The sequence below is a fragment of the Rhodnius prolixus genome, unplaced genomic scaffold, assembly GCF_049639745.1.
Source record: "Rhodnius prolixus isolate KJV_2025 unplaced genomic scaffold, Rpr scaffold_2, whole genome shotgun sequence".
NCBI lineage: Eukaryota > Metazoa > Arthropoda > Insecta > Hemiptera > Reduviidae > Rhodnius > Rhodnius prolixus.
The window spans coordinates 43,229,329-43,496,940 of record NW_027411592.1 but is presented as its reverse complement, the minus strand read 5'-3'; the positions used below and the strand labels follow the sequence as shown (position 1 = coordinate 43,496,940).

The following is a 267,612-nucleotide window of genomic DNA, read 5'->3' as shown; positions in this document are numbered from 1 at the left end:
CGTTTTGTACTTTAAATGAATCTCCTTTATTTTCTAAAATAAATATTCATTTTATGATCAATAAAAATTCTACTGCAATTTTCCTCTTAGTTTAAAGTAAAATTTTGTTTAAATTTGTTTTTTTAATAAGAAGCAAATTATTAAATATAAGATTCCTAACATTTCCATACCTTTTTTTATTTTTTGATGAATAATTTAGTAATATGTTTTCTGACTCCTTAAATATATATATATATATATATATATATATTTCAGAAAGAAACATTTTACCAAATAGATATAAGAGAGACGTTTAATAGAGAGAAAGGGAAAATGAAGTATACTGCTAATGTAAAGAAGAACTGCAGTGAAATGGTGGTTGTCCTTGAAACAGTATTCTCTCGTCTCACAGCCTTCAGTCTGTGTTCAGCTTTTACTACGTGAATGGTGAATACCATACCTTTGTAAAATGTGATAATACATATATCACGAAAGACTTCTCGTCATCTTTATACATGGTGCATTCTTCAATGGAATAAATTTAGGTGTGTGCAATGAATCATACCTCTACCGTTAATAAATGTTATTTTGCTGATATCTGTAACTACAATTAGAGAGGTGTTCAGTTTTTTTAATACATCATCCTCAATTTTTTAAAAGTGCACAACAGGCTTGAGGTATGTCATAAATAATTATTCATGTCCTCAAAACGTGCCATGATTTTTGTTTTTTAATTAATCTGTTCACTTTGCAGTTAAATGTCATCTGCTAAATCTAGAGACCGCTTATTTAGACCGATCATTAAAATGGAGAAGATATTGTACTAACATTAAAAAAAAAAAACAAATAAAAAAATGGACTCTGGTGAAATAGCTAATTTTTCTGACAGTGAAATCTTGAATAGGGCGGATGAAATTGGAAATTCATATAATAAAGCATCAGAACACAACTCCACTTCACAATTTGAGGCAAGGTTTTATCTATATCAGATATTTTTCAATTTAATGAATAACAATGTAATTAAAAGTCTAATTGCTGACTCAAACGCAAATAATAATAAATTGCCTAAGAGCAGCAAAAACGTTCCACCAATGAAATATTTTGTTTATTCAAGAAATTATTTTTATTTTGTATCGGTTTAAGTTGAAATTATTTTTATTTCAAAAAATTGAAAGCATTTAATGTGCCGATTTTATTCTGCTAAGGCAAAGTTAAACAAACTACACTAACTCTGAAATTGCTTTGTTAATATGTTCTAATTAAAATATCGTTAAAAATAGGTAGAATTACCCACACTATGAAATTTTACGTTTTAGAATACGTAAATGTAATTAACTTCTAGTATATTTGAATTTAATAATGAATAACTTTTTTTTTCTTTGTAAAAATGGTTCTTGGTCCGAAAAATGCTAAAAAAAAAGGTATTCCAATGTTCCAATCAAGTAAAATGGTAATAATACCAGTTGAACGAATTTGATAAAATCCTTAATTTTGCGCCCGGTTGTTGCATCCGAGCAAGTACCGAACTTGAACTTTCAGTTTTTCGAGTAATGATAGATTAAAACCGACTCCGCTTAAAAATGAATTTCTAAAAATCATCTTATCAGAATATCTCAAAAAAAAAAAGTAATGCCGATGTAAATTAAAGACAGAAATCTACACAAATGAAAATGTATATATCAAACGAATATTTGCCCTGAATCTTCGGAAGAGGAAGATTCGATTTCGTGTAATTGTATGAATTTTATGTTTCATTGAAGTTATTGCGTTAGTTAAGTTATTTTTAATCACCTGAATAAAATTTTAATAACGAACTTCGATTAAGTAATACAATATTTTAGGAACCTATAATAAATTAATATATGAGTAGTATAAATTACGTATGTTAATATGAACAAATATTCTTAAATCAAGTTAACTTTAAGACCAAATAAGCTAATTCCAACTTTTTATGGCGAAAAATCGGTGATCTTTTAATAATCCAGTACCTTTTCATCACACGAAATTAATTAATTTGGAGCAAACACTTCACAACTTATAAATATCCAAAAAATGCAGATATGTGGAGAAGAAAAAAATAATAATATTAAAATTAAATAAATGATACCCATAATAATAATAAAATACATCTATATAAATAAAAATGTAAATGTTCTTTTGTTCAAAATTTTAAATCTCCGAAAGTTCTTCACCGATTGTTTTGAAATTTGGACACAACGTAGTATTCAAATAAGCGCGTATTTTTTATATACATACTAGATGTCAAATCTGTGGACAGGTAAAAATATATTTAAAAAAAAAAGAAAAAAAACGCTATCTGATGGGCGTAAAAGCAACACACGCTATTCTAAATCGCGAAAGAAGTTCTCAGACAATTGAGAATGCCATCACCGAATCGATATGATGATACTTCGCTGCGGACTGAGCCTCAACAACGCATGGCCTGGGCCTGGTACGGCTAGTATAAAATAATAAAAAAATGAAAAATTATGGATTGAAACTACCATTTTCTTAATTTATAAACTAGAAAAATCTCTTTAATGAAACGGCACTTCCGCTCAGCCAATTGATTTGAAAGTAGCAATTTTGGATGCGTATTTATTCCTTTCTATTAATACTGAATATGTGGTAGGTCGACACTTATAATGGCATTTTAGAGCAATTGCCAGCCATCCTATTTCCTAGAAGAGTAAATCGAATTTTTCCAGGAAAATGTTACTAATAAAAATCGTAGAACTACTTACGAGAAAATAAGTAAACCAAGTAAAAAGAAAATATTAAGGCCCGTTTTCGAGAAAATACCAAGAAAGCGAAAATCAGTAAAGTGAGCTTCCTGTGGACTGTTTTTGTTGAAAGCACATTATCTTGTTTAAGTATATATCCAGATAATAAATCAGATATCAATTTCGTTTAACAGTAATGATGACCACACCTAAACAGACAGCCACAAACTGACATATGTAAGATCAATTTGTAATTTTAATTTTTTTTAACTTTAGGACCTCAAAACGAACGGATAATTAACAGTGAATGAAAATTTGACAATACTTCCTCTTACCTGTGTAGTGTAGTAAAAGCAAAAAATGACCGTCGAGAAAGTTTGTAATAATATTCACACATTGCATAAATTAATGTTTCCATTATATCTTTTAAAGAAATTAATTGTTCTTTTATGGTAACTGTGTGTATAAATAAGAACACTTTCCCAGAATCTCTTTGTTTAAGATGTTTTGAGCATGCATTGTGTACAGCTAAACTTTTTGATTTCCACAAATTATTCAACTCTTGTTCTCTTATTAAAACAAACTTCTAAGTTTCTCTGCTTAGATACAGAATATGTGCCAGATATCCTGTTTCTCTTTTTTATAGCAAATTACAAACACAACAAACAATAGATTATTCTTTATGCGCTCTCTAGTCTACGAAATTCTCACCTTTATCTAGTGAAAGTTTAATGAATAATTCATGGAAATATCTTTGATTTTATCCGGCGTAACACCCACGATTATTGTAACCCTGATAGATTACGGATTTTCATTCATCATCAGAGAGAGATTATTCAGTTTGTTGTAGAGAACTCGACTTCATTTATGTATCCGTTTCGCACTTCACTTGCTGATGGATGAAAGATCCCAACCGGTCAGGGTATTCAATCAACAAATCAAAGATATTATCAAGCACTGCAGACCTAACCACATTCATGAAAATGTTTAGTTGGTATCAAAGTTACTTTATTACGTTTTATTGTCTTCTGGAAGCTATACATCATTAACAAAGAGCACTGCCCTCGTCCTTCAATGAACTATATGTAGTGGCTTAAAGAGCTGATGGACTATGATTCGGTATCTACTCAATTCTATCTTCTGTGCTTCAAAAAGTGCCTTATTTAGAGGTAAAATTAAGATTTCTATGAAATAAAAAAAAGAAATAATTTGTTTATTTATCTAAACGGGAAGGCAGGAAATGGGGAACTATTAAAACCTCTCTTAATTCATATTCATTGAAAGAATTGATAAGAAATCAATTGAAATTTATTAATTGAATTTTGCGTATTATAACAGTCCTAAGCCTATTTTTAATAAATCTAATTTATTTGATGGTCTATTGATGTGATTCTATGAGTCTAATGATTTGATGGTTTATTTGACGGTTTTAATTCACTAAATTACGAGGTTTTATTATTTCGTTTTCTGATCATTAGCAGAAGAGATCATTCTTGTTTTTTTTTTATAACATCCCTCACTCACCATAAAAACCTAAACCTAATGTTTTTAAATAGATGTAAAAAAAAAAATAAGAAAAACACTTGAAATAATAAAAATGAAGTGATAGACAATCTCAACTAAATGCTGATAAATTATGTTAAAAAAAGTATTAAAATAATCTTTGGCGCCAAATGTAAGAAGAAAATTAACATTAAATGAACTTATTATTAATTTCAAGTATTCACTCAATTTTGTGGGAAGGGAAAGTAGGAAAGTGAAGTAAATATTTAATACAGACTATGGACAGCTATTGTAACGTCTTGTTTGTAGTTAAAATAACTACTTTACATCAAGGAATATTCCACAAGCGAATATTTAATGGATGAAAGAACAAAGTGTATAAAGTTGCGTATGAACATTGAACATACTTCATTAGTTCCAAACTAACTCGAAGATCCTTATTGTGTATGAAAAAAAAATTAATGAAAATTAAATCTGTAAACAACATATACACATTAAACATTTTGCGAGTCAGTCTATACTCACAAAAAAAAAAAAATATTTTTGTTTTAAATGATAAAGGAATAAGATGAGATGTTCTTAATTTGTTATAGAATTTCTAATTTAAAATATTAGGTGGACCCTAACAAAGTGCAAAAATTAATTTTTATCCATCACAATATGATGGAATTGGAACATTCTCTAACCGGTAAATTTTTTATTCAATGCGGTTTTCAGTTGAACACAGCCCATAAACCATGTAACTTCCAACAATCAGTTAGTGTAGTGATATTAACTTCGCAAATAGAAGTCACAATTTTTACTACACCAATGATATATCTTTTATGACGGATGGAAATTCAAAACTGGTCAGAATGTCCAAGAAAAATGCTGTGGGGTCTGAGCTTGTTTGTCGAGAGTGCACTGCCGTAGTAACAGCAGGGCACCAAGCTCCAAAAATCCCTCGTATTTTCGCGCCTTAACTTATAATTGTTCAGAGAAAGAGAGCTCTTTCTGCATACTAAATTGCTGTAGAAACATTCGCCGCGAAGAAATTAATGAAACACTTTTAGTAGTTTTATATTCAAGCAGATGGAAAACCACTTTTTTATTTTAATTGTCATCCTAAACAAATAGTAGAAAAAAGTGAAAAATCAGCCCAAAAAACAAAGAGCAACAAATCATAGGTTTGTTGATTGATGCGGAATTGAATCTATAAACATCTGTGTTATCTAAACACAGTTTATTTAATAGTAGCTAATTTTTTGTTTTGGTTTTTTTCTTATACTTAGAACAATAGATACGAGAGGGAAGATAGTATTACACCATGGACGGATGAACATGAGCATCCAACTCCAACCTTATGTCAAGATTCACAGGATGATCTAAATGTTATTTTACCAGCTTTTGACACTACAGATTCAGCTATTGGAAATGACACTTACTTCCTTGCTAGCTTACGCGGCCCAGGTAAGCCAATTGAGAATGGTGAAGCACCATTACTTAGTGAGGATAATGTTCGTATGAATTTATCACCAGAACAAGTGCCTCCTCAAGAGGCTGGTTGTGCAGTGGACTGCATGTATTATACTCTTATGTGCTGTGAATGTTCAATTCTTTAACATTAAAGATTTGCAGATTTCGACCCATTAGTGAGACTATTATACTCAAATTATTATATATTATTTATATGTACATATATGTTTCTAATATGCATTATGGAACTGGGTTCGATTCCCGGTCTTAAGCATTGGATTTTACTTAAAGGTTAATAAAAGAAATCTACAGTAAAGTATGTTTGCTAGTCGCCTCCGTCCACGACACCTAATTGGTAGTTGGACGTAAAGCCCGCCTGAAAAAATAGGCAATTACTTTACTTTACTTACAAGTAAGTTGTCTAATTGAATTAATATAATTGTTTAACCACACATTTTTCCAAATCATTGATTACTACAGTATTTATAAGAATATAATCTAAAACTGTTTTTTATTTGTGAAGTCAACTCCTTGGTGGACAGTATCACCTTGAGGTGAATCCAAACTTATTGTTGCTACTTTTTCAAAGAAGAAAAGTAATTCCATTAATTATTGGGCATTATTAGTTTATATGTTACCCAAAAGTTTAGAAAAATATAAAAAAAAAACCATATAGTGACAAAATGTCTTGTATTATTCTAAAAAATTATTTTTGGAGAAAACGAGTCAATAGAGACAATGAAGATGAATATTTAGAGATGATGTTTGTTAGTTATAGGAAAATCATCCTAATATGGTACTGTCATTCCAAAAATTTTGAATTTCAGACATCATTTTAGGATATTAAATATTACATTAAGAAATGTCTTTATTTACAATTTGTATAATATACTTAAGAACATACTATGATCTATCACAAACGCCAGAATACATTTTCAATAACGTAAAAGTTAATGTATTTATTAATAAAAACTCATTTATGTTGTACATCTTGTTTTTAATAAAATGATATTCGAATGAAAATATTTTGCAAATTATAGAACTAATTAAAAATGTATAAAGGGTGCCATGTGTTATGAAGGCTAATTCCCCCGTTGAGGTTGTTCATTCGGGCTGTCATCTTTCGGAGGTACAATGTTGTCCAGTGAAATATCAAAATCAGCCTTATCTATAATTCGACGCTTACCATATGGCGGTGGACCAATCAGCTCTTCAATGTCCATATAAGATAATGTTTCTTTTTTAAGGAGTGCATTGGATATCTATAATTAATAAAATATATTAATTATGAGAAGTACTGAAAGAAAATACGATACCCAAAATATTTTTGTTTATCGACTACAAGGTCGATGCGTTTAAGGGAGATTACAAAACAATTTCATCCAAGAAATTTAAGTTTCTTCTAATGAGAAATTAAATAACCAAATTAGAAATGGCATATTAGAAGACTTTTCTCTCGGCGAATAACTAGCCATATCTTCAAATTAAGAATTTTCGCAATTAATTACAGGGTACAATTTATTAGTAGTAGAAGTAGAATAATTGATTACGTAGGTTTTTTTTTTGTGATTTAAGGCGCGTCAACATTTGAGGTTATTGGCGCCCAGTTTTTCAGTGCATTGCCGGCCTGCGGACAGTGTTGTCTGTAAGGGTCAGTGAGCTGTTAGACGCTCGTAGGAAGAGAAAATCTAAGGGTCAGCAGCTGGATTCGAACCCAGGATCTCCGAGTGGGAATACAATACGCTAAACGCACAGCTAATCCCTTCCCTAATTACGTAGTAAAAACGACTGAATTAAAATTGCATTGAGTGAAAAATAATTGATATCACGGCCCCATCAGAATTCTTTTAGCTCTGAGTAAAACCACTTTACCCTGATGGTTAAATTAAGTTTTATGTTTATTTATAAAAATTAAATGATAATTTCTTATTTTATTGTCCAAATATTTGTAGTAAATGATAGACAGTAAAGGGTTTAAAGATGTTTGCATTTCACGTACAAATGTGGTCAAATTTTTGGCTAGTATACTCTTATAAAATTCTTTTATGAATCCCAAAACAAAAATCAAGCTTTAGTTCTGCGATGTCTTCATTTATACATAAACGTTATTTCGGGCAATAGAATTTTGAATAGTTACTGCTTTTAAGTACTATCAACATGGCTCTGTCAATTATTGCATACTTTCCATTAGATAGACATACTTGAATGACCTCCAGCAAATTGTAAAAAAGTGTTGGCAACATTTTTATAACCTTTAGTTGGATCTTATATTAATAATGTCAAGTATAGATCTAGATTTCACAAAAACGAAGATTAAGTCTACCAAGTAATAAAATAATTAATTTCCGAAATAATTATTAAGAATTCTATTCCAGAATTCTAAGCCAGAAGTAAAAAAAAAATACTCACTAAATCAAGTTTATCTCGGTGTTCTCTAAGAAGTTTTTCAGTTTCCAAATATGCTTTGCTAGCTATCTGCCTAGCTTCATGGTCAATAACTGATGTCAGTTTTTTACTATACGGCCTGTTACCTTGTTCTTTCTCCTCAAATGATACAAGCCCAACTATATTATTCATTCCAAAAGTACGAACCTATACGATTAAAAAATGTACATTTCTAGAAAAGCTATTAATAATTTGTTTCCTTTTATTGCTGATATAATTTTAAGAAATTCCACAGATCTAAAATCTAAAATAAACTAATGAAGCATTCAAGATTTTTTTATACCGGAATTTATAGTTATTTTACCATAGCATATGCCACATCGGTGACTTTCTTTAGATCATTTTGCGCACTGGTTGTAACGCGATTGAATACAATAGCTTCTGCTGCCCTACCGCCTAATGCCACACACATTTTGGCGTACAACTGAAACAAAACAATTATGTCAGTTCATTTCAATTATTTAGCTCTCTCTATTGTCTGTTAGCTTTTCATTCTTTGTTCCTTGGAAATTTCTTCAGACTCATATTTAAAATTGTACGATATTTTTCAAAAATATTTCAAAATGTAGATTATTTTTTTGACTAATATATTTTATACGTAAATATTATTATATATACAGGGTGACCGGAGTTATATGCTCCACCCACATTTTTTTTAAACGGCTGGAAATTTCGAAAAAATAAAAACACGTATCTAATCATTTTTAGTCTAGTTTATTTTTAGTGATTGACCCATTTTTTTAAGCCCCTGTATTTCGAGATACAGCATCCAACTTTGTTTTTTCAAATGGAACGTTATATTTTTTTTTGCATATTTTAATAGTATTTGAGCTCCTAAAAAAAACAAAAATAAATTTTTTGAAATCGGTTAGGTTTTACAAAAGTTATGGTAATTTAAAATATGAAAAACAAACAGTTTATTGTCAAAATTACGTTATTTTTTTTAAAGAATCTGTTCAAACTGGGCACAATCAACGGTTAGGCAAGCCAAAACTCTGGACTCCCTCGCTCTGCTTGTAGCAGCACTTACGGTGGCGAAGTCAAGATCTAGGCAGGCTAGAGTTATTCGACGTTTCAGATCATCGACTGAAGCTACGGGATTAAGGTTACTGTACACTTTATTTTTTAGATATTCCCACAAACATTGAGGTTAAGTCCAGAGATCGAGGTGGTCATTGGATGGTTCAATGAGTCCCTAAGCACTTTTCATGGAAATTTCAGTTCAGGTAACCTCGAACATCGCTCGCATTATGTGCCGGGCAACCATCTTGTTGAAAATACATATCTAGCCGACTTATAGAGGAACATCTTCAAGCAGAACTGGTAAAGTGTCTCTTAAAAAAAGTTAGATACCTTGCACCAGTTAAGTTCTCTCTGTAGAAGTATGGGCCGATTAGTTGATTTCCTAAAACATCACAACAAACGTTTGTAGAAAAAACAACCTGAACGTCGAATAACTCTAGCCGCCTAGATCTTGACTTCGCCACATAAGTGCTGCTACAAGCAAAGTGTGGCAGTCCAGAGTTTTGGCTTGCCTAACCGTTGATTAAGCCCAGTTTAAACAGATTCTTTAAAAAAAAATAACGTAATTTTTACAATTAACTGAAATTTGTTTTTCATATTTTAAATTACCATAACTTTTGAAAAACCTAACTGATTTCAAAATTTTTTTTTTTGTTTTTTTTAGGAGCTCAAATACTATAAAAATATGCAAAAAAAATATAACGTTCCATTTGAAAAAACAAAGTTGGATGCTGTATCTCGAGATACAGGGGTTTAAAAAGATGGGTCAATCACTGAAAATAAACTAGATTAAAAATGATTAAATACGTGTTTTTTATTTTTTCGAAATTTCTCGCCGTTAAAAATCAAAGTGGGTGGAGCATATAACTCTGGTCACCCTGTAAAAGTTCAATTCAATAAAATTAGAAGTGAGAAGAAACTAGAAATTCGGGGGATGTACAAATAATTAAGGACGGTGACAATCTATTTTGTGATAAAACTGAAGATGTAGATAATTTGAATATGAACTTTACTTGCACTAGATTTAACGAAAAGAGTACTCGCACTAAATTTAAAAAAGTAATTGAAGAGACTTGAATGTAAAAGATGTAACAAACCTCATCAGTAGAATAAATTTTTTTATCCTGGGGAGCGTACTGTGCAAAACCCAGTGCTAAATTGGTCCTAGGAACTATGGTTACTTTAAGCAAAATCTCAGCAAATGGTAACAACCAGCCAACTAGAGCATGCCCAGATTCATGTACAGCCACAGTTTTCTTCTCTTCTGGCGACATAGATGTGGATCTTTTCTCAGTACCGCCTACAACTCGTTCTACAGCATATTCCAGATCGGCACGAGATACTTTTGAATTTAGATGACGTGCAGCGTGAAGAGCGGCTTCATTTACTACATTAGCGATATCTGCACCTGTAAAATAATTAAAATAACAATAACAACAACAAAACAATAATAATAATAATAATAATAATAATAACAATAAAAATAACTATAACATAATAATAACAATCATAATAACAATAACAATAATGAATAATAAATATATAAAATAAAGAAATCAGTTGTGAACCACAATCGACTTTCTCTTGCTGCAATTCACGCAATAATATTTTCGTAGAATTAACTGAGAAAATGAAATAACTTAAGATTTGTGTGAAACATCGCTAAAATCTACAAAATTTAATCGGTAAAATGTTAAAGCAGAAAAAGTAGTACTTCCCCTCGAAATTTTCTCCTTACTCAAATTTTACTTGAATTTTGAATTTCTATTAGCACTACATAAACGAGCGGTCGGCTTATTAACTTAAATATCACTTTAGAGAGATGCTATACCCAACCTTTCCTATAGGACTGCCTTAGGAAGTAAGCATTTTATAGGAAATGTTTTAAATAAAAGAAATAGTTCTATGCTGTGCGAAAAGTATAGGACCTTAAAAGTCGGAAACGTTATCGAGAAAATCACTAAGATTTAAAAAATCGATTCAGTAAAATGGCTCATCCATTTGAATGATTTTGTATACAAGCTTGTTGCGTGTTCCAAGGTCATGGTGGCACCGAGTTGAAATATCAAATTAGAGCTTACTGCAATTTTCTGTTTTTTATTTTTCTAAATACAAAACAAACACACACAAATCAATTTGAATAAACTATTTTTTGGGGCATTGGAGACTTTAATGCGAACATATTTCCACTGAAAACTGAAAAACTTCACGATTGCAATACCTTCCCTTACTTGTAATAAGAGAAGGTGAAAATAATGGGAAATATCAACTATGTTTTAAGTAAAAAAAAACAAAAAACACGAAGAAAAATATTAATGTTAACATTCTGACCCTAAAATGTAAAATAAGAAGCTCCCTTAGGAGCTTCTTACAGCTCACTGTTCCGGTGATGGACAGTGTTATTTGTAATGAGAGAATACTGTCCAGAAGCCGACAGTGCTCTGTGAAAAAGCTCCTGGCACCAATGATCTCAGATGTTGAGGCGGCTAAAAAAATAATAATGTTAACCGTTTGCAGTCAAATGACGTTTTACAAAATGGTGGAAAACATATCGAAAAACTTAAATAAAGTATTTACTCTTTTAAAACAATCTGAAATTGTCTGTAATTATGTTTCGATACTAGGAACAATTAATATAAGCACTAAAAGAATGTAGTCTCATTCTCTTCTGTTACCGCCTAAAAGGAGGAGTTAATGGTTGAAAAAAATATTATTGTAGATCATTTAAAGTTACGTCAATATTTAAAAGAATAAAATACCGCTGAAACCAGGAGTAAGATGTGCCAGTCTCTTTGCATATGTTTCTGGTGGCTGTTCTAAAGTAATATTTTTCAAATGGTACTCAAATATTTCTACTCTTTCCTTTAGAGTTGGTAAATCAATCAATATGTGTCGGTCAAACCGGCCAGGTCTTAGCAACGCCTGCAATAATATTTTATTATTACTAATTTATTATTTCTAGTATCCAATTAATCTTTCCTGAATAATCTCCACAATTAGAATTCTTCAAATAATAATAAGAAAGTGATAGTTAATATCATAATAGCCTATTAATTATTTGATACCTTTTACAGCTCTCTGTATGGTGACGAACAATGATGTCTGTAAAGAAACAACTGTACATTATAAAAGGCTCACTCTAGGCGTTTATAACCTCACATATATTTGTGCTTTAAATTGAACAAAAAAAATGTGTCAGAAACTTCTGACACCATTCAAGAAGAGGAAATATTATTACGTCTTTTTTATATAGATTCGAAGTAGCACAAAATTCTAGTTCAGTTTTCTTAAAAATTTAGTTAACTCAAACTAAACTTATTTCGCAAACATCTCAGTACAGTTTCATTCTAGATATCCTTACAAGTTTGCTACCCTTTTCGAAGACTGAATTTGATAAAGACAAAAATCTCGAATACTTATTATTTTCATTTTCACACGCTTCCAAAGAATTGAAATCATTTTTAAGTTTCCCAATCATTCTGAGAGTTAAAGAGCAGGTGACACCTCTAGAATTCATAACCTTTATTTATTTTTGAAGATGTTAGGCTATACTATACAAATCCTTACTAATAAGGTAACTGTATTTTATGTTCAAAAGTTAGCACTGGCTAACAATCAACCCAATTGAAGATAGGTAAGCTTCAACAATCTGTCTACTATTCAATTTCATAGCCTTTGTAGTGCCAAACCTTGATTACACATCGATCAAAAGTTATTTGAAGGTCGCCACAAGATTAAAAAAAAACTCATCAAAATTGATATATGGCCAGATTGTTGGCGATTACAGGAATAAACTTATAACTGGAAGTCAAATTCCTAAACCAACAGGATATTCAATTCTTCTCCCTCCTTATAAATTTTAAGTGCAATAAAATTTAAAAAACAAAAAAAAACATGGAAACAAAATTTAAACTGAAGGGCAAATCACTGAATACAAAAATCATTCAAACAAGTTTTGATCAAGCTTAAATAGTTTGTTACTTAAATGCCAGTCCGTAAATTAGTAACGCCGACTTTAAACTTGTAGTAGTAGTAACTTAATGTTTTTTCTTTTATAGTTTACTTTAAAAATACAGGGATTAATCATGTTATTGATGAATAAAACCTTATCTAAGACGTCAGCACGATTGGTAGAAGCAAGCATTAGCACTCCTTCTTTAGATGCCATACCATCCATCTCCACCAACAGTTGATTTAAAGTTTGTTCACCTTCTCCTGTCGTAGAGTCCAATCCTCCTGCAAAAGTTCCGCTTCTCTTACGTCCAATAGCATCAATTTCGTCGATGTATATTATACAAGGGGCTCGTTTGCGACCTTCCTTGAATAGATCTCTATTACAATAAAAATGTTTAACATCATTATTCACAAAAATTAATTCCATGTAACTTCTACATTTCGGTACAACTATTCAATAGTGCTCAGATTAATTACAATTACTGGAGTGTTTAAATAAATTTAATAGCGAAATAAGAGAGGGAAGGGATTAGCTATGAGGTTAGCATACTGGACTCCCACGCGGAGGTCCCGGGTTCGAATCCAGCAGCTGACCCTTAGATTTTCTCTTCCTAGGAGCTTCTTACAGCTCACTGTCCGGTGATGGACAGTGTTGTCTGTAACGAGAGAACACTGTCCGGAGGCCGGCAGTGCACTGGAAAAAGCTCCGGGCGCTAATGACCTCAGCTGTTGATGCGCCAAAAAAAAAAAAAAAAAAAAATAGCGAAATAAGAATTCAAACTGAATATTAAGTCACTTTCATAGCCAATAATGGCCACAGTTTAATATATTTTAAATTTAATTACTTTTTGAAGTCCCACCATAAATGGGATGTAGCTTCAAATAATGGATTTTTCTTATTTATATGAAAATAGAATAACTGAAAAAGGGATGGCATACCTGACTCTGGCTGCGCCAAGTCCTCCTATCATTTCTATAAATTCAGAACCATTCATTGTCAGAAAAGGGACCTTAGCTTCCGTCGCAACAGCTTTTGCAAGAAGCGTCTTCCCGCAACCTGGTGGTCCAAGAAGTAAAGCACCTTTTGGAACCTTCAAAGTGCATTTTTTTTTTTAACAAATTCATTAGTAACTTAATAATATTTTTACAAACATAAAAGCAAACTTTCACCTATGTATAAATCAACAACCATTCCATCACAATTAAATTACATCTCAACTTATTACTGACCTTTGCACCTAATTCTTTATAATGCTCAGGTCTCTTAAGGTAGTCTACAATTTCCATTACTTCCATTTTAACTTCATGGAGACCTGCCACATCAGAAAATTTAACTCCACGCCCTTGTCCAGAGATAGGATCTATTAGCGTAAATTTAGCTCGCCCTAATTGTGACTGCGAAAAGACAATTAGTTAAGTTGAATGAGTGAAAGTACCTAATTATTTTTGGCACAGTCAACTAACTTAAATTATATCTGCTTAATCTGTACATTTTTTTTACTTTTTCTGTAGCATTAGATTAATTTTATGATTAAATCTCAAAACCTAAATAAAATGAGCTCTTACTATCTTATCGATTGACAGCGGGTTTTTTATTGTTCTTGCCCTTGAGAAAGCTGATAGTAGCACACTTGCAAGAATAATTGTTGCAAGAAGTTTACCAATTGTGTCGGAGTTTCTTTTAAATACAATAGGTACCCCACTACCAGCCGGGATACCCAGACGACGCTCTGCCTCTCGAACTTTATCTTCGAATCTCTCAGGATCTATTATATTAATGTGGAAGGTATTTTGGTCCGTCTGAAAAAATAAAATCTAAATTAGTTTACAAAGAGCCGCAATTAGGTTTCATTTTAATGCATTACTTCTGAGTAACGAAACGCATGGATCTATGTAAACAAAAAATTGCAAAAAATAATTAGCAAAAGAAGTTCCAATAATTCTTCATTATTAGGTCACGTTTTCTAGAGCTTTATTTTACTCATACAACCTTATAATATAAAGCATGTTATTTATTTCATATTATTAATGTGAGGTAATTTAAAGGGGCGATATTTTGAATGAACGTTTGGTAATTGGATAACGGGTTAAAGATTAATTTCGAAAATGCATTTCAGACATACCCTTCTTCCTTTGATGATAGCTCCCGGATAGAGAACAACAGTTACCATATCCAATTCTGGCAATACAATGATTTCCTCGACTTCTCCTTTCGCCAACATTTGATAGAGAAATTCATTCCACGATACATACCTAATTACTTGCTGAAAACATAGTAAAGTAAATATATGATTTAAAGTTCAACAAAAAAAAAACACATTTTATTGGAAATTTTACAAGAAGTTTTTGATTTATTTATTTAAGGCGCGTCAACATCAGAGGTCATTGGCGCCCAGTCAGTTCTAGTCAGTATATACGAGAAGTAAAGTAGTATTTGGTTTGAGATGAAATTTCAGCTCATAAAAAAAGTAGTTTGGAGAGAAATCCGTAGTGTGCTCAAAACGAGTGTCCTTGGGTAAAACTCTTGTCTTGGAAAAGTCTGATGTGGCGAAAAGTTAGAAGATTGGGAATTTATTGAGGTAAGCGGAAGACGATTTTCGAAATTTAAATTAAACGGTACTTACATTTACTTAAAAGATGAGGTTCAAGGGATAAAGAATACGGCTTGAAGAGAACAAGATGGTGTTTCAGGATAGAGTGGGATGCGTTGGCGAATTTGTAAACCGAAATGTTTAAGCAAATATATCAGGTTAACAGTTAATAAGGCATAATAGGGTAATAAGAAATCGCCGTGCGATGCTTAAAAACGAATTAAGGGGCCATATTTTTAATAGACAGACTCAGCATATGGCTTATGCTGACGATGTTTTGATAACGGCTCGTACTACTTAGGCTCTCGCAGGAGTGCTTCAAGAATTAGAAGAAGCAGCCGCAAAGCTGGGTCTCAGGATAAATGCTGATAAAACAAGATATAAGAAGCTCGCGGCAACAAGTAAGAAGACACGAAAATGTTCGTCTTGGGGAACGCGAATTTATGTCGCGCGAGGCGTTTAAATATTTAGGGTCTCTGGTCACAGAAAGAGATGAAACACTTGTGGACATAAAAGCGAGACTTACGGCAGGGAATAGGTTCTGTTCGCATTAAAGAAAATATGTTTCAGAACCCTTTCTAGAAAAGCGTTGCTTATATAAGACCCTGATAAGACTTGTAGTGCTTTATGGAAGCGAATGCTGGGTTTCGACCCAAGAGAGCAAGACTGTCTTGAGAATCTGGGAAAAGAAAGTATTGAGGAAGATATATGGTCCTGTAAACGAGGGAGAAGGATGGAGAATACGCACCAACTTGGAACTGCAAACTCTTCACGGAGAAGCAGACATCGTTGAATGCATTAAAAAAGGAAGATTGAGTTGGTTAGGACATGTGCAGAGGATGGTGGAGAACAGAATCCCTAAACGCCTTTTATATGGAAGGCCTGGAGGCGTCAGAAAAAGAGGTAGGCCAAGACTGAGATGGTTGATGAGGTCGAAGGGGATTTAAGAAAAATGGGTGTCTGAAGGTACGGCGATTAGAGGCTTTTGATACAGCTCAGTAGAGGCTTGATTGAGGAGGCCCTGATCCTTTTAGGACTGTAGCGCCAAGGAAGAAGAAGAATAGTTAGAAATAGAATAATAAATTAAACTTTTTACATACTTCAGGTTGATTTTGATTTGGAAGAATAATCGACATAATTGCTACAAGCATGTAGGCAGTAAGCAACCACAAAAATACTTTAGCAATAATCGACGATAGTTTCTCGTTGTCATCATTTTTATTATCTTTATCGTCACCATCTTGTCTTTGCTGATGGTTTGAAGCAGAAGTGTGTAATAAATTTCTAAGAATCTTTGTTTGTTCTCCGTATTTAAGGCCTGATCGATTAAAAAGATTTCTAATTGCTGTATATTCTCTCCGAAGATTTCTGATATTCTGAAAAAAAAAAAAACAAATAATAAATTTGAACGAAGATGATTGTTAATTTTCCAAGAACATGAAGTGCTCACCCTGCTTTGCTGCGTTGAAATTAAGTAATTCCTATACTTATGGGACCAAAGTACATGCTGAGAGTTAACACTTGAGAAGTATTTAATATTACTCAATTTCACGAAATTAGTCCTAATTATTCCGAATGTGAAATGTGTGTTAAGCTTTACTTTATAATAAATGTTACTATTCTTTGAAAGATGAGAACTTACTAAGTGAGAAAACATAATATTTAACATAAATGATTCAAATTTACATAAATTTCTTCTAAAGGAGCATTTCGGGAGGCTGCGTTGTTACAGGTTACAACCAACAAACTGATTCTTTTGTGGTAAACCAAGTGTAACCTCCAAACCTTCAATGTTATAAATAAACGTTAGGCTACCCATGCCAATCACATAATCGTATTTTTCTCCATAATGGGCCATTTATCTATATTTACACATTTTCAAACCAACTCATCGCAAAAAAAAATTTTTTTCTTTATTTTATTTTTTTATGAACCTTTGCTTAACCAGGCTTCACTAGTTTGCATCCTACAAAAATTTTCTTTTTAAGTAAAAAGAAATTATTTTATGATCATGAAGTTTTTGTAATTTCATAATCAAGTATTTAATAATTTTATTTAAACTTTTTAATTTCATTTAAGATTATGTATTGATTTTCTTCCATTATAAAATGAAAACCCATCTTTATTCATGTTTTTTTTGTCTTTAAAGGAGTTTCCTCAAAGCTGAGGTTTTCCTCAATCGAAATTTTCTCAGATATTCCTTCCACCTCTCTCTGTTTTTTGCATCCTCCTCACGCAAATCATTCCCTTCAAGGCACTCGTTTAGCAAGACCCTCCATGTAAACTGGGTCACCCTCTCTTCCTTCTGTCCTCCAGAATACACCTACAGAATTGCAGTTACTATAATATACCTAAGTATATTATATTAGTGATAATAATATCAAGTGAATGACAATAGAGAATTTGAATTTTCGTTTAATTGCCTTCAAAAAAACATGCAGGAGACCTCATTCCAAGTATTACTGAAACAACCATGACACACTTTCTCCCAGAACCACCTTTCAGAAAACAATTTCAGTCACTGTTTTTTATATGAATTTTTGTATTCCAAGATTATCACTTTTAAGAAAATCACAATGAATGATGTACAATATATGATACATACCTTTCCGGAAACCACCTTTAAATTTTTAGTGTTAGGTTTTGTAGTATGAGAAATTTTCTCTCTCTCACACACACTGATAAATTGAAATATATTCAAAAATTTTGTGTGAAACAATCAAAAGGATTTTTCGATGCAATTTTTATGGTTTAGATAAATTTTCTTTAACCAAAATTTTTAGAAATTACCTTTAAAAAATAAGGGAACCAGAATAATAAATAACGAAATTAGTTAATCGAAGTTTTCATGAATATCTGGCATGTACTAGAAAGGATTATCACAAAAAATCGGAATACTTTTCTTTCTGTAGAAAGAAAAAAACTTCATACAACCTCGCCATCGAAGTTCTTCTTGTTCAAACGTTTTATTCAAATTTTTCATGCAAAGTTTACCGATTGCTTAAAGCAAAAGAAATAAAACATTGCAATGTCGAGGAGAAATTAGGTAACTGCCAGTAGTCAGCATACAGAGTGAAAACTAGTTTATTGGTGAGCTAGAATTTGCTTGTCGACATGTTAAACTCAAGAGCTGCACACTTCAGATACCACTGAAGCCTTACTTTTGCTCTACCAGTGATGATAGTCCTAATGCAAATGTAAAGTGTTATTTGTGTTCTAGACAGGAATCGATGTAGCAACGCCAAACCATGAAGAAATAGTCGTATAAACTCAATAAACTTACACAGGAATATTATATTGTAATCAAGCAGTTTGATTGTATAGTTGGGAACTATCCTATTTTTAAATCTGCAAGCTTTTTTCTTCTTCAATCTTTATTAAAAATATTAATGCAAATAATATGCAAAAGTATTTTTGCAAACATTTGAGATAAACCATGACAATGTTTTCACAATTAGTTTATTTATCGAATATCCAATTAAATTAAGAAACGTCACCATTTTGGAAAATTCATGTACATTCTGATGAAAAAATGCCTTAAATAAACAGTTGGTGCAAAGCGAATGATAAAGTGGAAGAATTTGTACCGAGTAGGTGAATTTACATAAGAAATGGCTGGTTTGTTTGATAGTAGAGCCTTGTCAAATTTAGACATTAAATTATTATCTTGAATATAGACCAATTCTTTTTGACAAGGAATTGTACTAAGATAATCATGGAATCTGTTAAAATATTCATTATAAACATCCTGGGCTTCTAGTAGCATTTCTTTTTTCATGTTTTCTTTGTACTCTATTTGTCTTGACATAATATTGCTTTGAGTCACATAAGAACCTGAGCAAAAAACAAAAAAATTATAACTAGATTTGTTAAAAATTTAAAAAAAATCATTTTAAATATCTTTGAATAAAAAAAAAATTTAATAATTATTTTAGTTTAACATGAGAAAGAAAAATGAAAGAAAGAATCTTTTTTTTGGATAAATTTTCCTAAGTAATACAAATGACATAAAAAAATTAAAACTATATTTTTAGGTTTTTATACTACTAAAAAAAATTTATTCTATCGTAAGTGGTGCTTTGTGTTTAAACATAAGAATCATGAATATTGCTCAAATATATTTCCTTGATTGAAAATTGTGTCGGAGAGGTTGTTCTTATAATAAAAAACTCATTTTACTTAAATTTAGTTACCTATAGGCAAAATATTTGTTCTTCGCTGATTATATCCTAAATCTATGTTTTTTAAATTAAATCATAGCAAAATTTATTTATGAGGGTGTGAAATACGCCTTATTTCTCAGACAACTCCTGATGTCAGCCGAAAAGCAAGCCTTCGTACCTTCTGTACTATCAAGCAATTATCATAACTTGAAGGAAAACTACGCAAGTGCGAGTAACTGCGAACCCGTCAGCCTTCTATAATATTGTTTTGATATTGCTTTGAGCACTTCTTTGGGCACTTAATCCTCAGGTTAAGTTCATTTCACAAAGCGCTTCGCCAACCGAATTTATTGTGTGCAGTATCTGAATCTTTTCCTTTTGTCTAATGACTCACATAACCAACATGAACTAACACTAACAAATTTACTCCTTTCAAAACCAAAAGGTGTTGAAAATTTCATTGTTGCATATCGTGGGTTGAACAGGTCAGGTAACAACTATAAACAAAAATTATTGCCCGTCGTTTTTGGTTTCTTGATATTAGACTTCCCAACTGTATATTCAATTTATGCGTTAAAGTAATGATAACTTAAAAAAATAAAATCAATATATATAATCATACCTGGTGTTAGTGTTATAACTTTAACATCAAATTTTTCTAATTCAATTCTAAGAGCTGAAGACCAGGCATCGACGGCAGCTTTAGTGCCAGCATAAACGGATAATGTAGGCAACGGAACCACAGAACAATGGGAAGTCACATTTATAACTCTACCTGTAAGAAATGAAATAGGTATATTAACTTTTTGTTAGCTATTCTAATCTCAAAACTATTCAACTCAATAATATTTACTGAATTGAAATATAAACCCCCATTCATAAACTTCATCAGATAAAATTACCTTTGTATTTTCTGATCAATGGCAAAAAAGCTTTCGTTACGTGGATAGTTCCTCGAAAATTGACATTAATCTGATTATCAATCTGATTCTCTGTTAACCACTCATATTCGCCAAAAACCATTACTCCAGAGTTATTGACAATGCCAAGAAAATCTTTAAAAAATATGAACAGTTAAAAAGTAATATTAGTAAAAGAAGATTAAAAATAAAAAGATGACAAAAAAAATAATTTGATTCTTAAAATTTAAAACAAAATCATCCTTCTATACAAAAAAAAATATTTAGAATTTTTTATGAATGTCTAGTCGATTTATTATATGTACTATATTACAATAATAATAATACAAAAGTCGATTATTATTTTAAAATAATGGACTTATTAATTTACATAGTTAAATTTGCAAAAAGGACTGCATTTATCAATCTTAGTGAAATTTTTTCCACCTCCAAAAGCCTTTCTATAAATAAATTGATATGGTAAATCACCTCTTAAATATTATATTCTTAAATATTTATTCTTCAGCCTTGAACTTTTCAACCCTTATCTAATGTATGTTGAGGAATTTATCTTTGATAAAATTGATAAAATGAAGATTATAATAATTAAAAGAAATTAGTTAGTTCAGTTTTATAGAAGGTGTCCTGGTAGAAAGGTGAGCATTTTTTTTTTTTTTTTAAATTTCATTTTTTGGTAATGTATTAAAAAGTGACAATTACATTTACGAAGCAATAATGAATATATTTTGAAAATTTATTAAATATTTTGAAAGTGCCAAAATTATCTGGCTTAAATAAATGTTAAAAATTTCTGCATCTTTCAAAACTGAATTTGGCCAAATCACTGAAGCTACTCCTAGGACATATACATGTATGAAACTTTATTTCTGGAAAAAAGTGAAGAATGTTTGCAGCTAGTTTCTTCAAAAAAACAAAAAAATTTCATTATTATTTGTTTTTTTAATCATGTAATTATTTGTTAATCACTTCTAATCGTTTTGAAATCTAAACTCAAACATTTTAACTTCATAATGTTAAATAGATAGACAAGAAAAAGAAAAAGAGTTGCATTCAAAAAGGCAATAATAGGAAAATTAATTTAATATAAAGTTTTTTATATGCTTAACTAGTTTCTTGATAACAGATTTAACTTATTAGACCTTCTTCATTATGTGCTCTATTTTAACCCACCACATAAAGTAAAACTAATTAGTAAAAAAAATACTTTATTTTTTATATAGCATTCAAGATCCATAAAAATTTTACGCACCCTAAACATTGAGAAATCCTGCTCTGAATAAAATTCAAAATTTAATTAAATTTCTCATTATTATCAGAATTTTAATAACTTTGTTTAATTGCAAACACTCGAACTCGTAGCAGATTTAATGTAAACATTCCTTCTGGGATAAATTTGTAATTTCCAATTATTTAAACAAACATAAAAATTATTTCATTTAAATAGACTGAACAAGGGAGGGTTTTGTTTTATTCAACATGTACCATTAGAATTATATTTTAAGTAATAAATTGCAGCTTATAATATGAGAGATAATTGCACCATTTTGTAATGTTTTGATAATCTTTTATTGAACCAATATAGAATATTAGAAGACCCACTCTTGTTCATTAATATTTTGTTTAATTTTTATTGTTCTAAAAACATAAAATACAATTTTTTTTTTTTAATTTTGGATCACAAGTTTTCCCCGAATATAAAAGTTTTGAGGGCTCCCTAAGTAAAGAACATGTTTTAAAAATTTGTTTGTCTGTGGGCACAAGATGTGTTGACAAGCAATATATCGACCAATTGTCTAATGTTCTGAAGAAACAAGTATCATGCGGAACAAATTGGGTTTTCCAGAATGCACTTCAAAGCTATTTTCAAGAAAAAAAAAAAAAATTATGAAGGTATTAAAATGTCACACTATACTGATAAGACAGATTAAAAAGTGCCCCACGGAAACCTCCTAAAATAGATAAAATAAAATACAAAAAAATAAAACTAAAGACTTCTAAGTAGATTGTCTAATAAATGACATCGGAGAAAACAGTTTTGAAAGAAAATTGTGGAAAATTGAAAAACTACCATTGTAAATTTATTTCCAGTCCAAATTACTTCAAACTAGAATTTGAGCAACACAATTTATCATCATTAACGTAGTGATAGGACCGAAATTAAATTTAAAGGCACTTTAGAGGGGAGCTGGTTTTGTAAGGAGCTTTTAGATTTATTTATTTTATTATTAACGCCCGGTACAGAGGCTCAGCCAAACCGTAGGCCATTGCTCCTGCGCAAGTGGCTCTTCTATTCATTTAATAACAATGAATTCAATGCTCAAAAACGAGCTGATTAATATTAACAGAAAAAAAAAAAATTAAGATTGAATAATCAAATGACTATCTTTTACTACCATTCTCAAAGAATTATTATTCATGTTTGTTTTTACTTCATCATTTCCTCATATGCCTCCGGTGGTGAGATTCAATTTCTCACACGACTTTCACTTACTTATTAATTAAAATTTGTTATCATTAAATTTTTAAAGTTTAGTTGTATTTAACCGGATGAAAATATTTGCATTAATAACAAGTTCAGAAAATAAGTTGTAACATCTAGAAGCATTGGCCGCCAGAAGCAGTTCCACCATAAACCCTGTAGGAGTGGTTAGATTAGATTAAATTAGGGCGGCCTCAAGGCCTACGCCACCGCGACCCCTATGGATCTATTGTGGCTCCCCGACATTAGAGCTCACCCTCCAGACTCGTCCGCTTAATCAGACTCTTAATTCTGGAGAGTGGTTCCTGGGTAAAGCTCTCAGGCCTTGGTTTTTCCTCCCCGAGAAGTAACATCCTTAGCCACACGAGCCCCTCACACTGACACAACACGTGCAGTGCCGTTTCCACTTCTTCCTGACAGAACCTACAAAGGCTATCATCTGCCAGTACCATGCGATGCATGTGTTTTCTGAGCCTGCAGTGGCCGGTTAATAGACCTACAATCTTCCTTATAGCCCCACGACCTTGACAGATTAATTCTGCGGTCAGCCAGTAGGAGTGGTTGCTATTGTTGGGTAAATCTATGCTCCTCCAGGATCCCCTTCAACCTATTTTTCCGAAGAACATGTTTAAATTTAAAGTATTTATCGTGTTTATATTTGATTATATGTACAAACTGTAAATGTTTGCAATGTTGCTCTTACGGAATAGATTAGTGGGATAGATAGGATAAGTGGAATAGATAAGTGTGCTGTTTTTGAGATCATCTCACAAATCCTGGACAAAAAAAAAAGTGAGGCCCTTTAGTGTACCCATATTCTATTAAGTTAAAAAAAAAAAAATGTTGAAGCTATTTTTTGCTAAAATAATAAAAATCTAAAGGAAAAATTTAAGTAAAATCGCATTGTCGGATTTCGGACCAAATACCTTAATCGAAAGCTACAATAGTTCCAAAAGGAAAACTAAGATAAAGCGTTCTTCATATTTTCGTTTTTGAGATATTTTATTAACAAATATGACGCATAATTACTAAACACATACGTACGTATATGTGTATAATGTGTGATTGTAGGTATATACTTAATTTTTACAAATACATATAAGACCTACAAGCTACTGCTAAGGAGAAAAAGAAAATACAAACAAACAGCGGTAATTTTTTTTTTTTTTTTTTTATTCAGAGGCTTCAAAATACATTTTCCGGTGAAAAAATATTTTGGCAAATTTGATCTCTTCTCGCAACGCTTCTTCTTTCGAAATGTTTTAAAAATAAAGAACTCGACCTGCACTTAATCCTTAAATAGGATTACTAACCAGCTTGTTTTCAACTAATGTAGTTAAGGGTAATCTCTAATTAAAACTTCTTTTTTAGAGTATTTTAATGACTACTTTTATTAAAAATAAAACAGTACTCGGTATGCTACCAAGTTATTAATTATCAATGCACCAAATTTATTTTTTAGAAATTTCAACACCTGTCCATCTTTTCAGCGTCACGCATACTTAAATTACTTAAATTTGTTAACTAGAAACCTACTTCGTACTTTACTTGTAACTCTTAGTTTTATTTTGCTTACTAAATAAAATTCAATTTTATCTATCACCAAGCCCTGTAAAAAAAACCTCATATTCATGGAACATTTTCAGAAAAAGTCATCAGGTAATGAAAACTGTATTCAAAATTCAAACTAGAGGAAATGCTTATTTATTTATTTAAAAAAAAAAAAAGATTTTAGTCAAACGAATAAATTATGAAGTTTTTACACAGATCTATTTCAAATTCACTATTCCAAAAATTACTCACCGTATTCCTGGGCAGTAACAATCTTATTTACTTTTGTTTGGAGATTGTTGATGCTCTCTCGATCCGTAACATCTAATCTAAGTACATAGGTATTTTCTCTAAGTTTCAAATCATCAGCGCCTTGGCTGTTCTCATTCAGCACACAACTAAAAACGGTCATTCCTAATTCATTGCAATGTCTGGCAAAAGAATATCCCAACCCTGAATCACAACCTGTAATTAATACGGCAGTCTTAGCACTAACTTTACGAAAGCTGTTGATTTTGTAAAGGTTGTATAAAAATGCAACCATTGTGGCTATCGTTATAAAGTAGACGCAAACAACAATTCTTTCGCTCTGAAACAATTCAAAGAAAAAAAGGCATTTGAAATTCAATTGAATCTAAAGTTGTCATGAATTATGTACACTTCAGAAATTACAATTTTCTAGTTATCATCAGAATGCTGAACCAATATAACTTTAAAAGATTGCCTTTTCCCCCTTTTTGTTTTATTAAAATATAATTGTATAAAGTGCCAAATTTTATCATTAGTATAATTTTTCTTTTCTACATACAACACAGTTCTTTGTAAATGCACAGCATTAGTAAATTATTTCATTTCCTTGTTTTGTCTCCTAGAAAGACTCCGAGGAATATTCTAAATTCTTCCCATCATAACGTCCTTTTTCCAATGGATATATTTTGTGTCAGCTAATAAGGGAATGCCAGTTTTTCTAGTACCGTTCAATAACTTATCTAAGCGTTAATTTTCTGACGAATACAACATTTGTCTATAGGGCAGCACTTCAACGAACTTGAAGATATCCTATTAACCGTTTTCCAAAATAACCCAAGAGAAGGCGGAAGATGCACTGGATCCATTTAATTTTTTTGTGGCACGAATTGTGACCTTGCTTGTTCCTAGCACACTTTCTTTCGGTTTCAGTTATCATTTGCTTGATCACAATACAACCTTCTTCCGATTCTTTCATTAATAATTAGTAATGCTGCATCTTACCTCCTCGCTTCAGAAATTAAAACTGCGGAATCAAGAGGAATTTATGGGTTTATAAATGTGCAAAACTGCAACGATTTCCATGAACAACACTTTAGGAAATCGGTTTAGTCTTTAGAGAATTTTATAGTTGTATCCAAATAACGATTTTATGGCCGTAAGCTGACAGAATGAAATTTCCTTCTTGGCAGATTATCATCTAAATGCACTATAATTGACTCGTGTCATTGTATGAGCATTCCACTTTACATATTTTATTTCTTGTTATTGATGTTTTGGACTTGACTATTTAAAGAAAATTTTCAAATAAAGAGGGCATAATAAAATTATATTTTTTGTCTTTTGGATATTAACTTTCTTTACAGGGTTAGAACTATTTGGGAAACGGCTTTAGGTCCGGGTCGATAGGGGCGGAATAGATTTGCCTAAAGGAGCGGGAGTCGTTAGAAAGAAGAAGTGCTTGTAGAATTGGAAATGTAGTTACAATGGATTGCGTTCAATTAAAAGAAGAGGGACTGAAAAAAATCTGATAAAATAGATTGTAGTAGGATCAGTTACGAGAGAGGTGGTTGTTGGGTTAGGGAAAATGCTTATCGGTTATGGAATATATTTAATTTCGGGAACGAATATCGTCTTGAGCTAATGGAGAACCTAACATGACGCTAAAAAGATTCGGTAAGTGTGATTGGGGATTTTTATTGGTCACCTTGTGGGAAAGCAAAATCTATAGGTAAAGTAATACTCCAGTATCCTCACTTTTGTGCATGAGTTACAACTATTGAGGTTCTGTAGTAACTCCTTGGCGACCCATCGATCCAAATTAACAAAAATCTTCAGGCATCTTTTGATTTGACCTACTCTAGTGACCAATGTGTAAAAACAGTCTAAACTCGCAGTAAATTTTATTAATCATTGATAATATGGTAATTAATTTTGAAAAAAAGTTTGTTGTGATATAATGTACTTCTTAAAATAATGCATTGCGCCTGTAAGATACAATCAAAAAAATAATCTGGTAACATGCCAGGCATAGCAGGTTCATAAAAACCATGTAACCATGTGATTAAATGGAAAAAGAAGCTCATATTATTTTTATTTTATGGATGCAGATTTAAAAAAATTCTTGCTATTGTTTAAAAACTAATGCAAAATGATTTGGATAAAATCCAAGAAGAGACATTTTATATTTTTTATTCAAACAATATTGAACTATATAACTTTCCCGCGTGATGACGTGTACTCATACCACTATCACATGTTATCAGCTGTAACTTTCCCCACCACTATTTAAGTTTAGTACATATAGCTACCACATTTGTCAAAGATTTCTATCAGTCTAGGTAAAATTAACTCTCTGAAAGTACGGTTAAACGTTTTCGCAATTTAATTTGAATTCAAATTTATAAGGTAATATTGATCAGATCTTATTAATGTTTGATAGCGCCTACAATCTAGCTTAGATCACAATTATGTTAGAAGATATGTAAAAAAAAAAAATCTATTAACTAATAATATTAATGGTAGCTCTTAAGTTTTTATTTTATGGTTATTGTTATGCCTATAGTTTTGAAACACAATTAATATAGTTGCTTAAAACCAGAGTTAATGGATTTTTTTTTTCAGTGAATGTGTACTTACCTTTTCTCCTTGCTAAAAAGTACTGATTGATGTTAAATCAAAGGAAAATTTCTTTGCCATTAAACATCATTTCAAACTTGTAAGTGCATTCACAGAAATTTAGTAAAGTTACTAAAAGGTATGTAACTAGTAGAGAAATTATTGTATATTCATTGATTTGTTGTACATTCACTGATTTATTGGCTTCAACAAAATGCTTCAGTGTACAATAAACTTTAGATTTCAACCTATTGACCTGCCCCTCTTTTTTAATAACGCTATTCTATTTAAAATTAATTGTTAACATGACCTCAAACATTCATTCTTTACAGAACGTGTGACGTGGACATATTGTTTGTGTATAAACATACACTGCTCATAAAAAAGAAAATAAAAATCTCTGCTGTAAGAAAAAGTGTTAGGATCGTTTCATATTTTAAAGCGTAAATTCTTTTTCTCCTTGATTTATTTGACATTAATTATATCCACCTCGACCTGATATCTTTTTTTTTAATAATTGAAGGTTGACGTGTTTTATTACACATTTTATCTGAGTATCTTTGTTAGTATAATTGTACTAGATATTTATGATTACTCTAAAATTTGTTAAAATATTCTTTGTTTTAGTGCTTCATGGAATAAATCGGTATCATTTTAATTAATTTCTGGTTCTTACCGGCATTTTTGTTTTTCAACAAAATAGGATATAATAGAAAACCTCAAAACGACTCAATTTTAATAATCTTTTAGTAATGTTACAAAAATTTGGTTTATAAACTTGAATTAGTGCTGTCACCAGATTTACTTATTACAGTAAATTTAATTTATTATAAGGATTTAAATTATGCATAAATATAATAAATTTTCGCTAAAAAAGGTTAGTGGAATAGGTAATTTGAAACTAAGAATTTTAATGGAGCTTTGTCCATTCCATTGCTCTCTTTTAATACATTTTTCAGTATTGTTTGAAACTATAATTTTTGGGACTATTCACGGAGAATTGTTTGCGTGATATCTGGTTTTCACTTCTTTTTGATCAAACATATTGTTTAATTAATCTTTGCTCCAGGATTTTGTATTTATTCTTGTTTGATGATTAATCTTTACCAATGAAATTGATTAAACTGTAAATTATCATTGTTTTTTGTGAGGCTGTAGGTAAGAAGAGCAACAAAAATGAGGTTAAAAAATCTTGGAATGTAGGGTTAGCTCAGGGGATAATGGAATGAACTCCCACATAGAGGACCCTCATTTTAAAATATAGTGTAACTTAAATTTTCCTTTTTCTAAGAAACTCTAAAGCTCGGTGATGGATAGCGTTTGTGGCCGAAACAATACCAGCACAGAATAAGGCTTCTGAGCCAATAACCTGAGATTTGATGCGTCATAATACGAAAATAAAAAATAATCTTAGTATATATATTTTTGTGATTTATCAGCATTAAATTTTTCCAATCATTGATTTAATAAATATAAATTCTTTGGTCATTTCAATGATTATTTTGTTTATAAATGAAGACGCGTCAGATTCTAGTATCGCCTAGAGCGTGTACAATGAACTCCTCCATGCAGTGTTCCATAATCAGACTATAACGCCGAATACCTGGTCGTGAGCTGAAAATCTACCGGCGAAAAAAAAAAACAAATGCAACCACGTGCAATCAAACAGCGGGACCTATTCTGAAAGCCTAGGCTCTAATAGTCAATTGACTTCTCTCTCTCTCTCCAATTTTGTTATGGTATTTGTAGTTACTTTTTCATTTCAGCATGACGACTTACTTTAACTATCCACCTCCAGCCCTCCAGGAAGAACTGAAGAAGATTGCTGCAGCAATTGTACAGCCTGGAAAAGGAATACTTGCTGCTGATGAATCTACTACAACTGTTGGCAAACGACTAAAAGTAATTTCTTTATAATTATTTAATTATAATTTTTCAGACACTTGTTTTAAAAAAACGAGTTATTACGAAAAGAACCTGTTAATATTTATCAGCTTTTTAAGAGAGTGATTATTTTAATTTACATTGCTAAAGATAAGCACAGAAACGTGGATGTCTCTTAACTATGTTGTAGATAGAATGTAGAGTCTTTTAAAGGTTTTGGATCTCTCGAATTCCATTACTTTAATTTGAAACGTTTTCACGAATAAATTCGTTTTTAAGATAACTGATGCAGCTCCACCTTAAAGCTACTTTAAAAACACACTGTACAATGTTCGGTATATTAAAATATGTGACAAAAATAAATTGCTGGTATGTGAATTGACAGACTAGGTTCTGAGTATATTTGAAATTTTTTCCAAAAAGCGCTTTAAACGATTTTCTTTAGTTTTAGAAGTAAACGTTTTTGGACTTGGCCTTAGATTTTAGTTAACGTATTAATTTGAGAAATCGTTTGGTGTTTTCTATTCGCTTTTTTTCGCAACAAATAACGGCAATCGCATGTAAAACATGTCTGAAATTACAGAGTGATGACTCCTAATTTGTAGGTATATTCAACCTATTTACTAATTGCAGGAGCTTTACTGTCCTACAGTTGTAAATTTAAAATAAATAGAAAATATTTAATTAGAAAATTAGAATAGTGTTCGATAAAAACATCTAACGGTAACAATTCCTTTTTTTTTTTTTTGTACTTTCGTTTTAAGAATGTTAAAATTAACCTTGAATTTCTTGAACTCACATAAAACTTGTTTGAACTTAACTTTTGTTTTTTTTTTTTTCTTTGTCAAGGGTGAAATTATTTCACATTATATAATCTCATGGTCAAGAACAGCTTGTCACTTCAAGCCGACTCATAATTTTAGTAACGAAAAGAATTTTTTTTCTTTCCTTTATTGTGACAATTTTTCTTTGAATTCGCAAACTAGGAAAAAAAGCAAAAAAAATTAATTAGTCAGAACATGTACGTTGCAGTTTAGGAGCATATCCAGAAATGCCAGCTCTCCCGAAAATTCCTCGTGATAAAAATAATGTTCACGAAAAACATTTCCAGCTTCATGTGATATTCTTACTTTCAGTTTATACAAAATATGATGCAGTCATCTCGATTGTTAAGCTCTCAGAGTAACCTTAAGGTTAGCAGTAACTCTCTGCATTATTTTATTTTCGATGTTTTCCTGCTACATTAAATAATGGATATTATAGTACATAAAAAAGTGACTCTCCGTCTTTCTCTATGTCAAGTTTACTAGCTGGTAAAAGTTCGCCATTGAAGAAATAAAAGATAGGAAATCACGAATTGATGTGAAAAGAAGAAGCCATCTTGGAACATTTTAAAGAAAACTAACTTGGAAACATTCAAAGTAAAGTACGTTTTGTTTTTTTGGACGACCAGATCTAGCGTGTGAACCGGGCTTCTATTTAACTTTGATTCTAATTGGCTCTGTATTTGATACGATTTGTAATTTCAGACAAAATGTAAAATAAGTCGTAGTGTACAAAACAAGCCCTCAAATTAATTTTCAAAACAAGTGTAATCATCCTTAAGATTATGTAAGTGATAGTACATTCCAGTAAAAGTGGCACTGGAGCAAAACTTAACCTATTCATCCATAACTACCTCTAATTGAAGTTCCTGAATAAAATGGCTCCAAATAAAAGTTGTTCAGGTATAACACATCTTTATGCTAGTATATTAAAAGTAAATTGTTGCAGTAATTTTCGATAAAACCTGTAATGATAAATCAATTACAATATTTAAACATTGATTTGAGGCAACTTCGGTGGAGGGATTGTGATTGCTGCGTTACAGTCGAGTCCATAGTGATACCCAGTTGAAATTTTAACTTTAAGCCTTTTGAAATACTCAGTCAGATCACTAATTCTCCATTTTATGTCACTAACATACATAACGACCTCAAAATCTCATATGTAAGTGATAAATCTAAATCTAAATAAAGAAAATTCCCTGACCCTCTTCCTTTCAGCACAAATCCTCTTGTTCAAAATCTTGCTTCCACAAGGATTCCAGATTTTTCTCCACGACAATTGAAACGCTGTTGGCCTCGTGACCATCTGCTGTAATGTAAGAAACTTCAGCCTCAAGCTGATCCAGTCATGAAGTCTTCTATTATATTCTCTGATTGCATTTTAATCTTTGTAGATTGCGAATAGCAAATTAATAAATAAATAAATAAAAGCTTGTTGCGAGCTAGTGTTCAAATCCACCACCCAAAATATCTTCTGAAAACCTATTTATCTTTTCCGGGGGGAGGAGCACCTCAAACGTGAATTGCCAGTGAATTTCATACTATTAAATTTGACATTTCATTATTATCATTACTGATTTCTACAAATTGCTCCTAAAATTTCAGATTTCAAGCAGTCGTTATTATAAAATTTTACGGCTGCAGTTGCTTATGGGGTTGGAACAAAATAAGTTTGCGGCTGTCCAAAACTGAATAAATTTTCTGGAACTTTTTTTGAGAACATTCCATTTAGTGTTGTAGGCACTGGGTTTCAAAAACTACGTAAAATTTATTTCTTCCCTAATTTCGCTTATGCACTAAACGAAATGACCACGATCCTAATTAAAAAAGAAACTACTTTACCTGTCTTTAGCCTCAATTTATTTATTAGGGGCAGTTTATTAAAAAACATGAAATCTATGGAAGTGAAAGATTTTAGGAAGTTTTTTGAAAGTACAATACGCAGAAATCAATATTTTTTTTAATCATCAACATTTTTTACATCATTTTTAAATGAGTATTTTCTTAAAGGACATTGGTGTCGAAAATTCTGAAGAAAACCGCCGCTTATACAGACAACTTTTGTTTACTACGGATAAGAGCCTATCCCAAAACATATCAGGAGTGATTCTTTTCCATGAGACATTATATCAGAACGCTGATGATGGGACACCTTTTGTGGAACTTCTTAGGAGCAAAGGAATCATTCCCGGAATCAAAGTAGATAAAGGAGTTGTCACGTTGTTTGGGTAATATAAATCTTTGTTAACATATTAACATAACACACCTTAAATATCAAGCAAGATTTTTCAAAACATGTTCGTTTAGCTTTCTTTTTTTTACATCGGTAGTGGCATGCCTTTAGATTATGAACATTAATTTTCGTGTTTTTTAAATACTATTAAATATTCACAAATATTGCGTATGAATAAAATAATCATTGTTCGAATCCAGCAGCTGACCCTTAGATTTTCTCTTCCTAGGAGCTTCTTACAGCTCACTGTCCGGTGATGGACAGTGTTGTCTGTAACGAGAGAACACTGTCCGGAGGCCGGCAGTGCACTGGAAAAAGCTCCGGGCGCTAATGACCTCAGCTGTTGATGCGCCAAAAAAAAAAAAAAAAAAAAAAAAAAAAAAAAAAAAAAAAAAAAAAAATAATCATTTTTATTTATTTATTTATTTTTTAGTTCAGAAGAAGAATGCACCACACAAGGTTTAGATGATCTTGGTGAAAGGTGTGCCACCTACAAAAAAGATGGATGTCACTTCGCTAAATGGAGATGTGTCTTAAAAATTGGCAGAAATACTCCTTCTTATCAAGCTATTTTGGAAAATGCTAATGTGCTGGCGAGATATGCTTCTATTTGCCAAGCTAACAGGTTAATTTGTAATCCTAAAACTATAAGTAATAAGTCTGAGCTTATTGGAAGTACACTTAAATCAAGAACTTCTATATCAAAGTACATAACGATATAAAAAAGTTGTAAAGTATACTTTACTCTACTCGCCTAACCCAGTATACGCTATCCGCTGAACTATTATATTTCTGTGACAAGAGGCGGGTCCTGTTACCCAGGGCATAGAATTAGCATGTTTAATTAATGGAACATCTTCCAGGATTTTTTGTGTTTACTTGAAAGACAGTACAATAAAACGGTTCGCACGGTGCTTTTGGTAACAGGTTCTGGACAAATGAATTAAGAGGATGCTCCATTCTGGGTCAACTGATCAGCAACTTCATTACATCTCATGCCAGAATGACCCGGCAACCACTCAAGGATTATCTTTTGTGCCGGGAAAGTTGTCTCAGGGACTCCCTGCATTCCAAAACAAGGGTTTTAAAGGCTGCTAGCGTTTTAAGCGAATTCTGGATGTCCGGAAAAATTGAGAATCCTTAACTTTCTTTCCTTAGCGCTAGTTCAAATAGAATCGATTTTGCCGGAAAAATTGTGATGTAACTACCAAGAGAACTTTCAATAAAGGTCTCTGACTCTAGCATCAGAGCCACCAACTATCTTGGAACCTTTTAAACCTGCGTCTCTCCGGTCTGTGAATGGTCCTCGGTCTGAAGGTTGTTTTACAAGGGCATTCAAAGCTGAATTTAGGATTAATTTGGTCTCCTCTCATGCTTAAAATAGGGCCCGTCTACCTTGTTAATTTCTCCAAAAGCCTGGCAAAGAGCTTATTCATGTCAATTTCCAGAAGACGTCAACCTATTTGAACTGGCCCTTGCCTCTACCTATATCAACAGGAACAAAAAAAGATGCTTCAGAAACTCTTCTAGCTTTTTTAAAAGTTCCTATGATTATCTTGCACTCTTGCGGGAGATTTCTTGGCGTTCTGTTCCGTAGTTGGCCACTACACCACAGAACCGTAGATCATAATGGGCCCAATTGTGATGCATACTGCCAATGGGCATTTTGTATCGAAGCCCTACGTTTTCCCACAGGCTCAAGTTATACCACGAAGAGCTGTGTAGCCCTCTGTATTGTCTTGGTTAAGTGAGGATTCCATGTGTGTTTCGAATCCGTGGAAATGTCAAGATACTTAACCTTATTAAAGGCGGCCTTAAGAGTTTCGCCTGCTTACTTTTGTCGTAGCTTGCTTCCTCTTTTTTTGGTGAAGGAGACTAGAGTGGTTTGAAAGGGTGTACAGTCAAATGTACCTACATCAGTATTCTATCATATTCAACCCTTTCTGAAGCAGTTTCACTACAACAATGTCGAGTCTGTCCCTAACTACCACAGCAATGTCATCAGCGCAACCCATGACAGAATTTTCTTGAATATCAAGTGTGTTAATAGATCATTTATAACCACTCACTTCAGTAGCTGAGGATAGCACCCTCCTTGAGGACACCCTAAGCAGTAGTTTGTTTTTCCAAAGAACGTCTTCTCTTGAGCACGAGGCTAACCCATCGATTCACCGTGGGTTGTAACCCACTCAAGTCCATCGCCAAGGTGATAGATGAACGCCCTTTTAATTCCAAAAATACTCCTAGAGCCAGTTCCTTTATCTCTGCAGTTCTTAACCTCTGCTTCCAATTTTCTGACTATACAATTGAGAGTAGTCTGCAAGATTTGCCTGTTTGTTGATTATAATGAAGAGCATCCACTCTAGGTTCCCACGATGATATACCTCGCTTTTCTGTTGTTTTTAGCAAAGACTATGAAAGACTGTTAGATCGATCTGAGTTCTCATACTAGGCTTCGGCAGATAGGGCTTGTCTTAATTGTTCCTCTATTTCAGCCTTGGCTCCAGAAAGTAAACCTGAAGCGAATGTTCCAGCTTGTCCTTTCCCGTTATTGAAAAGTCTCTGTTAGGCCACCGTAATTAATTTTTTTGTTATTAATTTATGTCAGTTGTGCGAATGCCATTGAGTTCTTGCTGACAGTTAGTCGATGCAAGAGGTTTTCAATATGTTTGACGGTTATCTGAGAGCGGCTTGTTTATGTTAAATAGGGTGAAAAAACTGTTCTGTATTTCCGCATTCTAGGTTGTTTCTTCTAGTAAGTGATAAGAGTTCTGTCATTCTCTTATTCGTGGGTGAAAAATGTTTGGGTGAAGGGTGGTTAGTTAATTCAATAATTTGCTTATTTCTACACTTAGGCCAATATATTTGTGTGCTCAATTGTTAGGTATGATAAAGTTGGCTGTTTTTATGGTTTTCGTAAACTGCTGTTGGAATCTGATTCCAGGTCTGTAAATAGTGCTCATGTAATAAAAAATATGCGTGTTACGACAGGTAAAGTCAGCGAAATTATTCAGTACTGAGGATCTAACGATCTTTTCATCATCTCATTATCTATATTTCTGATGACTATCTAAGGTTTCAGCATAGATCTTTTAAAATTAGGTTTGATAAACAAGCCTGCCATTCTAGAATTTAAAACCAACGTACTATTCTTGTTAATTGTTACATAACGATATAGCCTTCATTTATTTATTTATTTTACAAACCTATAACATGTTTTAGGTTAGTTCCAATTGTTGAACCAGAGGTATTGCCTGACGGTACTCACGATCTAGATCGAGCTCAGAAAGTGACCGAAACGGTTCTTGCAGCAGTATACAAGGCGCTTAATGATCATCATGTCTTTTTGGAAGGTACCCTATTGAAACCCAACATGGTTACTGCGGGTGTGCAGTGTCCAACAAAATATTCGCCCGAAGATGTTGCTCGAGCAACTGTTACTGCTTTTCAGAGAACCGTATGTTTTCAGATTATTTTGTTTATTTATTAATATGAGTAGATGAAAACACCTTGAGATATTAGCATTCTATAAATGTAATACCTGAATTTATAGTGCCATGTAGAAATGATTTCTGTTCTTTAATTTTGCAACTAAATTACACACTTATAATGCTTGATACATTCTTCTAACAGGTACCTCCTGCGGTTGCTGGCGTTACATTCTTGTCGGGTGGGCAAAGTGAAGAAGAAGCTACCGTCAATCTAGATGCTATCAATAAATATGTAGGTCGTAAACCTTGGCCTCTTACATTTTCATTTGGACGTGCTCTTCAGGCATCAGTGTTGAAAACTTGGAAAGGACGTGCAGAATGTGTTCCCGCTGCCCAAGAAGAACTTATTAAAAGAGCGCATGCAAATGGGGAAGCTGCTTTGGGTAAATATGTAGCTGGCACTGTCGCCAGCGCTGCTGGTGATACTGACTTGTTCATAAAAAATCATGCTTATTAAGATTAAGAAGCCTCCTTGGCTCATATTGTTATAGTGCCATGGTTGGTGCCTAAATTGAATAATAGTCCTCTAAATGTCTTGCTTAAAACACAAATGATCTATTTTTGGAAATGTATTAAATTTTTCTTATAATAAAGTGTTATGAACACAGTAACATCGTAGTTGATCTTATTTAAGAATCCAGCTGAATTTCCAAAATTTAGATTAGGCAGATAAATAGAATAAATATATTCTATATTTATAATATTATATTAAATATAATATTATCATATTAAAGTACTTAATAAAAATAAATTTGTATATTTATTACACATCAAAGATCAGAACCAACTTATAACTAACTTATATTGACTAAACGTTTAGCCAGTGCGTTAATGTACCTTGAGCGGTACCGTAGGGATGGTGATGATTTTTTAAGCCAAATTGTTACAGGCGACAAAACATGGGTGGCACATGTTACACAGCAGCAATCAATGGAATGGCGACATTCTACATCACCCAAGAAAGTGAAGTTCAAACTATTTCAGCCCAGAAAATCATGTGACTGGGTTTTTGGGACAGGAAGGGGGTGTTGCTTGTGGATTTTCTTCCTGTGAATCAATTCTGCAACATATTGTGAGACTTTAAAAAACCGGCGCCGTGCAATACAAAACAAAAGGCGTGGTATGCTGACTAAAAGGGCATCTTTTTGCTCCATGACAATGCCAATCAAATTCAAGATCTCATCGCATCATTTGGCTGGGAACTACTTGATCGGCCTTCGTACAGTCTCGATCTAGCGCCTATGGTGTACCAACTATTTCTGCTCTTGGAGATGCATCTGGATGGTCAGCAGCGCGACGATGGTGATGAGGCCCAAACGATCGAGTTGCAATTGTTGTCAAATCAGACGTCTATGAGATGGGATTCAAAAACTGATTTTATGATACAAAAATTGCCTTATTATTAGTGGCAATTACGTAGAAAAGAAGATTAAGGTATATGCTTTCTTGTAAAAATAAAAATCTTAAGAAAAGTATACTTGTTTTTCTATTATTTCAAAATGGCACTTTAAAAAACACGCCTCGTATTGTACAAAAATGTTTGCAACATTTTTAAAAAATTATAATAATGTGAATGTATAACTTTGAACTTTATAAATAATAGAAACCTCAATATTCTAAATATTCTAAAATGCATTACAATTCAGTAAATAAGTTGTAATTATGTAAGAGACAATAGTGAGCACATATCTTATCTAGTTTTACTAATTATTTACATACATTTCTTGCGCCCAATTTAAGTCAGCTCGCGATCCACCTCTAAGAGAAAATGTGCTTTGGAAAAACAGATTTTGGAAAGAGAGAAATCGCTGTCTTGTTTAGTGAGTCGGTATAGATTTGAACGGAAAACATTATAGATTTGAGAGATTCCCCTGGTAAAACTATATATGTACATCAAACTGTTACTTGGTATGAATAGGTCATGACAATAGAAAAGATCACACGAAGTAATGGAGGACTCGCCATTACTGAAGCAGGCTATCACATTGTGAATCTTATAAAAAGTTAACTGGGAAATGTTAGTCAGTCTCATACGGACGCCGAAATTAAGTGTGTATAGTACACATGCAATATCGAATGTCATACGTTATGCAGTAGCTATGAAATAAAAAAATACCAAAAAAAGAAAGAAAAACTTGAATCGTGAATTAAAAATCCTCTTGTTTTTATACTATCCTAATGAAATAACTAATAATTTTTTAGATGAATGTTACAGCCAATTAATGTGTTGGAAATTTATTTGTTGATTAAACAAACTTGTGAGGGTACATTCCTTTAAAAATAAATAGATTGCAATAACAGCAAGAATGCAATTGCTTTTTGATGCAACAATTTTTCAAAACATCCGTAGTGAACACTGAATAGAGATTTAATTTGTAAAGGTAGAACAGTGTTACCGAGTAGGTAAGTGGGCTTCTTTCTTCTTTATCTTAATTTATCTCATTTCTATTTTTTAAATTTTAGTTATTTTATGATCTTATTTCCATTGAAATTATGAAGAGTTTTACATTATTGATAGGAGGTGCACTAATAATTATATCTAATATTCTAAATAAGGCAAAGGATATGCTGAGTGGTTAGTACAATGGACTCCTCTGCAGAGATACCGAGACCTGCCAGTCTTTAGATTTTTTTCTTTCTAGTAGCACACTGCCTGCGAAAACAAAAAAGGCTTCTGGCATTAATGACCTCAGATTTTTACTAGCCTTAATTAAAGTAATAATAATAATACACAATTCAAAAAGCGTCCACCCACCTTGACAGATAATGATACAGACAATGGTGCAACTTAAATGCAAATGGAAGTTTAGTTATAATTAGCTAGATAAAAAAAAAACATCGTTTTTCATAAAAATTTCAAGCATTGAAAATGTTTTATGAATCAATAGAAAGGGAAGGGATTAGCTATGAGGTTAGCATACTGGACTCCCACGCGGAGGTCCCGGGTTCGAATCCAGCAGCTGACCCTTAGATTTTCTCTTCCTAGGAGCTTCTTACAGCTCACTGTCCGGTGATGGACAGTGTTGTCTGTAACGAGAGAACACTGTCCGGAGGCCGGCAGTGCACTGGAAAAAGCTCCGGGCGCTAATAACCTTGGATGTTGACGCGCCTTAAATCATTAAAAAAAAAAAAATAATAATCATTCCCACTCTTTATTAAACACTTAATGACAATTTGTCATAAGTTTAATTGTATTTATGACGGGAGCAATCAACTGTAAATTTGAAGAATCAAATAAATTTGCGATAGAGAAACAATTGGGTTAAGTCAGCTGTGTTTTTAATTAGATTCCTAGCATTTAATTTTTAATTTAAATTATCATTTCACTGTCAAAGTATTCTGATATTAGTAAATTCTATAAATTTCTTTAGTAAATATGACGACCCGTTACAGAGAGCCACCAAGTTTTTTAAAGGAGGAACTCTATAAAATTGCCAATTATCTGATGACTCATGGTAAAGGTATACTTGGTTTGGATCAATCCCCCGAGACAATGGGAATCAGGTTAGAGGTAACACTTTCTTAATTTAGAAATAGATATGATTAAATTCAATGGTATCACTTGAAAATTTATCAAATCTTATTTGCTTCTCCCATTTATGCAGAGGCAAAAAATTTGTATGTTACTTGTTTTTTTGTGTGTTTTATTGAGATGATGTTAAAATAATCTTTATTTCTATCTAATGAAATAAAAAATGAAACCTATTTAAATCTAAGCTACAGGATGATGCATGTTGTGTGATACAACATACATATTTCTCTTACATAGGGAAAATGTTTCTATTTTCTGCTTAGGGATGTTCTACTAATTACTGATATTATTATTATTATTATTTTTTAATCAGTTCTTGGTAACAATGTATTAAATGTGTGAACTGTACTGCAAAATTAACATGCAAATTAATTGTTTTGATTTAAAATGAATAGTGTGAACTTTACAATTTTTAAATAATCTGCGTATGTAATGCCAAGGCGAATGCAAAATTTATATTTTAAATAGGTAAGTTTATGTAGAGTGTAAGAGTGCAACCTACAACAGAATGCTTTTAGAATTGCAATAGATAAGAAATCTATTGAAAAATATATAAGCATTACCTTATAAGGCATTAAAAATAGATTTAATTTTATTATTAATTTGTATACTTTTTTCCAGGACTTGCAAGTAGAAAATACCCAAGAAAATAGACGAAAATTTCGAGAAATTGTAATCTTAGCAGATGATGATTTGGCAAACTACTTTTCTGGTATTATTTTCCCCACAGATGCTTTTTATGATCTAATGCCAAGTGGAGAAACTATAGTACAATGTCTGAAAAAGAAAGGAATTGTATGCGGTGTGAAGTTGGATAAAGGACTTCTTCCACTTATTGGGTTTGTTTATGTAATAATTATTAATCATCAAATTAATTATTAATGACCTCTATTGATCTGACTAATTTTATTTATGGAATTTTTAATTTCGTAATAACGTAAACCTTTATAATTACTTTATTTCCTCAGATAAATGAGTTTGTAAATTAATAATTTTATTATTAATATTTTCAATAGAAATAGTATTTAAAATTAAAAATTCTTTTATGGTATAATTTCTTAAATTTTGCTTTCTGAATCCCATTTTTCATTGTAATTCTTGGATCCTTGATGAATGTCTGAGCAATTTATCACCAGTTGGTATGAAGCGGTAGATCATAAGAGAAATATCGTAAAAAGGAGCAGCTATCGGTCTGCAATTCTATTTACTATGGAAGTCTATGCAAGGCGAAAATAATGTGTTGGGGATACTTCAAAGGGTGACAATCAAACAGGAGTTCCCATTCTGCAAAATTACCCATTTTGTTTTCAAAAATTTGTACAGTAATGTATTTAATAAAATATACCTTTTCATTTTCAGATCAGAAGGGGAATGCACAACTTCAGGTATATCTGATCTTGAACAGCAATGTCAATTTTATAAAAGCTTTGAATGTCACTTCGCAAAATGGAGATGTGTATACAGGGTTGGAGACAATTTGCCTTCATCTTTGGCAATATTCAATAATGCTGAAATATTAGCGAGATTCGCTAATGTGTGCCAGTATCATAGGTACGAAAAAACAAAAAAAATATCAAAATTAATTTAAAACATTTCCATTTTTTTTATCGATTGCTCGGTTAATACAAAGTTCGAATTTGATAGTAAGTTACAAACTGTGCATGGCAGGTTGGTACCTATAATTGAACCGGAAATTCTACCTGAAGGAAAACATACTTTACTGAGAGCCCAAAAAATTGCTGAAACAGTCTTTTCAGCTTTAATCAAGTCACTAAACAATCATCACATATATTTAGAAGGAGTAATATTGAAAATTAACTTCGTCACGCCAGGTATGCAAGGACGGTCGGTTTACACACCAGCAGAAATTGCTGCAACTACACTCACAGTACTGAATAGAACGGTATGATAATTTTATTCTTTCATTTAAATTTATTTTCTCTTTTGTTTTTGTCTCGATAACAGTTTATTCTCATTTATTATAAGTATTCAAATAAAAAGTAATGTATGATAATCATATGTATCTAATGATATGTATAATATATTTATTTAATTTATAACTTTAATGCGTTTTTTTTAATTCTTTAATAATTTTCATTATTCAAAACAGAAAAAATTCGGAGATTTGTTTTATACAGAACAGTTTTATACAGTTTTATTGCCTGCTACGTTATATGCCAATGATTACTAGAAAACAAAGGAGCAGACCATTTACCAGAAAAAAAAACATTTTTTAATGATAATTTTTAGTTACTCTTAAGCCCACACAAGATTTTCAAAGCTTCACACATTACACTGAAATTAATAAGTGCCTAACAACCTCTCACTATAACTTCTAATTAACTTAAACACCTTTAAAATCTCATTGCTCAAGACTATAACAAATTAGGTAAGCTATAATTATGGAAATAAAACTTATGAATCACTGTTAGCATGTTACAATTTAAAAAAATGTAACTTCACGACACACCTGAACTAGAAATCTCCCTCTCAATACCGAACAAATAACCATAACACCAAATGGTGAAAATTCAAGATTTTTATTTATAGAACATTATCAAATGGATTCCAGATTCCAGCCGCGTTAGCGGGTATAGTTTTTCTCGCTGGTGGTTCTTGTGAGGATGAGGCAACAGCTTTTCTTGATGCAATTAACCAACCTATAGGTCGTCGCCCCTGGCCATTGTCATTTTCTTTCGCCAGAGGCATGCTACATTCTGTAATGCACACTTGGGCTGGAGACGAAGATAAAGTTGAGGATGCTCGTAAAGTTTTAATGCAACGAGCTAAAAGTAATAATTGGGCTGCTCTTGGAGAATATGTTCTGAAAAAGGAAAAGATGTTACAGAAATTGAAAAAAGAAGAAGAAAAAAGAAAAGCCTTATTGGGATTCGAACATAATAAAAAGCTTAAGACTCATGCGTTCAACGACAAAACTGAAGATTCAGATGAATCTGCTGCATCAATTTAAATTAGCTTGAACAAATAATTGAATAAAATATTTCAAAATTTAATTTTATGCATTTATTTAAAAATTCTTTGTGTACATTAAAAAACATTAAAAAGAGAGGTTTTATTTTATAAGTGTGAAGAGGTCATCCGGCATCTGTTGTAATTCTATTTGATAAATGTTTTAAACTAAGCAAAAATGTTAAGAATTATGGACAAATACAGGCGATGCAGATTTTGTTACTAGTTTCCGACCAATTTATAATTGGGTCTAACTGAAGTTAGAGTGAGCATTCATGTCTTCATTCCTCCATTGAACCTTGGACTAACACTGACAATACCGAACCGTAATCCCTCCAAGTATCCCATTCCCTCACTAGAAAAATATTCAAATAAAAACGTTAGGTTTTATTATGTTTTATTATTAAAAAAACAGATAAAATTTTGAGTTTAAAGAAAAGCAATCGAGCCATTTTCCAACGAATTCCAAAATTAAATATGTGAAATCGTCTTTCTTTTCTTGCGTTTCATTTTCTTAATATATTTACTTGAGTAATTTTTTATTGTATGCTCTATGTGTAAGGTTTAATATTTTTAGCTGACACAATCCTAAATATGGTTAGTTCCGCAGTGATGGATAATATCAATGATTTTATCCGACGCAGAATGCATGTTTATTGTATCCCTGATTCAGTAAAGTGTGGAGTGTGACTGAAATATAAGGAGACGAATTTTCTTCAACAAACTGAATAATCTACCTCTGATGAGGATAAAAAGTCCGAAAGATAAGATCAAATATATTTTTTATAACCGTAAATGTTTTCTTCACTGTACTGACGAGTCACATTAGAGATACGCGCTACTTAAAAACTTAAAAAATAAACTTTCTGAGAAAATGTTTCAAATAAAAGTGATTTTATTAATTGATGGAAATAGTAAACGAAAATCGTCGAACGAATTTTGAGAAATTCGCAAAAACTGAAAATCCTTAGCAGTTAGGGCGCGTATCTGATTGACCGATTTCAGCTGAAACTCTAAACCAAGAATACCTGTTTCAATACTAAATAATTACCAAGAGCTTTTTGAATTTTTTTTGTTCTGATAAGTACTTCTTCCACAGACTTACAAATACCATGCCAGAATTAAGTTGTAAAAGAACAATCCAATAAAGTTTGAACAAATCGAAGGAAATGGAATGGCATTCCCAAAAAAACATATACAGGGTGATCCATTTAAAACGCATCAAGCGCTAATAACTTTTTAGGAAAGCGGAAATCCGGAAAACTCACGAAGTAAACTATATGTTCTTTTGGTCTAGTTTCAAACTTTCCACCCCCGATGCTGTATCTTTATTACTACATACAGTATGACTACATTTTACTTAAAAAAGTATTATGCTGTATTAGGTTTTATGAATGACTGTATTCGCTGGATTCGACCTGGGGATCTCCTCAACGCTTTTGCCCACTAGACCAACACCCTGGCAAGATATTCCTACCGTAATCATAGGTTAAAAAGTATTGCATACCGGGTACATTAAAACGATGTGTTGGTTGCTTTTATTTTATGATATAACAAATTTATCCTAATTCACCTCAAATATTACATTACACTACATTTTTTAAAATCTTCAATTGTTATTATTTTTGTTCTTTGCGTCACAAATAACTTTTTTTTTGCAGTCAGAGGACCTCCCAAAACGTATATTTATGGTGGAAAATTAATAGTGAAAACCGTTCACGAATAGATAAAATTGTAACTTTGATCTTAAATATCTCGACTAATATATCAAACGGGGTCAACGTCATTTTTTACAGTTTTTATGTACGTTTGTTTTTATCATGTTTTTTTTTGTATCATAGTTTTCGTAATCATTGTCAAAACCAGTGGTCCTTATAAAACCCTGATCAGATTTTTGTTTCTAACTTCGCCAAAAATGAAAATACACCATCGGGGGTGGAAAATTTGAAAACTAGACAAAAAAAACATACAGTTTACTTCGTGGGTTTTTTTCGGAATTCCGCTTTCCTAAAAAGTTATTAGCGATTGGAGCGTTTTAAATGGATCACCCTGTATATTTTCGTAAATGTATGTAGATGTAGGGTCAATAAAACATCCTCACCTTCTAATAAAACAAAAAGTGAAGGCAACATATTAAACACTTAACTTATTAGTTTCATTATTGTTATCCCAATTTGTGGCAATCCATTCAAGGAGACTCTATAACAATAAAGATGTCTTATTGCTTTTTTCAAAAAACCGAAAAAGTAGAGTTACTATTTTAAAAAAGACGCTTCTTCACTTCTTCACATCCTGTTGGGATGGATTGCTAAATTTGTTGCTAGAATCATTTTTTTTTAAACATACCATTAACTCTTTATGAAACTTTCTTTTTAACTGTTCTTATTCTTAGTTTACCAGGGTTTATTTGTTAAAGAATAAGTAGTCCAGAACTCTCCATTTTATTTTTTACTTCCATCATTAATAATCAAAGATGTTTTTGATTTAAATAGACTATTTATTTGAGAAGGCAACCAATACAGGGCGTTGAACTATCGTATATGTCCTAGAATAGTTGTATGTACACATGAAAATAGATTGTGAACCTTGATGATTAATTTCTTTCATGTTTTTATCGCTAAATTCTATAACTATAGTATAATAAATGAAAATTAAATTATTAATCTTTGACTATTATTATTATTTAAGCTATTACATTTTGTCTTTTTTGTTAGCTTTTTGGGAATTCAAAATAAAATAAAATCGTAAATGAATCAAATGAATTTTTTCTTTTCGCAATTAACTCTCTACTTATCTCACATGGGACGACTTAAAAGACAAACTCTAAATAAATTTCTTCGATTTTTCTAGTCGAAAACAAAATGGTAAACTTACTCATGATATTAATTTACAAAGGGAATAATTAAATCTCTGTGTAGTTTGGGTTCTTCCGAACCTTCCAACTTCAACAGAATCCACACATTCCAACATATACTGTTGCATCACATTATTGTCATACCATAGTATAGTTTAAACTTTATACCACTCATGATTTTAACAATATTTTAAAGTGATTGACACAAAAAAGTCATGAATTGTTTATATTATAACTCCCAACACTCTCTCTTAGGAAATCAAGGCACAGCTTCATCAGTACAGAGATTAAAAAGAAAATGGTTTAAGGACAAACTCAGCAATCGAAACCATCTCAATCTTGAGTCTCATCATTGGGTGCTTCTCCATTCTCTCTAATCAACTTAGCAGCCTCAGTTGTGAGCAATGTAAATTATTGTTTTTTACAGAATAAAATATTGAACAAAAAAAATTTATAAATTCTTAGGTTCTGAACTTTTGAAAGGTTTTTTTAAAATACCTGAATTTAGAAAATGGAGTGTGCTATTAAAAATCACTAGATTAAACGATGTACTTAAAAAGAGCAGTTTAAGGTCAAACTACCCAATAAAACTAGTGAATTCTGACAAATGAAAAATTATTTAATCTTTTATATTCGCGATTTTTTCATTTTTTAATGATAAGTGGTAATTGTAATGAAACCATTTTTAAGTTTAACCCTAATTTTTAAATAAAAACATAATCTTATCACTAAGTGATATAATATTCAATTTAATTTTGTTTTTCCAATTGATTAAGATTTTACAATAAAGCCAATAATTATTTAAGCATCATTTTCACTATTAAAATTGTGTTATTTTTAATGTCTGTCGTTTGCTTACCTAGGTTTGAATAAAAGTTTAAGGACAATTCAGTCCTTAGATTTGTGCAAAAGTTTGATTCATTATTTTGCAAACATAATGATAAAAAGAGTTCCGAAATTTATTTACTGAGTTGTAGTTATTTTTTGATTAGTAGTAAGTTAGCAAATTATATATATATATTATATATATATATATATATATATATATATATTTATTTATTTATTTATTTATTTATTTAATATAATTAAATGAAGACATATTTAGATGGGTTTTCTGCTAAGAGCTGAGTTGTAATCTATTAAAAAACGTGAAACTAAATCAAACATTAAATTCTGAAATGGTGATGGTTAAAGTCGTAAAAATGATTAAATTTTATATTAATTTATTCAACTTTGCAATTTACTTTAAAACCATTTATGTCAATTTTCACAAAAAAATATATCATTAGTATAGGATATTGATATTTTAGCGTATTTGATAAAATGCATTTACTAAGACTAATCAGATCTCATTTTTAAAATATTCTGGTTTTCCTAAAAATAACTCCTGTTAAGTAAGAGAATCTTGTTTTGACAATCCGCCAGCATTAAATAAAGAAAAATGTGAACAGTTGAAAGCTTTTAAATCAAAACAAACTGTAACTGTCCTTTTGTTTCAAAGTGCTAATTATACAATTCTTGTTTTTTATATTGTTCGTATCATGAGGTGATTAAAAATTAGGTTTTTAAGAAACAAAAATTTTCTATGGTTGTTTATTTATTAATTCGATCAGTTAATAAAAGAAAAAGTGTTATTTATTCTTTCTATTAAAAAAAACTTACCAAAACGTGTAATCGTTCTTAATTCTCTTTTTGGGACTAAATGAAATGAAAAGCAATTCTTTTCTGAAATTTAAGATTTTATTAATATTTCCTTGGAATACATAGAATTGTAAGATTGCATACAAAGATGTGCACGAGATCCTTGTAAATTAGTTAATATATTGCCAAATCACTACTGAGCTCATTTCCTAATTCTATCATTCCTCAAATCCTATTCGGATTCATTTCATTTATGACTTTCAGTAATCATATTAGATCATAAAAACATAGTTTAAACAATAATAGTAACAAAATCAAATTCAGCAAAATATTTGAATAGAAGATAAGTACTATTTTTTTTTATAGTTACTACCATAGTTATAGTTTCTTCTTAATTTATCTTTTATTTATTATTTATATAACTTCTTAATTTTTTTATCTTTCAATTCGAAGGACAAAGAGTTCTCACCTTTCGGAACTTAATTAGACAGTACTTGTCTTGTGTGTTTCAACTCTCCGTTTACTCGTTTATAAAATTGAATACATACTTTTGAGTTATAGATTTAAATTTATTGTAAAAATGCAGATAGATTATGAATTACATATCCCTTTCTCATTATGTTCTGACTTATTACAAAATTCTTTTCTCTGTAATTGAAGTTGTCGTTATCTTTTTTCTCAAGCGCAGTGAGTCAGCTTGATCAGATTCATCTAATAACTGTCTGAGACCTGCTAAACGTCGTTCTCTTGCCGCTCCTCTTTCGGCCAACTCTTCCATTTCAGCTTCAATATCAGCTAACCTGGCTCGCGAAACCCTAGCACGAGATTTGGCTGCTAATTCATCAACTGTTTCCAATGCAGGTTCCCTGAGGGCGGTCCATTTAGTAAGTTTCGGCGACGCCTCTTCTGTCTGACTTACGAGTTTTAATGCCCTTCTTCTAAAACTGGCAGCTGAGCTATCATCTTCTGAAAGGACACCATTCAGGCCAACAGAATCCATTATTTTTTCGTTAAACCTCTTTTTAACCTGTTCTCTTCTATTTAGAAAAGCTGTTTCAAAATTTTCTTCAGGGGTAGGTGCAAAAGCTGTCCTAGCTTTATGTATTCGCTGTAAAGTAGCTGCTAATTGATCATCTTCTTTTTCAGATACGGCTGCTAAGGCAGCGGCAGTTTGTTCTCTCTGTGATCCTAGCATACTTTCAATGTCACCAACGCTAACTGGCCTTTTTGGAGGTTCAATTTTTTCAGCAGGAAGTTTGCCATATTTTCGATCTAGACCATCCAAAGCCGACCTGTAATAGTCTTCACCTAAGCTGTAGTTGCAGTCATATACTTTCGTTCGTGGTCGGGTAAACCGACTTCTGTTTGCCATTCTGATGATTTGTTTTCCTAAAGTCACAAATAATAATTAATACATTTTCACTCAAATATTACTGTAAAAAGAACATTTTATATAAGACGTATATCTTAAATAGTATAAAACTTAAAAGTCTATAATTTAGGTAAAAAGTAATTTAGTGTTTAATAGTTGACCATCAGAAAAAAAAAATACTTGTAATTTATACTGCTAAAATTAAAGGAGAACTATTTAAATATAAAATTGAATAGGAAATAATCAGCTAAGCTATCTCAGCTTGTTAAAAAGTACAAAATTAGTTAAGTCCCTAAAGAAAAAATTAAGCAATTACTATCCTAGTCTAAGACAATCAAAAAAATGTTTTTTACTTTGACAGAAAAAAAAGTCCTATAGAAAATTTTACTAAAAACAAAAATCCGGAAGGAAAGTCAAAACGTGGCGACAAAGAAGTGCATTTGTAAATTTATTTAAAGATTACTTTTGTGTACGATCGTTATTCGGAGATTCCATTCAGGCAGATATCGACAGTTCTATTCTTCTCTCTCTTTCTCGCTTTAAACCTTTTAGACCTTCTGAAGTTCTTTGTAATATTCAAAGCTTTTGACTAAAGCTAGAACTCGGAATTGACCTTATTACTAAAAATCTTTCGTCATCTTCCAAATCACGTAAGTTCCTGTTAACCACTTTATGTAATGCAGCCCTCCGAACAACCTTTTACCTAGTCATGAAGCTAATTTTTTTAATTCCTCATATTCCTAAACCCAATATACTTCATCAGCTTCCTATTTCTTACCGTCCATTAAGATTATTGCTAATAGTTGGCAAAATTATTTATTTATAAATCATTTATTTTACATTGAAGATTTTCAGTTCTTTTAATCGTAAATACTCCAACGATATTTGTTAAATTTATTATTATGCTACCAGCCTTATAAATATTTAAGAATAGATTTCTTCCTGCATGTCCATATTTTTGTATTTTCTTACATTACAATTTTCTTTTCATTTAGTATCATATGTAACATATAATTGCAGTATGTGCTCATCATAAATACTATCCTCATTGAAAGTAACAAACATTGTCCCCGGCATTAATATTTTAACGGTCGTTTTAAAGAGGGTGATCTCACACGAAAATGTTTATCATAGATTTCTCGTTTTATAATCAATCAAGTATAAAATTTATAATTCTGTCAAAGAATAAATGACTAATTAAATTTATTGCTCGATAAAATTTCGTTTTGCAATTTTGACGATGTCTTTCTTAACATGTTTTTAAACTGAATAAACCTGAATAAAAGATGTTACACAGCATTAAACGAACGAGAGCGAAATTAAAAATTTATAAATGGTGACTTCTGAATTAAGAAACCACGTCTTTAGTTTGGCAGCTGTTGCGCTCTAATAATGGATATGTGATTCAACCTTTAAAGCCAAATAAATTTGATTTAAACCTCACTAGAGAATATCTGTTTTTAAGCTTTATTTCATTTTAAACATTTTTTTTAATTTTGTTTTTAAATTAAGGTGCCTCACTATCTACGTATGTAAACATTGGCGTAATAATTTCCTTAAAACAACTTCTTAAGTGCTGTGGCGTAAGAGGATTACCTTTGAAACCTGATTAATTCCGAAGTCAAACTTTTGGGATCCGACACCTACTCTACGCTTCGGCTTGGTCTCTTAACTTCTTTGCTTCTGAACATAGATTGTTGATAGCAGCTGAGACAAGAGCGAGTTTCGAGCAACATAATTTCATAGCAGGTATGCTGCTGGCAACCGTATAGTGTTCTATTTACCAAAAAATTGTATCCATGGTCGGACAATGTAAGATGCTTTTAGAAAGAAAAAATCTAAGAGCTGGATTCAATATAATCTGGATTCAAACCCGGGATCACCGTATGGAATCCAATGCGCTGAACACTGAACTAATCCTTTTCATGCCTAAAAAGTATTGTTTCATAAAAAAGACGTATTCCGCTCGGAATACCCTCCAATGCTTTAGGAGTGAATTTACAAAACATTCAATGTTATTAGTTGTACGTTTGTTTTGTTTTTTTGGAGCATCGACTGCCACGATCATTAGCACCCTCAATCACGTTTCTTTTCTTTTTTCTCATAGCCACTTGAACTGGGATGGCACATGCAGCTTTACAGCTCCCAATCCTTGCTCAACATGGTAGAGTGGAGCTTACGGTGTCCTCACACATCTCCTTTTGACCCATCCGAAAGAATTGTTTTACGAAACTTGTGAAATCCCAATGGATATTTTAAATTTATAACTGGAGCCGCTTTTCTTTCGACTATGTTTAAATCTCGTTCTTTTTTTATTTATTTTAATGAACATATTTCCACTCCTAAAATTCCCTCTCTTCACGTTTTTTTATCGTTCCAATCTCACTCCTCCAATCCTCTTGCAGCCATTCCTACCTGAATGTCCTCTATCCTTGGCTTTCTCGGACGCTCTCCTCTTCTCTTGTTCTCTGTTCTTCCGGCATGTAGCCCATTATTCTTTTAGGCCATCTATTTGTTTCCATTCTCATAAGGAGGCTCCTTACCACCGATGTCGCAGAGGTGAATGGTTTCATGGCCAACTCGTCGCCTGATTTCCGTGTTAGTAACCCACAGCTCTGTCTCCAGAAGTCCATCTCCATTGTAAGTAATCGTTCTTTTTTTTAACTTTCCCGACTTCGTCCAGATCTCTTATCCATATAAAGCCGAGCCCAGCATAAAGGAATGTTGGATCCTTTTTTCTTTTTTGGTTTCAATGCTGAATTCAATATTGTCCCAAATTACAGAATTCAGAATGCTAATCATTCTTTTTTTCTTGATGTATTTTTATCGAGACATTCCTTTCGTGGTGCCACTTTCTGAAAACTACACTCTGAGGTATTTTATTTCTTGACAGGGTCCAATCACTTACTTCGATTGGTTTACATGAGAATTTATCGTCAAATATTCTGTCTTCTTCCGGTTAACAACCAGGCGGTATTTGGACTATGTCTCAAGGAGCTTTTGCATCATGTTAACATCCAACACTATTACGATCTGATCGTCGGCGAACTGCAGAGTAAAGAAAAACTTTACTCCTATTCCAGGCACACTTAATCTTCCAGTCCTTCATCAATTGCTCCAAATAGATGTTGGACTATAAGGGCGAGGGGCAACAGCCCTGTTTAAAGCCTTTTATTTTTCTATCTTGAAAAAACTTATTTTAAAAGAATATAAAATCAAAGATTAACTCTTCAATGACTTTGCCCCATATCCTATCACTTGAGATTTTCACGCAAACGGCTTTAATGATCTTCTTCAAACTGCGCATGCTCATTGCACACATCTATAACTTTTATTTGAAGCATTTTTTCAGAAATAAGTTTCTTAAGATAAATCTGAAAGTGATTTCATGGATGGATTCCATCTATGTCACTTAAGTGAAATATTCAAGGACACTTGATGGTCGGAACTTTTTAGTTTTCTATTTGTTTTTATAATTTTCATATAAACACGAGATATTATTCAAAATACAAATACTTCTTTAACCCTTTATGTCTTTGTTTAGTTAACTCCAATAGTTTATAAAGTGCAAGTTATTTTTAAGTTTTTTTAGTTTTATTTTTTCAAACACCTATCGTCAGAAAGTATGTTAATCATTGAAAGTTAATGGGGTCACACCGGTAAGTACGAGTGCCCTGCTAAATATGCTGAGAGCTACAGAGGTGACTGATCATTGTTCCACTCTGTTATAAATAAATACATCTTATTGGAAATTGACCAAGTTTTCTTATTATTTATTCTGACCTATCTTTTTCTGATACAGTGCAAAAGGAACTTTTAGAAAGTAGCTATAGTAACATTTATTAAAGATTAATGGAAAGGTTTTTATTTCATTTCCATTTCTAAAGGCCTGAAATAAAAAAATTAATAAATAATGAATCCTGTTTTAAAGGAATAAATGTTATTCTTTGCGCTCATTTGGTATTTAATTTCTCCTCATTATGTATATACTTGTAAGTAATTTTCCTCAGTTTACAGCAACAGTTGGCCTCTTGGAGGCTGCAGTGCCGTGGGGCATGGGTCCCGTCCCGCCGTGTAAATCTAATCTAATCTACAGCAACAGTTCTGGTACTTAAGCAAAACATTTTATTTGCTAAACTTTATTGTTTTGAATGTACAGATTAATTAGAACACTTATGCATAGTAAGTGATCAGCGCATATCTTTTCAGGAATCGATACATGGATCAAACGGATTTGACCCCACGCAAGAGGAAGAATTGTAATCAAACATTATATTTACATTTTTCGTTTTGAGTTTTTCCCAGAAATACTCATTTAGTTACCCCCAAAAAGGAAGAAAAATAGGAAAAAGTATTTTTATAAATTAGTATGTATCTGATAGTCCAAGCAGCTTACCTCTATTCCGAAAGTTAATATTTCTTTCAAGTACCAGCAGTGGATGCGGTAGTGAGATTTTTTCAACTTAAAACCTAAGCCGTATTTCTTTATTTTATTTTATTTTTTTTTAAAACACTTAAACTTCATTATACACGAGTAGCACTATCGCTTTTATTTTAAACATTTTGCTGGAAAAATTCTTTTAGGGATTGTCTAATATAGGTGTAAGGCTTTCCTTTAAAGTGTCATTTCCGTTCCATTGTAGGATACTTACTCAACCATAAAAACAATCAAACTCGACGCCAAAAATTGCTGAGCTAAAGCACGACTTTACTGAACAATTGTTTAAGATTTATTGAAAAGCTTTAAGCATGCAATATCTATAATGATACCGAACAGGGTCGGGCAAAAGGGAAAGGCCCTCAGGCGCCTAATTTCAGAAGTTACTGATTTATTCAGGTTACAGATATCTAATTCACTAATACATAAAGGCTTGTAAATACTGCCTTAAAATAAATAAATTTAACTCTTTGGAGGAAATGCTTCCTTACATTAGCAGTTAGGACAGAAAAATAGAAAATAAATGAAGTTCAACTTGTTTGATTTATAATAAAATCGAGAAAACTAAAAAAAAATTAAGATAAGTCGGAATGTTAATAACATATAGGCATACTTAAAATTATGTGAATGACAAGAACTAAAGTTTCACCAAAATGCCTCTTTAGCAATAAACCTAACCATCCCACATCCTAGAGAAGCTCTCTTGAGAATGTTTCTTGAAAAAATGTTACAAGTAAAAGTTGTAGGAGTAAATGGGTGCAATATAGTTTGATTGTTTCAAACAAGGAGAAGTGGTGTTTTCGATTAAAGGAATTTCATCATTAAGTTGTCAGGATATTATTATTGTTTTCTTTCTTTTAATCTCTGTTAAAATCAGCCGTTGACGCTATAAGTAACAATGATAACACTGAATACTGGTAGATACAAACGAGTGGAAAAGTTTCCTCAATGGTAACACTCTAAAACCTGAACTATTAGCCACTAGTGACGATATCTCGAGGCCACTGACTTTTAAGAAGTCTTGTTCGGTTATCAGAAACACTTTTTGAAGAAAGATTTTGGGCTGGACGAGTTACGAGTGACCACAGGTTGAAGTGGAGTTTAATGGGTTTATACTTTAGGTGATAAAATGAATAATAAGATCTTAGTCCGGTTAGAGACGTAAAAAAGAGCCTCTATCGTTTGGTTAAACCCATACGCCCAGATGGTTTTTAAAATAGAAGTATAAATTAATCTTTTGTAATCAAGAGACTGTTTAAGAATTTTTGTGTTGTCGAAAGCTCTGCTTAGTTCTGTTCTTTTAAACTCTAGTAAGGCATTAGTAAAATATAATACTTTTTCTAGAAATGCATTTTTCAATGTTTAGCAATTAGTTTAAACTAAAGTGAACCAAACATTTTTGGAATTTGTCCTTTTGGGTGTGAACAAATCTTATTATGAAACACTCACACGAATTCCTTTTTTTCCTGCAAGCCTCAAAGTTTTCAAATTTCGTAATAACTTTAGGGTTATGTAGTTGAGGGGTCCTATTCTGAAATGGTAGATTAGAAGTTAGTGGACTCCGGCTAAATCCCTTAAACTTTACGTTTTTAAGCTTTGCTTGTCATACGGATCTTTATTTAAAAATCAATTTTTTTTTGGCTTAAGAAATATCAAAATTTTTAATTTCTGCGTATAATCAAATTTGATGATTATACTAAAAAAATCAATTTCAGAAATACCACCGCGATCTAAAGTAAAGATTCGATATGAATTAGTAAAACATAATTATTTCGATTGGTTTAGGTATTTTTCATTAACTTTAAAAATGGCAGACCACTATTTAAATGTATCAATTTCATTTTAGACATTTGGAGAGTAATTCTTATTAATTTAAGGTTTGAGACTTTACATCAAGTCTGAAGTCTTTTATTTAAGGCGTTATTATTTAAAAATAATACCCTAATGAAAATTCAGACATAGAGAATTTGTTAAATGAGTATTACACTTTTAGTATTTCAAGAGAAAGTCTTACAGATATTACTCTTCAGATTTTACAAATATTTCAAACAAATCAAGTTAATTATTACCTCTATTTCTTATGTTGTATGTGGTTAGTGCCAAGAACTATGGTTACGAGGATGTACAAAATTGGGAGTAAGTAAAGTTGGAGAGGACATGGGCTGGCGTACCGTTGTTATTAAAACAAAGTGCATACTTTTATCAAAGCAACCCATATATGGTAAAAAAAAGAAATGTTTAGTTTCTGCAACAGAATGTTATTTGATAAGATTGCTCTAGCCCTAAGTAATTCATGGTGGCTAGAAATCTGGAAATGTATCATTCCAATCTCCATCTATTGATCCAAACATACAACTTCAGCTAGGTTTACTAAAGCAAACTGTAATAATGTGTTGAAATGAACTGATAAATTTATTGCTTTCAGAGTGATCAGTACTTATCAGATCAATTCAAAGACTATCTGAGGCTTGGCGAAGAAAAAAACATCGTAATAAGGTGCTCAGGCACAAAGGTAACGAGAAAGGCTACAGGTAAAGTTCATGTTTTGTCAAAACGTGCAAGGATGTGATAGAGTATGGTTACAACCGTTTCAAATACAAGTTCTTAAGCCCAAATTTAAATTTTGTCATATTTGCCGAACAAATAGGTAATGAAACTACAGTAACAAGACTTGTTTGTTAGCAAAGTAAGTTTGGAAGTTTATTTTAACTAGCAATTTTCTTAATTAAGCATTTACAAAATAATAAACAACATAAGTTATACAAAATTAAAACAGAGCTAGTAGAATTTTATTTCAACTTATTTTTAGTAACACAGTAGATAATGAAGCTTTTGGACTGAATCTGCACTTGGACGTTTATAAATATTTAAGTATTTTGCTATTTTAGCTCTCTTAATCCAAATCGCTAGAATTTATTAAATAAACTTCCGAAGAGTTTAATAGCATGTAGTTTTGGGTTGGATTAGATAAAATGGAAATATCAAACACTTTTTTTTTGTTTTTTTATCTTTTTCATAAGTAGGTTTTTAAAAATATCTAAAATTTAGGTAATAAGGAATTTATGTTTTGGTGGGAAATATTGTAGTACATGAAAGGAAAAAAATTAAATTCTAGATGAGATTTATGTCTGAATAAATGAAGATTAAGTAATTAAATTAGCTAATAAGTACGAAAATTCGACGGTTTAAATTAATAAATTTAAATAGTTTCTGAACTAATAAATTAGTAATAAGGCTGCTTAAGGAACCTTGTTTTGATAAACTTATTTTATTGTTGCTAATAATTTTAAGAAATGCTTAGGTTGTGTTTTTTTTTATCCGGAGTTTTATTTCAGCATTAAATGTCCCCGTTATTCCTGAGTTTTATGATTAAATATTTAATCCCAAAAACTTGTAATAGGTGAACGAAATATATTTAACGATTTATGAACTTAAGTTTGGTATTTAATTGACTATTTAAAACTCAGACTAACAGAAAATGAAGGTTAAGGCAAGCCGGTGGACGTAGGCAAGTAAAAACCTCTAAGAAGCTGTTTTATTATAGGAATCTGGCCAAGATTACTGCCAACTATCCCAGTAGTCTGTTTGCTTTTGACCTATTTCTTTGCTGCCACTTGAGAGCCCACCCCTCCCAACAAACACCTCTTGTGATGCTTCTGTTCCATCGCCAATTGTCCAGAAATAGAGCCTAGCTAAACAATACAAAAGTAAACCTTTTTTTTCATATAGAAGCAGTAATCGTTTATTTGATTTTGAGATGACAGTAGAATATTCTAGCTCAGTAACATTGCCTTTAATATCATTTAATCGGTTCACAAATTGTTAGAAAAGAAAAGTCAATAATCATTAAATAAAACGTAATTTCTTTGTGGCTTAACGTTAAATGGTTGAAAACGTTAAAGATTTTTTTTATATCATGTATTCTTCTAGCAAGTAAATTAAAGTTGTAGTTTTCTAAAAAAACTGAATTAATAAATTATCTGATTTAAACTTTTTATGGGCTCACTTTAAAGAACGAAGAGGAGAAAAAGGAAGTATAGGAACTTTAGAATATCAAAAATAATTTTTGTTAATGTAGTAAAATGTATGTCACCAAAATTGCACTTCTTTGTCACCATCAGCAGGCTTATTACCTAAGCAGAAGTACACCTTTTTAAAGGGGACGTGAGCATTGTTATGATACTAGTACTTTTGCATACTGATCTTGATTCTCATTTAATAAAGGAAGAAGTAACCAACTTTGCATGTAAATCACTCATTTTAAACGATTGTTTATGTAATTTAAAAATTATTAATGTAGTTGCCATACCTAGCGAAAAATCTTATATGAAGATGACAATGGTGAGCTCAACTAGACGACTGGATTGAATCTTTCGGGGGAGCCCCGAGATCTTAGGGGGTTTAACTCTCCCACTCCTCACTCTAGCCCTCCCCACATAAGCGTCTAATCGGTACGCGGAGGCGGCAACATTTTAGTTACATAAGCAAAGTTAATTTTATGCAGAATTTAAATATTCCAGTTTAGCAATTGGCAGCGAGCCCTGCAACTAATCTGTAGTCTACTGGACGTTTCTGACACTGACCCGCTCGCTGTAAAGATAAGATTGTTAGGCACAGACAATTTTCATGTAATATTTCGGCTTTTTGGTTAATTTAGGCTATTTGGGGTTTTTTATCTGTTTTCCTTACTTTTTTCCACAGTAAGGAAATGGTTCTGTAATGCTGCTTTACAACTACGCACGCACCAAACATTATCTGTGTTGACTTCATACTAGGAAACTAGTAGTTGACTCCTTTGCATTTTAATAAATTATTTTATTTTTAAGTAAAAAAAAATATTTCAGTACAAGTATGAAATATTTATTAAAATACTTATTAGCACTTTAATGGAACATCCAATGCCTAAATAAACCACAGTAGGTGAAACAGCTGTTATTTCCTCTGATCGTTGTTATTTTTTTCCCAATTTAAAATTATTTATAGTGACTGCGTAAAAACATTTTAAAAGTACCTTATTTATTAATTATAGATTTGGCAATTTTTTCCTCTGCTTAATATTTTACTTGTTATGATTGATAACAAGTTTACTTAACAGATCTTCAATGCTATTAATCTCCCGCACGTGGCACCTGTAAAAATTTTAAAAAATAAAATAGAAAAGTTTCAATCAAACGTACTAAGTATTAAAAATATAAGAGATATTGCTCATAGGTGCCCACCATTAGAGAGGCATAGACCTGCTTAAGAGTAATAAGTTTAACAAATATCCCTTGAATCAAAGAAACGGATTCAGTTCTCGTCTTCAATTCAGCTAGAGATAAAAATGTAAAGTAAGAATAAAAGAGAAAGACACTGCTCACGAATGGCACGCTTTTCTAACTCTCCGTTATCTCTTTACATGCCTGGCGGGCAGCCATCAAACATTAGTACCATGTCCTTCGACTCCACTAAAGGAATGCATACTCTAAATGAAGATAAAAATCACCATTCATGCTTCCTTCGTAAAAGTAGATACAATTAGTTGATCCCTGATAAGACAGTACCCAGGTATTCCTGAGACTATCAGATGTTGGGTTGAATACTGACTCTGGCATTTCCTTCACCCCACATCCTGACATTCCAGGGATTTCTCATTCTATTTTTTTTTTTTTTTGCCGGCGCATCGACGTCTATGGCCATTAGCGCCTTCTATTTTTGATAAATTCACTTTCGTCCAAATTATATTCATTAGAAATCAAGATCTTCTGAAAATTGAAAATCTAACTTTGTAATAAACGCAAGAAGAAGAAGATTTACAGGGCGCAGTGCTTGTACCGCATGAACTTTATAAGACCGTGCCATCTAAGTCTTCAAGATTTTCCAAATAGTACTTTAAAAAAAAATCCAACGCTCGTAAGATTCTATTGATGGATGAAGAAGGCTTTTCCCAAATCTAGAGAATTATATACACTTCATTTAGAATCAATGGACAGGTTTTTGCGTTTCGTGCTCTGAAATCTGGCAAAAAAGGTCCAAATTTCCAAAAACTACAATGCACGTAGAAACCTGGGTGACTTCCTGATCAGAAAAACCTCTCAGCATACACCAGTGCAGTACTAACAACGTTGTTCAACTAGCTGACGTTCAGCAAGTTGTAACATTCTTACTATGTTTAAAGAATTGGTTAGATTCTATGGGGGTTGGCCAAAAAGCCTATGTCACCGGAACAATTTTCGAAAATAAAAAATTGCAAAAAACTACAGAATTATACTCAGTAAATGGCACTTTCGGTTGGATGACTGTCCTAAAGCTCATTGAAGGATCCGGAAGTGGCATCTAAAGCAAATATCAATTTTGAACTCAGTATAATTTTTTCGTTTTTGACGAAACACTCCAACGACAGCCCAATTTGTAAAAAACACTTTTTTGGACTCTGGGCTCTAAAATTTGATACGATTGCAATACTTCCTCCAACCTATAGAGGAAGTAAAAACAATGCCAACTATAAGAACCAGTATCGTAACTTTCAGGGCATCCAGACAAAAAAATAGTAAGATAGCTTTATTGGAAATTGACGCTTATTGTACAACGGTTTTTATAACTGATATTGTTGTTGACATAACCTTGAAAACCATTTCAGTAATTTTAAAATATCCTTGCCCTAAATGTAATTGGATCCGCATTTCGAGCCAGCCAGGACTATTAAAATTTGGCACCAAATTTTGTTCTACGTTATGTCATATCTATTGTCCAATGATAGCAATTTAAAAAAAAAACTGAAAAATTGGATTTAATATTAGTTTCAGTATTCATTTAATCATCCTAATGATGTTCTAAGAAATGAAATTTGATTAATAAAAAAAACAACATATACTTCATTCTATAAAGGAATTCTGAATAAAGATACAACCTGAAGAGAGCCATAAACAAAAAGATTACGCGGAAGCAGTGCTTGGAAGAGAGATCTTTGATAGAAAAAATGGTTTTATTTGACGGCATTGAGAGTCAGCTGTCAAAAAAAGAAATGATGTTTAAAACATTGAGAATTACATAAGGGAGAAAAAGTCAAAACAATACACAAACAGAAGGTAAGAAGAAGGAGTATTATAACAAAATTACATTTTCAATTGGATCACTAAATATGAGTGAAATATTTGATTAAATATTAATGGATATGTCAATAAAATGCATAAACGTTCTGGAAGCATGTTGCCTAATCGTTAAAAGGCTCAGTTTTGGTGTGATAGCAATCAGTATTGAAGCGAGAATTGGTGGTTTTAACCAGAGTGACTGCCCTCATTAATTGTTTTAGTAATATATATCTATATAATTCAACTATAAATAACTTCATATTAACATCAAAAATTATGATTTTTCCTACATTATATTTTCTGTTATATAATACTATAAGGGGAAGTAGAAAAGTTGTAAAATATTGGTTATTATTTTAAACAATGAGTGAAAGAAAATTTGGCAGGCAAGCAACGTAAATTGCGATTTTCTATGTGTTAAACAGTTGAAGAGATGATCTCTGCAAAAAAAATTACTAGCTACTCGAAATACAACCTAAGCGTACTTTACATATGGTAGATTTATTTTAATCTGGAATTCTAAAAAGTTAGCAGTGGTTTATTCTTCTTGTTAGCAGGCTAAACATTTCTATGTTTTATATATTTTTATTTTATAAATTTTGCAGAAATTAGTACATATTTATTTCGATTATTGTTCTGTATAACGACTCGCAACTTATGTGCAACAGTTATCATCTACTTACCTAGCCAATTTTACCTCCTACTTTATTCTTGAGTCAGTACTCTTGTTTCCTATAAGAAAATTTTCCATTTAGCAATTGTAGATTATTGTAGCAGAAAACCGTCGAGTTTATATATATGCTCATAACTCCACATGCTATACTGCTCACAGAAATCTGCATTGTAGAGGTCATGTTCTCTACCTCAAGACACTGGTTATAATTCCATATATGTAAGACCATGATTATTTCTGCATTCAGTACAATCGCTTTAAAAACTAAGTACCAGCTAATAAATTTAACTCAGCAGTTCGTTTTAAGTATGAATGAAAACGCCAGTTCTTCCTAATTCTATCAGATATTTTTGCACTAATATCAGATTGTATGATAAAGTGTTGGTTTGCTTTTATTGGATTGTTCATAGATTGCAGTTCGCAAGTCAGAATACTCATTAGACGAGATGACAGAGTGGTAATTATAAGATATTATGGACATGAGCTGGCGTCAACTTGATTCTTGCGCCTGATCGAAGAGATTTATAAAGAATTTTATGCCCAACTATTCTTTCAAGATCATCAAATAGATCTAAGATTAATTGTGGCGCCTCTAGTTCACCATGAAGGTAATAAGGCAGACACAGTAACAACAATATGGTATTAAAGAGTGTAGAGATGAGGTGGTACTTTCGGTACTTAGCCCACGCTTTGTACAATCCATATTGAAGGTACTTGGTGGAGTTGAGGTAATAAAGAGGCAAGTTTATAAAGCAGTCTCTGATTTGAAAAGAAACTGTGACAAACTAGGTAGGTTTAAGGTAAATCAGTATGAGGATTGAATGTTGGATAGGATAGGGGCCACTTGTGGCCTATCTCCTAGCCTTTAGGGCCCATTTCGAATTTAGTAGCTCCTGAAAAAAGCAAATTTTCAAGACGAAGCTGGCAAGAAATTCAATAAGAAACTAAGCAAAAACTATGTCCACTTCATAAGGGAGGGGACTTGTAATGAGGACGGAGAAATCATAGATGTAAAGAACTAAGAAAGCTCTAATTAAAATCAGGGAACACTAGAACAGTGGAAAAGATTAGGTGTATTTGGATGGACCAGAATGATAGTTCTTTCTTCATTCGATGCAGACTCCAATGGTTAAGTGCACACAATACTCCTATTAGACTGTATGGAACAGAATTCTTAATGTTCACAAGGGATTCCCAAAGAGTAAAAAAGATAGAACACCTTTACCACCCCTCTTAGGTAAATACATGAACCCAAAGCAGCCACAATAATAATACTTAATCATTCTAAATTTTAATAAATTTTGATAAGTGATAAAATATTAGTACAATAAAAGGAATGCTCAATGGCATATAAAAAATGTTGAATATTTTACTAAATGACAGAAGTAAAAAGTATATATTAAAATGGTTCTAGGAGAATTGAAATAACAACGGAACATATGAAATAATAATTGAAAAAATATATATGATTAAAATAGAATAAGTAAAATATATTTCCTTCAAACAATGACATAGAAATGTGAATATTACAAATAAAGTTAATATGATTAAATAGAAACAATTTATTTCATTTTATTTTTATTTTTTAGTATATATTTCCTTAAATAATTTAACAAGTTTACTCGCTCTGCCTTTATCCGTTACCTTTCGATAAATTGTCCAGCTAATTTATTTATTAAATAATATTAATTACGATTATTAATGTGATGACGGCACAGCCAAATGAAAATTTTTATGCTGGAAATAAATAAATGACCGATGGTAAATAAAATAATAGTTCCCCTGTTTATAAAAATCAATACTATTGTAAGGAACTATAAATCACTCTGTAATTTCATAATACCATAATGAATCAAAAACATTTTTACACTATATTTACAATATTAGTATATATGTTGATAACAAGTTTATACTTGCTGAAAGAATGCTGGAATGAAATTTTTCACTCACTAACAAAAAGTGCTTATCCACAGTTTTTTTGTTTTTTTTTCTGAGGGGACAAAAGTCAGGAATGAATACTGAACCAAATATAATATGATATAAATTTAATACAAAGATTTATAATCTTTATTACAAATCTAAAAAGCAAGGCATGAATGTAAAAGCAAGAAAAACAAAAAAAAAATACAAAGCTTCAAGTGTTTGTATGGTAATTACCCAGTTTAATTAAAAATGTTATCAATTCCAAATAATGGCTTATATAAATTAATATCTTTGGCTAAAATACATTTTTGTTTTTTTTTTAACCAAATTAATCAAAATATTTTTCAATGTTATTTATCTTAAGTGCAATATACCTTTCTCTTGGTTTAACGTTTTTAAAACAATAATACATGACGACTGATCTGTAGCTGGAAAAATCTGGTGGATTTCTTTGTTTTTAACCAAATTTCCCAACTATTAAATGGTAATTAATTATGTTACCAGGTAATTTTGATTTAATCTGACTGTTTCCAAGTTAATATTAATATTGTACACGTAAGAATCACTGCTGGGATCACCACACAAATTACACATTTGTACTTCCGTAGCGTGGACTGAAAAAAAAAATTGTCAAACAAAAAATCAAAACAACAACAATAACAATAATAAAAATAATAATAATAATAATAATAATAATAATTCAAAAATAAAAATCTGGAGTGGACTTTTACACTTATTTTTATTGTAATTCCTAAAGTTGTAACTTTCAAATTTAGCATTTTTACTAAATGTTAGTGTAAGTGCACAACATATGTGTTTCTGCTTTAGAGTATTGTAATAACTTTAACCGGCTTTAACGGTATGTGTGGTTTGTGTTTTAAGAACATTATTAGTATTCAGAATTGTATGTTAGGTTTTGTAGTTAATTTGGTATCTGGTTTTGGGTTTTGGATTCGGAGAGAGATAAAATATGGTAAATACCATCTTAATTGATTTATTTTTGTTAGCGTTTATTGTTCACCCATGAATGTACAAATATTTATTGTATGTAGCAACTCCGTTGCACATTATCCTGTTATTTGATCTGTATCCAATACAGTTAGTTCGACTTCAATCTTCTTTACAAAAACTTACAGTATAAAAAGTTAAGCATAATGTTGATTAAACGCTAAAAAGTACACAAATCAGCAAGTACCAATCATTTCATTAATACTTTACTGATATCATTTCAATAATTTTACGTCATTAACTTTTCATTAATATTTTCTAGAATTTTTTCAGAAGTAACAGAATTCTAGCGACTTTCTGTTTTTGAGTAATTTTGTTCAGACATATTGAAGGGACATAATAAATAACTAAAAATTGAGAAATCAATATTTATATGTGGCATTGAGTAATCTCAAAATAATTCGTTTCATTTACGGATATTACATGTCTGAGATGGATCTTGGGAGATCCAAAACGCCCTAAAGAAAATAAATGAACCAACTGTTCGTTGACAATAATCGTAGTTTCCATAATTATTTTTTAATTACATTCTAGCTTTATCATGGGCTGAGAGTTATTTTTTTGAAATAGCTGAGTGGGCCAATATCCTAAAAGTGGAAATCTGGAGAATCGGGAACTTGAATTTGGTAGATTAATTAAATATACTTACCGAATATCTATTAGCCTCTCTAAGTTGGGTAGCACCTGACGATACATAAACTTTGGTATCTTCAATATTTGCTTCTATACTATCTACTACTTCTCCTTGGCTATGAACTATTTTACCAAGATCTTTAAATATTTCTGATACTTCTTGTATATCAATCTGTAATTAAGGAAGAGAAAAAACATTAATAATATAACGAGAAACAACATGTAAAATACTAATCTTATACGCTATATAGACTAATCTTCAAGATCCGTACAATAATTACCTACACTTAGTGCGGTGTATTAACGACACTGCCGAATATGCCGTTCTATAGTACAAAAAGTTAGGGCATAAGTCCCGAGACTCTCATAAACCTTAGTGGAATGAAGAGTGCGAAATGGCCAGGGAACGCAATATAGAAATGGTAAATGTATACAAATTATCTCCCAATCTGTCTAATTTTATCGATTGTAAACGAGCCTCTGCTGCATGCAAAAGAATGTAGAGAAAGAAAAACATAGAAAAATAGGCACAGATTTGCAACTTATTCAATAGAAAAACTTCAATTAAGACAATATGAAATGGAATAAGGGCTCTCAGACATTAGCAAGTAGTAGAAGCTGAACAAGATACCTCAATTCCTAAGTTCATTATCCCCGGAAATAGTTCCGAAACAAGTCCTCATTCCTTCTGATACATCCCTCTCCCATCACAATTTAAATGATCCATTTTCTTTACACCTCCTTGCCCTCAAAACTAATTCGAACAACTCTCCTGGTGAAGACTCCACCATCCTATGCTTACTAATCTCTCAGATTATGTGAAAAAAGCTTTGTTGAGGTAGTTAAATGATGTTTCGACCAAGAGAAGCGTATAGATTATTAGACAAAACAAGTGGTTGGGCCGTTTTTAAAACAGAACAAAAGTCAGGAATGAATACTGAACCAAATATAATATGATATAAATTTAATACAAAGATTTATAATCTTTATTACAAATCTAAAAAGCAAGGCATGAATGTAAAAGCAAGAAAAACAAAAAAAAAAATACAAAGCTTCAAGTGTTTGTATGGTAATTGCCCAGTTTAATTAAAAATGTTATCAATTCCAAATAATGGCTTATATAAATTAATATCTTTGGCTAAAATACATTTTTGTTTTTTTTTAACCAAATTAATCCTACCGTCCCATACTTCTCTTGCATAGGCAAAACTTTTTGAACGACTTATCAAAGCCAGGTTAGAGTGGAGGTGAAGGCTACCTTAAAAGTCCCACAATGTCATAACGGCTTCAGGAAGAAGCTTAGCACTCTTGATGCGCTTTCTGGCTTTGTGCCTGATATTATGTACATGAACGCTTCTCAGACAAGAAATATATGTTGGTAGCAAAGGTCGACTTAAAAGATGCCAACTACCGTCACTATCTCTGTTAGTAAAATGATGAACCTCGACATACTAACTAGAATTGTCAGATACAATACGAGTATATAACTTACGGTCCGCGAGAAACACATGAGTGATTGCTACAGGATGAGGTACTTAGTCCCGATCTTAAGTTTGCCTAAATACGAATTTTTCAGTATCTTAGAATACAAATGACATCATCCTATTTATCCGAGAGTCAAATTTAGATGAAGCCTCAGGTAAACTAAGTACAGCAATGCTGTCATGCCGCAAGTGGTGTAAAAAAAATACCCGATTCTTGCTAACGCTAGGTGGATATCAACTGCGAGTTGAGGTGTTTTGAGGAAGTTCAGAATGGTGATAGGCAATAGATTACTGTGGAAGAAACATATAGAACATCTGACAAAAGGATGTTAAAGAATCCAAACGTAGTGAGATGCAACAATAACTAGGGTGCAAATATCAAAACATTGTTAATGCTCTACAAACAATAATGTCTAGGATAGACTATGTTTGTTTTTCACCATGGGAGCACAGCTTACACTCTTTTGGCGACAAAAGAGAAAGTACAATTTGAATCGCTAAGGTGCTGTCTAGGACTCGTGCATCTCTATTCCTATTAGTGCCCTTCTAGTAGAGGCACGTGACTTTCCTCTAGACATAAGAAGGAAATGACTGCCTTCCCGCTTAATAATAGATAGAACGGAGGTTAAAAATCATCCACTATCAACTAAAATTAGTAAAACAGCTGCAAGAGTTTTAACAGGCAAGTATTTGATTAAAAGAAAAACGCCAATTTTGCTTGAAGTTTGCTGCAACCGTCGCGCTTCTCGATCTTACTTAAATGCCATGAACTCCTCCATAGATTCCTTTTTGATTATTCTATAACTTTTAACTACAACTCACACCTCTCCACCAACTTCTATAATTATGACAAAAATCTTTCTGACTCAGTAAGTAATTCATTCCTCCGGTCCAAACTTAAGAATAAATCTCAGTCCAATTACTTTTTACACAGACGGCTCTAAAAGCCACGGGAAAGTATGGTGCACTTAGGGAGACTTATACCACCATCTGCAGACTTTGAGATTCAATTATAATTACTTGCTAGAACATTTGGCTCGAATTGGTGTTCAAATGAGCACTTTATATAAGAAAATAAATACCTCGAGTTGTCTAATAGAGGCTTCTTGTTCCTCAATAATCTGCAAATCCCGTTCCTCTTGTTCTATCTGCAGTTGCGTCTGGTTGCTAGGTGTTAATTCAATCAACTGATTTTCTAATATCAACAGATAATAAATAAAAAAGTACCATGAAAACAAATAGTTGAATGTTTCAGGAAATTAATTAATTAATTAGAACATGATAAATATTAGTTATCAAATAGTCATAATAAATGAAACCCCAAAAAACAAAATAGAGGGAATAGATCACCTCTATGTTTGGATGGTGGCGGAGGAAGGCCATGGGCAACTCTACTTTTCTGTACTTCTTCCTTTTCTTTTTGGTATGCTGTTCTTTGAATTTGTTGGAAAGCATTTAATGCTGCTGTCAAATCCTCGGCTAATCGCTCCCTTTGCATCTTGTACTCCCTCTGCAACAAAAAATAAAGTTAACTAATATCTCAGTCAATAAATTAAGAAAGAATAAAATTGACTAATATCTCAGTCAATAAATTAAGTAACTATAAAAAAACAAAGGAATATGAAATAATATTAATTTTTTTCTTCTTGATAAACTTGGCAAGTAGATTCTTAAAGGTATATAAAATATAAGAAATAAAAAAATAAATGCTATACCCAAAATATGTTATGGTTACAAGCAAGAAAACAAACAGATTTGCTACTCCACGTCTACTAAATGAACAAAAGAATGAACAAATATTAAGAGTCTCAAAGAGAGTGGTGAAATTCAGTAAACTTGGCCTTAAATTGAAATTCTAAATGAAAAGCAAAGCACTAGGATTAGGGTAAACCATCTAACAGCAAAAATGTTCAAACGTTCTGAACATGGCGTTTTGCTGGAGAATAATGTTAAATAAATGGTGTCGGAATGAATTATAAGTATTCTGTGGTCAAATGCAGACTACATGCTTAAGAAGAATTAAGAAAAGAGAATAGTTTGGAGAATTTTCACAAATCTGTCTAAAATCAGAGAAAATTAGGCATTTGATTTAGCAATGAACATCTATAAAAAAAAATTGTACCATATATTATTCTTATGAGGGTTTCGGTTTTCGACCGTTGATAATGGATAATCTTAGGGAATTTTGAGGTTCAGTCTTTAAAATGTATAGGCAAATTTTTTTCCCACCGATGTTTCGGTAAATTTATTGTTATTATTATTAATTTATTAACTGTTGACAGTTATGATGATATTACTTAACAAATAATTATTCAAAGTTTTACCACACTCTGAAGAACAGTTAAGATATGGCTTAACATATAACTTTAAAAATATTTATCATATCCTGAAGAAGGTAATAAATTTACCGAAACGTCGGTGGGTAAAAAGAAATTTGTCTATAAATTTTTATGACCGCACCTCAAAATTCTCTAAGATAATATGTTATTCTTATTATGACAAAGTCTATTTTTACTTTGATAGTTACTTACATACTCTGGAGGAGATTGAGGTATCTGTACTTGAGACAACTGTAGCAACATTGAGGATGTATCCTTAGCCAGCAGATTGGTGTAGTGTTTGATTTGATATCTATGGAGAAAAAAACACAAATTCTAATATGGAATCCCCACTGACATAACTGTGCTCGGTAAGTTAGAGGAGTACGCAATATATATTATTTACAAAACAAATAGTGAATGGATAATTTCTAATAGAAGTTCCTTTTATGTTTAACAGAATGCTCTTAATCACTATTTAGGATTTAGGATCTCTACCAAACAACTTTATACAAAAGAATTTAGTCGCTCAGGTTTAAAAAAATTTCCAATAGCACCATATTTTACCCTTTTAATGTAAGCAGTTCATAGTTTCGTCACTTTGAGCTAATATTTTTACAACGGTAATAAACAAAAGAAAGGAGATAATAAAAATGACTTAAAAAGCATGAGAGGCCTCTTAGAAATAATCATTCATTGTCCTGAATGATTGAGATTAGAGGCATTCTTTCTATAAAAATAGTTGGATAAAAGTAAGAAAGCGAAAGTACACTACTCAATAAGTAATCTTCAGGAATTAATTATTTGGGTTTATAAATAAAAATATATGGCCTTACAATTTCTGCCTCAATTCGGGGTTATCCTGAGAAGTTCCCAATAAGTTGACCATCTTGTTCATGGAAAGAACTAAATAAATGAAAATTGTTCAATATATCTCAATTAAATTGAAATAAAAAAGATCGTAAAAACTAGTATTTAGGAGTGACATTCAGATCACTTGATAGAGGAAAACATAATTATACAAAATTAAGTACCATTTTGTGATATTTTTTGAATGTTGGATCCAACATTTTGCGCAGTTCTATTGAAATCTCTTTTCTCTGTATCATTTTGATAAGATGAATATCCTCTTAAGTTATTATCCATTTTTGTTTGTAATGTATTTGTAGCGAGTATATCAGGTATTTAACCTGCAATTCCACCCCACTACTCAGTTAAACACCTTAAAATTTTATTTCAATCTATAAAAGAAGTGATTGGCATAAACAAATGAAATAAAGTTACAAATGTAAAGTAAAAAACTTTATATTGAAAAATGAATTACAAATAGGTATTAAAAATAACAAAAACCACCTCTTAACGTAGGACCCTTACGTCATGACTTTCGTGAACAAATGTTGTGACACTAAGATTTATTCTATTTTCCATTGATCTGTCAATATAATTTAATTATCCTCAAACACATTGACTATTTTTTTCTGACTTCTCACTTACTACGTTAACAATCCCTATGAATATCGATCACTGACGTACCAGATGATTTATTCATCACTGCCAATTTGATCATTTTCATGTATGCACTATGCACTTATTGAAAAGCCGATTATGGTAATAATTAATATTCTGCATGCGTTAGTTTTCTTATTAAAGGGGAGAAAAAAATTAATTTGGAGGTTACAATGGTCTTTTTCTTTCTCAGATACGAATTTCGTACAGCCAAAGTAAAACGTTTTACGAGTAAAAATTCTCTCCCTTGATAAAATTCCATTCATCACGACACTTTAATTGCGATATAATTATTGTTTTCCTGCAGGTAATGAACTTGTTCAATTATTGATGCCTTTGTTCAGCAATCTGATACGATTTACGTAAAAGATTTGGCTTCTCTGCTGGCCTTATTTCCTCACAATTCCGTGATGGCAGTTTCGTATAGAGGGTAGAAAGGAATAATTTTTAGAGTTAGATTTTAAGTTTGAAATGTCTGCTTATTTAAATGGGCTGGGCTTCTTGGGTAGTAGTTGGCAATCTAGAACTAGTGCTTACTACGGGGTGGGTAATTAATTTTTCCAGGGGCCACATGAGAAATTGGAATGGTTTACGAGGGCTGGACCAATATCAACAGCGAGTGGCAAGGGAAGAGTGGTGGGCGCGCTAGGCTTCTCCGCAACTCCGTGGGCAGAAAAAACTTGCTGGAGGGCCTCGACCAGCCCGCTTGCCTCCAGATGCCCAGGTCTGACTTACTCGGGTCAAGTAAGTAAGTGGTAACGATCTGGCGGCTGAAAAGGACACCGCCCCATCTGCGGTGCCTTAACTTTTGGAATGGGATGGCAGATGAGGGCCAGCCTAGCACGCTATATACTGCGTTAGTCCGTCACCTAATCTTTGCAGGTTAATGCTAATCGTGTGGCCTGCTGCTGGATTCGAACGTAAAGAATCTAATGGTACGAATCCAATCAATCCAATCCAATCCTAACAACGTGTTAATCCCTTTCCTGGCATAAGCGATTATTTTTTATTAACCTCTTATCTTGATTTTAATAGTTTCTATTGATAAAATGAATTTGATGGAGAACCTTGAATTATAGACACGATCAATTTCTATAATATTCAAGGGTCCTATTTGTCTTTTTCCCCCGGATACTTGAAGTACTTTTTCAATTTTCCCCTTGCAATTTTTTTGTTGGCAACTAATTATTCATTGGAGCAAACTGAATTTCAAGATATTAATCTGGTAAATATTTCCAAATGAAAATCACTAGTTAATATTTTCTTAAGAAATTCATTAGTTATCTCATTCAGGAAATAACGCTACGTCTAGAATAGAGTAAGACGAGGGATGAATTACGGTCCTTATGTCCCGCCCTCCTTATGGTTATGCTTGCTTAATAGGGAATCCACAAAATTTTAGGTCATGCAGGATTTCTCAGTTTGCGGTTAACATAATATTTGCAAAAATGGAATACTTTCAATGGACTACTTTCAAGAAGTTAAAGAAAATTTTACATTGTGTACTACACCTACGTCTCCTTAATATGTTCAATATTTTACAAATTTTTTACTGCTTAATTCACGGGATTTCCCAGAAAAATTGAAAAAATTCTTTAATTTTGCATACCTTTATCTCAAAGGATCAAAGGGTTAGATTAGTTTTCTCCGATTTCCAGCAAGTAAAACCTGCTATATCTTTCGTTGCTCACTAAATTAGAACAATTTTCAATCCTAAAATGAGCAATATGGTTGAAGATATATGCTGTTCTTAAATATTATGCTTATGGAAAGCTACTTGAGCTGAGGTCATCAAAAATTACTTTAGAAAAAATTATAAGATATATTTTTACTACTTCTTAAGTCTTACATTTATAAAAAAACTTCATTGGCAAAAAATATATGGAAGTGAAATTTATAGTAAATATACACAATAATTTCATTATGATACAGAACAAATAACTCAATTATAATTAAAATAAGAAATAACTGCAGATAAAATTTCTACTTATGAGGTAGTATTATCTACAGGCTTGAATACTGGTGCTGCAGTTGTTACTGCAGAAGTAGAAGCAGTAACAGCAACTGGAGGTTGCTGTTGTTGCTCCTTGGATTCAGTTATCTCCTCAATATTAATATGTGCAATAAATCGCAATCTAATTTGAAGAGAAGGTCTCAATTTTCTAATGAAAATTTCTGCATCATTTTTCATTGTGTCACCTACAAACATATATTTTATATGATATCTGAGGCTCTTTGCTAAGGAAAATAGATAAACGTAAAAAAAGAAATCTCCGAAATGAAGCTTTTATCTGTCGAGATAAAGACATAACATATATAAAGAAGAAGATACCAAAAATGTATGCAAAACAATGAAGTCTGGGCACTAATAATACTGGTGAAAACCGTTGGCAATGTTTGGTTGAGACTTTTTGTCTGATCTATCTCAAACGATTGGGGATCAAGAAATCACATGGATGTTATAAATGGTTTAAATCGTATTAAGAGAATGCCTCATGATTGGATGTTCGTCAAAAATTGTCACGTTGTACTTCAGTGCTTTGCCTTAACAAGAACAATCAATTTTTTGGAAAAACTGATTTGTGAAGAAAAGAGGATCCTATAAGATAATAGAAAATGCTCTACAGAATAAACATCAAAGCTGAGTCTAAGCAACAAACCCTCCCCAAAAGTCAAAAAACATAAAAGTTACGGTATAGTCTTATATCCCGTAGATATTATTCAAAAAGTGCAGAAAAACGTTATGGTACCAAGATTATTGGGCACAATCCTACAGTTGCCCACATGTTTTACAAAACGCTGTCCAGAAATTGGGTCGACGTTCTTCCTCACCCACCTCTCCAAACCTTCTACCAACTCAATATCACCTTTTCAAGTAATTTGATAACTGTCTTACGAGAATTCAAAACCGACATTTTTCGAATTACTTGTAACCCAAAGATCTAATTTTTACAGTGATACGATCTTTTTTACTGATTGGCATTGATGTCTACGCTAATGGTGCTCATTTCGATTAAGTTTAATCAGTTAAGATGAATTATACAATTTTAAAATCATAATGAGTTCCAACTTAAATTATGAAAAAAACAGAGCCAGAATGAAGAAAATCGAAGATGAAAAAAATCTTTAGAATTTTACACATGTCACACACACGATGCAAACAAGGCATATAAGCAGTGTAGGCCAGAACATTTCCAAAACTATGAACAACAAACGTTTGTTGGATGGACGATACGTTAAGACACTGTTCTCGCCTCCACCGGGATTAGACAGCTCCTAATTGCTCATAGAGTAAATAGGGAACTGTTTCGCACGATAAAATCTTTATTTACTAATAGCCAGAGGCAGTATTTACTAATAGAGGTAAAACTAATACTTAGTACATAATATAAAGAGGAAAACTAATCAAAAATTAATTTAATTAATTTTTAAAAATACTCGCTAATTCTGAATCTCATCTTTGTGTTTTTAAAATTAAAATATTATTATAATTGTGGAATTAGAAATAAATCTATATTTATTTTCAAACTATTTTGAAAATTAACGGAAATTTTGGCTAACAATCTCCAGTCCCATCCTTTAATGGATGACACTAATAATAAATAAAAAATAAATTATATTCTGCATATTTCTAAATAATAAAGGATACAATAAATCACAAATAGGATCCATATAGTTCATTTGCGTAACTTCCTTATCCACTTGTTCTAAACACCTATATAATTCAATTGTCAATTCATACACTCCTTTTGGCCGATCTGTATTAAATCTATGTAAAAACGGCCCAATTAAGTGGCAAAGAAAAAGTAGCTGTTCTTCTGTCTTTATGAGGGGCGATAGTTTTTCTTTAACGAATCTGTTAAAAAAATTAATACATTTAGATAAACACTAAAAATGTTATATTGAAATAAATTAGCGAAATCAAAGATGGAAAACTAACTGAGGTAAGGTTGCTAAATGTCCAACTCCTGCATGATACCATATAGCATGAGCTAATGCTAAAGTATAAGAAAACTTATTGTCTAACAAAGAATTGTGAGTAGTAGAAAAGTTAAATAGCTGAAATGGAGAATTTCTGTATGGCCAATTTGTCAATTTTGGGCAAGATAGAACATCTACCAGCCGTTCTTGTAGTACTGTCCAAAAAGAATCTGGTAGAGCAGCCATCACAAGTCCAACTGAATTGATCCACAGCTGAATCTGTGCGGAAGGAATTACAGTGTACCTACGAAAAAACCTTGTTTATTAAAATAATAATTAATATAATTAATATAATATGTATAAATTATAAATATAATTTAATTCGGCTTGTTACCCTACTAACTTTATTTTCACAAAAAAAAAAAAAAAGAAATAATAAAATATTTAGGTTTTATACTATATTGGTTGTATTTGTTGCTGAAATTTGAGTTTCAAGAACATTTCAATGGATTTTTACTTTTTGTATTTTTTCTTCAGTGGCTCATGTAATTTTCTCTAAAGTTAGATACAATCCATAAATGAAGATCAATAACTTTTATACGAATAATTAGCCTGACTCCCCTTAATAAAGAGAAGTTAAAAAAATATATAAAAAAGCTGATAGAGAAAGTTCATTTCCATTGGCATTCTTCTTGGAATAGTTTGAATATATTTGGTGTTTTATTTTATGTTTGATCAAATGAAAAAAAAAAAATAAAATAAAATAACCGTTTTTTTAAAAACTATTTTTCGAAAAAGTGGATTAAGATCCACAAATAAGTTTAGTTTTAACGACCAACTGCAGTAAAAAAAAAATATGTATATATATGAATATACATAAGAAGCGGTGAGATTAAAAAGGAAAACACTCCACTTTTTTATAAAATCATTCCAACAGTTTTATTTGCCTCTCAGGGTAAAACTATTGAATACAACCCAAAATCACTTGTACAGTACTGTTACCATAGTTATAATGACAAATTTGCCACTTTTCATTTTAGCCTTAAAGCTATAGAGTTTGCTTGCTATAAAGTTTTTTTCTGTTCCCCAAAAATTAGGTCAGTCGGAATGTTTTCCTTTTTAATCTCACCGCTTCATAAGGTAAAATAAAGTATGTAAATTCGCTATTTCTTTACAAAATTCCATATTACTTAAGTAAAATAAAAACAAATTAAATAAATTTATGAATAATTTTATTATGTAGTTTATAAGTTATCAACTATATTTTTGCTACGAACATTTTTGGTGAACTTAATACAGACATCAGAATTGTTTATCTTTATTTTTATTTATTATTTTTTATAAAACTAAGAACACCCAAAATGTTGAATTATGAAAAAACCTAGGAATAAATCAAATATCAAAGATTTCATTTTAACTCTTTTCTTGGCGAAGTTTGTCTAATTTAATTAAAACTAATTTTTATTAAGACAAGTGCCTCATTCTCTCATTACTAGTCAGTAAAAAACAAAAAACAAATACGTGAGATAACAAATACGTTCAGCATATTATCTCCTACCCTTGAGATATAAAACATCAGTAGTGAAAGTTGCTAGTATTTCATTGTCCACTTAAGGCTCGTTGACTAAACATTGTTGAAATCAACATGAACAACGAATTTAGTTTTATAGCATACAATGAAGTGGATAAAGATATTCAACATCTAGTGAATGAAAGTGTGAGGATGATGGAGTTTGCATACTGTCCATACAGTAAATTAAAGGTATATTAATTTTTTTTAAATGTAATTTGGAAATATTTTTACATTCTTCTAATTCTGAACGTTTCACTCATATTTAATTCTTATTACTTAAGAAGGAATCTACCTACCCGTCATCGTAAATTATATTCGGCACTTTTTTTTTAGCCCATCAAATTCTAGGCGACTTATAATTAATAAATATTGTTTCGAAAATACATCTTCCTTCCTATCTGTCATAACTGAATTGAGTAATTAACTTTCAAAAAAATATAATCCATAATATAACTGATTTCTATCTTTTTCTTTATAGACCCTTTGAGTCCAATTTGCAAATTGGCCTACGTTAGTTATCAGCATAAATTAAAAACGAATAATCCCAGATGGTTTAATTTATTGCACAAAAAAGGTGGCTACCATCGCTTCTGACAATGAAATTTTGGATGGAATCTGCCAACCTGAAGAGCCAATTCACTAAATCGATTTTCATTTTGTTGAGATTATCAAAACCTAAGGTTTTATTTAAACTTATTATGCTTATTGCCACAAGTTGACCTATACTTTTAGTTTAATCATTGTGGATCAAGAGCACTTCCGAGCGAGTGAATTAGTTGGGATTTCCTCTAAAGGGCGACTTCAATGTTTTGAAGGAAATTGGCTGACCAGCAGTTTCATTAATAAGAATGATTTTTGTACTTTTTAGCGATTTTTTTTCTCCAAAAGTACCTTTAAAGTTACTTTTTAGGGCAAATGGTAATTAAAAGATAATTTAATTACGTAAGCTGTGGTAAGAGAAAATCGTGGGGGTTCAAACCAGATTTTTTCAAGTCTACATTATTTGAATATTCTCACATCAATATATAATTTTTGTTTTCAATGAATTTATTTATTAATAACTTTTTAAATCAGGAAGTCAGACTGGGGCCGAAAACTGAAAGTAATAAGGCAATTTTTTTCCAGAAGTTTTGGAAATCTGTCTTTGTTTATTTTAACATGTTAAAAAAGTATAAAATTACTGGTATAAACGTGACACGCAATTACAATTAAGTCCGGTGTACTCTATTCTGAGTTAGATGTAGAAGTTACAGCGAAGCTATCACATTAGTTTTAAATGAAATATCATATACGCAGTATAATTCAATACTGCTTACTGCACAGGTGGGAGCTGTAATAGAAACAACAAATGGGCAACAGTATACTGGATGTAATGTGGAAAATGCAGCCTATGGACCAACAATTTGTGCAGAAAGAACAGCAATTGTAAAGGCTGTAAGCTGTGGAAATCAGCAACTTTCTAAGGTAGCTGTCAGTGCTGAAGTGGAGTCACCTCATGTTGTTTCTCCCTGTGGTATATGTAGGCAAGTAATAAACGAATTCTGTCCTAAAGGGGGTGATGTTGCAGTTTATCTGACTACCCCAAAATTGGACAAAGTATTGGTTACTTCAATAAAGCAATTGTTACCGTACGGTTTTCCACAATAAATTATCTGGTAGTTGAAATGAAATAAATAAATATTTATTTCAAAACAGACATTTTACTTATAGTTCTACCTTCTTATCAAACGAAAAGTGCAATTGGTTAAATGCGTTGCCGCCATTACTATTTACATCATGCTTGAAGAAAATAGTAGGAGGATTGGAATCTAAGCAAATATTCGTTTATGCTAGCTAAAGAAGTAAATTAGCCAATTTATTGAACAATGCCTCTTTCTGTACTGCTGAAGCTACTGTCTCAACAACTTAAGTTCAATGATTAATAAAAAAAAAAAACGCTTTACATCTTCAGCAATGATTTAAGAAATGATATATTGCATAACAGTAATTTGTAAGTAAACGACAGTCAGAAATAAACCAAGTTGATTTCTAGATTAACTATGTTGATGAGTTAAATAATTTTTAACTGGGAGTTTACAAGTCAATAATAAAAGAAAAGCTAAAAAGTAAGAAAAATATAGACGTATAAAATAATCTCTAAATTCCAATATACTCAAAATAGTAATTAGTTCAGGAGCAGTTTTACTAAATGAATTCCGTTCAAAATGATAACATTGACGTTAACACTTTGCCTTTTCCTTTTTCAAACTCTTCTGTTTCAATTTTTAATTCTACGATTTAAATAATAATGAATAATAATTAATAATAGTAGTAATAATAATAAAAATAATAATAAGAAGAAGAATAAAAAGAATAATAATAATAAGGGGAGGGATTAGCTATGTGGTTAGCGTACTCGATTCCCACGCGGAGATCCCGGGTTCGAATCCAGCTGCTAACCCTTAGATTTTCTCTTCCTAGGAGCTTCTTACAGCTCACTGTCCGGTGATGGACAGTGTTGTCTGTAACGAGAGAACAATGTCCGGAGGCCGGCAGTGCACTGAAAAAAGCTCCGAGCGCTAATAACCTCAGCTATTGATGCGCTAAAAAAAAAAAAAATAATAATAATATTAATAATACGGCGCTAATGACTAAGCTGTAGATGCGCCGGAAATATAATAATAATAATAAAGTAACATAGTAATTGCCGTTGCTTCCTCTCCAACTGTGAATTTAAGCTTGCTGCACAATACTTCTTAATAAGAAAAGCGATTACTCAAGTTAGTAAAAATTAAATTTTAAAACAAATGTTTTTTTATGGAAGCCTAAATGCTGGGAAGCAAGATTCTCATTCGACGCAATACATACGGGACACACAGAAGACAAGTTATTTTTTTAAAAGGCAGTTATTTGGGTTCAGTCAGCAGTGAAAATGATTACCTCAAACTGGATAACAGATCTCAGATACATTAATGAAACTAATTAAATGAAAAAGATCTCGATTCTTGCGCGGAAATGGACAATCTATGAAACTTCTTAGGCCATTGAAAGAGCAATATATGCAATACAGTCAAGTATTTTCAAGTAAGAAGCATAAAAGCAGTAATATAATTGATAAATAAAAACGATTAATAATTTAAAATTACTATTAAATTGAAAAAATCATACATTTATCTAAATTTAATTTTTATATTTTTTTATACTTACCCTTTAGTAATAACATCTAATAAACTATTCGCAACAACATTAGGCAAAACTGGTACTGCCATTAATTCCACACATGTAACATACAATGCATGTGCAGCAGGATTTGGGAATTCATTGAACCTCCAATTGGTCGTTGGGTACTGAGCACTACTTGACATGGCTGCATTAATTTAGCTAAGGAAAACATACTTTTTTGTATGAATGACAAATCTTTAATTCTATAAATAACGCATTAAGATTAATTTCCGAGTAGTTCTTTTATTTTAACTGAGCTCGTGGACTTTCTCAGAGCACTGGACCCAAATAATTTATCTCGTTATAGAAAGCACACCCATCACCAGACCGTGAGATTTGAAAGAGGATCCTACGAATCGTGAATCTACAAGTAGCCAATGTGACTCAAACCCAAGACCATCAGTGCAGCTCTTCTCTGAGTCCAGTGCAGTTCCACCACTGAACTATTCCCTTTTCTAATGGTTTTACTAAGACAATAAATACAGGAATGTCAATTAAGTGCATTACATGTTAGAGTCCAATAAAGCAAATATGGAGATCACTAAATAAAAAAGTTAATTTGAAATTCACGAAACCTGTTAATTAATTTTTAAAATTTAGTGTATTAATCTCCAACTTTAAAATTTTTGTATAAAAGATAAAACTTCTAAATTTACTGTAAAAATATTTGATTATTCTAGTTTATAAGAAAAATTTATCGCAACATTTCAAATAGAATAGATAGCGAGAGGGACGTTGCCATACTTGGGGAATACTGGACTTTGGGAATTGATATTGATGCTGATTCATGATGATGGGCTTAATATTTTTTATATCTTCAATAATTTGTCAAATCATTGGTCAGCGGCGAACAATGTTCAAAGCACCCTTAAAGATCAGAGCCCTTAAAGTTCAGAAGGATGGGAAGAAAGTGAGAACAAATTTAAATTAATAAATAAATTTAAAAAAAAAAAAACCCTACGTATCAAATCATTTGATTCGTTAGAATAATTAGTAAAGGATACTTTCTACTATACGTCTAATTAACTTGACATAATAGTCTAATTCAGGCGTCCATAATAAACCACCTTCTGGTTGTTGTTGCATATATGAGATGTACGCATCTGATAAATTCCAACCTCTCGTTTTGTCGAGCATTGTACCCAAAACAGCTGACACTAGTTTCCGCTTTAACAAAGGACGATCTCGCAGTTTCTTTTCATAATAGTGCAATGTATTGTAAAGGTAAGTTACAGGGCGATCTAAACATCAAAACCAAAAATTTGTAAAATTCAATATTTGATTATAAAACATCAAGTTGGATTTTAAATTAAATTATTACTAAATTAGATAAAATAAAATTACAGTACTAATTAGAAATAAAGTAATATTCTAAAACTAATTCTAATTATATTTGAAATAAAACATACCATGAAACTTGTATAAACAACCTAAATGTTCTAAAAGTGTTTCCAAAGTTTTAGTGACTGGAGGAAGTTCCAAAAACCTATGAATTACTATGTCAAACACCTAAAAGCATGATAATAAATTTACTGAGAGAATAAAAAACTTTACTATGTCAATAATATATTGAAGGTAATAAGTACTTACTGGTAAAAAGCGTAAACAAACATTGCCAAAATACACTGGCAATGATTGGAGTGATGATGAGCCAGGAGCTTGTTCCAAAATACCTTCAGGTGAAAATTTTTCAGGATATTTTCTATGGAATGCTAAGTGTTTTTCATGCCTAAAAAAAGAACAATTCAACACACATTTTTCGATATGAGAGATATTTAAAGTTTATTATCTCAATTTTTCATTTTAAAAACTAACCAATTGGACTGTTTCCAATGTTGTGGTGAATTTTCCTGTACAAATTCATTAACTCTTTTTCTAAACTCCGTTGTTTTGAATAATAAAAGCTGTATTATAAAAAAACAAATTTGGGCTTCATTGCCTTCCTGCATGCGTAAAGCCTAAATTTGAATTAAAAATCGAAGTTATTACATCGAAATTAGGATAAATAAAAAAAACTCATTTAAACACAACCAAATATAAAATATGGATTAAGGAACTACTTCTGATGATTAAAAATTTACATTACACTCATTTTAGGATACTAATTGGGAATTTATATTTATTCATATATAAATAAATAAATCTATTTGATTACTCAAATGACTTTAACTACACTGTTAAAGTTCTAGACATACTTTCTGAAAAACTAAATATTACATCCAATTGTAAAGTTTGCAGCAAAACCTAAAATGTAAAGAAAAGCAGCAATAAACTTTTATAATTTAAAGGAAATGAGGAGAAGCTTGGAACCAGCAAGTGAACTGGTGAAACGAAGAATTGTCAGAGAAAATATAAGAAATTTTGAGAAAAAGGATTGGCCATCAAAAAGTGAAGAAGCAGCAATTAGATGATGATGCGGTCAAGGGCAAATATTTCTGATGCAAAAAGAAATATTCAGATACATTATTCTTGAAAGGCAGAATCCTTGGAATCTAGAAGACAAACTAACCGCAGGTAAAGTGAAAGATAAACTTATTATTTCCATCATCAAGAAAAAAAAGGACGAACTTCACACCTCAGACTTTAAAGAAACGGCGAAAACTATAATTAACAATTTTTTTCTCGAAGATGGTAACTCCACAAATGATAACCACTACTTCAGGAATAGGGGAGAAAAACTACTGTGAAAAATGTCCTAGAATTTTCTATGAACGAAGTGAAGAATACTAGAATCAGATTTGTATCAAAAAGTTTCTAGGATGGTCGGAATTAAGATTGAAATATATCTCAATCTTGATGAACTTCCTTCCTCTTCGGCGCTACAGTCCTAAAAGGACCAGGGCCTCCTCAACCAAGGCTCTCCACTGAGGTCTATCAAGAGCCTTCAGTCTCCACCTTCGCACACCCGCCTTTCTCAAATCTCCCTCGACGTCATCAAGCCATCGCATTCTTGGCCTACCTCTTATTCTGACGCCTCCGGGCCTTCTATATAAAAGGCGTTTAGGGATGCGGTTGTCCACCATCCTCTCCACATGTCCTAACCAACTTAATCTTCCTTTTTTAATGTATGCAACGATGTCTAATCTTGATGAACAGTTCCCTAAATTCATAACAGATTTATAAAGAATAAAAAAAAACGCTTTTTGAAGAAATGGAAACATTCATTATTAACGATACTGGCCAAACCAGATGAGAGGATTCATAAGAGCGTGGAAATATAGGTCCATATATTTTTTAAATAAACAAATCTTGTTCTAAGCTGATAAAAGCATAAAGTTGTACATAAAAAGGATACTTAATAAGAAGCTATGGTGAGTAGTCCAAAAAGGTAGAGGATTTAGAGAAAAAGACGCTCAGACTTTTGTTAAACTACCTCATTAAAAGATTTTTAGATTCAAAATTTGAACGAAAATGGTTAACAAAAAGGGCAAGACAGAATAGGCAGGTGCTGAATTTTCTCAAACAGTTTCAGTTATAATCCTTGGAATGCTTTATTTTCATTTATAAATGTATCTTATAATTGGAAAAGTTAGTTTGGGATGTTATTTGGAATCTGTGTTTTAAATCAAGCCATTAAAATTCCCTAGGAGGGAAAGGATCTCAGCCAAACAACAAGACATTGCCCACCTAATCGGGCCAAGTAGTTTTTACTAGTTTATTTAGAACTATAACTACATGCAGTGCTTCCCATAAATAAATGCAATTCATGCAGTAAACATAAGCAAGGAAAGATGAGGTGATAATTATCCTTCTCTGGTTTCCCAGGAAGTACGGGTGCCAATATTACTTCAGTCATTTTGCAAAGTCAGAAAGAGAAGTTAAAAGAGTTTGTGAACGGGAGGATGATCATGCAGGGATAAGAATGACTCGAAATGTACTCGTATAATGCCTTTGCCTCTCTCTATTTGAACAGAATCTAGAACTTAATTGAACATAATTAACTAACCATACATAAAATCAAACGATCAATTGTTACAATACTGTATTTCCAAATCATATTGCTAATAGCATCAGCACACTTTTTTACATGTTGGCTTTCCTCCGATATTGTAAACTGAAATATCACATAATCACAAAATTTTCTTAGGTGAGCAGATAATGCTCTAGCGCCTATCCTTTCCAAAATCCTGTAACATACATTATGTTGTGTTAATGTTACTAGACATAAACAAATTCCTGAATTTTTTTTTTTATAGAAGCATAATACAGTCATTTCTACATTTTTATGACCAACAATTTGGCAACACTATTGAAATCTGTAGCAATTAAAATAAAGAATACTTTACTTGTATGCAATTGGACTTATTCTATCAGTCTCTAATATCATTTTCCACAGCAAGCACAGAAACAGAGGTGGTGTACCCGGAACTGAAAAATGAGCTATAATATCATTCTCATTATTCATTGAGGCCCAATTTCTATATTCTTCTTCCACGGCTTTCTAAATAAGTAAACATAAAATGTACATCAAACAAACACAACATTATAACAAATTAGCAATATTATTTTAATTACTTTTAACTGTTGTTTATTTTCTTTAGGAACTGAATTTTGTTGGAAGAAATCATTAAGAACTGGGGGAAAGAACTGAAGAGTATGTTGAGCCCATGAATGCGGCGTATTTTGCATGATTGTGTTTAATAATTCCTTACACCATGCTCCTGAAGCTGAATCTGTGCCAGTTCCAGTAACATGCATTGAACGAGCTAGCGTTAGTACAAGTGCCCTATTAAGCTCCTCAGATTCGGCTGAAACTAGAGTTTTTGGTTCTGAAAGAAATCTAGACAGCTGTGGCTGCACTTCTCCAGAGCCCAGGCCAGTAATTAGACGTAGTGCTGTGCTTTCTACACTGAAATAAGAATTAATTTACATTACGAAATTTGAATAATAAACATTTTCTCATTAGACTTCGTTTAGGATTGCCCTATAAGGTTGCTTTAAAAAAAAAACAAAAAAAAAAAACAAAGATTGTAAATTGTGAAAATGATGTAACATAAAAAAAGAAAACATTTTAGTTTATAAAGCAAGAACACTTCTTTTAATTCAAAGTAAAAACATTTAATATTATTTCACCAATACAAAAAATTATTTTACATTTTTTGTTTATTTTTTTTGTATTTTACATTTAATTAAGGTTTATAATTAAATAAATAAAGGTTTATTAATTGAATACAAAAAATGCTTCCATCATTAGAAAAAATCTAGTTAACATTCATGACTTTCACTTAGTGCTCTTATCCAAACCAGTTGACAAATTTTCTTCAACTATATATTGTCTATACTATTTATATAACGGAACCGTATTTAAGTTAAAATAACGCTCTAGTCAAGAAGAGAATAGAATGAACTAAACGAACTACACTTCAACAAATAATATTTATTATAAACGTTGGAGGGAATCTACAGCCGCGACTTCTCTTAAGATAATTTTTCTCGAAAAAAGTTACAATTGTACAACTATATTGAAATGGAATATAAAAAATATTAGCAGGAGTTAAATTTATTCATCTGAAATAAACTGAACAAACAGAAGACTGGTGAAATTAAAAAAAAAGTTTTCTTGAAAATCTTTGAATAATTTGAAAACGAACATAGAAGTGCGCTCCCACTAGATATATTCTAAAATACATGTATTTTAATTAGAATGACATTACTATTTCTTACCATAGATGTAATTGTGTCTGATTAGTCTGAGGCACTGCTGCTAGACTGTGAAGATGTGATAATAACTGTACACGATAATGGGGCTGAATATGATGGATTCTATAATTAAACATTTCCAACAATGTGTAAAGGATGCCCCAGGCATGATATTTAAACACAGTTGGAAGTAACTGACCTGATGAAAAGTAAAAACAATTAAGTTACCAAAATTAAATTAAAAAAAAAGGTTGTCTAAGAGCTTTATTACTTTAAATACTATTAGAAGTCTTAATATGAGCTTTTAAACTTTGTTTTTAACTTAATATGCATTTAATATATATGGCCATAGACGTCTGAACAGTATAGACATCACTAACCACCAACGCGACCTCTAGAGGTTGCTAGGAAATTTGAGGTTTGTGTCTCAAGGTAATACTGACAATTCATGATTCAGTGACCACTTAAGAGTCTATTTAGTCTATGGTCCCACACAAAATAAATGGCCTTTAAATATGTGAGTCTCATACTCATTCTATTTCTCAAACCAGTTCAATAGGTTTGGAGTACATGAACATTTCGGAACCTTGATGTAAGGCGACAAAACAGCTGAAAACTATGGAATGATACTGGATTCGACTCCCATTTGGGTCTCACGCTTTAATTAATTGTTAAAGTAAGTTTGCTTACGCTTCTTTTCACCTCACCTGAATGGTAATTGAACGTAAAGCCCACCTGAAAAGACTTTTTTTTGCTAATACTAAAAAGATGAAGAAAGAGCCATTTTTTTTTATTGTTCTCTAAATGCTTTCTTACATAGATTTTATAATTAGCTATTCAAGGATACTCACTTATAAAACCTTTGATTCCTAATGATTCTATTTCTGTGTAAACAAGAAGTCTACTATAAGTTTCTACAAGTGCAGGAGCCAGGGGCATATTTGACTTTGACTGAGCTAGTTTAATGACATGAGTTACTATGCTATGGATAAGACTCATTTTAGCGTGAACTGTCAAAGAATCCAATATTGACATCGATAACGGTGTAGTAGGACCAGAAGCTACTGACATACTCATTGATTGAACAGGAGCCTGTGCTGTAGGACCCTGTAAAGTATTACATTTAGCTGACTTCTCTGTAATAAATCATTTCATGGAATATTTATAATCACATTTATGGTTTTAAGTATAAATAAATTGATTTCACTAACTTTCTGCGCGCCTAGAATAGTATCAACTAATGCCGCCATAGGTCTTGAAAAATATTCTTGATTGGTAGAATAAGCATTGCATAAAAGAGCAATACGATAATCACTTCCCATACATAAATTAGAATTATTTACAACTAGGTGTTGCAGAAATCTGTAAATCCAACTTAATTAAGTCCACAATTAAATCATCAAAATAATTTTAAACAAAAATCATAGAAAAGGTAAGTTAGAAATGTGAATAATAATAATAATAAGGGAAGGGATTAGCTATGAGATTAGCATACTGGACTCCCACGCGGAGGTCCCGGGTTCGAATCCAGCAGCTGACCCTTAGATTTTCTCTTCCTAGGAGCTTCTTACAGCTCACTGTCCGGTGATGGACAATGTTGTCTGTAACGAGAGAACACTGTCCAGAGGCCGGCAGTGCACTGGAAAAAGCTCCGGGCGCTAATAACCTCAGCTGTTGATGCGCCAAAAAATAAAAAAATAAAAAAAAAATAATAATAATAATAATGATAGAAATTATTATACATATTATTATTATAATTTTGCGAAAGAAAAATTAAAAAATAAAGATTAAGTAAAACAATATACGTCCTGTGAAAAAGTATAAACTCACTAGATAAAATTGAAATATTTTTAAATCTGTACAACAATACTATTATTTAAAAAGTATTTCATATTAATACTATGTCAGAAAGCACTCAAAGGTAATTATTCTAGTTGATAATCTAACAATAAGAAAACCGTATCATGAAAACATATCTTATGTACGCTGAAGCTGTGAATAAATATAAACTCAATGTTTTGATCAAGGTTATTTTTAACTTAATTTTATGTTTTTGAAAGAATATCAAATCAGTTCACCTTTTTATATAAATGAGTAAGTATTCGTGTTGATTTTCTTAATTTAAAATATGCCGGGCGGGATTCAATTATGTGAAACTGAACAACAAAGAATAATCGACTTAAAAAGAGTCGGCATGGCACAAAGGCAAATCGCTAGTGATCTAAACCGCTCCCAAGGTGTGATTAAAAACTTGTTAAAGTTAGGCCAAGAAAATTATGGAAAAAATAAAAGAACTGGAAGGCCTCCAAGATTTTCCAGTTATGTGAAACGCGCCGTTTTAAGAGAAATTTCAAAAACTGGTGCTTCTTCTGCTCAAATTGTGAAGGATTCAACCTAGGGTGTGATACGGAAGTGGATAGCTTAAACCAGGTATTTAAAATATCGTAAAATTACAAGAAAACTGCAGCTCAAAAACTTAGGTCCACAAAACAGTGGTTTGAGGATTTCGGGCCCAATATTTTTAATTGGTCGGCTGTTAGTCTAGACCTTAACCCTATTGAAAATTTGTGGGGGCTCATGGCAAGGGAGGTCTATGGCTTTCAGAAGCCAGAGATCCAAAATGTCAAATAACTCAAAGAAAGAATCACAAAAGCTTGGGAAAACATCCCAGAGGACATTTTTATAAAGTTAGTAACAAGTGTTCCCAGAAGGCTGTTGGAGGTAATTGAAAAACGTGGGGAAAGATCAAATTTTTAAAAGGTATTCTCACTTAAAACATTTTGAGTTTATAATTTTTCACATCTGTTTTTACTATTTTGTTACATTTTCTGGCTAATCCAGGCAATGTATTCTGACTAAAAATAAAATTGTCACAAATCATGCAAACTATATTTCAAAGTATTATATTTTGTTAAATAAATTCAGAATAGAAGCTTAAAAACAGTTAGAAAAGCTTTTTTCATCTTGAGTTTATACTTTTTCACAGGACTGTATATTTAAGTACGACGAATAGGGGCAATTATGAACACAGTGGGAGCAATCTTTCCCTAATTTGGTTTTGAAAATGTAGTTATGTCCGCAGTGCTGTGTGATCTATAACGAGTGTCGGAAACTTACTCGAATTCAAATTCTCTACATCAAACTGATTAATCGGCCTCTAATGATCGATGAAAATCCGAAAATGGCTAGAAATACAAATATAAATGCTACTTCGAATAAAGAAAGCGATATTATTTGATTTTGTTTGGCAAACACATGATGATCAAAAAAGCAGGCGAATGTATAAAATCTTTAATTAAATGATTTTGGTTCTTAATGAATAACAGCCCAACAAAACAAGAGTGACAGGGAAAACAATAAATTAGCAACTGAAAAAAATAAGACGCAGGTGAACAATATTAATTTACAATGAACGAAAAGCTGCAACCTCGAAACATTACTATTCAAATAAAATAAATTATATGTGAAATATTACTCTATTGATAGGTCCATGAATGAGGGATTTTTCTTGTCATCACGTAATATTTACCAACATAGGTTCATTAAGTCCAGAACAAGAAACAAAAAAATTGTAATCAGATCAAAATTAGACATACTCATGTTGTACTTTTAGAGTATTTGGTACTGGTCGTTGCAAATTAAGATGATCAGATTGGGCCTTTTTAAGAAGGTGAATCCAGATACAGGTAACTGCCATCTGATGAGTACATGTCGGCTTGTTGTAATCTGGTACAGGCAATGGTTCCTTTTCTGGGTAGAGTAAATCATACAGTTTCAACACTGGGAGGAAGTTTGTTAACTGAAATAAACACAAAATATTCATTTGTACACAGTGACAATTAATTAGTTCACAAACACTGCATAAAAAACTTGATTAAAACACTATTCTCGTCCAGTCTTAAGAGGAAGTACAATGTAATGGCTTAAGTGAACCTTTACTGAAAGAGGTTAATGTTTATAATTGTTCCTCGTACAATAAAGGTATAAGGACCTACCGGATTTCTCTGTATGCTTCCAGAAATAAACTGCAGAAGTACCCACATTAAATGATCTCTTCCTTTTCGAAGATCTCTTGCCGATAGCTAAAAATTATGATTTTATTAAAAAAGATTACTTGAACTGCCACGGTATATATAATAAATAATCCTATAGGCTTTTTTGTTTTCTAGGTGTGTTAAAAATCACACTATTAGTAGGTGATAGAGTACTACTAATTTTCCTAGTAGCGACACTATGCCCCGAGTTTCTGTGTGACAATACCAATCTCTTTGACTATTAGTAATAAATGTTTTTAGGTGATATTCTGCTAAGTAATATTATTGTAATGAGGTTCCTTAAATAATTGTCTCCATCAAATCTCCGATCAACGCACTGCTGGGTTGAGAGAGCATAGGGTTTCGCTGCTCCCTTAGTCGAATGTTACTCATCAAGCATGACCATCAATACCGATTACGTAGTGATAAATTTATATTTAGTTTGGGTAAAGCCACACACCAGAAATAATAGACAACCTAATAAAAATGTGAGTTTCTTGCAAAAAATAAAAATAAATAAATATATACACAAATACACACCTTATCGTGCAACGCCATCACAATGTTGGGGAAACTGGCAAATTGAAGAAGAACAAAATATATGAGTTGGCTGGAAAGATGTAGCCAAAGCCAGTGAGTGCTGGTTAAATCATCATTATTAGAAGGGGATAGGGGGCCACTAGAACTACTACCAGATGATGATCCTCCAACAGCGTTACCACCCGCTGGAGACTCTACTTCCGTACGTTCCATTGCAACCATAATGAGCTCAACTAATTGCTCTTCTAAGGCAATGCAGCGTTGTTTGTGCTTCAAATTATAATAGTTTCAAATGAGAATATAAACTACTCAATCTTACTCATTATTAAATTAGCAACTTACCTGTTTTTGTAAACCTAACATTGAACAAACCATTTCTCTAGAATAAGGCTGTTCTAATACATATCTCAAAAGAGGGGTTTGTGGCTCTAATAGGCATTTGTCATACGGAAGATTCCCCTTAAGAGATAACTTCAAGGTAATAGGATCGAGTTTCCAGGCATTAACTAAGTGATCAGCATACCCTGAATGTTCTACAACTGGTAGCATTGACGCATGACCAATAATTGATACCATCTGAGCTGTTTGCCGGAAACTTTCGACAAAAGAAGACATCTGTTCGGAAAGTTTCTGAAATAAAGAAAACAAAATAACATAATTCTCATTTTTATATTTCTTTAAATTTTTATATAAATAGTTAAAAAAAATAAAATGGAAAATAATAAAATACGAACCCAATGGGGCCAGTTTCTACCATCTGGGTACCCTTTCTGTACTTCGTTAGCAATGAAATAGGCAGGAAGCAAACAAGCATTTCTATCAAATATAATATTCATTACATTCTCCAAAGCCTTCATTTGATGAATAACAGTAGAATTTAGGCGACCAGGAAGAGTAGCAGCCTTTTCGCAACATCCCTGCAATTATTTGTTAAAATTATGGTACAGTATAATACAAGCGTCTTAAAAAAATAATAATACCTAAGTAATATTTAAAATATATTGTAAATTTGGTTAACCTTTAGGATTTCCCGAACTCCCTTATAATCGACTTTGCTTATAATGTTTCTAATTAATGTGAAACATTCAACCCAAAAATTTTCCAACTGATAAGTGAGTTTTTCACTAGACAAAATGCATTCACAAACTAATCTAAAACATGAAAATCAATCATTAACACCGCGTCTCGAACAGATTCAGGGTGGGAAACAAAAATTGTTCCTTTGTTTATTTAATGAAGGCTAATTAGGTTTAGACAAGAAGCAATACAGACTACATTTTGAAAGGTATACTATTTTGATCTATTGAATGAATATAATTCTAACCTTGCTGGAAGGACTCCAGAAGTAACTAAATTTTCCAGAAGTTTAAAAAGACAATGTAGTCTACTATGATTAGTCATGGTTGATGCAAGTACAAGAAATTGTTTAACTCCAATTTCTTGCTCAGAATGTACTCCATTAAACACATTTTTTAATTCTTCTAATAAGGCTGTTCTTTTTTCGGACGGTTTATGTACTAAGAACGTGCTAAATGCTTCCTCAATAGATTCCACTTTCTGTGAAAAGAAAGTTTTTGATGTAACAAATATCAACATATATTTTTTAATTACGTAAAACAATTTAAAAAAATCACCATGATTTCATTAACGACATTTGAAACTTGCACTTCGGTGCTCATTTTGATCAGTCTACCACAATTACCAATTTAAGCAAAACCAAATGTAAAACTATTGAGTTACATGTTAATTGAAACTTGAGAAAGTATTTACTCCAGGTTATACATAATCACCAAGCTAGGTATAGAAAAACACGTTGCTAAAATTAGTGAAGAAGCATTCCCTTTACATTTTACAGTAATAATTCACTGTCAGTATCCAAAATCCACAAATACTATCGGGAGTTCTAACTCTACCTAGAGGTAGGTTATGGCAGGGTTCCTCAGACTAAGTATAAGTACCGTGTAACGTAAACAAAATAGTATGGCTAACAAAAGAAAAAAGAAAAGAAAAGCGTATGCAGCGCTCCACAGTATAACGAGTTGAATATTGCGCCTCCAGTTAAGTTTGAACTAGCAGAGTGACTGGAGGGAGTTTGAATTAGCCTCTTCAGATACCGAACACTTCGCGGCAAAAAAAACCGTTATTAAGATATTTGAACCTAGACCCACAGTAAACAATAATTCGTGAATCTGAGTTCTTCAGGGTGAAACATGTAACTAATGGACTGATAGACGAACTTTGCACTCTATTTTTATTAATTAAGTTACAAAGAAAATCACCAATATTCTACTCTTTGGACTTGCAATCGTATGAAATATGCGGTTTGAAAAGTCTTGCCTATAATAAGCCTATAAAATGATACATTATAATAATTACTGAACTTAGAAAAGACATATTTTTTCTTCGTATTAATGTTTGTGGCCCATAATTTCTATTGATCAATATTCTTCAAGAATAAGAAATAAATATAGATTAATATACGGAAAAAATGTCTACCTACAGCGAATACTTTGAGGTAAGATTTTAAATGTTCATTTTCTTACTCGTCTATGAGATTGTATAGAAAAGAGTTGATATGAATTTTGTTTAGCTTAGATATTTAAATGTGATATGCAAGCAGCCTGAAAGTTCATTACGAAACATTATCATATGAGAAATGACTTTTTTTTAGGTAACTATAAGCCCTCCTGTCGCCCGAAATGTTTCTGAAGAATCTGTTCCCACGCTTATGCTCGCCCCATTTTCATCTATACCAAAATTAGATTTCCAAGATGTCAAAGTGGGCAGCAATGTCGAAAAAGAAGTCATTATCAGAAATCCAAGTCAAGGCAATGTTATTGTAAGTGTTAATAATTTATTTTCTTTTATTTGAAATTCCAATCGTACTCTAGCTCTTGAAAATGGTAAAAACGGTCTCAGCCTCATTTCTACTTTTCTCGCTTCATTCAGTTCTAGCCAAGAGGAATTGCAGATTGCAGGACAACCTGTATTAATTTTGGCAATTTATGATTATTTGAAAAAAATAAAGTAAAAGAGAAATTAAATCAAGATTAACTTAATTGTTTTTTAATTGAATAAGAGTGGAAAAATCAAGCAAACAAAATTTCAAATGCAATGGGCAGAATGTTAAATCATTTCTTTTAGCTGGTTATTAGGTTTCGTTAGGTCTCAGAACATTCTCATATCCAGGAGGCCAGTGCAAACTACTGCTGAACTCCTTTTGAAGAATCCCAGCATTTCAAAAACACCACCACCTCTCTGTTAATTGATCCAATTGCTGCTTATTTTTTCATAAATTATTTTATTTTCTTTATTCGTTTTAGATTGATTTGAATATTCCTCTTGAAATGTTAGAGAGAGGGTTTAGTGTGAACGCTTTAACATTTGAGTTATCAGCTTGTTCTCAAACTCGCCTTAAAATAGAATGGAATCCTACCACTGCTGGACAATGGCGAGATACGATTCGGGTTGTGCATGTCAATGGGAAATGTAAATTTGCCCATATTTTAGTAACTTCGTCTTCGACGACGCACACAACTAGGGTCAGTGGATTGAAGTAAAAATTTAATTTTACTTTCATTGTAGTTAACAGCTTAATTTTATGTTCTGGTTTTTTATTCTGTAGCAACCTTTAAGAAGAATCCCTCCTTCGGCGGTGAATAGAGTTACTAACACTCACAAAGTAGCCAAAACTCATCTAAAGAGTAACTGCGATCTAAAGCAAAGTAGTGATATATTGAACAAACCGTCAGTACCTTCTGTGGAATTTGGTACACCAGCGTCCAAACAATGTGCTGACGTGGTGAATCAGAGTTCTACTGGAAGAGCAAAAGAAAATCAAGAAACATTTGTACTAGGTACATTACCAATTTGTGATGTATCACCAGTTCAAATACATAGGACTACGTATGTCAAGCATCCAGGCTTTCCTCCATTCCATCATAATCTACCAGTTATACCAGTTGATGAAGATGATCACATTAACAAGTCGAGTAATAATACTTATGTACTAGGACATAATGCAACGGATCAATTAAAGGTCTGTATTCATTTTTAAATTTGTATAAGAACTATATTCTGTCCTAAAATACAACTAACTTATTACATCTACCAAACAATCTCAATTTTATTTACCATTTAGTGCTCTAAGTGACCAACGCATTATTTTCGATATACGATGAGAAGCCTAACGAAAATCATTGTTTCTAATGGAGTTATTTTTTTCAATGATTTTTCCAAAATCTACACCTTTCTTTTTATCAAATCATTAATGCACACGTTTATATGTAACTAGCTGAACAAAAAGGCAGTTTTGATACCTCAAACATTAATTATTAAATATCGTCATGAAATGAATGATATTTGATGATTGATGGTGAACTTTATCTTAGTAGCGCTTGTAAATATACAACATTTTTTGTTTTCCTATCTGGTGCAAGAATCTAGCTTTAGTGTCTATAATTAACTTAAAAATTCTTTTTATATTTAATTCAAATGTATTTGAATATTTCATGTCTTTTTGTTGTCAGAAAGATAATTTCTTGCAGAAGTGTTTTATGCCAGAAATACAATCAGAATCATTATTGGAAATTTCTAATTTAGAATTATCCCCTGTAAAAGGTTTAACACTTTTTAATAAAAATGCAGAAGATAAAAGTGCCACACTTTTGAATGAGGAAACGGAAAGAAATTTCGAACGTGATAGTCTTGAAAATCCTTGCTTACCAACAAGGTTAGTTTATTAAGCACTTAATTATTACTGTAATCTTTTGTATTGAAAGTAAAAAAATTGAGTTTTGGAGTTCAAATATTAGATATTTCAGAAATATCAAATTTGTAAAACTATTATCAAAAAGTAAAGACTTTAGCACAATACTTGATGGAAATTTTGGTCTTTAAGTTTAGAAGTTGTACAAAAATTGTCAATTAGTACTTAATGGTCAAATATTAATATTTTATTTATAACATCTGTGGTTTTTCTTTTATATCTTTAGTTTTAACATTACATTTAATGAATTCGAAAATTCATTGACAATGCCTTCATTTAATCCTTATTTAATGCGTATCTTATGGGGATTCCTACGATGAAAGACGAGTGATAACTCATAACATTTCAGGTTTTCATTAGAAAATACACGCTTTGAAATTTTCTATTTTTTTCTGCATGAATAGTAAAATAAAGAAGTGTGAAAAGTTTACCCCCACACTTCTTCTTTAATTAAAACGAACACTGAAAAATGAGGTTTTAACGGGGAAAATGAACAGCACAAAGGTTTCGAAAGTATTCTCTTCCAAATATAAATCGCAATTGTTCCAATTACTTTGCGATTTTCTAAAAAATTATGTATTTTTGTGATGTAGACTATTTTTCAATATTTTTAAACATAGCAATGTCTTTTCTTCTATTATTAATTTAGACACAAGTAAATTTTTTAATTTATTTTCCTTTTTTAGAAATTATTCTGCAGCTTTTGCATGCTGTGGTCACACTAATTATTTTTCTATAAATTAAAATTCAGTTATTGTTATTTCCATTAAAGTAAAAGTACATATATAAATTATTATTTGAAATTGTATCATATTTAAGTAGCTGTGAACAATGTGAAACTTATGCAGCATAAATAGTTAAAATAATTTTGGCAAGGTTACAATTTTGTAGCAATTTAAAAAAAATATATAATTCAGATCCACTTTAACTATTCAGACCCTTTGCAAGATGTTCTTAGGATGTCTCCCCTGGCCTTAAGGGATCTCTGCTCTCTTGTGAGGTCGGTAATTCGGGATAACCACCCCTTTTTTTCCCCACCTAAAGCCTCCATGGAGGATATATCTGCTTCAATAATTGGCTTGAATTGGGGTTTTGCCTGTGGGTACTCTAAACACGAACAGTTCAGAGACAGGCCGTGTGTATATTGTTGAGTTTTGGGTATCTGGTCTGAGTACTGTGAAACTGGTATATCCGAATAGTTGCTAAGATCCTGATGAATCCACTTTCCCTAACGGAATTGGGATATCCAGGAAACTAGTAGATCCCTTAAGTGGCTTTGCCACTTTCGTTAAGAGGATTATTTTGGTTTTTGAAGCAATTAAGTTTTAACTATGTGAAAATATTTTATGTGTTGATATATTGATATTTATTACTCCTATTTGCAGAATTCAATGTCAAGAACCTTTTGAAAGACCTCATACTCCCCCGTTATCCAGCAGAAGCTCAACAATGTCTTATAGTTTCAGTGTTTCTCCATGTCTTAAGTTAAAAAGAAAAAATGATAGTGAAACTTTCAATTCTTATAACTCCATAAAGACGCCAGGATCTGCAATTATTACTTCAACAGTTAGGAAAAGACATAAGCCAGATGATAGTATCACTTCTTTATCACCAAAATCACGTGTTAATTTTAAGAAAATACCACAAAAATTATTCAGTAGCGCTAAAAAGGGTCGGGCAAACCAGCTTATTAAATCAGTGCAAGGTAAGAAAAAATATTCTACCACATTTATTTAGATAAAAGGAAAATGTTCTCTAGTTCGACAAAATATTAACTTTTCAATTTTTTGTTTAGCAAAATGTTTGGATCAGTCACTTGTTGTTGAGAATTCCCAACATCCCCTTAGTTTCTACTACGAAACTGCTTACGAAGACCCTTTTGCAAAGTGAGTACTCTGGTTATTTCTTATATATTTTAAATGAAATTCTAAGTCATGTAGAATATTTTTTCCCCAGAAATACGACTTTACTTAGAATGTAGGTTTGTGATTTTCTTGAAAAGTTCTTTTTTTGTTGTAGTTTACTGTTAAAAATTCTCCTTATTAATTCGAAATTTATAACTACTGCTTCATTATTACTTGTAAGAGTGTCCTTAAAACTAGTTTTATAGAATTGGAACTTAGGGCTGCATGCAATTTCAGTTTATTATACACAGTTTACTTAAATTTAGGTGTAGTTATTACTTTAAAATGAGATAGATGTATGGGAAATGTGAATTTAACAAATGACTATCATCTCTGGTGGATTTTGAAAGCAAGCAGCCTATTTAGTAATAAGATCGATGGCATGTTGTGAGAGTTCATTTTCCAATGTTGCTATCAACTCAGTGAAAATGTGACAAGGCGTTCGTCGTTAATGGCTGGAGTGGCTTTAAAAAAAATCTCGTACCTGTAACATATTAAATAAATTTAAAGTACACTTGAAAATACTAAGTTCACAAACTGCAAATACTGAAAGAAAAAAGAATATTAAAGATCAAGCAAAATTTGCTTGATTCCTGCAGCAATGCCTAGATTTCTTAAAGTGTTGAAGGATGTAATGTTATTTCCTCCTTCTATTAGAGTAATTAAGTCAGGTTTAGCCCACATAGCTGTAAAACTAGACATCTTTTCCTTATGTATGTCCCACTATTTGAATTGCCTCGCATCATAAATTCTGTTAATTATAATGGCAATGTTTCAGTTACAATATTCTACTTGAAGAATGTAAATTCTCTCAAGGCGTATTTGCATCGAACTACTATTATACTATATATGTCCCAATAGAAAAAAGGAAGTTTTAAATACAAGTTTCCAAGCTTCAGAAATTCCGAAGTAAAGATTTAGTTACTGCATTCAGTAAAACACCAAATTCTCTACCGCTGCTTTTTATACATAAAAAAAAAAATTAAAGACGAAAAATGTCAAGGACAGATGGGAAAAAAGAAGTTGAAAGAGTCCAATAAAAGATATAATGTAGAGGGCGATCTTTAATAATCATACACTCCACTGCAATAATTTGAAATCTTGCGCTGCTTTAAAAAAAAAAGTGGCCTAGTATAACAAAAATAAAAGCCCAGAGCAAAGTGTATTTAACGAACAATTCTGTAAAACTTTTTTAAGTAATCTAATTTATTTTGTTTAAATCTACTATGTCACATTCTGCTAGAGAGTTTAGAAATACTGACGTTCTTTTAATGGGTAATTAATTTAAGTTTTTTAAGATTTAATATTTACTATTACTTAAAAATATTAAATAAAAATCTTTATTCTTAGTTTTGATTTATCAGTTTCTAAAAAAGTAAACTATTTATAGAAACGCACTCCACACTAACGCATTTCTTGAGAAGCAGACAATGGAATTAATAAAATGGTTGAACTCTGTACTTACACCTCCTGAAGAACTTTCATCTGTTGAAACTGGGATAGATATTGAAAAATTATGGAAAAAATCAATCGCTACAGACGTTCTTAATTTGGCTCCAACTAAGGATGAAGTGTCCACTAAGTATGTCTATTTAATTATTTTTCCTAGATAAATTTTGAAAAAAAAATTGAAAATAAGATGGATGATGTCTTACAGAAAATATTAGCTTACTTGTTAGCACGGTGGAGACTAGCAAGTAGATGATTTTTGGTTCAAATCCAAGCTCTATACCCTTAGATTTTCTTTTCTATTAATTTATTGACGGCTGCATGTAGCCATGCCTAATATAAGTACTTTTTTTTATAAAATATTGATGTACATACTTTTTTTTAAAAAAAAGTATTATTGTTCTATTAATTTATTGGTAAATTTTACATCCTTTGAAACTGTTCAGAAGAAAGACCTCAGAAGTGCTGAAGTAAAGCAAATTCCACTTTGTTTCCTTATTTACTTTAATTCTTCTCTTCAATTTTATTTTATGATTACAGATATCATGCAGATGAAGGAAGGTTAATGGCTGTAAGAAAGGCAGCCTTGGCTCTTTATAAATCAGAAAAAATAGCCAAAGTACTGCATGGAGTGCATATCAAAATAGAGTCAGGAGTCTTTGATGTCAAAGATGATTTGGATCTTCACTGTGACCAGGGTAATAGACTAAGAAAATAAAAGCATCTAGAGTTATACACTAACATATGTTAACATACTCTTTCTGCATTTATAAATATTATATCTAATTTATAATTCCTTAAAACTGACTTAAAAATGTATAATATTCATTCCTCATTAACTGAAGCTCTACAAAAACCTCAAGAGCTAACTGATGTACACTCCTGCAGACTTATTAAGACTGAACAGTCTAACATCATATTTAATTCTAATGATTTAATAATGGAGGTCAGTTTCCAGTCTTCTCTGCTTAAGTGTTGAAGTTACCCTTGTAATAGAACGTTCTTTTATCTAAAATTGTGTTCTATCTAAATTGTTTTAAGTGGAATGTATTTTTTTATATGTTTAGCTAACGAGTTCTCTCACTCAGTCTCTCAACACTCACTATCTATATGAATAAAAAATTTTTTTTTTTGTGAGATATAAAAAATTAAATGAAATGGTGCGATTATAATGGTGTAATTACATTTTAAGTCGATTTCTGTAAAAATGGATACATCGATGTTTATAATTAACTAATTTTTGTTTTAATTTTCAGGGATTCGTTATAAATTAGTACAATTAGTTACTTATTACAATCCATTGTGGCTAAGAATAGGATTAGAAACAATATACAACCAAGTCATATATGTGCCTTCAAATGGAGATTCGATGAGTGCATTAATATATTTTTTAAAGAAATACTTCTTGTCAGATAACCACATAATTAAGAAAAACACATATTCTAAGAATACTACCTACAAAATGCCGAATTTTAAAGCAAGTTTTTAAAATTTAATTCTGTAATTATTAGAAATAAAATTAATAATTTGTATTTGAGAGGAAGGTTCGTCTCAAGTAGATTAAATCCATTCGCCCAAAGAGGAAAACGGCCATTAACCTTAATTATAATAGTGACTATCTTCCTTACTTCCTATTGTTTTAAGAATAGCATTTTTTTTTATCGTTTTCAAGAAATGAAAATCTTTGAAATTAAAAAAAATTTCGACTGTATTTGACTTCAAAAATCCATTGATTTTTTCTAAAGCACAATCGTGAAATACTTTGATTTCATTTGACTCGACAAATTATTAAAATGTACTTGGATATATGGTAAAATATTCGGTACAGCATTTTGATGTAATTTTAGGCTACAGCAGTGACTGCTTACCAAAATATTGCACTCAGGACTGTTTCTGGCACTCCTTATCAAAGTGCTACTATATCCATGTGCTAATATATGCTATCGCTTAACTGGACTTTCTCACTCTCCAATATTACACCCTAATTTCTCCAAGATGCAAATGGCGAAACACTGTTCTTCTTTGTACACATGGGATAAAAATATTTTAAGTTTTTGAAGAAACTTAAAAAAGTTTTCAATAGCTTTATAACATTTCTTAGATAAGGATTTAATATCATTTTTACGAGGCATTACTTTTATTTAAACGTTCCAGAGTTAACTCTCCAGTTTTACGACTCCATACCTGATATCTACATCTAGCTCGTACACAATTTTACAATCTAATTTTGTATGTACAATATTATATGTGAATTTAATAATAATAGGATTTTTACTTTTCAGCATGAAATGAACTGCTTCATAGTGTTCAAATTTTTGGCATTAGTATTTTTTCTTGATAAGGCAAAAACCGAACGTATTATGCCATATGATCCTTGTCTTTTCAGAAAGTCAGCATTAATCAAGGTAAATGAGACGCAGTGTTTTTTGGAGACAATAGAAAATCCTTAATTAGTTATAAGGTTATAAGTAATTTACAATTAGTTTTTATTTTTATTTTTTTTCATGTTTTAGGAAAGTGAAGCTCTGTTGAATGAGTTTATAAAGGATTTTATAAAATGCGTTGGAGCACAAAAAAGAACAATGGCTGCAATTGGCTACTCTCTAACTCATAAACAAACATATCTGGACGAATATGATTTTTCTGTAACGTCGTTTAAAGATCTACGTGACGGCGTAGTCTTGACTAGAGCAATGGAAATAATATTAAAAAAGACTCATCTTTCACAACAGTTACGGACCCCGGCTGTTTCTAGGTTGCAAAAAGTACATAATGTTAAATTATCCCTTGATGCTTTACGCGCTGAAGGTTATGAAATTACTGAAGATATAACTGCGTATGATGTAGTTGATGGACATCGTGAAAAAATCATGTCATTACTTTGGCAAATATTACATCGTTTTCTTGGCCCAAGATACCATCGTTCTGCTGTTATTATTCAAAATTGGTGGAGAAAAAAACTGCCTTTACTTACGATAAGGCGTTATAAACGGATTGCTTCAGCTGTAGTGATTCAAGCCTGGTGGAGAGGAGTAATGTTGCGCAAAAATTTACCAACAATTACTAAAGAACTTTTGAAAATTAGAGAGGAGAAGTTGAACTTCATTAAACAAGTAATAAGAATTCAAACTTGGTATAGAAGTATGATACTTATGAAAAGCGAAAAAGAAAAATACTTAAATTTGAAGCAATCAGCAATTAAAATACAAAGATGGTATCGTACTTGTTGTAAAACTAGGGAATATGTTAACAAGTTTAGAATAAAGAAAAAAGCAATAATTAAAATACAGAAATGGTTCAAGAGCATATTACAGATGAAGAAAGATAAAGAAAATTTTCAAAATACTAAATATTATGCTATATGTATTCAAAGGAAGTTTCGCAGTTGTCAAATAACCAAAACATTAAGAAATGAATTTCTAACAAAGAAATTTGCTTGCATAAAACTTCAACGTTGGTACCGCAGTGTAAAAAAAGTGCAGCATGCAAGAAAGCATTTTATTGAAAAAAGAAATGCTGCTATTGTTATTCAAAGACATCTTCGTTGTTACCTAGATGCTAGAAATCAGCAAGCTAGGTTTAATAGAAATAAGCAAGCTTGTATCATAATACAAAGGTGGTTCAGAAGTGTCCTATTAATGAAATTACAAAGACAGCAGTTTTTGTGTTTCAGAGACTTTGTTGTTCTCATTCAAAGAAGGTTTCGCGGTCAGTTAGAAATGAAAAAGCAGAGAGAACAATTTTTGAAAATAAGACATTCCATAATCACCATTCAAAATTGGTATCGAGGCGTTAGAGAAATGCAACAAGAAAAGATACGTTTCCACGAAAAAAGAAATGCAGTTATTACCATTCAAAAACATTTTCGTGGTCTTCAGGAGTCTAGAAATCAACGAGCTAAGTATATTATGCAAAAACAAGCATGTATCACAATTCAGGGTTGGTTTAGAAGTGTTCTGTTAATGAAACGACAAAGGGAACAGTATCTGAGTTTCAGAGAATGTGTTGTTCTTATACAAAACAGACTTCGTGGGTACCTAAAAATGAAAAAACAAAGAGCAAAATTTTTAAAAATAAGACATTCCATTATCACCATACAAAATTGGTATCGCAGTGTAAAAGAAATGCAACTAGAAAAGAAATCTTTCCATAAAACAAAGAATGCAGTTATTACCATTCAAAAACGTTTTCGTGCTTTTCAGAAGACCAGAAATCAACGAGCTGCATATATTAGACAAAAACAAGCATGTATCACAATTCAAAGATGGTTTAGGAATATGATGGTAACAAAAATGAATAGGCAACAATATTTGTGTTTGAGAGAATATGTTGTTCTCATTCAAAGAAGGTTTCGCGGACAGTTAGAAATGAAAAAGCAGAGAGAACAATTTTTAAAAACTAGAGATTCCATAATCACCATTCAAAATTGGTATCGAAGCGTTAAAGAAATGCAGCAAGAAAAGAAATGTTTCCACGAAAAAAGAAATGCAGTTATTACCATTCAAAAACATTTTCGTGGTCTTCAGGAGACCAGAAATCAACGAGCTAAGTATATTATACAAAAACATGCATGTATCACAATTCAAGGGTGGTTTAGAAGTGTTCTGTTAATGAAACGACAAAGGGAACAGTATCTGTGTTTCAGAGAATTTGTTGTTCTCATTCAAAGAAGATTTCGTGGGTACCTAAAAATGAAAAAACAGAGAGCAAAATTTTTAAAATTAAGACATTCCGCTATCACCATTCAAAATTGGTATGGAAGCGTTAAAGAAATGCAGCAAGAAAAGAAATGTTTCCATGAAAAAAGAAATGCAGTTATTACCATTCAAAAACATTTTCGTGGTCTTCAGAAGACCAGAAATCAACGAGTTGCATATATTAGACAAAAACAAGCATGTATCATAATTCAAAGATGGTATAGAAATGTGCTGGCGACAAAACTGAAAAGACAACAGTATTTGTGTTTGAGAGAATTCGTTGTTCTCATTCAAAGGAGATATCGCGGGCGACTAGAAATGAAAATACAGAGGGAGAGATTTTTAAAAATAAGACATTCCGTAATAACTATTCAAAAATGGTATCGGGATAAAAATGAAGCAAAAAAGGTTCGGTGCATGAATAAACTCATCAATGCAAGAAACGTTAATCTTAGGGCAATGAGAGTAGAAATTTATAATAATCAAATTGCTAAAGAAAACGCTTGTATTATCATAAGTAATTGGTGGATAACTAATAAAGAAATGAGAAAATTTAAAGCAATAAAAAAAGCAGTTTTAACGATTCAAAGGTGGTATCGGTCTTGGAAAGAAACTAAGAAATTACGCCAAGATTTTATGATTAAGAAAAATGCTTGTATTATTATACAAACAGGGTATCGTGGGCTTAAAATCAAGAAAGAACAAATTAAAACGATTGAAGAAAGTCCTTTTGCTAAAATGACTCCTCAAGAAAGAAAAGAATACGATAGTGCAGTCATTATACAGGTAAGCTCATTTATATAAATAGTTAATTAGGACGAAACTTACAAATTTTGGCCAGATTTTGTGGTTTCAATTTGTGATACTTTCACTCAGTGCTGCATATGAAAGTTTTGCTTTTAGTCAGATTTTCAAACTTGAATTTTCATTGTTTGGGCCACAAGAAATATTTAATTTAAAAAAAAAAATGTAAGAGAATAAGACAAAGGCAGCTTTAACCTGACACAGTTTTGACAAAGAATAAATCTTGTAATTTCATATCTTTGAAATAAGTATATGTTAATTTAAAAAATGGAATAAACTAATAATGTGATGCACGTTAGTCACTGATAAATTAATTAAAGTTTACTGAAAAATAAATCATATTGATGTATCTTACAAACCCCTCAAAATAAAAAATATAAGTAATGTAAAAGTTCATTCGAATTTACTTAAATAAATGGTGTGGTTTCCCTAATCACGAACTAATATATTTTCCATGTTTTATATATATTTGTTTGTTTTTTCACAGAGTAAATGGCGTGGCTATATTTGTAGAAAAAAGTTCAGCAATATTGTGGAAAGTATACAAAAGAAATTACAAATAGTTAAAATGAGTCATGGAGATTCTGGTATCAGCGGGAATGAGCGTCTGATAGAATTATTTGAAAAATCAATTAATTGTTGCGTTCACGATACTTTCAAATTGAAAAAATTTAAGACACTTTGGTTGACTTTTAGAAATTTGGGTAAGTGTTTTGGGACATATTCAACATTAACTCAAAGCATGCACTGCATGCTCTAATTTATTTTATTTATTTGGGACCAACTTAGTAGTCTTAGACCAACTTATTAGTAGTAATCTACACGCAGTAAAACGTAATTAGTGAATGTGATACAAGAAGTAATTCATGACTGGATCAGTTGGAGGAGAGAAGCTGCCCACTGGCAACATTCTCGCTAGAGTTTCTAACATTACCGTCGGAAACGATACGAGGCAAACTTCGTTTCAGTCGACTTGGAGGATGATCTGAAATCGTTGTGGAGGAAAGATTTTAAACAAGAGGATTTTTGCAGAAAGGAAGAGAATCGAAGAATCTTCTATTTTTAGATTTAGATTCGTCATTTACATATAAGAAGTTGAAATTGTTAAGGAGGGTGGAGTTAGAGACATAACATGGAGAATCCGTAATCTGACGAAGTATTTTTGATTGAAAGGACTGAACTTTCTGTAAATTTGAATGTTTGGTTGAACCCCACAGTTCAAGTCCGTAAGTCCAGATCAGTTTGAGTATGCTATTGTATATTAGTCGTCTATAATCTAGTAGTAGCTTGGATTGTCTACCAATTAGTCGCAACAGTAATTTGTTCCGTCGGTTGAGTTTCAAGTCTTTTTAGTCTAGTGTGCGGTTTCCCCGTTAGTCGTTTGTTAGCAGAAAGAAGAGGAATTGTGTTAGGACTTATAGAAGGAGAAGAGTTACGACGTAGAGTAAAAGTTATCTTTAAGCTATTTTGCGTATTGAATTTGGTTCTTCACTTTTTGGCCCATGGTTTTGGATTTTTTAAATGAGTCTGCAGGTGAGCGGAAGCTCTGTGGCGCCCGAGCTATAAAAGAGAGTATTGTCAGCGTAAGTGCAGAATAGTGTGTTTGAGTCCTTGCTAGGTCAGATGTGTACACAGTATAGGGAAGCGATCCGAGAATACTACCTTTAGATACACCATTCTAGTGAGTAGTCGGAAGAGGCAGATCCATAATTAATCTGAAAGAAACGATCAGTGTCTAGGCCTAGGCCTGCTACTGCGTCAGTGCTTTCTGACTCGACTCGAATTCCTGGGTGAGGAGTGAATACGTTAGTCAAGAATTTCTTAAATTTTATAGCTGTTTCATTATCGGTAATCGTCAAAGACCCATCGTCACGGCTAAGAGAAGAAGAAAATAATGTATGTCTGGGAAGACGTTTGGTGGTACCGGGGAGTTCACGTACTCGTCGTACTTCAGAGATCTTTGTTCTTATAGCTCTCTTCAGTCGGTTTAAGGTCAGTTTGTTATAGCGAGTGGGTTGCCATGTAGCACGGGCTCTTCGTTTCTCTCCAATTAGCATTCTTAAGATAACATATACACTGTGTTTTCGATATTTATTCTTTTACGATACTCTATATGGATTCCGAAATTGAAGTTTGAATGGATGAAGTAAGTGTCAGCATTGATTGCCTATTTTATCAGGTGTTTTTAAAGAAATTAACAAATTTGACTTATTTGGTACGATAGTTTGGAAGAGAGACCAGGCTAATGGTCCTGTGAACACAGTAGGAGATGAAGAAATGGGTTTCAGAACTGTTCTGAGGGTAAGGAGAACTGGGCTAAGGTCCAAGGATGTCAGTAAGCGTATAGATAGATGTGATGACCTTTGTGAATAGATGTTAAAAAAGATGAAATCGTTTAGGATGTTGACAGTGAAGTTGGCCAGTATGTACTCGTACGTCTATCTTGTGAAAGGAAGTCGTAATGATTTAGTAAAAGTATATCCAAAATATTTTGTCCGAGCGGACTCTCACGGGATGCTTAGCATTACAATCTCCTCCTGCAAGAAAAGTTAGGCCCTAATATGGATCCTAGACTGACAGAATGTATGGAAGTCCATCGCTGATGAGAGATTGAATCCAAGTGGGTTGGTAATCAAGAGCTTCGTGACATTTCATTAAATGCTTTATCATCTTTTAAATTCATCTATCACTTGTTTTTTTATTCTTATATACAGTTAATTACTTTAAAATACCTTTTAGTCAATGCATTACCAATGAAATCCAGTAAATTTATTCTTAAAAATAGCAGAAGGCTTAAAACTGCGGGAAGTAATTTTTTTTAAAGATATGTCTTGGGTAAAAAAGGTTCGGGATTAGTTGAGTTATAAAACAAGAATCGCTATTTTTTGTTTATAAGTATTAATGGGGGTTATTCTAGAATTTATTGTTATTTAATTTAAATATCAGTTCATTGTTATTTTTATTTTTAGATTTTATTACTTTACATTCCCCTGTACTTTGTGAAAAATTAGCGCAATATAACCAATTTTTTGCTATTGCTTGGGATACATTGGACTTACAGACTAGATCAGATCCTTATATAAAGGTATTTGGACATGTATTGAACATATTTATGAATCTAGCACGTTATGAGAAAACATCTGCATCAATTCATAAAGTAAGTAATAGAATATTCCTTTAAAACGTTTCCATAGGTAAATATTTTAATAAACGCAAGAAAGCTTTCTATAAGTTAAAATTATTAAGTATATAAAATTTCAGGTTAAGGAATTTTCCAGATTTCATACTTTAAAATACCTACTTTAAAATTGTATAACTGAAATAAATCCTACGTTTTAATCCAAAAAAGCTCTAACTCATTCATTTATTGAACTGTGATTATGATTTGTTTGGAGAATCAGCATCCTGAACTTAAACTTCCAGAATCTTCCCTAATATCTGAGAGTTCTACATTTACAAGTTATGATACGAACCAAAAATGAATCGAATTTATTGCAAAAATGCAATACAGAACAAACTTCATAATCGCAAACAAAACTTCCATACATGAGTTCATGAGGCGCCAACTTTTCTGGCTTTTTTTATCTTTCCAATGGGCTATAAGCTGTCTACAATAGTAGGTGTGACCCATTTCCAGTTTTATTAACCGCGATCCTCCGAAGCATTTGAGATAGGCCAGCTTTCACAATTTTGCCTTGTACGTGAGCTATCTTCGAGGCCAAAATTACTAAGACTATCGTTTCACTGTGCTTTCACAAACACTATTTGTGACTCAACACCATAAATTTTTCGAGCCGTCTGAGTAGCGCTTTGATCCAGTTGAAACTTATAAAAAGTAAATCGTTCGAAATATATGTTTAAATTAAAAATTACTTACACACCTTTGGCAATCTTGAGGTGACTAGGTAAACATATCTGAAGGTGGAAGTTATAATTAATTATCTTAGAGTAGCTCAAAAGCACATACATTTACAGGACAAAGCATAAAAATAAACAACAAAATGCATCTAATTTATAAATCGTCAAGAAAATAAACTTCGGAAACATGAACGTACAAATGAAGATCTAAAGCGGCTGTTCCAGAAATAGAATATGGGAAGAGTGCTGTCAGAAGATCTAAAATTGGGAGAAAACTAACAACGAAATGAAAGAATGAAAGCAAGTATTATGTATCATTCTACTAAACAATGTGTTTCTTTTCGATATTCGAAATTTTGGAATGGTATTGTCATTTAAGAAGGGTATGTTAAGAAGAGATCAGAAAAAATTTTATTTTGGAATGAAAGAAAAAATAAAGAAAGACCAAGAATTAAGGAGTTAATGCATATGGCATTAAAGAGGAAAGCGCAAAAGAGAGACAGAGTAAAGAGGAAAGAAGAAAGTTTGGAAGTTTTAGAAGGTACACCTTCAACTAATACAGTTTTCCTGGCTTTATGTTAGACTGCAATCCACGTGAGAGTACCATCTGATATGCCTCGTTTATGCTAGTTATTCTATTCCGGAATTTGACTCGTGTAGTTTTATTTTATGCGAAGTCTTTTTTTGATCTCTTTATTTTGACCTCTTTGTGATGGAACATTTTAATATCTTGGAGACATTATTATTACTAATCTATTAACTTTAAAAGATTAAAGGAACTTCATTATACATTGCAGGAGAAATATTGTATTCACTACCGATAATCACAAGTTTAGTTCAAAGCAGACTTTCTTGAAACCACAAGCAGATCTTGATTATGCAAATTTGTGGCAAACTAAATGTTTTAATTTTAGTATTTGATTTTAGTGCTTACTGCAATTCAATGGGTGCCGAATCGTCGCTACCTTAATGGGAAAAACTATTGAGAAACACTCTAGTCTTTTCTGCAAATGTGTTTGTTTGCTCTGGATTGTTTTCTCTCAGGATAATAATACCGCTGAAGTAAATATAATACTTTATTATACTTAAAATATTTATGCAAGTCTATACTTCATTATTCTAACCATTTAAAAGGCATATTTTAAATTTAATATTTGAATGTTATTATACGTGAAATCGATAACATTACTTTGTTGTTTGTTCTTCTTGTACTTCTTTCTTTTTCCTACAGTTTCCCCTTTTTTTAATAGAAATTTTACATTCTGATTTCAGAACATTTATTTATATTTTAAACCATTTATTTTTTTATTTTTTTAGATTGTGAAAGATAATCCTGAATTTAGAAAAAAAATCATGTTCTATTACAAACAAATTGTCAGAAAACCTATAAAGAAGAAAACTGCTAGAAGAGAAATTCCTCAGCTTGTTTCTGATTGGGGATATAAAAATGTTAGACGAGAATTTTTAGATGAATACGCAGCTATGACAGAATTATTTCAAGTTTTAAAATTAAGTCCACCATAACAGTGCTGAGTGGGGTAATATGGTTAAAAAAATTGTAAAAATTAATGTTATTTTGTATGAATTTCTAATTGTACATTGTTATATTTACTTGATGTTTTATCTTATCACTTGTTACATTGCGTTTTTAAATTCTGATTGAATCAATAGTGTTTTATGTTTTTACCAATAAATTTGTTTGGATAAAACAAGATTAATTATTTGATTTTGTTCATGAAATTTCAGAGTTTATCTCATATCTGCTCATACAAAAATTATTAATATTTCGGCATGGTACTTAATATCATTGCAAATGAAAACTTTAAAAGACTCAAATTTAAGGTGCTACATAAACAAATTCTACATTATGTATTATACAATATGTAATGAAAATTTTAAAATCTGGAGCACTTTCACACTTCGAAAAATGTTTACGTCCTCTCTCTTCCTTTAAAAGGAAGAATTCAATCAAGGTGAACCAAATCTATTTTGAGTTTGACCAGCTGGTCATAATTCATCCTGCAATTCTACTGGCAGGCATTTTCAATAACCAAATTCACTTTTTATAATTTTCTTGAAATTTTCAACTTTGCGAACACGGTCTGTCTCCATTCTCTCATAAGAATCTGGTCAAGTCATTGGGAAACTTAAAAGCTTTTTAAAGAAATATATCTACGCTCTCGCAACGGTTTGATCATTCCGATATCCACATATTTCCCAAAAAATATAACAAGTTACTATGAGAAAGTGATTAAAAATTTTGCAGTTAGTCTGTCATAAGCTGCTTTACAACTATAAATTATATTCAAAAAATATTAAAAATTACTGAAATTAAAAAAAAACAACATTGCTTTTCATGAATCTACTCTCTCGTAACTGACTTTCGCGTCGTGAATTAGTTGCAACTTCCCGCATCCCGCATAGACTGCCGAAGCACCAATTCCCGTTTTATTGTGATACAGGAGGTTTATTATTATTTATTATAGATATGAAACGATATCTTGAGCTCAACCGTGCCAGAGCTTTGCACGACAGGCCAACGCGAGTTCCTTCTCTGATTTGGCCTAGTTTCAATGAGGTGTATTACACAAAATTGCTTGAACGGAATGCTCTTGTTCAGAAAGAAACGGAGATACCCATTGTTCCCTGCATACATAAAACCTGGCTGCGAACAATTAATGGATATGAAAAACAAAATCCTTTGGGAACTTTTTTTGCATGTCCAAGTCTAGACCCGACGTGTTCTGTTCATCATATTGAACTTATTACTGTTCTTGGACGGACTTAAGAAGTAGAAGAAGAATCCATCCTGGGGGAGCTGTTTTCCTACATAATCTATTTCTCTAAAATTCTGTACTTATTCTGCCTAGTAGTTTTCTCTTTTTACGGGGTTTTGGGAAAGAAACTAAACTTAGTTTCTTATTCATTGATTACTTATATGTATAAGAATAAAAATTTGTGGCCAAAATTCCTAATTTCTAATGATCATTTCAACAGAAGTATGATTTTAATGATTTATTGGGTGTTTTTTTATCTTGTCTTCAGCGAGTACAAGTTTCTTTTGCTTACATATTCAATAAGTTGTTGAAGAAATTCGACCTATTTATTTTAGCAGTTTTTTGAGCGTGAATTTATTGGATGTCACTTTAACATAACCTTCATTATAACCTCTCCTTATTAGCTTAGTTAATAGTTACCTCTCTCCACTACATCTAGCAAGGGATGTGGGGATTTAAAAGTGGCAAGCTAGTTTGTTTCTATTTCTGTGAGATATAAGCGTTAAAGCGACAAAAGTGAATTATGAATTTTTAATTTAGATATTTTTGGAACTTTTCGCTCATTCTAGAGAAAATATGCCTAAAGTTATCACTCGTAGTATTGTTTGTTCTGATGTGAAAGATCAAGAAGAATACAGCGAAGATAAGCCTCTTCACATTTATTATTGCCTTTGTGGGCAGATAACTTTAATATTAGGTAAACCAGTTGTTTTCTTTTTTTCAGTGGATAGTTTTTGGGAGGAATCTGACCCTCGCTGTTGCAGATTAGGCTTGTCTGTTCACTAAACTCAAACGGTAGCGCTCATCAGTTGTTCTAGTTAGACAGGATACCCCTCAGGAAGTCAAGATCCTGAATAAATCGCCAGTTAAAAGCAGAGATGCATATTTTCTCATATGAAACCTATTCTGCAAAGTTAAGTTTGCCACTTCTTTAGAGATCTTGGCGTTCCTTCGGTATCTTAGACGTGCAACAATCAATCTGGTACTCCAACACTCACTCATGCAATACATTTAGGGCCGCAGAGACAGTTGATGTATAACTTTTTGGGTTTAGTGGACCTACATGCATTTGGAGTTCATAATCTTTCATTTCTTTCTTTCACATTCACATATTGTTCACTTTACAGTTTTTTCATTTTATGAAAAATACCGACATTAATGTAGCGTATCAGATCCTTTAGATAGCCGTGAAGTTAGTTTTACTAAGCTACCCCTTCTTCATTACACATTTCTACTCATGTTGAAACATTTTTATTACGACATCATTGAAACAGACTTCATTATCTTTTTTACATAGTTCTATTCACTCAGGCCATTTGAAGTTCTTTAAATATAAGTAAAAATTTCACAGATTGCCCAATTGAAAAACTCCCGTTGAGACGAAGAGATGGTGCCCGAGTACTTGATGGAAGTAAACATGCTCATAAACTGATTTGTGATCCCGATGAAACAGTCCACATAAGAAGACCTGAGGGAATCGAGAAGCAGTATCGAATGAAGTGTAAAAAGTGAGTATATTTTTCCGTCCGTTTTTTTTTTAGAGAGTTCACACTGGTAAAAGTTGCTCCACTAAAAATAACTTCCTTGAAATTATATGTAAGCCTGGGGTGTGCTAAGCATGCTCATGCCCGATTTTTTGTTTTTTGTAATATACATTTCTTAAAATATATGTGTAATAACAATTTTTAGTTAGTAGATATAGTTTCAGATATTGCAACAATTAAGTAACGAATTTTTACTTACTACGGCGACACCATCTCGCAGACTGCTCCCTTGAGCAGTTGACTGCTTCAGTAAAAAGGGGGGGAAACAGCTTGTGATACTCGAAATTTTTTGATTCTTGTGTTTGAGGGCTGATTGAGGGTCTAGGCTTCACTGTATTTAAGTTGTTTGAGTTTGTCCTCTATAATTCGGTCCTTTGCAAAAACGATGCGGCAAGTAGTGATGCATGAGACTCAAAAACCAACTGGAAACTAATTACAGATTATAAACCAAGGAACAAACCTTGTAAGTACTGCACATCATGTGCAACAGCTAGGTTGACCATATAACTGTTCTACTGGAGTAAGTTTTGTGTCAATTTTGGTTGATATGAAATGCTCATTAATTCGTTTCTAAAAGAACTGGAAAACGTGTCACATTACTTTTTCCTTTTTAGTTTCCTGTCTGGAATAAAGTATTCCAGTAAAATTGATATTGATAAGAAAATGTGTATCCTTAGGACCAGATAACTAGGGTATTCATTAATAACGTTGTTTCAGTTAATTAATGTTCTTGAATAGAGTCAAATTAAATATAGACTTAAAAATTGCTTCAGAGTTTCCAAATGAACGTTATTAGTTTCTTAATTTGTTTTCCCTAATTTAATTTTTCCAATATTTCAAAATCATTATTTCAATTGTTACAGATGTAAATTAATCTTATACTACAAACATGACTTCAGAGTTTCCAAATGAACGTTATTAGTTTCTTAATTTGTTTTCCCTAATTTAATTTTTCCAATATTTCAAAATCATTATTTCAATTGTTACAGATGTAAATTAATCTTATACTACAAACATGACTTAAAATCGAATGTTAGCTTCGTTTTGAAAGGATCAGTAGTTACTGGCAATTCAGGAGAACGTCCTAAAATGGATATATATAATCAAGTGGCAGCAGAACAGCCAAAGAAAATCATGGTAACTAAACACACGAAGAATATGGGAAAATTCAGTTCTGTAACAGTATCAACAATTGACGAAGAAGAAGATGAAATTGAAGCTGTAAGTAATGAAGTTAAAATTTATAAAAAAAAAAACAAATATTATATTGTAATTTGGCATCTTTTTATTGAAGTTCAGAATTTTGTATTATCATTTTAAAAGATATCGTTTAGACGGGCCCAATTCAATTATTTGTTTTTGTAGTAATTGAAGTTATCCCCTTTTAATCTCCTACCTAGAATTAGATTGGTTTAAGTTTATCTTTGCATTAATTTAAGTAGTATTGTTTGACTGGGGTATTATTTCGTCAATAAACGTTTCCTGAAAAGAAAAAGATTAATTTATCAGGCTCTCCGGGAAGTTCTAAGGTTGAAAGGAGGGCCCGTCCCTTATTCCGAAGTAAGCACTCCAAATTATGGGGTCGGAAAGGAACGTACTTCATAAAAAAGGAGAAATTCCTGGGGAGTGGGGAGCCGGCTTTTATGAAGGTCCAGGCACCTAGCGAGCGGTCTTATTCTTTTTAAGACGCCCAAATTACATCTGAGGCAATGATTTAATTGTTTGATATGTATATTCTACATTCAATTTATTTTATTGATTTTTAATTTTTGGATTCCCAAAACAAAGACATAATGAGGAAAGCTCATTGACTAATATGATATGAATTATATTCTGCTTTTATTCCTTCTCTTAATTTTATCAGTAAAAATCTTACCAACATGATTTTTATTTACTTAAATCGTTCGATCATTACCCAGCCAGGGCTCATTACCGATATAATTTTCAGAAATACTTTATCTGTAGTTAATCTTCTACAGCCAATTTTTAAAATAAGAACAGAACATCTCTGTGCTTATTTAGGATTTTTTTTAAAAAGGAAAATTAATGAAACTGTTACTCAAAGCAATATTTCCAATTTGAAATGTATATTTTTTGGCCATAGCATAAGCAAATGGTAAATGGTTTAGTTACAAGAAACTAGCGTCTGCTGGGAATGGCTAACCTTAATGTGATGGAGACTGATACATAGTTTGTTTGCCAGTTACAAACGAAGTGTTAGGATTGCGGGAGCCATGGTCTTTGGAGGAGCGTCGTTTAAAAAAAGTCTATTCAACTCTGTTTCTTTCAGAGAGAAGTTGCCGATTCTTACGCCAACAATGCAAGGATTATAGAAAAACAACTAGAACGTAAAGGTATGAACAAAAGAAAACTTGTAGTACAACAAACGCAAGCAGAAATAGATGCAAAGAAGAATAGAGTGAGGGGTACTCTTATCGATAAATAATAATAATAATTATTATTTTTTTACGTAACATGCGTAATTACATTCTTTAAAATATCTGACACTAGGAAACAAAATGCGGATAGTCTTCGATAATTTGTTTTAAAAAAAAAAAAGAAAAAAAAAAAGTGATCAAGATTTGCAAGTTAATATTATTATGTAAAATATCATCTGGAAATTGTGACTTAAATATGGCTATGTATGTGTGTAATATAGTCAATATAAAAACCATTTTTTTTTTTTTCAAAAGTATTTATTATTGTGGATTGATATAAAAATATGTACATGTTTTTCGGATTGGTAAAAATATAAAGTATTTTTATATAATTTTGTTTATTTTTATTTTCTCTTAACATCTGTTAATAAAGAGAAAGTGTTCCCCTCCTGCAAGATTTTGAAAAATCTTTTAGGAGTTCGAAAAACAGTTTTTTAGAAATTGTATTTTAGTGTTTTTTCTGGGATTTTTTTTCTAATATTAGAGACTTGATCAACGCATGTTCAGTTTACAATTTGTTATGATTCAATTTGTATTTATTATGAAAATGAAAATAGAAATAACTTATTAAAAATGTGGTTGAGTCTCTTTGCTGGATAATATTCAGTCACAATTAAAGGAAAACAAAGTCTTTAATAAAAAACAAAAATAAAAAAAGATTGTAAGCATTAATTAAACCTTTAAAGTATTCTGACTACTCATTGAGGGGTCATTGATAAGTGTTGAACTAACTTAATGCCAACACATTGGCATATTGAATATTCTAATTTAATTTAGAGTAATTTACTTATAAGATTATTGGTTCCAGTAACCTGCTCAGTGCATTGCTGCCCTCTGGATAGCATTCACTTACTGAACTTCTGGTGAATGTAAACATGTCGGCGGTAACAGTGAGCTGTAGTGCCTTTTGCAAAGAGAAAATCTGAGGGAAGGTCACCTGGATTTCAACCCGGACCGCAGTTTTCAAATTCATCTGCTCATCTCTTTTACAAATTCAGAAGATTCCAGATATTTGTTTTATTTTGTGGTTCTGTTGTGTTGATCTATTATGTTTCTTATTTTACTTCAAACATTTGATGATCTGCTAAATTCTACAGAGCTAATTTTTGGCTCCAATTTTTATCATGCTTTAGATATTATTAAACGGCTAATATAAAATGGCAAAACTCTGCAAAAGCTTCATTTAGTTTAATGGAGACAAACGGAAAAAAACGCCAATTCCGCACCACTTGGACTATTGATAGCAAGCTAATGAGGATTCTATCGATTTCATCCGTCATGACATGATTTTTCTGTATCTGACCGGTTTCAGCTTTTTACCTACAGTTATCGATAATAATCTATCTAAGACACAACAGTCTTAAAGAACCCAACAACACAAGCTTTTGCCAGACATTGCTATATTTGGCTTCATTCTAACACCTATTGAACTGCGGTCATCTTGGAGATAGTCTGTCAACGCAAGGGAGGTCTTCCTTTCTCCGGTGAGTTCCTTTGGAACGATCATGATCATCAATGGATAAAAATCCAAAACTGATCAGGGGGAAAAACGCGTGTTTCGACAGTTAAAATCATCGATATTCACAAGTATACTTTTTAATGAACCCAACCAAACTTTCAGTAATAAGGATTCTCTAACTCATTCAAAGAGTACTTTGACAAATCGAAGGTCATTTTGCTATAATCAAGGGTAAAATATTTATGCTGTATTAAACGCTTATTACGTGGTGAATTCACTTTGCTACACTCCTCACACCTCTAATGGCACCATGCGGAAATGAAGTCAACTTAAATAACGCTATGTAAGTTCTAGAGAATGTTTGACGTCAAGTGGCTTCTAGGGTTTTTACCCTTGCTTTATTTGCAATAAGAACAGTGGTTGTGAAGGCTAATTAAAAAATTCAAATTCTGCACACTTTCACAGAACAACTCCGGTGAGCGGCTTGGCATTGCTAGGGACTTGAAAACAATTTAAGTAGATACATCTGACGAACTAGGTCTATTAGTTTGAATCTAATGATTTTCCAAAAATTTTTTGATTGAGATGTGGCTATACAGTCGAGGTGGCTATACAGTCGAGGTGAAATGAAACTAGGATTACAAGGATAGCTCCGGGACTTTAGTTAGACCTGGAGCTGGTGATTGTATTTAGGAGACTGACTTCAGCATAGGTCTTAATTTTTCTTAGAGTCACTAAAAAAGTGTTGCATTTTGAGGAACTATGGAACGACTATGAATAAAATGTTTCTAAAGCGCTAAATGCAGTCCGCTAAGGTTAATCTAATCCTTCATTAAGGTTAGGCACAAGTAATTGATACGGACCCTGGATTTAGAATTTCTTTCTCATCTGAATGCGACAGGATTAAAATGAGTTTTTTCAAAATGAATAAAAGGACTCAACTACAGGTGGCAATAGCAATAAGATTAGGCTAACTAAACATTAAGGCCTTCTGCCCTCAGCAATAAAAGTACCTCTACTTCCAACATTATACTCCTATCAGCAGACACTATCAATAGAAATTTATAAAAGAAGTTCTGAGACAGAACCTCCTCTAGAACCTAGTGCGTTACTGAGATAATTCTGTAAAAATGAAATTTTTTAGTATGGAAAAATTACCAAATATTCAATCATTTTTCCTATTAATTTCCTTCTGGATTTGATAGGGAGTGGGGTTTATTAATTTTTTATTTATATATAAATTAATTTACTATCTTTTATTATGTAAGGTAGTATAACTATTTATGCTTTTTGTATCAAATTTTAAAGCTATTTTTAAGTCACATTTTGAAAAAACAAAAAAAATCTTTTAATTTTTGTTTCCAACAGGACAAGAGTAATAATTACTTTGTAAAGTTGAAACTCATTATAACTGGGTGATTGCCCGTTTTGTGAATAAATAAAGTAAAACTTTACATTTTGGTGAGTAATGGTTGCACTGTTTAATTAAACCAAGATCAAACTTGATACTATCGATGTCGTACAAGTCTTTCAACCAAAAAGAAAGAAAAGAAACCGAAGAAGTTAGATAAATTTTAAGGCTAGGTTGGTGTGTTGATAATTTCGGTTATTTTCCTATTCACGTATTAATAAATTAATTCGTATTGCGAATTTACGAACGAGCATGGCATCGGTGGCAGAACCATTATCCCTTGGTCGAGGTAATAATTTTTTTTTATATTTTTCTTTCAATTCTGTTAGAGATTTATCTTTAATGATATATTATCATTTGTAGACCTTGCGCGGGCCATAGAATTGTTGGAAAAACTCCAGAAAAGTGAGTAAAGGGCAAGCGTTTATTGTTTAGCAAAGTTACCTTAGTTGATAAGGCTACAATTAACATCTGTAGCCAATACATTGTATTTTTATACTATAGTTTTAATGCAATGTTTACTTTTGATTAAGTATTCTAAATATTCTCATTTGTAAAGTTTCAAGAAATACTATTTTTAGGCGGTGAAGTGCCAGTGACTAAAATAGCTGCTTTGCAAAAGGTTCTGCAAAGCGATTTTTTGAATGCCGTAAGGGAAGTTTATGAACATGTCTATGAGACTGTAGATGTAAGTGGATCACAAGATGTTAGAGCATCAGCTACTGCAAAAGCTACGGTTGCAGCATTCGCAGCTTCTGAAGGGCACGCACACCCTCGAGTAGTCGAATTGCCAAAAACCGAAGAGGGATTAGGCTTTAATGTAATGGGTGGCAAAGAGCAGAATTCTCCAATTTACATTTCTAGAATCATACCCGGAGGTGTTGCAGATCGACACGGAGGTTTGAAGAGAGGTGATCAGCTTCTCTCTGTCAACGGCGTGGTAAATTCAATTCTGAGCTATTTTTCTGAGATCGTAGTTTCTGTTTTTCTTTTTATTTCCTTTTCAAGTTTTACCTGTATAATTTTTAATTTTAGTGCGTTGAAGGAGAAAATCACGAAAAAGCTGTTGAATTATTGAAGCAAGCTCAAGGATCTGTGAAATTAGTCGTGCGATATACACCAAAGGTGTTAGAAGAAATGGAAATGAGATTTGATAAGCAGAGAGCTGCTAGAAGGCGACAGCAGTATTAATCTGATCCAAACATTTTTGCTGTTGAGATGTTATTTTTGGAGAGTGATCTTGAGCATTAACTTTTTTGTTCTTTAGAAAAGGCCAGATTTTGAAGTTGTTAATCTTTTTTTTATGTATTCATAATGAGTTTTCTCTTCAATCTGTTGGTTTATATTGTGGAATTGTTCCTTTTTATTCCTCTTTTTACCTCAAGCAAACCTTTAAATGCCTGATCGTACCCTTCTGTGAGTTTTTTGCCCGCCAGCCCCACTTTGGTACTCCGAAGTTATTGATGTTCAAACTCCATTTGAACATAGATCTATTAGGTCATAAGGCTACTTTTTCTTACACCCAAGGGCGACTTTTTTATATGGCCATGTACGGATCATCATTAAGTAGTGGTCCGATGTCAGCTTCTGAATCCTTGATGTCCGAACTCCATACTATGGAATTTTAGTCTCCCTCAGAGTAAACTGTTCAAACATCCATCTTCCAATCCGTCGTTTCTCCTTGTCTATTAAAATAATACTGTTTCCTATGAAAGTAGTACGAATAGGTGGGAATGATCAGTCCATCTGAATAGTGCCCTTAAGGCTGTTATTCTGAGCCATACCAGTCAGCACCTGTACACAACATTTACATGCCATCTACCTCTTCAGCAATAGATTCTTCTTGAAACTTCAAGATTAAGGGTTCCTTTTGAGTAGAGGAAAAAAAGAATAGGACGAAGGGAGGTTGGTATTGACATATCTTCAGTCGACCCCTGCGTGCATCTTCCAGTGTGATCGGAGGGTACGCCGATATCCGGTGGCAATTTTTCTAGGCATTCATGTTTAGAGTGCCGAATTTTGTTAACAGGACCACCTCAATAGGATTTGCTACTACGTGAAGAAAAAGTGAAGTTTCTCTTGTGTGCGTGAAGATCTAACCTAGACTCAGTTTCCATATTGAATTCATTTTGTAAATGGAAGAGTAAAAAAAAAAATAGTTTTAAAAACAGTTATTCGTCTATGTACAATAATATTGATTAGAAATTTTTTTTTGATGAAACAAATGAGGGGGTTCACTTCTGGACAAAACGCTATGTCATGTGTATCGTTGATTCCTTCGAGTTCGGACTTGCTCGCAGAAAAACTGATTTCTGATTAGTAATTTTAGAGTGTTGAATGAAAATTGTTATGGAATGTTTGCCAATGGATTTCACGTTAACCTTACGACAGCATCTTAATTTTGAATAGCATTGAAATGTTAAAGTAATGTAAGTTAAAATATCCTATTTTTGACTGTTCCATATTTTACAATAGTTTAATTGGTTCATTCCGTGCTGTCGTTATTTTAAAGAAAATAAGTTTTAAAAAAATGTATTAAAAATATTCTAAAATATATTTATTAATCCTTAAAAATGTTCTATAATATTATATTCCCCAGCCAAATTTGGTCAAGAAAACGCGGCGAAATGAACCAAAAATGTATTTTATAAAGCGATAAAAGTATATTGATATAACGAAATCAAATGATAGTATTTTCAAGTGTAGTGTATTCAAGATCTAATTTTCAGAGCTAATGCAATTCTAGCAATTTTCCTTTATCTCAGGGAGCAAATGTGGTTACTGATTCTGCACATCTGAAAAACAATTTACGAATTAAGTTTTCAACTTATTTAGTCTGCATAAAGTTCTCATCTCTACGAGATTTTTTTGTATATTTTGTTTTATTGAAGTATAATGTCATTAACCGATTATTATGCGATCTTTAGCGAATTGTCTGATTAGATCAACGGGATCACTTTCCTCCAAATATTATTGATCGTTATTTATTATTCCATTTGTGATATTAAATTTGGCGCCATTAGCTTATCTCGTGATGTGAAAAAGTGCCTATAACTAACTTGTATCAGCTTTTCGCCAATTAAGTAAACACACTTTTCTACACTTACTGCAATATTAAGGTATTCTTGAGTTTAGATAGCAAATTTTAGAGAACCTTTTCTCGTTCATCTTTTATTCTTTATTCTAATAATTTTGCACCGGGCATTTTTACCTTGCCCTTCCAGTTTTCACAGCGAATGTAGGAGAAATTCGGTCGTGCGCTATGAAGAAGTTAACTGGCAACCGAGATTCATAAAGCGATATTACTGAGGTGTAGATGGAACCTAGAGTTGTGGTGTTTGTTAGTAAGTACACTCTCACTTCAGATCCCGGAATTCATGAAGGTAGCGACAATTTAAGGGAAAATAAAAAAATAGTTTTAAGGCATGTTACGTTGTGCATTAGTTACTCAGAAGAGCTAGTGCTTTATAAACAATCATCGCAAAAATTTGTTCCGTTTTATATATGAAATATATCCAATACGTAATAAGATTCTGAAAAACTTGTATTTCGATGTTAAAACTAACTTCCTTACATTCTTCTGCTAAATGTGATTTTATAGAGTTATTCTTGTGACTAATAAATGATTCATTAGAAGCACGTTTCATTGCTGAATCTAAATAAGGTCAATTTAAATAAGTTAATGATTAGCAAAGTAGTGGTACCTATTTTCCAGACGGGATCGGTTGTGGTAGACGGATGTATACCAAGCTTTTCTATAAATTAATCAGATCCTTATATAATAGAGGTCTGCGAACATGCTACCTGGAAGTGTTTTATCTAATCTTCGTCAAAAGACATAACTAAGAACATTAGTGAAAGGAAGGAAAACAATTATTTTAAAATTTGTATTTAAATTCAAGGAAAACAACGCAAGATGTTTGAAGGATAAGCGAGAATTGTGCACTCTATTGGCACCAGCTGGAAATACTTGGTCCTGCGCCGTGTTTGTAGCAGCATTAAACTTTTTTTTAGGTTGTCAGTGGGCAGCTGAAGTGGGATGGGCTGAGTACGTTATGTGTTGTGTTACTTTCGGGAGTGGTCCATTCAGCTATATATTTATTTGATACTCTATTTATGTGAGAAGTTATTTTTAATTTTTGAAGTAAATATGGAAGATATTTTCCATTGGTGCCGAGAAGGCAATGCAATGCAAGTAAGAGTTTGGTTGGACGATACTGAACATGACATGAATCAAGGGTAATTTCTTCTATTATTTCGTTGTGAAAAAAAAATTGAGTATTACAACATCATGAGGGACTTATTATCTAAAATTGTTCAAACAAATGAAAAATAAATGAAATTAGTTTTTATGTGGTAGTAGAGTGGAGAGGGGGTTATCCTTTCCTGAATATTCCGAACTAGCCATATTTGGTATTGTTAGGACAACTTTTGTAATTCCTCAGAATTTTGTTGTCAAATTATTTTTAGCAGGTAAAACACTTTAGAGTACAGCTCGGTATAGCTGGTCTTGTCAAGTGAGATTAGTAAAGTAAGGATAACCAAGTATTATAGTATAAATATAAAATTTTGATTTGCTACAAAACGCAAAGACGGAGCGAATTCTAATTGCCTTCTAAAATATAATTTTAGAATGCCCGATTTGAGTATTTGTAAAATATGGTTGAATAATATATATAATTCACAAGAAAAATCGGAGATATTCCAAATTTAATGTGTTTTTGGCATCTTCAGATGCTCTAGATCCACAGGTCTTTTATTTTCATTTTTTGGCTATTTACTCGAAAATCCTTAGACTATTTGAATTTGGGGGAAGTGTACTTAGAAATAAGGAATTTGTAAAGAGCTAAGAGGACAAAGCTCAGGGTTCTTTCTTAAAAGCCTCATCAATATTTTATGGAGGCTTGATATCTCGGTAAGCCTTGGAAAACTGCCCAGCTTTCCGAAGTAATAGTTACAATACATTTGAATGATAATTTGTTTTGGACCCGACATTTTCCCTGACATCCAAGCGGATCTATTGGCCCGTTCTACGAAACTAATTTATACCATTGTGAGATTGTAAGGGTGGACATTCTAATGAGTCTGCCTCTGTCAGCCAGTTTGTCTGTTTGTTTGGGCATACATGACAAAACTGTAATAAGGCGATAGGGAGCCTGGCACGGGAGAGTTCCTACTGTTCCCTCAACAGACTTAAACCACTATTGCTCCAGCAAAATGCTGTCATAATGCCGCCAACTAACGTGCCTCACCAGTAGTCGCAGCAGTAGTGCGCAAAAAACTGAGGCATGGGCCGCTACAGATTGAGTAAGCACATGTGCATCCCAATCTCATAAATGGATTGTCTGTGAAGAGTTGATTGAAAGAAGCTGAAACAACATGAGTCTTTGCAGCAAAGGCTCCTAGGAAAAGAGGACACCAAGCTTAACTTCCATTTAGAAACTACACTAGAGTCTTGGGCACTTCTGCTTGGTTAATCACTACATTCTTGTGAAGAGCATATCTTTATATGGTGATGATCTGGTTCAAAAAGTTTCGCCTATTCCAATTTACGAATTGTATTGTTTTAATTATCGCTGTATGAACTTTGATCACTCCTCTTCTGTACTCCTTATGTTCTTGTAGAGTCCTTTCTTAAACCTCTCTTGAGCAGTCCGTATTAATTCTCAAAATTATCGGCAGCAAAGTCGATAATGTACTCGTCAAGTTCTGTGTGTGCTAATTCTCTAAAATGTGATAATCAGTGTATATTCCAAGATTCTATTTTAGAGTAAAATGTCCGTATGACATCTCGTAACCGTGATCTCCGTCCAACAGAATCTTTCTTTTGGTTTTGTATATTATATTTTCCGCTGGGATGGGGTATATTTTTTCCTGGGTTCAGTTAAATTATTGATCCTTACCACATAGATCTGTATACCGAAATTTTTTCTATAGGTAACCTGCCAAGGATTCAGAGACCATATCTTACCTGTGGGTCTTCCCATGCATCTTAAGACATCCTAAAGCTGGTTTTAATAGTTAGCTAATTATCTAATGATATTTTTTAGGCTCTCTATTTTAGAAGTTTCTCATCTTTAACTCAAAAATTCTACCTTTTTCTACTTGTTAATACCTTCTTTTTTTTTGTGGTTTTTACCATTACAAATATTATTTACCATACCTCTAAGAGTACGCGTTCTGTACATTGGGAACTGCTCGCCTATGAGCAATAGGTCTCGCGAATCATTATGAATGTACCTGTTCCTAAAGAGAAAGTTATTTTATCATTCATTTTGATTAATTTTAACCATTTAACTTGTTTTACCCAGAGATGATCATGGATTTAGCCCGCTACATTGGGCTTGTAAAGAAGGACATATTAAAATAGTTGAATTACTCATGTCTCGTGGCTCAAGAATTAATGCGACTAACCGAGGTGATGATACACCACTCCATTTGGCTTCAGCTCATGGGCATAAGGAAATTGTTCATTTGGTAAGACATTAAATAGAAATAAATCCATTTCTAAAAGTATTAAAAAATGAATGTGTTTAAAAATGTTTTATAAAGTCCATGTTGTTGGTTTTCTTCTAGCTCTAGTTAAGGGTTATACTTACATACATTATATTTTGATATTCCGTAATAATTATGTAAATTGAATATTTTTTCATCATAAACTTTTCAGCTATTACGCAGCAAAGCAGATGTAAATTTTACGAATGAACATGGAAATACTCCTTTACATTATGCCAGTTTTTGGGGATATCAACAAATTGCAGAAGATTTGGTGACACATGGTGCTCTCATATCTTTAGCTAACAAAGATGGTGATACACCTTTAGACAAAGCTAGGGGATCACTGGCAAAACGGCTGCATGGTAAGAATGTAATTATTAAAATAAACAAGATTTAAAACCAACCTTGGTGATTTATTCTTTTACTTTCAAACGAGATAAAATGTTTTGCAAATTAGAGACCTGACACCGTGGAAGTAATATGGGAATTGTCTTATGAACAATGAAGTTAAGATAAAAATAAAGGTAAAAATCAAGTCGAGAGTCGGGCTGCAAAATGTTTTACGCGTCTAAGAATTTGAAGAACAATTGAACCTCAGCTTTATTCGTAGATGGTTCCACTCCGTGTGGACTTGCTATGGTACAGTTTTCAGTTCGACGAATATTTTGAAAATGACCGAAATAATACGTTGGCTTTAGGGGGGATATTACTATAGATCCTTCTGGATCAGTTATCAGATTTATTAATATTAAATTTACTATAATTCAAGCCTGATTCTTCAAACCACTTAGCTCAATTAAGAAGGAAGTAAAGTTCGTTAATCATAATAACATCATTTTTAAGCTAATAATTGTGACGTCAAGTAAATCAAAAGCCTAAATAATGTATAATTCCAAAAATGATATTTTGTAATGGCAGTAAGTTATCAACCTAAATATTTGCAGATTTCTCTTTTCTTTACTTTTTTTTACCGTGTGAGAAATAAGAACTGTTGGAAAAATTAGATGTTCTGAACTACCTTACTCAAAAATTCATATTTTTAAAGTTATCTTAATAGAAAAACATTGAATAAAAAAAATTAGGCGGATTAATTGCACTTACTTTTCAAGGAAGATATTGATACGTTCATTTAGGCTTCAATATGGCTCACTTTCTTTTCGACGTATGCAACGAAAGAAATCTTCGCCCTGTTTTACTTCTATAAAAGACATTTGTTTAATAAAACAAGATTTTCCTTTCTTATGTTTATAAAATGTTTGTTTGTTTTTTATAGATAAAATGACTTTAGATCTTCTCCTGACATTTGCAGTTGACATTTATGTTTTATTTATAAGGTTGTCGAGGTGTCAAGAATATGTTTTCTGTATTAGATTTACTTGGAAAATGTCAAGTTTTGACACTTATAATTCCTTTATCCTAGGCGTTAAACAACAAAATCTCAGGAGAGTGTTTAAGAATGAATCTAATGGGGGAGATCAAATGCGTTTTACTGCTTTTAAATTTCAAAAATTTGTCTAGAACTGATGATTTTTGGTATTTTTGTGGAAGCGGCAGAGTAGTAAATTTGTTCCAAGTAAGAAATATTCGTGATCAAATTTTCTGAATTAAAGTTTATGCCGTAAAATTGGCAAAGAAAAAAATTTAACATTTGAATTAAGATATATTCATTATTTCCATTTGCTTGCAAAATTGAGGTCGTTGCAGCTCGAAGTAATGTAATTTTTTTTTTTGGAAATTAAATGTATGAAGTCTTGGGAAGTTTCATATTGTTTAACTGATGCAAGTAATTGAATAATAGAATGATCTCCAAACCCAAACAAACCTATTCTCTCCAGCTCCTAAGGGGACCTTTTAGCCTGCTCCCTTTAATAGGGAAAATATTTGAAATACTTATTAATTCAAACTAAAATCCCTAATCATTTATTCGGCTTCTGGAATTGTCACTCAACAATTCAGCCAGCGTATCTATTACAAAAGCCATCTCCTTCTCCCTTTAGTTAAACAGTAATTTCCTGGAATATTTTTGGACAAGTCGCAAGCTTCTGACCGGGTATGGTACCAAGGTCTGCTGTATGGGCTCAGAGTATTCTTTCTTTCATGTATTAGCTTATTCACAAATCCTACCTCTCCGGACGTTAATTCCCTGTATTCCACAAATCACTCCACTTGTCACTCTAAATTAACCACCACCTAATACAAACCCTCCTATCCCGAAACCTACAAACCATTCTAAAGTTTCTAGTGTCCTTTTTTACTAGTATTGGAATTAAATGTTAGAATTACAATTTTCTGTTTTAAATTACAGAGCTTGCCATTGAAACTGGCCAAGAGCTCAGAAAAATCACTTTTAAGGATCAGAGTTGGCTTGGGCTAAAAACAAGAAGTCGTGAGTTTTTTTAAATTATTTTATTATAGTAAAGCAAATATTTTTTAGCAAGATGTAAGAACTTTAATTTTAAAATATGAACAAATTTACCACTTAAAAATAATTATAAAGAACAAATATAATTACTGAAGTAGAAACTTGAAGTAATGAAGACAGTAAGTTTTGTATAAATAAAAGTAAAAAAGGAACCCTATTCAGAAAACACACACACAAATTTGTGTGAAAACAAAGTAAGTTCCTGTCGAAAATGAAATCAAATATTTTATAATCATAAATTATAAAATTTATTACTTGCGTCGTTTTAAACTAATAATTACAATTTAATGAAGATTTACAAGTTTAATTAAATATGTTATATTTAGCTATTTCCGAATTAAATTAAATGACAAATACTATCCGTTGCAGGAGATGCTACTCTTTCACGACATAAGGGAATTAACATGTCCGATTTACAATTGCATACTAAGATCGCTGTTACACCTAGCGGTGAATCTTGGCGTGGAAGGTGGCAGAAAAACGACATAGTCGGGAAAATTCTAAACATTAGGGAATGCACTCCTAGAATCTCAAGAGATTTTAACGAAGAATTTCCAAAACTTAGGTATGTATACTTATTATTGTATTGAGGATAGTTGTTAGTTAAGTTTCGCAATATAACACCGTACATTCGTTGTACGCTTAAGCGATGAAATGGTTTTTTTTTATATTTGTGCTATAATAGGTCATCTGTTAATACGTATGTAAGTATTAATACTGCATGAAATGGTGAGATAGAGGTTTAGATATATGTGGCTAAGCTAAGTCGGAATCCTACAAAAATGCAGAAAAGTTGGCTAGCCCGCAAAGGAGGTTTGGCTAGAAGAATGTCCATATTTAGAAAATGCGTTAGTGTATTTCTGGAGGAAGATAAGAAAAACATTCTCTCTGCTATCTACAGCCATTTCTGATGGCAGTTAAATGTGAATTATAATAACCTTTAATATTAAATCAATAAATGTGTTGGTCATAGGTAATGTTTAGTTTGTAAAGAAATCAATGCATATTACAAGCTGAAATTTGTCGAGCGGACACTCACTGGTACTTCCTTATGGTACGAATGAAAAAGAGTGTGCGTATTGACATCGAATCAAATTTTAGAGATTACGATTTAATATTTTATGGAAAAAATCTAATATATTCGTGCGATTCGGAGATTGCTCCTCTCTATAATTTACATGAGGTAGAAGGTTAAAAATTACTGTTTTAAACATCCTTAAATTAATTCTCGGTAAATTTAGCACAGACAAACTGCCATGCTTGCTTCCATTATTGATCAATGTAGTTTTGTTGAAATATTAAATATTATTCTAGGAAAATTAAGGTTAAAGTGGAGAGGTGAGTAATTGAATGAAGTACTTTATATTATTTGGGTCATTACTTTCCCAGGAGTTCAAAATCATTTTGTACCAGTTTTTTTTTAACTAGTTTTTTTAATTTCTTTTTAATCCTTATTTTTTTATTTTTTGTTATTGCGGGTATTTGTAGGCCTGCCAATAATATTAACTAGTGTTCAGTTCCTTTTTTTTCTACATGTCTGTTTTTTTATTTTTATTTTGAAAGAACAACTTTTGAGAAAAAGAGATTGGTTGTGTATTTTTTTCTTTTGTGTATCCTTTTCTAAATATTTATTGTTACCTGAAACATACATCTATTCATCATGTTTGTGCTTGGATGTATTAGACTCTTAAAATAATTTCTAATGAATAATGTGGTTACTCTTAGCATTAAAGCTAGTAATTGTTAACTAAAGCATTAATGCTTCATAAAAAACAGTAAAATAACCTCTACTTTTTCTAGCTGGTTTAACACCCACGATCAAGTCATACTGTTGACTTTTTCAAGCAATTATAAATTTATCCAAAGTACTAACAAAAAAACACTAAACAGGCTCCAATAGTTTCTTTACTGAATTGATTTAGGTTTAACTGCAATGTTTGAGAATATGTAATTGAAATTAAGGATATTATTGATTAGTTGCAAATGTTTATTTTCAGAATATTTTCCCATCCAAATGTGCTGCCAGTGATAGGATGTTGTAATTCTCCTCCGAATTTGATCGTTGTTAACCAACATATGCCTTGGGGTTCTCTATATTCTTTATTACATGAAGGGGCTGGTGTTGTAGTTGATTCAGCACAGGCTTTGCGTTTTGCAGCTGACGTGGCAAGAGGCATGTCTTTTTTACATAGTCTAGAACGCATTACTCCTCAGTTTTACCTGAATTCTAGGCATGTAATGGTAAGTTATCTTTCAGCACATTGTATCTGTCAAAACTTACAAAATTTAAGCAGGAAATAACTAAGATTTTTTTTTTCCTCAAAACGTTACAGATAGATGAAGATCTGACTGCTAGGATTAACATGGCAGATGCCAAGTTCTCTTTCCAAGAGAAAGGCAGGATTTATTATCCAGCTTGGATGTCCCCTGATGGTAATACATTTATGTATCACTTTTACAAGTTCGTTTTGTTTATTGTTTATATTCGGATGAACTTAATGGAATGAATGGACTTATTCTAGCTTTACACAAGCGACCTACCGATAGAAATTGGGAAGCATCTGATATGTGGAGTTTCGCCGTTTTACTGTGGGAATTAGCCACAAGGGAGGTACCTTTTGCAGATCTATCAGCGATGGAGTGTGGTATGAAGGTAAGAAAAAAACTTAACTTGAGCTAAATATTATGTATAATATTTAATGTTTAATTTGTTGTGTAGATAGCGTTGGAAGGTTTGCGAGTAACGATTCCTCCTGGTATATCTCCACACTTGGCCAAGTTGATAAGAATATGCATGAATGAAGATGCTGGCAAAAGACCAACGTTTGATATGGTTTTACCAATATTAGATAAGATGAACAGATAAGAACTATATTTACTTATTCTTAATATTATAATTTTATTCCCAAGATTATTAACTCACTCTAACAGTTCGAATGCTAGTAATTTATGAGATTTTTATGTTCAGTAAACATATATATTGATGGAACATTAACCTAATTTATTTAATTAGTTAATGGCTTTATGTAAATTAGTTCAACATGTATAGCAACAAAAGTAGACAAACAATGCAATCATATTTGGAAAGTGTTTAACACATAACAGAAATATAAATCTTTAAGTGATATGGTTCTTACATTGCAAAAAAAAATAATAATAATAAATAAATAATACAAAAAAAATGTAGTATTATGAGGTATTTTAATATTAATAAACGATAAACAAGCTGGTCATAGTGCTAGTCTCAGCAGCCTTTCTTGAACTGAATGTTGTAAAAGTTCTGTAAAAGAGCATTTATGTAATTTCTACTACTTGGTGGCTTTATGTATATTAATTATTCTGAAATTCCGAGACTGTACCTTATACTTATTTATGTTCTTTGAACATTAAATTTATCAAGTCTTAAAAGCTTAAGTTTTAACAGAACAGAAACAATGAATCTCTTTTCTCATTCAAAATTTTGTTAACAATAAGTTGCCATGAAATGGTTTTATTATTGTTGATTTTTCAACCACGTAAAAGCCTTAATTAGAGTGCCTAAACAAATTTTTAAAATCAGCCTGCCAAACATTCTGTGATAAAAAAAAAACCTAATATCTATTGCAAGTAATGAGCCAACGGATACTGAAAATTGGATTTTATTGTTTATCTTAAAAAACAGGGTGTCGCTTCCATTGTGTTTATTAAAGTTAGACAAAATTATTAATGTTGTTGAGATTCAAAAATTCTGCTTGGATTGGTTGTTGTTGCATCATTCAAATGAAATTTATCTAAATGTTAAATATGTATGAGAGTCTTCCAATGATTAAATTGTTACAGATTTAAAAGTGAAAGTTAAACCGAACTGTTAATTTTAAATTATTACTTAAATGTTTGAAACTGCCATTAATCTATTATTGTGTTTAGTATTAATTATTATTGAAATTATTAGTGTTAAAAACTGTTGTAATTTAAAGATTTTAAAGGGGAATATTCACTAATTTTAATAGAATTTTTAAAAATGTTAAGTCCACAGTGCTGGATGATATAGTTGCTTTTCAACATACTTTACATGCTTTTCAGTTTCTGGCCGGTTTTGAATTTTCATTTGAAATCAGGTTGGTTCGTCTTTATGGTGTAATAGAGCATTTGATTTGCTCTTTCAATGTTTTTAATTCACATAATTAGAGAAAGTTAAATTCTCTACACCAAACTGATACGTATATTCCTCTGAAGTTTAACGAATATCAAAACCAGCCAGAAAAAATAGAAGAAAAAGAGAGCTTGCTCTGATAGATACAGTTGACGGTGTAACAGATTTTTTTGTTTTGCCTTATTGCAATGTACTGGATAAAGTTAAGAATTTAATTTTTATTTATGGTAATATTCTAAAAATGTAGTGCCAAATATGTTTTTATTATGTAGCTTTATTAATTTGAATTAATTTAAAAAAAAAGAAATTACTTTCTCTGTAGGAGGTATTTAGGCTTGTCTTTAATGTATTTTCTAATTAATTTGTTTAATTCTAGGAAAGAATGTTGCAAATAATATGATCCTGTTTTATTTATTATTTTTAAAAATATTTTATTCTAATGTTGTTACGAAATTTACTTTTTTAAAATCTTTGATGTTATTAACATTTTTAACAACAAAGCTCGCGCTGTTAAATAAACATTGTATTAAAATATATTTTGGATTCGTTCATTTATGAATTTGCAGTATTTCCTTAAATAAATTTGTGCAGATTTGTGCAAGTGATCACTTGGTTGGCAATGCAGGACAATTTAACCCAAAAAGATCTTCTGTGAACTCTCACTGTTATTATTAGAATGCTAAATTATCGTGAAGTTGTTAAAATTACTGGCTGAAAATTATGACAGCTTCATAATGGCGTTTAGTGGAAATCCTTGCCTTCTTGTCGTGAATTAGAAGTAGAAGTAGAAAATAAATTTATTATTCTGGGACTATTGTCCCCTAAGAATAAATACATGTACAGTTGGAGGCCATATTAGTATGGCCTGTATTTTAAATATTTATAAATAAAAATAAAAATTAATGAAATAAAAGAATATAATTTCGGTGAAAGCTGGTTAGAAAGGAGATAATTGAACAGATGGGATTTAAAGATGGAAAGGGTAGGAGCATGACGGACAGAAGAAGGTAAGGAGTTCCAGAAAGAGGTAGCGCGTTTTAGGAAGGATTTGTGGAAGGATGAAGTACGGTGTGAGGGTATATAGAGATTGCTGAAACGAGATCTAGTATTACGGGAATGGATCAAGGATTTGAGCTTGAAGAGTCGGAAAATTTAAGATGGCCTTTGAGATTGGATGACTTGGAAGAGAAATGAAACCAAAAAATATGGCGGCGATAGGCAGGAAAAAGCCACTTTAACTCATCGTATAAATCTTATGAAGCAGTTCATGAGACGCTTGAGCTTATTTTCAATATCACCAGAAAGACCGCCATACACTAAGCAACCATAGTCGAATTGGGGGAAAATAAGAGGAAACTAGGAGTTGCCGGGTCTTATTGGAAAAAGGTAACGTGAACTATTAAACTGCTTAGGTAAATAAACCGAACTTGGCAGCTCAAAAAATAATTTTTTTAGAAAAACCTAGAAAAAGATGATTTTAATTAATGAATTTATTATCTCAAGTGTAGGGTCTCTTGGATACAAGAAAATCTGGATAAAACATATCAGAAAGGTTTAGTTTTGTTTTTAAGATATTCAATTGACACAAATACTGGATCTTGCATTTTTCTTCTTTTTTTTTTTATTCAGTCCAGGGATCCTTACATTTTAAATCCGTTAAGCAATCGATTTCGAAAATTTGATTCGAGGGCAATACCTCTTTTTACTAGGACTAAGAAATTATAAAAAATGGGAGGAAAAATCCTATCAGAATGAAAAAGCAAAGTATGTTACTTTGTTGTGTCTTCAAGCCCTTATAATTAATTATACTATAGATTCCAGAAATACAATCCATTATAATCGAGATATCGGTTTGTCTAATGTGATGATGTCCTACCAATTTCAATTATTTTGATTATTTCCTAAATCCTTATGCAATAAAATTATAATGTAAGTAGAATTAACCCTTTCCGGTCCGAATTATTACACAGAGAGAGAGAGAGAGAAAACTTTTTTCACTGCAATAAATAATGCTTAAAATGAACAAATCAAATATTTTTTTCCATTTTGAATGTTTTGAACATTTTTTGGAAAATGATTCCATATGGCATCATTGGGCACCAGTTAGCAAGAATGAAAATAATTAAAACTTTATTTATTCCATCTAGGAATGGTTGAATTTTGTACAATTTATTGTAATTAGGGTGATTTGGATCAGAGATAAAGTTTGTATTGTCATTCACATGGAAAAATGTGCGAAGTTTGTCAAAACGATTTCTGCTCATTGCATCCGCAAGGATACCTGGTATCTCTGGCCCAATACATTCTATAGCTTGGCATTTTTACAATTCCGCTCATGATGTTTATACCCAAAATTTTTTTTATTTCATTAATTGTGGTGCCAATAGATTGGGCAGTCTTTTGAGCAGAATATAAATTAGATTGCTCCACAAAAATTTTTAAAATTTCATTCGAACAAAAGAGTTGAAAATAATTTATGGGCTTGTCACATCCATAAGTGATATTGTGTTTTTTATTGAAAGAAAAATTAGTACAATTCAAGTGAAAATCATCCCTAACTGGTACCCAACTAATGTTGTTCCCGCGTAATAATTTTGGAGGTTTCCTTTTTGCTTCAGGGGTTGGTAAAACAGGATCCTGCAAATTATTGGAAGGGTTTCCTGAAATATTTTCCGAACTAGCTGATCTTTCATCCTCAGTAAAAAACTCATCTTCATTTGGTAAAGTGGTATAATTAGAGTCTGTTTTTGGGGGTAAATTCGCGTTGGCATCAACTTCCCCAATTTGTTCATCTTCAGAATCTGAAGATTCTAAGTCAACATCTGACCAATTACCGTCTAATATAATCTTTACAGCTTCTTCGAGTGTATACATGCGCTCCATGTTAAAAAAAACAGGTCAGAATATACCCTATGTAATAAAAAAAATAGAATGGTTAATAGTCAATTTTTGCTCAAAGAGTCCATATGGACTCATTTTTAAAATTTCGATTATACAAATAATATAAGTTAAATAAATTGAAACATACCTAATTCAAGATAAATAACACTTAGTTTCTACAAAAACAAATAATTAAGAAACAAAAAAGCTTTAAAAAATGCAAAAAAAAATTCACAAATACAACTGTAATGAAGACGATTTTCTGGTGGTTGACAACAATGAAATAAAAACATTTTATATTTTCGCGGGCAAGAATTATGTAAAAATTACGACTTGTGCTGCCCCAACAGGCATGAAAGAAAACTAAAATGATGCCAATTGTATTATTTGGTCAAAATTAAGCAAGAAATAATACATTTTAAACTAGTGATGCCATATGGCATCATCGAGCTGGAAAGGGTTAATTACAGTTGACTTAATTGCTCTAATAGTGTGATCAAAATAATGAAAAATTATTTTTAACAAATTTATTAACAGTCATTTTCCTCTAAAAAAAAAAAAAAGAGGTCTATGTACAATTAACTTTACAAAGACTAATTTTACATTAATTACATTTCCTCTGGAAATTTAGAAAATGAAGTTATAATACATTAAGAGATATTATTTTCTTTGGATCTGTTAATTCAGAAAAATAAATACAATTTTATTGCATTGTTTAATCCAGACAATATTACTTAACATATTCTAATTACAAAAACAAGCTTCCCTAAAGCGCTCCTTTTAATTTATGTACAATTAAATTAATAAATAAAATATTGACAAGCCATTATTTGGCAGATTGATTTTGTAAAATTTATTAATTTTTAAATTCTCCAAATAAAGGCTCTTTTTCTTTAGGAGCGTTCATAGCCTCAACTTGAAATTGAATCCTCAAATAACGAATATTATTTAACAACGTTCTTACGAATCTACTTTTATTTCTTAAAATTCTTTCAAAATAACTCTTATTTTTTGCTCTCGAAAGCAAGAAATTTAATTATTCCTCAAGGAAAACTAATGCAATGAGAACATCATTTAAAAACAGTTAATTTAAATCCCTGAAATAACAAATTCTTGATTAAATTTTATCAAAAATCTATGTGAAAAAAAGCAGGACTGTCCTCTAGTAAATAAATAAGTGATGAATTATAGAAGAAAATGATTAGACATTAGTTTCTTGTATAATTTAGGGTTGAGTTACATTGTAGATAAAAATGGGGGAAATAGGTGAGTCATTCTTAAATTTCTTTATTTAAAAAAAGTAGGGAGATACATCGTTTGCCATTTAATTTGGAATGCAAAAATTATTTTATTTTTGTTAAAAGAAGAACTGGTCTTATATTCTTATTTTCAATCTATTGAAAATGAACATACTGTATTCGACGCCCTTGTTGAAGAAAAGTGCTTTTGTAATTAAAGGAAGGATAACAAATTTTAAGATTGGGATGTACTTAGTTTTGATTCTTACTAAGGAAATAATATATTCCGATCTTAGGAACTTATTTTTTATATAACATGTATTCTGAGTTGGTGGTCATGTTGCTCTTATTGAAATTGATTATTTTCTCCGAAATTGACAATTTTAAGTTCAATTAAATTATTCACATGTCCTTTACCAATTTTTACACAAGACCATTATAGAAATGGTTCAAAGTAGATTGTATGTTTCAATTGCTAAATCCATAATGAGAAGCACTTATGAAAAAGAGAAAGTCAACGAAGAGCGACTCCATTAATGGTAACAGTAGCTCCACCATTACTCCTCCTAGAAATCGGTGAGGGTTCGTAATGACTCGTCTCTTCATAAGGTGCATCGTACATCTCTTCAGGCTCATGAATATTTTCATAAATATTCTGTCCTTGTCCGTCCGTCAAATTAGAATATGACATTACGGCTGCGTTTTGGTCTTCTTTACGAAGGGCTCCTTCAATGTTTTCAGTATTTTTCACAGGAGTTTCCTTCCTCCTAAAAAGAACAGTTTTAATTGGACCATGAGAGTAATTTCTCTGATAAAAATTATTTCTTAAAAAAACGATTCGGAAATCCAGAGTTCATTCTCAGTAACCATGTTTTTGAAGTTAGCAATAGTTACAATTTCTCCGTCACTTAACCAAATGAGGTATGCAGAAGTATGAAGCATTTATAAAATTGAAATTACACTTACGTATTCAAATTGATAAAGAAAAAACAAACAAATTATCTAAACAAATGTAACAACAGTTACATACCTCAAAAATGAAACATTATGGTGATAAGCTGAAGACTTTTGTAACTAATTGCGAAGTATTTTGGTTAAAATAAAAATGACCGGTGACGGTCAGAAACGTTTTTGAAAGAACAACAAATGTCTAAAAATGTGAATAAAATTGGAAAAAACAAAAGGAATACCTTTCAACTTGCTATAGCGATTATATCGTCACTTTCTTGGCTTAAGATTTATTTGTTTTAAAAGAGGATGCGAAGGAATTTAATAGCTCTCCTCCTACAGGACTATTACTTGATAACCCTCTGATAACGTTTAAGGTTTTTGTAAAAACAATTGCTTGATCATATTCCTCTTTTAAATGTAGCATTTCCGATAATCTCGCGAAAGCGTAGGAGGTGTCAAAAGTACCTTTTCTTACTACAACTATCTACTGATCCCTTTACATCAAAACGCTAACTCAAGGTGGATACAAAGGTAGTTTTTTTAAATGTAATTATCGAGATTCTACGGAGTCATAAAAAAATATACGAAGTCTTAAAAGTAAAGACTTCTTAATGAAACAATTGGAAAAAGAGCAAAAAGTCTTCTCATTTGACTAGATTGCTGCTGTTTCCATATTTGATAGTTAATTTAAGATCCAATGATAGATTGTACATGTGGGGTTGATCTAATTTGAAAAATAAGAAATAAAATCCATCGGAAAAAGAGCGAATTGTCTTCTAACTTGACTAGATAGCTGCTGTTTATATGTTTGACAGTTAATAGAAAGGCCAAAACTAGGTAGTACAAGTAGGATTGATCTAATTTGAAAAGTAAGAAGTAAAAACCACCGGAAAAAGAGCGAACTGTCTTTTAATTTGTCTAGATAGCTGCTGTTTCTGTTTTGCATAGTTAATGTTACGGCCAATACCAGATTATACAAGTGGGGTTGATCTAATTTGTAAAATAAACGAGATTCTCCGATGACCTAAAGAAATATATAAGGGTAGCACACCAAAAGACTTCTAAATGAAATAGGCTAAGTTTTTATGACAGCCTTCCTCCAGGACCTGGTCGGCTAAAAATCTAACATGATGCATAATTCAGTTGTAGTTCTGCTAATGGGGAGGGGAATAATCATAATTCTGTTTTTTGAGAGGTTGGAAGTTCCTCTTTGTCGTTTTGAGAATGATAAGATTTAACCAACTCCAGGCAGACTACGTTCAGAGGGTCCCATCGTTCTATACTTGTTTTTCGACAGTAATCCGTCTCTCTGTTCACCAATTTGCAACAGAAAAAAAGATTCCTAAAATGCCAACATCTTAAATCACTCATTATATCTTTAAAATATAAAATTATTCGCTTCGAGAATAAAATAAAGCTTTCAGTTTTATATAGAATGAGTTCTTGAATGATTTTCTGAGTAAGATAATGATTCACTTCGCGGAAGTTTTAGGGACAAGATTGTCCATAAAAATAGTAGGAAATTCATGATATTATGTAATGTTTTGGGTTTTGTCAATTGTTTATTCAGTTATAGATATTTGTTGTAATTCCTTCAATATAAATTCCTTTAATTCAATATCATTTAGGAAGAAAAGTAAACTCAATATTACCTTAATTAAAATTAATATGGTCTTAATAAAAATGAATTAAAAAAAAGCTTACCTGAATATTTTGAACTTTTTGTGGTGTTAAAGATTCAAATTACGTTTACTAGTACTTTTACATATAAAAATGAAAATTCGGCATAATTGTGTAAAAGATGAATAACCAAAATATAAAACATATAAATCAGAAGATATGCTTACAGTCTTAAGTAGATAATACCCAAAATCAGAAGCAGAAATAATAGTACTCCAGCTCCAATGCCAATAGTAAGTCCTAACGTTTGAGATTCTGTTGATGGAGCCGACGTCACTATAAAAGAAACATACTCATATTATATACCAAATTATTGGATGCGTTATTTAAAAAGTTTATATAGGTTCAAATATTTTCCTATTAAGTAGTCAAAAAAGTAACTATAATAAACAACTGTCGCGACTAATGTATTGACTTCAAAAATCGAAGTCAATTCTCTCCCACAAATGTAATTTTCACTTACTTTCACATCTTGGTTCATCTCCAGACCAAGTTCCATCCTCCATACATTTTCTAAGATAAGGGCCGATTCTTTGATATTGGGGAATGCAATGATATTCTGCTCCACTGTTGTACGTTGTTGAATCATTCATTACAATAATTCTACCATTCTCTATAGAAGGTGGCATGTGACAGTCTACAGCTGTAATTAAAACATTTCACTCAATACAATGATTCTAAACTACTATTATAAGGGTGAGTTTGGTGTAGCTACGAGTGCGGAGTAGTTGTAGAAATTATTTATTTTAAGGTCTACACGAAATTAAATGTGCAAGAACGATTGTCCTTGGATTTATATACATATATATATATATCATATTTAAATTTCTTTAAAACCAAATTATGTTTTTGAATGTCTTAACTTTGAATAAAACCTTACTGACACAGTTTTTGGAGGTCAAACTGTTTAAATTAATTCTTTCAGATTATTTAAGGAGCAATATATAATAAATTTTGTAGAATAAGTTTTAGTAATTTAAAGTAATTTCGAATACAGCTGCTAACTTACAAATTTATATTATAAGTGTTACTGAACTTACGAATGCAGTTTGGAATATAACCACTCCAAGTGCCTTTTTTCTGGCAAATTCTTGTAGAATTGCCCTGCATGATATGACCTTTGGGACAAGAATAATGTGCCACACCTCCAATACTGAAGGTAGACACTTGAACAATTACACCTCCATCCTTCTCAGGTTCCTTGCATACTACCTCTGAAATAGAATCAAAGAAATGTACTAGAGCACTCAAGCTAGCATAAGACAATAAATTCAAGTTGTAAGCGCTTTTAACAGTCAAGTGATGCAAACAGACAGGTTTTTCATTTAAAATAAAATTTAATTATTCGACAGTACCGAACAATAATAATTGTGACTATAATGTCTACGTATTTTTTCTGAATAACAGAAATTTTTTATTGTATTTTTTTTTCAACTAAAAAGATTTAAAAATGAAAGAATTCTTTTTGGAAATAATTTCTAATTACCTCTGCAAACAGGAGTTTCAGCACTCCAGGTGCCGTTGTCCAGACACAGTCGCCTAGCAAATCCATCCAATTCAAAGTTCTCGTCACACTCATATAACACAACTGCACCATAATATGTAGCATTGGATGCCAGAGTAAATTTTCCATGTGCTGGGGCTACAGGTACTTCGCATTCTACATCTGTAAATAAAATGCTTGTTCTTTTTACTACCCACTGATTAGAACTCGTTTGGTACAACTTAAAATTGTGTAGGCTTCTTTCTTTTATGTAAAAAATAATAATTTTTTATAAAGTCAACAAAAGAAAGTAAAAAAAAATGTGAGACGAAACTACCCACGACTTTTTCTTACTGGGTTTTTACTGTAGCAGACTCAACAGCGCGCTCCATTGATTGAGCTATTATGGTCATCAACATTCAAGTGAGTAGACTTATTACTATGTATTTTTTGGGTTCACCTCGGAGATCTCTACCGTCGATTTTCCTGCTTCATTAAGGTGATGTCATAACAGCACTATTCGCTGAGGTTTCTAACTTTGATGGCGCCCAAAATATATAACAAAAAATACCTCGCCTTTTCTATGATGAACAGCAACTAGCAGTTAATTTACTGGAATTCTATGAGTAACTGCCACTAAATTCGCGGATTGTTATCTGATTCGTGCAAAACCCTAGTCCTACGATTTTCTTTATTAATATTTAATTATTTATTTATTTTTATTTTTCGTATTCGATTGTGTTTTTATATTCTAATCGAAAATCAAGGTTCGATCCCTACAGTATGCGTGGTAACTACTTCAGTCAAGTGTTAGTTTCAGTATCTACATCTGTAAGACGGTGGTCCCTGAACCCTGCAAAGTCCAAGCGTTCTGGTCGTAGATTTTTCTTCCAAACAAGCTCCCGCAACTCAATATTCTGAAATAGACGGTTGTATGTGACGAGAGAAAACAGCTTGTAGACCGACAATGACTGAGAATTTACGGCACCAATAAATTTAACCTTAGATGGTGATGATGATTGTCCTTGAATTAAAAACAAACAAAAAACCAAGTGTTTGAATCGTTTCCGCTCGTACTCATTTAGCATGGATGTTGTTACTTAAAAGCATGGATTAACATTTCAGCTTCCGGTAGTTTTTCGTTTTAGTGCAATTTTATTTACGGCGCGCACACAAATTGAATACTTCTCGACAACTTACAAACGTTTTATGAAATCAGGGAATTCAAATGTGTATTTCTTTTCCTTCCTGTGACGAATTTAAAAAAAAATCCATTTTCAGTGATATGAGCTGAAAGCAATGTTCTAGTTAGTGCATGAAGACAAAATTGATTAACGTTTACTTAAAGAATAGAACTATTATAAATTGCTCTCTTGACGTTGAAGCATTAAAATTACTTATGAAAAGATGGAGGAAATATTTCAAAAACAAGTTAATCTTTCCTTATTTTCACTAAATTAAATCTTATGAAGAGTGATTAATTTCTTTTTGCTTTATTATTATTAATTATGAGCAGAGCTACCATTAACTTACAAATGCATTGTGGGGTTTGACCACTCCACTTTCCATTGTCTTCGCACGTTGAAAGAGGATCGCCTTCAATCTTATAACCTCTCTCACATCTGTATTTAACCAGAGCTCCAATTTTGTATGTAGCCACTGAAGTAGCTGAATCTGCAGTTCTTATAAGTGTGCGACCATAAAGGCGATCATTACCAGTCACTGAAAGAATTGCATGTTCTGCCAACACTGGTTCTCGACAACGAATTTCTAAAAAAAAAAGCATTAAACATATATTTGTGAGCATTACATTCACCTGAATTATTCTTGGCAAAAATACTGAAAAACGAATGATATTTTTTACCTTCACACCTTGGAAGGCTGTCACTCCACTGCTTAGTTTCCAAACAAGTTCTTTTAGGTGATCCAACCAAGCGATAATTCTTAGAGCAACTAAAAGAAACTTCACTTCCAAGATAGGTTGTGCTGTTTGTGTAGCTAACTGAACCATAAGGAATCGGAGGAACTTTGCCACAGTCGACATCTAGAGAGAGAATGGAAAAAAATATTTTTACTTCAAATGAAAAAAAAGAGTATAATCATAAATAATAAGTACGTGAATGGTAGGCTTAAAACTTAAATACAGAAAACATGCAATACTACAAATCAATAATTCACGCCAAGTTTAAACATCATTTATTATCGAGAAAACCGTAAGAAACTAGTTATTTTCGATTGATTTTCTTAGAATAAAGTGCTTGTTGAGGAATCTTGAAAAAAACTGAATCTTGAAAAAAACTGTCAGCTTTTTGTTCAAAACACTTTAGCCCTAACATAAATTTCTCATTTAATTTTTTTTGTATTAAAGATAATTACAAAATATTATGTAGTCACTCAAACATGGAAATTCCTACATATATATAAATGAAAAATGAAGTTTCTGTTTTCGATGGAAACATGAGAAAGTTATGATTGCAATGTAAGTTCCACGCAACATGAACAAAGCTTATTTTCAGAATATTGAAGCACCAAAAAAGAAGTATAAAGAAAATAAAAGATTGAAGAAACTTAAGATTCCTTATAAATAAAATACTTATTTAAATATATTATTTCTAAAAAATCTAGCAGGTATTTCAAAAGAACCGACGGATAGATAATGTTTTTATACCTGAGGTATTAAACAAATCATCTCGAGCAGTCTTTGAGATAAACTTGTATAATTAAGAGAACATAATTTGTTACAATTTTGGTTTTATAAGGGCCAAAAATTGAAAACGTCCGCGTTTATGAACATTTATGTTTATATATGATCCCAAAATTATCCATTAGACACTTTTGTTCCACTAAACGTGAGATATTGCGAGTGATAATCAGAGCGATTATATGCTGGGGTGTCAAAATTAATGTACAATCTCCCATTTTGTTTCTATTAGAATAAGCATGTTTTCACTGCAATACTCCATTACTAATTCATTTTTTAGCGGATTTTATAATTAGTTTACATCGGGTGTACTAACATTGACAGACTGGAGGTTCACCATCCCATTCACCCTGAGTAGTACATTGAAGTGTTTGTCGTCCTTTAAGAATGAAGCCTGGTTCACAATGATATTCTATTTTGGAATGCACATTAAAATCGTAACCAACAACGTAGCTATCTTCAGGTATATCAGGTTCAGGACAGGTAATTACTGAAAGAAGGAGAGTTAAGATATTTGTGAATTACATAAAATACATAAATTTATGATTCTCTAAGTACTTTTTTTCTTGGAATTTTATTTTCAATAATTTAATGAGTTCTTTGATAAGTTATGCAACAATTTCTCAAGTTTGCCTTGAACAGCTCACATTCGCAACTAGGTGGGTCAGACGACCATTTCGCGTCTCTCAGGCAAGTTAGTCTGGAACGATCAGGTGGTTCCAGCCAGTGATCCTGTTCACAGGTGTATTCAACTACACTTCCATGAGTAGTTGTACCGTTGAGCAAAACATATCGACCATTGTCTACACCTGGAGGATCCCTGCAGTCAACATATTTACATGTTGGAGCTTTACCAGACCAATCACCTCCCAGGCTACAAGTTAGCATCTGTACAAAATGTAAAAATTAAAAACCTGTAGATCAAGGCAACAAATGAAAAGCCAGAAATATAAATAAGTCATCATTTACTCCAAGTGTTAAACTTTAATTATAAATATATTTCATCTGAATGGTTCTAAGAAAAAATTGCCAAGTTATGATTTTAAACATGTATGTAAACTTAATCCTGCTTTTAAAAAAAAGTTAATGATAGTCATTATATATCTAAAAAAAACTTGAATGCTTCAATCATAAGGTCCATTGTACGGAACAATTTATTAATAAATGTAAATTTCCTTAGTATAAAAGTCATGTGTTAAAGAAAAATGTAATAATTGTCAAATGAAGTTTAAACTACTTGATAAAAAAACAATTAAAACATAGGAAAAATAAATTGCAAACCTTTTGTCCGAACAAAATGAAACCAGGTTTACAACTGTATGTAGCAGTAGATCCCGCTCGCTTGCCAGAAAGCTCAACAGTAGCACCTTCGCCTTGAGGTGGGTCTGGGCACCAATCGACTGTTAAAATAAAAAAAAGTTCAATCCGACGATTAAACATATTTTAATTTTCACTTTTAATTTTTTTTTTTTTTAATGGCTGAGGTTTTCAAAATATTCTAATCTATAAAAATGGAAATGTCGAAAACGATTTGGTCCTCTACCCGAAAGAATGTGCAATTTTTATTTATTTAATGTATCTATTAAAATACTTTTTTGTTAATATAATAATAATATTTAAGGGTTTAGTGGCATGAAGTTCAACAAAATTAAATACAAATTAGTGTTCTTTTGTACAAGTGGAAAAAATTTTATTCTAGTACTGTAATTTTTATTTGAAAATCATTTAATATTTGGTGCATTCCGTTAAAAAATTAACTCCATTTAAATGGGTTTACCCAAAATGTGCAAATAATTACCTATCTTTGCTTGACAACTTACATAAGCATTGCGGTTGGATTCCTGACCAATTTCCATCGTCACCACAAGTTCTATTTTCTTCACCAACAAGAGTATAGTTCATATCGCACGAGTAACGTGCTATAGCCCCATATGAAGTGCGATTGTTAACCAATGTCACACTTCCGTGTTCCGTACCGTTTATTTGACCACACTCTACATCTATGATTAAATGATAATAAAATAATTAAACTATCTATGAAATATAATTTAATTTGAAACTAATTTAATCTATTTATAACTAATGGCAGTTTCAAGAAAGGAGAATATTAAAGGAAACCTTACATTTACATCTAGGTGAAACTCCGGACCAGAAGCCTGCAGGAGAGCACTGCCTCACTGGATCTCCTACCAACTTGTGTCCTTCAGGACACTTGTATTCTATTGTGGAATTGATACTGTATTCTTTCCCAACAATAGTTGTATTTAAGTTTTTGTCTGGGCTACCACATGATGGTGGTTCTGCAAAATATTAAAACTAAATAAAAGAACGAAATGTACAATTTAGAATAAATTCTTTTTTAAAGTGATCAGTTGAAAGCAGTGTTTATTCATATTTGTGCAATTCAGAACATACTGTCTATTTTGGAGACATTTTCATACATAATTTATAAACACTAAATATCAAGATGTCACTTATGTTGATAGACTTACTATGTTGACAGATCCAATGAAGATAATCTAAATTACAGCCAACATCGTTCCACAGCCAGTTACTGCCTCCATCCAAGACAACACAATTTTGTTCACCATTATAATTGTTTGGCTGGTCTTTACCCCAAGCAGGCCTCGCTATTACATCACCTGTCATAATTAGACAATGTATGATGTTTTAAAAGTTCCGTACAAGTAATTATAATATATTATATTTGAGTTTATAGAAGTACGTATAAGTATAAGTAATTCAACATTTAACCATTATATTTAATAAATATAAACTGCTTACCGTTAACCCACTTCCATGTTCGCTGCGTAAAGCCAGGTTCTTTGTGTGCACCAATCCATACTAGCTGAGTCTTCAGAGTTGGTTTTCTTCTTTCTAGTTCTGCTAATAAAAATGTATTATGTACCCCCCTGAACCCATGAACCAAATCTCCTCCAGGTTTTGACCTACATGCACTTCTAGCTTCCTCAAAAGAACCTCCTTTACCAGTATTAAATTCATAGCACATTCGGTCAAAAGCAGCAAGTCCAACTTCGCTTGCCGTACCCTTAGTAGCACACCGATCATTGGAAAATTCTAAAAATAAGAAATTCTGAATGAAGTAAGGTTTGAATAGTTTGTTGAGAACATAAGTTCAAAAAAAGCTCACTCCTTCAATTATTTGTTTCGGCGCTTTTCCTAAAGCTAGGAACTAGGTACAACTATCTAAATTAAATCTAAAAGAAATTTTTACGCAAATCCCAATTCTAGGTTTCTTTTCTAAACTTCAGAAAAAGTTTGTACCAGCCTAGGTTTTAACCATTTTATAGGTTTATAAAAACAGCCTGAAGGAAGTTATTTAGCAAAAATGTGGATAAATTTTAATTTAAAGAGAGCTCATTAGTTGTATGCAGATTTATACTGCTCTCTACATGGTTCAAAATAATAAATTATGTTCCTACATTTCTAAATTTCTAAATCTGTTGAAATAACTCAAATTAATCTGAAAATATAAAAGAATTGAAATTCTTTTCTGACTGTAAAGTTTGTTTGCTGCTAATGAGAAGAATGAGAGGGGAAAAAACTGAAGCAAATAATCGCAACAATCGAAAGAAGATTAATTCTCTACAAGATGATGCCACTTTTACCTTTAAGACATTATGTAAATTGAGCGCTTAACAAAATACAAACAATAAAAGAAAAATCTTTATAATTCAGAAATTTTTTGTAAAAAACTAATGAACTGTAAATGACCAAGAAGAAATAATTGATACCTGCAGTAGTAAATATTTCAACTTCACACAAAGACAAGGAGCCTTCAACCCCAACGAGTTGTATAAAAACATGTTGTCCTATTAATGTTCTGGCACAACTGAAAGTTTTGGTCACACCTTCCTCTACAATATATTATAAACATTGAAAGTATAAATAATAAGATGGAATTTTTCTATTTAATTATAATTTAGATAGATTGAATCCATACCTAGAGTGCCTGGATACCATGCGCAAAGAGGGTTTCTTTGTAGATCTGAACTGCTGTTCCCAACTCTTATTTCAAGATCTTGAAGTGGTTGTTGCCCTAGAAATAACAATTATACATTATTCAATTGCAAATTACGGTATACTTTTGCTGTCTTGATAAAGTCATCTCTCAATGAAAATAAATTGAAACATTTTTTAAAGTAACATGCATTTTTTGAAAATAATCAATAGATAGGTCAAACTGCTTTCTAAAAAAAATCAATAAATAAATTGTAGTGGAATGGAATTTTGCACACTATGCTCTTTGAATTTATTGATAAAACAAGAAAGTAACCTGAGCTTAATTTCTTAATAAAACCACAAAAGTCAGTAAGAAATCATACCACAACATCCTCTAGTTGTGATTCGGACAACTCTGATTGGATAAGCCCTGAGTAAATCCACTTGCCACCATGGAGACACTTCTTTCATTGTTTCAGTGCATTTTTTACCATCGTGGACGGTGACTTTGTCACCGTCGTTTGCATTAGAAGCAACACCGCCTCTCACCGAAGTGGACTGATTCGCTGGACGTCGCAACGCCACATTAGTACCTAACGAACACAAAGAAAAATTAAATCACATTAATCATGATGTAAATGTCTTCATTAACGATTTACTTATCAATTAGGAAAAATTCAACATCATAAGAAAGATATTAGAAAGAAAGAATACTTTCTAATAACAAAAGGTAAGTAAATTAATTTATTAACTAAAAAAGTATATTGAAAGAGTAGTTTTCACGAAAAATAAAATTACACTTCAAATATCTAAATCCTTTCTTATTATTCTTATTAAAAAAGTCTTCAGCTTGTACTTTATTTTTGTGTATTTTAAAAGTACATTTTAACCAATACATTTTAAAAAGTAAAATTATGGTTTTAATTGTAAGGCAATAATTTGAAAATATTCTTTCTTATAAACAGCTAAATGAAAAGGAATAGAAAAATATAAAAAGCTAACAATCTATTATGAGCATTAATGGAAAAATATTTTCAGAAGATTTTAATTTAGTACAAATAAGCGGTGTATTAGTCTTATTATCAATGAAGTCAGGAAAAATACTATAATTTGAGCATCCTGCTTAATTGAACTATCGTCTTTTGCATTTAATGAATGGTTCAGTTTGTCAACCGCTTATCTTAATGAATTTATAAAGCGGTCAGAAGATTTTAAAAAAATAAGACTACTTTGTGTAAAGTTTCATCAAATTTATTGCTTTCAGGAAAAATAAAAAAAAAAACTCCTATTAGAGAAAAGGTACTGAATTTAAATAAAAAATAAGACCTTGCTGGTGCTGAGTTTCCTCTTATACCATGTAACTTTTAAACTAAAAAGTTTAGGACTATATAATAGCAGACTTTTGAAAGACTGGGTTGTATCTCAGACAAATATTTTAAAATTGATTAAACAAGCTGCCCTTATGACCGCTGGATTATATTAATGAAAATTTAATAACATGTCTAATGGATGAGCAGTGGAATCTCTTGTTAGTGCACTGGAATCTAGATGATTCTTGGTTCGAATCTAGTGGTCTGCTTTTAGATTCCAAGGATGAGAGCTCTTGCCTTCTCAGTTACGATATCTGACCTTCTCGATTTGGGACGCTGACACCACTTACGTTGTATAATAACGCACCTACACTTTTTTAGATGTATGTTCCGGGGTCATTCAAAGAACATGCTCTGTCTGCAGATTATGACGAAACTCATGATTCTACTATACAGAATTTTCAGTTCCACATTACATCTTCGTTTCCATGTGTTTCCATTCTTTACGGCATCATAGATTTCCTAAAAATTTCGTCTAAAAATCTATGAAAAGTTGGTTCAGATCCGTAGGCAAATAAAGCACGGATTAGAGATTTGTAACATATTTTTTGTGGATTAGTTTGCTTCTTAAGTGCTTATGTTGTTAATACTAAATATCACTATGTTTTACATTCATATTCAATCAATTTTTAAGAAACTAATGTCAGATGATACAAGTATGAATTGGAGTTACTATGAACATTAATTTCAGATGCAATGACTTTCACTTGTCCACTGCACCAGGTCCGTTAGTAATGAAGCATTGATATGGAAGTTACATATATTCAGGGTGAAAGTGATTAAACTGAGGAACCCGGGCTCAGTGTTTATATGAATGAAAGTGGGCGGCAGGTATTTTGAATTTCAAGGGAAAATATAGCATTTTACCTTTGAGCTTTTCCATTTCAATTTGTCTCTATCAGTTCTCTATCAGTCGTAATAATTTTGAGATAAACATTATATTTTTATTTTATGTAATTTACATTTATTTTATCTTTTTATTAAGTCATTAAAAGACCAATAGAAGTTTACAACTTTTTAAATGTCAATTCACTCAATTTTGTAAATTTTTTTTTCTTTTAAATTTATTAGTTAAGTTACACCAGCGCTAGATACACTATAAGTAACAATGACAATAACTGACACCACTACAAACTCACTAATTGAGGAGAGAAGTAACCCAGTGATAACACTCCCCAAGTCGTCTCTAGGATTAGCTACTCTCTTCAGAAGAGGGAAAATAGCGAGGGCACTGGCGTTTGTAGAATATACATTTTTTGTATTGCAACAGTGGCAATTTCAAAGGATTATTTTTTCCACTTTTGTTTCTTCTTTATTAGGAAAGATTAGGATTAGAAAAGTAAGGCGAATATTCATTTTTGGAAAGTGTATATACATTTTTATACTGCAGTATTGTACAAAAAAATATCTTACTTCAAAATTCAGTTCAGTCAATAGCATCAACTCGCTTCGAGTGGTACAAAGCAGAGTTATTTACTGATTAAAAAAAAATTAAATTCTAAATTTAATAATTGATTAAATTTATTTTTAATTTTAATCAGAATTTAATCGGCGAATTTAATCGTAATTTTAATCATATGACAATTATTTAATAATCAATTAAACAGATTTAATTGTTAATCAAACTAAAAAAATTATGATTAAATCTGAGAATTAAATTGAACTTTAATTTTAATCACCGAATTAGTTCAATTTCAATCGTTAATCAAACTAATTTAATCATCCACTTTTATGGCTTTTCAACCAATGGTTCGAACCACGTTTTGGAGAGGCCCTTTTTGAAGCGTCTTCAATAAATAATTTTCGGTTAATTTTTGTAGACTTGGACTTCTTCACGAGTCTCTAGACCAGTGGTTCTTAACCTTTTAATAGACGCGGAACACAATTATATGTATATATTTTCCTCGCGGAACACTAACATTAAATAATTTGAAATTCGGTATTTAGCAAGAACATAAAATTAAATTCAAATTAAAAAAAAAGGAACAATTTTTTGTTCTCGTATCTTTCCTAAGTTTCTAAATTTCAATACATTTAAAATTGAAATTTCGCGGAACACTTGGACCATATTCGCGGAACACCGATTAAGAACCACTGCTTTATATCTTCTAAAATTATAGATCTGTGCACAAAATAACTATTGTTTATAATTGAGAAAAACAAAGTGTACAAGAGAACAAAATTCCATATCAATACGTGGTTCACAGTGGGAGATATAGAACGGCCATAATTTTACAGAATTACATGACCCAAAAAATTTTCAACCCTTTATATCATCTACCTTTTTAGATCTGTGCACAAAATAACTATAGTTTATAATTGAGAAAAACAAAGTGTACAAGAGAACAAAATTCCATATCAATACGTGGTTCACAGTGGGAGATATAGAACGGCCATAATTTTACAGAAAAACATGACCCAAAAAATTTTCAACCCTATATATCATCTACCTTTTTAGATCTGTGCACAAAATAACTATAGTTTATAATTGAGAAAAACAAAGTGTACAAGAGAACAAAATTCCATATCAATACGTGGTTCACAGTGGAAGATATAGAACGGCCATAATTTTACAGAATTACATGACCCAAAAAATTTTCAACCCTTTATATCATCTACCTTTTTAGATCTGTGCACAAAATAACTATAGTTTATAATTGAGAAAAACAAAGTGTACAAGAGAACAAAATTCCATATCAATACGTGGTTCACAGTGGGAGATATAGAACGGCCCTAATTTTACAAAATTTCATAACCCAAAAAATTTTCAACCCTTAATATCTTCTACATTTATAGATCTGTGCACAAAATAACTATAGTTTATAATTGAGAAAAACAAAGTGTACAAGAGAACAAAATTCCATATCAATACGTGGTTCACAGTGGGAGATATAGAACGGCCATAATTTTACAGAATTTCATAACCCAAAAAATTTTCAACCCTTTATATCTTCTACCTTTTTAGATCTGTGCACAAAATAACTATAGTTTATAATTGAGGAAAACAAAGTGTACAAGAGAACAAAATTCCATATCAATACGTGGTTCACAGTGGGAGATATAGAACGGCCATAATTTTACAAAATTTCATGACCCAAAAAATTTTCTACCCTTTATATATTCTACATTTATAGATCTGTGCACAAAATAACTATAGTTTATAATTGAGAAAAACAAAGTGTACAAGAGAAAAAAATTCCATATCAATACGTGGTTCACAGTGGGAGATATAGAACGGCCCTAATTTTACAGAATTTCATAACCCAAAAAATTTTCAACCCTTTATATCTTCTACATTTATAGATCTGTGCACAAAATAACTATAGTTTATAATTGAGAAAAACAAAGTGTACAAGAGAAAAAAATTCCATATCAATACGTGGTTCACAGTGAGTGGGAGATATAGAACGGCCTTAATTTTACAAAATTTCATGACCCAAAAAATTTTCAACCCTTTATATCTTCTACATTTATAGATCTGTGCACAAAATAACTATAGTTTATAATTGAGAAAAACAAAGTGCACAAGAGAACAAAATTCCATATCAATACGTGGTTCACAGTGGGAGATATAGAACGGCCATAATTTTACAAAATTTCATGACCCAAAAAATTTTCAACCCATTATATCTTCTACATTTATAGATCTGTGCACAAAATAACTGTAGTTTATAATTGAGAAAAACAAAGTGTACAAGAGAACAAAATTCCATATCAATACGTGGTTCACAGTAGGAGATATAGAACGGCCCTAATTTTACAAAATTTCATGACCCAAAAAATTTTCAACCTTTTATATCTTCTACCTTTTTAGATCTATGCACAAAATAACTATAGTTTATAATTGAGAAAAACAAAGTGTACAAGAGAACAAAATTCCATATCAATACGTGGTTCACAGTGGGAGATATAGAACGGCCATAATTTTACAAAATTTCATGACCCAAAAAATTTTCAACTCTTTATATCTTCTACCTTTTTAGATCTGTGAACAAAATAACTATAGTTTATAATTGAGAAAAACAAAGTGTACAAGAGAACAAAATTCCATATCAATACGTGGTACACAGTGGGAGATATAGAACGGCCATAATTTTACAAAATTTCATGACCCAAAAAATTTTCAAGCCTTTATATCTTCAACCATTTTAGATCTGTGCACAAAATAACTATAGTTTATAATTGAGAAAAACAAAGTGTACAAGAGAACAAAATTCCATATCAATACGTGGTTCACAGTGGGAGATATAGAACGGCCCTAATTTTACAAAATTTCATGACCCAGAAAATTTTCAACCCTTTATATCTTCTATCTTTTTAGATCTGTGCACAAAATAACTATAGTTTATAATTGAGAAAAACAAAGTGTACAAGAGAACAAAATTCCATATCAATACGTGGTTCACAGTGGGAGATATAGAACGGCCCTAATTTTACAAAATTTCATGACCCAGAAAATTTTCAACTCTTTATATCTTCTACCTTTTTAGATCTGTGAACAAAATAACTATAGTTTATAATTGAGAAAAACAAAGTGTACAAGAGAACAAAATTCCATATCAATACGTGGTACACAGTGGGAGATATAGAACGGCCATAATTTTACAAAATTTCATGACCCAAAAAATTTTCTACCCTTTATATATTCTACATTTATAGATCTGTGCACAAAATAACTATAGTTTATAATTGAGAAAAACAAAGTGTACAAGAGAACAAAATTCCATATCAATACGTGGTTCACAGTGGGAGATATAGAACGGCCATAATTTTACAGAATTTCATGACCCAAAAATTTTTCAACCCTTTATATCTTCTACCTTTTTAGATCTGTGCACAAAATAACTATAGTTTATAATTGAGAAAAACAAAGTGTACAAGAGAACAAAATTCCATATCAATACGTGGTTCACAGTGGGAGATATAGAACGGCCATAATTTTACAGAATTTCATAACCCAAAAAATTTTCAACCCTTTATATCTTCTACCTTTTTAGATCTGTGCACAAAATAACTATAGTTTATAATTGAGGAAAACAAAGTGTACAAGAGAACAAAATTCCATATCAATACGTGGTTCACAGTGGGAGATATAGAACGGCCATAATTTTACAAAATTTCATGACCCAAAAAATTTTCTACCCTTTATATCTTCTACATTTATAGATCTGTGCACAAAATAACTATAGTTTATAATTGAGAAAAACAAAGTGTACAAGAGAAAAAAATTCCATATCAATACGTGCTTCACAGTGGGAGATATAGAACGGCCCTAATTTTACAAAATTTCATGACCCAAAAAATTTTCAACCCTTTATATCTTCTACATTTATAGATCTGTGCACAAAATAACTATAGTTTATAATTGAGAAAAACAAAGTGTACAAGAGAACAAAATTCCATATCAATACGTGGTTCACAGTGGGAGATATAGAACGGCCCTAATTTTACAAAATTTCATGACCCAAAAAATTTTCAACCCTTTATATCTTCTATCTTTTTAGATCTGTGCACAAAATAACTATAGTTTATAATTGAGAAAAACAAAGTGTACAAGAGAACAAAATTCCATATCAATACGTGGTTCACAGTGGGAGATATAGAACGGCCCTAATTTTACAAAATTTCATGACCCAGAAAATTTTCAACCATTTATATCTTCTACATTTATAGATCTGTGCACAAAATAACTATAGTTTATAATTGAGAAAAACAAAGTGTACAAGAGAACAAAATTCCATATCAATACGTGGTTCACAGTGGGAGATATAGAACGGCCATAATTTTACAGAATTTCATAACCCAAAAAATTTTCAACCCTTTATATCTTCTACCTTTTTAGATCTGTGCACAAAATAACTATAGTTTATAATTGAGGAAAACAAAGTGTACAAGAGAACAAAATTCCATATCAATACGTGGTTCACAGTGGGAGATATAGAACGGCCATAATTTTACAAAATTTCATGACCCAAAAATTTTTCAACCCTTTATATCTTCTACCTTTTTAGATCTGTGCACAAAATAACTATAGTTTATAATTGAGAAAAACAAAGTGTACAAGAGAAAAAAATTCCATATCAATACGTGGTTCACAGTGGGAGATATAGAACGGCCATAATTTTAAAGAATTTCATAACCCAAAAAATTTTCAACCCTTTATATCTTCTACCTTTTTAGATCTGTGCACAAAATAACTATAGTTTATAATTGAGAAAAACAAAGTGTACAAGAGAAACAAATTCCATATCAATACGTGGTTCACAGTGGGAGATATAGAACGGCCATAATTTTTCAAAATTTCATTACCCAAAAAATTTTCTACCCTTCATATCTTCTACATTTATAGATCTGTGCACAAAATAACTATAGTTTATAATTGAGAAAAACAAAGTGTACAAGAGAAAAAAATTCCATATCAATATGTGGTTCACAGTGAGTGGGAGATATAGAACGGCCTTAATTTTACAAAATTTCATGACCCAAAAAATTTTCAACCCTTTATATCTTCTACATTTATAGATCTGTGCACAAAATAACTATAGTTTATAATTGAGAAAAACAAAGTGCACAAGAGAACAACATTCCATATCAATACGTGGTTCACAGTGGGAGATATAGAACGGCCATAATTTAACAAAATTTCATGACCCAAAAAATTTTCAACCCATTATATCTTCTACATTTATAGATCGGGGCACAAAATAACTGTAGTTTATAATTGAGAAAAACAAAGTGTACAAGAGAACAAAATTCCATATCAATACGTGGTTCACAGTAGGAGATATAGAACGGCCCTAATTTTACAAAATTTCATGACCCAAAAAATTTTCAACCTTTTATATCTTCTACCTTTTTAGATCTATGCACAAAATAACTATAGTTTATAATTGAGGAAAACAAAGTGTACAAGAGAACAAAATTCCATATCAATACGTGGTTCACAGTGGGAGATATAGAACGGCCCTAATTTTACAAAATTTCATGACCCAAAAAATTTTCAACCCTTTATATCTTCTACCTTTTTAGATCTGTGCACAAAATAACTATAGTTTATAATTGAGAAAAACAAAGTGTACAAGAGAACAAAATTCCATATCAATACGTGGTACACAGTGGGAGATATAGAACGGCCATAATTTTACAAAATTTCATGACCCAAAAAATTTTCAAGCCTTTATATCTTCAACCTTTTTAGATCTGTGCACAAAATAACTATAGTTTATAATTGAGAAAAACAAAGTGTACAAGAGAAAAAAATTCCATATCAATACGCGGTTCACAGTGGGAGATATAGAACGGCCCTAATTTTACAAAATTTCATGACCCAAAAAATTTTCAACCCTTTATATCTTCTACATTTATAGATCTGTGCACAAAATAACTATAGTTTATAATTGAGAAAAACAAAGTGCACAAGAGAACAAAATTCCATATCAATACGTGGTTCACAGTGGGAGATATAGAACGGCCATAATTTTACAAAATTTCATGACCCAAAAAATTTTCAACGCATTATATCTTCTACATTTATAGATCTGTGCACAAAATAACTGTAGTTTATAATTGAGAAAAACAAAGTGTACAAGAGAACAAAATTCCATATCAATACGTAGTTCACAGTAGGAGATATAGAACGGCCCTAATTTTACAAAATTTCATGACCCAACAAATTTTCAACCTTTTATATCTTCTACGTTTTTAGATCTATGCACAAAGTAACTATAGTTTATAATTGAGAAAAACAAAGTGTACAAGAGAACAAAATTCCATATCAATACGTGGTTCACAGTGGGAGATATAGAACGGCCCTAATTTTACAAAATTTCATGACCCAAAAAATTTTCAACCCTTTATATCTTCTACCTTCTTAGATCTGTGCACAAAATAACTATAGTTTATAATTGAGAAAAACAAAGTGTACAAGAGAACAAAATTCCATATCAATACGTGGTACAGAGTGGGAGATATAGAACGGCCATAATTTTACAAAATTTCATGACCCAAAAAATTTTCAAGCCTTTATATCTTCAACCTTTTTAGATCTGTGCACAAAATTACTATAGTTTATAATTGAGAAAAACAAAGTGTACAAGAGAACAAAATTCCATATCAATAGGTGGTTCACAGTGGGAGATATAGAACGACCATAATTTTACAGAATTTCATGACCCAAAAAATTTTCAACCCTTTATATCTTCTATCTTTTTAGATCTGTGCACAAAATAACTATAGTTTATAATTGAGAAAAACAAAGTGTACAAGAGAACAAAATTCCATATCAATACGTGGTTCACAGTGGGAGATATAGAACGGCCCTAATTTTACAAAATTTCATGACCCAGAAAATTTTCAACCCTTTATATCTTTTATCTTTTTAGATCTGTGCACAAAATAACTATAGTTTATAATTGAGAAAAACAAAGTGTACAAGAGAACAAAATTCCATATCAATACGTGGTTCACAGTGGGAGATATAGAACGGCCCTAATTTTACAAAATTTCATGACCCAGAAAATTTTCAACCCTTTATATCTTCTACATTTATAGATGTGTGCACAAAATAACTATAGTTTATAATTGAGAAAAACAAAGTGTACAAGAGAACAAAATTCCATATCAATAAGTGGTTCACAGTGGGAGATATAGAACGGCCCTAATTTTACAAAATTTCATGACCCAGAAAATTTTCAACCCTTTATATCCTCTACATTTATAGATGTGTGCACAAAATAACTATAGTTTATAATTGAGAAAAACAAAGTGTACAAGAGAACAAAATTCCATATCAATACGTGGTTCACAGTGGGAGATATAGAACGGCCATAATTTTACAAAATTTCATGACCTAAAAAATTTTCTACCCTTTATATATTCTACATTTATAGATCTGTGCACAAAATAACTATAGTTTATAATTGAGAAAAACAAAGTGTACAAGAGAAAAAAATTCCATATCAATACGTGGTTCACAGTGGGAGATATAGAACGGCCCTAATTTTACAAAATTTCATGACCCAAAAAATTTTCAACCCTTTATATCTTCTACATTTATAGATCTGTGCACAAAATAACTATAGTTTATAATTGAGAAAAACAAAGTGCACAAGAGAACAAAATTCCATATCAATACGTGGTTCACAGTGGGAGATATAGAACGGCCATAATTTTACAAAATTTCATGACCCAAAAAATTTTCAACCCATTATATCTTCTACATTTATAGATCTGTGCACAAAATAACTGTAGTTTATAATTGAGAAAAAACAAAGTGTACAAGAGAACAAAATTCCATATCAATACGTGGTTCACAGTAGGAGATATAGAACGGCCCTAATTTTACAAAATTTCATGACCCAAAAAATTTTCAACCTTTTATATCTTCTACGTTTTTAGATCTATGCACAAAATAACTATAGTTTATAATTGAGAAAAACAAAGTGTACAAGAGAACAAAATTCCATATCAATACGTGGTTCACAGTGGGAGATATAGAACGGCCCTAATTTTACAAAATTTCATGACCCAGAAAATTTTCAACCCTTTATATCTTCTACATTTATAGATGTGTGCACAAAATAACTATAGTTTATAATTGAGAAAAACAAAGTGTACAAGAGAACAAAATTCCATATCAATACGTGGTTCACAGTGGGAGATATAGAACGGCCATAATTTTACAAAATTTCATGACCTAAAAAATTTTCTACCCTTTATATATTCTACATTTATAGATCTGTGCACAAAATAACTATAGTTTATAATTGAGAAAAACAAAGTGTACAAGAGAAAAAAATTCCATATCAATACGTGGTTCACAGTGGGAGATATAGAACGGCCCTAATTTTACAAAATTTCATGACCCAAAAAATTTTCAACCATTTATATCTTCTATCTTTTTAGATCTGTGCACAAAATAACTATAGTTTATAATTGAGAAAAACAAAGTGTACAAGAGAACAAAATTCCATATCAATACGTGGTTCACAGTGGGAGATATAGAACGGCCCTAATTTTACAAAATTTCATGACCCAGAAAATTTTCAACCTTTTATATCTTTTATCTTTTTAGATCTGTGCACAAAATAACTATAGTTTATAATTGAGAAAAACAAAGTGTACAAGAGAACAAAATTCCATATCAATACGTGGTTCACAGTGGGAGATATAGAACGGCCCTAATTTTACAAAATTTCATGACCCAGAAAATTTTCAACCCTTTATATCTTCTACATTTATAGATGTGTGCACAAAATAACTATAGTTTATAATTGAGAAAAACAAAGTGTACAAGAGAACAAAATTCCATATCAATACGTGGTTCACAGTGGGAGATATAGAACGGCCATAATTTTACAAAATTTCATGACCTAAAAAATTTTCTACCCTTTATATATTCTACATTTATAGATCTGTGCACAAAATAACTATAGTTTATAATTGAGAAAAACAAAGTGTACAAGAGAAAAAAATTCCATATCAATACGTGGTTCACAGTGGGAGATATAGAACGGCCCTAATTTTACAAAATTTCATGACCCAAAAAATTTTCAACCCTTTATATCTTCTACATTTATAGATCTGTGCACAAAATAACTATAGTTTATAATTGAGAAAAACAAAGTGTACATGAGAACAAAATTCCATATCAATACGTGGTTCACAGTGGGAGATATAGAACGGCCATAATTTTACAGAATTTCATAACCCAAAAAATTTTCAAGCCTTTATATCTTCTACCTTTTTAGATCTGTGCACAAAATAACTATAGTTTATAATTGAGAAAAACAAAGTGTACAAGAGAACCAAATTCCATATCAATACGTGGTTCACAGTGGGAGATATAGAACGGCCATATATTTACAAAATTTCATGACCCAAAAAATTTTCTACCCTTTATATCTTCTACATTTATAGATGTGTGCACAAAATAACTATAGTTTATAATTGAGAAAAACAAAGTGTACAAGAGAACAAAATTCCATATCAATACGTGGTTCACAGTGGGAGATATAGAACGGCCCTAATTTTACAAAATTTCATGACCCAGAAAATTTTCAACCCTTTATATCTTCTACATTTATAGATGTGTGCACAAAATAACTATAGTTTATAATTGAGAAAAACAAAGTGTACAAGAGAACAAAATTCCATATCAATACGTGGTTCACAGTGGGAGATATAGAACGGCCATAATTTTACAAAATTTCATGACCTAAAAAATTTTCTACCCTTTATATATTCTACATTTATAGATCTGTGCACAAAATAACTATAGTTTATAATTGAGAAAAACAAAGTGTACAAGAGAAAAAAATTCCATATCAATACGTGGTTCACAGTGGGAGATATAGAACGGCCCTAATTTTACAAAATTTCATGACCCAAAAAATTTTCAACCCTTTATATCTTCTACATTTATAGATCTGTGCACAAAATAACTATAGTTTATAATTGAGAAAAACAAAGTGCACAAGAGAACAAAATTCCATATCAATACGTGGTTCACAGTGGGAGATATAGAACGGCCATAATTTTACAAAATTTCATGACCCAAAAAATTTTCAACCCATTATATCTTCTACATTTATAGATCTGTGCACAAAATAACTGTAGTTTATAATTGAGAAAAAACAAAGTGTACAAGAGAACAAAATTCCATATCAATACGTGGTTCACAGTAGGAGATATAGAACGGCCCTAATTTTACAAAATTTCATGACCCAACAAATTTTCAACCTTTTATATCTTCTACGTTTTTAGATCTATGCACAAAATAACTATAGTTTATAATTGAGAAAAACAAAGTGTACAAGAGAACAAAATTCCATATCAATACGTGGTTCACAGTGGGAGATATAGAACGGCCCTAATTTTACAAAATTTCATGACCCAAAAAATTTTCAACCCTTTATATCTTCTACCTTCTTAGATCTGTGCACAAAATAACTATAGTTTATAATTGAGAAAAACAAAGTGTACAAGAGAACAAAATTCCATATCAATACGTGGTACAGAGTGGGAGATATAGAACGGCCATAATTTTACAAAATTTCATGACCCAAAAAATTTTCAAGCCTTTATATCTTCAACCTTTTTAGATCTGTGCACAAAATAACTATAGTTTATAATTGAGAAAAACAAAGTGTACAAGAGAACAAAATTCCATATCAATAGGTGGTTCACAGTGGGAGATATAGAACGACCATAATTTAACAGAATTTCATGACCCAAAAAATTTTCAACCATTTATATCTTCTATCTTTTTAGATCTGTGCACAAAATAACTATAGTTTATAATTGAGAAAAACAAAGTGTACAAGAGAACAAAATTCCATATCAATACGTGGTTCACAGTGGGAGATATAGAACGGCCCTAATTTTACAAAATTTCATGACCCAGAAAATTTTCAACCCTTTATATCTTTTATCTTTTTAGATCTGTGCACAAAATAACTATAGTTTATAATTGAGAAAAACAAAGTGTACAAGAGAACAAAATTCCATATCAATACGTGGTTCACAGTGGGAGATATAGAACGGCCCTAATTTTACAAAATTTCATGACCCAGAAAATTTTCAACCCTTTATATCTTCTACATTTATAGATGTGTGCACAAAATAACTATAGTTTATAATTGAGAAAAACAAAGTGTACAAGAGAACAAAATTCCATATCAATACGTGGTTCACAGTGGGAGATATAGAACGGCCATAATTTTACAAAATTTCATGACCTAAAAAATTTTCTACCCTTTATATATTCTACATTTATAGATCTGTGCACAAAATAACTATAGTTTATAATTGAGAAAAACAAAGTGTACAAGAGAAAAAAATTCCATATCAATACGTGGTTCACAGTGGGAGATATAGAACGGCCCTAATTTTACAAAATTTCATGACCCAAAAAATTTTCAACCCTTTATATCTTCTACATTTATAGATCTGTGCACAAAATAACTATAGTTTATAATTGAGAAAAACAAAGTGTACATGAGAACAAAATTCCATATCAATACGTGGTTCACAGTGGGAGATATAGAACGGCCATAATTTTACAGAATTTCATAACCCAAAAAATTTTCAACCCTTTATATCTTCTACCTTTTTAGATCTGTGCACAAAATAACTATAGTTTATAATTGAGAAAAACAAAGTGTACAAGAGAACCAAATTCCATATCAATACGTGGTTCACAGTGGGAGATATAGAACGGCCATATATTTACAAAATTTCATGACCCAAAAAATTTTCTACCCTTTATATCTTCTACATTTATAGATGTGTGCACAAAATAACTATAGTTTATAATTGAGAAAAACAAAGTGTACAAGAGAACAAAATTCCATATCAATACGTGGTTCACAGTGGGAGATATAGAACGGCCATAATTTTACAAAATTTCATGACCTAAAAAATTTTCTACCCTTTATATATTCTACATTTATAGATCTGTGCACAAAATAACTATAGTTTATAATTGAGAAAAACAAAGTGTACAAGAGAAAAAAATTCCATATCAATACGTGGTTCACAGTGGGAGATATAGAACGGCCCTAATTTTACAAAATTTCATGACCCAAAAAATTTTCAACCCTTTATATCTTCTACATTTATAGATCTGTGCACAAAATAACTATAGTTTATAATTGAGAAAAACAAAGTGCACAAGAGAACAAAATTCCATATCAATACGTGGTTCACAGTGGGAGATATAGAACGGCCATAATTTTACAAAATTTCATGACCCAAAAAATTTTCAACCCATTATATCTTCTACATTTATAGATCTGTGCACAAAATAACTGTAGTTTATAATTGAGAAAAAACAAAGTGTACAAGAGAACAAAATTCCATATCAATACGTGGTTCACAGTAGGAGATATAGAACGGCCCTAATTTTACAAAATTTCATGACCCAACAAATTTTCAACCTTTTATATCTTCTACGTTTTTAGATCTATGCACAAAATAACTATAGTTTATAATTGAGAAAAACAAAGTGTACAAGAGAACAAAATTCCATATCAATACGTGGTTCACAGTGGGAGATATAGAACGGCCCTAATTTTACAAAATTTCATGACCCAAAAAATTTTCAACCCTTTATATCTTCTACCTTCTTAGATCTGTGCACAAAATAACTATAGTTTATAATTGAGAAAAACAAAGTGTACAAGAGAACAAAATTCCATATCAATACGTGGTACAGAGTGGGAGATATAGAACGGCCATAATTTTACAAAATTTCATGACCCAAAAAATTTTCAAGCCTTTATATCTTCAACCTTTTTAGATCTGTGCACAAAATAACTATAGTTTATAATTGAGAAAAACAAAGTGTTCAAGAGAACAAAATTCCATATCAATAGGTGGTTCACAGTGGGAGATATAGAACGACCATAATTTAACAGAATTTCATGACCCAAAAAATTTTCAACCATTTATATCTTCTATCTTTTTAGATCTGTGCACAAAATAACTATAGTTTATAATTGAGAAAAACAAAGTGTACAAGAGAACAAAATTCCATATCAATACGTGGTTCACAGTGGGAGATATAGAACGGCCCTAATTTTACAAAATTTCATGACCCAGAAAATTTTCAACCCTTTATATCTTTTATCTTTTTAGATCTGTGCACAAAATAACTATAGTTTATAATTGAGAAAAACAAAGTGTACAAGAGAACAAAATTCCATATCAATACGTGGTTCACAGTGGGAGATATAGAACGGCCCTAATTTTACAAAATTTCATGACCCAGAAAATTTTCAACCCTTTATATCTTCTACATTTATAGATGTGTGCACAAAATAACTATAGTTTATAATTGAGAAAAACAAAGTGTACAAGAGAACAAAATTCCATATCAATACGTGGTTCACAGTGGGAGATATAGAACGGCCATAATTTTACAAAATTTCATGACCTAAAAAATTTTCTACCCTTTATATATTCTACATTTATAGATCTGTGCACAAAATAACTATAGTTTATAATTGAGAAAAACAAAGTGTACAAGAGAAAAAAATTCCATATCAATACGTGGTTCACAGTGGGAGATATAGAACGGCCCTAATTTTACAAAATTTCATGACCCAAAAAATTTTCAACCCTTTATATCTTCTACATTTATAGATCTGTGCACAAAATAACTATAGTTTATAATTGAGAAAAACAAAGTGTACATGAGAACAAAATTCCATATCAATACGTGGTTCACAGTGGGAGATATAGAACGGCCATAATTTTACAGAATTTCATAACCCAAAAAATTTTCAACCCTTTATATCTTCTACCTTTTTAGATCTGTGCACAAAATAACTATAGTTTATAATTGAGAAAAACAAAGTGTACAAGAGAACCAAATTCCATATCAATACGTGGTTCACAGTGGGAGATATAGAACGGCCATATATTTACAAAATTTCATGACCCAAAAAATTTTCTACCCTTTATATCTTCTACATTTATAGATGTGTGCACAAAATAACTATAGTTTATAATTGAGAAAAACAAAGTGTACAAGAGAACAAAATTCCATATCAATACGTGGTTCACAGTGGGAGATATAGAACGGCCCTAATTTTACAAAATTTCATGACCCAGAAAATTTTCAACCCTTTATATCTTCTACATTTATAGATGTGTGCACAAAATAACTATAGTTTATAATTGAGAAAAACAAAGTGTACAAGAGAACAAAATTCCATATCAATACGTGGTTCACAGTGGGAGATATAGAACGGCCATAATTTTACAAAATTTCATGACCTAAAAAATTTTCTACCCTTTATATATTCTACATTTATAGATCTGTGCACAAAATAACTATAGTTTATAATTGAGAAAAACAAAGTGTACAAGAGAAAAAAATTCCATATTAATACGTGGTTCACAGTGGGAGATATAGAACGGCCCTAATTTTACAAAATTTCATGACCCAAAAAATTTTCAACCCTTTATATCTTCTACATTTATAGATCTGTGCACAAAATAACTATAGTTTATAATTGAGAAAAACAAAGTGCACAAGAGAACAAAATTCCATATCAATACGTGGTTCACAGTGGGAGATATAGAACGGCCATAATTTTACAAAATTTCATGACCCAAAACATTTTCAACCCATTATATCTTCTACATTTATAGATCTGTGCACAAAATAACTGTAGTTTATAATTGAGAAAAAACAAAGTGTACAAGAGAACAAAATTCCATATCAATACGTGGTTCACAGTAGGAGATATAGAACGGCCCTAATTTTACAAAATTTCATGACCCAACAAATTTTCAACCTTTTATATCTTCTACGTTTTTAGATCTATGCACAAAATAACTATAGTTTATAATTGAGAAAAACAAAGTGTACAAGAGAACAAAATTCCATATCAATACGTGGTTCACAGTGGGAGATATAGAACGGCCCTAATTTTACAAAATTTCATGACCCAAAAAATTTTCAACCCTTTATATCTTCTACCTTCTTAGATCTGTGCACAAAATAACTATAGTTTATAATTGAGAAAAACAAAGTGTACAAGAGAACAAAATTCCATATCAATACGTGGTACAGAGTGGGAGATATAGAACGGCCATAATTTTACAAAATTTCATGACCCAAAAAATTTTCAAGCCTTTATATCTTCAACCTTTTTAGATCTGTGCACAAAATAACTATAGTTTATAATTGAGAAAAACAAAGTGTACAAGAGAACAAAATTCCATATCAATAGGTGGTTCACAGTGGGAGATATAGAACGACCATAATTTAACAGAATTTCATGACCCAAAAAATTTTCAACCATTTATATCTTCTATCTTTTTAGATCTGTGCACAAAATAACTATAGTTTATAATTGAGAAAAACAAAGTGTACAAGAGAACAAAATTCCATATCAATACGTGGTTCACAGTGGGAGATATAGAACGACCATAATTTTACAGAATTTCATGACCCAAAAAATTTTCAACCCTTTATATCTTCTATCTTTTTAGATCTGTGCACAAAATAACTATAGTTTATAATTGAGAAAAGCAAAGTGTACAAGAGAACAAAATTCCATATCAATACGTGGTTCACAGTGGGAGATATAGAACGGCCCTAATTTTACAAAATTTCATGACCCAGAAAATTTTCAACCCTTTATATCTTTTATCTTTTTAGATCTGTGCACAAAATAACTATAGTTTATAATTGAGAAAAACAAAGTGTACAAGAGAACAAAATTCCATATCAATACGTGGTTCACAGTGGGAGATATAGAACGGCCCTAATTTTACAAAATTTCATGACCCAGAAAATTTTCAACCCTTTATATCTTCTACATTTATAGATGTGTGCACAAAATAACTATAGTTTATAATTGAGAAAAACAAAGTGTACAAGAGAAAAAAATTCCATATCAATACGTGGTTCACAGTGGGAGATATAGAACGGCCCTAATTTTACAAAATTTCATGACCCAAAAAATTTTCAACCCTTTATATCTTCTACATTTATAGATCTGTGCACAAAATAACTATAGTTTATAATTGAGAAAAACAAAGTGTACATGAGAACAAAATTCCATATCAATACGTGGTTCACAGTGGGAGATATAGAACGGCCATAATTTTACAGAATTTCATAACCCAAAAAATTTTCAACCCTTTATATCTTCTACCTTTTTAGATCTGTGCACAAAATAACTATAGTTTATAATTGAGAAAAACAAAGTGTACAAGAGAACCAAATTCCATATCAATACGTGGTTCACAGTGGGAGATATAGAACGGCCATATATTTACAAAATTTCATGACCCAAAAAATTTTCTACCCTTTATATCTTCTACATTTATAGATCTGTGCACAAAATAACTATAGTTTATAATTGAGAAAAACAAAGTGCACAAGAGAACAAAATTCCATATCAATACGTGGTTCACAGTGGGAGATATAGAACGGCCATAATTTTACAAAATTTCATGACCCAAAAAATTTTCAACCCATTATATCTTCTACATTTATAGATCTGTGCACAAAATAACTGTAGTTTATAATTGAGAAAAACAAAGTGTACAAGAGAACAAAATTCCATATCAATACGTGGTTCACAGTAGGAGATATAGAACGGCCCTAATTTTACAAAATTTCATGACCCAACAAATTTTCAACCTTTTATATCTTCTACGTTTTTAGATCTATGCACAAAATAACTATAGTTTATAATTGAGAAAAACAAAGTGTACAAGAGAACAAAATTCCATATCAATACGTGGTTCACAGTGGGAGATATAGAACGGCCCTAATTTTACAAAATTTCATGACCCAGAAAATTTTCAACCCTTTATATCTTCTACCTTTTTAGATCTATGCACAAAATACTATAGTTTATAATTGAGAAAAACAAAGTGTACAAGAGAACAAAATTCCATATCAATACGTGGTTCACAGTGGGAGATATAGAACGGCCCTAATTTTACAAAATTTCATGATGCAAAAAATTTTCTACCCTTTATATCTTCTACATTTATAGATCTGTGCACGAAATAACTATAGTTTATAATTGAGAAATACAAAGTGTACAAGAGAAAAAAATTCCATATCAATACGTGGTTCACAGTGGGAGATATAGAACGGCCCTAATTTTACGAAATTTCATGACCTAAAAAATTTTCAATCTTTTATATCTTCTACCTTTTTAGATCTGTGCACAAAATAACTATAGTTTATAATTGAGAAAAACAAAGTGTACAAGAGAACAAAATTCCATATCAATACGTGGTTCACAGTGGGAGATATAGAACGGCAATAATTTTACAAAATTTCATGACCCAAAAAATTTTCAACCCTTTATATCTTCTACATTTATAGATCCGTGCACGAAATAACTATAGTTAATAATTGAGAAAAACAAATGGTATAAGAGAAAAATAATTCCATACCAATACGTGGTTCACAGTGGGAGATATAGAACGGCCATAATTTTACAGAATTTCATGACCTAAAAAATTTTCAATCCTTTGTCAGTGGTTCTTAATTTTTTCATAGAACACAATTATATGTATATGTTTTTCTCTCGGAACACTAACATTAAATAATTTGAAATTCGGTATTTAGCAAGAACTTAAAATTAAATTCAAATTAAAAAAAAAAGGAACAATTTTTTGTTTCCGTATCTTTCCTAAGTTTCTAAATTTCAATACATTTAAAATTGAAATTTTGCGGAACACTTGGACTATATTCGCGGAACACCGGTGCTCTAGACGTATATAGGACCACCTTACACTCACATTTAACCATGTTTACCACTCACTAGACTTATATACGGTCTACCGGAAAGTTCTGTCCGTTTTTGGAATAAAACAAAATACAAATTTTTCTTACCAATAAACTTTATTAAATAATATAATTGCCATTATTATTAATGATATCTCGCCAGCGTGAGCGCAATTTATGTATTTCATTTTTGAAAAATGTATTATTTTTTGATGCGAGAAATTGAACCAGTACTTGTTTGATATCTACTTCATTTTTAAATGTTTGGCCCTTCAACAAATTTTGTAAGAACAAAAACAAGTGATAGTCGGAGGGTGCTATGTTCGGGGAATATGGTGGATGCGACAGAATTTTCCAGCCTTGTTCTGCAATTTTTAGACGAGTCTTTAAAGCAGCATTTGGCCTGGCATTATCATGATGCAGTATGATGTTCTTCCTATTGAACATCGCCGGCCTTTCTTCTTGGACTGCTGTCTTTAAATTACGCATTTGCTAACAATACTTCTGCGAAATGAGCTTTTCGTTCGGTTTTAAAAGCTCATAATGGTAGGTCCTCGAATGTCCCACTATATACACAACATTCTCTTATTCAGAGTGAAATTAGGTTTACAGGTGGAAGGGCTAGGTTTTCCGGGTTCACAATATGTCCTTTTCCTTGCGATGTTTTTGTAGGTAATCTACTTTTCATCCCCAGTTATCATCCGGTTCAAGAAGAGCTCAATTTTGACCTCGAACTACGGATTTAACCCCAATAGACTATTTTCAGAGGGGATATCTAAAAAATAAAGTGTAACCTTAATCCCTTGGCTTCAATCGAAGATCTGGAATATCGAATAGCTCTAGCCTGCCTAGATCTGGTTTGTTCCATTTGAAAAAAACTTAGATACTGTATCTGGGGAAATTGGGGTTTAAAAAATGGGTCAATTACTGAAAAAAACTTAAATACGTGTTTTCTATTTTTTTGAAATTTCCCGCCGTTTAAAAAAAAAGTGGGTGGAACACATAACTCTGGTCACCCTGTTCATAAGTCTATTGAGTCGCCAACTAGGTTAAATGTGAGTGTAAGGTAGTCCTATCTAAGTATAATGAGTGGTAAACATGGTTAAATGTGAGTGTAAGGTAGTCCTATCTAAGTATAGTGAGTGGTAAACTTGGTTAAATGCGAGAGTAAGGTGGTCCTATCTAAGTATAATGAGTGGTAAACATGGTTAAATGTGAGTGTAAAGTGGTCCTATCTAAGTCTAGTGAGTGGTGAGACACCAGACTGGTAGAATGAAGGTGCCAAGTTTAGGAAATGTGATAATATTGATAGAGAAGAGGCACCAGCTAGGCGGAATAAAGATGCATTGGTCCGATTCTGGTTTAACCATTGGCAATGTTTGGTTTTAAAAATTTAATCTCTCAAATTTTGATTAAATTAAAAAATTTAATCGTCCAAAGTGATTAAAACTAAAGGAATTTAATTCAATCAATTAAAATTCTGATTATTTAATTTTAATTTTAATCTTAATTTTTAGTTATGATTAAAAATTTTAATTGATTAAATTCCGATTAAATTAAAAGTGAATTTAATTTTAATCAACTAATTTTGGCCGATTAAATTTTTTAATTTTAATCATGATTAAAATTAAATTTCCGTTTAATTCAATTGTTTTTTAATTGATTAAATTTTTAAAATAACTCTGGTACAAAGTAATTATTTTAATTACAAACAATCTGGTCAATAATCTTTTCTCGTATAAAAATAGTTTTATGAGAAAAAAAAACACCAATTTTCTTCTCATACCATTCTCCAAATTTTAACAGATAATATTTATCCCGGATTAAAAAAAGTTAAAAGTTAACTTAAAAGCTAGAACACAATGACTTCGAAGATAATATTGAAATAACAGATTCGGGAAGACTTTATTTTCCCTACAAAAGTAATCCCCGCCAAAATGAAAAATATAATCAGTATCACATTCCCAAAGTTCGACATTGAAAGAAACAAAAGGGAGTTAAATATGCTGATTTCACTCTTAAGGGAATCGGATTTCATGCCCTTCCAATCAAATTAACAGAAGCTAATTCAAAAGAATAAAGTACTTTGTTTGAACTACCTTCATTTAACTTTAGACATGTTCTTTCTTTTTAAGCATTGCATTTTAACTTATAAAATTTGCTCAAATGATATTTCAATAAAACAGTACCTGTTCTTAGGATTTGGGAAATAAAATTGTCGGTTCTCATATATTTTCAAATAACTTGGTAAAAAAATGAAATGGTACCCTTCTAATAATTTGATAAATGCGATATGGCACGACTTACACACTTGCGAACATCCTCACTGCAATTATTTCACTTGCATTATAATTTATTTAAATTCTCTTTTAAAAAAAAAATCTTGTGCAGACAGAACTTGTCCGACGACAATGTTTTAGGGGGGATGACGCGGATCCTAATTTTTCGCTTGAGTCTTCATAGAAATCGAACTCAGGATTCTTGCACCAGAAGAATGAATCTGTAATATGCACTAGTCACTAGTAGAAAATGCATACGGAAAGTTATTTTTATGATAGAAAAATCATTACTAAGCGTCCATTCCAACATTCAATAATCTTTTCTCGTATAAAAATAGTAGTTTTATGAGAAAAATAGTACTTAATCAACCCATTCCTTCGTTTCAGAAAAACAATAACTCCAAAATCTGAACTCAGAAATCTGGAGCTTTTCTTTATTTTAAATATTTATTTGTTTTGCATAAAACTTCTTTAACCATTTGGGCTTAGCATTGCATATAATTTGGGAGCCTCTACTAATAGGTATGTGAAAATGCTTGCCCAAAACGTTTAGAGAAAACAGTTCAAGTGAAGGTAGTAATTTACATAGTTTCTTATTTTAATGCTTCTCAAAGGAATGATGTAAGGTAAATTACATGGATAGTAAATTGGAACGGATATTTATAAATAGCACATCCAGGAGAAAGTGTAATAAACAAAAAAATATAATTACTCTGGATAACAAATTATAATAATAATTGAGTGAAAAGCTATTCCGTTTTGATTTGAGCATTTTAAAATGCCCCTCTACAAAATTAAAATGGGTTTAATACAAGAAAATTATTTGTTCCAGAGAATAAAGAGTGAAGACAGACGAGTTGGTGGCTAGTGCCTAAGAACTGATAATGATAATCTGTCTAGTTCTCTAGTCTAGAAGTCTGATTAAGCCCGCTCCATAAAACATTGTCAAATTATATGAACTGGGACTGGTTTGGAGCAAAAAAGTTTATTATGAGAACGTTTATTAAGCAGTTATTGTTTCTATCTAAGAATTTGTTGATATACATTCATTTAAAATTGACAAATTTAGAAATGACCCTTACATGTGTAAGATGCTGGTGTCTGTTCTGAAAGAATTGGAGGTAACCGCACTGAAGTTCAGGGAGAAGTTTCTTGGGAGAGATGAAAAAAACTGAGCCTTTTAAATTTTATAAAGAAGGTAGTCAAACTAGCAAACCTTTTAAAATCAAGGGATTGGATAAGCATGCTGCAGTTAAAAGGTGATGTTGCCTTACCAAAATTAGAATTATCTGTTCTGGAGCCAATTCTTAAAATAATATCTCATTTGTTGGCATTTAAATAGAAATAAAATATTAATAATATTCAAGATCCTTCAACATTAGAAACTACTATTCTTCTGTAGTAATTTCGAAGCACTAAAATGAAAATCATCTGTAATTTTCGCTTTTCCTTCAATGATTGTTCCATTTAGATATTTAAAAAATACCAATACGTGCAACATATGCAACAAGAGCTTTTAGTGAGTGAACAATGATTTTGACTTCAAAGTGTCATGATTTTTGAAGAAAGATGCTCACGAGAATACTGCTGCAGTATTATTTTAGATGTTCCTAATTCCTACTGATGTTTTTATAATATAGATTATACTTATCAGTTACCACAAAAAGGAAGTTCTCCTTGCCAGACTCCACTAGCTGAGCATGTACTTGTCGGAGACCTGAAAAAAAGAGAATAGTTTGTATACTTTTAAGGTACCATTACTTGAGATTAGTTTTCTCTGAATGTTTTTGATATCAGCAATTTCAGTGTGGGTAATTAGATTAATGCAGTCATTGTTGGACTAATTTAAATCCTCGAGCCTTTCACGCAGGTTACTTGCTATTAGACCCCATCTCTGGCCCTTTAACACGTTTTCATAGTTAAAGCAAGGACGTTGCCGGAGATATTTTCTCTTGAGTTCGAGACAGCAAAGATGCGCTGTTTGAAATCGTGCTGCTTTAGTGTATAAAATAATTTACTACAAGTCACTAGGGAATATCCTATTACAAGTACCAAAGAATTCCCTAGATAAGACCCTTTAAAACCTTTGGTTTTCTAAGTGGTTTATGCCTCCACCTGGACAATGAAATGGCGTAAGGTGGCGGAGGTAGGCTCAGAGGAAAATCCTGGGGGCATCCAGTGGTAGCGGGCAATTTGTTTTTGGAAAAGGGGACGGTAGTCGAAAAAAGTTTGGGAGTATATATTTTAAACTAACGCATTTTTTAAATAAAGAAAAGTTTGTGAATTTAAATGGTAAAAAGTGTTACAAGGTAAATACAGCTGAATTCCATACTAAAAGTAACCCTTAACAGTTTTCAAATGAACTAGTTGGCGAAGTGACAATTTTTAAGTTAGCATATTTCTTACGTAGAATGTTACAAGCACGTAATTGTACTAAGACCACCATTTAATTGGGAATCTTTCTACCAATAATTTATGAAAGATTGAAAACTTTTATCTCCACGGATAATTTCGTGCATAAACCTAAATCAGAAGCTTTTGATTTATATTAAATAGCTATTGTTGTAAAATCGGGCTTATTAATGAAAATTATTGATGAACTACAGATCTACTGAATCAAATGGGCCCTAAAAGAGAGCAAATTACATACTGTGCTTGCAGAGAAGGACTCTGGATTACAGAGTTCCGATAAACAAAACTATATTTTTTTCAGTAAAATTCATCATGTAGTAAAAGTAACACCAAATAGTAAAAAACACTAAGATAACTAACAGTAGGACCTAAAAGTGAAAAATTGATGAGAGTAGCAAAAACTTCTTTACTTCATAAACCTCATTGAAATGGGCAACACCATTAAAATGTAGTATTGTTTCCAATGGAACATATTAAGACTTCGAATTAAGTTAAGACTTTGAATAGTATATGTTTCGAGTTTGTCTTTATTTTCTTTTCCTTAGAGCTTTTCCTAGGAGCTTCTTCAGTAATAGACAGGTTTCTGTAACGAGATAACACTATCCATAGACCGGCAGTACACTGAAAAAAGCTCCGGGCGCCAATAACCTCAGATGTTTTAAATTAAATGTGAATAATTTAGCAATAAATTAAACGTGTAATTAGCGTTTACCTATACTCGGCCCAAATTTTTGTATTTTATTACTGTGAAATAAGTGTTTGTTATAAATGAAATTTCAAAAGTAGATTCACACAAAATATAAATTCAATAAGATTAATTACATAATAAATTGCCGGAGAATGTTATTAAAATGAAAAATGATTAGACCTTGGCCTTTTTCCCACATAATTTAATAATGTTCATAAAGCATTTTTGGTTTTATTTTTTCCACACTAAATTTAATATTTAAAGTTACTAAGTGTTTTAATTTTTGATTTATGCTTTTATTTTTAAGTTAGACATTGCGTGTAAGTTTCCTGGCTTTTAGAATTAAAGATTTATATGTACATTATATACATAAGAAAATTTTTATGGGTATACATAAGCATTTAATTCGCCATATATTACCTGTTCTTATTTAGTTAATTAGGTAATATGTTTTACGGCTTGAAGAATGACTTCTTTGAAACTTAAAATGGAGTTATTCTTCAAATTAAATTAATAACTTATTATTAATTAAATTATTCTTAAATAAACAACTTCTCATTCCTATATTAAAAAGTAAAGAAAGAAGAAATAACTCACCCAAATAACTCATATCCATCATCACAGGTATATGTTGCTATGGTTCCAGGGTCAAGTGATTCAGAAGATAATGCTAATTTGGCGTTCGCAGGAACTGCTGGATGTCCACACTTTTCACCTGAAATAGAAAACATTTTTAGAAAAAAAAAAATATATTCTTTCCCATCCAAAATAATCGTGCATTTGTAGTTACAACTTTTGGAAGTACAAAAAATTATTTAATACTGTTCATCTATTTGAAACTCCCTCTTTGACTCCAATTGTGTTTCTGTCACTCATAGTTTGTGAATACTACTTCAGTAAAAGTAGCGAGCAACAGAAACGTAAATGGAGTCAAATTCTTAACATCAAACAGTTAATTTAAGCACTGGTATTTAAAAATCAGAAATCGTTCTGAAACAAAAGAAATATGGGTGATATGACGGATAATAATGAACTATATTAAAGAACAATGCGACCCTACCAAATTTTATTTTATTTTTGTTGAACTAATTATAATTTTTTTCTGTTTCCAGCTGGATGAATTGTGTAATTTATAAATACCTATCCATCCAATGTGTTTTTTTAATTTAATAATTCCGACATCGGTTAGAATATTCTCTGTAAATAATTAAGAGGGAAATAATTTTAACAAATTAAAAATTAATTCAGTGAGCTGAATAAAAGTGAAATACATTTTAAAACTTTAAAAAGCTCATTTTTTCCATGTTTGACATTAAATGATAGTTATAAATCATGGTAAACTTTCTTGTCTCAACTATTGTCTTAAAGTTAAAATTATTCTTACATTTCTGGTGTGGGATTCAGACCACTCTCACCGTATTATATTTGTAGTGGGAACGATTTATATTTTCACAATCAGAATTCTAGCTGACACTAAATAAAATCAAGAAATAAAACGCATTCTTATTAAGGAATTCATTTTTTCCCGATATCTCCTTAATGCTTCTAGTCGGACAGTAGAATCTCCAACTTAGTTTTTCCATAGGACCCCGTCACGTGTTATATTTCTTATTTTGCAAAGGATCCCCTATTGCCATGCCCGATCTTTCCAGATATTCCTCAACGATAATACGAGGCCAAAATCGCTCTCTAAGCTTTTCCAGGCTGATTATATTTGTAACTTTCTAATTTCAATATTAATAAATAAAAGTGTTAAACTCTTTTCTTCAAGGTATCTTGAGGAAACCATATGAAGAACTTTAAGGTTTGCAAGAAATATTTTTTTTTTTAGAAACAAGCTGTGCTTTACTGGCCTTCGAGAGTAGAACAGTCAAGAAACAAATAGTGATATTTAATAATTGGACTCATCAATGCTAACATAAAATTCGGAGCATATCAAAATACTACATGTAACTGAAGAGTAATCATTGAGAAGATAAATATGTGTGAAACTGGTTATTGCTAAATCTTATGTACTTGCTAGACCACAAATTGCTTTTGTGGACGCCAAACTGGTCACAGAAGTGGATAAAAAATAAAAAGTCTTGCACCAGATAACAAAAAATTTAACATTACATGAACTTAAACAAATTTTCAATTTAGGAATTTCCTGGGAATCCGACATTTATTCTTAATTTTCAAATTTATTAAAAATAGCAATGCTTATTTTTTCAGGAAGTCTTTACGTCCAAATACCAATTAGGTTTCATGATATCATTTAATAATTAAAAGTAAACTGTTCATTCATGGATACTCTAGAATTTCTTAGATTATGTTGTACACTTTCCTTTTCTTTTGTAATACCTTAAATTGAACACGAGGACGTACGAAATCGAATCTGATACTCTCACTGGCCAGAAACAATAGGCCTTTAAGATATTGTCTGTAGTATTTTACTAATTGAATTAATTAAAGTAAATTATCACTTGTACATACATATTAATTGCATTCATACATTTGTTCTGCATTCAATTTAGTTTTTTTAAGGATGATTTTGCATTTAATTAATTTGCATTTAGTTATTTTGAATAAGAGAAAAAAAAAATAGGTTTCAATAATTACAGCTTCTGTTTACATTGAGAAGACCATTAACCCTACCTAAAGATCTTAGGCCTAGGATAAATTTCAGCTTCTATTCTGCGCACTTTGTTAGAACTGATTTGATTGTATTATTCAATCAATTTTAAATGGCTACGAAAGGCATAAAAATATTTTCTTGACAAAAAAAAATATTGTTTTCCAACTTGGAAATATATGTTGAAAAATTTCTATTGAAATAAGATAGATAGGTGATTCAACGCAATATAACAAACGATCAGGGATGAAAGTAATTACATTAACTTTTCTAAACCGTAAATTAAAATTTATTTTTATCATGTGACTCATTTTGGAATTTTTAGAAGATCATTTTCAAATATGAATGAAAAAATTAAGAAAAAAAAAAACATTTATTACTAAATATTTGTCTCAGTTTAGTATTCTAAACTAAATATAGTGAGTGTGGCATGGCATTGTTGTTCTCCACTAGGAACAACCTGGAGAATGACAATAAGTATAAGTGTAAATAAGTGACATTACTAACAGTAAGTATCGAACCAGAAATTGGGTATTCTATTGCAAGCTCGCAAACCAAGTGTTAGGGCATATAATCTTGGCTGGCAAACTCTGCTGGTAACAGTTGGCAATAGTAATTGTAGTCATGGAAGCGACTACCCGTTCGGCTACGTGCTCCCTACCATTGAAAGAGCTAGAAATTTATAGATACGATTACCGGCTACTTATTTATCAAAATCCCAATTATGAAATGTTTATTACAATGTTTGTTATTTTCTTATAAATAAAACACTTTGGACCTAGTTGAATGAGCTAGTCCAGTGGTCGGCAACCTATTTTAAGTAGAGAGCCATTTCTCCTTAAATAATTTTAATAAATCTTACCAAGAGCCGCAAGGATGATAGTGTACACAAACTCTGCAGATCATTTGTATTCACAAATTATTATTTTATGATATTTAATAACATTTAAATGCTTTAAAACTGTCCGGTAAGACAGTGGTAAAAGGGTTGATCGTCAAAAACTGCACGAAAAAGCGTAACGTTGAAAAACACCCAACTTTGACTATTTTATATATTTATTTTCACATATTGCAAAGTAAATAAACAAATAAATAATAACTGAACCTGTGTTTGAATGAAAATGGCGGCGGTCTTTTATAATTACGTACTTTATTTTAATATAATTTTATTCAATTTCAAACCTATCACATTTAAAATTCTTTTTGAAAAAATATCTTTACTTTAATAAATGAAATTTTAATTTGTTTCAATAAAATTGAAATATACAATATATTTTGGACAGGCTGAAGAGCCACACAATTTGGGTAATAGAACCGCGGGTGCCGACCCCTGAGCTAGTCTATTCTCACTAAATGGGTTACCTATTCCTTATTTCTAACAAACCAATAATCTCTATGCTTAACCAAGTTTCTGTCAGCACTGCTCCCTGTATACCTGGCCTAACCAACCTTTTTTTGAACCAAAGGATAATTTGAAATTTTTTTTGAAATGTTGGAAGGCCTCCACAACTTGGGCGAATTAAAAAAAAAAAAAAAGGTCTCTACAACCCCATTCTTCCATCCAAACAAATAATTTTAGTTTCTCTAAAGTATGTTTTAAAGGAGATCAGAAATTAAATTTTCTGTACTGATTTCCTATAATTCATGTTATAATGTATTGAATTGATTACAACTAAACAAATGAAAACGAAAAGACTTTTTAAAACGTTAAAAAAAAAGTAATTTTTTGAGTGTGGTCAGTGGATGGCTTCTCCATCTTAACGTTAGCGCTTCGTTTAATGGCAGTTACAGTAATTTGTATTCACTTTGCTTTGTCAATATAAGGTTTAAAAAGAAAAATTAATTCGACTAAAAAATCTACGCTTATGTTTTAATATCAATTATTTTTCTTTATTACAAGAAAAGTCTTACACTCCAATAATTTCTATGCTTAACCAAGACTTGTTACTAGTATTTTATTAAGATTTTTGGTACAACTATCATATTTAAGAAACACCTCTCCAATTCTTTTTCTTACAATAAGTTGAAAATGGTTCTGTAGAATTCAAACATGATTGAAGATTCAGGTAGCTGAGTGGTGAAATAAATGTTAATCTTTATCGTTATCTGTGAAATCTTTCCAGCAAAATTAACTTCTATTCTCTCATGTATTTCAACATATTTCAGAGAGACTATAAGCAACTAAGAGCTATTTTGGTGGCCCTACTCCACCAATCTTTTATTTTAATATTTTGCAAGATAACTCCAATTGAAATTAATTCTTAATAACTAATATTAATAGGAAGTGAAAATAACAACTGCTATTTTGCTTCAAGGTCAGCACACTTCCACGAAAATCAGTGGGCGACTACTTAAACAGGTATTGCACTAAAAGAAAAAGAAAAAAAAAGGTAAAATATAAAAAAGTAGCATTCTAAATTCTCTTTCAAAGCCGTTATATTTTAGTGGGCGTTACTTTAATTTATCTAATACAAATACAGAGCTTAGCCTTGATCTTTAAGAAAAGTAAAATATTGTTTTTTTTCTTAGTTTTATTTCAAACTGTATAATACATATATGTATCGACAAAATATAGATTTAAATTATTTACATGATGCAAAAACTACCCGGTGTAGCCGATGCATAAGGTAAACCGTAGGGAGCCGGAAGATAGAAATCAGCTTGTGTTAACACACTAGGGAATTTTAATGATGGGTTTTGTGTAGGATAGGAGATCACGAGGGAATGTCGTTTTAGCATTGGATAACCAGGATGGATCATAGAGGTAAGATTTCGAGCTGTTAAAATTGGGATGGCAGGCTAAGCTACTGTGAATATTGAGGCAACACGAATGGATAGTTTCGGTGACCAAGTGAATATTTAGATCTTAGTAAAGGGTGAAGTTGAAGACATTAATAGAGGGCATTAACAATACGGCTGAGGACTTTTGATCGGTAGGATTAGATGCGGGAGATATTGGAGGGTTTAGTTGAGCCCCACAGCTCTGATCCGTAAGTCCAGATGGGTTTAAGAAAAATCTTGTAGAGGGTTAGTTTGTTAGATGCAATTAGTTAAGATTTAGGTCCGAACATGCGTCCTAGTTGTACGTTTCTTTGGTTTAATTGTTATCTTTTAAGTCTCGTGTGTGGGTTCAAAGTGAGTCTACTGTCCAAGCGGAAACCCACTAAGTTTGAGTTAGGGATGGGATTGTTAAGAACACATTTTCGCCAGAGCGTGAAATTCGTGGGAATAATTATTCTTTCATTTATTTGTTGCTTCAGTGGGTGCACTACCTTTCGATTAGATTGAGGGGCACTAGAAGAGATTTGGAGGATTCAGATGTTTCTGAGTGGACAGAGAGGATAGCGCTGACGTCAGCATAGGGAGTGAGGTGTTTGAATAGGTAGGAATATCAGCAATATTGTGGTGTAAATGAAGTCTCTTTTGGCTACATATTGTTATATTCTGCTCTTACATAATGAAGATATATATATATATGCCCAATAGCTAGGTTCAAAAAATAATAATCGGTTTCCCAAACCGGAGTTGTTTCGAAAGAAATTTAATTGATTGTGAATTTTAACTTATAAAACTAGATTGTGTCACGTATTTAAATAAACTGAAGTTTCCATTCTGAACTAGTCTTTTTTTTATTGTTATTGATTTCTAATTTTTCACATAAGACAACTTTAAATGGAAATGCAGTGCATTTCAACGTTGCACCTACAGAAGAACTATATTTTCTTATAATTGATTTATTCTTCTATTTTAATTAGATACTCACTGGAAGATTGCCTTTATAAATTAACTTTATATCCCTTACCGCTACCAATCTAATAGGTTACTGACAATTATACAGGACATAAGCGAGTAGGTTGATCCAAGGTGAACAGAGGAAATTAAGTTATTTTTAAGAACCAACCTTCTGAATTTTAGATACTATAAAAATTTTGTAACAAATCCTATAAGGAGGGATGTTGAATAGAAGTTCTATTCCGGTCACGTATAAAAAACACAGGTCACTGTAATTGAGCCTATTAAATAATAAAATGTTAAAGTTTGTTAAAATAACATCTTATTTTTTTCTTCGGCACTTAATTTTATTGTTGTATCACATGGAGAGTGACAATATAGTCAATTACATGAACGATAAAACCGCACCTTGCATTGAAATGACACAAAACGTTGTTACAACTCTACAAGAACCAAGGAGCCAATTAAACTTAAAAATGTTAAAATAAAATTACAAACTTAACTGAATCATTGGAAGCTTATAATTCCATAAAATTGTTGAAGACATTAGTGAGTCCAGTAGTCTCTTTTTTTATTGGCATTTTGGGATTAGAAAGACAAAAGAATACTAATAAGTCGGTAGCTGGAAGGCTCGTGTTTTGGTATTCCAGCTTTGAAGATAACTATAATCACGGCGTTTTTCTTATACTTGTTAGTGATCAGCATTGCATAAGTTTGTAAGTTATACCTTAGAAAAAAAGAACTAAAAATTAGCGAATTGGAATAAACTAAAAATAAAACAAAAAAGAAATTGAATTGCGTGTAAATTTGTAATTTCTTTAGCCAAAGGTAATTGATAAGGCCAGAAAACTGGCACCAAATTACAATAATTAAAGAAACTTTTACTGCACAATTCACCATTATTTCTGTAATTACACGACATTTAGGTTACTGTTAAAAATTTTCTCGTTCCATTTTTCTATTCTTGAAGTAATTAAGAGTAGCAAATTTTGAGTGGGGTTCCTAAAAACAGCAAAAAAAAGGACCATTTCAGCTTTTCAGTTTAATAGCAGTACTAATTGTGTCTTGCTCACTTGTGAAATGGCTCTTTTCTTGGTTTATGCTTTGAAATATGGTTTGGTAGATCTTTAAAAATCTCGTTTTTCTCTTATAACAAACGTTTCGATCACTTATCAGTGGCTGAAATGATACGGAGGTGTGCTACGCGGGAGCAATATAAAGTGTAGGAAGTAAAACCTCCATTTGTGGGGCAATTCAAAAAGAAGATTAAGTAAAATTAAGTATATTTATGTTTAATGGAAAATTAAAAATATAGAAAGAAGCAGAGGCGGAAACAAAATTTGTTTTTGATGAAAAGATGTTACTTTTTCATTTTCAAACTGTTCGTTCTTTTGGAATATAACACTTTCTCAATGAAATTGTTTCTGAGAAGATGTTTACAAAACAATTCATGCCATGTGATCTTTTTATGCTATAAGATAAATACTAATATTGCCAGTAATTAATAATTAATTCATTGCCCTAAACTTATGCAACTGTGAAGTTTTTAGACTGCTGCAGGACATAGGAAGATAGTCCTGCGTAGGGCGCTAATTCGAAGTTGAGGCATTTTGGTACAGGAAAATTTACTATTCAGGTTGAACAAACAAATTAGTGTAACAAAGTAGTGCTGCTGGAATCATAAAAGAAGGACAATAATTCTACTGAGGTAACTTTTTCAAACTCCTGTTAACTCTGCTGGTTATCAAGTTCTAAGAATGCTAATTTAATGCAGTGTAAGACTGCCTGGATGGTTATTTGATGAATATTGTATTTATTGTCTGGGTCTAAAAGTGGTTGAAGCTGTTTTCAATAATGTTTTAACAATTTCTTATCCAAGAAATGCCAAATTGAGGTAATACATTTTTTTTAAACTTGTTATATTGTAAATTCGTTAAATTATTATTGCAAATATATATGTATACTTTCACATTACATTTCTTCTTGTAATTTAAGAAGAAAGAACAAGTTTCGCCATCTCAGGGAAAATAAATACTAAGACTAATAAAATAAATATCAACATTAAAGGTGTCAAATAAGGTTTTAAGCATTTTAGCTGGCAGTGAATCTATCTCTTCTGAATTCCCCAGTCGCTGCAACATTTTTCTTCTCACATCCATCAATCATCATATTTCTTTCATTCCGTTTTTATTAAAATAAAGCTATTGCAGACCAGATGATTTCTGTTTGTATTTAAGTCAAGGATTCTATTTATGGTTAATTCAACATTAATGCTGAGCAAAATAAAAAGAAGCTTACATTGGTAAATATTTCGGGAATAAGAAGTTAATAAGGCCCTACGAAAGCTGGATTGTTAGAGGTACCCATCATCTTTGAACTAATGAATGATGTATGGTACTGATTTCGCGATGTCTGGTCTAAGCAGAATTTTAATTTAAAGTGTCAACTGCTGGGGCACAACAAAACGCATTCGCTTCCATCCACCTCTCCTTGATTGGGATGGATGATGTAATCCTACCTTGAATATAGACACTGAAGAAGGTGCTGAAATATGAGACTATTGGAATTGCTGTTATCATTTTAATGGCACTTAAATAAAATATTTTTAAAACAATTTTTGTAAAAGATTGTAATTCGCTAAGCTCAATTAGAATTTTATAAGTGTATAGCCCATGGAATAGGTTGATGAATTCGCATCAATGCAGTTACATAATTGTGAATCGTGATTTAACTATGAAATCAGACTCATCGTAGCATTTATACCATACACATATTGTAACTTTTACAAAAAACGGGCAGAACCTGTTACTTTATAAACTATTGTTTATAAAAGTAACAAAATCTATAAAACACATAATACTAATGATATCCTATTATTGGCAAAGTTAAGGATGAAATATTGCAGCAATGTTGACAGAAATGAAACTTACAAACGAATTATATGTTCGTTTATAAACCGCTTATTAGTATGGTTGGCAATAAAGTAAACATTATTATTAATATAATAACTTATATTATTTGGTGATGAAACTATTAATGCACTATTTGGCTCCAAATACCGTAATTGTTTTTTCTTAACTATACTTTTCCAATATTAGGAAATATAGACTGACCTACATCTTTTTTGTTTTCCACTTATTTTCTTGCAGGCCAACTGGATAACTTGAGTCTTGTTCAACTAGGTAAATTAATTACCGATGTTATTTTAGGGATTATAGCAATATTGTACGAATTAAACCCCTCCATACGAAACTGAAAAGACAAAAATGGAAGAGACGTTATTACAACTACGACTATTGTGAGAACGGAGATCTACCATGAACGTACAAAACAATTTACAAAAAAACTTCTAAGACCGGACTTAAGGAGCCGAAATGTTTGGCTCTGTGGAACCATCCATTATCCAATAAATACATTCAGGTGAGCCTATTGTACATCTTTATCGTTGATAGAGGCAGAAATACATACTTCACTATTAACATTTTTTTATAACAAATAAAAACTAGCTACACCGTGATTCGAACTGAGGATCGCCCACTTACTAAGTCACGATGTATAACCAATACGAAATAACCTACCCTAGCTCCCAATTCCTATCCAGAGCAATGGCTGGTTCCACTCTCCACGCCTTTCTGCTTGTGGCGTTGAGACCTAGAAGAATCAGCGCCCAATTATTGTGACCCCACAATTATTAACATTATGTTTAGTATAAATGCACAGGATGCAAATAATTTAATGTTTTTTATTTTTAGATTTGCTTTTAGAAAGGAAAGTTTTTACAAATTTTAAGTTCGAAGAGAATCTGTCAATCTCAAATACAGTTATTAGCAAGAGAAAGCGGACAATTGTAGCAACTGGTTCTGGCGAGTGTCCATATTCTAGGTTAGAACACAGCAGAATTGGCACCAACAAATAAAAAATGTGAACATTTGATGATTGCCACAATTTCAAGAAATGTTGGTGTTCACAAACCATGCACGCTAGAGGCGCACAACTAGAAAATTCAAGCTATATTTAAATCTAAGGCATGATCAAGTCGCGCGATTTTCTAAATTTTCGTAACAGATCTAAACCTAAGTAGAAGCAATATTTTATACCAATAAAATATTTCTTGCAAGGCAAGAAAGAACAAAAAAAATGCACATTACCGCAGATGTGAAGTGCACTGTAAAAAAATGAGGAACTTTTGAACTTAAATATTTACTGTTTACTTTCAAAATGTTAGCAATATGAAAACAGAAAGAAAGTAGTAATGCCAAACTGAATTAGCCACAGCACGCAAACTGGCATGATGATCTGTCTAGCCCCTTTCCACTGTCAAATGAAAGCTTGTGCACTGCCTTATCTCTGCAAGTATGAGAAATTTCTTTAATAGTACATCTTAGTTAAAATGCTAGTTTTGTTCTTGTTAATAGTTCTCCTATGCGCTAACTCTAACTGTGGAGAGAAATGATATAAAGGAGCACTGGGTCGACAACGAGAAACTGTTTTCTCTAGGTCCGTGTAACTTGTTAATTAACTCTTACCATTTAGGGCAACTTTTCACCCAGACAAACTGGTTTTCTTATCATTGCCATTCTTGTCGAGAACTATAAAGTCCTTATTACGTAATGTTTGAATAACGAGCTTTATCTCTTTTCTTTTATTAAAGACTAGACATTATTTTCAAGACCGAAAACTTAATTCTAATATCGAAAAAATAGGATATAAGAGATCCTAATTTCTTGAAAATAACTAATTTCTTTTTGCGTATAATCACCATAAGCTGTTGTCCTAAATGCTTAGAATCTAGACCATACGAATCAATACTGATCAGAATGTCCTTCCAGTTTGTCTCAGACTGCTGCCTTGAAGTAACTTCGTACGGCTTCATGCCCTGTAGAGTCACCTGGATATCTGAGAAAATTACTACTTTTTGGAAATGATTATCCTTCTCTTATAAGTTCAGCAACACAAAATATATTTAAACTAGGCTTAGCGAGATATTGTGCCCACATTTGGTAATTTGATGGCAAGCCTAGCCTAAAAGATGGGTTAATTACTTTAATCTTTTCCGATGTAACGTGCCTCGGATTTATGCCGTACACCCGGCTTCCCTTTCTTCGGCTTTGGAGGATTTCACAGAGTCAGAATGTGATTACTAAATTATTAATGCTTATTTTGTTGCTCAAAAAAATTATTTTGTAAACATATTCTTAGAAACAATCTAATTGAGAAAATTATTTTAATGTATTGTGAATAAAAATAAAAAAAAAATGAAAAAGAAATGCATTTAATCCTTAAACAAAAACCCTCCGACAAAAATTCGTTGTGAATCCTTGTAAAATTTGCATAATTAACAGAATGCATCAACTAAAATTATAGAGCTGTGTCAGTATAGAGCTTTGAAGTCAGTGTTCCATTAAGAACAGTATCGGACTGTTTGGTTTGTATCAAATTTAAATTACGATGCCTACAATTCAGTAGCATCATTCCGTGAAACTCTGTCGACACAAGTTACCTCCATTCGTATCACTTATAAAATCGTTTACTTACGCTCCTTTTTTTTAGGCGTAAAAATATGTCACGTTTTACTGAGAAGAACTGAGATGGCCAGCAAATAAAAATACAGCAATACAAATTACAACATTTTCTTACACTCTCTGGTTTCTTACAATCTAAACTTTCTTATTACCTTGCTTCAGATTTTCTATACATTTATTTTTTGTAACAAGTTCTTTATTTATTTATTTCATAAGGACGAACAAGTTCAATATTTTTCAGATAATAATAATTCTAAAGGTGTATTTAAAAATTAATTTAGCAAAAAATTATCATTGTATTGTAAGAAATACAATCAGTAGCTTTGGTGGGTTCTGAGCGTACCATCAGTGGGTCTCACTGTACAGTTGGCTGAGAAACTGGTCGGCGCAAATTACTGCCTTTCCTCGAGAATGGAGACAACAGACTAGATGGATATACATATTGTCTAGGTGTCGTAAACAAAAGACAAAACAAAACCAATCAAATACAAAATTTGGTGCAAAAATAACTCGCTTGTAACTTTTAATATTAAATTCCGACTAGCGAATATTTGTGAATAGAAATTATTTGTAGGAGCGTAAACGATGTTTATTCTTAATGTTTATAAATTGTAAATTACAGTTTTAATGAAATAGGTATGTGATTTCAGTACATAATTCTTTATTCGCTTGAGAAACATCTTGATCTACTTCACATGGGTTATTAGTTAGAAATTTTATTTCAATAAATATTCACACTGGTTTGCTGTTTGTCCTTATGGACTTCTCAACATTGAGTTTTGTTAACACAGTCTCCTGGTCTCTGAAACTATAATTATACGCTTTATGCTGGTAAAATGCTTTATGCTTTACGACGGTAATTACTTTTAATTTTTTCAAAGAAATAAAATTTATGAATAAACACGCAATTTAAACTCACTGTTTGGATGAGGTTTCAGAGATTTCTCTGTTAAACCTCAAGTTTGGAGATTGATTTAAACACATGACTTCTTTATATTATTTAATATTATTAAAGAAGGGCTCCTTTTTAAATGGAGAAATAAAGATTGTGAGGACCTACGGGAATTGAAAATTTATTCATGATATACTGAGTGATTTGGGTCCGAGTACTAAGTGTATTTTTTCTCTTTTAAAGTAAAAAGCGTCAACATTTGTGGTCATTAGGCTTAGCCTTCTCCCTGAGTTTTCAAAATTGACATTAGGACAGAGCAACGTTGACTGCCATCACTTGATGAGCTTCTCTGTAAAGAGGAATAGAAAAAATAAGAGGAGTAGTATGCGAGAATGTCCGGATTCGAACAATGAAGCTTCGCTTAGCTATTAGCCACTTTCCACCACCATCAATGTTGAAAAATAAAGTAAAAAGAATTTAGTAAATTTTGCTAAATATCGTATATTGTGTTTTTATCTATTTGGGATAGTATCAAAATTAGCCCAAGATATTTAAACTAACTTGTTTTCTGATTAAACAAAAAAAAAAAAAAAAAAAAATCCAAATTAAAAGTGCAAACTAATCAGATCTAAAAATTTGTTATTTAAATATTCTACATTTTTCTCAGTATTCTATGAGAGGAAGGCGAATGAAATAAGTAATGAAACAGTGGATGAAATCACTCCTAAGGTTGGCAAATAAAGATTATCTATTTCTTCTTCTGATTTAGTCTGCAGTTACCTTTATTGCTAAATTCACCATGAAAATATTCAAACATTCAACTAAAACGTTTTTCTTTAGCACCAAATCCGAAAAGTGGAATGAAACCAAATATGGAACGTTCAAAAACACATTTTAGTTTTTAATGCTATTTTTTTTTTCATTATTTGAGCATTGACAGTAACAAAGAAGTGAAGTTCTTTGATGGAATTTAACTGAAGATAAAAGTCATATAATGTTTTGCTTATAATCTTGGCTTCTAATGAGGTAAAAATTGTGCCAATCCAGGAAATCAAGCGAGTACAAGAGGAAGTGAAAGGAGAGCTGATGTTGCCTAACGTAGCTGCAGGGAATCAAACATTAACTAGGTAAAAAAAATTGGAGTGAAATAAATGATACTTTTAAGTTCCGATTTCCACCAACGAATATTTAAACTTTATTTTATTTAATTTTTTTAAATTGGCCGTAACTTTATTACAACTGAAAGCGTAGTAGATTTAAAAAATATATTTTAAAAGAAAGTCATCCACCAAACTAAGAAAAAATGCCAACAATACCAAAAAATCTTTTACCTCCTGCTTTATTAAAATTAAATGATTGAATTTTTGACAATTTTCTGGCAATTGATTGCCTAAAAAACATTAAGAACTACTCAAAATAATTTAATTTCCAAATGTATCAAATATGATTGATTTGACCCTGCTTACTCGTACTTGTTTAATCATTTTTGCTAATATTTTTACAATTCTGTCTGTTTTCTAGCTATTTATCAAATTGATCTTCAATTACTTTCAAGTCATTTAATTTCTTTTTTTATTTGAATTTCCTTTATTATTCTGCTTACGTACTAATTTGAATTTTTCTTTTACTTATGAACAATGAAAATAGAATTTAATATTTTTAACCCTTCATAGAGTCGGAATAATACATTTAAGGATCTGCGTTATATACACTACACTAGGCATAATCCTTCCTTGCATAATACAATCACAGTCTCTTTTTCAGAAGACACAGCTTTTCTTTTCTTCTGATCTAGATTCTCTTACTGTCCTTCAACTCAAGCATTTTTGAAATATAGTGTAAGTGCTGGAAAATTAGAATTAACGTTGGAAAAGGAAGAGCACCAACGAACGTATTCTTTATGCTGTAGAGTAATTGTCCACTCTCATATTACAACAACATTCTTATCCCAGTTGCTGCCACCGGTCAAATACTTGTACAAAAAGCTCAAGTGGAATCCTTAAAATGAGACTTTTACGTCAAGAGCTGAACCGCATATTGTATAAACTGCTTCTTAGAATGTTAGAAATAATCACTAACCAAGAAGCTATTTATTTATAAAACAATTTTACGACCAATTGGTACGTTAGGGGTTGAAATCTGGGACTCAACAAAGCGACCCAATTTCATAAGAATTCAATCGTTACATTTAAAAAAATTTCCAACGTATCCAATCTTATTTTTAGTGGTCTTAGAAATCCTTTTTGTTAAATAAATAAAGGTCTCTCTCTTATAATAAATTACATGAATCTTCTTGTTCCTGTAGGTAGCCTCTTCTCCTATCCAAGAATGTTTTCCATGCCGCCTGATGCCGCAAGAACTACTGTTGCAATAAGACAACTATCAAATTTTAACATTAATGGGACAATATTAGTGAATAATAATGTCCTCTGAAATGTGCATGAAAATTGCAGCACATGAACCGTTTTGCTGATTGTATTGTACAGCAGATTTCAGAGTTCGAGTTTTCTCATAAAACATCCGTTTTGTGGTCCTCTGGGTACAAAAAAAAAAAAATCCGCAGATGTGTAGGAAACTGGAAATTTTAGAAACATTCAGATTCACTCATAAATTAATGGCATCAACATATCAATCTATTTAAAATAGATTCAATAATTTAATTTATTTGAATAAATAAAAGAAAAATAGTTTGGAACCAATAAAATAATTTCCTTGTTTTTGTTGGCATAGCTAAAAAACGAGAAATAGTTAATTTTTTTATTTGAAGTTTAATGTTTTTTTTTTGTCATGAAGTTATGTGAAGCATTACACATATTAGTTTGCTAACCACATGGGTGCTGAGTGTGTGCAAATTTTGGACAAAAACATCATTGTGATAGACAGTTGTGTGCCATGTCAGGCCTGAATGCACTATTTGTATTTTGCAGTTTTACATAGAGTTTTGTAAGAAATGTCTGCAAGAAATACTGTTCAATTCTTTTTTATCAGATAGAAAAGGTTGTTTTTTTTTTTTTTTACCTGTCCAATCATAAAAAGTAATGGAAGGTACGTGCGGTAATGCATCAATATCAGACACTATACCATGTGTATTCTGCACTTGTTACTAAGTTGCTACTCAGGTGATGGTCCTCCATGTAACAATTATATTGTGTTTTCTTTCACTGCTCTTTCCTTCTATATTTTAAATAATGTCTATAAATATTGCAATGTGGTGATTATGTGAATTGTAGTTACAATGTGGTCCTAAGCGCCACTCCTTTTGAGGTTGCTGGAACTCTGAAGAAATTTAGGTTAGACACGATCCCTCAAGAAGATCATCAGGCTAACGCCGTTTTAAGCAGCATGGTGGATTATCAGGTTGAGAAGTGGAAAAGAGGGTTTGTGAGCTACAGGATTAGGATGGCTGGATAGATTAGTAAGGAAAGTAAAGAAATGTTGAGATCTACATGGAGGGTTTAAGTGAAACGTAGAAAGAATCGTCTGAGGACTTTGAATTGGAAGGACTATACTTGGATGTTAGAGGGTTTAGCTTATCTCCACAGTAGCTCTCATGTTGGCATCATCCGTATGCTCAAGTGGCTCATAAAAATATTTTGCTATTAGGCAGTTTTGTAATTTAATTCTTCTTCTAAAGTAGAAATCTTAGAAGTTCTTGTCTTTCCAGTCGAAGAGTGAGATCCAAGTTAGTTTACGATACAGACAGAACTCCAGATAGCTGACTTGGTTGGAGGAGGGTATGTCTTGGTTATTTATCGCTTTTTTGTTTGTCAAAGTAATTCGTATATAGTTTAATTCGCGATCGTGAGCACCGTTTAGATCAGATATCAATTATAAAGTCCTGAATATTTTGGTTAGTTTCAAAGAGGTACTGAGGAATGTAAGTCGGCTTCATCCGCATAGATAGAGATCGTAGTTTTAGGATGTTTGAATGGAGTATAAGCTAGTTCCTGGGAAGCCACCTAGCCGGACGGCAGCTAGATAAGCCTAACGCAACATCGCACTCTAAAGTAGCAGTCGACAAGACAGGATTTTTAGGATAAGGTAATAAATATGTGCTGCGAAAGAGATTTTTTAGCTTGAAGAGGAGTCTCGAATGACTCCTCAAAAGATAATAATCCTCCTCAAACTACTTGGTCAAAGGGTTGTTTCTTTGGCTATCAAATTTACGTGTCGACGTCTTTGCATTATCCCCATACTAGGCATAATTTTATAAGTAGTAACTGTACTAATAAGTTATAAGCATATCGAATATTTTAATTTGTAATTAAATCCAATCATCCACCGCTATTTAAAAACAAAATTATAATTACTAACTTATTTCTTTTGAAAGAATTTTGAAAGACGACAAAGTAACTAAGTCATTTTAGTTGATTCAGCCTGTGATTTCCAGTGAATGTGTATTTGAACCTAAAGAGACGATTTATATAAAAACAGAATAAAAGAGAAGTTTTCTCACTTAGAATCTTTTACTATTTTTTTTTTTGCACCTTTAGAAACGCTTACTTAATTGGAAGTTTTACTGAAAAGAGACTTTTTTCTTTCTATTCACAGCACTACCATTAAAAATGCAACCACTGTTCATGTCTGTCTAGTGTTCTCTGATGGTTAACGAAAAGAAAACCTAGACCTGCAAAAGAGGCAGGGGGGACGTGTTTCTCTGACGAAAGTACTTGTTGCATCATTTCCTTCTAAAAGATACTAAATTTACTTTTCCTCTGATATTGTGAAGTATCAAAATACAATACTTTCAAAATTAGAGAGTAAAAACGACACTTTCTTTAACTTCACTAAGTTTGAGTGATGAAAACAAGTACATATTACAATCAATATAAATTAATTTATTTTGATCCCATTACTATTTATACATGAATAATTTATTTTTAAGAACAAATACTGTATAAACAGAAATAATTTCATTAACCAGAATTCTTCCATAAATCTTAGAATGCATTATTATCAAACTGTGTAAACTCGTTTTTGAAAATTATACCTAAGAGTTTAGTATACATTTATAAAGCCGACACCTTTGCGCCTCCGATGTACAGACTGTGGAGGTAATAATAAAATGAAGTTTCTCATGCGGAGATCCTGAGTACGAATACGGCTACTGGTCCTTAGATTTTCTGTTCCTAGGAGCTTAATACAGCTCACTCTTCGGTGATGGATAGTGTTGTCTGTAAGAAGAGAAAGTTACAGTAAAATGAAGCGAATGGCCGATGGGAGAGATGTCAGCGGCAATGACTGAAAGCTCCATTAGGACCAGTGATAGAGGTAAAATTATTGCCTTAACAAATTTTATTTGTGTACAATCAAGAAATAACTGAGAGTTGTAGTAAAACAAAATGAAAATATGAAGCGCATAAACTTCAGAAAATATAAAACCAACAAAATAAAAAGAAAATAGAAAACTTAAATAAATTAAAGAAGACAATAATATTTCCCCCTAATAAGTTATTTTCTTTTACAAAAAAAAGTCATCCAATGAATATATTCATCTTCTTAAAAAATAATCTTTTATCTTCTTATAGTCTTTTAGACATGAATCGTCGCTTATAGAACGTGTAAACAATTATTTCAGTTTTTTATTCGCTGAAATAAATGAATTCTGGATTGTGTTAAACCTATGGAATAAAAGACAAACCTTTGCTTCGTTTGATTCCTTTTTCTGGGAACCTTTCCTTCTTGTTTCTATTATTTTGATTGTTGAAACTATCTTTATATCTAAAAAAATAATCTGTGGTTGTTTAATGAAGGAAGCGTCAGTATTGTAAGTGGTTAAATAAGTTTCGCGACACTCCTTTCACCTTTGATTTTTGAGTACCTAAAAATACAACATTTTATTCTGAATTCTTCTTTAACGCTTCAAAATCGAAATATATTTTCATATTATAAAATACATAAATTATATATGACATCTTGGCTATTACTGGCCCACTATTACGTTTTCCTTCAAGTTAAACGACATGAGTGAGAGAATTAAGCGGAACCAACCTTATAATGGTCTTGTCACTACGACTAGAGGAGAAAAAATTAATGTAAGTGAAAAGAAAGAATTCTATGCCAACGATTTTGTTGGATACATTTTTAAAACACTCTAATGCCCATTGGATGTAACTATTTGCCCAAACTATATCATCTTGAACTGCTGCATATATTCTTTCCGCAAAAACTGGAAGTCATATCATCTGCAAAGAGCTAAATTATTATCAGAGAATTTATAAAATAACTACAAAGGGTTCCAAACAAGACGCTATCGGTTACTCGTGATGAGGTAACAAATACATGACATGATTTGGAATCTACATCATGACATACCACTAAACACTACGGGCTGACGCTTTTTTTTTTTAAGAAAAAGTAAATCGTGTCAGGACAAACCCCTGTTACACCCAATTTACATAATTTTTCAATTAGTAGATTGTGCTGAAGATCTTTATAAGACCATAGAAGGCTGAAAACGCTATTTCGCCTTTATTAATTGTATTGTGCAACTTAATTTAGAAAAAGAATGATAATTAATAGCCTCAATTGTGTTCTTCTTTATTCTGAATCCAAACTGTGGTAGAAGGATTACCCACATGAAATAATACAGCCATCAGTTATACTTTTTTTTTTTGTTTTAATGTATTTACTTGACTTGACAAGGGTGCTTTAACTTGTTATTTCTGGAACGCTGCTCTCAAGCAAACATACTCTTGACCGGAATAAATTTTCAAATAAAAGCATGCTTTTTATTTTATAGCCATTTTTAAAAATGATTTTATTTATCTGCGCATAAGTTAGGTGCTTTTTTAATCAATATTACGAATTGATATCTTTCTGACATGTCTTTTCACACGCACCAATAAAATAACAATTTTTTTTTGTCTAATTTGTTTCATGAACACGAAATAGAGTAAGTTACAATCAATAGCACTTAATGAGCTGATAATATCAGTAAAAAATTTTTTAACTCCAATTAATACAAAATTATAGTATTAAATGTTTATAAAATTATGAAAAATAAAAGAATATTTTAATGATATGAAAATAATGAATATTTCCTAAATTTCATTAATCGACTTGCTTAGAGTCTTCCCGTTTCATACTAATACTAACTTTTAATAATTTACTCCACTTTTAAAAATATAACAACGATCGTTTAGGAGGCCATTATGTGACTTCCTTTTCATTATCTTGAACTGGAGATCTTCAGGCAGTACAAATAATGATCTTGAGTTTCTTTTTATAGTAAAATGAATAAGATTGCCACTTTTATTTACTTTTAATTTATTTATTTGCGCATCTAGAATTAGCTGAAAATTTGGTTGACAATTAGTTAACAAGAAATAGGGACATTTTAATTCAATTTTGCTTCTCTAATTATTCTCTGCTCTAATTAATTAACTGGAGCTACTAAACTAAGCAATTCTGAAGTGGTCAGATATTCGTAATTGAAATTACTCATTGAAATATGCTATAACATTTAAATTGGCTGTAAAAGTGAAAAATGTCTAATTCCAAGACTTGTGAATCTTGTACGTAGATTTAAATCTTTTATTGTAGTTGTAACTGCTGTCCTAGCTTCACCGGATGGATAATAAATTTTATGATTTAACAATTCAGTTGAATTATATAACGAATGTACATTATTTAATAGTTTCAACGGAATTACCTCCTAATTAAGAGATTTCTATTGGATACACTTTTGTATTCAAGTTTTACTTTAATAATTTCTGGTGAAAATCAATGTGTGATTAGCTAAATTATTCCTTAGGGAGAATTAACTGGCTTTATCACGCAGGACTGCTCATGAAGTTCCTCTGTTCGAGTCCAGATAGTGCTGCCTCTACATTTTCACTCCTGGAGAGTCAACACACTCTACCTCCTTTCTGAACCTTTCTGCACTTTTTTCATGGAATTTCCGCTAAATAGAGGTTTTGTTTGCCAAATTTATAAAGGTTACTTTTTTATCTTAGTACTCCAGGATTCCCTTTACCTTGGTCTCTATCTTCTTGGTCCTTCTCTTCTCCTTCTTCCTCAGCAGGAAACTATCTAAATTTTAGGATATTTTAAAATTTCCATTATGCGGCTATGTAAAATATATTAACATTTTATTCCGCAAAAAAACAAAGTTAGAAAAAGTTATTGATTATTTTAGCAATATTAATAACATAAAAATACTGATATAAAATATAAAAAAGATTAACTTAGTTTCTTTCTTCTAGTGGCCCAAATTCGGGCCTATGTGGAATTAGGCCTTGCCTCTTTTCTTCTATTTTTCTTTTGCCTCTCTTATCCACAAGTCAGCTTATGTTCGTGGCTCCATGTAATGCTCTGCCTACCTCATCTTCTTTTTCTTCCTACCGGACCCCATTCGGTCCATCTATCTTTACACGTGCCCAATTCCATTTGAGCGTTTACTTTGATAGAACAACATCTGCTACTTGCGTTTTTCTACCTTATTAAGGCAATTTTTACTTTATTTTTCCATTTGATGCAAGCATATTGCGTTCCTTCTCGTAACTTTTGATTTTTGTAGAATCGTGAACCACATTTGTGACCCGTAGTTAAGACAAGGAATTACTTAACTATTGCAAATTTTCTTCTTTATATAATAATTAAATCTGTTGACTTTAGAATATTTTTATGTGACCAGCATTTACTATATAACCTATGGGAATTCAGCATCTCATCTCGTCAAAATGTTAAAATACAGCATAAAAGAAAGACTATACGGATTGACAGTTACCAGTAAAAAAGAGGATGTATGTTTGGTACAGTAATAGGTAATCAGATGAGGTTTCTTGGCTGTAGGTAAACATCAGCAACGTCCGCTAGTTTATGGCAAGACAGACTATATTGTGGCTTTTTTACTTACAGCCAGGTAGCAGCGTTTTTACACCTCGCATTGCGAGAGAAAATTAGTATGGTAATAATTACAGTGACAATAATAATGGAGGAAACAGAGCTAAAAGGAAGAAGGTGGAGTTAAGTTGTAGAAAATATGAAAAGAATGGTAGTCAGTGTAGTAGTGTTGGTATAGCAACAATCCGTTCCACGATAATAGTAATGAACCTGTTTCTAGATTCATTACAGTCCAGAACGACCTTGGCGGATAGGAGTATAGCTAGCACTATCGTTAAAGTTCAAAGTTCAACATATCAGATCCTATTTATATAAAAGGTTTTCTCAAATACAACCAGGTTACCTATCCAATTGCTTACAAACATTGTGGCCAAAGAATGAGGAACACCTTACATTCTCTAATAATGCCATTTCCTAAAAAATAACTGTTTAATTAATACCAGAACTCACTAGTATCGTATTCGTGCAGATTTTTGGTTTTAATTAAAATAATTTTTGTTCAATATTATTAAAATAAATTTGTTCATACATTTATATTATAATTTTATTTAGATTTGTTTTTAAATTGCAAAACTTTCATTAATTGTCAAAAACTTGCTGCTCCTGTAAAATACATAATTCATTCAAATAAAATGAATTGTATTATTCTACATTAAAATAATTTTCAAAGTTCTGCGAATGACAGAGATTAATGAGTGTTTCAACTGACCTCTTCTTCACTTTCAGACTCATATTACTGCGTTCATTTGTGAATATTTTGTTTGAATAACGATTTATAATTTACATATTCCACAACTTTAAGATATTTATTACTCTAATTACTGAAAACTTAACTTTAATAAATATAAATTTTCTGCATTTTTAAGTAAGTGGGTTTTCAACTTATCTGTCTACAACAAACTTTTATGTTTTTATAGAATTCCAAGTAGGCGGAGTCAGAAATAGTAGGGGTAAGAGAGATTTATAATGTTTGCCAGCTAAATCTGAAAAAATAATTATTTTAGTAGGATATTCAGCCGAAGGTTATAAAATATTTTTTTGAGACTCTGAATAAGTTACAACTTATGTCTAGTTTGTGAGCTTGTCTAGAAAATTATAAGGATCCATTGTGACAACCAGAAAATAATTTGATGATGGAAGGAACATATCGAAGGTGAGGCAGATGCTCCGTATTTTGTCGTCAAGAATGATGAAATCAACAATGAGGGTAAGAAATCGGAGATTAGGTATGTCATGCACAATGAACATCTCAGTACCTAACAAAAGAATACAACTTGAAAATAAGAAAAAATTCTTTTATAAAAATGGTTAGTGTGAGAATGAAGTTAATAAAACGCTCGTGTAACTTTCTCTTGGTCCAATTCCCGTAATTCTAACTAAATATATTAGTTAGAATATCACTCTTATAATAATAATATATTTCCAAATATGCCAGAAAATTGAAAAATTTATTTAGTAAAGAAGTAACAAAATTGATGCCATAAATAATTGAATTTGGGCCATTACAGACCCTCTGGATCGCCGTGGCGTGTTTTTCTGGCCAAATAACAAATTAAACCCACATATTTCATGCTTAACTGTTTTTGAGTTGCTATCTGCCAAAAAAAAAAATGAAGGTATTCTTGTTTTAACATGTGATTGTTTAACAATTACGCATTCTCATTGATTAATGATACATCTAGCCCTGCTCTAGTAAATGGTTACTTAAAATATACAGAACATATATTATGATGAAAGGATGGCGACACATTTTGTAATATCCAGCCCTTATCAAGGTTGGTTCTTATTTGAGATAAAAAATCTTTTTTTCATGGTGAACCTAAGCCAGACGTTTTCTATTGTTTATTGGACTTGAATTGTGAAGGAAGGAAGATAAAGTCTGTTACATCCAGCCCTACACAAGCAAGTTATTATTTGAAATTCAAGATCACTTTCCTAAGAAAACCAAGGCCTAAATGCTAATTTTCCTAATATTTTTTGAACTTATATTAGGAATTAAGAATGGCACAGCCTGTAAAATCCAGCCCTGCTATAGTAAATGGTTATTTAAGATTAGAAATCCCTTTTTTATCGATAAACAAACGACTGAACGACTTTATACCATTTTTTTAAAATTTATTTTAAAAGGAAGGACGACAGAGACTTTTTCATTCAGTCCTTCTCTTGTAATTTGTTATTTGAGATTCGATTTGTTTTTGTTTTTTTGTTTCTGTAAACCTAGACCGGATTTCCGACTTTTTCTAGTGTTTGTTGAACTTATATTATGAAGTAAGGATGGCCAAGTCTGTAAAATCCAGCCTCTACCCTAGTAAATGGTTATTTGGAACTAGAAATCACTTTTTCGATGAACCTAGCCAGGAATTGCGACTTTTTCCACTGATTTTTGAATTTATATTATACTTTAAGCACGACACAGTATGTAACCTTCAGCCCTGCTCATACTACTTTTGTGAACAGTTATTTAAAAAAGTATGCCGCTGATATCCGCGATATCTAATTTTTTATTTGGAGTTTAGCCTGTTTTTAAAAAATAGCGTTTACTAGAGTAATAATAAATTGACTGACAATTTTCTTCGGGCGGTCTTATAGAATGTCGCTTTTGTAAGTTTCATGAAAACTGTCATCAAGTTTTTCATGTGTAACATATTTATAAGTTGTTAGAAAATAATAAATATCTACGATTTACTCAGTGAAATGTGTTGCCCAATACGTGGAACTACTTATGTCAGTGGTTAGCTTCTGCACGTGCCCAACATTGCCGCTTACATTACGACACTCGACACTTGTACCGTCAATACTTGCATCAATCATAATTTTTTTTGCTGTCTGTTATTTAATAATTCCACGATACTTTTATTTTGCTTCAATGCACCAGTGATATTAAAACATACTATTTTTTACTTTCTTTTGAAAGTGTAAATAGCAATTATTTTAATAATGCCTGAAATTTCTTTTCGAATAAGCCCTAATCAGTTTACAAGACAAACTAAAATGGCTAACACAAATGTTCTCTTTGAATGCAAGACTTCAATTGCATTTCATTGAATTTTTATTTTCTTTCACTCTAATATCTCTTATAGCAAAAAAAGTAAAGTAATGCCTACTTTTTCCGGCAAGCTTTACGTCGTGGACGGAGGCGGATTAGCAAACGTACTTTGCAATTAAGTTCTCACAATAACCATTAAGTAAATTACAAGGCCTAGACCGGAAATCGAACCCAGTACCAATCTTGTAGCACAAGATCTCTTTTCCAATTTCCACCCCGACAATCCACCAAATCGCCTAAAACTAATGGTCCCGTGGATCTCCTCATGTGATCACGCCTAGTTTAATGTACTGAAGAGTTGCAAGTCACTTATAACATCCACAGTCCAGGGATAAGTCGCTTTAGTACATGATAAACACTTCGCTAAAAGTATTTACCACATTTTTAAAAGTTCAGTAAGTAAAACGAAAAAAATAAATGAAATTTAGCAAAATAAATATTGTAATAGGTTAAAGTGGAAACAGTTAAAATTTAATAGGTTTACATTGTAACAACATATTGTTAATTTATTCATGAGATACATTTAGTAACAAGTAGACGGGGATTCAGTGAAAGTAAGTTGGATACATAATGTGAATACATAAACTTCTTACTTATATGTAGCGTCTTAATTTATTATTCACAAACATAACTAATCGTTGGGAAGTATGTAACATGTCCCACTCTACGTAAGGAGGACATTTGTAGTTGGCTTTCTAACTTTGTTAAATTAGAACATGAAAACTGCTTTAAAATAATATTTCTTTCTGAAATCAGTTATGTTTTTAATAAAGCTCATTGTAAATTAACTTATTAACAAGAAAATTAGTATTTTTTAGACGGCTGGGGCAAAAATATTTCCAATAAGTGAAAGTTAAGTTGCCATAACTGAGAACGAAGAGATTGCACAATGAAACGTGCAATAAAATATATGTTATTACTAGTTTTATTGTTTTCTATTTTGTTTGAAGCAAAAAAAGGAACGATAATTATATAATTACTTCTAGCAAAATAATGGACAAGTGTTCAGACAGCGAGAACGCAATAGATCTCCAAGAATAAATGGTTATTTTTTCCCAAAAGGAGTTATTTTGTTTAACATTAGTGAATCTTATTCGCATACCCTGAAATAGATTAGGTTAGGAGCAATGAACGATTTAAGGTAGAAAACTCTAGCTTGTAAGTTTGACTTTTTGCAAACTTTAGTACAACCTAGCTGATCCTTGTGGTGGTAAAACTTTTCAATCTCATGAAATTCCCAGCAAAGTTTCTTAAATAATATTACTGAGGATTATATGTCCGCTAAAATTCCGACTTAGAAATAAGAGTATCCTGATAGATTTTCTTAGTTTTCCGCGATTTTTCTTGAAAATCCTTACCAGCTAATTTCTTTGAATTTAGTGTAGCAAAATATAAGGCTAGAATGTTTGAAACTAAATTCATTTCAGTGAAATCCTAGGAGAATGGTTGAACTAGTTTGTATCCTTAAAGTGTTACGAGTATATTGCGTAAAATTTCGAAGATTAGAACTTTCAGACACAGTAAGAGGATACCGTTTGTGTTTTAACACTATTTTTTTTTTTTTAATTATAAATAAGAATCTTTCAAAGTATCGTGCATTTCACCTACATCTATTAACTATTCTTTTATTGGGGTGCCCAGAGACCTTTAATTTGGAGTAAGCAATTAGTGTAAAGGTAGCAATCAAGACCGACTTTGTCCGTTATTTAAAAACAAGAAAAAAAAGAAGAAAAACAAGAAAATAGAATTGTAAGTCAAACAAAATGTAATATTAAAATAAAATTTAACAATTATTTAGTTTATTCTTAAATATCTGAAGGAATGTAGACTAAATGACTTAATACAAATCCATTACAATCCAATTATTGTGACTATATTTAAAAAAATGTTCCACAACCCTGAAGATGATCTAGTCCCTAGGCTGAAAGCTCAGCAAAATAAAGAAATCATGACTGAAATTGGCGTTATTCTTTTCTTCCTGCTGGATTAATGAATCAGTCACGAAAAACAAGGAACAATACTTAATAATAAAGATATTTATATTAATATTAATAAAAAATCAGAGTTGAATGGGGTATTAAGGTTACATAATAGTAACATTAATACAAGATTTTAAGGAATTCCATGCGAAAAGATAAGTTGTCTTAAATAAGAAGTTTTACAGAAAAAGACTTCTTCTTGAAAAAGTACAATATAATTATAACATTTAATACTGAAGAATATTTTTACTCTTAAAGATAGGCTGTTTTTGAAAAAGTTTGATTGAGTTTTGAAGTCTCATCCTTAAATAATATTGCTTCAATCTTAGAAAAAGTTTTGTAAAAATTTCATTCTATTTTATACGCTAAAATCCCCACATTATTTAGGCACTAGTAGCAATGGTTTTTGTTTATTCACTAAATTAGGCTTGGCCTAGAAAAGAAAATAAAAACAATAAAGGACCAACAATTTGTGAGATACTCAACAAGATGAAGAACTTTTCCAATATTAAACTAGTGAAAAAATTTTCTTCTAAAGAAAAGGAAAATGTTTAAAACTTTATATGAGGTATTTAGCCTTGCAAGATAAACAACCCTAACTTTTTCGATTATTTCGACAGAAACAACAATATAAATAAATGGGAACTGTCTAAGAAACTTCATATGAACTACGCTTTCAATAAAGTTACAAGGACAATCATATAAACTCACATTTATAGTGTGTATATATAAATACTTATCTAAACAGAAGATGCTGTAAATTGGATGGCCTTGAAAGATGAGATCAATTTTAGCGGTCTTAAGGGTGAGGATTCCAATTTAGTCAATGTATTTTAAAAACAAAATCTTAAAGCAAACTTAAAGGAAAGGACAAAATAAATGTAATCTAATTAGAAGAAGTTAAATAAAACCGTGGATTTCTTATTAACGATAAGATTCATAATAAAAAAAATTAAAAAAATGTATGCCATTAATGAGTACAATGCATTTTTGTAGCATGTGAATGAATGTTAGGGACTCATAGTCTCAGAGGTTGGATGGTGCCTTATACAAGTCTCCAGCTTGAAGTTGGTTTCAGGTAAAAGTAGTTTTTCTTATTGTTATTTCTAGGAGATTCATTGAAAAGTAGGGATTCATATGATAGTAGAGTTCACCGTCGGCTGATTTGCGATTCTGGAACTTCCCTAGTCTGAGTTAGTCAAGAGGATATGTTTTCACAGTATCACTTTGCAGAGATAAGTTACTGCCAGTAGAGAATTGAAATTGAATTTGCTCGATCTGGCATTAACTGGTCGAGAGTCTAAAAGAATTTGGATGAATGTTGGCGTAAATATTTATTTATTTATTTTATTTTTTTGGTGAAAAATGAGCTACCTAATTGAATTCCATGGGAACGCAAAATTATAGTAGAAATTAGGGTGAAATCTAACAATAATCTACACTTATCAGACACTTGTCAGAGGGTTTGCCTCAGATTATGACACTCCTTAATTAAATAGAAAGTGGACAAGAACCTGTAACGCGTTATTACATACTAAACCATCCTCGTATCTTTTACTTAGTTAAAGCGTTTTAAGATGGATTATAAATTTCAGCTTTTAAAATACAACTCAGAGCTGTAAGGTTCAGATTGGTTTAACTTTTCATTCTTCGAGAAGGAAAAATCCACATTTTCCAGCCCAAGAAAATAAGGAAAACAATTAAATATTTTTCATTTTCATAATGTAATATTAATTTAACCATTTAAAGAACATTTAAATAATAAATAATGGCAACTGACTTTATCTATCACACCTTGCTTGATTTTCATATCTCTAACCGGTTTTGGACTTTGATTCATCGTTGAGAGAATTAAACTTCAACTCAGCAAGTGTAGGGTGAGTTGTTAACTTAGTTTAAGTGGAATTCTCTTCACCAAAAGTGGTTAATCAATCTCTAAAGACAAATGAAAGTCCGAAATACAAAAAAATACATGCTTGAAAATAAAATAAAAATAAAATCAGCGATATTAGGAAAGGGATAGCTGAATGGTTAGCAACTACTAGATTCCCACGCGGAGGTCACGGGTTCGAATCCAGCTGCTGGCCCTTAGATTTTCTATTCCTAGGAGCTTCTTACAGCTCACTGTCCGGTCCGGTGACCGGCAGTGCACTGAAAAAAAACTCCGGGCGCAAATAAACTTAGATGTTGACGCGCCTGCAATAAAAAAAAAAAAAAAATCTAGCATTGCTGACCTATTTACATTTTCAATATTACTTGCCCTTAGATTTGCTCAACAGAAGCAGTTCTCTGTCCCTGAAGTCGGGCTAGTTTGTGCTGTTTCGTATGTACTGTAAACGTACCGAATGCCAATGACACAGGTTGTTGAAGTGCTTTAAATAGATGAATAATTATAAAGAGAATAAACATTACATTTAAAAAATGATTGCTTCCACTTATGGAGCTTCTCCTATCGAGGACATCTTGCTCTCTCCTGAGGTGTACTTAAATTTCTCTGCAGCACATGTGGATAGAACGGTACAAGCTGTGTTGTTCAGGTTCACTAGATAGTGAGACGGTAGTTGTAGCTTTCATCTATAAAGTGGCGAACCAGCTCAATCTTGGTAATAAATTCTGCTAATGGGGAAATTACTGTAACTCTGGAAGCAACTAGAAGTTGCTTTAGGGCTAATTATGGCTGTGGTAATCTACCTAACGTATATCTTAATTAATGACCTTAATCCTTACGTTTAGGTTTTCACTTATAATTTTTATTTTATATATGTATAAAATGCAAAGCTATCTTTCACGAATCTACGTATTCACTACCTTCAGAAAAAAAGAATATTTTGAGTGAACAGATACTATTTATTTTCTGAGAGCATTAGACCTTTTCCTTTTGATATTATTAAAGCCTTTTGTTAAGATTGTTTGATTAGAATTTCACATTAAAAACTCGCATTAATTCTCCTAAAAGTAATTTAGTAAAAGGTAAAGAACACGGTTGCCCAGCTAGTGGTATTTTAATTGAGGAAATGAAAACATTTCATGGTTGTAAGGCCGTGTAGACACGATCAGTATGAAATGGTAAGACCAGTGTTGCAGAAAGTGAATTGTCTTATCGCAAAAGAAAAGCCGGAGTAGGTGATTTTTCTTTTATTAAAGATTAATAATTTTTTTTTCACCAACACTTTCCTTCATTTTTAAATGTTAAAGAAAAATAATGAATATGTTACTTCTTCCAGCAATTATGTAATGCATTTCGTCGATGAACCGTAAAGATGTGAAAGAGTAATATTATTAGTAATATTATAAGAGTAATTTTAACAGTACACTTTTTGTTCTCGGGGATTGCTAAAAACAAAAATTTTTTTTTAATTTTAAGTTACTCATAAAAAAATATGTAAAACATATTCATGTTTGATCCTAAAGATGATTGATTAAACAATCTAACGTAGGCAAATATAAAATAATATTTATCCTTTCCTAACCACTTTCAAAAACACTTTGTGTTTCCAAGTAGTCGAAAATAAAGCATTTTCATAAACCATTTGGTTGATCTAGTTTAATTACAAAAATATGATTTGTAATTCAGGTTTAAACAATTAACTTCTCGTCCGGAACAACATCTTACTACAATTGAATTTTTTTCATAGCGAAATAATTCTCTCCTAACAATAATATGCTCCACAGAGAGAGGGGAGCCGATTCTGCCCGATGTCAACCAATGCTGCGAATAAAAGTTATCTTCCGACGCACTAGTTCCTCGACCTTTGTACCAAAATCAGCAAGTGCATCTTAAGCTCTGTCCACCTTAAGAAACTATACAAATCTAACATTTCTATGTACACTGTTCCTCAGCTAAAACAATAGTCCTTATGTACTTGATCAGTTATGATTCCGTCTTCCCACTACTGACACTATATTACTTCACAAACTTAGTGTTCCACATTCTAAAACAAGAGATTTGTCTACGGGGATGTTGCGACTTATAATCGTGTTTCAATTAGGTTAACCTTCGTAATTCATCTTCACAACACATCCTCGTGGCTGTTCCAACTGAGCAGAGAACGCTAATACAGCACGAAGGCAAGCCGTAATCTTGAATGTTTTGGCTTCGTTATTCAAAATAAAGAATTGCACAAAAGGATGCATTTGCGTGCTGGAAAAAACGGAAGTTAAGATTAGTGGATTTTAAATTAATATCTATTCTAACATTTCATTTTATTTACTATTTCCTTTCTTAAATAATGTAAACAACATCATCGCTAAACCAGTTTTAGGTTTTACAGTCTCTTTTTTTTTTTTTTTAGACGTTAACCGGTTCAATTGAGATGCGGGTTTGTAGGTAATGGGTTACTTTACACTGACCACCTAAGATTACAGTTGTAATTGATCTATTTTGTAACGCATCATCATTTCAGAAACAATTGTGTTATTATTCTTGCTCTTGCTTTGCTAATGACTGAAGATATTGTAACTGGGGAGATTTTTTTATTTTCTGATTTCACCGGAATCAACTACTTTGAGATTCACTGAATACACAAAAAAAAGTGGTTTTAAAAAATATCCACCTGAACTACTAATTGAAAAATCGTAGAAAATTGTAAAGTTATGTCTCTTCAGTACCATCAATGGGTTCTACAATATATTTTGGTCAAAATTAGTCACCCGGAAATAGTACTTCACTGAGTCCTTTGTACAATTTCTATAAATTTCTTGAAGTAGCTCTTACGATTTTATTGAAACTTTTTTTCCAGGAAAATTGTATTGAGGAGGATAGTCAGGATTTCCTTTAAAGTACTTTAGTAAAGCAAGTAAAGTAAAGCAATTTAAAGTACCTGAGTAAAGCAATCTAAAGTACTTTATTAAATCGAGTGTCTTACTTACCAGCTGTATAAAAAAAATTAAGAATTATATATTGGACTAAATTTCCAAATTTGAAATGAAAGTGCCACTTTACTGAAAAAAAATTCCAGTATTTTGAGATTTTCAAGAACATAGTTCGCTAAATTTCCTGTAAACTTCGTAATGCATGACAAATTATATCAATAACTTTCACCTTATTTATGTTAATATGCATTTAATGTTATGCAAATGTTTAGAATCTGATGAAAATTATTGAAGAGAAAATGAAGAACAAGTTTGAAGGTGCTGAAAATTTTAGAAAAATAATGTACTAAAACAGAGAATTATCACTGATTAAATCTTTTTTAGCCTGCCTGTATTGCGAAATTATTTTATCTATTTTCATCTAATTAGGAATTACGAAAATAGGAAAACAACAACGGATGAAATCACAGATATCTGTGTGGTTAATTAAATTACCTTCTTGGAAGAATTGAGATTTACATATTTGTTTTTTTTTATTTATTTGGTACAAGCTACTTACTAGACTACTTGACCGCAGATCCAAACTCGACTTGAATCACAAACTAACTATTTACAAGACACTGTTAAGACCCATGTGGACATACGGAGCAAAAGTGTGAGGCTCAACCAAACCTTCTAACGCCTGCAGACACTATAGTCTAAAATCCTACAGAAAATCCTGAATGCTCCATACTACATTTCTTAACTTACCATCATCCACACTGACCTTCACATCCCTTTTGTCACCGATCTAATAAAGTCTCGCTACTGCAACTTTCACAGCCTCCTAGCTCTCCATCCTAATCCTCTTGTGCAACAACTCTCCTCTCCACACCTTCCAGACAATCCTCCTCGTCGCTTGAAGCGAAAGTGGCATAGGGACCAATGGATGTGAGTGTAATATCCGCCGAGAAAGAGTTTCACCAGTGGGTGATTACTCTTATCACGACTTTCAAGTGAACTGAACCTTTATGATCAAATTTACTTGATGCAACATTTGTTGCAGTTGTAAATATGGCTAATAAAGTAAAAAAAAAAAAAATTGCTTTTGAACTTTGTTCTCTATTGAGTAGTACACCTAGTTTTTGAAAATCCCTGCTTCAAATAGAGATACAATATTTTCAACTTGTAGTCTTTATAATGATTTTATGATTGAGACGGTTTGAAGCATATCTTCGATGCTAAGCAGTAGAAATCCGTCCTACAATAATTGTGAAGTCTATTGATTCGGGAAATCAAGATATCCAGATGATAATAATAATGAAAAATAAAAGTATCCGCCAGAAAACTCAGCTGATTTGTTAATAACAGTTGTAATAGATCAAGCAAGGGAGTCCAATGCCTCATCTATAAATCAAATAACAATGTTTTAATAATAATATTTGTTCGTGCAAATTGAATTGAAAGTAAGTTTCCGGTTTAGACAGGAAAGAAATCATTTGTTCTGTACAGTAAGGTCTCAAACCACTGAATTATCTCTTTAATGTTTTTGAATTCTAAACCTCCTGAAACAGTTCATTTCCTTCACATATTTCAGTATCTTCCATTATCTTCATTATGTTGGTAACTATTCGAAGCCCTCCACATAACTCCAATAATTCACTCACCAATTCCGCTTCCTATTGCCTCTCAACTTATTACATAGTGTTGTGCACATCATTGTATCCTTGGTTACAGGATGTTAAAAAAAAAGGGGATACAACAAACTTGGGTGATTACACTTTTTAGCATATTCCGGTGCCTATTTTCATGTCAACCCTATCTTTCCAATCTCCATATCTCCGTCCTGATGGAGCCATGCTTTCTTCCAGTCCCTTCTTCGATTGCTTTCTTGATCTAAGGCAGATAAAGGATGAGTTTCTTAGTCCGTCTTAAATTTTTCATCTTTATAAACATGGCCGTGTCATTGAAGTTGGCAAGTTTCAATGCCATAAAGTATAATTTTCCTTGCACCAACTTGTTTTCTAATCACATTATTGAGGTCATGAAGTAGCCTTGAGTTCAAGCAGTTACACCTCCAGAAAAACCTTTCAATTGCTTGCAGCTGTTTTCCTTGATGTACTATAAAGTTTTTTTCTGAGTATAATGCTGCGATCTCTACGAAAGGTCGGAAAATTTGATTTATAATTCCATTATGATGTAGCTATTCCACAGCAATGAAGTTTGTGTCCTTAATTTCTGTTTATTTTCGATACATTTTTCACAGTATCTATTCAATGGGTCCCTTTTTGACAATGTAATTTTACAATATTGTTATAAATAAAACAAAACAAGTGAACGAGTGAACTGCATCGCAGAGAAACTTCTGCATAAGATACATTGTAGTAAACGAACTTCATCTGTGCTATTTGTTTCTGATGAAAGGCCGCATAAGAAGTTATTATCTTCTTACCTTTATTTGTATTAATATCTGCATTGTGCCCTCACCTAAAGGTCAACTGGCCCATCAATCTAAAGCGAACGTGGCATACTAAGCAGTAGATCTAATTAATTCCTCTTTATCTTACAAATGTGAAAAGAAAATGAAGTAATTTACAAGACTGTATTCGCTCGAAAACTATTATTTTGGAAATTTAATTTGCAATACATTATTATTACTATCCTGCCAAACAGTTTTAATTAAGTTCTAGTTACAGATAATTCATTCTGTATCTAATTTGGGAGCAAAAAGCTTGTAATAGGGCTCTTCATAAGTAACTAGCGTACAGTGGCGCACCTAGTACTTTTTCGGGTTTGTGTGCAAACACAATACTTTCTATTCAGATGCTTTTCATTTAGGTTATAACAAAATCACTTTTTTTCTGAGAAAGATTCTGAGACCTGAGAGATTCTCTCTGAGAATAAATTTACAAAACGATTCAGATAATATGATTTCTTTCAGGTATAAAAAAAAAAGTTAATAATGATAGCCATTGATTAATTAAATAATTATTTTAAAATTATACCTTTGAATGGTATACGGACGGCCTAAAAAGAGAAGAGATGGGAGACGAGATCTACGAAGGTAATCCTAGGCTTTATATCCGGTAAGCCTAAGAAAATAACTGCCTTTTAGATTCTGTGAGTTGCTGAGAGGCTCTGCTGGTTATCAAGTGAGAGGAAGATAATTCAAAGCAGTGCGATACTGATTCAGCAGTACTGATGTATATTGTTTGGTGTCCGGGCATTCAGGACATAAGGTTTATGAGATTCAGCGCATATATGTGAGTGAACACTCTTCTGAGATGAAAAATTTCATGAGGGAGTCTCAGAACTTATAATTTGTGCGAGTAACCCCACATGGGGCCTGACAGTAACTTAGCGATGAAAATCAATGACTCGGAAGTTTTATATATATCTATATATATATTTAATAGAAAAAATCATTAAATTCTCAAACATCAAACATTTTGCGTCCGTCAATAAAGTTTTCATCTAAACCATTTTATTTTTACCTGGTCAACAAATGAATTAATCAAAAAGAATATACAATAATCAAAATTATCTTACAGATCAAATATAACTAACATGATAAATAAAGTAGATAAAAGTGCCAGCCTTTTCACTAAATCAGCCTTATCTTTTTTGGCCTTGAAACTGCGAAGTCAGGTGATGAAACGTTGGCAAGAACAAGGTGTCATAGGGTCTCTTTCCACATTAATAATACAGTAATTTCTAGTCACTGCCTTAGGTACCATTTAATGGCTTACGGACTAATTGTACTATAATAAAAAATGTAACTTTAGGATTAGATCAACTGAGGAGATACGTAATTTTACAACATTAATGAATTATTCCGCTGCATTATTATCTTCTATCGAATAATCTGTAATAATTATTAATGTCATATTATATTGTATAATAGCAACACTCCAGACAATCTAGTTTAAAAATAACATTAATAATACTTTCACTCCAGTTCAAGGTTCCACCAAGTTATGAACACACCACCAAGTTCAACAAGCTGAGGTCCTCATACTAATCCTAGAAGCCAACTACACAAAAACTTTTATAATCAAAAGTTGGAAACAAAAATGTCAGTTTCATTTTTCTCTGTCAGCTAATAAGAATAAATTCTCTATAATAAATTCTATTTAACAAGCGTACTAAGTGAGTACACTTATTTCACTTTGGAAGTTTCGAGAATTATATTTGTCGGAGACAGAAACCTGTTCCTTCTAATTTATACAAAGCATTAAGGTAAAGGTAATCTCTCATTTTTAAAAGTCTTTCTTTTTCTTTAATCAATCATGGGAACTGATATTGTGCAATTGGGCAGTTCTGTCCTCTGTTCTTTCTTAGCGTATGTTTGCTGCTGAAAAATTAAGCTGTCACTTTTAGTTACGGGTATAAGAACAAATACTAAAAAGTCCGATTTTCTAAATTGACGTCCATCTCCCAAGCATTTGGCCTACCACGTGGGCGATATCGCTGCTTTAGAAACAGTGAAACGACCAAGAGAAAATGTGGTAAGACTCAGATTCAATTTGAGGGCGTTAATTTGATAAACTCAGTAACAGATAATATAGGTTATTTACATACAATGTTTGATTGTCTTTAGCTAGCAATTGGAAGTCTTTAGTTGAAAAGCAAAAATATTGAAATACTTTTAAATTACTTCACAAACAAACGTTAAAAGTTTTAGGCCTGTTAAGTAATTAAGAAAGCATTGTTAAGTGTTTTTTTGCTTGTGATGCACATAGACCGAAGAACAGTTCCTTTATACGGCCACTTACTTAAACACTCCGCAAGATCTATGTGGAGGTAACAAATTTATTAAGTTACTCATACTTAATGGAATTCTCTTGTTCTAAGTTCACTAACCACATGATTCTATTAAATAGATTTTGTGCTTTTCTGTACACTTATGTTGTATGTGCTCAGTAATATGTTTTTCTTCCGCTTTGTCTTATGTTTTTATCAAATAAATAATACTAATTACAATGCAATAATACATTTCGTTTTGTTACCAAATTGCATTTAAAGATACATTTTTTCATTAAATAATCGTATAAAAAGTTACAACGATTGCTTTATCACTAAACGAGAATATTTATTCTTTGGTTTTAAATGATTTTGAAATTTCTCGTTCTCTTACACACGTACACACGCGCGCCTACAGTAAAGAAAAACACTCACTAAAAAATTATAGTTTGAAAACATGCTTATATCTTTAACAAAACGTTATAGCACGGTTGTATAATCGTGAAAAAAATGTTAGAACCTTTTGTTAAAAAAGTTTGTGATCTGTAAAGAAGAAAACAACTGCATCAAATGCATGAGCAAAGTCGCTATTTTTCCCCAATGTTATACGCGGATGCAAATGTAACCATAAAACTTGATATTTCAAGTTTTATGGTTACATTTACTTTTGTCGAAATAAAAATTTTGATTGATACTTACTTTGGTATTTGAATAGCGAAAAAAAATGCACGTAATCATGGTAAAGTTTATGATGTAATGATGACCAATCAGGAACCAATAAGAAAAATCATGAATAACTAACTCATTTACAAAGCTCTATAATACAATGACTCGTACGATGACTAACCAACAGTGAATATTATATTTATGGTTTGCTCTTTAATACGAATAAAATGTTGGCAACATAAATTCTGAATAAAGTATTTAATTATTTTAGAATTTTTTTAAAATTAAAAATTTCTTGAATGATTCTCTCACAACTTGCCCTTTGTTCATAATGTTCATCTAATCTGGTTAGAAAACTTTACTGTAAACATAATTAATCTAACTTTACAGCTATAAAATACACATTATCTGAAAACACAACACTTTGCTGGGTGGGCACTTTACTTAGAAGCCATACATCGTCCTCTTTCCGGGTGCCACAAAAGGTCAGATAAAGAGGGGAATTAGTTTAGTGTAGCGTGCTATATTGTAGTTCCTGGCTTCGAAACCAAGTAACGCTACCCTTTAATTTCCTACACTAGGAGTTGTACTTGCTGTGAGTTTAATGTGGGTAATCTCAACCATCAGTAGAGGTCAACTGGTGCCAATGTTCACAGCCTTTGCACAAAAACTTTAATCAAGGACTTGGGAAAATTGGATTGTTTATACATATAGACTGAATTTTTAGTTTTGTTCAATATTTGAAATAATCTACCTATTTTATCCGACTATATTCTAATAATTGCATCTCCAGACATGTTTCTCCGCGTACTCTGATCTCGGAAACTATTAATATCATCTTTGATTAATTTTTTTTTTATATTTACCTTACATGGATCACCGGAAATCTTTTTTTCTCGTGTGGTTCCCTAAGTTCGAAAGGAGGTTTTTTAGAAATTGTGGTAGTTGTGTGAATGTATCCTACCGTCCTATACGAAAGAATACAGTTTATTCAAATTTAATATATGGCTTTGGTTTAACCAGATACGCAAAAATATGGCATTGGTTGAAACCAATCAACAGGAAATATCTATCAGAGATCTAGAGGATTTTCTGAAGAGCCTAACCTTTGTTTTTTTTTTAAATTTCGTACATTTATAGCATAGAAGAGGGTCTGCAACTATTTTTATGGGAACATTTTATTATAGTCAAGAAGTTGAGTTTACCTACATACCTATACGGTTTTATAAGCTTTTATTTAAGCAAACCAAAAGAGGTTTGGGCAAAATTTCTAGTAGAAAAAGAATATTTTTAGTTCAGAAACTTGTTCAAGTTTTCTAAAATTGTTTTGAAGCCCGTTGATTGTTTCATTGAACTTGAATTTATCTTGTGTTCGAAAACCACTAAGATTTGAAACTTTTCTTCAAAGAACTTGGATTTTAGAGAGGATGTTGTGGATCTATGTTGTCATGCTACTTTCATCAGTACCAAATTTAATGTAGAGTATCTAAATACTAAATCGACTGTCTTTACAGTTTCAAAATTTTGAGAAAATTAAAATTGGTTAACTGGGGTAACAAGAAAGTGTGAGTTTTCAAAGAAGATTTCTTTTTTTTTACTAAAAGAAGCGATGCCTAAAGTGTAACACGAGGAGTCAATTCTTTTTTTTTATCGGAAGCTGTTCTCTGACAGTTATACTATAGAAACCTTTAAAATGAACAATAGAAAGTACAATTCGTTAAAAAAGAATGAAGGGGAAACTGATGGTATTAAAAAAAATAACGACCAAAGTTTGTCTTTTGGTAATAAAAAGGACTAACATTTATAAAAATAATAACTTTTATGAAAGCTATAAAAGTTCTTTAATAAATTCTCATTACTTTTATTCAGAAACTAATAACATTTCATTTAAAAAAGTATACATTTTTTTTATTGTATCGTTTGCACATATAAAAGAATATATACAGTATAATAAAATATTAATCATTTGAAATCTGTTGTTGACATTCACTTGCTACTTAAATAGAAATAATCTTTTATGTTTTGTAATTATGCATGTGATAATTGGTAACGAATGAGTTTGAGAAAACGTTGTGCGGATCGTCTGTAACGGCGGAGAATATGCAGGTATTATTCTTTCTATCGGCCTTTATTCCTACGGTTCCAAAATTTTGTAAGAGATAATGTTTCATACTAGACAAATCAACTCAAGCAAATGAATGGGTTGATCGCTTTTTAAAGAAAAGATCTATTACTAAAACAATAGTAATAGTAAAATTTCCAATAAAAAATGAACGGACTAAAGTTGGATTGGATAAAATTTCTAGCAGATTGGGTTCAACAATTTTTTTGTTTCTTTTAATGATGCGTTAATTTTAAAAAAATATTTAGGAAAATAGAATATCACTTCTAAAAAAATAATTGTAACTTAGTCTTTAAAGGAAGTTAAGAAAACGTATAAATATTGGATTATGGAAGGGATTAGTTCAGTTGGTAGCGCGGTGAGCCAGGAAGAGTATCCAGTCTTGTAACACTTCAATTTTGTCTTTCTAGAAGCCTCTCCATCTCACCGTCTTAGTGATCGGTGGATAGTGTCGTCTGTAGCGAGAGAATACTGTCGGAAGTACGACAGTGTACTGAAAAGAGCCTTACAATGATAGCGATATCGCCTTAAATTAAAAACACATATAAATATGCAGAAACAGAGTCAAATCCACTGAAGAGCGACAAGAACAATAAAACTTCCAGACTTGCTTAGTACGATTTATTTCCTGCACTAATGACCGTAAAAGACGATGCGCAATAAAAAAAAAAAAAAATCGGTCCTGCTGGTTTAATTTAAAAATGGTTTACAAGGAGCTCTAAAAACTTGTGTTTAACAAATTAAATCTTCTTGACATAAACAAATTAAAATGTTTAGAAATTCACTTTCAAATAAGATTTGCTTTTAAATTAAGATTAAATTTATATATATTTGTTTGTTCTGAAAAAAAAGAAAGTAAATTAAAATATACAATTTCGCCAATACTTTAATAATGAATAAGCAAAACAGAAATTATTCTAGTTAGTTTGAAATTTAAAAATTAAAGAGAATTTTAAAAGCAAATAAATCATTAAGCATACTGGAAAAAAGACATTGCTTAAAGCAAAGGGACCTGAAGAAAAGAAAATTACAATGAGTTAATTACAGAAAATTAACTACCTAATTTTTTTTCAGACTTTCTGTGCTTACTAATTATAACCATCTTTTTATAAATACTCACAGAATCTTTAGATAAAAATGCTCTCACTCATCGCTTACCTGAAAAAATAAAAACGTTCTTAATAAAAGATACAAATAAATATTTCAATCTAATTAATTAACTTTACTTTATAAAAACGAAGAAAATGTTTACAAAAACTAATTGAACTACATAGCTAATAGTTTAAGTAAGGCATTTGAAAAATTTATCCTCATAGAAATCAACTAATTAATTTAATCAAGATTTTTTAAAGTGGATCACCGGCCATCTTCTTCCAAATCTAGGTATTTTTAACGTTCTCAATGTATTTTTTTTTTTTTTAATGCAAATATGAATATCCATGATAATAAGCGCTTAAATTTTTTAATAAAGTTTAGATTATGTAGGATGTGGCTGTAACTAAACTTAATCAGTGGCATACAACCACCGCAGACTCTTTGTGAAGAATGTTAGGGTATCAAGTTATTTGCACTTTTAGGATGATATCCGAAGAGTTCCTGTATTTCTGGAGAAGTGTTGATTGCCCCATTGTTACCTACTGAACTTGGAGAAACAGATGGTTCGCTAAACTTTGTGGGAGAAAATGAGAGTAAAGAAGTTAGCTGAAGAAGTAAAAAAATTCGTATCAGCAAAGTAAAATCAGTTCCTAAAACAGTTGACGGTTAAAGTTCTAAAATAAATAGCATAAATAAAGTGGCATTAAATCTTTAAATTTGTGCACTAGTAGCAGCAATTTAAAGAGTTAAAAACGAATTACTTGTTAATTGACAATTTTTAAATTTTATTTCGCTACTTCAAATTACCATGTATATTCAGCAACCTGAAATCACCTATTTATATTGCTGATAAAAAAAGATGTAAGACTTTTTATGGGCTAGAAATGAGGATACTATCCATAATGTATAATATTACCATTCCACACATATCGGTGACGCTCATGACACAGTTAAAAACAGACTTTCTATCAGACTGCACGGCCTTATAATAAGTGAAGGCTAGATAATTCAAGACACCAGATATGGAGAAATAATTAATTCTAATGCGTAAAGACTTGTACTTTCATCTCTCGAAATTATAAGTGTTTGGACAGTCATAATCTATGAAGCACAGATATTTCTAAAAAAAATAAAGCGAGTGAAGCAATTTCTAGTAGAAGATATTTTCTCTTTAGAGTCAGAGATTGGATTCCAGTTTAGGATAAAACGGTGAAAATGAAAGCATGCTAACGTTTAACTAAAAATAAAAAAGTATCGAATACATATACTTGCAAAACTTATAAAATTGATTACAGTTTACATTTTCATTCTTCCAAGCATATCCACATCCGTTAAAAAGATATTGTCGCTAATGAATAACACGTCTTGTTAGAAGAAATTAACAGATTAACTAATTCAACAGTAAAATCTTTATTACGCTGCTAAGATAACCGACAACTGAATTTTCCTAATTAAATATTACAAAGAATTATTAAACCAATTGACAACTATAAAGTCAAAAAATTGATATTAACGCAACAAATTGTCTACAAAAAATTAAATTTGAACACTTCGGAGTTCAAAATTTGCCAAAAAATAACTTAGTGTCTTAAATATCAGTAGAAAAATGTTGAGTGCCCAGATAAATTTAAAATAATAAAACAATTGGTTTCATTGGAGATATTATCTTTGAAGGAATCTCCTAGGGACCGGTGTTTACACAGAACATGTAGGGAACAAACTGAATTGCCTAATGTAATAAATTGATTAATTCATAAATATTATGCCCTTAATTAAGTACATGAAAAAATAGAAAATGTAATACAATTTTTGATTCAAGAATACTTGAATGCAAAGGCTCGTAATTTGTTCTAAAGAGTGCAGCACTAGACTGAAGCTGCAGATCTAGAACTTCGTACTTACATTTACAGCCTTTTCTAATCTCATATTTTATCCAATCTATACATTCCCTAAAGTCCATGTATTGGCTTTCTGCCTCTGGTAGGTGGAATAAATACTTAATTTTTCTAAAAAGGAGGCCAGCAACTTCTTACAGTGCTTCTTGTCCTGATTCAAACTTCTAAAATTCGGTTTATGATTTAGATTAGAGTGAAATAAATTAAGTATCTACAATTTATTCATGATTTAGCATCTTAAGAAAGTATGCATGCATTTTATTAAACAAAATAAATAAATAAATTATAATAACAAAAAATACTTATGATTTCAGATATTAAATTTTTTATGTTTTTTTCTAAATGTGATCAGTGGTGAAAAGTGAAAATCTAGTGTAAATAATTCTAGGAGATATGCTTTAATGTTATAATTGAAATAAATCTGGGAGAAAGATCGTTTTTTGCACTACATTACTTCATTATCAGGTAGAAATTAAAGTCGTTAATTACTTACTTGAGTTATTCAACCAAATGTAGCATTGCAACAGATTACGAACAGTTTCTCACACAATAGTTTATTAGATAAATTATAGAGTAATAAAAAGAAACAAGATTCCTGTTTAGGAAGTTTAAAACCGGTTGGTCCTGATAAAAGGATGTAGTGCACTAAATAAGTTAGCTGGGTAGGGTCCAACTTTTTTTCTTAATTTTAATGCTTCGAGGAGAAACAAATAATTATTTTCTTGATTAGTTTTCAAATTAAAGAATTGAGATTTTTGTTTTTTTCAAAATCTAGATCAAACTTTCGACAGAAAACTAATTAATTTCAATAAGTAGAAAAACAAATTCAATGAAAAGTGGAGCAGAAAGAGTTTTTTAAAAAAAAATTATTTACCGCTTTCCATCGTTGACGCTGTTCGACAACTTATCAACAGATATAACTAGAATACTTTGGTCGATTGGATGGGAATGAAACAACATTCGACTTTGAAATTGATTGATGAATAAGGTTAAGGTTCTTAAGATTTTTAGATGACTATTTGCATTATAAGTGACAATTTTTTTTAGTTGGAAGTGATCATTTTAATTGGCGGCAGACTAGACATTAGGCAAGTGTCTAACTTCTCTAATCACTTTAGTTAATATTTTCATAATAACCAGCGAAGACGATACCAGTGGACTCTGAGAGTACTGAATGTGCTAGAAATTTTAAATTTTGTGTCCTCATTAGCTGGAGAATTTTAAGTCAGGGCTTTTAGTTATAGTAGAGAAGTGATGGTTTACTTAAATGTCTCATGCGTTGGTTTAGTCAAAAATTAAATTTCATATTTAGGATATTGACTTATTTTAAAAATACGAACAATACCGTATTTCAAGATAACTGAACATACAATGCCGTTTAGTATTCAGTCGTAGCTGTGTGATTTACAATTGAGAATTAATCTATAGAGATTATAAAGGTGTCATCTTGAATACCATGAATTACAGTTCAATAATAGGAAAACATTACTCCATTCAGATGGACCGGTGAGTTGACAAAACACTTCTTGAATTTATCCCAAAGAATTGAAAATCTGAAAGTATCCTTTTTATTCAGACTTTCTCTTTCATTTTTAAGTAAATTACATTACTCTTTGGGGCAAGTAATTTTCATTCTATTTGTTATTTTATTTTGAATCTTTACAAAACTATAACTGTCTTGCATTTATGCTTCGTAAGTAAAATAATTGAAACATGAATAAGTAAGGAAAACTGACCCAGTAATCCGTTCAAGTTTTACCCCTCGATTCTAATAGCATTTTAATTGAAATTAAATTAAAGAGAAAAATGAACAAGGTTAGGAAACCATGAAAAACGCTGTAAGAGAGTAAAAATTTATTGAAAACAGAAGAAGTAGTCATCTGAACAAACTATCATTGAAAGAACATCTCTCGCTTTGTTAAGAAGCACTGTATAATTTCAAGTGTCTGAAAGGTAATATGTTTTAAATATTTTATTTATTTAGCAGCCCTTTTCGAGAAAATTTATGCATTATATTCTAAGTGACTACAATAGCTTAAAATAATTTGTTCTTCCAAGTTTATCTACCATTTTTAAATGTTAGCTTGTTCTTATAGACCAATTTCTTAAGGTAATTCATACTGAGGTAATCTCAAGAGATGTACAAATTCCTTCTGAAAACAACTTCGAAAATGCGACACTCTCTCTTACTTCAGTAAGAGTAAGCATAAAACAAACATCTAAATTTTGCAAATAAAATAAATTATGTTTAAGATTTTTTAAGAAATATTATAAAGTATCCACAACATATACATAGCACAAAATATCTATGAATACTTGATGGAATAAAGCGCATAAATGGATACATTGCGAAGCATGTGGTCAGAGGGACGTTGTTACAGCCAGATGTCTGTTGTCCTAGCAGGTAGAAGAAGTCAGGTGTCTGGAAAAGAACACCTGCTGCCTCCAGCACTCCTACGAGAACAGATATTGAACTTTTACAAGAAATTTATACCATCTACTTTATCGATTCCTCCTACTGCAGAATTATTTGTGGTAGATTTACATATTTCCAAGCTGGATACCAAATAAAAGAAGATGCCCTCTACTAATCACAAATTTCGTAGTTCCTTATATACATTTATTATTATTATTTTTTTTTGAAGGACTATTTGAATTTTTTACTTAAATAATGTATGGTTCGTAACTACGTAATATAGCGAAGAAACGCATTACATAATGCAAACTATAAAAATGTTTGCCAAAATTCAACGGATTTTCATCCAAGTTTACAAATTGGGAATCCAAAACTAATTTTACTTCCATTTTAATTTATTTTTGTACTGTTTGTATGTATGTATTTATTTATTTTTATGTATCGTGTGATGGAAAAATTGAAATTTCTACAAGAATCTGATGAAACAGAGTTTAAAGATAGATTAAAATGTATAACAAAAAAGACAGAACTAAAGAAAAGAATTTGCCTATAATGGACGTGCCAACTACTAATTCAACTAAATAATTGAATATTAATGTGAAAGTTATAAAGTAATTTCCAACTTAAAAGAAATTGCTAATTGCAACGAAAGATGCTTTGAGTTATATGCTAGTTCTTGTTTTATTTTAAAGAATATAAGAAGCTATTGGACATTTCGATAAAAAAAAGCGTTGTCAAACGCTTCAGATTCTTCATTAGCTAACCTTATTATCGCACTTGTATATTTTTTTCAGCGTCACTAAAATGATAACACACCCGAGAAATTGATCATTTTTCACTGAAGTCATCAAACAAGAATTAGAGTTTTCTTTAACATAGAGAATCCATAACGTTCTAACTTAAGCTAGGAGAGCATTCTCTTTTTTGTAAAGGAAAAATGTTTTATAGTAAAGTAAGAAGCACCGTCCTTGTCCACGATTCCTAACTGGTAATTGGACTTAAGCTACGCCTGAAGAAGAAGGCGATTACTTCACTTTTTTTTTGTATCCTACATCTATTTTATATTATTCTAACTTTGTACGAATGCTAAATGAAATCCTATAAGGAAATTATAATATAAATGGGAAAAACGGAGCTTTTACGGAATAAATTTACTAAAAATATGGTCCTGTAACACTACTTCATAATGAACCTAACTTTTTATCATCTTGCATTAAAATGTATGTTGAACATCAGTTGTATTACCAACTTATAACACATACAAAGTTATTATTAAACATAATTGGTGATTCAGGGTACTCGCTGCAATTAGTGCATATCTAAGCTCTTTACTTTAACATTAATCTTCTTTCATTATCTCTCTATCTATTACTCGTAATTAAATCATAGGTAAATTACATTAGTCATGTTTAATATTTTACTTTTTACTTCTTTTAATGGAAGTAAATTAAAATATAATGCGCTCATTGTTAAAACACCTTGCGTACGACTTCAGGCGAGTGAGCCGAGTTTAAAATAATCTCGTTACGCTAAGAGCTTAGTTTTTCCTTGATAAAAATGGAAACTCATAACTCATTCCGCTTTTCCCGAGTTTCGTTTCCGCTTGGGATAGTAACTTTGTAATTAACTGAAACCTTTTTCTTTCTTTCTAATTTATTAAGTTAAAAGCTAATGGCATTATTTGAATCATTACAAAATGTAAACTATCTTCTTAGATTAGCATTCACCGATGTTGAAATCCAATCAACTGATTACGTTGCAAGTGTAGTCGAGTCTGCATAATAATGCTTAGAAAACTTCGATTTCTATATCAAGTTAGCCTGGTTAATGTGCAAACAAGACCACAAAAACAGTAAATAAATAAACATAAAATTAGCCTAATTCAAAAATTTGTCTGCTTAGTTCGAACTATAATGTATTTGACACTAACTTTCTGTCATAACTTAATTCAAAAGATATTATTGCCGAATGAGACTCTATTCTCGTAAAATAAATGCATACTAAGTGTAAATTCAATACCCGTTTTCCGCTTACTGCACTTCACAGATGAATGCAGTTTTAAGAATTAGTTTTTACAAGCACAGGCCTTTTCTACCTTGCTTCCAAGATAGCCCCTTCATCTGCAGTTGGTACTGTCTGTCTGATGATAAATAAAGCTAAATAGAGGTCAACGGAATGCTCAATGATGCGATTATATAAGGAACTTTTTTTCTTTTAAAGCCGAATTTCTTTCTTTTATTATCAATGAATCCTCGATAGACGAATCTCTCCTTCACAAAGCTCAAAACCTGAATATCTACCAAAAAAGTTAATTTTATTGATTAGCCGTAACCAGTAAATTGAAACTAACTCATAATGTCTTGAAATGAACAAGGTTTGATCAGCAATGCTGAACATGAACAATAACGAGCCAAACTATTTTGTTCTGGTTCGTTCTAACCCTTTTATCTCATTATAAGGGTTGGTAATGTCTCATTTATGTAGAGAATTGACGTTACAAAGTCTTTGCCAACAATCAGACAGAGTTGGTTACGACAGAAGGATATAGAAAATAAAGAAGACTAAAAATGACATGTTTAAGGTTTTCAGGAAGAACCTGGCAATATTAAGACTCCTTGAGAAATACTTAAATGAAAGGAGTAAAAAATTAGAAATTCTGGAATGTATCCCTATTCCAAAAGAGAAAAACCATGAGAATGTAAAACGCTTTAAAGTTGATAATGGACGGTGGTGGCATCAACACTTGCTCTCAATCAATTTGCTTTTAGTTGGTTTCAACCACTTTATTAAAAATCAGAAATCAAAATTGTTTAAACAACATTGAGTAATGAAAAGTGACGGTTCTTGTAATCACGGGTTAAAAATGTAAACACTTACCTTACTCCTAACAGAGCGAAAAGACAAATTCATTCAAATGTAACGAGAAACTAGCATATTCTTCAAAAAATTCTCCCCCCTTTTTTTCGAGTCAATCATTAACGGTCACAGCGGCTGTTATGGACAAAGCGAAAACTAACTCAGATTTCTAAATTTCTGCATAATCCATCCACAATATTCAGCCAAGGTCTCACCAGTCAACTCTCAAAGAACTGTGCAACTTTCTATTCAAATTTTGCAAAAGATATACTTTCTTAATAAACAAGTTGAATTGAAAAGAAATAATGAATTTAATCGAAAAATACAATCTCGTCTAGACAGTTATTTATAAAATCAAAAGAGTAGTAGGGTACGCCTAAAATCTTACATAATATGTTATCTGAACCTCATTAAAATTATGTTTGGCAAGTCTAATTTTTCATTAAAACTGTTCGGTAGGACAGTTGTATAAGGGTTGATCGTCAAAAACTGCACGAAAAAGCGTAACGTTGAAAAACACCAAACTTTGACAATTTTTTTCTCTTTTTCTATAAAAGATAAAATTCCCAAATTTTCTTTAAAATAAAGGGCAAACCCTCCTTTATGACTGTAATTTTTTTGCAACAACCCAGATCTAATAGGTTTCGAGAAAAAAGTTGCTAAAAATGAGCAAAAACGACTTTTTCAAAAAATGTTCTTGTTCTTGTTCTTGTTCTTGTTCTTCTTGTTACCTTTTTTTGTAAACAACGTAGCGCCTAAACGCGAGAACCGATTTTCCTGAATTTTATTATTATACGATAACTTTGCTACACATAAATGCATATATATAGGTCTTCGGATAGCCTTAATGCGAACCTCGCCACGAAAAACATTTACATGTTGATGAAATACTCGTACATACACATCTCAGGCCATTGGCTACCAGAGTCTCTTTGTTCAATGCCGGTTTTCAATTTTGGGTTGAAGCGAAGGTTGCCAAACAATTTCTTTGCCCACTTACCCCTTTAAACACTTCTGGATCTTTCACAGACCCTATTACTTTTATTCTCCCATTACTCCTATTCTACTAAGTATGGATAGAGATTGTAATTGTGTAGATTTAAGACTTTCCAAATGAAAATATCTTTCCACTTTGATTTCTCTTGATTCGGAAAAGTGTTTTTTTCACGAATTGCTCTGTGTGGGTGTTCCTGGCGTAACTCTAAAACAAATAATTGCTAAGGGTTGAAATTAGATAATTCGCTTAGGTACCGCTAGAGACTGCCACAAAGTTTTGATCAAACTAGATCAACCAAAATTACCACCTAAAGAAACAATTTTTCAGTTTTTTTGGAACTTCTTCTAAAATAGTTTCTATTTTCTTTAAACTTACACTACTGGTTGCACTGTATTGATCTGTATTTTCTTTTTTTAACAACCAGGAAAATTTTGTGAAGGACATTTCTATGAGTGGGAGGTGGTTTGGCTTCTCATTACAAGCGTCATTACCAGTTATTTTAGAAGGGACCACTAGTACCGTATTATTAAGAATAAAGCGTTACACCGAATTTCTAAACTTGAAAAACAAATGGATTTTCTTTCAAACAGTTCCTATGATTTTATTTAAATTTTCAAAATTTTATCGAAATATTTTTACCCAAAACTCCTTTATGGGTAATTTTGTGAGAAGGGGTATTGTAGATTTCTTTTAAAATGATAGAAAATAAATATAACACAAACGTTCGGAATCAGAAAAAAATGTGTAAGTTAGAACTTAAAAAAAAATAGAAATAAAGACTGTGGTGTGGGTGTTCGCAGCAGATATTTGCTATTACGTGTGAGTAATTTTCGGTCGCTTATTATGCGTTTATTACGTCATATAAATTATGTAATTAACAAAAAACATATAATTAGTAATATTTAAAATGGGCAGCTCGATAATAAGTAATGAATAAATAAATGCTTACGTTCCTACTCATTGTGAGAGTTTTGCATTTTTTTTCTTCTTTTTTTTGGAGTTATTAAAGTTGGCTCAAACATTTGTTAGTTTGATTAATGTTGGCTCGAAATGCTACATTTTACTTATTGCTCAGTTTTGTTGGACCAAAATCAACATGCATGATGAATGTTCTAATCAAAAAGGTGCTTGAAAATGTAAGTAAAAATATAAGTTGAAACCCAAGTTCTATTTAAATCGAAATGGATTTTAAGAATTAACTCAAAAACTAATCGTTGTTTATAATATAAGTTTGAATCTGTTGACATGATGTCTGTTGAGTAGTCTAAAACGGTTATTCAGGGTCTCTTGTTTTTTCAGAATGGTGTGTGGGAGATTCCAGTAGGGTCTCCCAAGCTTTAAAGTGTTCTTCAATAAGTCGCCACTAAATTCTTTGCAGTTATGTTCCAATTCGATTTTTACATCTTCAACTTCTGTAGATTATGATACCAAATTCAATCAATCCCAGGATATAGGGGTACAGTCATCTTTTAAAGGTATTTTTTTTTTTTTTTTTTAAAAAAAGAAACTTCTAAAATGAACAAAAACGGAAGTAGCCAAGTTTCTAAATAAGCTAATGACTAAAGGATGTTCTAAAAGATAAGTAGAAATTACCTATTCGACAAATCGCTCACTTTAGTCAGTTTTGTTTGCAGGTAAGCAACCACACAGGTCTTGCAGAAAGTTTAGCAATCAACAGAATTATTGATTTTATTGAAACCTATCACACTCATAAGTTGAAGATAATAAAATTTTATACAGAATGTTGGTCACAAACAAACCAATCACCTTTTATTAGTAATGTTGGCATTATTATATCCTTATTAGATTGCTTATTTTGATGACTGCCTAAATAACACTAATATTCTGCATTGAGTAGTGGTTAACTTTCACTAGAAATTGTGGGCTTTGCTGCAAAGAGAATTTCTTTTTTTTAATTTAAAGTCAGGAACAGACAACATGTCCAGAATTGCTGGAAATATTACTTCTATTTCTGATAGTAATTTTTTAGATTATAAAGATATAAAGAGGTTGTTTTTTAATGAAGTAACTTCCAAGTCCCTGTTTTTCTTAAAATAAACCTCCTTAAATCATTTTTTCTCTTGATCTATTATAAGTAATTTCACATTATTCTTAACCAATTTTTTGGTACTTCGTAAACTAGAATTTATTATGAACAATGCATAAAAAACCGTTAATAGACCAATCTAAGCAGGAACTAGAATGTAATATAACTTCTTTACTTACTGAGTCAGCAATTTTATGTATCTACATTTTTAGGTAGCACAGTGTCTGGAAGGTCAAAAGAATGGGACTTATACTCCAGTTGCTAAACTCAGGAAGTGGTCATGGTTGTCGGACTAAGATAAGTGCAGAAACAAAGAAGCCATTCTTCTCAGAGTTCTCCGTTACTCTACTGCCACTTCACTCAACACTACTCTAAGAGTAATACCACAAAACAATAGACAAGTGTACTGTATTTAATAAAAATAGAATATTGTTCTTCGAATTTAATTTTTCTACGCTGAATACTAGAAAGAATATTGTGGTTAAAAAAATTTAAATTAAATTTTTTTTTTTTTGCATTTATTTATGCTACAATCAGCGCGTTAGCGCTATAAGTAACAGTGATAACAGAATAACATTGAATAACAGAAATATACGAGTGGAGAAGTTACCCAGTAGTAACACTCCCAAATATTAGCCACTCTCTTCACTGGAGAGGAGATCACGAGGCCACTTTCTTTTAAGGCGTCTTGTCGGGTTGTCAGGAAGAGTTCTAGAAGAAAGATTTTTAGCTAGAGGATTTATATGAGATTGCAGGCTGAAGTGGAGTTTTCTGTATCTTGTTTTAGCAACTTGGGCGATAAAAGGAATGTTAAGGTCAGGGTGTATAGTTAGGTTGGAGACATAAAATGGAGCGTGTACAATAGTTTGAAGTATTTTAGTTTGTAGAGATTGGATCCTTTGTAGATTGGAGCGTTTGGTTGAACCCCACAGCTCTATTCCATACGCCCAGATTGGTTTCAAAATAGAAGTATAAATTAGTCTTTTGTTGTCCAGAGAGAGTTTTGATCTGTCGTCTAAGAGTCTTTTAAGTAGTCGATAGCGTCTGTTCAATTCTGTTCTTTTAAGTCTAGTGTGGGGGTTCCAAGAAAGTCTTCGGTCTAAGTAAAGCCCAAGGTAGCGGGCAATTGGGGCAATGTTCACTACTGGTAGAGGTATTAGGTTATAGAAGACTGGAGGAAGAGTAATGCGCCGAAGAGTGAAGGTGATATTTTGAGACTTGGTTTCATTAAGTTTAATAGCCCATCTCTTAAACCACATAAAAAATAATAAAAATAAAAAATCACTTGGAAAATTCAGCCAATAAAAACATAAACAAACTTGACATTAAAACCTGACCGGATGTTGACAAATTTTATCCGGTTTGAAATAACCTAAAAAAAATCCGCAAGACCACAAAATAATCTTTCAATTATCCCACTTTTATAAAATATTTACTTGCCAATAATATTTGGCGCGCTGACATTTTGGTTTTTAAAAACAACTTCCCTTGTATCACTTCTTGTCTGGATGGCCTTTAGCAAAATGCGCAAAATGGTAAACATTTAGAGGAAAACAGAAATAACTTCTTTTTATTTTTGTTATTTGTCTAAAAGTAAGTCGCTAAACGAAAATCTCCGTTTATAAACTTCAAAATTTATGAGAACAGTTTTGAAATTACCCAGTTTTCATTAGCATTCTTAGAAAAAGGAAACAAAAAACTAGAAGCCAATACTTTTACTACATCCCATTAGTGGGCCTGCTTTACTAGTTCCGCTTCCGGCAGCCCTCTCTGTATATTGCGGAAGCCTTCCATTTCCTTATACTTCATCAACTCTCTAGCGTCCTTACTTACCTCAACTGCCCATCGTTGTTCCGGGCGCCATACTCTTATTACTCAACTCTTTTCTCGTTTATCATTCTGGGTATCTCATGAAAGGCCCTTTTTGGCTAGATGTCCTGCATAGCACAATCTGCTGAGTTTACTAACTGTTACAAAGTTAGGCTCTTCGACCAAATCCATACCTCAGCAATAGTTCACCTTCTTCAAATTATACCCTCCATTATTGAGCTTGAGGATATTTTTCTGGAAGTAGTGTTCAATCTTTAATACTTCTTTAGAGATAATCCACGTTTCAGAATAGAAATCAGTACAGGTCGTATTACCGTTTTATAAAAAAAAAATGTAACAATTTCGCTGAAATGTTCTGATTGGCTTTTAGTTAGTTGTTTCCCCACTTAATTTATTCTGAAAAAGCGTTAAGATTTCCTTTAATGGAACTCCTAAATCGATTATGTAAAAGCTTTCAATAATTCACAGCCTTTTTGTAGATTATCAGTGTTTAAGCTTACTCTCTAATGTTCCATTTTAGTAAAAAGATGGTCCTATTACTAATGTTATATTCACGAAGATAAAGAGAATTTCTAAAATTCTGAAATAAACGAAATTCGCATGACCAGAACTGCAGATGTACCGACGAGTTTTCTCAGTTTTTGTGATTTTCTCAGGAACGGCTCCAACGATGTTCTTTAAATTTTCTTATTGTTTGCGTAAACATTTGAAAATCTAAAACTTTTACTTGAAATGTTAAGAAAAAAAAAATGTATATTAGAGGCTTCTGCGAATTTATTCGTACTCAAAAAATGTGCTCTTTTATTGTTGCAAATTAAGATTTTGAGAATTGTATTAAGAGTAAAACGCTCAGTGCCTCGCACTAAATTGTTTAAATAATTAGAATTAATGCGTATACAATGTTTTATTTAATGTCTACGCGAGTTATGGGAGATTCATGAATCTAATAAAGATTTTTAACTTCAATACAAGGTAAAATAGTTTTACTAATACTAAATTTAGCTGCTACGTAAATCATTAAAAATGCTTATGGAATCATCAGATATTATACCAGATAATGTATGTTTGGATGTAGGTATGTATAAACTTTTTAAACATCTGTTTAGAATAGAATTTTTCTGTAAAAACAAAAATTATAGCCTAAATGCTGACGTAATAACTAAATGAAGTTGAGCTTAAATTATGAATAATTCAATTAATAGGGAAGTATTTGTGATTTAAAGGAAATATGATCAAAGATATTGTACAAAGAGTACCTTGAAACTCAGACGGCCTTGTACAAAGGTCTCTAAGTATCACTATTACTTAAAAAACACTTTATATGCGAATGTACTTAATATTTTTTGTATTTTTATTTTTTAAACGGAGCGCTAATTTGTAATTCTAATTAGTGTTTGTTATAAAAGAGAAGAGAATTTAATATTATTTTTTGCATAAGCTCTCAGATGAAAAATAATATTTATGTAATTTAATAAGACAAAACAAACGTGTGTAAAATTTTAACCAATGTAACAACTATAAGAGGGAATTAATTGGGAGATTTAAAAAAAATAAATCGATTTTTGATTGGGATTCCTGATAAATCGTCCTCAAAGACTCAGATATAGGAGCAGAAGGAAGTTGCAGAAAGGATTTTAGTGCAAATTAATACTTGGATTTGGTTCAAAAAGAAGTAAAACGTATAATTTGTAAGTTAGACTACCTTAAAAATTACTTTCGCCCTTAAATTAAAAAAATAAAACTCTTAAAAAACAAAAAATCAAGAAAATAGAATTATTTATAAATTTTTGAAATGTTATGTTCCAGATTATTTAGTATTTATCATTGCATTTATATTACTGCATTCCTTGTTCGTTGCACCTGAAGGCTAACAAGAATTTATTTTATTATTAATACAATGTCGTTGGTGACATATTTATCACGGATTTATTCAATTTATGTTATTACACATATTAAATTATATTAAAATGACATTGAATGTCATTTCACGTTCTAATGTGAAAGGAAAAAAAGGGTACAAACAGATATATTTCCCGGTATAGTACCCACTTAGTTAGAACCCTTTTTATACAGGTTACATTCTGATAATGACTGCTCGGCATAGAATGACTGAAATGCCGGTTCTAGGCATGAATATACAGAGTGATCCATTTAAAACGCATCAATCGCTAATAACTTTTTAGGAAAGCGGAATTTCGAAAAAGCCTACGAAGTAAACTATATGTTTTTCTTGGTCTAGTTTTCAAATTTTTTTACCCCCGATGCTGTACCTTCATTTTTGGCGGAGTTACGGATAAAAACCGGTTTGGGGTTTCATAAGGATCACTAGTTTTGACAATGATTATGAAAACTACATAAAAATCTGTGAAAAATGACGTTAATCCCGTTTTGATATCCCTAATATTAGTTGAGATATTTAAGATCAAAGTTACCATTTTATCAACTCGTGAACGGTTTTCAATATTAATTTTCCACCAGAAATACACGTTTTGGGAGGTCCTCTGACTGCAAAAAATGTTATTTGTGACGCAAGGTAAAAAAATAATAACAATTGAAGATGTTAAAACATGTAGTGTAATGTAATGGTTGTGGGTGAATCAGGATAAATTTGTTTTATCATCAAATAAAAGCAATCATCACAGCATTTTAATGTACCCCGTTTGCAAGACTTCTTGACATGATTGTGGTAAGAATCTCTTGCTACCAAATTAGACGTCATAGTCAGGGTCGGAAACAAATAAGAACTAACACTTTTATTACAAAAAAAAGTTCTTTGTGGTTTAAACGCAGGCCTCTAACCGATGTGCCCTCAACTACAAGTCCACTCTTGTCAAACTTGTAACTTTCCTAGAATTAATTTCTTATTGCCCTTTATGATCTAATAAAGTAAGTGGTTTATTCACACGTGCAGTTCATCAAATATATATTTTTTGTCCTGATCTTGTTGACCACAAAGTGCTAGCATAGTTTAATACGTTTTTCAGTTACTGTTCTTTGTATGTTGGACTCATTAAGAAAAGCAATGGGTTGAATTGGCCTAGTTGCTATCGTAAATGCATTGTTCAGAACTGTTACAGTTCAATGTCCATATTAAACGCAGCAGTGTCTTTTTTTAACTGCCTGGTGATAGACAGTGACATTTATTCGAAAGAATTCCTTCCAGAAACAGTGTAATCCTTTGGTTGTGAATAAATATACTCGACTTAATCACCAAAAAAATTATTTGGAACGTCCGAAACTAAACTCTATTGCTGCCCGGCCATTAATGTTTTATCTGCAATTGACTTAGTCTAATTCACTTTTTAAAATCTTATGCAAGAGTTTATATAACCCAACCCTTGCAGTATAAAAGACAAATATAAAGCTCAGTTCAATATGATATTCCCTCGAAAAATAAAAGAGAAAGTAGTGAACTTTAAACTAGGGCAGTTGTTTTACAAGAGTACCACCATAACTGGAAGTCCAAAAAAAGGAATGTAAAAGTAATGGATGAGTAGAATGTTTGGATATTATTAAAATACAAATGGCAGGGCGAAAAAAAACATAAATGTTCGACATTTTAGAAACTTCTGGTGTCCTTCTTCAGAAAATTATTTGAGAAGTTAGGAAAGATGGAATGTTACTCTTTTTTGGCCCCAGGCAACCATTGAAGTTCGTATGATTATAAAAGCTTTAGATTTCAGTAATTTTTTACTTTATATTAAGAACTACGTATAAATGGATGTATCCATGATCATTCGTAATAATTTATTCAAGCTGTCTACAACAATTTGTTCGATTTCAATTAAATAAGATTCAATAATGACTTGACAGAATTTCGTGCATGTTTGTGAATGGATGTACGATCATTTGTGAAAGAAATAAATGCTCTAAGTTTAGTTCAGTCTAAAAAAGCGAAGTTGTCAAGATATTCCAAACAATATTTTATTAATAGAGCAGCCATTTACCTTTTTTGCAGGGTAAAAATAAAATAATGTAGCAATTCATCGATGTCATTTAGGTACTTTATTTTAGCTCTAAAAAAAATGGTAATAAAGAGACTGATTATTTATAGGGAATCATTTATAGACAGTCATTTTTAGAAATTATATTTATATGAAGAAATAATAACTTTTATTTTTCTCTATCCATTTATTTTTTCTTACATCAAATGCAATGTGAGTTCGGAAGTACAATCTTCGCGTACGAGAGAACTATGCTTGAAAATATAGGGTGAGCGAATCCTAGCTAAAGTGAAACTATTTCCAAATAGAAATGAAGGTAAATTATGATTCTTCGTGAGAAAATAAATAATTGAACTCCAGATATTTGAAATACAGTGCTTTGGGTTTTTGCGACATGATCGATGGCCGTCGGTAGTTGGAATAAAACCGATGAGAAAAGTCTGGTTTTACGAAGTGCTTTAAAGAATGAGAATATTTTATGCAATAATTTGCTATTAATTTTGTAGTTGAAAAAGAGAAGTGCAGAAGACTTGTACGTACCGTTTGTGTACTTCTGAGTTATCCTTCGGCATTTCTTCCTGATCCTATCAAATAATGACACCTTCTAAGAACTTACTGCAGCTTGTAAAATTGCAAGATTAATCTAATGAAGATTTCCAATTTTTCCCTGCTTTCTGAACTTCTACATCCAAAACAAGCCGACCTAATCTGTAAATGCATGTCTGGCATTGAAATAGAATGCTAGAAACAGAAAACAAGGAATTTCAAGCTAAACTAATGAAGATTTACAATTTTTCCCTTCTTTCTGATCCTTACCATCCAAATCTAGCCGACCTAATCTGTTCAATGTATGCCTAGCATTGAAATAGAATGCTAGAAACAGAAAACAAGGAATTTCAAGCTAAACTAATGAAGATTTACAATTTTTCCCTTCTTTCTGATCCTTACCATCCAAATCTAGCCGACCTAATCTGTTCAATGTATGCCTGGCATTGAAATAGAATGCTAGAAACAGAAAACAAGGAATTTCAAGCTAAACTAATGAAGATTTACAATTTTCCCCTTCTTTCTGATCCTTACCATCCAAATCTAGCCGACCTAATCTGTTCAATGTATGCCTGGCATTGAAATAGAATGCTAGAAACAGAAAACAAGGAATTTCAAGCTAAACTAATGAAGATTTACAATTTTCCCCTTCTTTCTGATCCTTACCATCCAAATCTAGCCGACCTAATCTGTTCAATGTATGCCTGGCATTGAAATAGAATGCTAGAAACAGAAAACAAGGAATTTCAAGCTAAACTAATGAAGATTTACAATTTTTCCCTTCTTACTGATCCTTACCATCCAAATCTAGCCGACCTAATCTGTTCAATGTATGCCTGGCATTGAAATAGAATGCTAGAAACAGAAAACAAGGAATTTCAAGCTAAACTAATGAAGATTTACAATTTTTCCCTTCTTTCTGATCCTTACCACCCAAATCTAGCCGACCTAATCTGTTCAATATATGCCTGGCATTGAAATAGAATGCTAGAAACAGAAAACAAGGAATTTCAAGCTAAACTAATGAAGATTTACAATTTCTTATTCTTTCTCTTTCTATTTTTTTGAATTTCTTTTTTTGTATTTGTAAGATTTCTCTTACAAAGATAGTCAAAGAAGAGATATTTGTAATTGATACATTTTCTCCTAGAATTTGGGCAAAGTAAAAATTTTCTGTATTAATTTGTCTCAGATAAGATTTTATAATTGAATAGTGTAGCTAAAAATAAGTCTTGAAAATTCTACGTAAAATTGATAGCTGAAAACGAAAAAATTAAATATTTTTTTTCTGATAGATTTATTGTTTCCTTCGAACGTAGCCATTGTTATTTTTTACCCACAAAATTCTCAGATTTTGTTTTCTTATTAGTTTGTATTCCCACGGTTTAAAAACTAAGCGTGAAGTAGAAGGGTCTCCTGACAGAAAACTTGCTTCACACATTACCACAAAATCAAGGTTGAACGAAAGCGGAGATCTCATATAACCTTGACTAATCTACAAGATATCAACTATTATCAATTATTTTTTTTCCTTTGTTGGCAAAAATTTTGATTTTTTTACTCCCATATTATTTTAACACTTTAGAAGTAATTTTGAACAGTAGATACATTGTTTGAGAGTGTTTTTTTTAAACTATCATCTACATTTTCTGTTGACCTGCACAGACATGTTAGTGAAAGCTTTTCAGAAAAAATGGTCACGATTTCTGAGTTCTGTCACGCTTATTCATTGAAGTATGCATAAGAGTTGGCTTGGTTCTGCCTTATATCCAGGTAATACGGTCAATTATGAAGTTAGCTTCTTTGTATTTGCTTCTGCCGTACTAATGGATGCAGTTTGTTGCAGTAAGAAGGGAAAAAAATTCATACATAAGAGTTTGCGGAGAAAGAAAAAAGAAGAAATTAAATCCGACAGCAAAAGGGTACACTAAACCTTTAATGGCAGCTTTGGGGCTTGAAGTAGGTTCTAAAGTCTTTTAAGTGTAATGTACGGCCTCAATATCTTTAAAATACTATTGGAATTTAATTATTTATTCCTACAGGTAACACCCAGTCTGAATTTTAATATATTTATTCTTAAAACATTATTTACAAAATACTTATCTAACTAGCGATTATAAAATGGTGAAGTTTTTATAACAGCACAATTGACATACCTAATTGATCCTAATTGGTCTAAAACTTTTTTTGTTTAATCCGTCAATTCATTGTTGAATAAGTCACTGTCGGTTCGTAATCAATTTTTTGTTGCCCAATAGTTTGTGCAAAACCAGTAAACTTGCTATAGTTCTCGTTTTGTAGGAATTCGTGGCAAATATTGTGTTGAATGGTGCTGTATTGAGTTATTTAAAAGTTGAGGGACTACAAATAAATCAGGTGGTTGTGCTATTTCTCGAGGTTGTTCTAGTTTTTATGGTTGATTAAGTTCTCGAAGTTGTGCTAGTCCTCGTGGTTGGGTAAGCTCTCGAGGTTGTGTAAGCACTTGAAGTTATGCTAATTCTCGTGGTTGTGACAGTGAGAAAATATAGTTTCAAAAGGTTTTAGCAATTTTACCCAACAATCCATTAGGTGCATCTCGCTTTGCTCTGCAATCAATCAATACGATTCTTTGACTAAAGGTTCCGCATCATCAATGTAAGAACCAAGATTATATACAAAGCAATTAAAGGAAGATTGGTTGTAAAATGTTTCGTAATTCTATTTATGACTCCTAACATTTGATTTCCTAATATTGATTTAATGTGTTTGTTAAATTCAATATGTAAATAAAATCCCATGATATTGAATATCAGCTGAGTATATGTAAGTGCAATTTACTGAAAATTAATTCTTTTTCGGTTTGTGATATTTTCGCACAAACTGTTTTAAGAAAATTACCACGAATCTAAGATGTATGGTGGCATTGGGTTCAACTCCTGGTCTAGGCCTTGGATTTTATTTAATGGCTAATAAAAAGAATTTATATTAAAGTATGTTTGCTAGTCGCCTCTGTCCACGACACCTAATTTTGATGTTTATTTTACTTTAAATTTCGATTAGAAGAAGTGGTTTGAGAGTTAGCACCAGTTTTTTTCTAAAGCAATTACCTTATTTCAGCAGCAATTATTCTGCCCATCTATTGGAAAAAAAGTAACTGGGCTGAAAATAGGAGAAAAGCTGTGTTCAAGGATGGAAATGCAACAAATCAAACAAACCCGTCCAACCTTGATGACAATCATTCTTTTCCAATATTTCAACTTTCTCTATTTTTTTGTCTTTCAATATAGTTTATAGAAATATTAGTTTATTTACTAAGAGGAAATGAGTTTCTATATTATTTATTCATAAATTAATTTATTGTAAAGGTGTTTAAGAAAAAAAAAAATCACCTTATAAGTCGACGATTTAAACTATAGTAAAATGCTTGGTCTAAAAAGAATTAACCAAAAAATGAAATAGAACAGTATTATCATCATCTGGTATTTTCTGTTGATTGAATTATGAAAATGTTTTCAGACAGTGAAAAGTTTCAAGTTGACACACTGGCTGGCCGCATTGCAACAAATTAATTCATAGACTGGTTCGGTGTTGTGCCACAGTTAATTCCGCAACTCGAGTCCTCAACTCACCCATGTTGTATTTATTATTACATATACATTACATATATTGTAGTTTGCAAACTGCTAATATATGTTTAAAGAATCTAACGTGTATTGTCTCTATTTCCGCTTATCTTGACACAATTCCAATTGACTAGCTTTATTTAAACGTTAAATAAATTATTATTAACTTCAATGTACTCTTTAAAAACGTTCAGTTGAAATCTTTACTACATTTCTAGGCGTCACTATGGTTCACAGATCTATGTAAATATAAAGTCGGCATAGTATGGTACCTTTCTTTGAATTACAGAAGTATCTTCTTCTTATTGATGTCACATTTTTGCCAAATATCACTTTTCCTGTCACTAACTGAAGTCATTTGGGTAATGCAAGAGTTCTTCGTTGTTTAAAGATGAGCTTCAGTTCAGCAACGAGTTCCTGACGGTCCAAAAGAAAGTTTGCACGTTTATTAAATCTTCAGTTTCCACATTTAACTCATTCTTGACAAATTAATGAATAAAATACGTATAATTTCAACGCCAAGTCCCAGAATTTGAATTTTTTATTATACTCATTTTTCAGAGATATTTGAAAATCTCTTCGTTCATTATGTTGGTTGTTTTATCAAACATAAGTTTGAGACCACTTTCATAAAATAAGCAGTATGTTAGTTACTTACTTTCTTTTTCTTCAATTCATGATCATCAAATGAACGCAAAATATAGTTTTTAAATAAACAACTTTAAAGAAAAATAATAATAATATTAGTGTCTAACAAAAATTGTGGGATAAAGCAGCATGTTCAGTTCTTAATTTGTAGTTACATAGGAAGATCTGAATTGTCCCACTTTTTTCAAACAAGGTTATTTAAAATACTTGAAGCATTTGTATAGAACCAATAATTTTTTGCCAAACCTTCTAAACATGTTCTAGTTTTTTTTCTAGCAATTTCGTTCTTATACATAAAATTAGTTCAATAAATATGAACTTACTCCTTAAAAATGGTCTACTAGGTTGAATCAGAGTCGCATTGCCATGAAAAGCTGGCTTTAAATTCTCATTGAAGCAGCGTCACCATTATCTCAAGTTTTGTTCTATTTCTATTAGCTTAGAATTATATAAATCATAATATTTTACTTGGTAAATTAATTCAACCCTAAAATAATTTTCGTTTGGAAATATTTATTAAATAAAGCGATAAAATACAAGTATATATTTAATAAAATATTTATTAAATTAAAGCGATAAAATACAAGTATATATTTAAATAAAACTAAAAATTGTGTTATGCAAATCCAAGAGAAAGTACAAAGTACTTTTTATTGCTGCTGAAGTTTTATTATTATTTTTAAAACTTTCACTGCCTCTAAAATAAGTATATCCTTGGGCAGAAAATTGTATTTTTAAATTATATATTCTTTGTGTTGAAGGTTTATGTTTGTAACTCTACTTTGAATTAGAGTAACTCTTTCAACCTTAATAATTTCCCTTTATATCTACAACTTTATTTCAAGTTCTTAAAACTTCATAAAAGCATATTACAGTAGCATCAAAATAATACCATTAAATTGACTTCTAAATACAAAACATCTTCTCTTTCATCTTTCTATATCATACAAATATTTCTGTTTAAAAGACTTCTTAGTATCATGGAACGGCTCAATGTTCCAACGAGTTCCTTTCACTCTTTCTGTTGTACAAACCCACCGCAATTTCTCGTCATCCTTTTGACAGAGTGTAGTTCAAGGATTTGCCATCTTAACTCAAGGAGTATTTTTATTTCATGTCGTAGTATATTTTTAATTTTTTTTTGTAAATTGAAAGAAGAACATAACTAAATTTTTGTATATCTATTTCTGTCTGTTGGTTTAAGTATAATTACGCCCAAGTATTTGTGAAATGAACGTAGGCTAAATGTCTTTAATGTCTGCGTATAAAGACCGATCTGGTTCATCCACATGTTCTTTCTTTCTTTAAAGCCAATATTTCACACACGAATATAAGTGAAAATAAAATAAATTTAAATTTTGTTTGATTTTAATAAATTATTCAAATTATTTTGGTAATAATCATGGTTAGTATTAATCTTTTGGATTTATTAAAGACTTTTGGATTTATTAAACAAGGAAACGAAACAATCAATCCAATTCCGTGGATTTCATTTAATGAATTACTGCACTTGCTAAACTTATACAGCAAGTATTTTGGAACCCAACGTACTGTACGACTAATTCAATAATCAATATTGTCATCTTAATTTAACCTTCATGTTTAAACGCCTTTTGTAATCCCCGTTAGTATGAAATGAGCGTGCGTATCATTGTTTACTTAGTAGGTCTCTATTGTTGTTTAGCCTTTAAAGTCTATTGTCTTCATGAAGCGTCTCCATTATTTAGTATAACCGCTATACATTTGCCCCATATAGCTAAGACAATGAAGAAGCTTTAGCGGTCAGTTAGTTAGTTGTTCGTCAATGTTCTAATATCTAAACAAGGTGTTATAGTTTTTGAATTGAAAAAAACAAAAAAAACCTGTGAGTTTGCAAGAAAATGCACTTTTAAAAATATTAACCACAGAAAGAAAGAAGCTGTGATCTAAATTTAAACCTGACCAAGGATATCTGGTTTTGGATTCCAAGGTGAACGTTTCTTGTGTGCATCAAATTTGTCCTTAAAAACTGAAACTAATAATTTACAAGGAAATTTCCATTATTTATCGTTGAAATGAAAAATAAGGAATATGTGCGTTCATGCACTTGTCTTATTAGAACATTATGACAGCAGTTTTATTCGAAAACTAAATCGAAAGAAAGCGAACGACAATAATTGAATTCCAAGTACCTTTACTCTATCTTCTCAACTTACTACTTGGGACTCTTCCCTGATTGGCTATGACATATTCACTGAAGCTGAAATTTGTGTTCAGAAAAATCTTGAATCTCTTAGACAAGCGTGTCAAACACATTTATCACCAAGAGTATAAAAGTATCCGACAACTAGAATCAGGAGAAACACACTTTTAGATTGAAAAGAAGAAAGAATAAAAATTTCTGGTTAATAACAAGGTAGATGCTAGCACTAAATAATACTTATAATTATCAACTAACCAAAACAAGTAATTTTTATTTCTTCGTGAAAACAACTTTAAAAATCACCATATTGTGTGGAGTGTTCCAAGATTTCAAGTGAAATAAACTGTTCCACAAAAAAAGTGGCGCAATTTGAAAAAAGCGTTTAATTTTTGTTTTATCACATTTTGGGTAAAGATTATTAGTTTTAATTATTTTCATAAACTGTCAGGGAACAATTAATCGAATCAAGGCCCAAAGTTTCTTGTAAATAGAGAAGCAATTCCTCGTTTAATCCCCTTCGGTCTTTTTGTGTAAACAGCAACGTGAACTTTACCTCAACAGTAAATAAATTTATTGACCTCTACAGTTGCGTTTCGACTTTTTTCATGCTGAAAACATTGCAAAATCTCAATTACAGCAGAGCAAGTGGCCCGTATTATTGCATTAGTTGAGGATGGACTGAGTCAGCGATACGCAGCACGAACGTTAGGGTTGCCTGAGACCACCGTCCGTAGAGCCATCCATCGTTACCTGGAGACAGGCCTCTGCACTCGCAGACAAGGTTCGGGTCGACCAAGAGCCACAGAAGCACTTGATGACCGATTTATTAGAATTCACACTCTGAGAAATCGTACATCAACTCCTTCTGAAACTGCTCAAACACTGCTTACTGTTCGTCGAGTTTCATTCAGTGCCGAAACCGTACGAAGAAGGCTCGCTGAAATGAATTTACGCCCTAGGAAGCAAGCCACAGGACCATTGCTCACCGTAGACCATCGGAGAGCCCGTCTAGAGTTCGCTAGGGAACACCGCAACTGGTCTGAGAACGATTGGAGAAACGTTCTCTTTTCAGACGAGTCCCGTTTTGCTCTCTACGTACCTGATGGGAGGCGACGAGTTTACCGAAGGCCTGGGGAGCGCTACGCTCCGTGCAATATTTCTGGTAGACTACCATTCGGAGGTGGTTCAGTGATGGTGTGGGCTGGGATTTCTTTGGGGGCTTAGACTGAGCTCCACGTGTTCAACAGGGCAATTTTGAATGCAGATTTATATGTGAGGGAAATTTTGCAGCAATATGTGATACCCTATGCACCATTTATTGGGGAAAATTTTATTTTTATGCAAGATAATGCCCGACTACACACTGCCGGCTGTGTTGTTCAATATCTACAGGATATCTACATTCGTGTTTTGAGGTGGCCAGCACGCAGCCCGGATTTAAATCCAATTGAACATCTTTGGGATGAGCTGGGTAGGCGATTAAGATGGAGAAATAATCCTCCCAGGAGCTTAGAAGAGTTGCGAGGTGCTCTGGTGGAGATATGGAAGGAATTAACACAAGATTTCGTGAGAAATTTAATAATGCAATAATGCGAGCAATACACGTTACTAAAATTCTTTTTCTCCTTTTTTAATCGGAAGACATGCATTTTTTTTTCAAATTCATTTTTTGCCGAGAAGTACTTTTTTGTTAAATTAAAGGTTTTAATTTCTTTTAGATAATTTTTTATTTTATTTTAGCCTTCCCGTAACTTTATACTTCTTATATTTGCTAACTAAAATAAAATGTTGAACAAAAAAGTTACAGAGACGAGACAAAAAAAAATAACGCATTTTTAAAGTGCGCCACTTTTTTTGTGGAGCAGTGTATTTTTTCTTAAAAATTGTTCAGCTAAAATTACTGTTTATACGAGTATATCCAAATGAATTAGCTATTATAAAAAAGATCACGGATGTAATTTACTTTTGACACAATGTTTTGGCTCATGAAGAGGAAGAACGTTATCCGAAATAGAGGAATTTAAATTTTAACTTAGACCTGTAAAATGGAAAAATTATTGAGAAGCTTTTTTTTTTAAAAAAAATAAGTAAGATCTGTAATCATTGAAATTATTAAAGAGTGGTCATATAACTGCTAGTTAAATCTGTTTAAATTCAAGTAAGAGAACTGGGCACCTTCTAGTCATTAACGAACGCCTTAGGGCTCGCCAACAAAAAGTGGAACACCTTGGACATTGTCTGATTGTTTTACACTTTTATAACTCATTTCCTGTTAAAAATATAATTAGTTCTGCGGGTTTTTTTTACTATATTTTGCTGTTTTAGATATTTATCTTCAGATAGTTTATTACTATACCTAATCAAAATTAAACAGTATTACCTAAATACTATAATTCAAATAATAAATTTAATTTATCATATAAAACTAACATACTAACATTTTTAACTTTTGTATTTCTTTATTCAAAAAGTGAACATGTACAGATGTAGTACATAATACTCAGTTAGGGCAACCTAATGCGCAGTATAACTAGGGACAGGTGTTCACATAACAGGGGGATATACTCGTACCTACTCGTATTCTAGAACACCTCAGTGTGTAACTATTCTGAAATACTGAAGACAGAATTTTTTCAAAATTCATTTACTCAGTGTTTATTCTAATTGAATATAAAAAAAAATAAATGGCTAAATTCTTTAAAATTATAGTCACCAAGAAACATCTTTAAAAGCAATACAACATGTTTTCCGAAACGGAGAAAAAAATTCTACTGAAATGTGAGAGAACAGTATCACGTTTCAGGGTATAAAAAGAAGAATTACTGCATCAATTCTAACTATCGTTGGTCAGTTGTATTTCTCAACAAATCTGAACAAATTTAGAAAACTCTGAAAATAATATAAAAATTTATAGGAAATCATACAGTTCTAATAACTCAAATACTTAACATTTTGGAAATGCTCTCCGAGAGAAAATGAGATCATGCACTTCAATTAAGCCACTGATGAAATAAATGCCAGATTTATCATTTATTCATAACATTTTTTTAATCATCACAGCATATTTTGATGATGATTGAACAGAATGATGAATATATGTTGCTTATAATCATTCACTCCTGAGCTGAGGTTAGTTCTGAGCAATCTTTTAAAAATACTCTTTAAAATATTCAGAGTTAATTGGTTATCCAATCGGCTACCCGCGGCTCTTTCAACTAAATTTTATGGCTCTTGAGCCTGCCCAAAATATATTGTATATTTTAATTTTATTGAAACGAATGAAAATTCCATTTATTAAAGATATTTTTTCAAAAATAATTTTAAATGCGATAGGTTCGAAATTGAATAGAATTATACAATATTAAACTAAAGTACATGATTATATATTGTAAGACTGCCGCCTTTTCATTCCTTAAGTTATTTATTTATTTGTTTATTTACTTTGTAATAAGTGAAAATAAATATATAAAACATTTAAATGTTATTGAATATCATAAAATAATAATTTGTGAGTACAAATGTTCTGCAGAGTTCTTTTTACACTCTTATCATCCTTGCGGCTCTTGGTAAGAATTATTAAAATTATTTAAGGAGAAATGGCTCTCTACTTGAAATAGGTTGCCGACCCCTGGAGTAGGATAATCAAATGTTAGAATTGTTAACAAGTTTAAAAGAGATTACATATAGTCTGAAAAAAATACTTAAAATTTAGTTTTCAGTAACAGATGGCACACTGAGGTCCAGGTGAAAGGTATGATTGAGAACATATCAAACGGCATTGACAACTGATTAGAAGTCTTACTTCAGATATATCTTGGTTATATAATTGATTTATTTGTTTTAAATTAAGACCAAACACTATCTGAGAATAATACCAGTAATTCGCGATGCCGAGAAAGGCTGACAGTGTCGCACGTGTTGGAAGGGTGTCAGGCACTGCGAACACAGAGAGAAACAGCAGGCCTGCCACATGACAAGCGCGTTATCCTTCAAGAGGGTTCTCCTTACATCAGGAGGCTATTTACGTATCTAAAACATATCAATTTATATTTTAAAATTTAGTTATTAATTAGGTTAATTTATAGGTTAGTCCTTTTAAAGGGGAAAGGAATATCGAGTACTTTCCCCTAGTGTGAATCCTTAGGATGAGTGCATTATATGTAGGTGAGAATGTATTTATTAGTATGAATGTATTTATTGGTACGAATGTATTTATTGGCGTGAATGTATTTATTGGCATGAACGTATTTATTAGCGAGAAAGTCGTATGTATGTTTAGGTTAGATTTTTTATCCCGGGGTTGAAAGAAATTTTATACGAGTATTTCAACCCCATTAGGTTAATTATATTTAGTTTTAGTTTATTTTAGGATGTGCAGGAATATTAGTTCAAAGTAATGCACATCCAACTACTAGGTAGAGTAAATAGCCTCCTCGGATTTAGTATTCAGTAAAGTCCAAGCAAATAGTAAACGTAGAAAATATAATACTTTTGGTTTTGCCTACAATAAATATAATAGAAAACAATTAAAACTATTAATTCAGATTTAGGTATATATAATATAAAGTTAGTTGATTTAAGGGATGACACAATCATATTCCACACTCCCCCTCGTCGACAATGTCGATGAAATAAGAGGGGATGTGTGGAGACAATCTTGCAGACCCAGGCTCCACCCTATCTTGTTAAGCAAGGTGTAGTGTATGGAAGCTATGGGTCTGCACGTGTCATCCCAGCTCGTGAAATAAGAAGAACCTTGATAGTGGGCGCTAATGACCAAGAAGTTGATGCGCCGAAAAAAAAAAAAAATACCAGTAATGAATAAATACTGTCAGAGTCATTGATGCCGCCCGCCCGGAGTCTATTGCATTCATTCATATTTCTAAAAGCCCTTTACAATTAATTACTGTTTCTATATAAAAATATCTATTTCCAATATAAATTCGAAAAATTATGTTTCTGATGTTTATGTAAAACTGATCTGGAAATATGTTTAAAAGAACGAAATTAGAATTGTTTAGCTTTGGACAGTTAGATGTTAACAAGATAAACAAAAACCAGGTTATGCATATTTATTTAAGACACATTCGAATGTAGTGGACAATCGCCAGATGCATAGTAAGCCCTAATTAGATAGTATGCCAGCGTGTATTCCGAGGGCTAACAACTGTTGCATGTTCAAAGAGAGCTAAGAGACCTGGCCATGTAAACATTACCATTCTTGGTAATATACTCCTACCTTTAGGTACAGTTATTCCAGTTGTAGACTCATGACGAACAGTTTGTGTGCTAGATGTCAGGGCGACCGAAGGTCACTCACCCGAACGACCCACCAAGGGATGCCGCTTTTCGCCCACCTTTTTTTATTCAGTTCAAAAAGTTGATGAACTTTCTTACATAAATTTGGTAGGAGTGTCATTGGTATTAAGTAATCTATCCTAACAAATCGCAGAATCTCAACAATTTTGTTTTTGAATCTTTCAATAATGATTTAAACATCTTATTTGAAAAATGCAACTTTATATTTCTATTTTAAACGTCAGATAAATAATAAATAAGCCACATTCTCCATAACTAATATTACTCATGCTTGAATTGTTCTTAAATTAGTTTCTTCACTAGAATGAATAGAATTGCGTACGAAATTCCCGTCCAGGACACAATTGGACTTGTCCTGCCTTAAAAAGTAGCCATTAACAACAAAGTAAGATAATTAGCAACAAATCTTAATTAATTCCATTCTCGCAAACAAATTTATAGTTTATTTCTGTTAAAAGTAAGCCTTGAGAAGGGCTCTCACTGCGTGCCCTTATATTTTCTCTTCCTAGAAGCTTCTTACAGCTGTACTGGCCTATGATATCAGAGGGCCCTGCACTGTACTAAAAAATTAACCTAGAGCCTACGTCCTCAGATGTTGATGCACCCAAAATTACAAAGTAAATTTCACTTCACTTTATTAGTACATTTACAACTGCATCAAGTAAATTTGATGAAACTGGTTAAGTTCTCATGAATGTCATGTAAGAGCAACCACCCATTGGTGGAACTCTTTCTCAGAGTGGATATTACACTCACATCAGTAGATCCCTAGGCCACTTCCGCTTCAAACGACGAGGAGGATTGTCTGGAAGGTTTGGAGAGGAGAGTTGTTGGACAAAAGGATTAGGATGGAGAGCTAGGAGGCTGTGAATGTTGCTGTAGCGAGACATTATTAGATCAGTGACAAAAGGGATGTGAAGGTCAGTGTGTATGGTAAGGTTAGAAATGTAGTATGGAGCATTCAGGATTTTTCTTAAGATTTTAGACTATAATGTCTGCAGGCGTTTGGAGTTAGAGGGTTTGGTTGAGCCCCACACTCCGTATGAACACTTAACAGTGTCTCGTAAATTGTCAGTTTGTGATTCAAGTCGAGTTTGGATCTGCGGTCAAGTAGCGTCTGTTCACGTCTTGTCGTTTCAGTCGAGTATGTGGGTTCCACCAGGTGAGTCTCTTGTCAATGTCCTAAGTAACGTACTACGTCAGCTGGAGGAATCGTTACACAGTTCAGTTGAAATGGTGGACTCGCAGATTTTCGTAAAGTAAACGTAATGTGCACTGATTTTTGTTCATTTATTATTTATTTTCCATTTTCGAAACCAGGTTTCGAGAAGCTTTAAATGAGTTTGAATATTCTGACCGGCTTGAACCGGATCGGAGTGGGATGAAAGTATAGCAGTATCGTCGGTCTAATGTTGAAACTATTGCATTTTGGGATAGAGGTAAGTCAGCAGTGTATATTAGAAAAAGGAAAGGGTCCAGAATGCTTCCTTGAGGGACTCCAGCTTTTATGGGTATAAAGGACGAGAGGTCCTGCCCTTGACGAAATAAAGTAAAGAAAAAACAAAAACAAAGATCAACAATGACCACCTGGTCATCTTCGAGGAACCCAATTTTATAGCTGTGTTTATTATTTCTGTTGAATATACCTGTGGCTACTTCTACCAAATTGAATATATATTTAATGATTTTATAGCAATTTAATTCGGCCATATTTAAACCCACTTAACACGGCCCTTCTAACAAGAGAAAATCTGTCCTTAGGTCACAGATAGGCCCCTTTACTTCCCTTACCAATTTATTTTCCTGAACTTGCACTTTCCGCAAAGGTTTAACTTTTATTACTATTTTTAATACCAAATATTTTAATTAATTTACCCTGCATCAACAACTGAATAATTTATAAAAGTTGAAATAGAAATTATCAGAGTTTAGCCCTTAAATTACTTCATTACCCGAAGTTTACTACGTCACAGTATGGTTAATGCTTTTTCCACAATCAATACACTCCATAAATTCTACAAAATTTAGGATCATTGAAAGCAATTATTTACTTAACAGTGCCTTCCTTTTTTCTGTAATAAAAGAATTGCTTTAAATACAAAATATTAAGAGGTTCAAGGACATAGAGAATGTTTCATCTGGACCAGTCTGAGAATTACGCAAGCTGCACCTTCGCTGCAAAAAGGTCGGTAGTTATGTTACATCTTAAACCGGTCTTCTACTATCAAATCAAAAATATATTTAGTTATATTTGAATGAAATGATTGTTTATATTAAATATTTTACTGTAATAAATTGAAATTATTGATGTAATTTTAGTAGAATTTTGTTTCTATATTTCCTATTACCTAATTTAGATTCTACTTTATTAACTGTGGACATTTAAATTCATAGCTAAAATTTGGTAAATGTTTTCGACAGGATTCTTCTACTCTTAAATAATTTGATGAATTATAATTTGCTCAATTTTAAAAAAGAATTTTATTGCAATATCTTAAGCTTTTGCTAGCATCATTAAAACTGATATTTTATGTTTTGTTTTTTAGCTCTAGAACTTAGCATTTGAATATAACGCCATTTTGAAGGCATAACCAACTATTTTTTAAGAAAATAGTATAAGGTTAGAACTTGTACGGGTCCGTTGCCCAAGGCTTGTTGCAACATCACCTTTAAATTCAAGCAGGTATAACCGCCTCTCCTTTACAAGCTCTTGGCCCTATCCCGTTTGTCGCTTTTATGATGCACTTTACTCCAAATATCTCTTACCACATTCTCCTCCTTATGCAGTCATCACAGTGGTTCTGGGAGTTAATCGACTTTCCTTTCTGAACCTTCCCAGTCCTATTAGACTTATTACTACAAAATTGCGTAGAAAAAGATTATATTGATCTCAAAGAAAATTACTTCAACAAAAGAAAAGTTGTTTTTCACATATCGTCTGTAAATTCAACAAAATTGCGTTACACTTTAATGGTTCCAGTATTGTGATCTCAAATAGTTTACTTAAACTTAGACCCAATAAGATGGAGAAGCAGTTCAGTTGAGTGCTATTCACTCTTTTCATAGAGTGGGTGGTTTGTCCGTCATACGCTGTAGCTTCTGAAAATATTTGTTCTTTACTTCGCCTTATTTGCCTTCATTTTAATAGTAAATTTTGCTTGATATATACAGAGAAGTATATCCACTTAGTTTGACTGTCGTCAGTCTGAAAAAATAACAAAGAAAATGATAAACAACTGGAAGACTGCCAGGAGTAGCTGTAGTTTTCCACCTTTTTCTTTGATATTTGAACATTCCTTCCGTAGAGTGAAGTTGATTTCAAAGTGAACAAGTGGTTAGTTCTATCTACCACAAAGTAAGAGATTTAAAAAAAAAAAACACGTATTTTCAAAAAATATGAGCGAAAACAATTTTCCAAAATTTGATAGGATCGCGATAATTTAATCGTGATAATAACAAGAATAAAAAGAGAAACTAATCAATTATTTGAGCTGGTTTTTAACATGGTTTTGTTCCGCTTCAAGTCATATAATAAAACAGAATTTTCATTTTGTAAGTCTAGATTTACTGATCAGGTGTCAAACTTTGATATAGTAAGACAACAGCTTAAATCTACATTCTAAAACATCTATAACATCACAGTAATATGAAGCTTCCTCAATAGTATCAATTCATCCCGATCTTGAGTATTTCCTTCCTTTGTAAGCAAAGGAGGGATAAAAAAGATAGAATAATTCTAGAGCCCAGGAGTGCTGTTAATAGGACCAACTAGGGCTAGCGCTTGAAATAATTGTTCTTTTCACTAGAGGTTAAAAATTCAAAGTAATTGTTATTAATAAGTAAAATTATTAAAGAAAAAAATGTTTACTGCGGATAAGGCTCGCTATAAGTAAAAAAAAGTATTGCGATTGTGCCAAATTTTGAGTTTTGAGTTTCAGTGTTTTGAGTTTTGAGTGTTGAAGTACCCTGAGACCATATATCTTATACAAAAAAAAAAAATCTCAGAGTCAAATTAGATTTCTGGTTTAGACAATTATACTTTAGGGCAAAATTCATAGCTGGAAGCTGCCATTTCCCAATTTTCTTTTGAAGTTTTCTCCGATAAAAAAGCTTCTTTGTTCTTCTTTAAACATGCGCATTAATAGATGAACAATATTTGTTCTAAACATTTTGTTCTGGAAATTCGACTAAAGGAGCTTATTTAAAAGTGAGTTAAGATTGCCATTAAAGTACAATTGCAGTGTAATGTTTGGACTTAAAGTACCAAATTAGGTGAAAATTAACTGGTCACAAGTGCTATTTTACTGAATAGATATTTATTTTTACCAGGTTCGCACTAGGTTTCGTTATTAGCTCCGGCAACTTTGAATACAACTCTATCTAACAATGATTTTTTTTTTTTTTTTGTAATTTATTTGTTATTCACAATCTACAAAAGAATAAAATGCAATCAGTGAATATGATGAAAGAAGACTTTATGGCTGGATCAGCTTGAGGAGAGAAGCTGCCCACCGGCAACACTCTCGCTAGAGTTTCTTACACTATTGAAGCTGGTCACGAGGCCAACAGCATTTCAATCGTCGTGGAGGACGATCTGGAATCCTTGTGGAAGCAAGATTTTGAACAAGAGGATTGGTACAGAATGGAAGAGAGTCAAAGAATTTTCTATATTTAGATTTAGATTCGTCAGTTACGTATGAGATTTTGAGATCGTTATGGAGGGTGGAGTTAGAGACATAAAATGGAGAAATAGTAATCTGACGGAGAATGTTTGGCTGAACCCCACAGTTCGAGTCCGTAAGTCCAGATCGGTTTGAGTATACTGTTGTATATTAGTCTTTTATGTTCCAGTGGTAGTTTGGATTGTCTGCCAATTAGTCGTAACAGTAATTTGTTTCGTCGGTTGAGTTCGAGTCTTTTCAGTTTAGTGTGGAGATTCCACGTTAGTCTTTTGTCGATGTACATCCCAAGGTAGCGAACTAAATTAGCAGAAGGAAGAGAAATTGAGTTAAAACTTATAGAGGGACAAGAAGTACGACGCAGAGTAAAATCTAACAATGAATGAAATAGAAAATCACTCTTGTTACAATATTAACACTATCTACATGACTCGTCATCTCCATTTATTAATTATTGTATAATTTTTGTTAGATGCTTAAAATTCCACCAATTTACTGTATTATTAATAATTTCATCGAATTTTTTTTTTAAGGAAATTATTTAAAAGATTTGTTGGTCAAGTAATAATGTTTATGGACATCTAAGTTAATGAATTTCTATTCAGAATTAATAATCGGTGAGAAAATGAAAGGCAATCCCAGAAAAGTCTTTGGGCGTTAATCCCCTTAGATTTTGAAGCGCTTAACAAAAAAAAGAAAAAAAACTATTTTGAAACAATTTCTAACTTGTTCTCCATGATGCCCCCCCCCCAAAAAATAGGATCTCTGTAGGGAATAGTGGATTTTGACAGTTGCATAGAAACCAAGTTCTGGGTGTGTCTTCTGTTCCTAATAACCCTGGTTACCAGGCGAAATGATACCAAATCATCACACGGTAGAAGAGAACAATTTGGGTCTTCCTCTTCTATTCTTGAGTCATTTCTAGTGAAGGGGTTTTTATTAAAATTATACTTTGATTTTGTAATAATAATTTTGAGGATTGAAGTCTCGATTCCATAATATTGTCTCAATTATGGAAATTGCAGGGCAAAAACTTAATTCCGTTCTAAAGGTTAGAATGTTTTAGAACCAGCCGCTACTTCCGTTGAGTAAAAGAATGGAGAATATTTAGAATATTGGCGACAAAGATTGGTTACCCAACAAAATTTTTACGTATTCTTAATTTGATGTATCCTGAACAGTTATCACTTAAATTTTACTTTGTTATCTTTAAACTTTGTTTACAAAATTTGTTGTAGTAATAGAAATAGAGATACTGGTACTTGCATTAAAAACGCTCAATAACAAAACAATGTGTACTGTCGGTAACACAATCAGATGATTCATGTGAGTGGTGTTAGTGAGCCAGAGGACGGTTTGGTCTTCAGATGTAGGCCAACCACATGGCCTTACCACAGTCAATAACGGTACTCCGCCAAGAGTTCTCCCCAATCTGTCCTGTCTACTCCGCACACCCTCTAGCTTTGCTTGTATCACAACCAGAAAGTGTTACGATAGTGAAAGTAACCACATCGATTTAAACTTACGTGGTGATTAGACGGTTTTGTATTTCTATTTCTGATAGTAAGCAACATTTATCTATTAAACCTTCCATTTGTAATTTTTTATATCAGTAATATTCATTTAAAGTAACTTTAAAGCTCTCACTAAATTAAACAACGCTTTCAAAACATTTAAGCTATTTATTGCAATCATAGAAACTAATATTTAGCTCATGGACCGAAATTTACGAAACATATTTCGAAAGAATAAATGGATTTTTTTTTAGGGAAGGGATTAGCTATGCGGTTAATACGCTAACCGCGTATTAAGCGGATTCCCACGCGGAGAACCCAGTTTGAATCCAGCTGCTGACCCTTAGATTTTCTCTTCCTAGGAGCTTCTTACAGCTCACTGTCCGGTGATGGACACTGTTGCCTGTAACGAGAGAACACTGTCCGGAGGCCGGCAGTGCACTGAAAAAAGCTCCGGGAGCTAATAACCTTAGATGTTGAAGCGCCTTAAATCATTTAAAAAAAATATAAATGGATTTCTGAAGTGAGCACAGGCATTAATTTGAATTGTAGATTTTATAGTAATTTCATTGTATTTGTAGCTAATAAAGACGATCTTATAGCAATAGATCAATAAGTTATCATTTTTTTTTACACCACATAAAAATGTCTTGTTCGGATTTTTTCATTCTCTACTATTTCGAAACATCTCTGGACTGTTTCAATGTTTTAATTGAATATCTTCGTATAAAAAAAAGTAAAGGTAATAAATGTTAATACAAACCACATTTAATAAATACAAGGAGGAGGCCAGGACTCAGCAATGAGTTGTAGCGCCGCTGAAGAAGAAGAATAAATACAAGAATAGCAGTAGTTAATTTAAATTATTTAAAGTAGGTGGTTTACCCAGTCTCCTAGAAATGGACTCAAGTGCGTGGGTTACCAAATGTTTTACAAACAATCTAATGAAATAAACCTTTAAAAAAGGTCAAAAGGGTTTAACGAGAATTAACAAAAGCAAAATGTAATTCGAGGTGTTCGTGTGATTGTTAAATGTCAAATTTTTTTGGTAGCCCAATAGTTATTCTTTTTTCAATTCTCTTGTTAAAACAAAAACAAAACAAAAATACAAGAAGCGAAATTATTTGTAAAATAATTAATTTTTGAAGAGGACCCTACAAGAATTATACCTTTATTTCACAAAAGGGCTATTGAAAACTAACGTGAACTTATGCACCAGTTCTTCAGAGATTTCCTAACTGACGCACTTATTGTACCTTTTCTTAAATGAAATTCCATAGACAAACAAATTTTTTTACATCATTTAATATTTGTAGTTGATCACATTAAACGAAATTGTTTTAGCATATTCTAGAAAATTATTTATTTGAAAGTTATAATTTTGAAATAATAAAAAAAGTCAATTACTGAAAATTTATAATTGGGGAGCAAATGTAATGTAGATTTTGGGTTTAAAATAACTTTAATAACTTTGTCATTACTAGCAGCTGTTGTCAATAACTACCATTTAAAGTATTAAAACACAGTTTAGTAGTTAGTCGTCAAGCTCGCCTAAAAAAAAAAGTAGGCGTTACTTTACTTTTAAATTATTTAAGTTGACCGAGCTAAGAGATAATTAAGTTGAATAGAGAATCTAGAAAGGGTTTCTTCTGTGTTCTTGGCAGTTTAATCTAGACAAGCAATTGGGCGGTTGGCGTAGAGCGTGAGTAGAATAGTTTTTGTTGTTGAAAGTTCCAAACTGTGTTTCGCTGAACATTTTGGTAAAGACTGTTTAACTACCCTCAGTGTTAAGCGTTAACTAAGTGGTTCTTCACTTCTTGTGTTTATTGACGTAGTCAAAGATGACTGACACTTCTCTTTCTGTATACGAGGGTCGTTTGAAAAGTCCGTGCAAAAATAAAAAGCTACTTAATTTTTTGGGGTAAACCTTTTTTAATTTTCAACATAGTCTCCTTTTAGGCTTATACACTTCGTCCAACGCTGCTCTAGTTTGTTGATCCCATCCGAATAATAGGATTTGTCCAAGTCTGAAAAATAGCCATTCGTTTCTGCAATCACCTCCTCGTTTGAATAAAATCTTTTTCCCGCCAGCCATTTCTTCATATTGGGGAACAAATAGTAGTCCGAGGGAGCCAAGTCTGGAGAATAGGGGGGATGTGAAACGAGTTGGAACCCTATTTCCATTAATTTTGCGACCACAACTGCTGAGGTGTGAGCTGGTGCGTTGTCGTGATGGAAAAGGACTTTTTTGTGGGCCAATCGTGGGCGTTTTTCTTGCAGCTCGGTTTTCAAACGGTCCAATAACTATGAATAATATGCACCTGTAATAGTTTCACCCTTTTCCAGATAGTCGATGAGGATTATTCTTTGCGAATCCCAAAAGACAGTCGCCATAATCTTTCCGGCCGAAGGAACGGTCTTCGCCTTTTTTGGCGCAGATTCCCCCTTGGTAACCCATTGTTTAGATTGTTCTTTGGTCTCAGGAGTGTAGTGATGTATCCATGTTTCATCCACAGTGACGAAACGACGCTTAAAGTCCTGCGGATTCTTCTGGAACAGCTGCAAACCGTCCTTGCAACACTTCACACGATTTCGTTTTTGGTCAAGCGTGAGCAATCGCGGCACCCATCTTGCGGATAGCTTTGTCATGTCCAAATGTTGATGCAAAATATTATGTACCCGTTCATTCAGATGCCCTCAGCACTAACAATTTCACGCACCTTCACTCTTCTTTCATCCATCACCATATCATGGATTTTGTCAATGATTTCTGGAGTAGTAACCTCAACAGGGCGTACAGAACGTTCAGCGTCACTTGTGCCCATATGGCCACTCCGAAAATTTTGATACCACTTATAAACTGTTCTAATCGAAGGTGCAGAGTCACCATAATGTTTATCAAGCTTCTCTTTAGTCTCCTGAGGCGTTTTGCCTTTCATAAAGTAGTGTTTAATCAACACACGAAATTCTTTTTCGTTCATTTTTTGAAAATCACTCGACTTCCTCGATTCAAACGAATGCCAAACACAAAGAAATAGACCGACTGGCTGAAACTTGGTGTGTGTCCTTCCAAGAGATGCTACTAACTAAACATAACCTCGATACGCGCCAGTGGTGCAATTTCTCTGACTTTGCACGGACTTTTCAAACGACCCTCGTATTCTGCTGTTTGGATGCTGCCATTACTAATTATGGTGATCAGATCAGCAGTCTTTAAAGAAGTAATTTTTTCTTGTCATGATTGACGTCTAGTCAGACTGCGTAAAACCAAACTAAAATTGAAGGTGAAATGAAATATTTTCTTTGATTTTTTTCAGTTGATATTAATATTACTTCATCTAGGTCAGTAGCGCCTTTAACATTTTAAAGTACAATGTGGGATTCCGTTCACAAACTCCCAAAAACCAGGTATGAGGCTGGAGGTACCATTATCTCACTATTTCGAATGCAGAACTTGGGGAGAAATATCAACTTTCAAATCTCCTGTGAATTTATAAACCCCCTTTCTGACTAAGGGTTATTGCAAAACAAAAAAATTTCAAGCTCCTTTGGTGTAAAGTTGTGCTCATCAGAGTTCACTGTTCAATGGACTCTTGAAGAAAAACATTTCCACAAAAGTCCCACGCTACACAGCTCTGTACATGCATTCAAGAAGAGGCTGCGTAGTCATCAGCTACTCGCTGTTGAAAAATCTACCTAAAACCGTGTAACACTTGTTGCAAGTAGGAGTAATGTATTCCCATATCACGTTCATACCATGATGTTGCCACTGTTTGTCTTGATTTGTAGGATTTATGTTGTATCATGAACTATTTTGCACGATACAGTGAGTGTGTTAGCCAGATATCCTCGCGTCTTCTGACCTGTTTAATTTTACCCACGATTTTCATAAAAACATCAGTCATGCGCACACGTCTACAGCTGTCTGTCTATATGGTCATGCATTGAAAAATAACAAACGCAAGTCACCTTATTGGTGGACGTTAATGTTGTATTTGAGTTGAGAACATAAATAAGTTTCAATTGGTTAGTGGAGTGCATAAAAAAAATCACAAAAATGATTTTGAATGCTTACTAACATCAATTGGTTCCCAAATTTCTAAGCAGGATACTAAATTTCAATAAGTTATTCCTGCAGGTAGCCACTAACTTTGCACTTTTTGGCCACACGTCATTCTAATAATATAATTCAATCAGAATAAAAATAAATAATGAAATGAGTAATAATAATAAAATATTATAGTTTTTAAAATAAGAACAGCGACATAAAATTTAAATAGAAGACGAACTAGTTCAGAAGAAAGTTAACAACTTAGTGTAGATTGTGAAGATTAAATTAGGTGAGAAAAATGATGACACGTAACCTCGCAGGAAAAATCTCTAAAACTCCTCCCAACTAATCAAATTTTCCATCAAATTTCTTTGATGTCAAATGGCCGATCGACCAATTTGCGTAGCTGTGTAACATAATTTGATGCAACACGAACTGTTTAGATACGAGAGTGGAGTAGTATCGTGATATAACATGTCTTTTGCAAGTCAACAAAGGGGCATATTCTTTGCTTACCACACTTTAGGCTAAAGACCACCAACTTGCAAGCATCTCTAACGCCTTAATTCATCCCTCATAATCTATAATTTCATTTTAATCTCACAGTAAAGATATTGTGGAACGGAAGTGGTGTAGTTTCATATTAGACTCCAAGTCTGAGCTACCCTAAATACTTTTTATATTATTTGCTATATTGTCCACGACACCTAATTGGTAGTTGGACGTTAAGCCCCACCTGAAAAAATAGGCGATTACTTTACTTTTTATTTGCTATATTAGTATTACTACTTTTCAGAATAGAGTTCCAGATATTCTTTATGATTAAATAGATTTATTGTATAATTTCATATTATTGTACACGTTCCACGAATAAACGGAGCTCTTACGTTCACAAACTAAAGCGCTTCATTAAAATGTTTCTGGGAGTTCCTCCATCTCCCAGAATGTTCTCATGGCTATTACTATCACCTGAAATCACATTCACAAATGAAATTTATTGTTTAAAAAAAATGGCTATTCTCAGTCCGTTAGGAGAAGCTTTATTACATACAAATGGAGAGTCTCCTGCAAGCCTAGCTAAATAAAATATCCACGCAACGCCACTGGAAAGTAGTGGTACTATTTCCATAATTTCCCCTGAAATGATTCCTCCAGTTCCCAATCCAGATTACCACCACTAATCTGGGCCATGGGTAGGATACTTATGTAGTTTAGCACTTGTTTGCAAATTACAAAATACTTTTTTTACGAAATTAATGGCAGAAGAATAATTTATGACGGGAGAAATATAATAATTGCCATAGAACTACATAATTTTGAATCACTTCCTTTTCCAATTGAATATGGGCTATATATGTCAGAACGGAATAGTAAAACCACTTCCAGGACGGTATCATTAGAAAACAATAGGAGTTGGCATGAGATTAAGTGGACCACAAAAGAATGAGTAGTGCGAGACAGGAGACCGTTGTTGGTTAGAGAGGTGTGGTCAAGGCGAACTGCTACACTTGTGTCCACAAAACAAGGACAAGATCTGTTACCACGTTCACACAAACTGCTTCTATGCGAATACATGGACTTTAGTCCAGATATCCTAAAATATTTTCACCCTAAATCGATGTTTATTTTTTTTTTCCAGTTATAATTTAATAGTACGAAATATAAAGTGCTTTAATATTTTAATCTGTTATTTAGATTCGCTTGATATTAAAGTTCAAGGACGATGAAATAGTTTAAATTGGGAAAGCAATGATTAGCTAAGAGATTAGTACACTGAACTCCCACGCGGAAATTCTGGGTTCTAATCTAGCTGGCACTTGATTTTTTCTCTTCCTGTATTGCTCAATATCCGGAGGCTGATAGAGCACTGAGAAGGTTCCGGCTGGCGATTCCCTAGTTGACGAAAATAGAAAAAAAATCATATCATACGGCAATTCTTGAGCTTTGAACTTATATATTTTCTAACCTCCGAATTTTAAAACGTTCTTAGTCATTACTCGCTGCTAAGTGCAAGCGATTTGGGTGCGATTACATTAGGCACCTGCAGCTGGCGATTTCCGAGTTTGATGTAAATCTTGATCAAATTTGAAACTGGGTGTAATCTCTCAAAACGGAACAATCCGTATTTTTTTCAATCCCGCATTGACACAAAAGCAATTTAAGTGCTATCTATAATCTTTAGTTTGATCATTACAGTTCTAAAAACGCAAATGACGACAAATGCTTTTGTAGTATTTGAAATAAAGCAAAAGTGTTTACAAAATATCAAATAAAATGTATAATTTTACTCACATATTGTTAAAAAAAATCGACAACCCAAAGCAAGTAACCATATTTAGATTTTTCTTCAGATAAAACACACTTTTTTAAGGTTTTGTTCAGTTATGTTTGTAAAAAGAGACTTGCATAGCACTTGTTTCGTCCCGTTTTACCCGTTAAGCCAACAGAATTTTAAAGATGTTTAGTTTTGAAAATATTCAGTTTAAAATTTTTAAAGTTAACTCTTGTGCAAATGGGCATTAGTGACCCAAGAGCTAGTACTAAAAAAAAAAAAAGAACAAAATTTGACCCACGCCTCAAAAAGGTTTGCCATCCCTGCTATATAGAAAACATTATGAATATATAAACAACAGCCTCCCACATCTATTTCTAGCCGAGAAATCATCTTAACAGTTCTTCGGGCAAAGGCTGTTTTCTTTCACTCAAGCCTCATTTAAATGTGTTTACACTACAATGGTCCAATAACACAATCATTTTCCGTTTTATTATTCATTAACTGAGTTTGTTGTTGTTTTGGTTAGAGTGGGAAATTAATAATTCTGCTTTTAGATTTTTTGCGATAAAGAGATTCTAAATTATTTCAAGTTAGTCTAAAATGTATTAATAAACTTATGATTATGTATCACCTATAATAATAATAATAATAGATTTTTGAAGGATTATAAAAAGAATACATTTTTTTCTAGCGAAAACCAAGTACTTAGCGATTTAGTACTTAGATTTGGTAAAATCATCAGAATCCCACAATCAGAAGTACTTCTTTCACTGAATGGTGTGTTTTTCACTCTACTAGCAAGGTAAGGAAAATTGTGCAAATTTCCTTGAAATTTTACGGAAAATATTCGTTTTCCAGTCGTGTGAGTGTCCATATCAGATCAGTATTTTTTTCTAGTTTGACCTTTAATTTAGCGAAATTAAATACTCCTGATAACTATAATTCGGCAGCATACTAATTACTATCTGATTTCAAAAATGAAACCGTTAAGTTACATAGAATTCAAAAAAATAGCATTTAAGGCAATCAAACTAAGTATTAGACTTTGGTCGATTAAATTTAGACATGGATGTTAGCCTCTGCAAGAAAATAAGAAAAGGGTTTTTTAAAAAAATAAAACCTCATGTAAGCTTTGTTTATTACAGAAGTGGTGTAAAATATTATATGCCCTATAAAGTTGGAGTATTCTTTGCTTTTATTATAATCTTTATAACATAAGCGTATGAAAAATTAAAGAATTTTGTTCTTGTTTTCCACAGCTGAGCAGCTTCACTCGGTAAAAATCTGTATACGTAGAAGGTATGCCACTGTACAAAAGAATATAGACTGTATGAATTTAGAAAACTCTATTATCTTCAATGATGCAAGGTATTCAAGATATGTTTTCTATCGGAATAAAGATCGATCCAAATGATGTAATAGTTTGCTTGCAACAGATTTCATTCGATATATACACATTTAGTTTGTAATCTTTTTTTAACTCAGATAATATCCCTTTTGGATTGCTTTAGTCATGCACGCACATATTAGTTAATCGTGTTAAGAAATGACGATACAAACAATTTTAGGTTGGCTGAATTAAATATCTGTCAGTATGGGAATGTATCTGAGGAAAGCTCTTTACTGAATGGCTCGCTGGATTAGGAAATGTTAGAAAAATACTGGCGAGAAGAAGTAAAGTCTAAAAATAGTGATGATAAATGGAAACTTTCGTTATGGATAATAAATGGTCCTAAACTGTATTTTCCCTTAACACTGCTGAGATCTGAGATTATCTAGCTCAGGAAGTAGATTCTCGGAGATTCATCTCTTCCACAGAAGTCATATTGTTTATATTCTTCCCTCAAGCTACTGATGTTTTTGCATGTAACTTACTGTATCAGCCTCACTTGTTGCAAAAATGTTCTGAAGTTATGAAAATGGAGCTTAAAAAAGTAATTATCTGGTAGAGAAGTTTTTATTTCTATAATTTTTCTGTAATAATTCGTTTTGGGCTCTTCTAAGAGTTTTAAAATGATCCTATAAGTCAGTAACTCGAGCACTGCAGTCAGTTTTTTTGAGTGTTCATACCATATTTGTTTCTTTGTCTATTTGTATTTTGAAATTTGTGCTGAAATAATTATTTAACGTGAACAGTCTCGCAAATATCACTTCTTTTTTTTTACATAATACAGGTAGGGTAAATAAACATTTGAAATGAAAAACATAAGTTTCATCATAATAATAAATTAATTAAAAAGATTGTGAATATGTAACAATGGCTTAGAATGTTATAAAAGAGAAAGTGTTTTTATAATTAACTTTTAACTTCGTTTTATGTTGATTTTTTTTCCTCTTAAATGTTGGGAAGAATTGTCAGAACTTTGAAGTTTTAATAGGGAAAGGATAATAGCCTTAAGGTGTAGCTACTTATTCAAAAGAGAGCAAAAAAAAAAAACTACATTATTCGGCTTGCTTTATTTTATAGAAAGTTGTTATTTATATAAAGTAAAGAATGAGACTCCGCTAAGAAATATTCCTCAATCATTACTTTCGCTTACCTCTACTGATCATGAAGGCATTGAGATTGTGTCTCATTGTGATTCATGAAAATCGGTTCACGCGTTGAGGCGCTACGTTGCTACAAAGGGTGACAACAAGGATAAGAACAAGTTCTGAAAATGCCGTTTTTCAACAAAAAAGAAATTGTCAACGTTTTTCTCGAAATCCGTAAGATCTGTGTTGCCCAAAATTTCACTTGTTGCCCTATATTATAAAAAAAATTTGGGAATTTTATCTTTTATAGAAAAAGAGAATTGTCAAAGTTGAATGTTTTTGAACGTTACGCTTTTTCGTGCATTTTTTTGGACGATCAATCCTTATCTATCTGTCCTACCGGACAGTTTTAATATAGAATGTTCACGGATGTATCCTTTTAGAGATCTTCTGTTCCAGAAAAAGTGGGTTTTAGAAAATGGGAATATGCAAGTGTTCATGTACGAGTATATGGGAACGCTAGCTTAACGGAAACGAACAGGAAGTTTAAACATTTTACAATCATTTGAGTACCTCCATGGAACTAGACAGGAAGTTAGCGGGCGAAATCTCTCTAGCGGAAATTGTACTTTACTGAAGGAATTTGTTCACTTGTTAAAGCTTTCCTCTTGAATGACTGCTACGATATTCTTTAAAGTTCGCATTTACATTAAAAAAAATGTAGACTTTTGTATTTGTATTTGAAAAATTTATCCAGGGAAATTATATTAAGGAATCCTGATTAAGGAAACTCCTTGACGAAGAAGAAGAAGAAAGAAAAGGACTCCTTTTCTTTAAAGGACGATATCGTATCTTTCAGTAATAAACAATTTAGCAAATAATAAATCTCCTAAATCTTCAATAAAAGTAAAAAACCGACAAAGCAAATATAGTTTGTTTAACAGATCCGACATTAGTTGTTTTTTTTAAATAAGTATTAAATTTCATTGTACTATACATTAAATTTCCATGTAAACATATAATTTATACTAAAATAGTTTTATTATTTCGTGAACAAGAAATTTTTTAATATTATCATTACACCAATTTTTATTTCGTGCACTAAACAGCTTCTAAAATATATAGATAACCATTACTTATGTTTTTGTAAAATTAGTTATGCCTAAAAAACACGAAAAGGCACAGTTACATCACTAAAAATACTATCACACCGGATGTGATGGGCTAAATGTTTCAACAACATTGCATTGCAAAATAGCCTAACGTCTATTTATTACAGAAGAGATTAAATTCTCCCTGCTAAGGCCTGTGGGCCACTTGTAGTATTGCAGTATATACATATTTCTAAAAATATCTAATTTAAAAACAATTTGCATTCGATATTGCATAATTTAAAATGAACATGATGAGAAATTATTAATTGCAGAGTCAAACCTAGAATTAAACATTTCAAAATTTCACAGTTGAGGGGATATTTTTTTATTAATAGTTGAGTTAAAACTGAAGGAATATTGTTGAACTTGCTAAAAACGGTGTTCGTCAATAAAGCCAGTTAATACAATGAAAATTTTTTGAAACTTAGATATTGCTCGGAAAAATCGCAGGAAATCATAAAATTCATCCAATAAAGTGGCACTTTTGATTTATAATATTAGGAATTAAACTTAATATTTAATCCTTAAATGTTGTAAAGAAAGGCACAGACATAGTGCTAAAACACCGAGGCATATCTTTCTCCATTCATCTATTTACAACTTTACTGTGTATGTAGTACAATTAATACTGTACACGAAGAAACAAGCACACGTGTGGTACTTTGAAGAAGTTCACATCCGTTAGAGTGTCATCCTAACTGCACATTTACATCACTTAATTAGAATGTTCTCTAGGTCACTGGCGCTTCAGGCGTCTTCTATGTTTTTAAGGAAGAGTGGTAGATAGTGATGAGGATGACCTGAGTGGAAAAAGACTGGAATTTCCTGTATCTAAATACATTTCGATCTGGAAACGAAAAGAATATTGAGGAAACGGTGAAGAGTAAAATTGGAGACATAATAGGGAGCGTCTGTGATTCGGCGGAGTCTTTTGGATTGGAAAAACTAGGTGCTTCTGGAATCTGATGGCTTGGTTGAACACAATGGTTCAGCTCCTTAAGTTCAGGTAGGTCTAATAATTGTTATGTAATCGCCTTATCTTATTAAGGATTGAGAAGAAGGGCGGAAGCAGATACTTCACTGATATTAGAGAAAGGATTAGTTCAGTACTGGAATGTATCGTGGTGATCGCAGGACCGAATTCAGCTGCTGACTCTTAGATTTTCTCTTCTTAGGAGCTTCTTATAGCTCACTGTGTGGAGGTCGGCCAGGCACTGAGAGAAACTCCTGACGGTCTTAGAAGCGCCTTAAATAAATTCAAAAAATACTATAATATTATTACTACTGTTTCTAATATTATAATCACCAAATGGGAGTGTTTCCCCATTTTTTGAAATAATTTTAATGTATAGCCGAAAGTATGAATAGCGATTAAGTTATCTTAAAAATCTTTCGATTTAACGAATCTCACTTTCTAAACCGCCAATTACAATGATATGAATGCACCGTGTCCATTTTCACTTTTTTAGCTAAATTTACGAATTCTAACTAAACGAAATAATTGCTTATAGACTAAATATAGGTCAAAAAAGACATTCAGTTTATAAATCGTTGAGAGTAAAACCTTGTACACTTGTATCATACTTGGTGTCCAGCTCAACGAAACTAACGCTTAGTCAACTTGGTTGGCTATTCAGACTTCGTGGTGAGCTACTCTATACCCCTTGGGTTGAGAGAAATAACTCCTTGTGTTCTCTGTGTAACTCTCGGGCGAGGGAGAATGTCTGTCATTTTTTGGCAGACTGCTCCATTCTCTCGGAGATACGTAGGCTTTATGTTGGTTGTGGCAAATTATCTAGATCGGAGTTAATATTGATGCTCAATGGCGAAAACTGCATTGGGATTATTGGTTTTGCGAGACACGCCTGGCAATATAGACACAATTTAATCATGGAATTTAATTTTGATTAAGCTTTCTTTGTATTACACTTTACAGGTTCTTTTTGCTTTAACTAAGTGTACTTAGTTTAGTAATTCATAGTAGTTCATATATTTAGTATATTATTGTTATTGAAAATGGTAATTTATTTTAAGAGAATCCTTCTTTTCTTTTTTCTGCTTATTATTAATATTTTATTTGTATTATTATTTATTTATTCATTTTTTTTTTCTCATCTTTTGTATTCTCTTTTAGCAGTTTTTGTTTTTAAATACTTAGTCAATTTATAAAGCAATTTGTAATTGTTATTTTATATATGTATATCAACCTCCGGCAGACGGTTTTCCATTGCCGTAGAATACTTTTCTTTTTCTTCATTTTTTATGTTTGTATTATAATTTCTTTTCAAATAAAGTATTATTATTATATCATTTTTGTATTAAACATTTATATGTGTGGTGGGAAATTGAATTACAAAAAACAGAAACTGGTCGCGGAAATTTCAAAAAGGAGGACTAGATAGAAAAAAAAGAGAGTAGAACTCTATTATCTGGTCAGTCGGAAGAGCGGAATCTGTCACTCAATGCTACTGAATAGTCAGAAATCACATTGAAGGCTCTATTTTACCATATTTTCAGCGTAAAGTAATCGTTAACAACTTACATTTATTTTAGAACAAACTTTTTAAAAGGAGGTTTGAATAATATTTTTAAAACTATCTCGCAACTCTTCTATCACACAAAGAACGTATGAATGAAGAGAAAGTAACGATAATAAAACTAGTGGAACCACAATGAACTGAGTGGTAATCGGAGCGAAATAGGCTTACACATCTAGAGGCTACTTCCAGTGCAGCGGTAAGGATTCGGCAACTCGTCATGTGCAGTGCGAGTGATGGTAGCATTCTTCATGGTCTTTTGAGTGTTAATGTGACCTTCGGCGTTTTAGTTCGATTCCCATGGGTGGCTCTCAATTAACACTTTGACAGGTGCCGAATTTCCAAATTGGAGCTACCTACAGTGGGGACTTCATTAACGACACACTGTTTATGAAAAGGTTGAAGATGACAGATCGAAAGGTACAATTGAAGCCTTCCCTGGTGTGAATTGGGTTTATCTTCAGTTAGATTTTGTAAGGCGGGACGGGACACCCATGTCCCACGGCACCGCAGCCACAAGAGACTTTTTGTGCCTTCCCCTTTAAGTCTAGTAGATGAAACCTCCCCTTCTAAAAAGGTTGAGGACTTTCCGTACCAGTTCCTTCTGCGCTACAATCTCCTTTGGCCTCAAAGTTCCAAAGATATCGTAGCGCAGTCTCTCGATTGCAACGCAATCGAATAACAGATGAGAGGCCGTTTCCTCCTCTTTCTGGCACAGTCTGCTCAACGGTTCCAAGTTAATAAGCCCTATCTTGTGCAGGTGCACAAGTGCCCCGTGAATAGGCCTATGATCAGAGTAATCTGATTTCTGCCCAAGCCCAGATTCTCTTTGGTTATCTTCAGTTAGCAGGAAAACGAGCTATAATTCTACATTTAAAAGAGAATAGATTCCGGGAGGTCTTCTAGTCGCAATGCTCTAGAGCTCAAAAAACATCAACCTTGCTGCCAAAACTTTTACAAATTAAATCTACCCACCCTTCTGGAAATACGCTCACGTTTGTATAATCTTCAAAAAACTTTAAGAATACCAACAGAGGACTGAATTGAGGAGAATTAATAAAAAGTAAATATCGAGTACATTTTTTCGAAGTCAAAAACTTTTCTTTTTGCCATCGCGTAGCAAACTTTAGAACACTTATTCATACATCAAGCTATGAATTATTCAGAATTTTATGCATTTGCATTAAATTTTAGGACTGGCAAAGGACTAAGCAAATGGACACGTACACTTGTTGTGAATCATTCACAACTAAATAAAACGTTGTTTAATTATTTGAAAATGTAACCAGCAAGAAATCAGAAAGAAAGTTAGTTATTAAAAAGGTTACAAATCTAGAACGATTTTAAACTATAACTTTTTCAAATCAGTATGAAAGGAGTACACAAATTTGCTCACATAACTGGCAACTGGAAGCATCGCGATCATCTCATAAATTCTAAATTGAGTTTCTCAATTCATTATTTGAGGTTCTCTGAACTCGAGAAAATTGTTTTTAGAAAAGGTTGTGCCCCCAACTTTTTCAGGAGGACTTTACGACCAACTACCGATCAGGTGCTGCAGACGGAGGCGGATAGCTAGCTCATAATTTTTTTTATTTCATACATTAAGCAAAATCCAAGGCCTCGATCGCGAATCGAACATAACATCACAATACTTAGCTTTGAAGGTCGCGTCTTTGACCGCTCAAGTGTGTTTGAACATATGAATGTATATAATATTGTATATCCGCACAATATGTCGTTTGTAAGAGAGCATAAAACGCAGGAAATTCAGTTTTATCTCATCTTAGCCAACTTTATTAATTTCTTATATTTTTATTTAACTTAGTTGAAATTTGATCAAAAATTGCTTCAATGAGTTTTACTGATTCAATGCACTTATTGCTTACATTAATAAGTAAATCTACAACTTTTATTTTCATTACTTTTTCTAGAAAAATTCTAGGAATATTTGTACCTAGACTTCCTTCTAACGTTCCATTTTAAGTTTAAGGTACGTTGCTATCACTTAAAGAAAGGCTGTCTACTTAGCCCACTCCTATTCGCATTATTTATAAATGACTTGGAGGATGAATTTGAATCAGGAGTGCAGGTAGGAAGTCAGGTAATTAAAATTATACTGTATGCGGATGATATAGTACTGATTGCCGATAGTCCGCGAGCCCTACAGAGAAACATACTGAAGCTGGAGCGGTATTGCGAAAGGTGGAACCTTCAAGTGAACATTGATAAGTCCAAAGTGGTTGTGTTTCGCAATGGAGGTAGACTTGGAGCTAGAGAGTGCTGGACGTACAAGACCCAGGAGATAGAGGTAGTAAATCGTTTTGTCTATTTGGGTGTGTTGTTGACCTCTCAATTGAATTTAAAACCTCATTTTCTCGATAAATCCTCGTCAGCTAAACTCGCGTTAAATGTTATTTGGAGAGGAGCGATAATGCAGCCTCAAATACCTCTGAAAGCGAAACTCCAAGTATTTAATGCGGTGTCGCGTTCTATTCTTTGTTACGCAGCTCAAGTTTGGGGGTCAGAGGAGTTCCGTGAGGTGGAGAGAGTCCTGTGGTTTTTCATAAGAAAAATATTTGCTTTGCCAAATTTCACTCCATCATACATACTTCACTTAGAAACTGGCCTTGAGCCTATATTCTTTTATACCTTGGCATTAAATAGTCGGTATCTAGTAAAGGTGTTAAATATGGATCAATCGAGGTTTCCCAGGATAGTTGCTGAGGAGATCGTAAGAGTGGGTATATCATGGGCTAAAAGTTGGAACGTTTTGGCTGAGCGGGCTCAGGTTAATCTGAGGATGGGCGTTCTGGAGCGAGAGGGACTCCCTTCACGCTTTCAGTCCATTATTGCTTGGTTGAGGAAAGGTTTTTTGCTGAACCAACTTGAAAGGGCGCAGGCTTCACATAGATATACGATTTACAAGTTGCTTGACCACGAGGTCAGGTGCGCAGATTTGACTGGTGGTGGCGGGATGGAAAACGGTATTACTGAGATAAGGTGGATATTAAAGCTGAGAGGAGAATTGCTGAAACTCAACCATAAACCTTACAACCTTGACAGAGAGGAGGAATGTTCTCTTTGTAATTATAGGGTAAAGGAGGACACCTTTCACTTTGTTGCAGAGTGCCCTATTCTTGCTCCCTACCGTTTATCTGTGTTTGGGGAAAGATTTCTTTCGTTCGGTTTCTTCCTCAATCTGCTGAACGGTCCTGATTGGTCTCACCTAATTAGATACGTGGTTGCAGCATGGCAATACAGGAGAATAATAAAAAATGAATTTAATTTTTAAATTTCTCTTATATACTATTTGTTAATTATAAACGCACTAGCCCTAGATTTAGTATTCAGTAGTTCTTCAACGAATACAATATAAATATTGTTCAATAATGAATTGTTTTATCTATTAGCAGTTTTGGATGTCTTTTGATTTGTATTTAATAACAAAATTGTAATTTATCTCTCTCTCTTTCTCTCAAATTTTCGTTTCTTTTTTCTTTTCTTATACTTTTTTCTCTTTTTAATTTTCAGTTAATAGTCACTATTATTATTATTAAATTTGTAGTAAATAAATTTTGAAATTAATGGTAATATTTTGTTGAATTTATATTATATATATTATAAAAGGCACTGCCATAATTGTATCTAACCAAACCCCGGCAGACGGTTATCCTTGCCGTATTAAGTTTTCATATGTATTAATGAATGTATTTCTTTCTTTTTATGGTATTATGTGAAATAAACTTACTTATTATTATTATTATTATTATCACTTAAAGATAATAAATGAAGAGGATTAAATTAAAGTAGTAAGTAAAGTAATCGCCTATTTTTTTCAGGCGGGGCTTCACGTCCAACTACCAATTAGGTGTCGCGGACGGAGGCGACTAGCAAACATACTTTACTGTAAATTTCTTTTATCAACCATTAAATAAAATCCAAGGCCTAAGCCCGGGAATCGAACCCAGTACCACAATGCATATTAGCTTTACAGGTCTCGCCTCTAACCGCTCGGCTACCGTAGCGCCTCGAAGAGGATTAAAAATCGCTAAAATTCCAAAAGTCGAAGAATCAAACTGCCATTTTCCTGAAGGTTTTCGTTTTACCTTCCTCCATTTTCTCGAAAAAACAAACAACTAATTTTTTTTTAAATTTGGAACAGTTATTACTCATAATCTTTAGAAGGGGTCTTTAAAAGAAGGAATATAATTTAGGATTATATTCATTAAGAGAGAGTTAAATTGTGTACTGGCTAAGGAAATGTCAAGAAGTCAATTTTACAATATATTTGCCATTTTTATTCAATGCATTTTCATATTTACTCGTGTTTGCTTCTTTATTAAATAAAAAGCACACTGCAAACGGCTTATTGCTGCAAAAGCTAAAACTGGTTTTAGAAAGTGCGATTTCGATAGAAATTCGCAGATTTCTTATAAATTATTCAGGACATGTTATAAAAATTCAAACTTGGAATTACTAGTAATTTCTCAAACTAGAAATAAAAGTATATTCCTGTTAAAAGAAAAAATGCTGGAGTATGACACAGACATCTATTGCACTAAAGAGAAAACATTTAATAACAATTTGCAAAAATTTGACTTACAATCTACAATGGAAAAATTAATAACTAACCAGTTTGGGGAGACATTTGTTTATATTCCAATTAACCCTGGCAACGTCCAGAATTTAATTAAAACGAGGTTTAATTTAGAATTTCTTGTATTTTCATAACATAGGTGTAACAAATGGTTAAAGTTTGCATTCAATTACTGTATTATTTAATATTAAGAATCCCGGGTTCGAATCCAGCAGCTGGCCCTTAGATTTTCTCTTCCTAGGAGCTTCTTACAGCTCACTGTCCGGTGATGGACAGTGTTGTCTGTAACGAGAGAACACTGTCCGGAGGCCGGCAGTGCACTGGAAAAAGCTCCGGGCGCTAATGACCTCAGCTGTTGATGCGCCAAAAAAAAAAAAAAAAAAAAAAAAAATATTAAGAATAATTTCTTTTAAACTCAGTTATTACGTTCAATCATCGTTTTTAAAACGATATTCACTCGGAAAAAAAAACCCAATGAATTAAGGCTTAAAATTAGGTTATTTTTCTATTGCGATATAAAAATATTGTTTTATTTGATAAGCTACCGATCTTTTGATCAAGCTATTAGAAACAAAGTACACTAACCGAAGATCACTTATGTAAAGAAAAATATGAAACCTCACACTCAACCAAATTGGCAAAATTTGTGTTTGAATCAATTTTGTGAGGAGAAAACTTTGGGAAATTTGGCCCTTAATTAAAGTTGGAAATTTCTAAAACAAGAGCAGTTTATAAATATGATTTGGTTTTGAGTAAATAGGTAGAAGCTAGCATTTACATGCGGGGGGACATTGAGTTTACCAAAGCCAATTTTGATTTCAATTAGTTGATCACTTAGTCTTTTACAATCAATTCCAAACAAAATACAATCAACTTTCTTCATCAATCATCTGTCCAAAGAGCACGATAACGCTAATGTACATTAATTTTCCAATTTCAGTTTTATTTGATCTTATCCAGTTAGGCATAAAAGATTTGCATCCCTCTAGATCTACAGTTTAATAGAAATAGAAAAGAAATTTATTATTCTGGGACAATTGTCCCCTAAGAATAAATACAGGAACAAATAGAGGCCTTAGCAGTTTGGCCTGTGATTATACAGAAATTAAATAAATAAATAAATAAATATTTACAAAAGTGAAAATATAATAAGTGAAAATGAAAGTAAAAATAAAATAATAAAACAGCAGAAATTAAGGAAATAAATTAAAATCATTAGAATTTCGGAGGAAGCTGAATAGAAAGGAGATAACTGAATAGACGGGATTTAAAGATGGATAGGGTAGGAGCATGGCGGACAGATGAAGGCAAGGAGTTCCAGAGAGAGGTAGCACGTATGAGGAAGGACTTGTCAAAGGATGAGGTACGGTGAGAGGGAATATAGAGATCAGATGAGCGAGATCTAGTATTACGGGAATGGATGGAGGATTTAAACTTAAGGAGTTGAAAAAGTATAGGAAGGCCTTTGAGACTGGATGACTTGAAAAAGGAAAGGAGCCAAAAAATATTGGCGGCGATAGACAGGAAAAAGCCACTTCAACTCATCGTAGCAGTGCGAAATGCGAGAGTCTCTGGAAATGCTGAAAATAAATCTTATGAAGCAGTTCATGAGGCGCTTAAGCTTAGCTTCAATATCACCAGAAAGACCGCCATACACTAAACAACCATAGTCGAAATGGGGGAATATAAGAGAGGAAACTAGGAGTTGCCGGGTCTTAATTGGAAAAAGGTGACGGGAACTATTAAACTGCTTAAGGATATGGATGGAACGACGAGAGATTTGGGAAACATGGTTTTTCCAGGATAGGTTTTGATCGAAAGTGATACCAAGGTTTTTCACAGAGGAACAATATTTTATTGGGGTATTGTAAAGGAAAAGATTAGGAAGAGGAGCCAATGATTTAAGGAGTGGGTTGGAGCCAATAACAATAGCTTTGGTCTTTTCTACATTCAGGGTAAGCTTATTGTTCGTGGCCCATGCTGAGATATTATTGAGGTCTTCTTGAAGTTTAAATGCAGCTTCAAACAAATCCGACGGGGAAAAGGATATGTAAATCTGAAAATCATCAGCATAGAGGTGATACTGGGAATGAGAGATGGAAAGAGGAAGGTCATTGATGTAAATTGAGAAGAGGGTGGGAGATAGGGAAGAACCTTGAGGTACACCGCGTGACAAAGGAAGAAGTGAAGAAGGATTACTATCGGGAGTGACAACGAATTGGGAACGATTAGACAGGAAGGATTGGAACCAACGGAGGGTGCTATTGGAATAAGAGAGGGATTGTAGTTTAGATAGCAGGATATGATGGTCAGTTTGTGTGCTGAAACGAGCTGTCGGAACTGCTTTATGTGAATGGTATCTGTGCACAGTGTACACAGCAATCAGAGCCTGACGACATCCGGCGACATACCTTTAATTTCGGCCGACATAACGGCTCTACAGTTAAATTTACAATGAACAATCAGATTTCTTTAAAAACAGAAATTTATCAAGTTCCACGGGAGAAGTGCCTAATATGAAGCAAGTTCAAGCGAAAGATAATTCGAAAAAGAAATCAGTTTTCTTCAATGCTTATTTTTAAAGAAGGAGATCGCAACACTAAAAGTAGCTAAAGACATAGTCCAACTGAATCCCTTAAGAAGGGTTTTACGGCATAGAGTGGAAAAGACAAGTAAGGTAACCGGTGACCAATCTAATCCACTATTCATCAACAACGCAATGGTAACCAAGCTGCCGAATATTTTGTTTCAGGAAGAAAACGTCAAACAGAAAGAAGAAAACTACCTCGCTGCAAAACTTCATTCTTCATCATTCCTTATTTGCATAATAAATCATTTTAGTTAATTCTACGCTTTGCTCGGCCAATCTTAAATATAAAAACATCGGGAGTTATTTAATTGTGAATTTCAGGTTTAGAATAGTTTCATGATTCCTTCCAATTATTTATTGTACAATCTCTCTTTTCGGCCCCACGGTTTTCACTGGAGCCACCCTCGGAACTCAAGATTACAAAAAAAATCTGTGGTTTCATTTACTAAAAAGAAGCCAGTAAGGAAGTAACCTGGTAAGAGCCTTCTTTTTGGAAATAAACAGTGAAAAGGTAACCAAAACAAATGGAACACATTGGAAGAAAAGGTTTGGAGCAGAAGATTGTCCTTGCAGATTTCACAATGCAGAATCCTTGGACAGTCTTTCGTGCTTGATTTTGAAAGGATGGTAGTAAGTTGCACGCTGATAGTAGAGGAAGTATGGATTGGTCCGGCAATGGTGCCTAGAAAGAACTGCCAAAGTAATCCTGGAGTAAAATTACGTAACTTGCAGAACGGAAGTAATGGTTAACCTTGTGGTTTATGGGGGTTCGTCGCTCTTCATAGCTTTATGACGAACAAAGCGTTGGTTCGTTTTTGAATTTAGTTAGTAACCAAGACCAATCTATCCATAATTTGTTCACCTCGAATAGTCCATTAAAACAGCTGTAGTGATTAGAATTTTCTACAACTTCTTTTTCATGAGCTCTGCACCAGTCCAGGACTGATTGCATCGATTAAAATTATTTCTTTTTCATCATGCAAAACAGAACATGAATTCAACTGAGAGTAGACTATTTCATCTTGGAAACACAACGAGCATAATGATACTAATTCAGTGTACAAGTGCATTGCTGGGTTATCATGACCAATAACTACAATTACAACATTCCAACAACTGAAATTGTTTTTAGGATACAGCAATGAGGCGCATCTTTCTTCCTTCGGCGACTCTGTTCTTCTCAAGGTGATCGCAGCTATTAAATGTTATCTCCATCTTTGCATGCTCACATGTAAGAGGATTCTGCTCTTGCTCCGTACGAGAGTATATCTTAAACCATTTGATTGGACACATCCGACAGAAACAAAATGGAAAACAAATATTTGGATTTTGAATTCTTTATCTATTACTTATTCAGAACAACCAATTTTATCCCACGGTAGGTGACATAAACTTGTTTTGATGAAATTACCATAGCAACTTAACACTTGCTGACATGAACAATAAGATCCTCAAACAGTTTTTGTTTAATTATGAAATAATTCCAAATCTACAAGAATTTAAGCGTCTATCGCTTTAAAGACTAGACTTCACAAGCGTACTGTTTGGTATTATTCAGGAATACAGGATTATTATAAGAAGTCTTGCAGAGTAAGTGGTCTTCAGTGAATGGCCGATCTGCTGACAGCACCGTCATTACGTAGTTATTTTGTAACGTGGGCTGACCAAGATACTTTAATGGTATTCCTACAACGCCTACATATATATCTAGAGCATTCAAATCTAAATTAAATGTCAAAGTATAATATTGTTTCTTTGTATAAATTACATCCGGTAAGTTTTATTAGCTGATAACCTAGAATTCCTGTTTATTACAAATTTAGTAATAATTAGAAGTTCGATTTATTAAGATATTAATTCTTAAATTGAAATTCTTAAAAAAATTTACATAAAATAATTATTTTTATTAAAAAAAGACAGGTAAGAATCAAATATAAAATTAACGGGGAAGAAGAAATATTCGTCACAGAGTCAGAACTTCTTTTCACAAATATTTTTGCAAGTCTGACTAATATAATAATAAAAAGTCAAATTTATATAATCAAGATTTACCTAGTTTCGTCTATATTTTATTTTTTTACTGTTGTCTATCAGATTATTTCTTACCAATGAATTCTATTATTTGATCCGGTTACCTATAGCTTAACGGTTATAAAATTGTATTGAAAGCTTGACCAAGAAATAATTTTCTTTTTCTTCATTGCTGGGAAAATTTACCAAAAATTAAATTTTCCTGCAGCACTTAACCATCAAGCTTTTCAAAAATATTGGAAAATTATCTATTAAATTCTTCAAAAATAAAGATAACAGCGATTATTTAGATTAGTATGCTTTAGTGGCTTATGGAGAAATTTTTAAACCATTGTGTGTTACAAAAGTATTTTTTCTTTTGTTGTATGTGATTCTTATAAAACTGCTGAAATTTTTGAGCTATACAAATTAAAAATATGTATTCTTTGAGTGCGCGATAAAGATTTTAATGTTTATCTGAATCTGTATTAGTGCAGATAGTTTTCGTGATTAATATAAAAGTAATGAAACATGAACTAATTAAAAAACAAAACGTTTTTAAATTGCGAAAACTATCTTTAACAATAAGCTTTCATAAGTTTATCTTGTAAGCATAAAACACAAAAGTAATCGTTTAGCCACTGGCAGTCCTATTAAAAAAGAAATTAAATAGTAATAAAAAACAAAAATTAATGTTTAAAAAAAAAAAGACTTTAACGGTCGGGAAAGAAAAATATTGACAAATACCTTTTACAAACGAAGTCCTTATTAAAAAAATAACATAAAACAGCCCAATAAAGGGCCGGCTCCAACGAAGTAACATCTCACACCACACACGAAAGAAATGTTCGTTATTGTTCACATGGGCAACATGATGAGCAAAAAAAAAAGTACGGTGGGCTTAACACTTAATTGAAAACTAAAACAACGAAAAAACAGAAATTCGTTTCTTTTGTACACTTTCACAGTCACACAGAACTGGATATACTGATGAAGGGTTGTCTAAGTATGATTGCGTTCACCTTGTAGTGGGGAGTGACGTCACTAACGGTATACCCCTCTCTCTCTTTTTTTTCTAAAGAACCAAAATCTTGTGAAGTTTCTAAAAACTGTGGCTGGTAGCAGATCGCGGATTTCTTACTTATTGGACGGTTACATGTCTTTAAGTGAAGGAAGAAGCGATAGAAAACAGTAAAAAAACTCATTTTTTTAAGGACTTTCGCGGCTGTAAGCTGGGAAAGGAACTCTAAGGGATCTTGGGTTTACTTAGAGAATAAAACTCAATCGGATATTGATAGTTTGAACCTAACCAGCTGCATTCAAGATAAGTTGTGTAAAGAACAATTGTCACATATAAATATTCGTTAAAAGCGCTAAGTTTTACTTCTATAGAACTACAGGTTTCACTAAACCTACCATACTTTGGTTAATTTATTTGATTACCTAAATTAATAATTAGCTGGTGAATTTGTACTTAAAGCCATAGTTTTTATCTCTCTTCTTTTTAACATTGCGCCTTTAAAAAACCTAAATCTTGTGATCTTGTAACATAGAGGTCACCACACTTTTTTGCATAGAGGCCCGCGGATAACTGACAAAATGACGAACGCGGGCCGCAAAATCATTAATATACAATACTAGCATGCCAGAACGAAAGCTCTGAGAAAAAGATGAAAAACCAAATTCAGCATTCCGTGTTAATCTTGGGTGAGTCGCATGTAATGCACAAAATGCAAGGACAATCAACATTCATATTTATTTGCTACAAAAAGTTATCAAAGAAGGCGACTTTAGCAAAAAGATCTTTACATTAGACCTAGTGTGCATAAAGCCCGAATCTCACAAACTGAGCAGCAAGAAAATGTTAGTGAGATTTGTGAAACTGACGTTTGGCTTTCAAGATATC

At 31.8% G+C, this 267,612-nt stretch overlaps 14 protein-coding genes across 23 annotated transcripts; 8 read left to right on the top strand and 6 right to left on the bottom strand.

Annotated features, from left to right (window-relative positions):
* The first annotated feature begins 401 nt into the window (after nucleotides 1-401).
* Nucleotides 402-6,031, top strand: LOC141449721 (uncharacterized). The gene is made up of 3 exons (XM_074119401.1): nucleotides 402-656; nucleotides 734-947; nucleotides 5,477-6,031. Exons 2-3 carry the CDS (start codon nucleotides 834-836, stop codon nucleotides 5,804-5,806), a joined length of 444 nt encoding a protein of 147 aa, XP_073975502.1. The 5' UTR covers nucleotides 402-656; nucleotides 734-833; the 3' UTR covers nucleotides 5,807-6,031.
* A 477-nt stretch (nucleotides 6,032-6,508) lies between these two features.
* On the bottom strand, nucleotides 6,509-17,451 carry Spg7 (SPG7 matrix AAA peptidase subunit, paraplegin). Of its 2 annotated transcripts, XM_074119399.1 has the most exons (13): nucleotides 17,316-17,451; nucleotides 17,124-17,235; nucleotides 16,774-17,049; nucleotides 15,206-15,346; nucleotides 14,649-14,882; nucleotides 14,313-14,477; nucleotides 14,022-14,173; nucleotides 13,234-13,459; nucleotides 11,888-12,050; nucleotides 10,226-10,536; nucleotides 8,410-8,529; nucleotides 8,070-8,252; nucleotides 6,509-6,922 (listed from the first exon to the last, which is right to left on the bottom strand). In XM_074119399.1, the coding sequence occupies exons 3-13, from the start codon at nucleotides 16,822-16,824 to the stop codon at nucleotides 6,743-6,745; spliced, it is 1,926 nt and encodes a 641-aa protein (XP_073975500.1). In that variant the 5' UTR covers nucleotides 16,825-17,049; nucleotides 17,124-17,235; nucleotides 17,316-17,451; the 3' UTR covers nucleotides 6,509-6,742. The 2 variants fall into 2 exon arrangements, with proteins under 2 accessions (XP_073975500.1, XP_073975499.1); XM_074119398.1 differs by having other exon boundaries at nucleotides 17,124-17,440.
* A 1,667-nt stretch (nucleotides 17,452-19,118) lies between these two features.
* Nucleotides 19,119-27,959, bottom strand: sro (SDR family oxidoreductase shroud). Of its 3 annotated transcripts, XM_074119397.1 has the most exons (6): nucleotides 27,673-27,954; nucleotides 25,328-25,375; nucleotides 25,039-25,251; nucleotides 20,739-20,891; nucleotides 20,459-20,611; nucleotides 19,119-19,507 (listed from the first exon to the last, which is right to left on the bottom strand). In XM_074119397.1, exons 3-6 carry the CDS (start codon nucleotides 25,196-25,198, stop codon nucleotides 19,167-19,169), a joined length of 807 nt encoding a protein of 268 aa, XP_073975498.1. In that variant the 5' UTR covers nucleotides 25,199-25,251; nucleotides 25,328-25,375; nucleotides 27,673-27,954; the 3' UTR covers nucleotides 19,119-19,166. The 3 variants fall into 3 exon arrangements, with proteins under 3 accessions (XP_073975498.1, XP_073975496.1, XP_073975497.1); XM_074119395.1 differs by having other exon boundaries at nucleotides 25,039-25,375; nucleotides 27,673-27,959; XM_074119396.1 differs by lacking the exon at nucleotides 25,328-25,375 and having other exon boundaries at nucleotides 27,673-27,951.
* On the top strand, nucleotides 21,368-36,697 carry LOC141449718 (fructose-bisphosphate aldolase-like). Of its 2 annotated transcripts, none has more exons than XM_074119394.1 (6): nucleotides 21,368-21,391; nucleotides 29,418-29,553; nucleotides 32,373-32,590; nucleotides 33,029-33,220; nucleotides 35,818-36,052; nucleotides 36,229-36,697. In XM_074119394.1, the coding sequence occupies exons 2-6, from the start codon at nucleotides 29,419-29,421 to the stop codon at nucleotides 36,541-36,543; spliced, it is 1,095 nt and encodes a 364-aa protein (XP_073975495.1). In that variant the 5' UTR covers nucleotides 21,368-21,391; nucleotide 29,418; the 3' UTR covers nucleotides 36,544-36,697. The 2 variants fall into 2 exon arrangements, with proteins under 2 accessions (XP_073975495.1, XP_073975494.1); XM_074119393.1 differs by lacking the exon at nucleotides 21,368-21,391 and adding an exon at nucleotides 27,282-27,441.
* A 2,259-nt stretch (nucleotides 36,698-38,956) lies between these two features.
* On the top strand, nucleotides 38,957-42,632 carry LOC141449717 (fructose-bisphosphate aldolase-like). 2 transcript variants are annotated; one of them, XM_074119391.1, is made up of 5 exons: nucleotides 38,957-39,597; nucleotides 40,240-40,457; nucleotides 40,978-41,169; nucleotides 41,263-41,521; nucleotides 42,191-42,632. In XM_074119391.1, the coding sequence occupies exons 1-5, from the start codon at nucleotides 39,463-39,465 to the stop codon at nucleotides 42,587-42,589; spliced, it is 1,203 nt and encodes a 400-aa protein (XP_073975492.1). In that variant the 5' UTR covers nucleotides 38,957-39,462; the 3' UTR covers nucleotides 42,590-42,632. The 2 variants fall into 2 exon arrangements, with proteins under 2 accessions (XP_073975492.1, XP_073975493.1); XM_074119392.1 differs by having other exon boundaries at nucleotides 38,958-39,597; nucleotides 41,287-41,521.
* A 4,852-nt stretch (nucleotides 42,633-47,484) lies between these two features.
* LOC141449713 (uncharacterized) lies at nucleotides 47,485-57,997 on the bottom strand. 2 transcript variants are annotated; one of them, XM_074119386.1, is made up of 2 exons: nucleotides 57,905-57,997; nucleotides 47,485-48,472 (listed from the first exon to the last, which is right to left on the bottom strand). In XM_074119386.1, the coding sequence occupies exon 2, from the start codon at nucleotides 48,453-48,455 to the stop codon at nucleotides 47,715-47,717; it is 741 nt and encodes a 246-aa protein (XP_073975487.1). In that variant the 5' UTR covers nucleotides 48,456-48,472; nucleotides 57,905-57,997; the 3' UTR covers nucleotides 47,485-47,714. The 2 variants fall into 2 exon arrangements, with proteins under 2 accessions (XP_073975487.1, XP_073975486.1); XM_074119385.1 differs by lacking the exon at nucleotides 57,905-57,997 and adding an exon at nucleotides 57,203-57,338.
* A 4,683-nt stretch (nucleotides 57,998-62,680) lies between these two features.
* Syx7 (syntaxin 7) lies at nucleotides 62,681-69,563 on the bottom strand. 3 transcript variants are annotated; one of them, XM_074119381.1, is made up of 8 exons: nucleotides 69,356-69,563; nucleotides 69,037-69,243; nucleotides 68,839-68,908; nucleotides 68,216-68,315; nucleotides 67,035-67,194; nucleotides 66,767-66,879; nucleotides 64,217-64,372; nucleotides 62,681-63,173 (listed from the first exon to the last, which is right to left on the bottom strand). In XM_074119381.1, exons 2-8 carry the CDS (start codon nucleotides 69,146-69,148, stop codon nucleotides 63,075-63,077), a joined length of 810 nt encoding a protein of 269 aa, XP_073975482.1. In that variant the 5' UTR covers nucleotides 69,149-69,243; nucleotides 69,356-69,563; the 3' UTR covers nucleotides 62,681-63,074. The 3 variants fall into 3 exon arrangements, with proteins under 3 accessions (XP_073975482.1, XP_073975484.1, XP_073975485.1); XM_074119383.1 differs by having other exon boundaries at nucleotides 69,037-69,224; nucleotides 69,356-69,518; XM_074119384.1 differs by having other exon boundaries at nucleotides 69,037-69,192; nucleotides 69,356-69,495.
* Nucleotides 69,564-71,310: 1,747 nt separating this feature from the next.
* Nucleotides 71,311-90,363, bottom strand: MED23 (mediator complex subunit 23). Its single transcript, XM_074119378.1, has 22 exons — nucleotides 90,052-90,363; nucleotides 89,742-89,974; nucleotides 89,436-89,568; nucleotides 89,152-89,334; nucleotides 88,760-89,047; nucleotides 88,418-88,687; nucleotides 87,839-87,925; nucleotides 87,440-87,642; nucleotides 85,055-85,205; nucleotides 84,695-84,950; nucleotides 83,868-84,042; nucleotides 82,719-83,052; nucleotides 82,490-82,644; nucleotides 82,150-82,330; nucleotides 80,019-80,161; nucleotides 79,794-79,932; nucleotides 79,613-79,712; nucleotides 79,208-79,444; nucleotides 78,189-78,348; nucleotides 73,449-73,733; nucleotides 73,158-73,364; nucleotides 71,311-71,733 (listed from the first exon to the last, which is right to left on the bottom strand). Exons 1-22 carry the CDS (start codon nucleotides 90,094-90,096, stop codon nucleotides 71,496-71,498), a joined length of 4,203 nt encoding a protein of 1,400 aa, XP_073975479.1. The 5' UTR covers nucleotides 90,097-90,363; the 3' UTR covers nucleotides 71,311-71,495.
* LOC141449716 (cytidine deaminase-like) lies at nucleotides 75,001-76,698 on the top strand. Its single transcript, XM_074119389.1, has 2 exons — nucleotides 75,001-75,191; nucleotides 76,326-76,698. The coding sequence occupies exons 1-2, from the start codon at nucleotides 75,075-75,077 to the stop codon at nucleotides 76,647-76,649; spliced, it is 441 nt and encodes a 146-aa protein (XP_073975490.1). The 5' UTR covers nucleotides 75,001-75,074; the 3' UTR covers nucleotides 76,650-76,698.
* A 401-nt stretch (nucleotides 90,364-90,764) lies between the features above and the next one.
* asp (microtubule assembly factor abnormal spindle) lies at nucleotides 90,765-107,609 on the top strand. 2 transcript variants are annotated; one of them, XM_074119376.1, is made up of 16 exons: nucleotides 90,765-90,932; nucleotides 91,089-91,256; nucleotides 91,741-91,959; nucleotides 92,043-92,456; nucleotides 92,965-93,149; nucleotides 94,571-94,890; nucleotides 94,981-95,071; nucleotides 96,480-96,671; nucleotides 97,079-97,236; nucleotides 97,795-98,015; nucleotides 98,821-98,943; nucleotides 99,052-102,021; nucleotides 102,527-102,743; nucleotides 105,009-105,196; nucleotides 106,825-106,959; nucleotides 107,215-107,609. In XM_074119376.1, exons 1-16 carry the CDS (start codon nucleotides 90,906-90,908, stop codon nucleotides 107,419-107,421), a joined length of 5,835 nt encoding a protein of 1,944 aa, XP_073975477.1. In that variant the 5' UTR covers nucleotides 90,765-90,905; the 3' UTR covers nucleotides 107,422-107,609. The 2 variants fall into 2 exon arrangements, with proteins under 2 accessions (XP_073975477.1, XP_073975476.1); XM_074119375.1 differs by having other exon boundaries at nucleotides 92,947-93,149.
* A 1,503-nt stretch (nucleotides 107,610-109,112) lies between these two features.
* LOC141449714 (STING ER exit protein) lies at nucleotides 109,113-112,889 on the top strand. The gene is made up of 4 exons (XM_074119387.1): nucleotides 109,113-109,371; nucleotides 110,026-110,182; nucleotides 111,208-111,439; nucleotides 112,509-112,889. The coding sequence occupies exons 1-4, from the start codon at nucleotides 109,251-109,253 to the stop codon at nucleotides 112,662-112,664; spliced, it is 666 nt and encodes a 221-aa protein (XP_073975488.1). The 5' UTR covers nucleotides 109,113-109,250; the 3' UTR covers nucleotides 112,665-112,889.
* A 2,636-nt stretch (nucleotides 112,890-115,525) lies between these two features.
* On the top strand, nucleotides 115,526-117,884 carry veli (L27 and PDZ_signaling domain-containing protein veli). Its single transcript, XM_074119388.1, has 4 exons — nucleotides 115,526-115,815; nucleotides 115,890-115,931; nucleotides 116,108-116,466; nucleotides 116,562-117,884. Exons 1-4 carry the CDS (start codon nucleotides 115,779-115,781, stop codon nucleotides 116,715-116,717), a joined length of 594 nt encoding a protein of 197 aa, XP_073975489.1. The 5' UTR covers nucleotides 115,526-115,778; the 3' UTR covers nucleotides 116,718-117,884.
* Nucleotides 117,885-119,537: 1,653 nt separating this feature from the next.
* Nucleotides 119,538-127,378, top strand: Ilk (integrin linked kinase). Its single transcript, XM_074119380.1, has 9 exons — nucleotides 119,538-119,765; nucleotides 121,838-122,003; nucleotides 122,194-122,386; nucleotides 124,330-124,410; nucleotides 124,816-125,011; nucleotides 126,444-126,687; nucleotides 126,780-126,879; nucleotides 126,969-127,099; nucleotides 127,166-127,378. The coding sequence occupies exons 1-9, from the start codon at nucleotides 119,677-119,679 to the stop codon at nucleotides 127,310-127,312; spliced, it is 1,347 nt and encodes a 448-aa protein (XP_073975481.1). The 5' UTR covers nucleotides 119,538-119,676; the 3' UTR covers nucleotides 127,313-127,378.
* Nucleotides 127,379-132,601: 5,223 nt separating this feature from the next.
* Nucleotides 132,602-266,673, bottom strand: fw (CUB and Sushi multiple domains furrowed). Its single transcript, XM_074119379.1, has 20 exons — nucleotides 266,454-266,673; nucleotides 170,088-170,205; nucleotides 168,049-168,107; nucleotides 143,858-144,067; nucleotides 143,476-143,571; nucleotides 143,267-143,389; nucleotides 142,296-142,589; nucleotides 142,004-142,153; nucleotides 141,635-141,811; nucleotides 141,332-141,511; nucleotides 140,793-140,911; nucleotides 140,159-140,399; nucleotides 139,828-140,001; nucleotides 138,675-138,854; nucleotides 138,344-138,580; nucleotides 136,814-136,993; nucleotides 136,368-136,541; nucleotides 135,791-135,970; nucleotides 135,495-135,603; nucleotides 132,602-133,463 (listed from the first exon to the last, which is right to left on the bottom strand). The coding sequence occupies exons 1-20, from the start codon at nucleotides 266,527-266,529 to the stop codon at nucleotides 133,211-133,213; spliced, it is 3,330 nt and encodes a 1,109-aa protein (XP_073975480.1). The 5' UTR covers nucleotides 266,530-266,673; the 3' UTR covers nucleotides 132,602-133,210.
* Between the last annotated feature and the right edge of the window lie 939 nt (nucleotides 266,674-267,612).

Bases quoted from the DNA above. Each gene is read 5' to 3' on its own strand.
- LOC141449721 (XM_074119401.1), top strand. From the start codon at position 834: ATGGACTCTGGTGAAATAGCTAATTTTTCTGACAGTGAAATCTTGAAT. The intron at 948-5,476 runs GCAAGGTTTTAT...TCTTATACTTAG, and splicing joins ACTCCACTTCACAATTTGAG to AACAATAGATACGAGAGGGA.
- Spg7 (XM_074119398.1), bottom strand. From the start codon at position 17,342: ATGTTAAATATTATGTTTTCTCACTTAGTAAGTTCTCATCTTTCAAAG. The intron at 12,051-13,233 runs GTTTTATTCATC...ATATTATTGCAG, and splicing joins GTGCTGACGTCTTAGATAAG to GCGTTGCTAAGACCTGGCCG. The intron at 10,537-11,887 runs GTATTTTATTCT...ATTATTTTACAG, and splicing joins TCTTACTCCTGGTTTCAGCG to GTGCAGATATCGCTAATGTA.
- sro (XM_074119395.1), bottom strand. From the start codon at position 25,330: ATGGTTGCATTTTTATACAACCTTTACAAAATCAACAGCTTTCGTAAA. The intron at 20,892-25,038 runs GTGAGTAATTTT...TATTTTTTAAAG, and splicing joins TGTTACTGCCCAGGAATACG to ATTTTCTTGGCATTGTCAAT. The intron at 20,612-20,738 runs GTAATTTTATCT...CATTTCTTACAG, and splicing joins ATTGATCAGAAAATACAAAG to GTAGAGTTATAAATGTGACT.
- LOC141449718 (XM_074119394.1), top strand. From the start codon at position 29,419: ATGACGACTTACTTTAACTATCCACCTCCAGCCCTCCAGGAAGAACTG. The intron at 33,221-35,817 runs GTTAATTTGTAA...AACATGTTTTAG, and splicing joins TCTATTTGCCAAGCTAACAG to GTTAGTTCCAATTGTTGAAC. The intron at 36,053-36,228 runs GTATGTTTTCAG...TTCTTCTAACAG, and splicing joins TTACTGCTTTTCAGAGAACC to GTACCTCCTGCGGTTGCTGG.
- LOC141449717 (XM_074119391.1), top strand. From the start codon at position 39,463: ATGACGACCCGTTACAGAGAGCCACCAAGTTTTTTAAAGGAGGAACTC. The intron at 39,598-40,239 runs GTAACACTTTCT...ACTTTTTTCCAG, and splicing joins CAATGGGAATCAGGTTAGAG to GACTTGCAAGTAGAAAATAC. The intron at 40,458-40,977 runs GTTTGTTTATGT...TTTCATTTTCAG, and splicing joins GGACTTCTTCCACTTATTGG to ATCAGAAGGGGAATGCACAA.
- LOC141449713 (XM_074119386.1), bottom strand. From the start codon at position 48,455: ATGGCAAACAGAAGTCGGTTTACCCGACCACGAACGAAAGTATATGAC.
- Syx7 (XM_074119381.1), bottom strand. From the start codon at position 69,148: ATGGATAATAACTTAAGAGGATATTCATCTTATCAAAATGATACAGAG. The intron at 68,316-68,838 runs GTAAGGCCATAT...TTTTCTCCATAG, and splicing joins CCCGAATTGAGGCAGAAATT to ATATCAAATCAAACACTACA. The intron at 67,195-68,215 runs GTAAGTAACTAT...TTTTTGTTGCAG, and splicing joins CTCAATCTCCTCCAGAGTAT to AGGGAGTACAAGATGCAAAG.
- LOC141449716 (XM_074119389.1), top strand. From the start codon at position 75,075: ATGAACAACGAATTTAGTTTTATAGCATACAATGAAGTGGATAAAGAT. The intron at 75,192-76,325 runs GTATATTAATTT...CTTACTGCACAG, and splicing joins GTCCATACAGTAAATTAAAG to GTGGGAGCTGTAATAGAAAC.
- MED23 (XM_074119378.1), bottom strand. From the start codon at position 90,096: ATGAGCACCGAAGTGCAAGTTTCAAATGTCGTTAATGAAATCATG. The intron at 82,645-82,718 runs GTAATTAAAATA...TTACTTATTTAG, and splicing joins AAAATAAACAACAGTTAAAA to AAAGCCGTGGAAGAAGAATA. The intron at 82,331-82,489 runs GTAAAGTATTCT...TGTATGTTACAG, and splicing joins ATAAGTCCAATTGCATACAA to GATTTTGGAAAGGATAGGCG.
- asp (XM_074119375.1), top strand. From the start codon at position 90,906: ATGTCTACCTACAGCGAATACTTTGAG. The intron at 96,672-97,078 runs GTATGTCTATTT...TTATGATTACAG, and splicing joins AAGGATGAAGTGTCCACTAA to ATATCATGCAGATGAAGGAA. The intron at 102,744-105,008 runs GTAAGTGTTTTG...TTTTATTTTTAG, and splicing joins GTTGACTTTTAGAAATTTGG to ATTTTATTACTTTACATTCC.
- LOC141449714 (XM_074119387.1), top strand. From the start codon at position 109,251: ATGCCTAAAGTTATCACTCGTAGTATTGTTTGTTCTGATGTGAAAGAT. The intron at 109,372-110,025 runs GTAAACCAGTTG...AAAATTTCACAG, and splicing joins GCAGATAACTTTAATATTAG to ATTGCCCAATTGAAAAACTC. The intron at 111,440-112,508 runs GTAAGTAATGAA...TGTTTCTTTCAG, and splicing joins AAGAAGATGAAATTGAAGCT to AGAGAAGTTGCCGATTCTTA.
- veli (XM_074119388.1), top strand. From the start codon at position 115,779: ATGGCATCGGTGGCAGAACCATTATCCCTTGGTCGAG. The intron at 115,932-116,107 runs GTGAGTAAAGGG...TACTATTTTTAG, and splicing joins GTTGGAAAAACTCCAGAAAA to GCGGTGAAGTGCCAGTGACT. The intron at 116,467-116,561 runs GTAAATTCAATT...TTTTAATTTTAG, and splicing joins TTCTCTCTGTCAACGGCGTG to TGCGTTGAAGGAGAAAATCA.
- Ilk (XM_074119380.1), top strand. From the start codon at position 119,677: ATGGAAGATATTTTCCATTGGTGCCGAGAAGGCAATGCAATGCAAGTA. The intron at 122,387-124,329 runs GTAAGAATGTAA...TTTAAATTACAG, and splicing joins ACTGGCAAAACGGCTGCATG to AGCTTGCCATTGAAACTGGC. The intron at 126,688-126,779 runs GTAAGTTATCTT...AAAACGTTACAG, and splicing joins TGAATTCTAGGCATGTAATG to ATAGATGAAGATCTGACTGC.
- fw (XM_074119379.1), bottom strand. From the start codon at position 266,529: ATGTTACTTCGTTGGAGCCGGCCCTTTATTGGGCTGTTTTATGTTATT. The intron at 144,068-168,048 runs GTAACTGATAAG...TGTGTTCGTTAG, and splicing joins AGGAGAACTTCCTTTTTGTG to GTACTAATGTGGCGTTGCGA. The intron at 141,812-142,003 runs GTAAGTCTATCA...AATATTTTGCAG, and splicing joins TCATTGGATCTGTCAACATA to AACCACCATCATGTGGTAGC.